This window comes from Syngnathus scovelli, chromosome 1, assembly GCF_024217435.2.
Source record: "Syngnathus scovelli strain Florida chromosome 1, RoL_Ssco_1.2, whole genome shotgun sequence".
Classification (NCBI taxonomy): domain Eukaryota; kingdom Metazoa; phylum Chordata; class Actinopteri; order Syngnathiformes; family Syngnathidae; genus Syngnathus; species Syngnathus scovelli.
In genome coordinates, this window is record NC_090847.1 from 11,203,572 (window position 1) to 11,462,343 (window position 258,772).

At 41.1% G+C, this 258,772-nt stretch overlaps 15 protein-coding genes and 2 long non-coding RNA genes across 23 annotated transcripts; 12 read left to right on the top strand and 5 right to left on the bottom strand.

Annotated features, from left to right (window-relative positions):
• The first annotated feature begins 3,229 nt into the window (after window positions 1-3,229).
• gfpt2 (glutamine-fructose-6-phosphate transaminase 2) lies at window positions 3,230-17,781 on the top strand. The gene is made up of 19 exons (XM_049744151.2): window positions 3,230-3,388; window positions 4,969-5,076; window positions 6,773-6,880; window positions 6,995-7,120; window positions 7,402-7,460; window positions 7,709-7,843; window positions 8,598-8,659; window positions 11,370-11,449; window positions 12,818-12,929; window positions 13,083-13,246; window positions 13,762-13,857; window positions 13,937-14,034; window positions 14,113-14,233; window positions 14,322-14,479; window positions 14,582-14,696; window positions 15,392-15,519; window positions 15,646-15,813; window positions 16,267-16,428; window positions 16,696-17,781. The coding sequence occupies exons 1-19, from the start codon at window positions 3,382-3,384 to the stop codon at window positions 16,738-16,740; spliced, it is 2,052 nt and encodes a 683-aa protein (XP_049600108.1). The 5' UTR covers window positions 3,230-3,381; the 3' UTR covers window positions 16,741-17,781.
• A 276-nt stretch (window positions 17,782-18,057) lies between these two features.
• On the top strand, window positions 18,058-28,717 carry mapk9 (mitogen-activated protein kinase 9). The gene is made up of 12 exons (XM_049744387.1): window positions 18,058-18,255; window positions 21,363-21,509; window positions 22,315-22,444; window positions 22,554-22,612; window positions 22,938-23,076; window positions 23,339-23,504; window positions 24,577-24,648; window positions 25,989-26,171; window positions 26,384-26,508; window positions 26,606-26,669; window positions 26,831-26,902; window positions 26,978-28,717. The coding sequence occupies exons 2-12, from the start codon at window positions 21,394-21,396 to the stop codon at window positions 27,112-27,114; spliced, it is 1,263 nt and encodes a 420-aa protein (XP_049600344.1). The 5' UTR covers window positions 18,058-18,255; window positions 21,363-21,393; the 3' UTR covers window positions 27,115-28,717.
• On the bottom strand, window positions 28,080-31,514 carry LOC125983291 (rho GTPase-activating protein 22-like). Its single transcript, XM_049744426.2, has 2 exons — window positions 30,622-31,514; window positions 28,080-29,001 (listed from the first exon to the last, which is right to left on the bottom strand). Exons 1-2 carry the CDS (start codon window positions 31,497-31,499, stop codon window positions 28,764-28,766), a joined length of 1,116 nt encoding a protein of 371 aa, XP_049600383.1. The 5' UTR covers window positions 31,500-31,514; the 3' UTR covers window positions 28,080-28,763.
• Window positions 31,515-57,643: 26,129 nt separating this feature from the next.
• LOC125983230 (ras-GEF domain-containing family member 1C) lies at window positions 57,644-76,722 on the top strand. Of its 3 annotated transcripts, XM_049744280.2 has the most exons (15): window positions 57,647-58,029; window positions 58,840-58,947; window positions 68,272-68,483; window positions 69,476-69,598; window positions 69,709-69,846; window positions 71,092-71,313; window positions 72,243-72,317; window positions 72,800-72,901; window positions 73,578-73,680; window positions 73,759-73,838; window positions 74,030-74,125; window positions 74,202-74,297; window positions 74,402-74,525; window positions 74,737-74,809; window positions 75,076-76,722. In XM_049744280.2, the coding sequence occupies exons 3-15, from the start codon at window positions 68,274-68,276 to the stop codon at window positions 75,098-75,100; spliced, it is 1,467 nt and encodes a 488-aa protein (XP_049600237.1). In that variant the 5' UTR covers window positions 57,647-58,029; window positions 58,840-58,947; window positions 68,272-68,273; the 3' UTR covers window positions 75,101-76,722. The 3 variants fall into 3 exon arrangements, with proteins under 3 accessions (XP_049600227.1, XP_049600237.1, XP_049600248.1); XM_049744270.2 differs by lacking the exon at window positions 58,840-58,947 and having other exon boundaries at window positions 57,644-58,029; XM_049744291.2 differs by lacking the exons at window positions 57,647-58,029; window positions 58,840-58,947 and adding an exon at window positions 58,104-58,276.
• On the bottom strand, window positions 76,716-78,271 carry tmem126a (transmembrane protein 126A). Its single transcript, XM_049744589.2, has one exon. The coding sequence runs from the start codon at window positions 78,117-78,119 to the stop codon at window positions 77,502-77,504; it is 618 nt and encodes a 205-aa protein (XP_049600546.1). The 5' UTR covers window positions 78,120-78,271; the 3' UTR covers window positions 76,716-77,501.
• A 212-nt stretch (window positions 78,272-78,483) lies between these two features.
• clk4a (CDC-like kinase 4a) lies at window positions 78,484-83,469 on the top strand. Its single transcript, XM_049744259.1, has 13 exons — window positions 78,484-78,651; window positions 79,074-79,234; window positions 79,779-80,022; window positions 80,582-80,684; window positions 80,968-81,034; window positions 81,115-81,231; window positions 81,303-81,469; window positions 81,545-81,639; window positions 81,732-81,861; window positions 81,938-82,020; window positions 82,097-82,176; window positions 82,254-82,344; window positions 82,830-83,469. Exons 2-13 carry the CDS (start codon window positions 79,074-79,076, stop codon window positions 83,001-83,003), a joined length of 1,512 nt encoding a protein of 503 aa, XP_049600216.1. The 5' UTR covers window positions 78,484-78,651; the 3' UTR covers window positions 83,004-83,469.
• Window positions 83,470-83,940: 471 nt separating this feature from the next.
• LOC125983416 (collagen alpha-1(XXIII) chain) lies at window positions 83,941-190,875 on the top strand. Its single transcript, XM_049744636.2, has 32 exons — window positions 83,941-84,577; window positions 85,055-85,124; window positions 155,351-155,395; window positions 158,211-158,218; window positions 159,215-159,241; window positions 171,367-171,393; window positions 171,483-171,509; window positions 174,159-174,185; window positions 174,877-174,903; window positions 179,469-179,543; window positions 180,044-180,160; window positions 182,136-182,162; window positions 182,296-182,322; window positions 182,441-182,494; window positions 182,593-182,652; window positions 182,748-182,792; window positions 183,114-183,191; window positions 183,419-183,442; window positions 184,294-184,338; window positions 184,498-184,542; window positions 184,615-184,695; window positions 184,946-184,999; window positions 185,247-185,312; window positions 185,386-185,412; window positions 185,497-185,556; window positions 185,645-185,716; window positions 185,793-185,819; window positions 185,899-185,952; window positions 186,551-186,637; window positions 186,789-186,887; window positions 187,837-187,875; window positions 188,599-190,875. Exons 1-32 carry the CDS (start codon window positions 84,281-84,283, stop codon window positions 188,647-188,649), a joined length of 1,869 nt encoding a protein of 622 aa, XP_049600593.1. The 5' UTR covers window positions 83,941-84,280; the 3' UTR covers window positions 188,650-190,875.
• On the bottom strand, window positions 166,924-169,584 carry LOC125983429 (uncharacterized). The gene is made up of 2 exons (XR_007486696.2): window positions 168,217-169,584; window positions 166,924-167,803 (listed from the first exon to the last, which is right to left on the bottom strand). It is a non-coding gene; the product is annotated as an uncharacterized lncRNA (long non-coding RNA).
• A 1,134-nt stretch (window positions 190,876-192,009) lies between the features above and the next one.
• Window positions 192,010-196,356, bottom strand: LOC125983461 (uncharacterized). 2 transcript variants are annotated; one of them, XR_007486723.2, is made up of 2 exons: window positions 196,219-196,356; window positions 192,010-193,940 (listed from the first exon to the last, which is right to left on the bottom strand). It is a non-coding gene; the product is annotated as an uncharacterized lncRNA (long non-coding RNA). The 2 variants fall into 2 exon arrangements; XR_011086640.1 differs by having other exon boundaries at window positions 192,010-194,600; window positions 196,219-196,344.
• rack1 (receptor for activated C kinase 1) lies at window positions 192,067-194,805 on the top strand. The gene is made up of 8 exons (XM_049744499.2): window positions 192,067-192,217; window positions 192,642-192,813; window positions 193,191-193,338; window positions 193,481-193,576; window positions 193,780-193,890; window positions 194,055-194,195; window positions 194,397-194,507; window positions 194,694-194,805. Exons 1-8 carry the CDS (start codon window positions 192,109-192,111, stop codon window positions 194,757-194,759), a joined length of 954 nt encoding a protein of 317 aa, XP_049600456.1. The 5' UTR covers window positions 192,067-192,108; the 3' UTR covers window positions 194,760-194,805.
• LOC125983381 (nucleoside diphosphate kinase homolog 5) lies at window positions 195,306-198,213 on the top strand. The gene is made up of 5 exons (XM_049744579.2): window positions 195,306-195,464; window positions 196,228-196,424; window positions 196,826-196,926; window positions 197,008-197,126; window positions 197,218-198,213. Exons 1-5 carry the CDS (start codon window positions 195,339-195,341, stop codon window positions 197,302-197,304), a joined length of 630 nt encoding a protein of 209 aa, XP_049600536.1. The 5' UTR covers window positions 195,306-195,338; the 3' UTR covers window positions 197,305-198,213.
• Window positions 198,214-199,719: 1,506 nt separating this feature from the next.
• Window positions 199,720-202,322, top strand: nme5 (NME/NM23 family member 5). The gene is made up of 5 exons (XM_049744566.2): window positions 199,720-199,989; window positions 200,185-200,381; window positions 201,151-201,251; window positions 201,329-201,441; window positions 201,521-202,322. The coding sequence occupies exons 1-5, from the start codon at window positions 199,843-199,845 to the stop codon at window positions 201,602-201,604; spliced, it is 642 nt and encodes a 213-aa protein (XP_049600523.1). The 5' UTR covers window positions 199,720-199,842; the 3' UTR covers window positions 201,605-202,322.
• Window positions 202,323-203,550: 1,228 nt separating this feature from the next.
• On the top strand, window positions 203,551-206,994 carry hnrnpaba (heterogeneous nuclear ribonucleoprotein A/Ba). Its single transcript, XM_049744474.2, has 9 exons — window positions 203,551-203,708; window positions 204,102-204,298; window positions 204,674-204,842; window positions 204,917-205,075; window positions 205,148-205,279; window positions 205,350-205,446; window positions 205,524-205,691; window positions 205,794-205,876; window positions 206,273-206,994. The coding sequence occupies exons 2-8, from the start codon at window positions 204,117-204,119 to the stop codon at window positions 205,859-205,861; spliced, it is 975 nt and encodes a 324-aa protein (XP_049600431.1). The 5' UTR covers window positions 203,551-203,708; window positions 204,102-204,116; the 3' UTR covers window positions 205,862-205,876; window positions 206,273-206,994.
• Window positions 206,995-207,399: 405 nt separating this feature from the next.
• Window positions 207,400-211,490, bottom strand: phykpl (5-phosphohydroxy-L-lysine phospho-lyase). The gene is made up of 12 exons (XM_049744350.2): window positions 211,065-211,490; window positions 210,832-210,950; window positions 210,566-210,725; window positions 209,943-210,017; window positions 209,782-209,869; window positions 209,587-209,703; window positions 209,437-209,519; window positions 209,145-209,370; window positions 208,840-208,994; window positions 208,538-208,627; window positions 207,978-208,111; window positions 207,400-207,898 (listed from the first exon to the last, which is right to left on the bottom strand). Exons 1-12 carry the CDS (start codon window positions 211,121-211,123, stop codon window positions 207,858-207,860), a joined length of 1,347 nt encoding a protein of 448 aa, XP_049600307.1. The 5' UTR covers window positions 211,124-211,490; the 3' UTR covers window positions 207,400-207,857.
• LOC125983274 (protein FAM53C-like) lies at window positions 209,908-218,649 on the top strand. Its single transcript, XM_068650224.1, has 5 exons — window positions 209,908-210,050; window positions 213,288-213,487; window positions 215,712-215,772; window positions 215,847-216,670; window positions 217,929-218,649. Exons 2-5 carry the CDS (start codon window positions 213,410-213,412, stop codon window positions 218,172-218,174), a joined length of 1,209 nt encoding a protein of 402 aa, XP_068506325.1. The 5' UTR covers window positions 209,908-210,050; window positions 213,288-213,409; the 3' UTR covers window positions 218,175-218,649.
• Window positions 218,650-220,801: 2,152 nt separating this feature from the next.
• Window positions 220,802-237,391, top strand: ctbp1 (C-terminal binding protein 1). 4 transcript variants are annotated; one of them, XM_049744307.1, is made up of 11 exons: window positions 220,802-220,938; window positions 222,861-222,909; window positions 224,303-224,429; window positions 230,148-230,302; window positions 230,436-230,580; window positions 230,668-230,874; window positions 230,984-231,198; window positions 231,510-231,640; window positions 231,728-231,855; window positions 232,060-232,177; window positions 233,551-237,391. In XM_049744307.1, exons 3-11 carry the CDS (start codon window positions 224,369-224,371, stop codon window positions 233,735-233,737), a joined length of 1,347 nt encoding a protein of 448 aa, XP_049600264.1. In that variant the 5' UTR covers window positions 220,802-220,938; window positions 222,861-222,909; window positions 224,303-224,368; the 3' UTR covers window positions 233,738-237,391. The 4 variants fall into 4 exon arrangements, with proteins under 4 accessions (XP_049600264.1, XP_049600276.1, XP_049600287.1 ...); XM_049744319.2 differs by having other exon boundaries at window positions 220,867-221,028; XM_049744330.2 differs by lacking the exon at window positions 220,802-220,938 and adding an exon at window positions 221,127-221,288.
• A 5,846-nt stretch (window positions 237,392-243,237) lies between these two features.
• On the top strand, window positions 243,238-257,950 carry spon2a (spondin 2a, extracellular matrix protein). The gene is made up of 7 exons (XM_049749822.2): window positions 243,238-243,640; window positions 245,739-245,820; window positions 250,085-250,313; window positions 252,678-252,898; window positions 255,760-255,951; window positions 256,345-256,516; window positions 257,159-257,950. Exons 3-7 carry the CDS (start codon window positions 250,085-250,087, stop codon window positions 257,347-257,349), a joined length of 1,005 nt encoding a protein of 334 aa, XP_049605779.1. The 5' UTR covers window positions 243,238-243,640; window positions 245,739-245,820; the 3' UTR covers window positions 257,350-257,950.
• The last annotated feature ends 822 nt before the right edge of the window (window positions 257,951-258,772 follow it).

Here is a 258,772-nt window from a genome sequence, read left to right on the forward strand (position 1 = left end):
CTTACAAGCCTTTCTGAGATCTGTAACCAGTGAGGGTTGGACTCCGCCAAGGCTGCCCTTTGTCACTGAATCTGCTCATAACTTTTATGGACAGAATTTCTAGGCGCAACCAGAGGGTGTCCAGTTTGGGGACCTCAGCATCGCATCTCTGCTTTTTGCAGATGATGTGGTCCTGTTGGCTTCTTCAAGCCGTGATCAGCATCTCCAAATCTGAGTCCATGGTCCTCAGTCGGAAAAGGGTGGAATGGCAGGGTGTCCGGGCTCACACTTATAGATAGGGTGAAAAGCTCGGTCATCCAGGAGAGACTCGGAGTAGAGCTGCTGCTCCTCCACGTGGAGAGGAGCCAGATGAGGTGGCTCGGGCATCTCACCAGGATGCCTCCTGGATGCCTCCCTGGGGAGGTGTTCCGGGCGTGTCCCACCGGCAGGAGACCCCATGGACGACCCAGGACGCACTGGCCTGGGAACGCTTTGGGATCCCCCAGGATGAGCTGGACGAAGTGGCTGGGGAGAGGGAAGTCTGGGAGTCCCTCCTAAAGCTGCTGCCCCCGCGACCTGACCCCGGATAAGCGGAAGAAGATGGATGGATGGATGGATGTTTTGCTATTTACAAGGTATGTATTTGTGCGTCGCTGTATCCCGCATCAGAAATGACGTCAATTCATCCAAACTGTGACACAAACAATTGCCACTGGCAATGTGTATGTCCAAGCTGGCGGTGGCTTTTGAAGTGGACTTTCGTGTTTGTCGCGTACTCACAAACTTCCTCTAAATTCGCTCCATCGTCTTGCTCTTCCCCACTTTGCTTACGACGGGTAACAGTTTGCTCGATTGTAAGTTGCTTGAAAGCTGATCGCTTCCGTTTCGCCATGTTATCTCACTCTCGGTCCTCAACTACTTTTCATCGTTCTTCCATTTGGGCTGGGCTTACATCACCTCTTTAAGAGCCACCAAGACCAACTCTGTTATCCAGTGGTCACAGTTAACCACTACAATGCTCTATAGGCTCTCATCCACCCATTCATAAAATAAAAAGAAGTTGACATTACTCTCGATGATGAGTTTCCTCGTCGCTGGGAAGTAAAGAGTTAAGAAAATAATATTTTATTTGAAGTTGCATGTTTGATTTTATGTACAGCATTTCAGCTTTGTTTTTTCTTTCTGTGGCTTTGATCTGTCAGGGATGTTGTCTTCCTTGATATTACACAGCCCCAGATGTATGTGACACCTCCTCAATAGAGCTTTGTGAATAAAGCTTTGACACAGAGATGATTATCTGAGAGTACTTGTCATTTACAAAGGATTTTAGTGGATAACAAAGTCACATTGCAAACATCATCATCCTGTGCTGTCTTTAAGCCTTTAAGCCTGCAGAGGAATGCAGTGGCTGCCTTGTCTTTCAGGATCTCACTCACGCAAACCTCCAAATTTTCAAATGAAGACCAGCAGTGTAATTGTAAATGGAGAAAGGTATTGGCACCATAAAGCCAAGTATGTAGACGTCACTCAGATTCTATCATTCAGCTACAGTGACAAATGTTGCCATAGTTAATGATCCCTCAGTTAGACTTTAAAATGGAAAATCCAGAAGGAGTAGCAGTTATCAATGTGATAAGGCACACAAACTTAACTCCTTGATGGTAAACTACATCTTGTATTTTACTGGAACTGCTTTTTTATGTGGTGAAGGAACATATTCAAGCATAATGTCTGCGCAGTGATTTGTAAATTTGATAGTGATGTTGACTTGCTCTTATCAAATTGGTTAAGCCATAATAATGCGGTTTCATTTCTGAACCCATTTCGGTGCGACTGTTAACATGTTGGACTTATAAATCATTATTCAATAAGACATGCACTATGGGCACATATATTCCAGAGTCCAGTTAATAGTCAGGGATGATAAGGCAGCAATCTCGATAAAACAGGAGAGGCAAATTGTACTCCTTCAGATAAGAAAACAAACATCACATTTCTAGTTCAAATCCAGTAGCTTGCTTAAACAAATGATTTTCAGTCATTCTTAATTCATGTGTTTTAATAGTGTAAAAATGTGGGAAGTACTTTCGTTCCACTCATTAATCACTTTGATGGAAGATTGTTAACTCCCACTGGGTGCAAGCACCTTAAAAAACAAACGTAATGACATATTTTATTCTTCATCAGAGCAGAGCGACTCCTTGCTGGGGAAGTATGTTGAACAACTCTCAACGTTTGCAATTTCATTTAAAAAGAAAAAAAAAATCCAAAACAATTGTAACATACAGTTTACGTTAGCGTTTTAAAAACACTAAATCAAGGATTTAAAACATCACACAGAGACTTGCACTAGCTCATTCCAGTGAGTTTTTGGAGGCGCCAGTCGGAACCCAATGTGATGTATGGTGAGTGCTGTGTTTTTGCTGGTTCAGCATGCATCACTTGAATAGTTTGACAGGTTTCTGGTGATCGTGTGTGGCCCAACAAAGAAAAAGATGTCTATTACACCACCCAAGGCCTATTTAGAAGGTATTTTGAAGGTCTTTATCGAATTCAGTGGTCGCAAACTCGCGGACCATGGGCCAATTGCGGCCTGCGGGACGATAGTTTGTGGCCCTCGCCGTCATGTGAAAGTGTTAGTGTGGCCCACGATTTTGTTATGGGTGTGTGCGGTGCCAATTTGAATGTGTCTTTTTGGGAGCACATAGGTCTTGTCTACCGTGAACTTCAATAAGTCCAAGTACAGGTCCAGACTTACCGATGAGCATCTTCAAACCCTACTCAGGGTGGCAACTGCTTCTTCCCTCACGCCAAATGTGGCTCAGTTTTCCCTGCCAGGTTTCTAGTAGCAAGAAGTAGGCAAAAAACATGTTCAGAATAATGTTCCTTCCTTCCGCTAGTTTTCTATAAACAAACGATTGTGCATAAAATAATAAATGGGACAAACAAAAAGTCTTTTGAATGTATCCCTATCACGACCTAGACAATCATTTCATCCTCTGTGTATTCAGTTTTTGAAAAGCGTTTGGCCATATTTCAAAACAAAAAGGAAAGGGAATCGTGAATACATTAATACAATTTAATGGAACGTGGTAGTAGTTGTAGTAAGATTAGTTAAATAGTTTAAATTGATATCTGATACCCCATGACTTCTGTGCTGTCAGTCTATACAGGTAGGCCTGTGTGTCCCGTGATGTGACATATGTGGATTCGAGAAGACAAGGGAGGCGTCAACGGGGGTGGGAACCGTTCCTTGCTTCTCCGGGAAACACCGTTTAAATGCTCACTGCCAGCGTTTTGCGCACACTCAACCGAGAGTAGCATCACCATCCTCACGCCCACTGAGAATAAAGCTCCATTTTTATTTTTATACTTGCAAGCCGAACTTTCAAAACTCGAGCCATGTGTGGTGAGTGTTGCGTTTTTTCTCCCCTTTCTGACTGAATTTCATTCTACTTGTTCATGGAGTAATTTAAAAGTTGACGTGCGCAGCGCTCACTTCAAGGGCTTAATTTATTATGTGTAGGTAATTCCCGTCTTTCTCGCCAAGACGTTCAGATCGGAGAAGTGCTGCTAAAGTTGAGACGGTTTTATTTTTTTCCCACTAGCTTTGTGACTCCGCTCAGCTGCTACGTGTCTTGTATCCCGCCCCCAAGCTTCTTACTTCAGTCATGACAGCCTCGCTGCAGATGAGCAGTCTTACTCTTGTAAAGTAATTTGGGAGTATTTTGCAAAGCGAGGCAGCGTTATGCGTTGCCAATCTCAAGTGCGGTAATTCAGGAGCACGACCATTAACAACCTAAAGTCAATCGTTAACCAACTATTTCCCATTCGCCTTCCACAACACGCCGAACTGACTGCTGAAACACTGCTTGCTATGTCCACCTTCCATATAGGCATCTATGTGTCTGCGCGCGCGGGTGGGCGTAAAGGTAACATTCCCGCAGGACATACACAGACAAGCCCCTGTTATGAAAAGCACAGCCAATTTTAAATATTAAAATGTAGTGCAGTGCCTCCACCAACAGTAGGCTATACTGATAGGCACCTCTTCTTGTGAACACCTGGAATTTTATTGCACAGAGAAACAATGAGATGTGGAAAAAGACCACTTTCGCAGTCTCCAAATGTCATGAATGTTGTTTTAATCCTGATACCGTTCAAAGACATGACCTGACATAGATAATTAACCGCTTTGAAGTGATGGTCTTGATCAAAACTGACCAGAAGAATCCACTAAATCTTGGGACCACAGGAATGGGCTGGTTTGAGCTTTTGATCTCATCTCGTAAGATTGTGAAAGGTGACTGTTGATATTCACCAAACAAGTGAATCACATTCAGATGCAAGCGCGAGCATTGTAGCCGATGCCGTTGTCAGTTTGTTGTTCATTCATACGGCCCTCCACATTTGTGTACTGCATTGACAAAAAAAAAATGCATTTTCACCTCCACACAAGGTCTTTTGAAATCTACATTTATTTTCTAAAGCTTATTTTACTGGCTAAATAACCATTTGAATTGGTTCTCCCTCTCTCTTGTACGTCGAATAATATTTATCACCAAATAGGTTTTAAGTATTATTGTCTAAATTTAAGAAAATTGCCCTAAAGTCCTTCTTGGCGTTATCTAACAAATGAATCATCATAGTGCTTATTAACAGTTTATAAAGTTTTCCTAAAGTCCTTGGGGTTATCTAACAAGTGAATCATCACAGCGCTTATCAAGAGTTTATTAAGTTTTCCTTTTGGACTGCTCAAATACTCAAGTCTATGTGACGAAACATGAAGTGGTCAGTTTTTTGAAAGGGGTGGTGGAAGCATCCAACCAGTTATAGATAAGACTTTGAAACACGTTTGGGTGCCCTGTAATTATCGTAGCCCCAGACACCCCTCGCTTTACCATCTTGAAATGGGATTATTGACATACAGCATCACTCCAAAATAGTTTAGCAGTTCATCTTAATGTTTATTCTCTCTCTGCCCTAAAGGTATTTTTGCTTACCTGAATCATCAAGTGCCTCGCACCAGGAAGGAGATATTTGAGACACTCGTGAAGGGATTGCAGAGACTTGAGTACAGAGGCTACGATTCAGCAGGTAAGACGGCTGCCGCACGCACACACAAACGCTATACATGCTGTGTGCACATATTTTCTAGTATTCAAAGCAAGAGAGTATTTCTATATGCAAGCAAGTGATAATTATAATAGTAAATCAGGACTAGAAGCAAATCATGTGGCAGAGTGAGGCCACGGAGGATAAACATTTCATCCAAAATAGACATAAACTAGCAGTCAAGCGCAACGTTGAATCGATATCTAAGGCTTTTTGTTACATTTTTAAGTAACCCATTTTCCAAAGTCAAAAAGGCGCTGGTATGTTGCCAAGCTGTAAAAGTCAAGGGTCGGGTACAAAAAGATACTTTGGGTAGCAACACAATGACAAGCTATTGTACGGAAATTGCAATGCCATTGCCACACCCACTTGACGTTTGCTGTCAAATGGAACAAAGCAAAGAGAATTACAGGTATGCAGTGTATGTAAAACAACCACGTAGCATTTCTTTAGCTAACTAATAGCATCTGTGTTGCATATTTGAACACAAACAGTGGGCAACACATGTGGACTAATAATAAATAGGAATACTTAAAAATCTTTGTTCAAGAATGACTTAATGCAACTGCAGCTTACGGGTCTGTTCACAGGGGTCTCTGTATTACACTGCCCCCAGGTGGCCACACACACGGAGTAGCACAATGTCCATTGAATAGGAGAAAAAATGTGACAAAAACTGTATTAATTTCCATTCCATTTATTTGTCATTGTGTTTTTTCTGTAACAAAGAATATTGTAGTGCGATTTATATGATTAAGAAACATTTTTGTTTTTAATTTGTATATTCGGAAGAGGCTGAAACAGATGAATAATTTTTCTATTAATTTCAGTGGAAAAGAATATGTGAGATACGAGTGTTATGAGTTTCAAGGCAACACTGTAACTAGACTTTGGAAGTATGGTTGTCCCGCCATCAGAAAATGGTTCGTGAGACACACTCTATCAGAATTTTTTGCAAGTTATAATTTGGGATTTCTCTGTGGCGATTACATGGTCTCCTTGATGTTGCGCAAACGCGCTTCATTTCTTCACGCTTCCTCATCCGCTTGAAAAATTGAAAAATGGAATTTTTTGTTGGTACTTTTTATCTCTAATCTTCAAAGATTCATAATCAAGGTTATTCGGCCTGGGAGTGCTGCTGTCTTTCAATTATGATTATCCACAAATATTCAGTGCAAGAAAACTTAAGCAGTGACCATTTTCACTTGACTCTGTCATTGCCCCGCAGCTAGTAAGCATGAACAAACCCCGTCATATGATGATGACCTTGACATTTTGAATTTAAAAGTACCAACCTTTTGTCATCTGGTCAATGATTGCCACCAATACTTTATGAATGTACACAAATGCAAGAGAACCTGCTTTGTGTTTGCTCATCCTATTTGAGCAGGATGAAGCCATTGTTGCCTTACAGCTGTTTAGCAAGCATGCACACACTCCTTGATGGATGTTTTTTTTTTTTCAGCCTGACAGTCAGTTTCTATAATATATTTTATGTATTACGAAATAATTGACTTTGTACAATCACAGACCATGCCTTTTAATTGCTCTCATATTTTACTTTGCTGGAGATGTGATAAGTTTACTCCCTTGCTATCATTAAAGTTGAATCGGGGTGTTCTTTGCTATACGGCCTATTAAAAATACTTCATGAATGTTGTCCACCGTTCGTTGACAGGCCTTGCTGTGGATGGCAAAACCAAGGAAAGCTCTGACATAAATGGCAAAGCCATCTGTTTGATCAAAAAGAGAGGAAAGGTCAAGGCTTTGGAGGAGGAGCTTCACAGTGAGTTCAAGTCAATAATCCCAAGGCATCATGTCTCCGGTTGTTTATTGGGGTCAAGATTTGTTGTTGTGTCCAAGTTAGTAAAAAGACTGTACTATCCATTGGGTTCTCCAGAGAAAGACTCCCTGGACCTGGAAGAGGAACTCTGTACGCACTTTGGTCTCGCTCACACTCGCTGGGCCACACACGGAGAACCGAGCGCGCTCAACAGCCACCCTCATCGCTCTGACAACGATAATGGTAAGTTCTTGAAAAAAAAAAAAGGAGTGTTTCCTATAGTATATCTGAGCACTGCGGTGTCTGTAAATGTAACATTTTTCATGTATCTCTTACATTAGATCTCAATAAATTGTGCACTGTGTTTGTATTGAAAGACTGGCAATCATTCATCCATCCAGTAATCATATCCAAAGAGAAACATTTATGTAGTTTGGTAGTAGAAAAATGTATGGCATTTCAGGCCAAAATATGTAGGATTGACACTTGACTGCTCTATCTTAAATCTGAATCTCGCCTCTTAGAATTTGTCGTCATCCACAATGGCATTATCACCAACTACAAAGAGCTGAAGGCCTATCTGGTAAGTAAATATTAGATGGTGGCATATTTAAGATGTAGAGTCTCCCATGTACCCATAATAGTCCATTATTATCAGAAGCACCACTCAGTAAGATTTGTGAAAGAGTGACAATTTGGCGGAAAAAAGTTTCGCTAAGACCAGACAGTGTATATGTGAGATTCGAAATATGTGAACAGCAAGCATCAACAACTCTGAATCGTTTGAAATGACCAACCAAAAATGTATATTATGCCTCTTATCACCCTCAGATCACCAAGGGATATGCGTTTGAGTCTGAGACAGACACGGAGGTGATCCCAAAGTTAATCAAATATGTTTACGACAACCGGGAGTATGACAGCATCAGCTTTTCCACACTGGTGGAGAGGGTCATTCACCAGCTGGTGAGTGGCATTTACCTCACTGCTGTCCTTATTTGTTGTCTTTGTGTTGCATTACCTCTAACACTCACTCGTCAAAGGCAGAGATGATTTTTGTAAACATCGGGTAGTAGTTTGTGTGGAGTGTTTCACTTGAGTAAAAAAAAAAAAAAAAGAGAGCGTTTCAGTAGTGTGTATGCGAGCTAATCCTGAATGGGGGGCCTTATAAGTGACGTCACAGTGTCGCTAGGTTTCATGAAGTGTGTTTTTGTTTGGTCCAACACGTTAGTCATTCTACCATACATTTCACCTTCCCGCCTGTGGACCATCACAAAACGGTTTCTGTGGCAACCACACTGAAAGCGTCACAGCTAACGTCATCTTTTGCTTTCGATGATTTGATGGATCACGAGTTTATTTTCCACTGCGTGAAATTTGGGTGTTAGCGGGTTGTCTGTCTTCTGCGCAACTGTGTTTGTTGGAGTAATGGAAAGCAGACCGCTGTATGACCAAGACAAAACATACCGTACCCGCCACTCACTGTCAAAACCACACATACATGCAAACTCAGGCTGTTCGACACCAGGTCTTTCGAAAGACAGCAGATGTTACGCAATAGAAGTCCCAGTTCTCTTTTACCTCCAACGAAGACCCCACTCCTGCCATCATTTCACCATAACACTTTTTGGGGAACATTTTGGAGCTTACCGCCTAAACACATCCATCTTGATTATGGATGACAATGTTAAATCTTGGCTTTTCTCCTCTTTTGTCTCAGGAAGGGGCCTTTGCTCTGGTTTTTAAAAGTCGCCATTTCCCTGGAGAGGCTGTGGTTGCCAGGTTAGTTTTCACACTAACACGCACAAAGGAACACTCTGACGTTTGACTGTGTGGTCATCCGCATGGGGTCCACGGGATGCGCATGTTTGAGATGAGCCATCGCTGTGAAGCAATCGTCGATATGATTCATTGTTGCCTTTGTATGCACTCAGTGGGCTTTGTTGTGGCTATCATGAGAGATGGGTGCTTTTTGTGCAATGTATTTTTCGGGTACTGTTTCCAATTGCGTAAAAGTTTGGAAAGTCACATCCAACCTCGTTTTTCCTGAGTTCCACACAGTCCTCCTTCCTGGCTCCTTTACTCTCTCTTTTGGTCTTCTTCTCGCATCTAGGCTTGAGCTCCTTACTACGTAGCTGGCCATCTGCCTACGTCTCTGTGACTCATTATCGGACAGTTTCCTGTTTCAGACGTTGCCAGCATGACTCCTGGTTTATCACTCCCTAAGTTTTATATGACTTTATATATTTTCCCTAGAACAGGGAGAGGCAAATGACTGCATGACCAAAGGGGAATCTTTAAAGAGAGAACGCAAAGACACGTAAAAAATGACTACCGCATTTTCCGCACTATAAGGCACACCTAAAAACCTCCAATTTTCTCAAAAGCCGACAGTGTGCCTTATAATCAGGTGTGCCTTATACATGGACCAATGTTGAGCCACTACAGCAGGCGTGTCCAAAGTCCGGCCTGTGGGCCAAATGTACATATCTTATATATGGACAAAGTTTTAAAATGGGCCATTCATTGAAGGTGCGCCTTATAATCCGGTGCGCCTTATATATGGACAAAGTTTTAAAATGGGCCATTCATTGAAGGTGCGCCTTATATATGGACAGAGTTTTAAAATGGGCCATTCATTGAAGGTGCGCCGTATAATCCGGTGCGCTTTATAGTGCGGAAAATACGGTATATGAGCAGGAGCCACCATTGATATGGCTCTGAGCCTGCAACAAAATTTCTTATCATCGATTGTCCTTCTGCAGTTGTGTAACTAACCCAGCCACATTGCTCTGTCGTTCTTATGGTGCCAGCTATGCCTTGAGGGAGAATATCTACACATATTTAAGGATTGATTTGCTGTGCTGCAACATAGTCATCATTTCCAAATTTAGAGGGGAACTTTTGAATAAAAAAAGAAAACTTGATTATTACATCTCGTGAACAAATGCCAATCCCGCTCGCGCTGTTAGGTAGGAGCACCTCAGCACAGCACCTCATCCATAATGGCTTGTTACTATATATTACTAATGTTACTGGGTTGAAATTATATTTATATATATTATATATTCTGGTGAGGCCACAGGGCTGTGCCCAGAATGACTGTGTACAACATACATGTACGACAAAAGATTGACAACTCACAAGTAACGCCTTCTGCCTACAATTGGTTATTTTTCCTTGGTAGATGTTTCTTTTTTATACCAAGGAGGTGCAACATTTCTTTTTCATGACAGAACAATTGATTTTTTTTTTAAACTACAAGCTCCCTCATTTTTTAGTGTTTTTTTTTTTCTACCCCAGCACTATGACGAATAAGCAGCATTCATGCATCATTGGATCCCTTGGTATTACTTAAGTCCAAGTTATCATTAATATTATTATTATCCACACAAGTTGTGATGAAACCACCCTTTGTAGTTTTTACTGTGAATACTACTACTCCCCCCATTTAACAGCAACACGTTTTCTCAATGCGGTTAACATGTTGAGCCAATTTGAGCAGTGTACGCCTTAACTTTTCACATCCCAAACACAACAGTTGTGTGTCTCAGCAAGGCAGCAATGATGTCATGTCATCCCTATGCTTGTATGCCGTCCAAGGATTGCTATGACGTTTGTTTCCCCAGTTACTTTCTTCATTTGGCATTTCTCACCTTTCATGTGTAAGGAAAATGAAATTTCAAATGCTTAGCGGTATTTTGCCAAAAAGAGAGCTTAGTTTACATAAATATAGTATTTAGCGGGGGAAAGAATGTTTGTATTCTGGTACTGGGCAGCTGTTATCAATCAAAAAGGTTCAGCTTCCATGACGTTTCGGCTGTTCTTGTTTCAACTTTTATCTTACTCTATTGTTTCTCCGCTGTCTCTCTTTGGACTAACACATCTTAATTTTCTCTCGTCCATTTGCTTCCCCTCTTTTTCCCTGTCTTTCCCTCCCTCAGGGTAAATATTGTACTGGATAGCGACCACATGTTTCTGTTTGCAAGCTTCACTTCAAGCCCCACGCCCCGTAAAACAACCAGCGGCCTTGCGTCACTGGAGCCGAGCCCCAGAGAAATCATAACTGGAGAGCAAAGATAGATCCAGCCATACAAATGGTGTACGTGCTAAGAAGAGGCCTTAAGTATTTGTCTTAATAACCGACTTGGCATGAAGAGGTTTGTTATGAAATTTTCGTTTGCTGTCAAGTCAGTCACACCAGGCAAATGTCGCTCTACCTTTGTTAACTCCACAACCAATCAGAGGCCCGACAGAATTATAAGGCAATAAAATAAGTGTGATAGTGTATAAGAATGTTTGAAATATTTGGGGGAGTAAAGAGAGGAGGTGTGATCAAAACATGAGACTTTTATGTATGGAAATTGAACAGGGATGTGAGAATGCATCATCATCAGCATCCCTAACCAAAACGTGTGTGTACTGCACATCATCTTAAATTGTTGTTAGTTTATCAAACATAAACTTATCGTTTCTCCCATTTCCTGATCAGGAGAGGAAGTCCCTTGCTCATTGGCGTACGAAGTGAACACGAGCTGTCAACCGAGCATATTCCTGTCCAGTACAAGGGTGGTAAGTACTCTTCCTCACTTTGGCTGCCTCATCACAGTTACAATATGACACACTGTTGCCCGCACTTTTCTCAAGGACGCCTGTACGTATTTAAAATAAATGCTAAGAGGTGAAAAACTAACATCTTATTATTACTGATACTCTAATGCAAACAAAACGCACAATAATCATCATCATTTTTGTACACATATTACAGCCATAGTACACACAAATCACCTGACACGTAAACTAATACTTTTTTAAAATATAAAATATACTGCATTTAATATGACAAAAGTTACAGATTAGCTGTTGAGCAGCTTTCACCATCAATGCAGTATGCGAGCTGTCATAATTTATTTTTCTGATTTTTTTTGTGCAAAAGACACAAATCACACCGTGCTTTCATTTAGAAACTGAATTCACACCATCTGTTTAAAATAATGTACGACTGTCCTTAATATTCTAAGTTTAAATAAAATATAAGGCATAAATACCACAACCAACTGCATTTTAACACCCAGCAGCTATCAACACACAAATGTTTCACAAAACAATTGGACAGCATTGAACTTGAATTTTATTAGAGGAATAAATAATAACAGATATTTAATTTGGTTGCTGATGAAGTTTTTCTGTGGCAGTATTCTGTGGACTGTATGTCAAACACACATTAGCTCCTCTGACCAAAGGCTGTCTTATGAAAGGCATCTTGGAATAAATTTGGGGCGTGCAAAGCCTTTTTAGAAAAACCTTTGTTCTGAGTGTTTGTGAGCTGCCAAGTATTCTAGTGAAGCGTCTCTGGGAAAACTCTTCAGAAGCTTCCTGCAACGTCAATGCATCAAGCAAAACACGAGCTGGAAATGGTGTCTGATAGATTAACAACACATGTAAACAAAATTATTTCCTATTGCCTGCTGGATCTGCGCACTTTGTGTAACACAGACAAAACTGACTCGGCTGTCTTTGTGAACGATATATGGTTCTTCATAGGAAAGAGTGACACCAGTTCAAAGTGCAATGAGTTACTGTTGTTGTCGTGGGTGAGGACAAAACAAACCTGGGTGTGTCAATTTAATGGTTATAAAGAATAACTTTTATTGCCTCTTGTACTCTATTTAAAATGTTTGTGCTATGATGACAAAGTACACAAGAATACTCAGAATTGTCACACACCTAAATCTTTTGTGTGTGAATGATGCCCTCCAGACAAATCCAATGACTGAATTAATATCCATTATGTCAATTTGATTGATCAAATTTGGCTTTGTTTTTCATATCGTAGAATAGGAACGTAATGCATTTTGAGCAGAAAGTTCAGAGGAAGAATTTGTCACGTCCACAAAAGACATCGAGGTGATCCCTTGGCACCTGTTTCTGACCCCACAGCTCTCCTAAAGGAGGACGTCCAGGAAAAGAACAACCATAACCGCACTGGTGGCACTATTAACCCCGTCGGGGATGGCAGGCCTGTGGAGTATTACTTTGCTTCTGACGCAAGGTGAGAATTCCACTAGGTGTGACAATGACACTTCTTGTCTTACCTCCATATTTATAAAATGTACTGCATAAATGGAATCGAAATGGAATCACCTACTTTTGTTTCTCACCATTTTTTTTTGTTAACCACCATTATTTTCCTTTTAATTCCCAGTGCCATTATTGAACACACCAACAAGGTGTTGTACCTGGAGGATGATGACATTGCTGTGGTGAGAGGAGGGAAACTTTCCATCCACAGGATGAACCGGCAGGCCGGTGAAGATCCTGTACGCGCCATCCAAACCCTACAAATGGAGCTCCAACAGATAATGAAAGGTCAGACATTTCAAAGCAAAGAAAGGACAGATTCAAAATTATACCAACCCCGCTCCAAAAAAAAAAAATCCACTATACTTGCACTCCCTCTGCTGACTGAAGACGTCAATGCAAGTTGTAAATATTTTCTGGCAAATAGAATAGAATAGAATAGAATAGAATAGAATAGAATAGAATAGAATAGAATAGAATAGAATAGAATAGAATAGAATAGAATAGAAAACATGCAGGCCCTCAAGGACCGGAGTTGCCTACCCATGCAATAGACTGTAACTGTAAACTATAACAAATGTCCTTCATTTCCCTAAAAGGACTATTTAGGTACATCAAATCTAATTATTTGTATTGATTGCATAATCACAGAAAAAATACTGAATCGCAGTATCCCGTAACAAAACAAGCATAAAGAAATTGTCAATTAAACACCTACAGTATATTTACTATGGCCATATTTACAGTACTTGCAAATATACAGATGATGTACACATGCTAATGTTATGGTCTTCCCATTGCAGGAAATTTTGATTCTTTCATGCAGAAAGAGATCTTCGAGCAGCCAGAGTCAGTGGTCAACACAATGAGAGGTCGCATTTGTTTTGACTCCAACACTGGTAACCATAATGCCACTTGTTTATTGGGACCCATAATATGTGAGGTGTGTTATGCAACTGTCTCTTAACTATTTCTTAGTGATTCTCGGCGGATTGAAGGACCACATAAAAGAAATCAAACGCTGCAGACGGCTAATCATGATTGGCTGTGGCACTAGTTTCCATGCTGCAGTCGCCGTAAGTTTAGGTTGATTGTCCAACACTGTTGAGAAAGTCAAAGTGGTGCTCATCTGCCTTCCCCTCAAATCTTTTCAGACCAGACAAATCCTGGAGGAACTAACAGAGCTGCCTGTCATGGTGGAGCTGGCGAGTGACTTCCTTGACCGCAATACACCTGTTTTTAGAGACGACGTCAGCTTCTTCATGAGCCAGTCAGGTGACAACACCACCAATCATGCAAAACTTCATACTGGTTGTCTCTAAAAACAAATTTAAGACTCTTAACTCTTTGCACTAACCATCAGGAGAGACAGCAGACACCTTAATGGCTTTGCGTTACTGTAAGGAGAGAGGTGCCTTAACCGTGGGCATAACTAACACCGTGGGAAGCTCCATTTGCAGAGAAACAGACTGTGGAGTCCACATTAATGCTGGGCCTGAGATTGGAGTGGCTAGCACCAAGGTACAACTCCCAACAGCATTGACCAAACGTTCTAGATCAAACTGTGGCGGTGGTAAAACAAACAAGACACCCCCCCACACACACACTTTGTTTGTGATTCAGGCGTACACCAGTCAATTTGTGGCGCTCACCATGTTTGGCCTAATGATGAGTGAGGACAGGCTCTCCCTACAGAAGAGAAGACTGGAGATCATCAACAGCCTCCGACAGCTCCCTGGTAACAACACAACATCCAACTAGACTACTTGTCATTAGAGTGCAGACATCTACTGAGGTTAGATTGTTAATACTATGAGGTGATGACATTGTTTTTATTCCTCTGACCATTATGTGGCAGTTTTTGCTCTTTGGGGCTCTTGGACGATCAATGCAAAATAGTACGTACGTACGTATGTATAACAGCCTGGTTAGTCTGATTGTAGAAAATAATGGCAGGCTCTGAATTTGGTACCTGGGGTCTTCTACCACACCACTTCTTAATATTCAAATCAACTTATCAAGTACTAAAATAATTAAGATGAAACAAACGTGATTTTCATGCAGAGACAGCTCCAGAATTTTTTCTTGTCTGCTGGGGGCCTCGGCAGATTTAGTTGACATAGTAGAATAATGGCTGAATTGGTCCAAAAAAAAAAAAAAGCTCTGTTTACACTATGTTGCCAGAGACAACGGGAGCCTTGTTTCAGGCTATTGTTGACAATACAGGATGAGCCAATTCAGGCTATAGGACGTTTTTTTTTTCCCCCCAGATCACCTTAGGATTGTACTACTGTCAAAACGCACCTCCTATGTATGTAAGCCTTGATTTTGTTATCAACAAAAAAACAGGAACAATACTTAAGTCATTCACTGCATTTGATGGCTATAGAGGTCAAAGATGTCATCATGAGATGTGTATTTTTTGTGTCCTAGATTTCATAAAAAAGGTCTTGTCTTTGGATGAGAAAATAAAGATCATTGCTGAAGAGCTGTACCAGCAGAGGTCTCTTCTTGTCATGGGCCGTGGTTTCAATTATGCCACATGTCTGGAGGGGGCACTGGTACGTTGGTTATACCCAGTATGGCATAAAATATGGTACCTGGTGTACTGTAGTGTGCCTTGTGTTTTCCCTTCCCCTCTTTATTCTGGGCAAACGAATGATTTTCTAATATTCCGAACTCTACAGAAAATCAAAGAAATCACCTACATGCACTCAGAGGGCATTATGGCCGGCGAGTTGAAGCACGGACCTCTGGCTCTTATTGACAAACATATGCCAGTCATCATGATCATCATGAAGGATGCCTGCTATACCAAATGTCAAAACGCCCTCCAACAAGTCACTGCCAGATCGGTAGGTCACGGAAACAATCAATGGACTCGCCACAAACCTGTATTGTTGTCCGTTCGGGATGATAATCAATAGCTAACTTGCTCTCATGTGAAATGGTGAAATAATCCCGTGCGAGACTCAAACTGTGCAAAACTGCCACCGATGCTTTAATGATGTTAATTCTATACCACTGCTAATAATAATACTTTGAAACATTAATTAATGGTATGAATAATGTACTCTGTGGCGGTAAGGAGAGACGCTGCTGCCACTGCAAAAAGTGCTTAACATAATTCACTGAGTTTGTGCTGCGATCAATAACCTTGTTTAACACAAAAGTATTACTTTGGCACCGTCTTGTGGCATCTAGGTGCAAAGCAACTAAGTTAAAATGAGGGGAGGAACTTGATTGAGACATGTCATCACACGGGAAAAAACAGTAATTTTTGTGGCTCAACCTCATCCCGCATTCAGGGCAGGCCCATCATCCTGTGTAGCCAGGACGACACAGAGGTGACCACAAATGCTTATCGGACCATCGAGTTGCCACGTATTGTCGACTGTCTGCAGGGCGTCCTCAGTGTCATCCCCCTGCAGCTATTGTCCTTCCACCTGGCAGTTCTGCGAGGATACGATGTAAGTAAAACGCGTGGCCAACATATACTCAGCAACCACAAAGTTAATAAATAAGCAAATTTTGTTATTTTGATTTAAGAGGATAAAGAATTAAATGCTTATAATAAATAACTGAAGTCCAACATATCACAAAGCTGAACTACAATGAATTGCGTGAAAGGATGATTATATTTATGCTTGAGAAATTGCAGTATTGACTGATGCCCTAAAATGTTTTCATATTGACAAATTGGATGTTTAATGATCGAAGATTATTTTTGTCTGCAGGTTGACTGCCCCAGAAACCTAGCCAAGTCTGTGACGGTGGAATGAATTCACGTCACAAAGCCCAGGAGAGCAGAAAGGACGTTCATAGCGCAAATGTGCAATTGAAATTTCTGAATGTTTTGAAAGCTTTGTGCATATTGTGTACCTGCATATAAAATGTGTGTGCGAGGGAGAAGAGTGAACGAGACAAATGAAAAGGACAAACATTTTCTTTCTTTAATATTTTTCTTAATTCAAACAAATGTGAAGTTTGATCAATACACTGATGAGGGGGCACCAGTCCAGTGCTGTTAAGGTCTTGCCTGGATCGCAACCTACTGTGCCTTTTTCTTATCTCTAGATGAGCCAACGCTTTCAAGAGGCTTAAAATGACATTAAATGCCTTATAGAAGAAATTACAGCAGTGCAATATGGGGGACTAAATGTGCATTATGAATGTACGCGGTTGTGACTGAGATTTTTTTTTAACATTGCTTGCTTAGCCTACATCCAATGAAATTGAATCGTTACAGAACTTAATTCCAAAAAGCTCCAGAAGTATGGAAGTCTGATTAATAGCTTCTGTGTTATACTGTACATGAATGTTGTTAGTGTACCTTCTGTTTCTTTTTTTGCAGGGACTACCTAAAAGGAAAGTATCTTTTCACATTCTGAGTTGATTTGACTTTTGTGTCATATTCTGCTCCATATTTGTTTGTTTTTTTGTTTTAAAATATTTTGTTGCTTGTTTTTAACAGAAAAGGATTTTTTTAAATGATTTTTTTTACGATATGCTATGATTGGAGCATGTTTGAATTGCAACACACTCAGTTCATTCCACTAAATGCAGTCCAGTAGAAAAACTGATCAATATGCCATTACTTTTATCAAAGTGTTTATTTTTCAACCATTGATCTGTTTGAATGGGTTCATAACAAATTAAGATATTCTATATTTATCTGATTTATATTTTATAAACATAACGTTTGATTTGTATTTGTCACAGATTCTTTATTTTTACTGTGTTCTATCAATCAGTACCTGGATAAAGTATTCTGCAGTAAATGTGCACTTCATTTCTCTAAATAAATATTCTTAAAATTTGAAGTTGTCCGTCCAGGTATCCATCTCGCTGCTCTCCTTTCACGCTTCCGCCCTCTATCTGTCCATTGTCTGTCTGCTCAGTTTTGTTACAGTGCGGTACTTCGACCGTATGCAGAGACCCACCCCGATTTCAAAGGCTCGTCTAAACAATACATTGGGGCCAGTGAGATTGATAGCATTTATAAAGAAGGTAATCAAATATAAAAGTCTTTCAACCAATCAAGTTCCTTGGAGGTGACGCCATCGTGCGTGATGCCGTCATACGCAACTCTTGGCCGCCTGCTGTGACGTCGCCGCCTCCGCACTCGGCGCCGCCACCGTGATTCGGCTAGGAGCTTCTGCAAGCTCCCTGTTGTGACAGTCCTCAGTGGCTTTCCGCACAAACTTTTTCTTCGACTCTTGGACGTGTCGGAAGGAGCGAGAGGGCGCTTTTGCTGTTTTGTCCATGCCCGGGAGTGTCCTGGGAGGGAGAAGAAGGTAAGCGTTCGCCGGCGCTTCCGCCCCCTCAGTGAGGCGCAGTGAACCCGGCTTTCGCTTCAGCTCCACGGTCCACGACTACCGCATTGCTCCCTAACGCTTGACAGCAACATTAATTTACACAGATAAACTTCGGTAAAAAGGTGCTTATTGCACAGACAGTGTGGCATTTGTCGCTTTTTGGGGGGCGATTTACGGCCGTGCTAAGCCACCCTCAAGGCCAGCTGTGCTGCGGCGGTGTGTCATCCACGCGTGACTTCACACTCCGTGTATGCTTGCCCGTGTGTGTATTTTGGAGCAGACATGCGGCGTTTGGGGATTATAATCGGACAGGTATATCCACACCAGTCATGTCACATGAGAGTCCAAAAAGCCTCCCCCCACCCCCCCTTCCACACTCTCCCCCACCCTCTTGGATTTACAACAGTAGTCAACTAATTCTGTGGATCATTTGCACATTAATTTGGAGGCAAGTTTGAATCTGTCATCCCATCTGAATGTTAGGTGCATTTATACATTAGCAGCAACACATGCACACACAAACGCACACAAACGTACAAACATTGTGTTAAGTCATCTTCACTAAGCATCATTTTAAAGAGCATCCCTGGTGCAGCATCATCTGTCTTCCCCTCGCATGAGTGTGAGATGTTGAGTCTTCAGGCTACGCTAATCCGATCACCCACTCAGCTCACTGACTCCCATCCCGCTCCCAAATTTGACCTGTGGTCTTGTTAGACCCCCAAGGCTTGGACTCGGGAGTGGACAGCAGTCATGAAGAGTAGAGCATGGTCTTGTGAAGGTCACTATGCATCATATCATTGCCCTCATAAGCAAATCATATGCTTATATAACGGTGAATTTTCAGTACAATCTATTTTAGACGTTGGTCTTTTTGAAAGGCAAATAAATAAAAATTGTGTTCAGTGTTTGCAGATAAAAGGTCAGTCACTATGCATTGTTTTTCTTCATATCTTCACATTTCACTGACTTGTTGTTGAATGTAGAAACAAAAGAGGATTTAAAAAATGAAATGCCATTGTCACTAATTGAGGCACAAACTATGCTTTGTGGATGATGGTCATATGTGACTCACGGTATGAACAAAAATTTGCAGTGTGAGGAGCTTCAATAGGAGTTCAAGGGGTTCAAGCTCAAACGTTCATCCGACTGATGATGATAGCATGCCATGATTAATTAAACTTCAGGTGCATGTTATTATATCTGCAAAGGCACAACCTCTGATGCAGGGTTTTTATGTCACAGGATTGTCAATGTTACTATTTATTTATTTATTTATTTATTTATTTATTTATTTATTTATTTATTTATTTCTCCGTCAGTTTATTTAGTTATTTACTTATTTATGTAGCGTCTGTATAGACATTTTTGCAGGTTGTTTCATGATAGTACACCATAACATGTTTGATACTAGCAGTTATTTGGATTATTATGCTGCCATTTGTGCATAAATGATTAAATCGCCAGTTTTATTAGAAATGTAATCAAATATTCTACCACTCAATGGTTTATTTTTTTATTGTTATAATTCCTTATCAGTTTGCCTAAATCTGTATTGTGACAGCAGATGGAGGACTGTACACGTCCTACTGCAGCAGAAAGGCCTTTGGGGTATTGTTTGCTTCATCACTGTGGTCTTTTTGCTCAATGCGTCTTTACCTATTCACCAGGGATTTTCTAAAGGCTTCACACAATCAGAATTTTCGATCAGGGGATGTTTGAGAATATTTGTCATTTTTCACATGTCCTGAGTGTTGTTAGTCACCTAAATGTTGAACAGAGGCTGCGATGTACCGAAGTCAAATTCCTTGTTTGGCACGCTCAAACGTGGCGAATAAAAACTCTTGAATCCTGAATCTTGAATCAGCGAGTTAAAAAAAAAAAAAATCATCAGAAGACTGATTGATCTATCCAGTCTATTTAAACAAATTGTTTAGTTACCATACAGTTGACTTGCGCTGTTTGCAGGAGATTGGGACCAGCTTGGACCATGAATAACCAAATTTTGTGGATACCTGATATAATTGAAAAATCATTGGGGAAAATATTAATAAACTGTAGAAATTAAAAAATCCTCACCAAAAATATAATTCTGGAAGAACTTTATGAGTAGCAATGAAAACAACAGTTGTTTTATTTGTGTATTCTTAAGTTCACTATATGTTGCCAAATAGTTTACAGCAATCCTTGTGTGTGATATCGTTGTGGCCCTGCTGTGTTGGCATAATCTGAACATTTGGAGGAAACGGGCATTTGATTCTGGTTCTGCTTTTTTGTTGTGTTGAATGAGCCCATAGCCACAAAAATGCTTTCTTTTTCTTTCTCAGTGGAGATATTTTTTCATTGAATCTAGACAAATTCTGGGAATAATGAGGATCGATGAAAGTTAGGACCACCAAATGTTGGAAAAAGCCCAACAGCAGCTCTCATCTCGTGTTTAGTTAAGAGAGCCAGCTGGCCAAGAAAAATCCACAGAGGCAGGAGAGGGAGTAAACGGATGAGGATATTTTTCTCCCCTTTCCCCGAGTAATGGTGTAAAAGGAGAGCAGCACTAAACCTCCAACAACTGATGGCATTTTGTTTTTGCATGCATACAAAAACAAAAGCATGTGTTTATAAAACAACAATCAAAGGGGAAAATAATGTAGAGAGAGGCTGAAAAGCAGAAAACACTGGAATAAGATGAAATGTTTAAGTGTTAAATGAAAGAATGCTCAGTGTTTGATATGCATACCGCTTTCCCACACTCATACACGCTTCCATGTGTTTGTTTACTTAGCATTAATGTGTTAGATCAGGCAGTATAGATGCTCGTCCGGGAGTCTTTGGGACTCCCAAGCTGTCAGATGCCTCTGTTCTCCACTAAAAGAACTTCTCCCTGTTATCTAAAGCCTGGTGTCACCTTTGCCAAAATAAAGTAATTGTCGTCATTTGGTTGCTTCCACACTGCTGGAAAGACATTCCACAAATCTAGGGTCCCACTAACGTGCTAATCACAATTTTCTTTCTATTAATTCAAACTCTTCATATCAAGCAGTACATTACGTCATTTACGTGACGTTACTGGAGGTGTCGTTTCTCCACAGACATTGCTGGTTCCCTTGACTGTCCCTCAGGATGAGTGAGGCCGAAAGTCAGTTCTACAGCGTTCAGGTGGGAGACTCCACCTTTACCGTGCTCAATCGCTACCAGCAGCTCCGAGCCATCGGTTCCGGGGCCCAAGGCATCGTTTGGTGAGTGGCTTTGAGTTTCTAGGAAAGCCTTTGCAATCGGACGCTGTGCATCACTAGTAGTAAAAGCAAGCTGTGAAATGAGGTGATTAAACATTCTAACAGTGCGCGGCTAATTCAGACTTTAATTTTTTGCTGTATTTTCACAGCTTGCTGGACACTTTAATGAGAGTTTATTTTGGAATATTTATAAGCTAATTTATAATTATTTCTGCAGTCAGTATGGAAAAACAAAAAGCTGCTGCTCGTCTAATCATGGGAATAATTCAATCTGCCTCAGTTATTCATTATATTTTTAGTAAACATTAGTAATCATCATTGAGTGCTCAAAGCATCTTCAGATTAATGTATTAAAGGTCTGTATAATTATATAATTTGTATATTTCTGTCAGAGTTTGTATTGCTTTCTCTAAGAAAAAAGATGGTCTGTGTGGTTAATGACCAGTAATTCTAACGATCAGATTAGGATGCTCTTTTAACGTGTATGTGCTTGCTAAACTGTGGCAAGCACCATGAAGGAGAATAATTGTCATTGGGCAATCAAGTGCGCACGTTAGCGTGGCCAATGGGCGGTCTCCATTGTGTTGTGCTCACTCTAGTTTAGCTCCACCCCCTCCTGCATTCTTTGTAATCTTCTTGTCTTGTGCTTTGCCAAAAAACAACTATCTACTTCAACATTTCATTATTGTAGTTGCACATGGTTGTTATTTTCTAAGCTTGATGACAATAAAAGTGTTGCAGACCTTGGCTGCAAGTCCCAAAACAACTTTGTTGGCTGTGACACAATTTCTGTCTTGTTTATAAGCAGCTCTGCCCTAGATACAGTCTTGGGCATCTCTGTGGCAGTGAAAAAGCTGTGTCGGCCCTTCCAGAACCAGACGCATGCCAAACGTGCTTACAGGGAGCTGGTGTTGCTAAAATGTGTCAACCACAAAAATGTAAGTATTTCTCACATCATCCATTGCTCCTTTGGGAATTGTAACTCTTGGAAAATTCAAGACTTCATGATAATGTGACAGTCACAATGTGCTGTCTATTTTCTTGTAGATTATCCGTTTGATCAATGTGTTCACACCTCAGAAGTCCCTAGAGGAATTCCAAGATCTGTGAGTTGCAGTCTGAACCAGTCATTTCCAACCTTTATTGATCCGCACCCCAAAAAAATTCTAGCATCAAAATTTCACAAAATACTTAATACCAAATACTCATCTTAATTTACACACAAATTGATCTAGTGTTCTGCCTGTCATTATATCTCACTGATATGGATAGATGAACAACAATATGTTTTTATTACTAAACAATCGTTTGCAAAATTTAGTGGAAAGTTTATGGCTGGATAGGAATCACCGGTCTGAAGTTTAGCGTATTCCCAAAATATGCATTTTTTAGAATCTTGGGCGTCCTATGTTCATGACTTTTTTTTGATAGATATTTGGTGATGGAGCTGATGGATGCCAGCCTGTGCCAGGTGATCCACATGGACCTGGACCATGAGAGAATGTCTTACCTGCTTTATCAAATTCTCTGTGGCATCAGACATCTGCACTCTGCTGGTATCATTCACAGGGTACGATTGGAGGAATTGTTCTTCCAGATGTTTTGTATAGATTTCCAGCATAGTCTATAAAATGTTGAGTTTTCTATATGATAAATTACATGCTTTAGTGGCATAAGCATGAATTTTATTCCATTGTTTTTAGGGTGTCATTTTGAAAAATCTGTGTGACCGTGACATATAAATTATTGGTTATCAGAAGATGCTTGCAGAGAAATAATTGTCATGGGTTACTGTGCAAAGATGTAAGCTTTGCCCCTTTGTGTGCTGCCAGGACTTGAAGCCCAGTAACATTGTGGTGAAGTCAGATTGCACACTGAAGATCTTGGACTTTGGCCTGGCTCGGACGGCGTGCACCAACTTCATGATGACCCCATATGTGGTGACCAGATACTACAGGGCACCAGAGGTCATTCTGGGCATGAAATATAAGGAGAATGGTAGGTCGGTTGTATTTAAAGGGGGGGCAATGCAAAACATTATGTACATGTGAGGTGCAGGTAATATTTCTGTCCACTTGGGTGTTTCTTGCTGTTTCTTCCAGTTTAGTACCAGCTGTGCTAGTGATTACAATTTGTTATAACTAGCGGTGGTAGGCTTTATAAATTTAGCTAACAATGTCCACGTGAACGTCGACGTGTGGTTTCATGAGCAGCTTCAATAGACACATTGCAAGTGTGAAATGATTCCAAACGTTGGACATTCTCTGTCTTTAAAGCTCTCTCTCTCTCTCTCTGTCCTCTTGGTTAGCACTTATTGGCATGCGAGCTTGCCGTAACATTACATGTCGAAAAATCATCACTACAAAATCCCGTGATGTAGTGACAACTCTGCAATATGTACTATTCAAAAAGTGAACCACGACATGGCAGCTTGCTTTAATAAAACTATTATATTATGCAGTGTAATCTGTATTCCTCAAGGGTGTCTTGAGACAAACCGTAGCAAATGTGTTGACCCATCTTGACCGATTTCCTTATTAGACAGACGTTAAAGACGTTTTGGAATTGCAGTTCATTCCGTATTTTAGTGCTACACTACAGTATTTGAACCACTATGACGAAGCTCTATTCCATATTCATTCATGCAGGCAACATGAAACCCAAATTGAGAGAAAACTTCTGATATGGCGACTTTTAACTTGAGCATGACAGAAATGAGTTGGCGGCTATTTGGCACACATCAAGCAAAAAGTCATCACACGGAGAAATTGGGAAGGTCGACCTTCCTCCCTGCGAGGCACACTCTGGCAGCAGCTGTGGGAGGTGATAAGCAGAGGAGCCTGTGTGTGGTGCCCAGGCCAAAAAGACAAAACCAATCCAGCCTGAGGATGAGCATGATGATGTATGCAACAGACGACAGCGAAGCTCACTTTGCAGACAAAAACATGCAACACTTTCATGTCAGCGTGTTAACTTTAAAGCAAGAACCAGTTCTTTCCTCTCTGCATGGGAATAATGTATGTGCTTCATGTTAATTGTGAATAGTTATTCATATCAGCTTTCTTTACAGTGGACATCTGGTCTGTGGGGTGCATCATGGGGGAGATGGTAAAAGGCAGCGTCATCTTCCAAGGCACCGACCGTATCCTCCACCGCTTGTAACCATTCTATGGCAATATTGCCAATGTGTGGTTATTTTTCTCTTTCATTATGGAGAAATTACTGTGTCATTTGTACAAGTTGTCCATATTTACATAAAAAAAAAAAAAACAAGCAAGTGACTAGACAAATATGTGGAAATTGTTACAAAATGATGAATGCATACCTAAATAATTTACTACACCTGTATATGGGCAGGATTAGTTGCACAAAGCTCATCAAGACAGTAAGTACTTGATTTCTTGCAATGTTCGCGATAGCATAGCCTTATTGATGGTAGTAATCACATTTGTGATCTGGCAATTTGGCTCTCCCTTCCAATATACCGGTCTGGAAATGTTTGATTTAGAAACCCACAAACACATTCAGTTCCAGATTTCCGGGTAATTACTGGAAAATTATGCATGTTTGATGGTCGTCTAGTTTCGGTGCCTTCTTTGAAGACGACCAGTGATTTGATTGCACACGGTTGGTTCCACATCAGACAATAACCTCTGGACTATTCGGGTGAAATTCAGTTGACACCAACCAGACACAGCGTTATGACTTACTCAATATAATTATATCAATTATACTGCCTTTAATAAACTAATAATGGTTTAATTGACACTGTAGGAGAGGTATTATTAACTTAATGTTTATTATTTCATCCATCCATCCATTTTCTGAACCGCTTAGTCCCCACGGGGGTCGCGGGCGTGCTGGAGCCTATCCCAGCCGTCATCGGGCAGTAGGCGGGGGACACCCTGAACCGGTTGCCAGCCAATCGCAGGGCACACAGAGACAAACAACCATTCGCACTCGCACTCACACCTAGGGACAATTTGGAGTGATCAATCGGCCTACCAAGCATGTTTTTGGGATGTGGGAGGAAACCGGAGTGCCCGGAGAAAACCCACGCGGGCTCGGGGAGAACATGCAAACTCCACACAGGGAGGGCCGGAGGTGGAATCGAACCCGCACCCTCCTAACTGTGAGGCGGACGTGCTACCCAGTGCGCCACCGAGCCGCCTGTTTCTTATTTTATTTTTGAAATTAAAAACATGTAACAGTCTATGTCACTGAGTTGTTCCTTATATCTACTACTTTCACGTAATTAATTGAGGCTCCCAAAATTTTCGATACACATTTTATTACGATGCAGTACAGTTAGAACAATTGTGAACTCCAACCACAGATGTTCACATTTTGTGAATTAAGTACCTCTCTGACAGTCTCAGTGTTGTCTTTAAAAAAAAAAAAAAGTAGCTTGTATTGGTCATCATTATCTTGGCTCTTTGGTGTATGTATGTTCCCATTTTCCTTAATGAGCATTTTGGCCAGACATCGATCAGTGGAACAAAGTAATTGAGGTTCTGGGCACGCCGAGTCTGGAGTTTATGAACCGTCTGATGGAGACGGTCAGAAACTACGTGATAAACAAGCCACAGTATCCAGGTGTCAGCTTTGCAGAGCTGTTCCCCGACTGGGCCTTTCCCTCGGACTCAGAACATGACAAGCTCAAGAGTAAGGCACACTCTCACAAGAGAAAATATCTTGTCAAATGGAACTTTAACTTCATTTTAGGAGGTTTTCATTGATAGTGCAACTTTTTTGGGGGTTTCGCTTATCTTTCCTATATTGATTCAATTTGGAATTCACTAACAAAATAACATGGCATGCTTGCTTGGTGTCATGTTTTCCATAGTAACTATTCCATTTTTCCGTTGCCATGACAGCGGGTCAAGCTCGAGACTTGCTGTCCAAAATGCTCGTCATCGACCCCGAGTGCCGTATCTCCGTGGAGGAAGCCCTCAATCATCCCTACATTCACATGTGGTACGACCCCGCTGAGGCTGACGCGGTGAGTCCCGCATCCCTCCCACTCTTCATTTTTGGCCTCTTCACCACTACAACATGTGTCCTTTCTGTGATTTGTACATGCCTCCTTGTCTCTTTAGCCTCCTCCCCAAATTTCTGACAAGCAGCTCGAAGAGAGAGAGCACAGCATTGAGCAGTGGAAAGGTAGGATGCACTGCTCTCTAGTGGTCCCATTCAAAATGGTTGCATTTGTCAAACGTACAAACACAAACGGGGAATCTCAGATGATGTGGTACAAATCAAATGAATTGACCAAGAGCCTTATTTTTAAATGATGTGGACAAATGTTTGCTTTCCCCCTTCAGAGCTTATTTACGAAGAAGTGATAGACTGGGAGGAACGGAACAAGAATGGTGTTATGAAAGAGGATTGCTCAGGTACATTCATGTGCAGACTATTCATTTCAAGTTGCGTTGAAACAAGAGTCATTCGGTCAATCTGTCACTCCTCAGATGTGGTGTCCAGTTCGGCCTCGCAGTCGTCTTCGGCCAATGACATCTCATCTATGTCCACGGAGCACACGGTGGCCTCGGACACAGACAGTAGCAGCATCGACACGCTCACGGGGCCACTGGATGAGAGTCAGTGAATGCAACCGGTCTTCCTCCCTTTACCCCGCCGTCCTCACAATCTTAGGATCCGTTCGCATCAAATTGACATTTATTTTGTCATTCAAATTGTTGCTCTTATTTATCCTCCTAATTTCCGAAACCTGTTTTCGGCTGCTGCTTAGAGATCAAAATGTTGTGCTATGCGACTCGTTACCTTTCTACCTTGGTGGATGATGCATGCATTGATTTACCAGGAGCACATGTGGTGCGGAGGCCCGCGTTGTGGTTGTTCAATATAGTTGTATTTTCATAGTTTTATTTTTGTAGCAGATATTATGTTGGAAAAAAACTAAACTAAAAAGAGGTCATCAACTTGCACTATGCAGTGCAAGTGCACCGAATGTAGACCACAACTGTTGTTATGCATGTCAAAAATAACAAAAGCTTCAAGTTGATGTTAAGACGTTGGTGATCAACTCAGCCAGAGGTTGATCCCTCGATTCTTTAGCTGACTCGCAATCTTCTTTCGGCACACACCGCAAAATGCATTTGACCGGAGTTGTGTATTGAGTATTTACCCCTGACAGCATGGCAAAGCTGGCATTGCATTCTTTTATTCCGTCATCTAATATACTGTATGTAAAGGTGCGTGCACACGTTGTGGTTGTAGACGGGATTAATTGCAAATAGTGTGTTTTCTTCAGAAACTCTTTGTGCCTGTGGAGATGTACATTATCACACTCACCTACCATAATACGTTATTACTCTTCTAGAGAAGATCAGTGTGTACAAACAGCGACATTATATCCTGCAAACTCGGGAAGAGATATGTGTTTTTGTTTTTGTGTTCTTGCAGAATCTTGCACTTGTTGAGGGCCATGTGATCATTTTGTTGTCATGAACCAGCGCACACGCGACTCCTTTCCATTCCGTGACATAACATTATCGTTTCGAAAGAAATATGGAGTAAATCCTACAGCTTGGCAAAGAGGCAAACTTTGGATATGGACTTTGAAGCTTTATTCAGAAATGGACTCACTTGAGGATTAACAGGTGATGCTGTACAATATTCTGTTTCAAAATGCAACCCTTCACTCTCATCCATTTGTTGTTTGAACTGACAACCGGCCAGCTCACGTTTTCCACAATGTTTTGTATTTGTCATGTGTTGTTGGATTCTAAACATCTGCGCACATCGTTTTAGTTGCTTGTTCTGTGCAATCCCTTTGATTGCAGTATCATTCAGGAGCCCGTTCTCAGGAGAATCTAGTAGGATTTCACTCACTAACTCTAAGTACTGGGGGGATTGTTATGGAGTTTTGAAAAGTTACATTTTTTTCCATGAATGTTAAAAAAAAAGAAAAAAAAGAAATGCTGCTCCCTAATCCAAGTTACCACTGAAAATATCTGCTTCGGCAGGGTGTGTCATCATCACTTATGATTTCCGACTAAATTCTCATGAGAACGTGACATATTCGGCTAATGTAGCTCATGCTGTTGACAAACGCGATTAGGTTTCATTTCTGCGTTTTCAGATTACTCTTTTATGATTCATGAAGAACTCATTGTACGTCATGGAAACCTTTCCCAAAAGAGGAAAGGGAATGTTCTGTCTAGGGATACATAAACTACTATACCACATATTATTGTGTTCTCTGTGAACTTGCATAGTCCAGTATTTACTTTCTCAAAAGCTTCTGATGATGTTTTCTGCCTTCTTCGCCTCGTTGTTAAGATCGCCAAAAGTGTCGAAGAACTGCTCCATGTCTTTCTGCAGTGCTGAGTTGCGTAGCTCTGCGGCGGCCCGCTCTCTTTCCGATTGTGTGATTTTTGCTTGCACAGCCTGGTACCAGTGACGTTGCCGTGACAGATTGGTTTTCAACAGAACTACCTCCGCCTGCAGCTCCTTGTTTCTCTCCTCTAGGCTGAAAGTGAAGATATGCATTGGAATTGGGTAAGACATCAAAAATACGAAAATGCTCAGGTCACTAGTGTATTTGAGATGGTTGCTTCATTTCAATTGAGTGAAATCGATAAAGTCAAGCAATGTGGAGGTCATTAACATTTTCTTAAGAAATATTCGGTCAAAAATAAGTGTGATTATTATAATTACATTGAATTCATAGCGGACTGAGTCCCATCACAAATTTTTTAAAGTCCTAGAAACCTGGGGCTGAACTAGCACTAAAAATTAGCTCTGGCATTTTTGGCTTAGACAGGCCCCTCAAATTTTTTTAAAAGGGATAAAGCACTCCTCATGCAAAGCAACAACGTGTTAAAGCAACACACTGGTGGTACAGGGCAAAAAAAAGTCATTTTTCAGCTGGTATGCAAACTTCCATTGCAAAACACTACGTTGGAAAACCGCAAGGGATTGTCATCAAAATGTATGTCCACATAGTTGCGTGTACACAAAATATATTTGAAAATAAAACTGACAAACATATTAATGTTGTAAGCGTTGATATGCATATTAATGAGGCAACAACTTGCCAAACCCCAGTAACAGTCATGCATGACATTGAACAGTGTCAACCATTTAATGTATGAGTTCATCGCTGCTTGTTTTTGTTTTCAGCCCTTGTCGTTGGCTGACCTTTGAGCGAACCTTGCTCCATCTATATTAGTAAAAAGGTATGTGTTAGGACGAGATCAGCAGCATGGCCTCTTAATTTAGAACGTTGCACCCTGATTGTGCCATGTGTTTTTTCCATAGATCAACCACCACAGGCTATAAACCCAGCAAACCACTTGAAAAGTACAGAAGTGGTCTACGGGCATTGACAGAGTTAAGATCTTAAATCGTCACTCAACCCACATGAGTTGGTCTAATGCAGAGGTCAGCAATCTTTTTTGCTCATTAGCATCATTATTTCAGTATGGCTTTGTTGTCTCACACAAATGAATTTTGTGATCTATTGTGACCCTGTTGAAGTGTCCTTGAGCAAGATACAGAAAAGTTGCTGATTCTGTGTCATTGCAAGGTGAATGAGGAAATGTTGAAGTGCATTGAGTACCTAAAGTAGAAAAGCGCTATATGTACCTGTGTTTTTATTCATGCCACGGACACAAAGCCACTCCCATCCATCCCAGGTGATTATGAGCGTTTTTCAGCTTTCCCAGTCTTCTATTGCCCCCGCCACAGCTTTTTTTGGAACGTGTTACAGGCATCAAGTTGAAGATGAGAGAATATTTGCAAAAAGCTGGTGTTCATGACTTCATCATTGTCTTTAGCAAGTATTCAGTTGAATGTAGGTTGAAAAGCAATTGCAAATCTTTATAGGCCATTCAGTTTTTTACTTTTACATGCATTGAGATTTGTATTACTCGCTTGATATGCTCAGTGGGCTGCTACTGTGCCAATGTCATTATTTCCCAGTGTTTGTAAGGGAAATGGTTGACTTGAAGAAGAGTTTTGAAATAAACAGGATGTGGGGTGATATGTGTGACCTGTAAACCACAGCTGGCTGGATCCAGGCACGTTTAGACAAACTACTTACACTTACTCCTTTATGGATTAATTAGACGAATGATTTCAAAAGTACCTGAGAATGCGGGCCTCATAAACTTCGTGTTGTCTAACGAGGTGCTGCTGGATATTGGTGAGGAGGCTGCGAAGAGCGCTGGCAGATGGGTCGGCGAGTGGTAGAGGAGGGGGCACCTTGTGAGCCCAGTCAGTCTCCTCCGGCGGTTGCGCCTCGCTTTGGGGCCAAGACGCCTGGCGGTGTGGCTGAGGTGAATCTGACTGTTGGAGCTGCAACATCTGGTCCACTTGAACAAATCCACAGGATACAGAGTCCCGCTCAGGCTTCTGCTGATGCCCAATTTTTTGGTTCTGGGTCTCTGAACCACTTTCTGACCAAGGATCGTTCTCCTCAGCCTCTCTTATCTCAGGAGCCCACGCTTGTTCCTGGAAGTGCTCCTGGAAGTTTGATTCCATCTCCAAAACTTCTCGGATGCGCTCAACGGTTTCCGGACCAGGAACGTTATCATAAAACGAGAGAGCACTCTGATGGGCTGTGCTTGGTGTTGGGCTGGGGTCGTAGTGGAGTCGAAATTTGTCTCGCCAGTGTCCCGCCTGCTCGTCCCCCGTCTTTCTCCCTCTCGCTGAGTTTATTCCCGGATCATGCTCCAGTACTCCCAAAGTTCCTCTGCAACCGCAGTAGGAGTGTTCTGGCACACCGCCAGGCACTCTTCCCTCACTGACCCATGTGGGAAACTCAGACGCAACAGGGGCCAGAAGAGTCTGAGGGCTGCAGAGGCCAGGGGGTCTGGTTTCAGCAGGGTACGCAACTCTATTTTCCATTTCTCTTCCCCTGTCCCACCCTCGCTGGGTCAAAGGTGGGCAGTTGTCGTACAGAGGGTCCGTGGAACAGGAACTGGCTGTGGTAGGGGTCTCCACAAGACGACAGTACAATTCCATGATCCCTCCCTAAAAACAGAAAAAGCCTTTCCCTTCCTCTGTCTGCTGTTAAGTGGGATTTGGGCCTTATATTAGGGTTCTGGTAAAGAACCTTCGATCTGATTTTGCTGAGAAAAAGGCGGCGAGGGTGTGAGAGCCCTCGTTCTCTTTAGTGACAGCAGGTTGCACTGGTGTAGGGGTGTAATCGTGCACCGTACGTCCGACTGTGCCTGGGCATGTCTTTAAGTGGGACTGACATCAGCTGTTACCCAAGTGCTACTTTTGAGGGAATGAAGAGCCGTGCTTGAAGACACAACTGGGACCCCAGAAATAGACAGCGGTGGTGGCCACTGTATGTGAAGCCGTAAAATGTACCCCGTATTCTTGGTTATGCTTGCACAATCCACTAAGAGCCTTTCCATGACATTGAAAATGTAGCTTTTATAGTTACGCAGAAATGCTCAGTTTTACCCAAGACTTTTAAGAATGTGCAGTTCTTGTAGATGTACTTTGCAGTGTAGTTCAAAGTCTTCTTTATTTGACATTTATCTCGATTGTCTTTAAAGTAAAAATAAATGTCAGCATAAATTTGATATCACAGAGAAGAGTGTTGCTAACAACCCTGCCAAATTTAAATAAAAACAAAAAAATCACCAAGTACTGCAAATGAATCTTTCATCATTAATCAAATGAACGCATTGTGACGGAAACTGCGCTTGCCTATCTATGCTGCAGTGCAGGGCAACGTTTTATACACGTTATGTCGTATCCTATGTCTGTGGACCGTCGTGGAGCCCCTGTAATTATAAAACAACAATCATTGGTCATTGAGTCTGTGATCCATCCACACGGTGGCACTGCTGACTTTCATAGCGATTGCCTCAAACTGAGCGCCTGTTCCCTCTTCAAAAGGAAATGCTTTGAAAATCTGAAATTAGATGTATTCTTGATTTAGATGATAGATTGATGTATTTTTCTTTATTTGACGTTTTAGTACACACTTCAGCTATACAATTTATTGTCTGTGTTTTGGAGCCTCACACTAAGCCCGACGATGACGATAGTCTAAATACCCTACTGTGAGCAGCCTGAACCCTAACCAATCATACCTGTGACACTTCCATATAAAGCAGAGAGTCACCAAATGACATTTAGAAGTCCACGCCCTCATCAACATCATACTGGACTGTTCGTAGAAGAGACAAAGTGCAACAGAACAAAAACAACATGGCATTTAATTTAACTGTTCTTCCGATATGTCATGCCCCCTCTCCTCCCCCCCAAAATGGCAAACAACCTCGCGGCCTTTATCTCTCCTCACCTTTGACCTGGTCACTTAAAGGTGCAGGTGCTCCAATGATACAGAGGTGATGTTATCTCAGAGATCTCTCATCTCTCAAGCTCCTCTAACCTTACGGAATGTCTGCCTAATTGTTAGTAGCTATGACGACAGGACCCATGGCAACAAGACCCCCATGGCCGTCCAAAAAGGCCTTTTATGTCACACACTCCACTGGTGATGTTGGCCGGCAGTTCTCAAAGCACTTGATCCTCTACAGGCGATAACGTATTTATACTCCAATTGCATAGGTACGCATATACAAAACATTTAATACGTATTTGCTGTTGGTCATAAAAATTCACTTTTATTGATTCATCACGCCAAAGAAAGATTTCTTTTTTTACCCGTTATAGCATCTGCCATACATTTCCGTGCACCATTATTTGCAACAGCGAGCGTCTATTTATGGCTGTCTTATTCCATTTTCAACGTCAGCGTGAACGATTGGAGAACATGAACAAGATGTCTTCTGGCAACAGATGCTCACAACCACAGGAGGAGGTGCAGTGCTCTCTGGAGACCACTGGGATCCATGTGTGGGTAGGACATGGTTCTGCCAGGCTAAATCAGATCAGGTTTCCATCATTCAAAAGCATTTCCCTTTACAGTCTAACTTCCGACACATCTTTAGTCATGGATTCATGGTCACATAATTTTCTTATCACCAGAGGCAACTGATTATTTTTACATACATTTTTACACTACTAGTTGTGTGTGTTTCCCCATACATCAGAGCCTCACAATTCTTGGTAGTTATAATATCACCAGGCAAAGTTACCATGGGAACAATTTCTTTGAGTTGGAGCACGATGAAGCAAAACCCTTGCAACCAACCTGCTTCTCTGTAAGGCATGAGACATGCATGCAATCACCATTTTGTAGCACCCAGACGCCGCTCTAGAGCACCAGATGTTCTGTTCCGAGTTTCCCTATGAAATGAGATGTTTGGCAAGTGCTCTAATTTTTGGAAGGAAAGAATTAGTGGAAAAAAAAAAAAACCTGGGTCCCTCAGCAGCAACATTTGAAATCTAGCATCATAAGTGGCTGTGTGTCATTCACGTCTCTGTGGCAACATTTTGGCTAACTCTTCCTTTGCTTGAATTCAGCAACACCAGTAGGGTTTTTCACCACGAAGGGCCTTTTTCAGGTTTTGCATTGCAGTCAGCTTCGAATCCGGACTCTGACGAGGCCACTGCAAAGACTTCATTTTATTTGTTTTCAAGCATTCAGAAATTGACATGCCCGTGTATTTTTGTCCTTATGCAGACGCCAAGTACACTTCAGATCGAAGTCATTAACTGAAGGCTTGACGTTCTCTTTTAGGATTTACTGGTAAAGTGTAGCATTCATGGTTCCATGAATGACATCACGCTGTGGTCTTGGGCTAGTATACGTTGGTCGGACACTCCTGCGAAGGTTCACCACGCTTCTAGGATTTCTCCATCGGTTGATAACGATTGTCTCCGTGATTCACTGAAGACTGAAAGTTTCAGGAATGTCTTTGGAACCCTTTGCAGACTGATGGATGTCAAAGACTTTATTTATCACCTCTTCATGAATTATTGTGGGGCATGTGACATTTTGTTGCTGATTATTGAGATTTTTTTGGTCAACTTCATTTTGTCAGGCAGGTTCTATTGGTTCTATTGAAGTGATGTCTTGATTGAACAGCTCTGCAGTCAATCAGGCTTGTGTGTGATCTGTGAAAATGAACTCAGCTTTCCAAAAAATGTCATTAGCTGCAGGTAATTGAGTACCGCAGGGGTACGTTTTCCCACAAGGCCGGTAATTTTTGTATGTATATTAAAAGTGCGTATGTCAAAATCACCATTTAGTAACTGCATTTTATGATGACTTGGGTTGTCTTTGTTTGATATTGACATTTGTTTGATATATATTTAACATTAAATTGAGGAAATAGCAAAAAAAAGAGAATTTGGGAAGAACGTTAATATTTCTTTGCAGCAAATTGAATTGAATTAAATTCAATTTACTCTTGAGAGATTACATTCAGCGTAATACGAATCTCATGTTTGGTTTAAGACATTTTGTGTAAGGGTTTTCAAATACACACAGAGCTCACATATAGCCACAATGATGCCTTGTTGTTATGATATTTCCCCATAATTATTGTTTGAATTGCCGGAGAGGAAAGGACGCTGTTTCAAAATGGTTAAGCTTAAGAAGTACCAAAAAGGAAAGAAGAGGGTTAAGGAAAACTAACATTGCACTCTGAACGACTGGGAGGAAATTCTGATTTGATGACTTATTCAGGCTTTCTTTGGAGTCCTCCTCCAAGGGTTTCTTTGAAAAGATGTGCATTTGATGTTGCTTTGCATTTGTGTGTGTTTGCAAGAAGGATGTGCAGCTGAGGGTTGTCGGAATCTTGTTGTGATTGCGAGGGTGAACACAGAGAAATGGCTGGCTGCAAATAAGAGGAAATGTAGGAGGTAAGGATGCCTCCCCCACATAGAAGAGCCCACGTAAGGCAAAAAGTATACAGAGAAAAGCTCTAAAATAACATGGCTGCGGAGCTCCCAAAGAAACTTGTGAGGAAAATCCAGTAATGGATTGTAGCAAAGATGAGTTTGTGACCATTAAGTATTTCTGGGGCCTTTGTCAAAAACGATGTATCACCCCCCACTTCACCCAGGACAATCTGGACACAGTGCTGGCTTGCAGAACGTGTGCGTGTTTGTGTGTATATGCGCGTGTGTGATGGGCACACATTTGAACTAGGTCCAGTTTGCACAGAGCACTCGGCTCATTGGCCATCTCTGGGTCGCCATAGGAGACCGTCCTGGGATGGCTGTGCGAGTCTGGGAGAGTAAACAATAGTATGATGAGAACAGCTCACGCAGGGGTCGTAAGGTCAGCCGACTGGATCGAATACATCACCTGTCAGCCGTTTTGGCCTTAACATTCCTACATGGAAATGAGCATTGCAAATTATTCCTGGCTTGTGTTTGCAGGCAGAGGCTACGACACTTGAGTGCACGTGGTATAATGTAGCAGGTTGGCAAAGACCCGATGCAGCACAGAGACTTTTTACCTCTGGTCGCTTTCTATTTATAAGCCCGGGGAAGCCGTATCTCATATTTATTTATATAAGCCTGCAGAATAGAGGGTTGTGTATTTATGAGCTCATGGTAACTGTGGATCATTAAAACAAAGGAGCACATCAATGAAAGATGTGCCCAGTTTTTATAGACAGGGGTTTAACAGAAAATGGAGAGAAAGTGATGGTGTGTGCGTACGTGTGAAGTAGAAGTGTTGGTACTGCCAAGCTCCTATTCCCCTTTGAGAACAGACTATTTGGACTGCTTACGCCGTAAACGGACAGAATACTGAATTCTTGTCTGTCAATGTAAGCTGTCGATGGCCTTCAGATTCACTCGTGGTGGCTGAAGTGCTAAAACGTGCCGGGTCCAGATTTGTCCTCACATGTCAAGATTGCTGGCCCTCAAAAACACCAGCATTTTTCACCATCCTCCTCTTGGTCTTTGCTAGCAACTAGGAAAACCCATTTTTAGTTCGATGTTTTATGTTTGTTTACGTATGTTTGTCATGTGATGTTGTGGTTTTGTATCTCTTAAACTGATAAATCTCTGCTGGAAATACATGTGCACACAAGGTGCTATTTTTCGCAGCTGCATGTGAATGTGGTATCGCATGGAAAAAGAAGGCGTGTTCAATTACTGGCGTACTTAAGTTTATTTGACAGTTTTTTTTTTTATGACAAATATATGTTGTAAATTAGTTGTCCTGATCCAATCATACAATTTTCAGATGTGCAGAATAGTAAGAAAATGCTTTTTTTGTCCTTATTTTTTAAGGTCACAAAGCAAGCAAATAACCTTTGAGTACAAAGATCTCGAAATCATAGCAGTCTGTACCTGTATCCAACCATCGTGCTATCGGTAGTGGGTCCACCTCCCGAAAAGCGTCACTCTCTAGAGCAGGGGTCACCAACCTTTCTTAAACCGAGAGCTACTTCCTGGGTACTGATTAAGGCAAAGGGCTACCAGTTTGACACACAGTTCTGAAATAGCCAATTTGCTCAATTTGGCTTTCACTATGTGTTATTATTGTCATTTCCAGTTCACATGTAAGTGTGATTTTAACAAGAATAGCAAAAATACAGTCAAACCTTGGTTTTTGACCACAATCCGTTCCAGAAGGCGGTTCGAGAAGCGAATCGGTCGAATTCCGAATCTATTTTTACAAATAATGGAAAAAATGTAATCCGTTTCAAGACAACCCCCCCCACCACCACCACCACCTTTTTAAAGCATTTTTTCATTTGCGCATATTTGTCTGATCACGCAACTGCAGCGCACCACCGAACGCTCAACCGTGGAGCGTCGCCCACCGCGCAACTGCACCGCGCTGGTCGCATTATTGCGACAGAGCCGTCGCTAAAATTTAGAAAATATTTTTAAAGTACTGATGTATTTTCCAAAATTTAAGTGGACCTCAGTGCGCAGGGAGCTTAATTTTGTCCGATCGCGCAACCGCAGCGAGCCGGGCGCTCACTGTCGCATTGCTTTAAGAGCGTCTTTGTGTTTTAGGATGGCTTTACTGCTCCCACTTGCTTTCTTTGGGGCATGGTTAAGGCTTACAATCCTCAAAGTAACGTAAATACAATAACGACGGAGTCAGCCGGCATCCGGGCCGCGCTGTCGGGTTTTCTAGGCTTCTCCCGGCTCATCTCGCGAGGTTCGACCTCCGAATTTTGTTCGGCAACCGAAGCAAAAAAATCTCAAATTTTTTGTTAGAATTCCGATTTGTTCGAGAACCAGGACGTTCGAAAACCGAGGTTTGACTGTAAAATAAATAGATGCAGCTCACTGACGAGTGCCGCTATTTGAGCAAATTTTAGAACAGTCCTGTGGGCGACTCATGCGGTCCTCACGGGCGACCTGGTGCCCGCGGGCACCGTGTTGGTGACCCCTGCTCTAGAGTGTGTTCAACGGGAGAAAGAAATAGCCATAAGCTTTCATACTTGTCTGCAGCTCATTAAGAAAAAAAGAGTGAAAAGTGAAAGCATTTACATTAAACTGGAGAGGCTCAAACTGAGATTTTCACAAATCTCCAAATCTCCGGCAGCACGTATGCAAGCAGAACAATGTAGGTCACAAGTCCTTGTATTTGTCTGCAAAATTGTGCAAATGTTTGGTCTTGTTCAGCGGGGCTCTGTCTTGAATAAATAAGATTATTTATGTAATATGATCCAATCTGACTTCACTTCAAGTATGAAATGTGAAAACCAGTCATCCGTAGAGCAGAAGTGCGACGCTAGGCACAGACAAACACCACATGCCTATCTACAAGACAATGATTCATTGAGGAGATTTGATAGGATTTGAAGTCTGTCAGCAAATGCTGAATGGGATTAATCATAGTAATAAAGGAAGAGTCACAATATCGGTAGACCGACATTTGAAGAGAAACACATTGTAAATAAAGATAAATGAAAAAAAATCCGCACCTTTATCCAAGTAAGTGGTAGATGGCAATCACCTTGGCCGGGAAACGTGTAGTGTCCCTTTTATTGGATTGTGGCAGAGATTGCAGAGGGAGATCCTACAGGATTAAGTTCATGCTGCAATAATAGGGCATGGTGCTTGAGAGATGAAAGACAGAAATAAAAAACTAACAAAACACAATAGCAGTAAGTGGAAGTGTGAGTGTGTATTGCCTTTATAGCCCATGAAAATAGCAAGTGAATTTTGTCGTTTGTTAGATTTCTAATAGCCCCTCTACTGAGCAAAACGTCTCCACAACTATTACTAATTAATGACCCAGGCTAAACTTAGCCGCCCCCCCCCCCCACACACACACACACACACACACACACACACACACACACACACACACATAATGATGCCATCACTTCACGTCAACGTATTTCCTTAGTTCATTTTATCGATGAAACTAAGCACAAACTTTATGTTTTTACTTGCGTCTGAGAAAATGGTCATCAAAACAATTCAGTGTTTAACTATTTTGTTTGGAAAAGCTTTTAAAGGTTAAACTTTGTGAAGCACATTGAATTAATCATAACAAAGGCACATTTGTTTATCCTTTTCCCGAATATCTTATCCGCTGTGCCTTCGATGAGCGCATTGAAATCTGATGTTTTCTCATTTCAGCAGGCTGCTTCACCGTTGCTGTTGTTACAAAAGAGAGCCTGGAAAGCAGAGATGAAGCTGGGTGAAGGTAATTCTAAGAAAAGCTGCAGGCATATTGTGCCTCTATTTCACACCCGCATATCTCTCAGTGGGACAGCTGATGATCACATACACAGCTGCCTTCTTCTTCTACTGCACACCTCCGCGCCTCCAGGTACACACACTTGCACACACACACTCTTGCTTTCCATCAAAATCGTCTTGATTTGAACCTGCGCTACAAATGACAATATCAAAAGATTCACAGTGCAATTTTCTGCATCCCTCTCTGTCTACTCAATAAGGAGTGTTTTGTGGTTCCCCATGAATATACATCATAAAAACACCACCTGTCATGTATTCCCTTAGCAATATTAACCCTTCTGCGGGGAAATATCCAGCGTAAATGAAAAAGCAGAGCGTAAAGTGGAGCTGTAATTGGCAGCGCGCGTGCGCTTTGTCACCACCGAAGCCCACATTCATCTTTAAATATCTTCTCCCTCCCCATGACGGCAAACGGGCTCATTCAAGCTTACAGGAGAGCCACATACTGTACCATCAAATGATTGAAGATAATGCTTTCCATGTCTTCCCTCTGCGTCTTTATCTTGCGCCGTTGCACACAACTTGTCACTGTCTGCCTCGTCTCCACCTCCTCGTTTCTCCGTCTTCCTCACCTAGATTTGCTTTCCATCAGGCAAACTTGTCAGGCAGAACAAATGAACTCATCTTTTTCTATTTGCATCCGAGATGAAAGGTGGGGGTGTTCATTTGCTTCTCCGTTCAAAGAAGGATCGTTTAAGAATCTTTCCATTTGCACTATGTGCGTGGAAATTAAAAGGAATGACAGAAGAACGGGATAACACGGCTCGGTAAAAATGGAACTATAGCTTGAGGGTGCTCACATTTTTACAGTCTCTTCTCATATACCGTATCACCACTCTATTTCACAAATGGGATTCAGAAATAGCAGTTCTGTTTCATTCGAATGTAGGCAGTACATAGACATTTAAGTTTTTCATTATCGCATCACAGTTCACATTTTCCCCCTAGCAATCAAATGCTTTTTAAAACCACTTATTTGGTTTTTATTTTAAAATTGAATCGTTTAAAAATACGTATTCTAAATACATTAACTGTAATGATATGGTCGATGTTTCTGGACCCTTTATTTTGGAAAACTATCACATCCTTGTTTCATATTTAAAGGCAATGTAAAGATACAATGAATTAATCATCATTCACAAGCTGTTTATTTTTTTCAATTCAGACCAGCCCCGCCCACATATACCGTATTTTCTGAACTATAAGTCGCTCCGGAGTATAAGTCGCACCAGCCATAAAATGCCCCAAAAAGTGAAAAAAAAAATATATATAAGTCGCTCCGGAGTATAAATCGCATTTTGGGGGCAATTTATTTGACAAAATCCCACACCAAAAACAGTCATGAACGAGCAACAACAGGCTAAACCAGGTATGGGCAAACTACGGCCCGCGGGCCACATCCGGCCCACGGGACCGTTTAATCCGGCCCGCCAACCCTAAATAAATTGTATTATTAAAACATTTTTTTTCAGTCATTTTGCCTGCAATGACTGCGTTTCCCCAGTAGATGGGGAACCACTCGCTAAACGATAGGTATGCTAACGTGACAAACTCAAACAAAGAGCTGAGAACGGGCCTGACGTAACATATAGAGTGATTAAGGACAACTATTACATGAATAACATGTTTATAAAACCATCGGTGTCACTCCAATTCATTAAATAGCAACAACAGGCTAAACGATAGGTATGCTAACATGACAAACACAAACAAAGAGCTGAGAACGGGCCTGACGTAACATATAGAGTGATTAAGGACAACTATTACATGAATAACATGTTTATAAAACCATCGGTGTCACTCCAATTCATTAAATCCATCGATCGTTCTTTGTCAACAATGGGTGCACGCGGCTGAGGTCGCTTGCACTTCAAAATATTCCACAGGCTCATATAACGATAGATAAACTATATTTCAAATAACTATAATATAAGCCAATAATATTATCAAACCATCCGTGCACTTTAAATCCATTAAATCCATCTATCAAATTCCTCGTCCTTTGTCAACATCGCTGCGCGTGCGCCCTGACGTCAGCCACAGATCTAGTATATAACTATATTGTAGCGTTAACAAAGTACAAGGATAGACATGGGTTTGGTAAACGGCTCTTTATTAAACAAAACAAACTTCCAAGCGTGTGGCGGCGTGGACTTCCAGACACGAGAGCTCCATGGCATAGGACCAGGCGTGCGTAATGGCCATGTCCGAGCCCCACGCACCGTTCGCGGACAGCCACTCGGCCGAGCGCCGGCCCCCGACTCAGTAGAGTAGGACCAGGCGTGCGTAAAAGCCATATTAGTTTTTCAAACCTTCTATGTCACTCCAAATCCTTAATTCCTTCAAACTCTTTGTCCTCCGTGTCACTTAGAAATGATCACCGCTAATGATGCCGGTAGTCCTTACGTAGGTACGTTTGTCCTTTATGTAACCAACCGCCGCGCCGTGCCGTGCCACTGACGTCACTTGAAATAGTAATCCATTGGTACATCACGGTTCTCCAAACTTTCTTTCTGCTGCTCGATTACTGTTTTCAGCTGCATATTTTACAACTTGAAGTTTGTAACCTGCAAAATATGAGTTTGTTTTTGGTGCCATTTTTCTTAAGCCCACCCAGTTGATGAGTCACGGCCAACGGTGAAATTTAGAGCGCCCTCATCCAGTTTCGTCTGAAAATATAATTTTTTTCAGATGTAGTTTTTTGTTTTGTTTATTTGGTTGTTTTATCAAAGTCAAAGTCTGCTTTATTGTCGATTTTTTTTCATATACCAAGACACACAAAGAGATTGAAATTACGTTCCCACTATCCCTCGGTGAGATAGTACACATATGCATACAAGCAACACAAAAAAAACCAAGAAGGCACAAACAATGAATAAATAAGAGTGTTGAATAAATGATAAATAAACAAATAATAATAAATAATAATAATAAATATAAGAGGAGCAAAAATGGAGCAAGTGTACATACAGCAGACAGTGGACTTGGATATGGTGCTTTAAAGTGTTAATTGCCTTATGTGATGTTTTCTCTCTTTATTATGTTTTGAATATGTTCAAGATAATGATATAAAAGCATGTGAAGTGATCAACTATACTAAAAATAACATGGGAAGTGGTCAACTATACTTGTAAGTAAGTGATGTCTTAATGATCAAGTAAAAATTTGTGAAAAAAAACATATTTAAGTCGCTCCTGAGTATAAGTCGCCCCCCCCCCACCCCCCACCCAAACTATGAAAAAAAACGCGACTTAGAGTCCGGAAATTACGGTAGTCAGAGTTTGTATAGAATTGATGCCCATTGAAATGGATTGGGGAAAATAATAACAATTGCACCTTTAAAAAAAAATCTCCTTAAAACTCTGATAAATATTTGATACACGTAGTGATGGGAGGGTTTGAGAAACCTTGGACAATTAAAGATGGCAGCACAGAACATCCATAGAGGTAAATTATGACGTTACAACCGATCATTGATTTTGCATGAAATGCTCAATATCTGCCGATCCAATCCGGCCAATCAGATCTTTGTAAAGTCCATCATAGATGGTCTGATGTAAAGTAATAGTTAAGAATATGCTGTATATGCATAGGTATATGATATGGAACGTTTCAGGGGCTGAGCATGTAATATTCATTCCCCACACGTTTTATTCAAAGCTTCTTGATACTTCATCACATTCGCGAAAGGAATCCTCTTAATTGCTTTCCCTGTATTATAAGAAGCCTCATTACCAAAAGGCAACACCCTGTCTCGCACACCCATACAATTCCCTCGGATCTTATTCCGGCTGGAGAAATCAATTAGAAAGATTACAGAGACTTCCAGCCCTCTTCAGACAGCAGTTAAAGATGAGCTGCGTAGTCAATGTTTCACCATTAAATCAAACTCCAGACAGGGATGGAGGCAAAAAGCCAGCTCCAAGGTGGCCATGGAGAGGAGCGGACAAAGGATGGGCATAAGAAGAAAGAGAGAGCGAGATGGTAGAAGCTCCCACTGGGAAAATATGGCGATAGAAAAGCTTTGACTGCATGTACCATTGTAAAAGTCTCCGCCATCCACATATACTTTAAAGTAAACCTTTCATTTCTAACAGCTCAACATTCCATTGAACAACCGTCCGTAGCTTTCGTGTCCAAAAACCCATTTCAGAAGAGCTTTTCCCAAAGTGTGGAAGATGAAGACATGCCCAGAGCTTTTCTAGAGGGCTTTAATATGATTTCGCTGCTATCCTTTTTTTTTTTTAACACACTAAAGGGAAGCCCACGCAGGCCACTTTTCCTCCTTCCTTTATCCATACATTGCTGTGGGTCATTTCTCAACTATCCATTAACTGCACCAGCACGAGGCCTGGAGGATGAGAGAAAAAGGTTGTTGCTCTCTTAAAAGGATTTTCACATAGATGGAAAGACATTAAGGGATGTAACAATAAATGGGTCATAGGATAAACAAAAAGAAAAACCGCGAGAATTAAAGAAAGGAGAAATAGTACACGATAGTGTGTGAACTATACTAAGACCTACTTTTGTCATGGCTTCCATTTCTTCTTCAAGGGCCATTTTTTTTCTCAACAGTCATTCATTTACTTATATACATTTAGGACGTTTGTGAAATGCCATTTGACGGCGTGCTTGATAACAAGATGCTGTTTACGCACGCGCGTCAGTTTTTGCATGTCAGCTAATCCATCACCCGTCACACAGGTTTCCAGATAAGAGCAGCCTACCCTGCATTGAGCTATTATAATGGTAATGTTGCCAGACTGTGATTCAAGGGCTATAAAAATGTCAGATGTAGTGATATTCAAGCTTAAGTTTGAAAGCTGTCGATGGTGGATAAATGAGTCTGTGCCAAGCCATGTCTCATTTATATGCTAACAATCAGAAGACTTTCCCCTATAGGGCTGTGTGCACCTGTCTCTGTCCAAGAAGCTAAACTAAAGAAACTAAAGATGGGCTGTGCAAGTCATTTGGTGCAAATTATTCATCAGTAACATTTACCTACCATAACTTAATTGTCAATTTTTAGTGCGACTAACACAGCGGTGTCCAAGTTGTTTTCATTGCAGGCCACGTTGTTTGCTTTGCCCTCAAGCAGCCAACGAAACCTCATGCAGTAAATGAATTTTGGCTAAGGGTGTAACTGGACCCCAGAAATCACAGTTTGTTACGTACGTTTGTTTTTAGTTCACGGTTTGGTTCACATGTGGTAAAATGAGGCAGCAAAATGCTCAATAAAGAGTTTGTGTAGACAGTCACACATTTAATATCATTTAAAATGGAGCATCAACAGCAACATAGCAGCAACTATTAATGGCGCCTTTGTCTGATGCCAATGGCTTGTCAAAATGATCAACAACATACTGCAAACACAGCATTAATATGTGCATGTACATTCAGGAAATATCCAGTGCATGAACTGCATCCCAAATTCTGCATTCTCTAATATTGCTCCATTTTGATTGACACTGGCAAAAAGATATTGATTTTGCTCGGAAGATGTGAGCTTCAGCACAATAGGATTGCGTAGCCGCATTTGATACACATTCTTCTCGGTAACTCATTTGATTGTCCCCCCCCCCCCCCAAAAAAAATATGATGGAAACGCTTTTGCTGTCCTCATATTTCTCTCACAGCTTTGGCTAGGAAGAAATCACACCTATCCGTGAAGCTTGTTAACGAGAAAGATTACACGCGTTGGATGAGTGAGCGAGAGAACAAGGCTACGGGGGCCAGTTAGCAACTCGCTGATGCGGGACTACATGGGGAGAGAGCAGAACATGTTGGAGGTGAATATTTCACCATGACACAGCATAACCGGCTGCCTCCCAAGCATCTGTAATGAAGACATAAGGAATCGAACGATCCATAATCAACGAGAACTGCAAGTAAGAGAGCAAGAGTAATGGAGAGATTAGAAAAAAGCAAATGCTTGCTGCAGCTGAAGAGCTGTGAGGCAGAGTGATTCATGCTGTTTTCACAGGCTATTTCCCTGAGGCATTGTATTTGCACAGCCGGAGATGCTGCAACTACAGAGAAGACCTTTTTGTATGTATACCTGACCACATTGCTGTAAACGTTCTAGAAATAAGCGACAGTGTGAGGCAATAAACTCTAAGAAACAAGCTGGAAGAGTCACATGGAATTTGTAGTTTCCTTGGAAATTGAGTGAAACTGCAGGAGGGGTGATAATGAAATCATGCTTAGGCCAATGACAGCAAATTACATTATCTGCCAGCTTGAGTTGCCTATATGACTGTTTAAAAACAAATGTTTCCCCATGTTCTTTCTTTTTTCCATGGAGTGCCAGAGTAAACATAGCTACACTATCTTGTGCCTTATTTGCGCATCTAACGTATGGAATGTATTCAAAAGCATTTAAATGAGGCTGGTGCATCATTGCTCTAAGCTATTATGTATAAATGCAGCTCGAAGTGTTGGCATAGAAAATGCAGCCATCTGGCTGCGTGCGATGCGCGGCGGATGCAATGGGACTGAGCTCCCACTCATTAAAGTAACATGTAGTGACTAGATTAAATTAGGGCCAATCTATTAAATTCAAGTAAGCACTGATCGTATATATCCTTAGGTACATCTCCAGTATTACCATTGTTAGAGCTCATTAGTGCACCTAATGATTTGGCTGATTCAGTGTATTCAATTCAAAATGGGAATGGAGGATAAAATATAAATCTCAAGTCATATCTTTGAAACAAGACAGGGCATTCATTCTCTGCTATTGTGTCGGTTTGTATCGGTTTGCTTGTGTTTTAGCAATACTAAAAGCTTCCCTTCATTAGGTTTAATCCCTCGCAGAAAAATAGAAATGGATCACAATGGGGACATTGTATTGTTACGCAACAAAAGGGATACCCACTCCAGAAGTGAGAAGACCTAAAAATTGCTGGCTCATCATGACAACCAAAAGAATGCTAGCTGCTTTGGGAGCCAATTTTAGACCACGCACTTCTCATAATCCCCTGGGTGTGTTTATCCCAGCCCCTTTAGAGCACTTGAGCAGCCGCCTCCACCACTGTGTACATCTCACTTTGGCTCCGAGTTGGCTGTGGATGTGAAGAACAATCACATGATTTGTAGGCAGTCTGACACCTCGCCTCTATACATTCTCCCTGTGGCACAATCGTCATGCACCAAAGACAAAGTGAGGAGGAGACTAGGAATGACAGATGCAAACAAGCACATACTTTACAGCAGTGGCGGCGGGCCTAGTTTCGATGGTGCCCTGTGTGAAACCTTCCTTTTTAGTAAGATTGAGATTTCGTTTCGTCAGTTTGTTTTCACTGTGTTTTAAGTAAACCAATCGAAAGTTCTTTGAACTGAACTGAATCATTAGCAGGGGCATAGTGGCCTTCAAGAAGTTTTCCAAATGTGCTCTGGCTAATGTTTTGCAGGCACGTGTATATACACGATCGCCTGTAACACGTCCTCTTACGTGCCAGCACGAGTGGGTTGCTGTAGTATTTTGGATAAGCTGTTTTGACCGATCGGTGTGCGGCTTTAATGGTGGGGGCAGAATCTTCAAAGAAAAATAAATCCTCGCGATGTGCGTCATCCACATACTTGTATGTTTTCTATACGGTTCTGAGATCTATGCTGTTATGTAATCAACTGGCTTTTGCATCTATCCAAATCTTGAGCTGGCTACAAAGGCATCTTCCCCGTTCTTCCTACACTGGGCCTACAAGATCTGACTCATCCACTATTCGGCACCTTATCTTGCCCACTGCGTCATTAAACAATTAAAAGACAGCATATTCAAAAATGGTTTCACTGTTTCACCTCTCCCGTATGCTTGAAACTTACACTATCCTTTACAGAAATAAAAAGGCACGTAGATGGATAGATACAGTAGGTAAAATGAAAGAGACATTCACGGTAGTAGTAGTCTTAAATATAGGAAGCTAATATTTGGCTCCATGGTATCTGGCAATCTCCCAACGATTAACCAGGTAAGACCTTTCCTTCCATCAAAATAATTAGAGGCCTGGAAAACCCGCCCCATCATATAGGCCCTCACACAAACCTGTTGCTAGGAAACCCTTCATAAGAGCTGTGGAGACGCTATCAAACAACAGGCCACCTTGATGCTGGTGCCTGAAAATACATTTGATGTATCATGGGGGGCAAGTAGCAGCTAAATGAAGTCAATGTGATGGAGCAGCTGTAAGGCCCGCCGCACACCAAGCAACTGAATTAGGCCATCGCAAAATGTTAACAGATGGCGACTTCACCACACATCTCTGTACTAGATGTTGCAATGGAGCAAACTGAGAACCTGTATCAGAATAAGAGGCTCCACATACAGTAAACTTTACTGTATAACTTTTTTTAGAAGCACAAAAACATGGTGCGCTTGTCAAAAAGAAGTGGATTGCCCCAAAGACACAAAACAGACAATAAAGGAGAAGGAGGATATTTTGATAGGCTGATGGCAATGATCTTTAGCCCCATTCACTAACTGTCCATTTCAGCAAAAGATACTCCATGCTTTGCTTTCTAGCCATAGGTACATATAAAACGAGTTGAGTTTTATTTATTTACAATTACGCTTCGAGCTGGAACCTTTTTTTGTTTTGTGAAAGCCTGTACATTCTTAATTGGCTGTTACAGCTGCGACACAGTTCACCAGCGATTCAAATGTTTTACTGCAGCAAGCAGTGGCCAGCACTTGGCGGCACCCAGTCCTAGTTTGAAACCTTAACTCTAGTTTTGAACCATACTACGAAACCCAAACCTTAGTTTAAAACCATACTTCAAAACCCTAACCCTAGTTTGAAAAGATGACTTTAGTTTGAAGCCCTTCTATGACGCTTAACCAGTAACCCTAACCCTGAAAGCTTATCCCAGCTGACTTTGGGTGAGAGGTGAGGTACGCCCTGAACTGTTCCCCAGTCTATTGCAGGTAATGTGACTCTTCAGGCTTAAGTTACATTGCAACCTAAGGCTGACTTTTGTCATGTCGCCTTATTAAAAAATAAACATTTTGTGCATCGGCCTAGTTAACATGTACACACACGCAAAGTAATCCTCACTGTCTGTTCGTCATACAGTATCAGCATTCTCACAGTAACTCTTGTTGCATAATATATATGGTCCTTCAAGAATCACGCACCCACTCAATGTCTATGCAGAAGTCCATGACGAAGCATTGCTGCAGAAATCTGATGACAAAAACTTCAATCTATCCATCAGTATCAATATTTTATCCACCCATCCATCCATCCATCTATCCATCATGGAGACCTACCTCTCCTTCAGCGGCAAGATTTTTTCGTTCAGTGTGTACTACTGCTGTGTTCTGTCCAATATGACTAGATGTGACCAAAATATCAGTCCCTCTGATTCTTGCTTCATTCTCACCGTCACCGACCTGGATGCACCGCTGGTTCCTTGGATCACAGGAAGGAAGTGTGGAAGGAAACGAGGTACTGCATGAGAACTAATTTAACAAAGAGGAAGACCTATTTCAATATCGCTTTAAACATCAGCTCCACGCTTAGCCAGGTTACCCTCTGGGGCTACTGAGTTGGTGGCCTTGTGTAAGGCGTCCACAGGGTGAGGTAACCCCAGGAAGTCGATAGGCTCCGCTGCCTCTGATTACATTCTGTATGCACTTTGTGGCTTATGTCCGATGAGGTGATGTCACACTCCATTATTCTCGGATTGCCCCGTGTGTGTGTGAGTATGTGTGCATGCTTGCTCGTGTGTGTGCGGGCGTGAGTGCATCCACTGAGAGCCTGTCAAGAGGGGCAAGCGAAGGGCCGGTGTGAACAGGAGTAGAGTCACCTCTTGTTAAATTAAGGAAAGAACGGAAGACAAGGGGGCAGGAAGAAAGTTTAGAAAGCAAATTTCCCTCAAAGGTCCCTGTCACGTTAAAGGGACTCCACTGTCTGCGCTCCCCCGCCATTGTTATACCACAATCTTGTTAGACACAGTGAGAAATGTCTGCCTCGATCACAGTCCGAATTTAATCCGCACATATTTTGCATGTTAGAGAGGTTGCCTCCCACCTTGAAGGTTGTGGGTTTAACCCTCAACTTTGGTGACCTTGTCAAAGTGTGACACTGAACCCTGCTCCCATTGGACCAGGCAGGAGCCTCCCATTGGTGTATGAATGTGTGTGTCAATGGGTGAATGTTAGGCATTGTAAAGCTTTGGGTAGATAAAGCTCTATATACTAAGTGTAGTCCATTTACCATTTTACCATTGCCATGGCAACACTAAGTCACGTACTTGTGCTGTCTGCAATGCTGCAACCAGCAGTGTGAATTGTGAAGTGAATTGTAACAAGTTCATTGGAATCTGCCTTGTCGGAATTTCTGTAAAGGTGGTTGCCAGCCATTTGCAACACATATAGTAAACAAATAACTATTCACATTCACACAAATGAGTAATTTTATGAGTCATTCAAGTGAGACATGACACCAGACCTCGAGTGGTATCATGAATATGAGTGATAACGACAACAATGCAAATGCCGCTCCAAGTGATGATGTAGAACACATAGTAAAAGCATCCAGCTCCATTTTATACAAGCTGCCACAATAGAATCAGAGTACTTCTGTTTTGAGGTGCATTAAAAAAAAAAAAAAAAAAAGCTTTGGAGAAAATCCAGGTGTGCACATGTGCTCAACGGGAGCAACGTATTGACGCTGCAGCTATGATTCATCACACGTGACATTTGTTCCTGAGTAATAGATGATCGCTCTTTTGGGAGCATGCTTGCACTCACTATCATTACAAGCCAAGAGCAGACAGATTATTAGACATTAGCGATTCTAATAAGTGACTCAGCCAGGATGATGTCAGTGCTTCTGTAGCGAGACTGGCTGAACCATGATGTCATGGACTCCGGCTAATCATGTCCGGGGCTCTTCATTAGCGCACGGTAGCCTGACTGGATTGGCGGAAATGCACAATGGATGATGTCATCTGCCTCGCTTGCCGCTGGCCCAGTTGGGCTGAGAGGGCACTGTCAGTGTTAACAATGAACTGTAAGTGCTGATGCTTAGTGACAAGAGAAAAGACCAAATGCAATTCAGAATCAAACAAAGCAGATTCGTCCTCAATACTTCTCATGGGAAACTCATTGAAACATTGTTCTCTACTCAAAAAATCGATTTTACCTGTTAGATCACTAATAATTGTCACTAATTGTTCTGTGAAATACATATTCACGTAGTCCATTTACCATTTTACCATTAATATATTACGGTACAAGGTAGCCTTAACATATTATAATCATGATTTAGTCTGTAAATCTGTATGCAAATTCTGAAAATATGAAGCTAAAGTAAAATGCTGTGGAATTATAAATTAACTTGATTATTGATTTGTTTTCAATTTATCGTTGCATCTCTAGATTAAAGTGATATCCCTACATTTTTCACATTGCTTAAATAAAAAATATCATTATAATATTATATTATCAATATAATTAAAATATCATTTATTTTTGAGAATTTGAGAGCACGTAGTGCTGTACATGTCCCGAAGCAGCCTAACATTCTGTTTGTGGGGAGTGGTTTGAACGAGAATTACTAGAAGTATGCATGTATTAAATATGACAAATAAAATCAATTAATTTGGGGATTTTAGTTTTGGAAACATTTTGACAATAGGAATACTTCCAAATTTTGGTGGGGATCAACTGAACGTTTTGAAGCTGGAATGGCTGAGGAAGGCTGGCAGGAATAATGTAGAAAATGTCTTAATGTAGGAATTTCAGTGTGACAAATTATGAAATGTTATTGTGAAAAATGTAGAATTTGGGGGATTGCAATATTGTTGAATACGTGTCCCTGGGTAATTTGAATAAGTTGGAGAATTTGGAAAGGTAATCATAGGGAACTTCTTTGCTGAACGTTTCATTAAGAAAGAATGAAGTTCTTTTAAGTGATAGATGTGAAATTCTGCAAAAAAAAAAACAGGACACGTTTCAAATGGTAAAAATAATCAGTTGAGAACAGTGGGACGCTCATATACTAATGGCGACGACAGCAACATTACGTAGGAGTTGGATTTTATCTGCTCGTGGTCTGGGAAGTCAGTGGCCAAACAAGCATGTGAATATCTTGTATCGGGAAATAGGTGCTCAAATGTTCTGTCAAAAGTGAGTCAGTGATGCCGCAAAGGCACCAGCATGCTCTTAAATTCCTCTGCAGCCTTCAGGCAGAGAGTACGTAGTGTTGAGCCGATTGCGTGAGCGGCTGTCACACTTAGAAACATAAACGGACACATTCCGTGTGCACTGTTTCTGTGGCACTTCTGTCATTTATCATCGCAAATATCACCTTGCCATCTTTCTTTCACTCTCTCACACTCAATCATCGCTATAAGGATGGAGACAGAGTCTTTGGGCAAAGGAAACCCATCTATCACCGTGGCAACGGGGAATGAAGGGAGGGACATGATCCAGCAGAGGCCTGCTGTCAGTTATGCTGCCTGCAGGAACCTGAATGGTTGATGAAAAAAGGCTGGGTAAGCATCGATGGAAGGACATATTCAGAGATGTCGTGTCAAGAAAGTATTGAAGGATCAGTCACCCCACTTTTCTTTTACAATCACTTAAGGAATGACCCATAAAACATTTGATTACTGTGTTTATTGTCAGCAGAATAGTGCCTCCGTCATTGTCATAGCAACCCTGGGACAGACTCTTACGTATATTATCGATAAGCGTGAACAGAGCCAATATTTTGGATAAGACGTCACGTGCAAGATCGAAGCGTCCAATTAGATTACTATGATGTCATCCCTCTATACTGGTGTGATGGCGATGATATTTTATTCAGTTTCATACAGGAAAATAATTGAGTGGATACGACTCTATTATCCATTATTGAGTCTCATACCGATTCTTATTAGGTGATGGAATAAAATAGTGCAAATGATGTATGATGAAAATCATTTTATTATTATTAGATACATCTTCATACATTATATTAAAAAAAATCTCTGTCTGTATATTGGAAGTATTTGCCCTATTTAACATAATTAAAACTTTGCAGATGGCCCCGGTATAATATTTTTGCGTGAAATATGGCCAGATTTTACAGTGTTTCTGTTGGAAACGTTTAGAACTGAATTGTCAGGAAAGCAGACAAGTGATTCCTTGGAACCAAATTCCTACCTGGGACCAAGTGTTCAAAAAGAAAAGAGGATTTTTGATAACGGGCCCTACCAGTACAATTATTAGAAGTATTTTTATTAATGGCATTGCCAAAAAAAAAAAATCATACCATGTATGTTTAACAGCCAAACAAAAGGTTGAGTGCAAGGATTGTGTGTTTACTGGGCAAGAATGATACGTTACTTCAGCCATGTTCAAAACGGAAGACTCAATTGCATAGAGTTGGATTACCATAAGTAAATTTTGTGCATCGTTGCATATCTGTATGTTCTGTTAGTAGAAGCTGTATTGTCTAATAACTCGCCTAAATATTATAAATATGAGAATTCTGCTTTTCTAACCAGTTAGCCTTCCTATCCAGCTTGGTGTTAAAGAGACATGACATTACTGTTTTGTGTCATTGAGATCCCTGAGAGGTGCTTGAAATAAAATACATGATGATTATCGTTATGAAAAAGGATGTGCATTTTTTCACCACATGACTTGATACATTTTGAAGTTTACCTTGGTCCTTTTCCTCAAAATTAAATTACTTTTTCTTTATACAATGTGTATATTTATAGAACTTAACTTCAGAATGAGCATAGCTTCTAAGTCTAGTGTCTTTTGGAGGATATTTTTCCCCATGTGGTTGTGTAATCTCCCGCATCCTGCTGATCTGTGAACCGCAAAGAGAGTAAGTGGACTCCAGCAAATTGAACGAGCTCTGCTGTGGGCCCATGAAGTACCTAACAGACCCGTTCTCCCCGGGGTATCTGTGGCAAATGAGAATTAGGGGGGACCTCTGCTTGGAGGCATATTTGAGACAATAATGTGTAAAGAGGAAGAGTGAGTGCTACGAGGGAATTCCTGAATAGACATACCCTTTCCCTCTGGTTGTTTCTGAGAAAGCTCAAAGACGACTCACGGCATTTTCTTGAAATAGCTTCATTTTGGGGTCATAATTCTGTTGAAAATACACTGACCCCTAAATGAAGACAAATGTTTCTTCTTTTCTTTCTTTCTTGAATAGTGCAGCATGTGCATCATGTTACAAGAGTTCGAGGCAGCAAGACTTCCCATTTTTGTTACTGAACTGAAGGGATTTATTAAGGCCCGTATTGTAGTCCAGTTTCAGTCCATTCATTATCACTGGAGAGAGCGGCTTTGATGAACTCTAGCAGCTGTGCATCCTGAAGGGTAAATGGGAGACGGACTGATTCATCGCCTCTGTCGTAGTTCATCATAAAGGAGTTTAAAGTGCTTGAAGTCAGGGGTTTCAAGTCCTGTCACATCAGACTCTCTCGAGTGCTTATTTATGAACTTTGCTATGTGTAGACATTCCGCAAAATGTTGCCACAATATTGGGGGAAGGGAATGAATTCCTGCTACTGATTGATTAATTGATTAAGATGCATGACTTTGGTCCATAATTTATTGTTTGCTTCATTTCATTGAATGACTACAATGTTTTAGGATACATAGTATGTTATGGTATGTTCGATTTTATTTTCATTTATTCTATTACTTTATTTTAATCTTTAACACTATTTCTTTAATATCAGATTTTAACTTCATCCTTTGAAGGGCATCTTGCTGGCCCTCGATGATGTCATTATTTTTCTGCCCTGTCATTGGTTGGTAAGAGAAAGCCTAGTTCGACTTGGAAAACACGTCGATGGCGATCAGCACATCGACGTGTATATAATAAATACTCAGCGTCTCCGGTGGGTATGATGTGTTTTATTTAAATTGTTTTTGTCATGTCAGCTACGACAATTTCTGCCACTGTATTTGGCACAGGTGCTGTCATTACAATTTTGTACAGTATTAATGGGTTCTATAATTGATACGTAGAAGTGATGTTTTTTTTTTTTTTATTTACCAATCAGTAACTCCATACACATGCTTTCATAACCATTTTTGACTTAGCATGGACCATTCTGTTGTGCTTTCTGTTGTGTCTGGTCGCTCCTAAGTGCTTGGCCGAGGGGGCAGGCCAGGCTGGCAGAGTCAACCAACCTGCACTTTCCTCCTCTTCCCCCACAAAAGACTGCTCTTTTTGTCACATTAGCTGTTTATCCCTCCGTCTTTTGAAAGGGAGGACGGCGGGCCAAGACATTCGGCGACACAGAGGCGCCTGGGGAAATGAGAAATGAATGACCCAGGCTGGTAGCCTAGACTAAGCCACATGGCATATGTAATTCTTTTGCTATCATTTACTTTAACCAAGTGGCAGTACACAGTGGATTGCAAAGGTCCTTCCTCTCTCATCCAGACCTCTATGCAGTGGAGTGCTTTAAAGGGGAAGAAGTCAAGTCAAAAATGTTCTTTACATTCATATGCTCCATATTCCCCCATTAACCTTAGCATGTTTTTTTTTTTTTTTTTTAAATCAATACTGCGTTTGTGGACTAGGAATTAAGCAGGAACCCAATTTTATCCATTTCACGGGAGGCAGGTACTTTGCCTTGTCTCACTTGCTGTAGACTAAAAATGACATCACAGGTCTCAGGTAACGCTTGTAAAGCTTCTCTTCTGTGGTTGGTCATGTGACATTGGCAAATGCAATCACCGTCTACCGCTTAATTCATAGCCACAAATGCAGTACTGATCAGAATACCATGCTTAGACTAGTTGGGCACATTGAGAGCACATTATGGTAAAAAACATTTTTGACTTAATTTCCTCTTTAAGGCGCACAAGCTATTTTCATTGCTCTCCTTCCTCCCTACCCAATATGTCAGTCTGTCCTGCTTTGCTTGACAGAGGTCACACTACCTGAACAGAACATCTTTTATAGATCCTTCTTGGCAACCCATTTTGTCAGTTAGAACAGGATCCATGCGGTGTTTGACTGACAACTCATTTCTTTGTCCTGTGTAACACCCCATTTCAGAGGTGACTGAAACACGTTGCTGATGGAATTGCGATTTCACATCATTTTCGTTTCACTTTCAGCAAACCACATTATAATGAGGCGTTTGGGCCTGCGGGGGGGGGGGGGGGGGGGGTGAAGAGTGTTGGAGAAATATAAAATATATGTTATGATAGCAAAAGTCTGGAGTCTGTCATGGAGTCTGGGAGGCCAACAGCAGAGGAAACAAGAGTTAAGTTACTAGTCGTAAATCAGCATAGATAGATCTGAGACAATTACTGTAGCACCATAATGTACACCTTCATATAAACCATCTGCCTGAATTAGGCATTTGTGGATGCCTTTACTGGAAAATAATATAATGTAGACAGTGTGTGAAATCAAAAGTATCCTCAGCTCTCATCATCAAGAGCAACGAGGCGTTAAATAGTCATCTCATCCAAATAAAATTATTTGATTTCATGGACCAATTGCAAAATATATGCAACAATGCATTGCTGTCAGATGTATGTACTGTAACACTTCTCCAGGTCGCTTCCCCATGCAGACGCACCAAGCAACAGCTTCTGATAAAGGCCAAATGTGGTTGTTATATTCTCCAAGCAAATCGTCTTGGTGGAAGAGAAAAAAAAAGGGAAAAGAGCAAACAAGCACTGTTACTTTGTAAGTGTGAAAGCGCCGTCACAGATACTGTTGCAAGACGCCGCTTTAGAATTTTGGCGTCTGAGTGGAGAGAAGGGATGTGAATCAGTTGAATGGCTGTGTGTGTGTTTGTGTTTTTCACTGTGTCTCTGCGTCGCTCTGTGTCTCTGTGTCGCTCTGTGTGCCTGTGTGTGTCTGCTACCCAAACTGTTAGGCAACAGCCCTGTTTTGAATATGAATAAAGCCCCACTGCAATAAATAAAACGTAGTATTGGGGATTTTGATGTTTTCCTTCTCCTTTGACAGTTGTCTAATATTTGAATGCCTGTGCTACCCAATAAATAAATAAATAAATAAATAAATAAATATACATATGTACATGTTCCACTAAAATTTGTATATTGGGTGGGTGCCATTTTCTAAATTTTCAAAATGCTTTAAGTATCGGTGCACAAGGGCGTTACTCTTGCAATACCTGCCCAGTGCCCAGACAAGGAAACAGACACCAAAGTACAAGACATTTTGCACCCACAGCCCCTCGTGTACAAACAAAGGACCTTTGCCACACTATGTGCCTCATTCGTCATTTCCAAATATATCTCAATCCATCACTGTACAGCACTTCCTTGCAAATTAATTAGCCCGCTTTGACAATTTTATACTATCCTCATAAGAAACACACCAACTGCAACAACCATTTGTTGCAAGTCGTCACTCGGGTTTCTCTCTCAGCGAGGAGGCTTTTCCCCATTTGTGTTATTGAATGAGGTTAATGATATTCATTAACTGTAGTTTCAGTGCAAATATAGTCGGGCTCAAAATGTCAGGGTCCCATTGGAGAGATGACCCTGAGAGTGTCACTCAAACAGTGCTCATGGAAACGCTCGCCCTGAGATTGCAAACGAAACTGACTGTCTTTGTTTCCTAATCTTCCAACCGATGTTTGTGCGTTGCCATTTTTATGTGTCACTTTTGCTGATTAGGTGAAGCAATTGGTTAGTAAGTCAATCATGTTTTAATGTCAATGTCATGCCATGTAATCAGCATGTGTGTGGGGGTGGGGGGTTCTCAGGATTAGGACTGGATGCCATTTAATTATATCTTCAGATTTAAGATTAAGCCACCCCCCCAACCCGCCCCCGAGGTTCTATTCTTTTCTAATCTGTTAATTATGTTGAAAAATGATGTTTCTATGTTTACTTTTGAAAAGAATGATCATAATTTTCCCTTTCATTTCCTGTACCGCTTGTCCCCACTGGGGTTGCAGGGGTGCTGGAGCCTATGTTTTTTTGAATGCGGGAGGAAACCAGAGTTACTGGACAAAACCCACGCAGGCACGGGGAGAACATACAAACACCACACAGGCAGGGTCGGAGGTGGACTCCAACGCACGACCACTGAACTGTGAGGTAGTGCTAACCAGTGTCACCATGCCGCCAATAATAATAATAATAATAATAATAATAATAATAATAATAATAATAATATAGCAATTTATTTAGTAGTATTTATGAGTTAAGGGTTTGGAGTCAGTAACAGGTAGAAGTTTTTCGTAATGAAAAGTAATATGAATTACAAAGCAGAGAAAAATTCGCATTGTGCAAGACTTTGTAGCTCAAACTTAAAAACAAGACTTAAAATATCTCAAAAACCTGGTGTGCTAGAAAAAAACAATAACTAATAAATAATAATAATAAATAAGAGTAAAAACACATCAGAAATATGTTCACAAAAGGTTTGCTGTTAACCAATGTAATTTTCAGACAAGTAAATTATAACGGTTGGGAAATACTAATCTATAATGATAGTACCGCCCCTTCACAAAATGTGGTTAATAAGCACTGATTGTGGAGTCCAAAATCCTGTTTTATTTATTGTGAAGGTCTGGACCGGATGTATCGCGTGTTATTCTCCTGGCTTGATGACTGCGAGTACTTCACTCCCTTCGTGTCCGATCTCCTGCACTGTGGACGTGTTGATAATCTCCATCGTGTCGTCTCAACGCGGAGCAGGACGGACGCCACACCTTTGGGGAGCCACTTTGACACCTTGTCAGATTCTCCAGTGTTCGTCCTCCCCACCTGACAGGATTGCGTCCGCTCCACTCCAGAGGAACATTTTCTTCTTGTACATCATTTACGCACTCTGCGCTGCCTTTTTGGAGTGTGATCGTGCTGCTGCGTGAACGTCAAATCAGGGGTGATATCTGGAAGTCCCCCTCGTATTTACATCGGATAGCAACACGTCGGATCAAGAATGGGACTTGCAGTGTAGTGGTGGTAAGAACACCCTTTACATGATCCTTATTAACGTAATTGTATTAGTCCACGCCCTCGGTCAGTACGTTTCCTCTGTGGAAACCTGACGATGGCAATTTTCAATTGCACTTAAACGATGCTTGGCGAGCGCGTGTGCGTATGTGAACGTCTTAAGCGACTTTAATTGGTATTTGAGTAAGATGATGATCATCGACCGTTCATGAATCGTCACACTGCTGAGTGAGAGTGGAAATGTTCTTTTTGTAAGGTGAGTCGAACAGAAGGTACACCTGCGCACTCATGTGTATGTATATATATATATATATATATATATATATATATATATATATATATATATATATATATATATATATATATATATATATATATATATACATAATTACTGTTGAGAAGCTGAAAATCCAAGGGGTGGGAAAATGTATAATTTTAAAAAGCCGTCTTAAAACAATTAACGGTTAGGAATAGTTATCCATTAATTTGAAAATCGATCAGTTGTCGATTTAATTGTTGCACCTTTAAGGGCTAACAAATGAGTAATTTTCATTGGCAGATCAATTTGATGCATGCCCATTGTTGTGTATTGATGTAATTAAAATATCAAGGGTTAGAAACACTTCTCAGGATGATAGATTTCCCCAGCACCTACAATAATAATCCGAGAATGAATGAGCAAGATCATTGGCATCTTGTGCAGGTGTAAATTGCATGTTGTGTATCAAGTTGAACAGATGCATAGGTGGGATTCATTCTATAAGGTAGGAAATGAATAAAATCTGAACGGTGCACTAAAGCAGTCTTTTTTTGCCTCAGGTTGACTGATGTAGCAGCTTGGCAAAGCAAGCCGAAGAGGATTTGTTATCTGTCTTTGGCAGCTTACTGCAAGGTGCACAAGTGCGAGGCGAGCTCTGTCACAAACAGGTTAGGTGGGGAGCAAGTCCAACTCGGGCTTTTGCTGATATTACCAGTCAAGCCAGCCACTTGCGTGCATCGTTCCCACGCCCTCAGCTCCTCTCAACCTTTCAGTGCTTCTCATCACGTTTGTGCAACTTTGAAGCTTCCTCCCGCTTTGAATGCCTCACTCACAAATGTGTCTTTGCTCATAGCTATGTTGGCTGTGTGTTGTTGTTGTCGTCGGAACCGCATGTCATCTGAACTGCGAGCTTTCCTGCCGTAAAGACCTTTTCACAGCAGTCGTGATGACTTGATAACAACTCTGTTAATTAAAACTCCATTCAATTTAGGCTTTGCAGCTTCCCGCAACTTGGCATTGTTGTACAATTTAAAAAGAGTAATAGAGTAGTCAAGCTCACTCATAGGAGAGGCTGGTACATCTTAATGCACATGTAATATATTTTAGTGATGGGACAGAAAAGTAATCAAGGCTTCAACATAATTGTAAGTGATTATTTAGAACACTAGGGTTTGAGTTTACAAACATCACATGAGTGTGCAGGTACATACAGACCGAGGCAGCAAAATGTTGTTCCTTGCAACTTGACTTTGGCGAGGAGAGAACACCAGATGTGTTGCCGTTAATGAGACTGTGAGGCAGGTCTGCAGATTTGGAGGCCTCTCAGTGTGTTTGCAAGAAGAGGGCAGCGACTCTTTCACTGTCTGGGGCAGGGCGACGGGGCGGGAGACACGGTCGTACGTTTGCAATGACAGCTTTATCGCCGCCGCAAGGTTTATGGCCCTGCGCGGTGTACGAGAGCCGAGGCTCGTGCGTGTGCGTCAGTGCAGGAATTCCAATTGTCTATTCCACAGACATGAGATGATTCCATCATGGCCTTGAGGCAGAGCAATCAAAACAGCAATATAGGAAAGAGCATATGCCGGGAATTGATATAATCCCAAAGGATCTTGGGAATCCTTTTAATCAATTAATTAATCTGTCATGCTGTGATTGGCTGGAGAGTAGTCCAGGGTGTTCTTTGCCTCTTGCCCAAAGGCAGAAGGGATAGGCTCAGCTTATCCCTAATGAGGACAAGTGCTAATGGCAAATGGATGAATTAATACAATTCCATATTTCCAATTAGTGATTTGCAATATTCAGATTTTTGTCGCTGTGCTATATAAAAATCTCAAGCATACAATACAAACTATCATTTCTGTTGTTTTGATGCGGCCTGTCTCTGTTGCCTCACTAATAAAGTGTCTGAGAGGGAAACAACATTGATTATGCCTGGAGAGTGGGACGTAATAATGACGAGTGACAAGAGGCAACAGTTTCTTTTTTTGTTTTGTTTTTTTAAACAACATCCATCCTTTCATTTTCATTTCATGTAGCTATCATGGTAGTGTCTCAATACCAAATCCTGTATGTCTGATAGGAACTGAAACCTTTTCAGGAGGTCTCCTGCGAGGAGGTTTTGCAATCAGAAAAGGAACTTCATTCTACATAAATAGTGAAAAATCAAACAAAAAAAAAAGCCCAGTGTGCATTTTTGCCTCATCATCAAAACATCTTACAAGTGGTTCTGCTCAATGGGGAAATACCTCAGTTTGACAAATCACAGTATGTAGCACAGGGATGGGAAACTTTATTTTTAAAAAAAACAACAAAAAAACATTTTGAGTATATCCCCCCTCACAAACACGTCTTCATGAAATGCTGATAACAACCCCACGCGTTCCAAAATTTTTAGTTGCGCTTGCATTGGGTCTTATACTGCCCTATACTAAGTGAGTACGCCTAATATTTTTAGGGGGATTTGGAATGAACATGCATTGAAAAATTCATTATTAGAAATTAAATATATTAAGAACACTTTTTTTTGCATGTCTGCACATTTTATTTTGCAACTGGTTGTCAGTTATCCTATATGGCTTTGGAGTAGCAATGATGAAAAAGCATTCAACTTGCAATTCCCCGCGGGGGCGGGGTCAATCGGGCAGCATTGTGTCACTTCCCGCTCCATTCTACATTTGATTGACTGATGGCCTGAAGTCAGCTGGAAGTCTCCAGCCCACTGTGGCCCTGAACAGGATAAGTGGCATAGAAAATGGACTGATGATTAGAAAGGAGGACAGAATGTTTTGATGGTGCACCTGACAGAGCTCACATGATTTCATCAGACGGCTGAACTGAGAGTCAAAAGACTGGGGCGCCTCGATATAGGGTCAAAAAGCAAGGACGAAGAGGAATTCTGATGGAATACAAGGAGAGACATATATGTGTGTGAGGAGGCACAGTGGGTAATTCAACAGGCATCTAATTACCTCCCAACAGAAGCCTCGACTCCATGGAAACGCTTCACATAGTCAGAGCGACCATTGCTGCAGCCGCATTGCAATTGACGCACATGCATTGGGCCGGATTGAAAAAGCAATTCAATATGATTGCATCCGACTGGATCCAAGCATCTCACTACATCTCATATATTGATTTCTTGGGTCGAGCCAACTAATGATTGTGCTTTCCTTAATCATATTCGGACAAGAATTACGATCAGAGCAGATTGTGTATTCCCCCAACGCTAATTACAGATCAACGTCATACATCAGTCGTGATACGGTGCGCGGCATCTGCCCGTAGTAGAGTCGTAATGAGCAGATAGATATCTCATCTGTACAAGAGACAGCCGTGATGATTCCAGTAGACGTCTGATGATTAGATTTGCATCTGTGAGCGTCATGCTTGCATATTGTACAGGTTTGCTGTGTTTGTCCGTGTGTACACGCGTAGGCTCATTAAGATGAAACCTACACAGACTTTGAGGCATTATGCACGCATGTGTTTCAGCATTTGCTCTTGTTTTTGTTTCTTCATTCTTCCGTTCACTAACTATTAAATGGGACAAAATGTTGGTATTTAGAGAGAAAAAAAATCCCCTATTTTATCTTATGTTGCTTTCAGGGATAGTTGCAGATTGGAATATTTGGAAGAATACGTGACTCCATTTCAAAGATTTATGTCTATTTTGAATGGCAGATTTAGGACACTCACAGATAAGATTTGTCACCGCCAAGCGAATACCTCATCTCAGCTTCAATTATGTGTAAATAAGATGCACATAAAATGTCAGACACTCAATTCATTTTAGAGTGTCATTATACAGCCCATCAAAAAAAGAGGTCAAACTGTGTTTTATTTTATTTATTTTTTTTTTTTACACGTAGAGTGGTTTTCAAGTGGTGTTGTCGAGTTAGATAATGGTAAGCTTTGTCTTAGGGCCTAAGTGATCAGCCTAAGACTTAGGCTGATCACTTGTCTTTTTCATCTTCAGTCCAGTGAAGCGTAATTGACAAGGAACGGAATGCAATCTGGCCATTTGTTTACTTGACATTGTCAACTGCGTAAAAATGGTGGAAAACAGCAAAAAATACCAAATAACACTTAACCAAAAAAAGAATTGCAAAATATTAAGGGTGGAACTGTTCATAAAATCCACAGTTTGGTTTGTTTCTCGGTTTTGTGCTCACAGTTGTCAATTTGCTACGTACTGACTTTTAGTAAAATCATGTCTTGAATGGTTAGGATAAAGGTACAAGTATTATGTTCACATTATTATTAATATTTCAAGTATTATATTTCTTTTCTACTTGCGCCATATAGTGGCAGGCATAACATAAATTATAAACATAAATTCAGTAGGAAGACAATGGGTATAATCAACCTGTGTCCACTTGTTGCGTTGCAGCCAACAGAATTAGTCATGGCACTGCTAAATACAACACAATGCATCTTTATTTAGATAGCACTTTTACAAAGGCTTTCGCGGTAACATAGTGCTTTACAAAAACATAAAATTACAGAGAGGGAAAAAAAAATTGCCTAGATCAGCTGGGTTTTGTTGTGTTTCCATGTTGGTTGTGTTGGTGACACCAGCAAGAGCAAAACAGCAGCGGCAGTACCACCATAAGCGAAGCAAAACCGACAAGATTCCAGCAGTCAAAGTTTCGATCACTATTCAACCTGCGCTACTTTTCTTTTTCTTTTATTTTGAGTGAAAGGACTATAAGAGGATCGCACGGAGGGAAAGTCGCTGCGGGCTGATTGCGCCAGACATCAATGCCATGAAGCTGTGCACTCACAGTGTTTATTGCTTTATGTTTCTTTGCCACGGGGAGTCACATTCATTCAGGGGATGATGCTGAAAATTTGAGCAAGAACAGCATCTTTGTACACTCGTTTTTGTCAAACATGATGTGATTGATATGCTTTTCGGTCTTCATTCACAAATAACCATTGCCAACTACTGTCCCGGCCAGCAGTAGTATACATTACAGTCTTTTCATTCATTTTTAATGAATGGGGATCATTTGGACAACATTGTCCTGTACCTTTCAAGCCATGCAGCCTGCCTTTGCATAGTGTCTAAAAGATATACTGTATCCCCCTCCTCCTCTCCAGCTGAATAGTAGCACAGATGGTTTCACTTACAGTGAAGGTGTGACTAAGTTACACTCGCAACTCTTTCAGCCCTTTCGTACAAGCCCATACACATGACCCTCACATATGCTTGCGCACAACTGTGTCCAAACTCGCTCAAGAATGAGGATGGCTTGGCGGGGCTGTGGAGGAGAATTCCCAGTGGTCTTTGCAGTCGGATGGTGGCTGTGGAACAGGTGCCTTATGTTGACCTGCCTACTCTGAGTCACATGACAATAAACATGACAATAAAGGGACGCAGGGAGGGTGTCCCTGATGAGTTTGAGTTCCCCAACATGTGTCCAAGCATATTGCCTGAGAGGAGAATGAGTGTGTGTGGGGAGGTGGGGCAGAAATGCCTCTGCGGTAACTCAATCCTATGTGGGGTAGCAGCGTGGGTGCAAGTGTGCATGCAAGTTTATTTTTTCTTCAAGGCACAATGAACTCATTTGTTTGTGGGTTTCGCTCCTCCTCAAACACACACCACAAACCACAATGGATGAACATAAGGGTGCTCTATTACATGTTTAGTGTTGCATGTGTACATCACCATTCAGTAAAGCAGAATGTTGACTGGGAAATAAATGGAGGAGCATGCAAGTGGATTTGCAAGTAGGGACAGTGTCAGGACCAAAATTACACAAGGAAGCACGTTTTTAGAGCACGCTCCCAAAATAGAGGACAATGCCATGTGTTAAAGGAGCCATCACGTGGGTGCTAAATTTGTGTAGGCAGAGACAATTTTTCCCAGTTTGCCCCTTTTCTAAACTTATCCCATCCGTGAACAAGGAAGTATCTGCAGAAGCAACACATGTCAAGAACCCTTTAAATCTCATAATGTGCCCCTTAAGGAACTTCCGACATGCTGTTTTCTATGAAGTCATCTATGGAAGAAAGCACATCCAGCCATAGTGTCATATAGTGCGAATGTGACAATTGAAGATCAATGATGAGGTGGGACACAATTATTAAGAGCGTATGTGACATTCTGGAGCTTTTCAGGAAGTCATTTGCACAGCTGACAAAAGGATAGAGGAAGGTGTATATGACATTTGGTCTTTATAGTCAAGTGTTGTGAATCTGACGCGTCTATGCAGCCAGTAAGCGTTATTTCCTTATTTTGACTCCTCTGCAACACTTATGAGAAATTAATCATGGGACAGTAATTTGCACTCCAGTTTGCCTCGATTGATTACCTGCACAGTTAATTAACAGTAAAATCTGCACAATCATCAGAATTCTTAACCTTTGATTTATCGACTAATCCCTTGTGTGTGAATTATATTGTTTGAGGATATGTCTGGCATATTCTTTTTGTGTAAATTATCTATGGAATTTTTGCTTGACTATCATCGTTGTGGGCAAAATAATTTAGCAGGGTTCCTGTGTGATTATAAATACGATGACCTTAGAATTCTCTTTCACAACCTCCCAAAATTCCCCTTTGCAGATAAAGCCAATATGTAGCCTTCAATTTTTTTTTACGAGAAAAACACCACAATGTGATAATGGATAGTACAGAGTCAGTCCTTCAACCACCATTTTACTGACTCTGTAAGGACAAAGGTCAGATTGCAATTCGATTGGGACTGACTAAACCTCTTGTCTGCTTCCTTTTAACCTAGTTATGCCTTACATACACGTACATACACAGGGGTGCGTGTGTGTTGTGCTAGTTCTATCCAGTGAAACAGGTTTCACCAATGACTACGCAACCAAAGAAGAAAAACTATGCTGTTAATCTGTGTGACGGCTTCAGGTTTTAGGCCATTGTTTCATCCACACTACGGTGACACACCTCCGCTCTACTCACTCTCAGCTAGACACACAAACACACAACTAGACAGACAGCCAAAGGTGCTGATAAAATAAATGACTCCAGACAGTGCCATTGTGTTAATCAAATTCGAACAAAGCAAGCGGATCCCCCCCCGATGGCCAAGATAACAGGCCCACTGAAGCTCAGACGACGCATGCACGCTCCCATGCACGCCGTAAAAGGGCTTGGACAATGACGCTCTCAGTCTAGACTGAGAGCAGGGCTGCTGTGGTTTTGCGGTCACAGCACCACACTCACCTGTTCTTAGCTGCGTATTTTTGTGTGCATTTTCATGCAGCGTTAATACAAAGTGACAGCCACTGAGAGAGACTAGTGTCTCTATGCTTGATATCTTAGTCAACTTGGAGATAAACTTTCAAAAGCAGGATAGTCAAAGAATAATAATGTTGTCAAAAGTCGAAATAGAGTTGAGAGATATGTTCCAGACTTCCCTGCACCAGAGCTTGCTCTCATTTAGTATTTGAAAGTACGTTCGTATGTCACTTGCATATATTTTTACCACAAGCTTTGCTATTTCATGTACATATGAAATTATAAATATGGTCAAGTATTGTAATGTGTACTGTATTTCTGTTCTTTGGTATGCGTCTCACTCACTTAGAACCAAGAAATCTATTTTTTGACTGAATGAAAGCTTCTGTGTATTTTGATCCGCTACAATTTGCGTCGTTGCCACATCGTGGAACTGCCATTCAAATTTGGAATCGCCGCAAAACCAGAGGCCGAGACTGTCTCACTTGGGAAATCTTGTGGCAGAAGTCAGCACACATGCGCGAGTGTGCCTTGGGAAATCCCAATACGTTTTATCAACCTCCCAGACTATTTGTTTACATTTATTTTCAATGATTGTCACCCTTCAATTTGCTCTCAAACACTCCCATAAGTGTCAGTGACTAATGAACTCTGTCAACATAGCCAAATGAATGATTGAATCCATTTATTTCTGTAACTCATTTTGTAGTGCTTGTAAATGTACAGCGTGACTTGATGTGTCATTTAGGTGCAGACATTGATGAGTGGTTTACATGTGTGGAGTGTCTGCCTGAGCAAACAGGCTTTGAGATATAGTTGCTGTAGGATGGCTATGATGCAATGACCAATCACAAGCAGGCAGGCTGGTAAGTAGTAAATAGAGAATACTTTATCTCGAATGATACAGGAAGTCTTTGACAGTGTGAGGGCAAAGAATAAATCTCACTCAATTTTTTAATTTTTTATTTTGTCTGTCAAGGTTTGCATACATGAAATGATTTATGGATGCTGGATATTTAAAAGACAAGTTTCTCCCAATTTGTTCCCTTCATATATCAGGCCACATCTCTGCAGTAATGCAGTCCAATGGAGGTTACTGTAGAGACACCACCAACTAATTTAGATAGTGACACATCACATTTTGAGAGAGAAACATGAGATAGGGACCTATTTAGATTTTTTTTCCAACTTTAAGTCTAATTCCACAAAAACAGTCAACATATCTAATAATTTTGTTTAAGATGTCTAATATTCTAGAAGCTATGGGCATGAAGCTGGACATCTATTTGTCAGATTTCAGAAAGCCAGTAAGACCACCCATCCCCCTTAGCCGTTTGTTTGCCTGTCTGTGTGTGTTTGGGTCGAGGTGTGTACACATGCATGAAGAGGTTCTCCCGTTCAGAAGAAATGGGGAGGGGGCACGCTAAACAAAGAAAAAGTGAGCCATTCTCACAGGAAACTCGAGACGTGTGCCAGTGAGGGGTTGACCTAACCCAGACACCCAAGGGGGAGGTCGAAGGTCACCCATGGATGAAAAAATGCAATTCTCAAGTTTCTTCCAGTAACAGAGGGTGTGCTTAATTGATCGGTATCGTCATTTCCTTGAGTGATTTATATCTTACACAATCACCTCAGTTCAGTATTTTGCTCAAGGAAACGATGAATTGTCAACCTTCAGGTTGGAAAAACCTTACATGCTCCTTCACACAAGCTTTAATCAGTTAACTGCTAGCTTCAACTTCTTTGCTAACCAAAACAGCAGCGCTTACCAAGTCACCAATTGTCACTCAGATACTTTAACTGTAGCGGAAGCTGCCATTTGGATGTAGTATTTCAAATGGTCTTATTTTATGTTGTCTTTGCTGGCGTTCCAGTTGCCTCTGTGACTATCCATAGACTTAAAGGTTTAATGGATGAAAGTGTTATGCATTTTTTGGTCAAAACAGTTTTCGTGTTGTATTTGTTAAAAAAAAAAAAAAAGACAATGTAATGTCAGACATGAAATCTTCCTTTTAACTGTGGTGCGATATAATTTTAAACATTTGAATCATTTTGCATAAAAAATATCATTGCAATGCTTTTGTTCAATGGAATCATAATTATTGCTAAAGCTGATATATGAATAAAATCCAGTCACTTTTACTATACCTAAGAAAATACAAAAAACAGTATTTTGTTTTTTTTTGGAAGGCAATGTCGTTTGCGTGGCCCGCCCCCTCGCTAACTTGAGCAAGAATAGGCGTTGTCATCACCTGAATAACATGACATGTTGCTTTAGATTTCTCTCTCAGCTTTTTTTTTTTTTTCCTGACAACTGTACCTTGAGGAACATGAGAGAATCTGTTTGTATCGTACCCGTGCACATCTCTCATCTTACACAACAGTTCGCCGAGTGCTCAGATGCAGTGTCAGCCCAGTGAGGGAAGCAACATGTTGAATTTTTAAAGCGCCTAACCGCAAAGCTTTTGTACAGTGAAAGACATACAGGGTGGAAATGGAGGCCACGCACTCGTTTTACAGCTGGTTTCCTTGGCGACTGAGTGACCCATATTTTCATTGGTTCTTCTGTCATGTGGGAGACGGCACAGCTGTTGGGGCGGGGGGTACCCTCTGTCCCGCAATGACGACAAAAGTGAAAAGTGCGCTGGGAGGATAAATAGAGGAGCTAACACAGAGCACCCCTCCTACATGACAGTGTTTTCTCTCTCCATCTTCATTCCGTTTTTTTTTTTTTTGCCTACAATATATTTTTATGTGCGTTTTGTTCTATTCCACTAAGGAATGCCCCAGACTGTGTGCTCAGGCACAATGTTCACCACTCCTAGTGGCTTCAGCCCCCATCTGGCCTGCGCTGAGCCTGAGGAGGAGGAGGAGGCTGCACAGGAGGGCCAGGGGCCAGCAGCTTGCCTGGCTGATGGGCCCCCCATCAGCTCTGCCTCACTGGAAACCCTCATCCAGAATCTCGTGCCTACTGCTGACTACTACCCTGAGGTAAAGGGCACTTAAATGACTCTTTGTAGAGCGCTGACCTCCATTACAAAGCAGAAAAATCTTAACTTGGATCAGCACCAAAATTTGCACTTCCTACTTTTGTATTCGTTCATGCTTGGCTTATCAAGAGAAAAATGTGAGAATAAATTCTATTTTACAATTGAAAGTGAAAAATATCCCCTGCGACATCACTTTCCTTACTATCAGTGCATCAATTATCATAGAAATGCTGCCAGTGCGGTTGTGATTATTAGTTCATCCATCTGCTGAAAATGCAAAACTTTCTTTTTAGTCCTAAAGTCTAAATATAAATCTTGTCGCAATACACTTGTTACACGCTTTTTTTTATTTTTATACTTTTGTTCACTTTTTTCAAAACAAGTATTAGTGTTTGTTCTCACTCCTGTTTTCAAGAAATGGGGGAATATCAAATCACTGGAAATAAAAAGACAACTCACTCGCTCAGTTCTGTGTATTTGTCATTCGCAGATGGCGTTTACATTATGTATTGATTAGACACAAAAAAAAAAAAACTCAACCAAATAATGTAATTTTGCTTCAATACAAGCTAATGCTAAAATAAAGGGCAAAAACCATAAAGGGGCTTTCAGAAATTAGCATCAATGTTATGGTCATAAAAAACCTTCAAAGAACAGAGCAGCAGCATAAACAAACTGATCTGATCTGCGGGAACAACAAAAAAAAAAGCTACTTTGTCAAAGTGCAAGGACGTTCTCTTTGTGCTGTTTATTACGTTGCCTCTCCTCCAGTAAACTTAATTTATGCCTTGCATGTTGTGGCACGACGTGCTACCACTCCGAAGGCGTGCACTAAATGTAGACTTACCTTTATATTGTAAAATAAAAATCCGAACGGTCACAGTGGCATGGATGATGAACTGCGATATGCGAGGTCCAAACCACCATCATTCACTTTACAGATGAAATGTTTTGTTGACATGTGAACTAATGTCTCCTTCTGTCCTTTGACAGAAAGCGTATGTGTTTACGTTCCTGCTGAGCGCCCGTCTGTTCATCCCTCCTGCGGAGCTGCTGGCCCGCGTGTGTGAGCTGTGCATCAAGCAGCAGCAGCTGGACCAGAGCCCACTTGATACGGTGAGCACTGCAGCACACTTAAAACCACACGGCACTCCATAATGCACATCCTCCCTCGTCTCTGCATGCACGTATATGACCGCTTTATGATTGTTCTTATTCAACAACAGGCCAAAGTGCGTAGGTTTGGTCCAAAGATCCTGCAGCTGCTCACCGAGTGGACGGAGACGTTCCCCTCTGATTTTAAGGAGGAGAAGATGGTTGGACTCCTTAAAGACATCATTCACAGGATCGCTCCCTGCGATGAGGTCAGTCCATATTTATTTTCCTCTTTGTTTGGGAGTGACGCTGCACTCTAAACAAGTTACGTATCTGTGGCCATCATTACATAAGACGCTATATAGCTGTCATGTGGAATGCAGTGATGGGGAAAGAAATTCTGCTAAATCACTACCACTGTGTCAGCGTGAGGTTGAGTAGCCACATCACAGTGTTACACAATCTTTGTACAGCAGGGCTGTGAGGAAAGAAGGACAGTTGGATGTGCAGCCTCAAGGGAGGATGGATGGGCCGAGAACTCGGGGGGATGGGATACGGACAGCAGAGGGGAAAGGTAGAAGAGGAGAAGGAATCTTAGCAAAAAAGCAGGCAAGATGGAGGAAGAAGATTTGAGGGCAGAAAGAAGGGAAGGGCAGGCAGTGATGAATGTGTTGCTATTTACAGCCCGTGTGTGTGTGTGTGTGTGGGGGGGGGGTCATTTATTCGTGAGGCACACTGACCTCGCGGCCTCTGTGACCAGAATTTGGAGGGAGGAGCGAAGCAAAACACTTACTCACCGCATGGCTGCAACTGCATGTGTGGAAAAACATGGAGTGAATCACATTTTCAGAAAATATTTGAAATGTCTGCGAGTTACATCATTGACAATTTTTGGGTGGAAATGCATTGAGTTGACCACTTTACATATATGACTTGTTTTGCAATAGAAAAATAATGACTTTGCAGTAGAATAGCAATTAAAGATATATTTGAGCCATGGTGAAAAAAAAAAAAAAAAAACACCAAGCATGCATGTACTAGAAGAAAAATGTTAATAGTATATTTAATTTCCAAATGTCCAAGGTACAGTATATAGCAACTCAAAAAATTTGATTTTGTTTTGATGCATCACATTTGTACAACCACTTGAAACGTCAAACTGATTATGGTGTTGACCACAAGATCCTCATCCTCATCTTCATGCAGCTACTTATGCTTTTGATATTCTAACTGTATTTTTTGTTAAATGATGACTTCTCCCCATTCATAATATAAATAAAAGTGCAATAAGTTTGTAATACTAAAACTTTGTTTTGTGAACTTTCAAGCGTATTTTTCCAATAGCTTACATTTATAATCCTTTTTCCAGTGGACTTTATTCTAATAGTATTGATTTAATTTCCAGGGTGGCCATGATACTCCTTGGTGCAGATGGAGAAGCGACTGCTAAAATATGCATTGTCCTTAATTAAGACTTACTGACTGATCTCGCCTCTCATTCTTCTTCTATTCAGGCTTACTGGAAAACCTTAAACCAGGTGCTGCAGAAGCTGAGCCAAAGGCTGGCCTTGATGAGTCAGGGGGAGGAGAGCATCATCAAGGTCTCCCTCAATGCCTCCTACATCTCCGACAAGCTCGTGGCCTTCAAGACCAAGCCCCCGCCCATCCAGAAGGACATGCTCTCCATCTGCAATGACCCTTACACCCTGGCACAGCAGCTCACCCACGTGGAACTGGTGAGGGAGGGGAGCTGAAGTGGGGGAGGAAGGGAGGAGGTTGAGGGTCGGACGGAGGTCAGGAAATGAGATGATAGCAAGGAGAAACGGCTGGTGGGAGATTGGAGAGAGGAGGCCAATGTTGGAGATAACATCAATGTGCCAGTAGGTGAGGAACGTACTAGATGAAGAGATGCGTGGGAAAGAAGAAGTGAAAATAGTTGGGCTCCATTGTTGCACATCAAGATATCACAAAATGGCAATAAAGCACTACTTTTATGTTAGAGCAAACGGTGAGTGGATGGCACATCAGTCTTGCAGCTCTGAGGTTAAGGTTTACTCTGCTCAACAGCACCTCTGTTGGTGGTGGCAAAGTACTGCACTCCATTTTGCAGTCAACAGACAAATGCAGTGAGGCAAAGTACATGGCAAAAGGACACTACTGATTGCGTGCACAGTCCCTTCAGTCCATGTGTGTGTGTCTGTGGTGTGGGTGGTTGTGTTTGTATAAGCGTGTACACCCGTGTCTGAGTGCTGACATCACCCCACAAGTCAGTCATGCGCCTGAGGCAGCAAACTACGTGAATAAACTGCAGTGATTGTATGTGATGTGACAGCTTCACACTCTCCCACTTCCGCCCCCAGAACACGCCAAACACAGAGCCGCACGCTCAAACTTAACATTCAAATTATTTGCATTTGTTTCCTTGGGACGGTAACTGCAAGCTTTGTAAATTTGATAAGTTGTAGTTTGATGGCTGCACAAGTTGACAGTAAGTCAAATGAGTAGTTTACATTCCAGCTTGTACAATACTTGCAATATTATCTTAATAGACAAGACTATTGCGTCCCCTTTGACGAAATGTAAGTCCTGTGAGTTCCGTCCATGTGTGGTTACGTCCTATTGATCGACTTTCATGAAAATAAGCATTTGTGTGTGTGTTTTCCAGGAACATTTGAGTCATATTGGACCGGAGGAGTTTGTTCAAGCTTTCGTTCAGAAAGACCCTCTGGATGGAACCCGGGTAGGTTTTCAGAAGTCACGTTTTAATATTTTTGGTTAAATTTAACTTTCCAGAAAAAATGCATGCATATTTTAGTAATGTACATGTGGCTATTTGGATTGACTTATGTTATGGAGGGTCAAAACAAGCACAATGCCATTGTTGAAAAATGTTGGGGTTTACTTTCTCATTAGCTTGCCGTCTCTGAAGTGCCATACGGTCTTCCTCACGCTATCGATCGTGCTACCGCTGCTTTCAGCCTGCTGCTGCCTTTGTCATTTACGTTCGCACAGGGGGTCATCCTGTAGACAGGAAGCTAATTACCATCAGAGCAATTCCCTCTGGAAGCATTTCCGTTACTCATGTGTATTTGCTTGTGTGTGTGTGTGTGTGTGTGTGTGTGTGTGTGTGTGTGTGTGTGTGTGTGTGTGTGTGTGTGTGTGTGTGTGTGTGTGTGTGTGTGTGTGTGTGTGTGTGTGTGTGTGTGTGTGTGTGTACATCAGCAACAATCATGTTTCAGTGACCAGAAGAAAACCTCCAACCTTGAGGCATATGTCAGGTGGTTCAACAGGCTGTGTTATCTGGTTGCAACTGAGATCTGCATGGTGAGTAGTGGAAATGGGTGCACTTACTGAGAAAAAGTATAAACACCTGTCAACATTTTAGATTGTCATTGTGTTGTGGGCGGCCAAAGGTACATTTGCAATAATCATGCTGTCAAATCAGTATTTTGCTGATTCCGCTCACACCTGGAGATATAGTGCTCACTAACACAGATTTAGACAGATTTGTTAATGATATTTAAGAGAAACTGTCTTTTGGTGGATATAAAAGTTTTGGTTTAATGTTTTAAATTGCGTAGTTCGAAACAATGTAATGGCAACAACTGTTTTGTAAAAAAAAATATCTATGTGTACATTTTGTTTGATAGATCTGCTTCATTTTTCGGAACCCGTTCAAATTAAAATAGGTTTGTTACTAATCGTGACTACCCTCTAGTGGTTACTGTTTGTATGGACTCATCCTCTTTATGCGAGACGCTAATCCTGTTTTTATTATCTTAACAGAATGTTTTTTTTTTTACTATGCTCAGATTTCAGCTCTTTATATCTACAGTAGTTACTATTGGCTTCCTTGGATCTTCTTTGGCAGTAAACTCATGGACTAGCCAGGCGTCTGACCTTTAGTGAAATAAACGCTTAATGAGAGATTCCACACAATAATGAACAGACTAATCGATTTGTCTCCATACTTATTATGGTTGTTCATTGCTTATTGCAGCCTGCAAAAAAGAAACAGAGGGCCCTCGTGATAGAGTTTTTTATCGATGTGGCCAGAGAGTGTTTCAACATCGGAAACTTCAACTCGCTCATGGCCATCATCTGTGAGTCCACTAATCTTATGCTTGATTGAATTACAAGGTATCGCATTAATAATTAAAATGTCTCCCGCCCCTCGTCAGCCGGTATGAACATGAGTCCTGTGTCAAGACTGAAGAAGACCTGGGGCAAGGCCAAGACCGCTAAATTCTTTATTTTGGAGGTAAGAAATTCTGTACAGCCATTCACTAAGACCATCATACACCACACAGTAAGATGTCCTAATGATAAATTGATCTTAATAGACTATGCCCTTGGGAATGATAAATGCTTGCCCACTTTTTTATTTGTTTGCGACTACTGCCACGGCAGGTTCTAATCAGAAGTTGACAGTCTTGCACTTTCCCTTGACAGCATCAAATGGATCCTACAGGCAACTTTTACAACTACAGGACCGCGCTGAGGGGTGCCGCCCATCGCTCTCGGACGGCTAGCAGTAACAGAGAAAAGGTAGGCGTCCATGTTGTCTCTCAGCTTCGCTCGCTCTTTCGCTTGCTTTGCCCTCACTTTTGTTTCCCCACCTCAGATTGTGATCCCCTTCTTCAGTCTTCTCATTAAAGATATTTACTTTCTGAATGAAGGATGCGCCAATCGACTTCCCAACGGCCATGTTAATTTTGAGGTGAGATCCTTTTTTTTTTTTTTTTTTTTTTTTTTTTATTGTGACCATCCAGCAACAAAACAAAAACCATTGTCTTTTTATTCTGTTTCTGATTGTTATTTTAGAAATTTGTGGAGCTGGGCAGGCAAGTTGGGGAATTCATGATCTGGAAGCAGGTGGAGTGTCCATTTGAGGAGGATCAGGCCATTCTACATTACCTCCACACTGCCCCCATCTTCAGTGAGGATGGTAAGTGTCTCGTGCACTTGTTTTTCCCTTAGGGCAACAGCATTGGGGACACCTCAAAAATCTGATGAGGGAGAGCAATGTCCTCCCCTCTAAATTTTGCCTTTTAAAGATAATAATGCTCAGATTTTATTAACAATGTCGGTGTGGTATTAATGTAATAATATCTTAAATGTTTCAACATTCTAATGTTGAGTAAACTGCTTCTTCCCAGGACTCTACCTTGCATCCTATGAGAGTGAGAGTCCAGAGAACCAGGTGGAAAAGGACAGGTGGAAAGCTCTCAGGTAATTGTTGGAATATTGTAGGATGCCATTTGACTTTTAAACTCTCAAATTTGACCCGCTTTGACATTTGAGGAGAATAAAAATAAAAAACCCAAAGTTTCTGATGTAATTTGTGATTTGATATAGACAAATCTCTCTGGGGTCATTCTAAGCCAAAAGTCAAACAAGATTCTGAATTGACTTTTAAGATAGCGACTGTGTGTGCATGGTTAAGGAGCAGAGTTTGGCAAGAACCTGTCATTCACCATCTCTGTTCTCCCTCCCAGGTCAAACGTTCTGGGAAAGACATGAGGCACTGAAGGCAGCTGATCCTCTCACCAGCGAGGGCCCGCATGTTCTCATTGCACTATAATGAACTGAGAAGGAACCAAGCTGGTACTTAGGTGTTTTCTATCAAGAAAAGATTAATAAAAAAATAAATAAAAAAAGGATGGTGAACAGGATTCATCAAGAATATGGTGTAACGAAGGAAAAAAAAGATGTGACAATAATGAAGCTACTGAACAAATTATGATATAATACCATAATGAGGATGTCTATGTACTCTGTGAAGACGTGTTTGTTTACTACCACGGAGTGTGCAGTTACAGGGAAAACCACTTTATAACAACGAATTCCTACTGATGTTGTCGCCGTTTTGGTATTTGCTTTGCTCTCTTTTTCTCCCCCTCTTAGGTCTAAAGCCACAACAGCTATTTTATTTGACGTTTTCCTTGCATTGTAATGTACTGTAATGAGATTTTCCATGATGTGAAGGGCGCTGGTTTGCCCATATCAGCTGTTGAGTTTTATAATGTTGATCTACTGTAGTGAAGGAATTGCTGTGTGTGCCTGCGAGGTTTGGGACGCATTTGATGTGTGTGTGCGTGCGTGCGTGCGTGTGCGTGTGTGTGTGTGTGTGTGCGTGCGTGTGCGTGTGTTTGTGTGTGGTGTCCACATGAAGCATCCAATGTCAACTGAGATTGCCTATTATAAGTATGACTGGAACTTCTTATTTAATTGTCTTTTTTATTATTATTTATTGCATTTTATTTTGCAGGTGGGGGTAATATGTGCTGTTGCTAAAGTGTTTACTCCTATCAGATGTGTTGTGCCATGAATTTGGGAAAACTGCAGTTAGCTTAGGCAAGTATGTACATTCAGACCCCACTTTTCTGCTCCTCAGGAAGTCTTTTCTCTTGACTGATGTTCAGTTGTCTTATATTTATGGAGATTTCTGTGCTGACAGATGTATTGTTTTTATTGTATTTTGTTTAATATGAAGTGATATGGCATGTTCGAGTGGGTTATTTCATAGAGGCAGTAGGTGAGTTCACCTTGTGACCCCTACCGCAAGCTGTAGTGATGATGCGTAGTGTTATGCTAATGAAGGAGAGTGGTAAGGAACAAAGGACGATCGTGCCATATCGATTTACTGGTTCAGGTCCATCTTATGTGTGGTGTGAGTGTTTTGTGGGTTTGTTTTTGGCCCTTTTCTCGTGCTTTTCGGAACTCTTTGTAAGGATGTCCTAATAGGAAAGTAAGCGGAACCAGTGTATTTAGAAGCATTTTAAAACCAACCTCTTCATTATTATAGGCTTGATGTCAATATTTTCTCCTAATAATTTTCCTGTAAATCTAATAACTGCTCCTCATCCATAAACTTTCTCTGGAACCCACATATACATCAGTTATGACAACCACAGATGTGGCGTCCAACCTAAGATTGGTTTTGCTTGCATCTGTCCTGTGATTTTGATGACAATCGCTGATACACAACATCCACCACATTCATCTTAGCAAGAGTGTGTTTTAAGAATGGGATGCACCAGTGTTTTCCTTTATTTGGGTCAAACTGAAACCTTCATGATTCCAGCATCACTGCAAAATGTGTGTTCCTTAAAACCTTTAATAAAGTAAGCCATGCTCAGTTGTTTAACTGATCTTTATTTGCACCGCCACTTTTTAACTCTGCAACATGCTGAGACTTTACCGGTTTGTATGTTTGGGTGATCTTGTGCTTTTGAATAGGAAAGTCTAAAATACTGTTTGCCTATTACACATCTATCGCTTGTTGAACAGTTTTATTCCAAACAATATAACAGTTCATAACTTTTGTAGCATATCATATTTTATGATGGGTGTGACATCACTCATCAGTATACGAATTAATTTTTTTTTATTCTGGTCAACTAACACCCAAGATAACGAAATCTCTTTGAAAAGGTGACAAAAGCACACATGCTCTGTAAAAGTATGGATACTTGAGTAAAAGTGGACACATGGTAAAATTAAAAGTAGGCTTTTGATTCAACTCATTTACAAAGGATAAAAAAGTAGACTTGTTGCTTTTTAGGCTGGCATAAAACATCATCACAAATCATTCCTACAGATCTTTTGCTTCAATCATCGATAATACTCCATGATTCTCATTCCTCCATGTTGCTGCTTTTTCATCCCTGAAGTTGATTAATCAAATTTCATTGATGACTTTACAAATCAGTGATTCCATGAAACAAAATGATGCTGATCTAACAAATTAAATCCAAAAACGCATCCAAGTAATATCATTGTATCATCCATCCATTTAGTAAGTAGGGCAGTGATCACATGAAATTAAATCATGCCTAATTTATGTACAGTAAAAACTAATCATACTCCACAAGACTTGATCTTAGGTCAATAGGCAGTTTAATTGTATTTTTTGCACATTCTAGTTATTTAGTTCCTCTGCGTGCGGACCAAAAGTGATCTTGGCCAGTGTGTGGTAGCTTTCAAAGTGCCTGGAGCCAAGGAAAGTACCGAAAAAGGCCTGGAGGAGAATCACTGCCCTCATCTTCCTTAAAATCGGCCTGGAGAGGTCCATCCAGTACCGGAGGACGTTTCCCTTCTCCGGCAATGGCGCCGTGTTGTATCTGGACGCAAGGCCGATGTTGACAGGTAAAGCCAGGATGATGGGGTACACTGCGCCGCCGATCACACCCACCAGTGCGCCCCTCATGAGCGCGCAGGTGGGGCAATTGAGGTCACCAGACATGAGAGGGTTTGACACCGTGGCGTAGTAAAGGATGTACGTCGTCATAAAGGGAAGTGCGGCCATCGGAAGGCTGGAGGTGATGGACGCCTGAGTGACGTTCAGGGCTCGGCGGTACAAGCTGTTGGCGATCAGGCCGGCAAGCCCCCCGTTTGCTCCCAAATACACGGCACCGTATTTAAAGAGCTTTTGGTCAATGTCGGGCAGCTTGTCGAAGTTCTTTGCCAGCAATTCGGCGATCGCCGCTTGTGAAAGTCTCTTACCAGCGACGCTGTCCTTTGCGACGTATTCTGACATGGTCCGAGTTATTTGAACACATTCAACTAAAATCAGGCCGCTAAAGGGTAAGCTATGGGCATCTCAACGTGACACGGGGTAGTGTGTCATTAATGTCAAACAGGGCGCTGACATTTTTTACCCACAAGGCAATGCGCAGCATTAGAAAATTTGCTCTAAAATTTGTCTTCCAATCCGCGCATTTAGTTGCGCTAGTCCAAAAGAATGGTACTATAATCTGTTATAGTGAGAATAACAAACCAAAACATATTGACTGATAGTAATTTAAATAACTTATTTTTAATTGAAATTGTGACAATGTGGAATATTAAGTGCCTGTAAATTTAAACCCGGAACATCAAATAATAGTCCCGTGGGCGTATCTGTTGTGCATGACGGAAGGAGGGGGTGGTCTCATCGGCCATTCGGTGAGGATTCACAGCATTCGCCATCTTTGAGAGAGAGACGTCGAATATATTTTCCATTTTTTATTAAGTTTTGTTTCTAGTACGCTTAAAATATAGCGCCGTGGTCTACTTGTATATCAAGTGAGGTAAGGTTAATTGTTAAATAGTTGAAAAAATGGCTGTTTGGAAGCATTAGGGTTCAGTCCAATTTGCGACGGCTAAATTTAGCCAGTTAGCTTTTATATTCGACGCCTCGATGGCAGGGCCAACATGGCTGCCAGGAACTTTAGCTACGTTAATGTTAGCGCTCATAAATACGTAACGCCTCTAGGAAATCGATTTTGCATGAATTTTTAAAAAATGTTTCGAAACAATTGTCATTTCATTAAATTTCAACTCCAGCTGCAAACTTGAATATATCTTCAGTAAGTGATATTTCCCTCACCCATCGGGCCTTATAAAATCATCGCGGCGGAGCTAGCATTTACTGTTATTTCTACGTGTACATTTGGTGTATTTGCTGCATTTGAGCGATTACCGTGCATTTCTTTTCTGCAATCTTATTTAGATGCGCTATTGCAAACGTGTGTACTCTCCGGGTGTCTGGATTGACGAGTACAGCTGGGAAGAAAGAATGGAGTATCGCAAACGGAAGGCCCGGGATTCGCACAGCAGCGAACGAGAAAACAAGTATAGAAGAACTCATCGATACCACAAGACTAATGACGGGTAAAATAAACTTGTTGTTGGCAAATGTTCACTTAATAGTTGTTTTGCTAAAGCGTGCGGTGGGGGTGGGGCCTAAGTGCTGCTGTTCCTAGGTCGTCCAGGGTGTGCGTGAGTACTGAAAAAAACAGCGCAGACATTCAGGTGTGTCACTGCGCAGATGCATACCAAGCATTTTCTTATCATTTTTTTTATGTGAGCACAAAATAAGCAGCACGCTCCTTTAAGAAACACACATACACACACACATATATATATATATATACACACACACACACACACACACACACACACACACACACACACACAAAAGCGCAGTATTGACTGCATCTGATGTATGAAAAAAGATGTTATACAGAAAGATGGAAGGCGGGGGGCCGCTATGCGTTATTCATGAAAAATGCTGAGAACAGCATTTAATTCTACCTACAATTATGTCTGTGGCATGGAGAGAGGAACACATTCGATACATTAAGGAAAAAATGAAAATATAAGTGAAATTGATTGGGGTTTTTATGGCACTGCTGAGATTTTGGCTATTTTGTAGGTTCTACCTAGAGAACCGAAGCTTGAACCACAGTGTGGACTCGCGGGACAGGGAGACTTGGGATCGCAATTTGGATGTGGCCTGCGGAGAGGACAGCCGTGACTACACCTTCAAGGACAGAGACCGTGATTGGCACCATTACAGCAAATCATCCGGGCGGAGCGGGCGCAGTCGAAGAAGCAGACGAAGCAGACACAGAGACAGAAGGCACAGGCGGAGCCACTCTCGCTACAGGTCGTCCTCGGTATGAGTAACCCCTTTTCCTTTCCTCTGCACTGTGTATCACAAACCATCAAAAGGGTCATTAGCATTTTTACTTAGCCAATCTGACATGCATATACGATTTTTTTAATCATAATTAAAAGTAGGAACATAACGGCTTAGAAAGATTATTGTTGAGAAAGAGGATATAACATGAGTGCTGTTATGAAAATCTAATGAATTGACACAGTAATGCAAGAGTTGCAAAAAGATTCATGTAACAAAAGACTTGTCACTTCAGTTTTTTTTCTGCACTACTCTGAGAACGTCTCATCTGAAAATCTTGTTGCCATGTTTTTCTTCTGTAACACACACTATGTGGTGGCTGGCGCCCAATTTCTCGATGGGGCTGAATTTGAATTTGCTGCTCCGTCCAATCGCCTGGCGGTGTTACTGAACGGGCCGAAACTATCCACCCCTACATCTCCCCCTTCGGCCTGCTTGAATGAATGACGATGTCGCGTTGTGGTGGCCTGGTGCCGGCTGGCTGGCTGACTGATGGGTTATTGATGTGATGGCGGATTGCGGCGGTTCCGATGCAGAGGAGGAGCCATCGGCGCAGGAGCAGGAAAAGATCCCGGAGTGTTGAGGATGATGACGAGGGTCACCTCATCTATCACAATGGAGACATGCTGAAAGCGAGATGTATAGAATATACACCTTTTTTTCCTACTGTTCACATTTTTTTTTCTTTCACACTCTTGTCTGGTCATTATTTCTAAATATGATTTAGATAATACATGTTTGCGTTAGATGTAACTTTTTGGTTTGCTACTTCTCGTGTAACATTAAACATAATTTTTTTCATGACAACTACTGTCAAAGCCTCTTACACTAGTGTAGCTATTTTAGTTCAGAGAAGCTGCCAAACGGCAGCGCTTGACCTTCCACTGCTTTGTATCTAACATTCATTCTCTATTTTGTGTAGATGAGATAGTGTGTACTCTTGGAGAGGGTGCCTTTGGAAAGGTTGTCGAATGCCTTGATCACCTAAAGTAAGAATCAACAGGACTTGCTTGTCAGCCACTCTACTTTCCCAGCAGATTTTAATGCTTTCCTTCTTTCTGTCTTGCAGCAAAGGAGCTCGAGTGGCTCTGAAGATCATAAAAAACATTGATCGCTACCGCGACGCAGCAAAGTCTGAGGTCGCTGTGCTTGAACATCTCAAGTCCCTCGATTCTCAGAGCAAATAGTAAGCAGCTGCACGCCATACTAATTGTCGCTAACATTGACACACCTTGACATGACCACCTCTCCCAATAGCGCTTGCGTTCACATGCTGGACTGGTTCGACTACCACGGTCACATCTGCATCGCCTTTGAGTTGCTGGGCCTCAGTACCTACGATTTCCTCAAGGAGAACAACTTCGTACCTTTCCCCATTGAGCACATCCGGAAAATAGCCCATCAGATTATTCACGGTGTTAGATGTGAGTTGATGATGACACGACGATCTATTTTGTCTGTATTTATTTGACAAATGTCTTTTGTTCGCCTCTTTTCAGTTCTGCATAATAATAAGTTGACCCACACAGACCTGAAGCCTGAGAATATTCTTTTTATTGATTCAGAATATGATTTGGTTTACAATCCATCAAAGGTAGGTAAACTTACATGCAATTGTATTTAAGATTGATTGGGATTCACTTTGAATGCGAGCAGTTTGATCAGCACGTGTATTATCATTCCAAGAAACGAGATGAACGGACTTTGAAGAGACCTGATATAAAAATAGTAGATTTTGGAAACGCTACATATGAACATGAGCATCACACATCGGTTGTTTCCACACGTCATTACCGCGCTCCTGAAGTCATTTTAGGTAGGTGGTCTGTTTAAAAATGCTACAAGTTATTTAGTGGCTGCTTCTTGAGTGGACTGTACATTTTGTTTTTCAGACCTTGGCTGGGACCATTCCTGTGACATCTGGAGCATTGGCTGCATCCTCATCGAATACTACCTTGGGTCAACCCTCTTCCAGGTGTGTGCGCCTGTGTGGGCTGCAAAAGTGGAGAGTTCTGTCCAAAGCATTCATCACTTTCTGTTTTTACCCTCAGACGCATGACAGCAAGGAACACCTCGCTATGATGGAGAGGGTCCTGGGTCCGATTCCTACACATTTCCTTCAGAAAACCAGGTTGGGGCAGCTTTTGGAGCAAAGCATTCGAAACACTTGTGTTGCCATCTGTAACCATGGGGAATGTTATTGTACAGGAAACAGCGCTATCTCCACCACAACAAGCTGGACTGGGATGTTGACAGCTCCGGTGGCCGATACGTCAGGAAACACTGCAAGCCACTCAGGGTGAGAATGAGAAGCCAATGTATGCTGCCACAAGCAGTCAAGTTTTGTTTCTTTCCAGGGACAAAAATGATGCTTTTGAACAGTCTGGTCTTGTGTAGAGTCAATGGCGAATGCTGTTGATACCTAACAAAATGGCAGAATACAAGTACCTTATTTGAAAAAGTGATTCGTTGGTGTTTTTTTGCAGTTTGTACCTGTTGATACAGACATATGTAACTGCATCACATATGTTTGTCTGCATCAACGAAACAGCTTGAATTTTAGTAGCATCGGAAAGGAAATTATTGGTATCGAACGTCACAAGTTTCCTTAACAAGTTTTATCTTGACTATATGTACTTGCACTTGGCAGCATCCAACATAAAAGAAACTACGGCCATTGTCACCCGTGTCATCTTTTCACATCTGCAGGGTTTACCGATATTTCACATTATGAAAGCAATATATGCCGATTATTCTGAAAGCTTTGTCCTATCTTTCCTATAGCGTTACATGGTGTCTCAAAGCACAGACCACCAGCAGCTATTTGACCTCCTGGAGAAGTTAATGGAGTACGATCCATCTAAGCGCATCACGTTGGATAAGGCGCTCCAGCACCCCTTCTTCACCTGCTACCACGAGAGCAGCAATGCAAGCAGTAGCTCCAACAAAAAGCTCTGAGCCTCGAAAGTGTGTCATAATGTGACCTCTTCAACAGGGTGCTCGCTCGGTTCCGGCCTCAACGTCCTCACTCTCCAAGAGAGGTGAACGCACATGACTGTATCAGTCCTCTGCCTTTCTTCTGTATGCCGGTCCTTGCCCCACATTTATTTACATCTCATGTGTACCAATCACCAACTAATGTCTATTTATTTGCCATTCATAAATGACATGCTTTGAAAAGATGCTTTGAAAATTAGATTTGTTTTTCTCCATCATTGGTCCAAATTAGTCTGTTATTTTTGCATTGTACAGTTCCTAGTGGGTGGCGTTAATCATTGTCAATAATAAAAATTAATGTGTATCAGCAAAATTGTATTGTAAAAAGTTAGGGGGCAGACATTTTTTGTACTGTACATAGAAATGATTGTGGTATTTTGGTCTCTTGCAGTATCGTGTTTTCTCAATAAATATGAATGATGTCAAACACTTGGGTTTATTCCTGTTTTTTAGAACAATGCAATTGCCTCGTTGACACTTAAGGTGGCAGCAAAACGCTTTTGAAAATTCGTCCCGAAGAGGCCAGCGTTTACAGTATGTACTGAACCACGTGTGACAAGACTGACACCAGTGCACACCTGAAGGCCTCCACTGCACCTACTGGAACAACAACCGTAGATGTTTGATAGAAATACTTTTGTTAGTTATTAATCATACCTGGTACCTGGGGATTCTGATCATCGCGTTCAGATTAAATGAAATAATTTTCAAATTTCAATGCACCTACTACTCTAGTAGTGAACGCTTGAGGTCATGTAAGTTTAATTTTTTTTAATTGTCATTTGTAAATGGCAGTCAGGCATTGTTGTGGGCCTGGCCAATCCGCTTCTGTCTACCTATCAGCTGTCAATCTGTGATGACCCACGTGCTCAGGGGCGGTCTTATCTTGAGTTGACTTGCAACTTTTAATGAGGCAAACAATTGCATGTGCTCCAGTGCTCGTCGCACCTACGTTTGCACCGCACAGTCAACAGACACCCTTGCAACGCAGCAAGCTCCACCTTAAGAGGCACCTCTTCAACCCTTTTGGGATCCGCAAGCAAGCATCTATTGGCGGTGTGAACCCCTTGTGCACCTCCGGTTCCGATACCGGAGTTTGAAAAGCCCGTTGCCGAATGATGTGAAAGTGTCACGCGTCGATTATTGTCCACGGAGGATTTTTGAGGAGTATCACCGCTTTGAGGCATCTTTCCAACTCACTCAAACTTTTTCAAGTTTTAAAGTAGGAGGATTTCAGCATGGATTCTTTGACCGACTCTGCCGGGGACAGCAAACCTTCTGCGTGCCAGTGTGCGCCTAAATCCGACGTCCACCGGTGGTCTCCCGGGCTCCCTGTGGCCATGTGCATTCTCATGTCCCTATGCTCCATCAGCGTGTGTCTGCTGATGAGTTTCAAGACTCTCCAGTTGGAGCAGAGACTGAAGATGGAACTGGACAGAGTCCCCATCTTTCATGCAGGGCACGGAAGTTTCCTCAACGAGGATGGGAGTCTGGTTCCAGAGTTGAGCGCCTCCGTGGGGAAGCTCGTGGAAGAGGTACTTTAGAATGTTGCCAGACACTCTGACACTGATCACAAACGTGTGTAAAAACCTGTGATCAACGCAGCTCATTATTATTCCCTGTGCCTGTGGCTTCCAAATTTCTCGCATCTGGCCAATACTTTTTTTTTTTTTTTTTGGTCAACTCAAAATATTAACTTGACGTATAATATTGGCCGTTTGCAAAATATGATATTTTGAATAAATAAATCGTCCAGGCCTAGTAAAACTAACAAAAAACAAAGTGTAATTGTTTCATGTAGTTTATTATTTGTGGTTTAAAATAACTAACAGCAATAAAAAAAAAATAATTTCTTGTTTACGGTGCAACAACAACAAAAAATCATATAAAATGCAATAGAGGAGCTGTTTTCAAATAATATAGGTTATATTTTGCTGCTGTGCTATTTGAAGTGGTAAGTCAGTGTCACTCCACTTACAATAACTTCATCTTGCTTTTTGTGTATTTTGCAGAAAGTCATGGTACTGATGCCAAAAATCCGAACAACTCGAGATGTTGGGCAAGAATGCGCCTGTCCTGCAGGTAATGTGTCTCTCTCTCCTCACAAAAGTAACTGGATAACTGAAGGTTCTTACATCAGTGAGCGCACCAAAGCCAATTGTGTATTTGCCAGTGATGCTTTTGGCACTGCTCTGTGTGTTTCTTTTTCTGTGTTGGAGCCTTCAAGTATGTTCCGTAAGCTTTTATTGTGACAGCCGTAATCGAACACTCTCGCTCCTGCCAGTGGGAGATGCTCGCCTTGATCCATTTGGCGTCTTACTGATGCAAAAAAGCAGTGTGTGATCCACACCATGTAACTGTCTCTTATTTCCTTCTGAACTGAATGTATAGCGCTTCATTCAACTTAGCTGTGGTTGCATGTCGAGTACTGCACCTGACTTGATGTCTACAAACAATACACACCAGTGGACGCAATTGTTGGTTGGTTCCTCCTCACTTAATGAAAGAAAACCCCAACAAAAGTGTCTTGAGTCGGATAACAATAATAAGACACAATGAAAATCAACCAATGAAAATTGATAATGGGTGACAAGTAAGACCAGAGGAAGCAAAGACAATTTGCCTCAGTAGATTAGAAAGAAAATTATAGGAAGAAATGTGAAAGGTAGAATGACTGTCGCCAAACTTCTTTAGACATGGCATCAAGAAAAACATTTGTTTTGTGCAACTTGGTTTCTGAAGAAAAAAAAAAAATGTTGGGTAATTCCAAATTGTATGACCTAAGAGACTTTAGATGTTCCACTGTATTTATTTTTGTCAGTTTGAGTCCTGGTGAGGCAGACCTACCTTTGAGCTGAAAAGATTTTGAGAAATGCTGACGTGACTGTTTAATACAAGTATTGTTTAACCTAAAGAGGCAGGATTAGTTTGTTGGCATATTTCTTCTTTCCTGTGAAAACAAGGACCGCGTGCGCGTTTATCAAAATAGTGCTGATTTTTTTTTTTAAAGATGCTTATCTGCAGGTTTCGGGAATATTCTCTCCGGGCTCCCCTTTTTTTTTCCCGTTCTGCAACAGCTCGAGCAGGTGAAAGTGTTCACAAGTGGAATTTCTGGCCTGCTGTCAACACATTCTGTTTTTAAGTGTGAGGTTTTGTTTGCCAAGACGGAGCACTGCCTCTGACTGGCTGGACCATCCACAGCCAAAGCTACCGATGCTTTTAACTCAAATACAACTGTAGGCACGTCATAAAATGTTGATTTGGACAAACCTGTTTTTGCATGTGTAATTTTTTTGCCACTGGCGGAGCAAGGATATTGCAGAAAAATCTGATTTTATTTAACCCCCCACCCCCACACACGCACATTTTTCAGAAAATAATTAAAATAAATAAATAAAAATAATCTGTTCCCTGCAATGAATGCTGGGGGGGGGGGGGGGAGGGGGATTCAGGTAATGTGAAAAAAACATTTCTCAGAAAAATCTGACAATATCCAAGATTCAATTATCTGGCACCCTGTGTCCATGGCCCCCCCTTCTAGCTTGGCAGACCATTGTAGAAAGCAACACGCCAGGCCCATAAAACTACTGCATACGGGACGCATTATGACTTAATGTGACAAAACTGCTTCTATCCGAGCATACTGTCAGAACGGTGACAAAATATGGCAAAACGCTGACCAAATGAGGCAAAATTGAAAGGCAAAATGCGATATCAGTTTTATGTTTCCTTTGCCACTGTGGACTGACACCAAGTTTTGGTCTACATTGTTACACATTGTCTTCATGTTTCTCATCTGAACCGTGACTATCATTCCAAAATTTGTCTTGGCTCTCACGGCCTCACATTTGGCCATCCCATCCCAACCTCGTTGTCTCACATCCATCCTTGTTTACTACACTTTGACCTCAATTGTGATTGCCATGGCTGCGGGTAACTTCATTTGAGTCTGCCATGGCCACAAACATGCTGCCTGGTGTTTGTTTCATCCATAGATAGCCTTGATGGAATTTGAAAACCAAGTTACACCTTAATCACAACACGAGGTGCTGAGACTGGCTACTAAGAGCATAGTGGAAACGTAGCATGACCTCATACAACCATCTAAATCAATCTTGGAACATCGACACAATTCGCATGTTTTCAACACTGCCACAATGCACTTGAAGTTAACCAAACAAGATGTTCTGAAATTTGTGGGTATCAAATCAGGTGAACAATATAGAAATTGCAACAGTTTCTCCCACATTTGAAGGGACCAAAAGTAATGGGACAGTCATCAGTTAGTTTTTATTTTTTGATACTTGGCAGTAAATCATTGGCAGCTAATTACATCCTGAAGGCTGGAACAGACAGCACCAGATATGGGATTTCATCCCTGGTGATGTGCTGCCAGGCCTCTACTGCAAGCGCCTTCACGTTCTTGCTTGTTCTTGGGCCATTTCCCTTCAGTTTTGTCTTCAGTAAATTAAATGCCTCCCCAGTTGGATTCAGGTCATGTGAATGACTTGGCCTTTGCAAAATATTCCTCACTTTTGCCTTAATCAAACAAAACTCCTCATCAGGTCATTATCCATCTGCACTGTGAAGCATCGTCCAATGAGTTGTGAAGCATTTGGCTAAATATGAGCACTGAGCAGATAATATCGCCTGAAACACTTCAGAATTCATCCTGCTGTTTTGTCAGCGGTCCCACCGTGAATAAATACACAAGAGAGCGAGTTTCCTTGGTAGCCATGCATTCCTTAAGCAAGGAGGTGGTACTTATGCTGACTTGAAATGGAAGTCAAGGAACAATTGTTTCAAGTTCTCCCAGGACACATATATCAAGGCCCAGATCTGGCCTGTGGGCCTCGGGTTTGACACCGATGGCATCGGAGGGATTCGAATGTTTGTTTCTGCTCAGCTGGTGTTGCTTAAATCAAGAATTCGGCATCTTGATTGTAATTTTCTTTATGCATTTTCTGCTTGTTAGCAGTGGTATTTTGTTTAGTTCAAACTCTAGCCGCGGTGTGCGCCAAAGTGCCTGTGGACTTGATATGTTTTCATGTCTCAACAATTAGATTGCTCAATAGAGGGTTGTTGGCGTTTCTCTGAAGATTGTGCTGGCTTGTTTGCTTGCATAGGGCAGGAACTATGTGCGTGGGTATTGTTGTTTTTATTTGTGAGGCTCACAAGTGGAAAATGTTTCAAGGGGCATTTGCTGGATTTTACATGCGTGCATCCCGTAAATTGGAGCAAAGTCTTTGAGAGGCCGACCCAGGCTTCTCTCTCAACACCTCACTGTAAGAAGAGACCCTCCTCTCTCTCTTTAGCACCAGATCGTACCACTTGAAACCCGAGGCTCATCTCCAAGGCATGCATTTGTGCAAGAGATACAGCACCACATGCAGTATGAGTGGCATTTACTTCTGCCACGACGACTTTGCCCTCCAACATTACAGGGCTCACCTTTCAGCAGGCGTCAGCCTGCGGCCAACAGGGGGCAGCATTTCAACTACACCACTTGCCTTTCAAAGATGCCGGTTATATCCTTGGCGCAAGACTTTGTGACAGCCAGCCGCTCTATCTTAAAAGATAGTACGACACTACTTTGATGCAAAAGTGGGGTACAACATTTATCTTGTGTCCTCTCAGGCCATTATGACACTTGCACAAACAAGCTGCCTGAACCCACCAAGGGAAACTCAGTGCTGCGCTGCTTGCAAACGTGTGTGTTTGCTATTAACACTCGCTTCGCGCACACACGTACACACACATTCATTGCTTGCACATGGACACAACAGTGCCCTAGTCTGGGCTAATTACAACCATGTGAGTGTTGTATGCAGACTAGAGTGTATTGTCATTGCTGCCATTTGCTTTTAAAAGCCTTTTAACAGGTCTGATTTAGCTAAGGGGTGAGGGGGGGGGGGGGGCAGCATTAAGTCTGCCCCCTTTTGGGCACACATCCAAATTTTAAATGCCAGGCAGACGTGCCTATTAATACTTGCGTTTTGACTGCTCTTGGCGAAATTCAGTTGGAACTTTTCTTAAAAAATGTCCTGACACTCAGATGACTCCCCAATGCCCACCAGTCAGCCAGATTTAGTCGTGAAATTGTCTTGAAGCAACTTATTGACGTCAACGATGGAAAGTTGACCTTCATCCACATTATGGCATTATTCTGACCAATACAGGCTTGCATCAAGAAAGCAATTTCTGCAATCACATTAAAATTGATATTTGAAAAATACATCAAATAAATAGAGTAATTCCTCATTTTCATTCTTGTCAACAGTAGACATTCAAATAAGTGAAATGTCCACGTGAGGATAGGGCATCCAAGTGTTGGATGCAATTAAGTCTGCATGGAGGCATGAGGTCAGACCCCTGACTGTGTGGTCAGATCTATTTCCATCAGATAAGAGCTCATTAACACACTGAATGGCAACACAGACCTTCAGATAAGAATGTTTGTGTGTATTCGTATAATGGAGAGGGCATGTTCATGGTGGGGTTCCTTGACACTCAACATAAGAAAATAAGATAAAGTTTCTTGTCGTGTTTTCTGCAAGCTTGGCCTTCCCACCCTGATTGTGTGACGCTGAATTGGCCGCACACGAGCATACTGTGTCGGTCCGCCCTCACCTCGTAGACAGAGGGGAGCATGGGGCTCTTCCTGCTCCCCTTCCTGGAGTTGAGAGTGAAGCAAAGTCAGCTTTAGGGGGAGACTGAAACCCAGGATGGGGTGGACAAACCCCCCTGAGCTGCAATTGTTTTTAAAGCCATAATAAATCAAGCAGGAAGCTCGCCTCCAGCTAGCCAACGTTACGCCACAGGAAGAATATGTGGGCCATATTAAGGGTCATTAATGGCCATTTGAAAAGTGCAAATGTAGGAAATGAGTTTTTATCAGGTGTTCTCACTTATTTGTTCTAGTTGGCTGTTTAAAGAATACATCTGGCTTGTACCGTGACTCTCATGCAGTATAAATTTTATATATATATATATATATATATATATATATATATATATATATATATATATATATATATATATATATATATATATATATATATATATATATATATGTATATATATATATGTATGATTGTGTGTATATTTATATAGTTTATTCATTCTCTCTGGCCACAACATTAGGTACACTGGCACAGTCTTATGTAATGCAGACCAAGGGCTGGTTGAGAAACAATCAGTACACTGGCACAGTCTTATGTAATGCAGACCAAGGGCTGGTTGAGAAACAATCAGCTGTGATTCATGTTTCACCAAACTTGGAGAAAATTCTTACCAATTTCCTTTCATAGCCTTCCGCTTAGATGACCTGAATGAAATAAAAAATAAAGTGCAGTGGGAAAATCACAGATTTGGCACTATTTCGAACATTTAAAGAAATACAAGAAAAGAAAGTAAAAAATACTGAAAATAATAACTCCATAGTACAATAGAGAAGAGAGAAAAGAAAAAAAAAACATTGCGTTATAAATTTTCACTTTATCATAAAATCTTATTTGTTCAAAAGGGAGTAGAAGGAAGCCTGGGCTTATCTAGCTCTACCCCATGTAACCATGTGTTTGCTTGATTCCGTCAAGATTTGTCCATTTTCAGATATGTTAAAGATATACATATATGTCTATACATACATACACATATACCTATATATATGTGTATATATATATATATATATATATATATATATATATATATATATATATACATGCATGTACACATACATACATACACACATAGATATACACATGCATACATACATACTACACACATATATACATATACACACATATACACACACATACATACATACATACATATAGATATTATACATACACACACTTATACATACATACACCTCCTTTAGATAAATACAAAAGCAGTTTAAACACCTCACAGCATGTTACGGTACCCCATCAGTATTTTGCCTTTATACATTTTTTTAAACTGAGGTAAAGTACTACAATTCTTTAGTTCGTCACTGCTGGTGTTCCATAATTCCACACCTTTAGCTGTTATACAATGCAACTTTAAAGTTGTTCTCACCAAATCTCTTTTAAACATAAGTGTTCCTCTTAAATAATAGGTACTTTCCCTCCACTCAAACAACCTCTGGATACTGTTTGGTAATTGATTATTTTTTATCTTGTACATGAGTTGGATGGTTTTAAAATCGACTAGATCATTGTATTTCAGTGCATTCAGTTTTACAAAAAGAGGGTTAGATGGTTCTCTGTAATCAACATTATTTACAAGTCGTATTGCTTTTTTTGTAGAATGTAGATTGGATCTGTGTTTGTTTTGTATGTGTTGCCCCACACCTCCACACAGTACATAATGTATGGGAGTATGAAGGAGCAGTACAAGGAATATAATGATGTTTGGTTTATCAGATCTTTTACTTTATACAATACTGCCAGTGATTTTGAGATCTTTGATTTGATATACATTATATGTGGTTTCCAACTTAATTTTTTATCTATTAGCACTCCAAGAAATTTTACTTCATTCACTCGTTCTATTTCTATTTTATTTATTGTAAGAATTTTGTCTGTGTTTGTCGGACGGTTTCCAAATATAATATACCTTGTTTTACTTAAATTCAATGTAAGTTTATATGTGTCAAACCAACTCTGTAATTTTTCCATTTCAATACCCACAGTGTCCAGTAGTTGGTCCAGGTCGTCCCCACTACAGAGCAGATTCGTGTCATCTGCAAAAACTACGGCCTTGAGTAACCTGGAGACCTTGCACATATCATTAACATACAAAATAAACAACAAGGGGCCTAATATTGAGCCCTGAGGAACCCCACACTTTACCTGCTTTAGTTTTGATTTGAAGTCCATTAATTGCACATATTGATTCATGTTTGATAAATAACTGTTTAACCAAGCGAGTGGCATACCCTGTATGCCATATCTCTCAAGTTTTGTCAACAGTATTTCATAATTTACAGTATCAAAAGCTTTCTGAAGATCCAAGAAGACACCTACAGCATATCGTTTATTTTCAATAGCTGTTGTTATTTCAGCTACGAAATCTAACAAAGCCATTGTGGTGGTTCTATTTTTCCGAAATCCATACTGTTGGTCACACAGAATATTTTGTTTTGTGATGAAATCATCAAGCCTTTTATAAAATATTTTTTTCTAGTATTTTGGAGAATTGTGGAAGTAAAGATATTGGCCTGTAATTTGAGAATATGTGTTTGTCCCCAGCTTTATATAACGGAATAATTTTAGCTGTTTTCATTTCACTCGGAAAAACACCATTAAGACAAAAAAAAAATTGTGTAAAAAAATTGACAGTGAAACCAAAATAGTACAATTGTTTTGAATTTGCATGCACAAAATATAATATCTGTGCATATTTTTAATTTGCGATTTTGATCATGTTACCAATTAGCATATGCTTCACGGCCTAGGTAGTAACAAATTGTACAATCGTACACTATACTCCTCATTTAATTAATATTGTGCGATTCAAAACCAAGAAATACTTGAGATAAGACTCTGAATTTTGATTGTCACTCTCACCAATGCATTGATTCATCAATATTTCATATATGGCTGTAGTTTGCAGTGATAATTCCATTGCGTTTTGTCCAGTATTATTAATAAACGCATATTGTAGTTAAAATCAAAGTTTGAGTGATTCAAACACGACTGAGCGATAACATTCACTAGCCACGCCCCTTTGCCTTGAAATTGTTCAGGCATACGGTATATATATGTCAATATCTCAATGCGTAGAGCCGCAGTGGCAATTCTGTATGGAAGAACTTGAATAAATCCAGCGCAAAAGTGGCTCCCACGAGGTCGCTTTACTGCTTCAGCTGCTGCGTCGGCAGTTTTCATGGCCATGAGAAGCATTTTCTTATCTTGATGGTTTTTTTTTGCTCCATTTTGAATGATGATGTAGGAACACTTGCCAAAGTGTGTGTGCAGTTTATTTGCAGAATACGAAGGGGACCGCTTGAACATTTGAGGCTGTTTAGCTTGGAGATGTTTCTCGTGGTATCTGTGTCTCTGGAAGTTTGCTAGGACACAGCGGGTGTGTTATTTTTTTTTTTTTAAGGGTCGATCAAATTCTAACTAACCTGCTAACTGGAAGTGAATAATACGGTTATATACTTAAAACCCACGCTGTCGCCAGGAAACATCTGCAGCACATAACCGTAATTGTGAACATGAAGTTGCAGTTGCAAGTATGACCCTAATGTGTTCCTAAATTACAAAATGTATATGTTTCAGCAATAACAGTTTTCATATGGACACACATGCACACGAACCATATCCTGAACCCAAAGCCCCTCGGCCTCTCATCAGCCGTCTTATTAAAGTTGGCTTTGTGCATTTAATAGTCGGCCCGACATTCTTTCTTTTTGAAAAATAAACAGTTGGACCCAAACCGGCCGCGTAGCAGCCTGTGCAGGGGCCTCGAGGGTCCACAAGGAACGCACAAAGGAGCAAAGGGCTAAGCACCCAGCAGCCCCCACCCTTCTGCACATGGACACTCACACACACTTGTAGTGTTGTCATAGTATGATTGCGACACATCCACATCATCTGCTGGATGCAGCAATATGAAAAGAACATGTTTGCTCATGCATCCATCCATTTTCTAGATCGCTTGCCCTTTAGACTGAACAACTTATGCGCAAGTCCATCTCGGTGGGTGGGGGGGTTTTTCATTTTTTAGCTTATGACAGACAATATAGTAGTCTTGATTTTGGTAAAGTAAAAGATTTTAGGCAGTTAAAAGTAAATTTTCAGAGAGGTTTCCTGTTTCGGCCATCAAATTGCACGCAGTCCTACTGAGGAATGTTCAATTTTTCATTCATTCCATAAGACAAGAGAATAAGAAAAAAACTTAGAATGACTCTCATTGTTACATTTTGAAGTTTGATACGTTTTTGCCCCCGCAATTGATAAACATTCTTTAAATAACTGGTGAACTTGTTTCCTAATTGAATTTCGTTTGACTTTAACTGGGATTATACAGTTTCTTTTTGACTATTATGAAATCTAAATTCAATGCTTGGACTACGCGTGCCCTAGCAATGCAGCCAAGTGCTGCACTCCACTTCGTTTTGCTTCAGTTGCTGTATTTAATCCACTTACACGTAATGCAAACATCAGTCTGTGCTCCGGATCTCCGAGACCTCAAAGGTGATGGATGATGACGGACAGAGACTCTTAAACGCTTCGAGAGGGGGAAGCAAGCTGATGCTGTCAAAACGCCTGTTGTAACTCTGAAGGGAAAAAAATTATGTGCACCTCAAAATGTTGCCCCTGAGAAGAAGTAAGAAGGACACACTCCCTCAAGCAGTGCTGAGCAGACAATTTGTAAATGTGGAAACTATTAGAAAGTTGTCTTTAATTATCACAAGTGGGAGGTGACAAGCTGGACAGACTTTTAATGCAGGAGCAAAATAAATGTGCAACACCGCCACTGCTTGATTCCATAGTAAGGTCACACAAGCCTCGTAACTTCAACTATACAGCCTATATAATCTTCCGGACAATCCTCCAACATACCTGCAAAGTACACCAAAAGGCTTTAATGTAAATTGCGTCAGCTGTTAAAATGTCTAACTTGGAAATGCATTTGTATCGCTCTTTTACGTATTAGTGCAACAAGAATGTAGTGCGTGTGAGTTTGACTGCGCTATGGGCTTCAGACGGATGTACCAGACAGATAAGCAGTGCAGAGTTGGAGAGCTGGAGCACAGGTCATCATTCATTCCTCTGTCCCTCCTCCATTCCTGGATATTTGTCTTTGGGAACTACCAGTGTGCTACAAGTGTGAAGGTCGGTGATCCAGATGTTCCTCCGTGGCCAACGTCGGTGCTCCACCGTTCGCCCCGCTCAGCCCAACAGGCTCGTCACTCTGCCGGCACCTCTTTAATGAAAGTAGCGCTCATAAAAATGATGCGGAGACTTTTGAACGATCACTCAGCGTCACCGTTCCATGTTGTTTTGCCATAAGGGGGAGTGGAGAACAGGATGGCTCTCAACAAGTTAACACCAGTGCGTGGGAAGGGCAGCTAGGGGGGTCCGTGTTTGTGTGGTGCGCCTGCTTTCCCTCTGACTTTGACCTCTCCACATCTCACCTCTTGTTACCACATTTTTTTTTCTCCTTCGGATGCCTTAAATCCTGTGGTGACAGTTGTTACTCTCTTGCCTAACTATTTGCAGACTCCACACACACCAGCCACAACATTAAGCGCATATTCTCAGGAGATCCAATTCAAAAGCTGTATCAAAAATTCAGATTCCTACTCATTGAAATGCAGGCTTCGCCAAATGATGGAGTTTGTTTTCTCTTGCTATTTTTACATCTTCAAAACAAAAGCAGGTGGTTAACTTGGTCATGTTTATTGTTCTGTTGTTAATAAAAATAAAAGGGACAAAACAAAACAGGCAGGCTTCGTAATACATCGTGGCCAAATTTTTTTGGCTGTAACTATTGCGCAAGGCGGTGTGGCCTCCAATTCATAATCATGGTATAAATTGAATCCCTTCATGCTATTGTGAGATAATAATGGACATATTTCTGAATAGGTAAATAGCTACATTAATAATTATTTAAAAAAAAATATGTTTATGGTTCAAACAAATAAATAACATTGCTGAGTGGTATGAATATTGAATGCAGGCTGCTCGGATGACCTTAAAGGCACCTTCCTCTGGCTGATGTATGGAATAATGCACTGATCCAGTTTTGGGACATTTCTGCTTGCTGTGTTGCAGTTGTATTTGTGATTCTAGTCAGACTTGTGTTGAAAGTGTATTGTAGCACCCAAGCATTTATTGCGATGTTTCTTACAGGAAAGGTCGCGTTCTCCTGTTCGTGCTCGTGTGTGTATAGCTACTGTGGAGAAAGTTAGCTTCACCTAAATTCCTTCGACATTTGTCATACCGTAACAAAATGTAAAATGTTTCTTCCTTCATCTGTTGCTGCTTTCTTCAATGCCATTGGGAATTTGGTAAGACACTTTTGTGGAATCCAGTTTACAACGTACAGAAATGGGATCAAAACATTGCCAAATCTTTTGTGTTTAGGAACATATTTGTGGTTTTATTTTGCAGTGTTGTAACAAGAAACTTGCCATGAAAATTTTACTTGATACAACTCGCCTATTGGATGTCATTGTACAGGTGTGCCGAATATTTTGCCTGGGGAGTGTCTATTTCAGCCGAACTGGGATGTGGATGTCCCGAGCCTGCTGAATGCTTCCACATTGTGACCGGTATTCTTCCATTGTGTAAACATTCTCCAAGTTGAGCTTGCAGTTAGGGTGGGGATGAAGGATGAAGATGGCATATGTTGTAAACAGAAGTGAGTAGACGCAGAGGGATACTCACAGGATAAAGAGGCTGGCTGATTTGATCACCTTGTTTTCTCAGATCACATGATTCCATGTTAAATTGTAGAAATCCGTATACATTTGCTTGAGTGCTTGATAAAATGGAGAAAGATTTGCTGAGGGCGAGTTGATTTCATGTATCACATTTTCACACGGGATATGAAAACTTAGAAATTGTTTTCTGTATGAACTGCAGGTGCTTGAGATGTGAGCATCTTTCCACACACGCACACAAGATATTATACTATCACACTATGCACAGTTAGCTGTTCTTTAATTGCTCATGTTAAAATTCAACATATGGACCCTTGAGTAAAAATTTCCATTGAGCAATGAGTACACACAGGTGTTTCACTATGTTGCAACCTGGTTTATTTTTTTTCTCCTCTTTTACCATCATAGATACCTTTCCGTGGCAGCATCACGAAAAAACTAAATGCACTTGTACGGTTAATCGAGAATATTTACCAAGAATCGTATGTTCTGTTTTGGTTTTTGCAATTGAGAACTCAAGTGAAAAATGTTAGTAGCATGAAGTGGAAGCTTGCATCACACTGAGACGAGACAAGTTGAGACGTTTTATCAGTACCGCATAATTTAATCTTTTTTTTTTTTTTACCTTTTGCGTTGACTTGGTTGCACATGTGGGCCTGTATGTCAAATTGCTTCATGCATGTCCATTCTCATGTTTGAATGTCCCAGCGTTTCTCATTAAACAGCCCATCTGATCAGTTGCCTTCTATTCAGGGTCCTTATCTTTTTTTGTATCTGCATAGATAGATTTTCATGTTAAAAAAAAAAAAAAAAAAGATACCCGAGAGCGTTTTTGGATGCGGGAGAGTATTTCTGGCTGTGTCTTTTGAAGAAATATCATGAACATGTGGACAATCTATTTGGCAGAATCTTTTTTTGGCTGCCCTCAAATGTGTCCCCACAGATGTCCTTCCATTTCCATGCACATCTGGATGTTTTGATGTTGGACATTTAGCCTTCACTACAGTGATCTAGTGGTCATCCAGTTAAGCATTTCTGGCTAATTGTGTCTCATCTGCAAGTGAATTGAAAGTTCACAGCCCACATCAGAAGATGAAGAAGAGGGTTGCTGTGGTTGGAGCATAAACATACACGCACATAATCATGCACACAAATACGGTGTGTATGTTAGTGGCAAGTGTCATGGTTTGATTTGTTTTTCTGCTGATTCGATCACCACATCAGTGATGCTCTTCGGGCTTGTTAATGTGTTGGAGTTTCTCGCTTCCATGTGGTTCTGATTTGGAGCGAGGACAGGAACGGACAAAGATGAGCCCTGGAATCTGATTGCATACAATGTGGCTCTTATAATACGAAACACAAGAAGTTTACCTTGCAATGAAATGTAATATTGCAATTTGTCCCTAAACTATGTTTTATCACCGGGAATGAGCTGCAACACATTCTTGGCTATGGCTCCTCTACCCCCCACCACCAACTTTAAGATCACTTTGGGAACGATAGCATTGTTTGGCATTACAAAGCTCGGCTTTACAAAGTGACCTACTGTATGTATGCGAGCGAACCTTTAACGTGGATAATATTTTCAAGAAGGAACTCATCTATAACACATGCAACTGAGCAATAGGAATACATATTCACGGAAACAAAAAAAAGTTGCTACTCATGTAAAGAATTTATGAATGTACTTTAAATCAAGACAATTTGGTCACGGAACGAGCTTGTCTTGAATCCAAGTTTCTATGACTGCAGCATTTCATTAGTATCAATATGCTGTATGCAATATGTTTCTGTTTAAGACCAGTCGTACCATTCTTGCTCAAAGAGTCGAAAGTTTGAGGTCTGTTATTTGTAGAGCTCTCTGTGCTTTCTGTGGGAAAAACGTCTGGACTGCAGCATCCTTTATTCTTCAGGGCCATTTGTCAGTTTTTGACTTAAAGTCATTTGATGGATAATCAAGTGTCCCGGGTGTCCATTGTTTGTTTTTAGCCTTGTGCTATTTTCTCACTCTTATTTGGTGGATTCCTTTTAGAATCCATCTGCTTGCTGTCTCCACAAAACTAATAAATCTCATATTTTTTGGGGTCTATTATTGTGGTTGTAGTTTTCAGTGAATCATACTTTGAGCCACTCCCAGTATGAACGAGTGCAGTTCGTCACCCCTGCAAGCCACAACCACAATAATGAACAAACTGTCAAGTATATACCAATCTGACGGTGTCAATTGTGTGTCATTGTGTCCCAGATGTGATGTATTGTCTGCAACAACCATCCATCACTTTTTTTTTTTTTTTTGTATGTGCGTGCGGAACATAGCAGTCCGTTGTCAAGACATGTTTTCCTTCACGGTTTGGATCACATTCAAAGGCTGGTAACTGTTTTAATTGAGCGGCTTATTATTGGAATCTGATTGTGCAGTGTAGGTGGTACAGGGGTACCTAATTTTATGACCTGTGAGTGTACGTTCTCTTAGTTTTTCATTGTTATATGTATACCGAGGTTCTTCATTCCTGCTTGTGGAAATGAGCCGTGACATAGATGGATGAAGGACAGCTACCACTGCTGTTAATTATTTAGCTAGTATGTAAACACTTGAGAGGCTCTAAAGTGATCAAATTTACATCATCTGTAGATTAACAACTGTTGTCTTCACACTGATCAAATATACACCACACATGCCACAGCTGGGTCACAAGTACCATGCAAAGTAGGAAAACATATTGGTGTTCTGTTAGTGTTTAGCACATGCACTGTGCAAAAGTATTTGGCCAATATTTTTTGCAGCATTATGCAAACGTTGCCCAAAGAATTCTGACTGAACTTTGTGTGGTTTGATACATGGCTCATTTATGTATTCCCTTTTGATTAGAATTTAGTGGATTTTTTTTGCCCTTCTGTTCATCCGCCACTGTGGATCATAAAGTAGCCACCGACAGCGTTGTCAAACATATGAACAGAGAATGATGGTCAATTTGTGTTTGGTTGCTATAGCAGTGCTAAAACCACAATTCCAATGGTGGCCTTTTGTAAAATGCTTCTAATGTCAGCATTTTCTCATCACTTCCACATTTTACAGTCTGCTACACTTGAACTCCAAGCGAGCACATTTTGCTCGACGTGATTCCTCTTGATCCTTTTAAACAAGCACATGTCACAGGGGATGACTTTATTGGCACTAAATGCCCGGCTGCTTTATCGGCGGGAGATGTGTGTTGATCCAGTCAGACAGACGTGATAATGGATCTGTCTGGAACTCCGGTTCATTCCCGGACGAGATCAGCTCATTTGATTTGCCCTCATTTGCATGCAAAGTGTTGAACTTTGTTAACCCGGCCGTACGTGCAGCATTAGTTTTGCCTTTCGTTCTTCATATCTGAAGCGTGTGCGCTGTTTGGTGAAGGTGAACGACATGTGCAGGTGAGAGAACACTTTTTGCTCTCCCCAATCCACCAAAGCCTGATAAGATCAGAATGGAGGGGCACAGCTGGAAGCTTTACTGAGTTGACCCCCTTTTTTTTTTTTTGCCTACTCAAATTCCTCCAGACCTCGCTGCGCTGTTTCCCCCCCTACCTTCCTTTCCCGTGCATTGACCCATCTTTTCTCTCCCAGCCAGCTCCATTATTCGTTACTTTCCCAGCAATATCCTCATTTGCGCGTCCTCGTTTTTCCTCCTCCGCGGTGTCTCCGATTTTACTGCTCCCTTCTCAGTCTTCCTCCTCCTCTCAGCAGGGCTTCAGTAAAGTGGGGTCAACCTTTCACATTTAATGCGATGTCTTGCCTGCTCTTTGACCACGTTCATTAATACAAGCCTCTCCAAAGTGACTGATTGCCTTTCATGTCTTCCCCTGGGTCGTGTCCTAGACATGACAGTAGGCCTAACATTTCAAAGTCAGGCCCCGCAGCGGGGACGTGTCTGTTTTTGTGTGAATTTACATTCGCAGGTCCGTGCAGGTCAAGACGAAGCAAAAAATAGAGCAAAGCGGGTTTGCTTGTTATTTTTCGTGTCTTGTTTTAATATCAAGTCACGGTGGCGCCGTTCAATGTCGATTTTTCTTCGCGCCCCCCCGAAAGTGAAAATTCATAACCCAAACGAGGGAGTGTAAGTGAAGACGTGGAAGGAATATGATCCCTGTGATGTCTTGGAATGATTGTCATGTATATTTAGCTTTGCTCAAATGGAGACACAAAGACAGCTGTTGTTGCGAGCTCACTTCTATTTTGGCTCCCTTAACCAGAACCCTATCTGCAACTAGTCTGCTCTGTGAAGCAGATCACATATGGCAGACTTATTTCCAATATTAGTACAAGACTGAATTTCATCATCTGATAACTTGCATTCAACTTAGGCCAGTCTGGGGTCATTTTTAAAGACTAATGTGCATGCTGGCTTCCGTAGAGTGTCACTAGTGTTTATCTCATTCCCTCCATCCAGTAATGATCCTCTGCCAGTAATTTTGCAACCCCTTGACTTTTTTTTTTTTGTTTTACAAAAGTGGATTATCTCTCCTGAGTTAAGCTTTAAAATCTAAATAAGTCCCAATTAGTGTGTCCAAAACAGGATGCCAGCAACACCCCACCCTACACCTCTTTCCAGTTCCGCCTCTTCCGACACCACACAGCTACACCAACTGTATTGAAACCTCACACCAGTCTCCTCTTTCCACTTGGGTCTAAACCTCCATCAGCACCCAAGCGCTGTTCTCCAGTCATATGTGCAGTGGAAAGAGTTGGACGAGTGATGATGAAGAATGAAGTGGGTTATGTGAGGAGAAAGAAAAGTGGAAAACCAGGTGTTTGAAAGTTAAAAGTAATGCCCTTATTGAACGTCAACAATTCACACTCAATTGTTTTCTTTGTAATTCACTCTTCACATTTAAAGGAAGAAGATGAGCCTTCAATTGAACTTTGAGGTTTTTTTCATTTCTGGTGCATGTATAAAATTAGAAGGTATCCATCATCTAAAATTTAAATGGACCTAGTTGACATTTTGAGATGAATGGTTTTATTTAAAAAAAAAAAAAAGATATACATAATGGGTAAATAACAAAATATGGACATAATTTGTTTTTGTAAAATTTTCTCACAATGCTCAGCCATGACATCCATTCATTTTCTGTAGTTCAGCCTGTAGTTACCTGTGTTGAGAGGAGACCTTCAAACTGGATTGGTCACCAGCCAATCACAACATAATGGTCATGTAAATGTAAAGATTTTGAGCATTCGGATTTTAAGAGACAAAAACAATACCATTTACAGGAAGGGGTCCTGAGGGCCACTAAATGAGCTACAACATGAATCGTGGTCAAAGCTTCTCTTTTTATTTTTTATTACTTGCGGGCTGTCAAACAGTGGGAGTGTGCCATGTGGTAGTGCATGTAACACGTTCCAATAATTCAAGAGCTCACTTAGCATTTAAAGTTTGAGTTTTTGCACTTTATCTGGCTACCATTAAGGATGAATTGATTGCCGATGTGATAACATCTTTGGGCTGTTGGATTCAATCTGTGGTGCGCCGGGCAATGTTTTGGCATCTGATAAGCCCTTCAGACTAACTATTCTTATTCCTTGGTCTTGACTCCCAAGATCTTATTTCATGATGTCACCACCTGAATGTTTGGGAAAATGCCTTAATCCATGTTTTTTGTCCATCTGTACCATATTCAAGTATTCTGCTCAATTAGTATTCATGCAGAAAGAATGAGATAAGGAATAACGCATGTTTTTGAAGGATTTGTAGGAATGTCAGCAGGAGATGCTTGGGGGGGGGACTATGGGGCGATGAACTTCCAAACAGGACAGGTCAATGAGGTCAAATGGCCCTTCACCAAAACCAGATCGGATGACCTTGCTTTAATGGTATTGAAGTGTTTCTCTGTCAGCCTGCCGGTCTGTTTACAAGCCTGCCCACTGTCAATCATCAGTCACTTAGTCTCGTGCATGCAAACACATACACACACACACACACATAGCCCCAGTCCAAACCCTTCAGACCAGTACCTGACCCAACCCCTTATTGATATTAGTTACCTTTAACGTCAAGTAATCAGTAAAGTAACTAAATGACTTTTTCAAGGTCACGGTGGAAGACGGGACGATACACACTATACCAAGTATACTTGTAGAAAGACGTGCACATGATGGTGAAACAAATTCTGGCTTGAGCCCAACAAACTCACAAATATTGTGACTGTCTCCACTTCAAGCCTGCACAAATAGAACCTCTCGGACTAGGGACAAAGTTAAAAAACAACTCGTGTGGAAATTTTTTGACACCCATGCGGCCAACTTTCTCTTGCTGCTTATAATTGTGCATGTGGTATTGGCTTCTTCAGTGTCATAGTTGTGCAATTCGATGCAGCTTTGTGGTAAAACACCGGGGGGCGAACGACGCTCCTCTTCTTGGTGATTAAAACATCTTCAGAGGGGAACCCTTTCACATTCAAAACTTTCACACACTCCGGTCCAAACAGGCATGTGTGCACTCTGTGTACTCTGTTTTCCTGCAAGTGCAGCCCATATGTGCAGGCTGTTCCGACGCTAACTTTGCATATGGAAGCGGACTCGCACAGCAGTCCGATTCAGAAACAAAACAGAAATGTGTTTGGGCCAAAAGAACGTGCCCGGAGCAGTTTTTCAGTTCTGCATGCAGAAGATCCCTCAACCTGTCTTTTTGAAACTTAATACTTAATGTTTGGGTAATAGATTTCACTTCATTGTCTTGATTGTTTAAGAAAAAATTGATGTGACATGTTGAGTCAGAGGCGGCTCGGTGGCGCGCTGGGTAGCACGTCCGCCTCACAGTTAGGAGGGTGCGGGTTCGATTCCACCTCCGGCCCTCCCTGTGTGGAGTTTGCATGTTCTCCCCGGGCCCGCGTGGGTTTTCTCCGGGCACTCCGGTTTCCTCCCACATTCCAAAAACATGCTTGGTAGGCCGATTGAAGACTCCAAATTCCAAACTCCAAACACTAGGTGTGAGTGTGAGTGCGGTTGGTTGTCTGTCTCTGTGTGCCCTGCGATTGGCTGGCAACCAGTTCAGGGTGTCCCCCGCCTACTGCCTGATGACGGCTGGGATAGGCTCCAGCACGCCCGCGACCCCTGTGGGGACTAAGCGGTTCAGAAAATGGATGGATGGAAGTTGAGTCAGTAAACCTCTGCTGGGTGCAGCCACATAGTGCAGTCGAATTTAGGATGTCCAACACTGTTCCTTGAGGGCCACTATCCTGCAGTCTGTGAAGCCTGATCAAAATACTGATCATTTGAATCAGGTGTATTGGAGGAGGGAGACATCTAAAACATGCAGCCCTCGAGGATGGGTTTGGACGGCCCTACTCTATTGCCTTGACACAAACAAATTTCAGGGTTTTGGGTCCCTCTGTGGGATTTTGTCATCTTATAAATAAATTTCCTATGTGAATTCAAAACATTTTGAGAGGAAAAAAATCTTAACCTCTTGCATAAAATGTTTCTTTGAAGTGGAAATATCATTAAGGAACTTCTTTGTCAGCTAGAAGTTTACAGAAATCTGTAGAAAGATTTTGGAGAAAACTCACATTATTATTATTACATGCTCACATTATTGTCATATTTTACTCACGTCATCATTTCTACGCTCATGTTCAACAAAGGTCGGAATGTGATGACTTGACCCTTAACTTGAGAATTGAGCTAATGCTGCAGTTTTTGAACATGTTCAACATGACAGCAGCGTATGCTTCTCTACTTTACAGCTCCTTTTTGTTGAGCAAACCAAAAATGAAACGGTGGGGGTTTTCAAAGCCCCTCCACAGTTTATGGACCCACCGCACCTTTCCCTTTCTTCAAGTATTTGCATCAAGCCTGATTTATGGAGCAGGGTTAATGCAATACAGCCTTTCATTTGTCATTTGTGTATTAAATCTAATAAACATAATTGGACACAGTGTCTGAAAACAATACATGTTCATGTTATTTCTCTCCTGTGGTCTCTCTATGAAGAATTTAGTGTTTGGCATCTATTGATTGTTAAAATCCCAATCATGAATCTTTTTTTTTTTTTCTTTCCTCGCTTCCTCTTGAACGTCAGATGTAAATCCTCTGTTTGACTGAGCAAACATAAGCAAGACGCAGCCAAAGCCTCCAAGTCATTTCTAATTTAGCGGATCTCCCACTTTGTTCTCGCCGTGATTCAGTCAAGATGTTTGCAGTTGTTGAGGGCTCCAACATAATAGTATAATTAGGTTGGCAGCACATTACTTGACAAACCTGCCTGCCAGTTTTAGAGTGCCGCTCACAAGTTGCCGTCCATTCTGCAAGCTCCTACCTCGTTTCTATTCTTCGCCTCGGCAACAGATGTTCAGGCCATTTACTCCATCGAGTGTCAGGGAGATGGTGTTATAAAAAAAGAGGACAGTATACGTCTTAATGCTCTGTTAACTGACCTGAAGTAGTCTCACAGACAGACAGACAGACAGACAGACAGACAGACAGACAGACAGACAGACAGACAGACAGAGCATTTGTGAATTCTAGTTGCCCATCCCTGTTTTAGATAGACCACTTTATTCCAAGTTTATTTTTAAAAATTATATAAACTATATTCCAGCAATTCAAGATTGAATCTTATGTTGCATAAAAAAACAAAACAAAACAAAAAAATAACTAGGAAAGATATCAGGAATAGAAATGCTCCAGGACCCGAGGCTCTGTGCTAAGGATCTCCAAATTCAAATGGCAGAACCATCTGTGATACCCTAACGTAAAAATAGTCGCAATCAGCAGGTCCTGGAGAGCCCCTATCCAGCCTGTTTTATGTTACCCTATTTCAACACACCCAATCCAAATGGTCAGGCTTGTGCAAAGTTTAATAATACTTGCTAATCACTAGAATCAGGAGTGGCGGGTAACAAATAAGACAGGCAGAATACGTAGGTCTCCCGTGGAACGGACTAGGAGACCCCTGCTCTAAATGTGCTAAAGTTATTATGATGCTGTGCACTTTTTTACATTAGTGTTCCAGTACATGTTTTGTTTTCCACGTGAGACTGCGAAAGAGACTTTGAGAATTATCGTCACATTACCTGCTCATTAACGTCAAATTAACCTTTAAGGCATGGCATTTTGCTCCCAAGAATCATCTCTTTTTCTCCACTTGACTTCTTCTGCCCTTCCCATTAAGAATTTGCAGTCCACAAATCCCCAAAAGTGTTTCTTTTCTTTTTTCTTTATGGGACTCCATATTGCTCCCACCCTAAATTCTTCAAATTGTTTTATTTATTGTATCTCACTGGAGGGATGAGCGCAACAGGGTTAAATTTAGGCTTTCATTATGTGCCCCATGTCTCAGTGCCTCCGCCATTGTCAGACAGCAGACACAAGTGTGGCAGACAGCCGGGGCTTTGGCGCATATGCCTGCGTGTGTGTGGGCGATTTAATACTGTGATGATCAAGTCCAGAGACCAGAGATGATGAGAAAGATCATCACCTCGACCAAGAGACAGATAGCTAGGAACAGATGCTTCGATGGGTGAACCAGGAGGATAAGCAGACAGGCAGACAGACGGAATGATGGACAGCTGGAGGTGTGAAATGAAAGCAGCAGAGACCGCGATCAGCGGGGTTGTGACTCCCGACAGGTGTGGTGGATGGATGCCATGGCTGTAGCGTGGCATGGGGTACAAGTGAAGACAACGGATCATGGACTGTATCAACCTGTGTGTGCATGTGTGCATTTTCTGTATCTCACACAATAATCTGGGGCCTCACGATACTTGCAAACTCCACGCACAAGTGTCACAGAGAATGGTTGTGAGGCACAGGTGCTAACCACCAACGAACCATGCTAAATTTGTTCATGAGTGATTCACATGCTTAAAGATCAATGTACGTACTTATCTTTTACACAACTATGCTTGCAGGGTTTTCCCTCTCTCACTCTGGCTCTAGCTCTCTCTTTACAAGACCATTTCATTTGCCCATTGTACAAGAGTCAAACGATACCATTGGAAACTATATCATCGGTATAATTCAGTATAAGTCATTGTGATGGAGAGAGGAAATTAGTTTGCGACACTTGTGCAGGGATAATGGCAGCACACACCACTGCACCATGTACTATGGATCTTCTTAATAAGACGGCGTCTCATTTTTATGATTCCACCCCATTTAGTATCCTAAGCCAGTGCAATGATGGCAATGCTGCCTGCATAAAATGCACAACGCTGTGACGATGTTTACTGAACAACACACACGGCTTAATGCACCACTTAAAGGTAACTATTAGTCTCCAAGGAAACTGAAAGTTATGTTCCAAAGCAGTACAAATCAAGCCTGAAGGGTACATCGATTGCATTTTAGATGGACTGGAGAACACATTTGAGAAAACAAAGAAGTTGCAAAGCTCGATTTGACTTCAAATAGCGAATGTCTCATTGCACACCAATGACCCTTTGACACCTCGTGCCAATAATTTAGCTCCTGCTGGAGGATCTGGTAGGACCCCTCATTTACTCCCCGCTTGGAGCTTTTATACCACCTGTTACTCAAATGAGCGAGCGACACCTCCGTGACAAATTCCCATTATAAATCAGCATCCTTGGTGAGAAGTGGGCACTCCTACTTAAATACTATGTCATCACAAAGGCCAAATGAGAATAGCATGTGGCTCCCAGCTAATCCCCCTCAATCGGAGCAAATGAAGCAACGGGCTCGGAGGCTGTTGTGACGGAAAAGCTTGCATTTTGCAGATTGTGTGCGGTGCAGAAGGTTCTACCAGAGCTTGAGTGGTGGAGGCTGGTATGCCAGGCATCATTGCCCGGGAATGCTGGGAATGCTGAATGCCCTTTCACACTGACCTGCATTTGCTGTGTCTTTTAAATGTGTGTGCAAAAGATAATTGAGAAACGTAAGAAGTATGCTTGTGGCCTTGAAGACTGTATTAGCGCCCCCACCGCCACCCCCACCCCCTGTGAGCACAGTGACCCTGCAGCGATGCTCCATAGCGACTAACAGCCAAACTAAATGGCCTAATACATTTTCCACGCCTGCCTTTGCAATTAGACTCTTGTCTTGCGGCGCTCTACTTATTTAAACTTCTCACACAAATGGTTTAATGTGAAAGACTTTGTAGTTTTCATTCAAATCCCCAGACAGACAAATCATCAAAATATACTGTTTTGAAGATCTTCTTGGACTGATAATCCCTCCTTGAAATAAATATAGTAAACTTCTCCAGTCAGTCAAAAGCTGTTCCAGGATCCTCATCAGTCTCCAATATGGTCACTTTTTGAAATGTTAAAATTTCACAACATTCCATTTGGTCAAACTTGCTGTCTATAAGCTTTATTGATGTTCTAGAAAATGTAAATTTTTACTTTTATTTGCACCTGCCCACCAAGTTGAGATTTCGCTCTTGGCCATCTATCCACCCATCCATCCATTTTCTGCACTGCTTCTCTTCTGCCAAGATCTTTTACAGTAGTATTCTTAAGTCCTATTGGAGTATCAAAATATTAAAATGCTGCTATCAAATATTTTTTTTATTTGCTCTATTCTTCCATCGAATGATTGGATCAAATTTTATTTAGCCTTTAAGTGCAAAAGCATATATTTACAAATGTCTTATTTTAATTAAAACAAAAGGTAATCGGTCTGCTTGTGTGAAGAATGACTGAATAATTACTGCTGAGACCTGAAATGCGACGATTTGGCCAATTTTCACTTAAACAGTGCTTCTAAAGTTTAGAATCTAAACAATGACTTGGTTATTAAAATAATTAATGTGATAGTTGATTAGTTGACTATTCATCTTGATACTTCTAATATAACTAAAACATTGAAATGACGAGTGACGCATCATGCGTGTTATTTTTCCTTTTGAATGTCAGGCGTTTTCCATTTTTATCCTTTGATCTATCTGTAGGATCTTGTATTGACTAATCATTTTTGGAGTAATAAATAACCAAAATAACTACTATTTACAACTTTCCATGTTGCGGTTGGTTTCATTCCCAATGGTATGTTTCGTCATCCCTTCTTCGGCTTGCCACTATTCATATTGTTAGCAGTTGATGGTGACTTTTGCAAAACGTCACCAATAAAACGGACAGCTCACGCAGCTGAAATATTGCAACACATCATGCACAAAAGCATTATTCAGCTTTAAAGAGTTATCTTTCCTGAAACTTGAAGTAGAATTAATAATATTACAACATGCAGGATGTGAGACTTAAAATGTTGATTGTTTGTGTTTTGCTTACTTGAGTGACTAAAACTCTTTTCAGAAATACCAGTCAATAAATAACATTTGGGAAACATTCATAATCACGGATGTTGATTTGTGGAGTCATTTGTCTCCATGATGAGTCACAATCAGTCAATTTTACCCTTTGCATGAAAAACGCAGCCCTTGTGTTTAGCATCCGTCATGCTCTTATCCTGATCGGTTGTTTAAGCTTTCTAATGGGATGGCCCTAATTTGTTAAAATGACAAGCCAGAATAATCCAATTGGACTCAGGAGCGGTGAAGAGTCGATTGCCTTGCAGAGCTTGTTTGCCGTGGCACATTATGTAGATCATTGTTGGGAACACAAAAGCCGAGGAGTGTCTTGCACCAGAGGAGCCAAGGCCCTGTTTAGAGAAGCGTTGGAATGCTTTGGCACGTTGTTGTCCCGCTGGTGCGGCGATGGCGGTGTCAGGTTAAAGTGAGATCCTGAGTTACTTGCATTCCTTTCATCCCCTCTCAATTCCGCAGGGGCAAAAACATACCAACAAGCCTACGACTGGAATCGGATCGCTACATCACACCCGCTGTGACTGTGCCATCCACTTCCTGGCTTCAGCGCACATAAACATACATCAGCTGGGAAGGACACGGCGACCTTGAGCCAACAGGACTTGCTGTTTTAAATAAACAAGCAACCGGGCTGCTCGGCCAATAGCCTTAAAATAAATCCAACCGGATTGACAGAGGCGTGTCTCCGTCTCGGGATCACAGTACACTTGACTAAAAGGAGGAAACGTATACCCCCTGCTAATGGACGGGGGTGCTTATTTAAATTCATATATGCTTAGTTTCAAAAAGGGAAATAATTAAATGACATACTATATTCAGAATTCACATGATACAGTGTCACTGTAAAAACTACGGAAGGCAGGCCGGATGTGGAAGCTGGCTCAACTTGTGCTCACTTGGCTGTCATTGTTATTACATCTGCTGTGCTGCCGAATGCAGAATCCCTATTCGACTTAAATGTCCCCTAAGATTTGGGTAATTTTTGGGGCTAAGTGTGGTCAGCTGTCGCTTGGCTGACTAAAATTACTCGGCTCTCTTCGGGGAGGTTTATGTCACTGTACTGCACTTTAGCTCACCTTCAAAAAGTTGTGCTCATTACAAACTCAGAATGTTACTTTTCATTGCTATTTGTTTTGTTTTCTTTTTAAAGCAAAGTGACAAGTTGGTTGAAATTACAATGGAAGAGTCCTGACAAAAGTCATCCAGTATGAGAATGAATGTGAGTGGTTGGTTTTGTCTATCTGTTGGTGATTGCCTGCGGGTTAAGATGAATGAAAATAATGCCTTTCATTGCTGTGTTACAGCAAAAAGAAATGACTGTAATTACATTATTTTTGTAGACATTCATCCTGACAATAGATTTGACATGGGCAATCATTTTTAAATGTTTGGAGACAAAAAAAAACCCAAAAGATTATTGACAGTAAAATACAGATTGGAACTCTTGACTTCATCTTCTGTGGCTATCTTGGATCAGATAGTACCTTTCAAATTTGGATTCCTGTTCTCGGAAACTGCAATTGATGGAGTGCTGAAAAGCAACATCTACAGACACAAGTTCGATGTCATCCCGTCAATTTGTGTGGATTGCAGTAATGGGATTGCGGTTTGGATGAGGTCACAAAAGAACAGTCAGAATCTTATTGTCCTTGTCAGTTTATATTTCACAAGATATACATTTAGAGGATGTCTCTCTTGAGTTCGTTTGTGGTCTGCACCCTCAAACGTTTAAAAAAAAAAAAAAATCCCATGTCCACATTTTTCCTTTCCCAAATTCCAAACAAAAGCCTCAGGAATCTTCACCACTGTCAGCTATTATCTCAATATCAAATCCATGGAGCCTGCTCTGGCTGAGCTTCATTTTCTGACCTTTGTGATACATCAGATAAAAGCATCAATAGCGATGGGACTTGTTTAAGCCATCGGCAATTATATGCTTCTCATATGTTCAAACTGTTGTGTCATTAAGAAGCTATGGCAAAAACAGGTGTAGGTGTCATTATATTATATTATTTCGTGTCACCCAGGTCTAAACCAGTAAGATTTGACAGTGAGCAATACTACATTGGACTGGATGAAAATCCGAGTTTACTTCTTTATGCTCTGTTAGCAGAAGAGGTACCCAGATCGCTTCAACAGCATTTGAGACCACAAGTAGGTGGTCCAGTATTGCTAAATTATACTTTTAAATGGAGTCGTTTTGCATAGAAACAACCAGGCCTGGCAATGTGCAATTTAAGTAGAATGCTGTTGGTTTCAGTTGAAGTTTTTTTTTTTTTTTTGCAGCGATTACCCAGATTGTGTAGGGGACTGATCTAAAAGATTGCACTTGGCTGAACTGCACATGTGTTTTCTGAAGGAAATCACAAATTATTAGCCATGTGTGGCTTGGCGTGTGTGCCGACGGTGGTTTGGCGTGTTGTCACTCGCTGATGACTATCACTGTGATTGGAAGTGTCATTAGTTCCAGCAGCGCCTGAAAAGTCCTTGAGCAAAACACGTTTATCTTTGGATGAACGATGGTTACACACATATACAAATAAATACACGGAATTCAGCATGAAAATGCAGCACACAAACAATTTGAAGGGATACTTTTTCAGCCACTTTCAGCGGTGTTTTCTATTGAATCAATTTGATCATTTCTGTATTTATAGTGTACAATATAATCAGTGTTTGGAGTAACGGCGTTTAAAGTAACATCATTAGGTAACGCCGTTATTTTTTCAGTAACGTGGTAATCTCACTAATTACTGTTTTCATCGTTATAACGCCGTTAGCGTTACTGGACATTAAATGCCGTGTGTTACTATGAATTGATTGAATAAACTGCTTAATCCTGATGCAACCCTGGCTGCCTCACACACAAAGTGGAAACTGGGTGGGTCAACAACGAGATAAGTGATTATGAGACGTGTTTCATGGTAACTAATGTCTACCAGACCAGTTGTCAGAGATTGTGAGAAATGTTTACTTTTGTTGTGAACAAAATACTTCAAGTACAGGATAAACATTGTGCAATAAATATAGAAGGTTATGTCCATCTGTTCCACTCATTTGAACTGACTTGTGAAAACTGCTCAGAAAAATCCAAATTCTTTGACATATAGCGACATTTTTTACAGTAACGTAAGTAGTTACTTTCTCTAGTAACTAGTTACTTTTATTATCAAGTAATTTAGTTACTAACTTAGTTACTTTTTGGATCAAGTAGTGAGTAACTATACCTAATTACTTTTTTAAAGTAACGTTACCAACACTGAATATAATAATATAATATAACTTTATTTATATAGCAAATTTCACAACAGCTGGAGCTATAAGAAAGCACTTTAAGCTTTGCCTTGTTGTGTCAACTTTTCTTTGTCATACAGTCTGTTCCTTTTGGATGAACACCACCTTTGCATCCATCCATCCATCCATTATCTGAACCGCTGTATCTTTCATCCATTTAAAGTGGTCACATCACTTCCTCCGTCACCGCTGTTAGAACAAGTTTCTTTGCTATTAATGAGCATAAGTGCCGTCTAATGCGTGCAGGGCGGTTGCTAGGTTAAGTTTGTGTACTTCTGGAGGGTAAGCAGATGTTTGCGGGTAAACAGTGGTTCTCCTCAAGTGGAACATCAAATGAAACATGTTCGTGGGTGCTTTTAACCAATAATTTATTGGCGCAACGTGTGTATGACATTAGACTCAAGGTGTCTTCCCACGCTCCACCCTAAGATGCGATACTATGCTTCAACTCTCTCTTCTTGTATTTTTTTACAGTGGAGCCTTCAAAGTTTAACACAATCCATTCAGAGATTCTGGTTGACCTCCATTTTGTTGGGGTTCAAATAATTTTCCCAGAGGAAATAATAGAATTGTAAAAATATCTGTTTAGTCATTCTATCGCCATTGTTTCTGAACAAGCAATCCTTTATTACGTTAAAAAGCGCTCTCTTAACTTTAATGACAAATGAGGAGGACAAGCTTAACCACTGTAAAATACAAAATCAATAAACACTCGCTTTGATAAGAAGTTGTAGCCTGTCTGTGGCTCGTCTTATCGACTGACAGTAGCAGCAGAAATTATGGCGTTGGTGCGTGCCTCCCTTTTTAAGAGCTTCCAGACTTCTGGAAACACTTGTGCAGGATTTTGGAGTGGATCTGTGTCCATTCATCCAGACAAACATTTGGGAGCTAGAGAAGAACCTGAGTGATGGCCTTCTGCCTAACAATGTGTCTTGGAGTTCAGTTGTACGCAACATTTATCCCGCCAATGACTGACTTTGTTTTCATAGAATTGCCCCAAAAGCCCAGATTGAAAAGAAAAGAATTAGTCTCAATACTTTTATGTCGTTTCTCACTATGTATGAGATACTTCCTTCCTTGTAGATTAGTCTGAGCCTATTGATCACCATGTTGCCCCCTAAAGTGTTGTTGTTTAGTGTTTTATATTGTCTGATAGGATGACACTGTCCCCGATACTAGCCAGGTCATACTGGGAATTTTAATACATGACTAAATTGGATTTTTTTTTCCTCCCAAACGCTTTCCACCAATCTGCGTCCATGACCCTCCCAGCCTGGCCTCCATCTTTACCACACTGCCCCCTGTCTGTTTCCATCAATGTCAATGACAGAAGAAGGCCCATAATTACAGTTCCTTGGAGACCATCAATCCCCTGCGTATGCATGATCGACCCATCGTCGAGGCCGTCTTTCGTCGTCGTGGCCTCACCTTTAACAGTCAAACATACAAAGGCTTATGATGCTGTGAAGACAGATGTGTGCCACTTCTCATCATCTTCTCAATAACATGACCTCACATCTGGCTTGAAGGGAACCGCCGCAGGGTGAGGGAGGGGTGTTGCGTGTGTGCCTGTGTGTATAGGGTAGAGGTTGAATCCCTACGGTGCAGTTTAGAAGACCTCACTTATTAGATTAGCACAATTTAAATACATAGCTGACATTGCGAATTCGGATGCCGACACCATATTATTCAGGATTATATTGCTGTTTGAGCTGCTAAAAATTCTTGCTTGGAAGTATGCATCCACATGCATATTGAGCTATAATCACTGGCTGATGTCAAAAAGGTTAAAGTCTGGTGACCTTTCGGGCCTGGTCGCTGAGGGAAAGTTCATTACCAGAAATGGAAACATCAGCCGTGTGCGAGGCCCACACACAAGCATCGTCAGTGAGACAAGGTGCTTCTCAACTATTCAGTGAGGAAATGGAAAGAACAGCACACTTGTCATTACAAACAATGTTGAAGTCATCCAGAGATATCATTCAACCTTGTTTGACAGAATGATACGTTCCCTTCCAAAACACCAACACAAATGGGTTCTTCATCGGTCCTCTTGTCGGGGGAAAAAAAAGTTAATAGAGCATGAGAGTGGTGATGGGCAACACCCAAATCGCTCCACTCCCAACAAGAGGGAAATTCTTTTAATGTGTCTTACATGAGCACATTAGTCAAAAGAGACTTGTGTGTGTCGTTTACACTAAAGCTAGTTATACACACACACAGGATGATGGCATTTTGGTCAATTCTTCAATTAACTTGTTCTTTCCATGTTTACGCTTGATGTTTCCAGTTGTAATGATTCTTCATTGCTTCTATGCTCATGGACACATGATTAGGTACACCTGCACAAGCTATAGAGCCACATGACAACTTTTCAAAGACGTTGCTTGATTTTGACCACAGCTAAAATAAGTGTGATAGGAACCATACCATACAATTATCATTTTCATATGGCCATACTTACATACTTTCATACTACTACTATAATAATAATAATAATGATAATAATAATGATGGACAGATTGTAAACATTGTTTTTGTGACTTATCAGTAATATCAGTAGTGGATACCACCAGACTTTTTTTCTTTCAATTTTTATCTTACAATTGTGCCGATCTGGCAGGTAAGTCAGTATTTCTGACAGCAACGATTTAGTTGAAATTTCAAATCTAATTTGTAAAATACTGTTGTTTTTTTTATTATTAAATATCTTTCATGTTTAGCTGCTTTTTATGTATACGTATTTTTGTTGTGCCTCCATACATGTCATTGGAAGCCATCACAACCCGTGTCTCTTAAAATATCTCTTGAAATATAATATTCTGTGGTTTCTCCATGCAACACTGTCCCCATCCCCCCAGTACTAGTAGACTTTCTCATATCTCCTGATGCTTTTCCAAGTCTTCACTCCACCTTTATCCTCCCCAGAGGCCGGCCACAACGGGCCGCTCCAATCTGCTTGCCGTGGGACAAGCTGTGCTTCCTGGTGGGTGATAAGTGACTGAGCAGAGACAGAGTGGGCAGGGTCCACTGGGAACAAGCCCGGGGAGACCATGGGGGTGACAGAGGCCACGCCACAGGTCGTGAAACACGGCTCGACGAGGTTTCGCAGCGCAGATGGCGCAGGGATTGAGCTGATGTTGCGGTCACCTCGCATCCCACGCTAATTAAGCCCTTTGCTCGCTCACCTAAATCATAATAATCAACGAGGAGAGTGGTCTGACCGAGGCAATTAAGAAGTTTGTTTTCTGAATGTCTGCTTGAAGGAGCTGACATGCCGCTCATTAATCTTTTGTGGTGCTAAAGGTGAAAAATTCCCATTATGATGCTGATCAGTGCACACACTTTGAGAGGCTGTTTATTGACCATGAAACTTAACCCACCAGGGTTGTTAGCTTATATAAAGCTGTATCATTGCTGCTTTTATGTTTAGCTGGGAACTTCCCTTTAGTGAAGGTTCAATGCTTTGGCTAATTGGCTAAGTGTGAGTGAGACAAATTAGGATGAGACTGAATGAGTATTTGTGGATAATATGCTCATCCGCGTATCAAAACTTATTCTGAGTAGCCCAGCTTCCATGTTATTTCCGAGGCATAACCAGAAGTAGAATGGAATTTGTGTCTTGATGTTAATAAATGTCTTTTTGTACAGTTAAGATAATTAGAAAATCCCATGCCTGCATTTGCAGTAAAATTATAATCCAATTTCCTGTTTTTCAGGAAAAGCTTGTAGGTGATAAGATCTATTTGCGTAAAGATGGTCAAATCAAAGCAGCTTGTAATGGTTTGCAGCAGAGGAGACTTGCTGAAGTCATAGTTTGTTTCCACGTAAGGAGAAGGTTCTTGTCCTGGAAGTACCCTGGTTATCGTCTTTTGATTTATTTTCTTCTATTTGAAGTTCTCTTATCACACGTCAGACATGGGACACCTAATGCTATGAAATATTTCTCGACAAATTAGTTTGCTGTCTCCCTCATTTTTGCCCATATTAAAGCACACAAGTAGAACATGTAAATTGTTTTTATTTTATCCTTTTTTACCCCATCATATGGTCTAAGTGTCAAAATGTGAACAGCATGATGAAGAGGACGCTGTAATCATGAATTTTAATTAAAGCGGGAAATTTGTTGGTTGATTTGTGCATCAAACACCTTTTTGATGTTCAGCTCCTTGTTAGAGAACAGAAAGTTCTGTTCTGAAGGACTGAAACAATAAACAGCTGGACATGTGAATTCAGAAGTTAAGAGAAGGTCAAACTAAGTTCACCTGTAAAGGTTAGAGTGCATTTCGGTTCATTTCAAAATGTCACCAACAGTGTTTTTAGGGGGCTTTGGAAATGGGTTGTGTAGGTGTACTGGCTTGCTTTTTCATATCTGTCTGCTGCTCTTAAACAGTTGGTAGGATCATTTTATTGGAACTTTGTGTCTCTTTCATCAGCAACATTTTCAGGATTCTTTCATCCTCTGTTTTAACATCGCTGCATGCGCTCCGAGTGTGCGCGTTGTATGTGCTCTGTATGTCAGTGCCCAGTTTATGCCGCAATGTCATTTTTTAGTGGAAACACATTTAGCGTTATGTTAGTGTCGGGATCAAATGTGCTCTGGCTTTCTTCAATCAGTGTTGGGAGCACAGGAGTGTGTTTCTTGCTTGAAGTAGCGACGGTTAAAGCGCATATCAGATTATGTATGTTTTCAACAGTGAAACAGTCTTGAAGAACTCACTGTACTAAAGTGAATTCTTGAGGGTTAAAGCCTACTGTGATCATTTGTCATCACAATATGATAAATTGCAAGTTAATATCAACCTGCTGCATGATGGATCCCATAATCATCAGCCTGCTCTCCCGTTTACGCAATCCCAGAACAACACGGAGCCAAAAGCAATCCGATTGGTCGTGAGAGCAGCACTAACTTCCTCTGTTTTCATGGGCAAAGATGCCGAGATGTGAATGGGTCTTTTCTTTCTGTGTACTGACCTTGTTCATCCCAATTCAAACACATCTGTTATTATAAATGTTTGTGTCTGCTCTGCTTCTAGTGGCTGTTTAGCCAGCACACACGTTTGATTTGCTACAGGCGCTCGCACTCACACACACTCTACTTCAGTACATAAACACTCAGTGTGCGTCCGCACTGTGAGTCAGACCTTATTCACGTCGTCGTGAGAGAATATACCTGTGATGTATTTTCAACCAAATCCCATCGGAAGTTGTTGTTTCAAGCTGATAAGCATGGATAATTGCAAACATTTCAAAAGAATTGTCAGTTCTTTCACACTTGTCCTCATTGGGGTCACAGTTGAGCAGAAGCAGCTAACACAGCATGAGATTGTCCTTCTTTTAGTGTCTTATTAGTATTTATATATATTTTTTTAACAACAGTTTTTGTTACGTCAATTGTCTTGCGTTTTCTGCTTTATTGGTATTTGTGTATAGCGCTTGTTTTTTCAACTGAGGTTGTTTTAAAAGTGCTCTATAAATAAGAGTTGAGATGCACAGTATCACGTCAATGGTGGTTCACTGAAATGCAGGTGGTGTTTCGTTTCCGTTCTACTTATTGTCTCAAACCTGACTTTCAAGCATGACCCTAATGAAACAACCTCCAGCTTTGACAGACCACGTTTACTCATGATCTGATCAGCTCAAATTCAGATTTTGCATTTGCCAGTTTGCATCATTGGATGCGCTGTCATATCTCATCAGGCCACTTTGGTATTTGTTGTATTTACGTTGGATGTTGTTGTAATCTGAATTTAAATGAAAGGATCCTGAATTGCGCCTATTCACTCACTGATGTCACAGATTCTTCTATGTGTTTATTTCCTTTGAACATATCAAGTCGTGATGAGGTGGTCAAGTCAATTAGCATTGATGACTTTAGTTGACAGTGAATGACCAAACATGGGAAAGCTCAAACTCTTTCTCAGCATATGAACAAGGCTGACATTGGACTGACATACCGTTTATCCGACCTTACATGTGTGGCGGGTGGGTGGGTGTGACGTCTCAGTATATCTGTGTGAGAGCACATTTGTCCTCAGGTTACACGAGATAAACGCCTTGCGTGATGCAATGTCATGCTGCTTTAAAAAGCCAGGTGGAACGCTCAACGCTTTGCTGACATCAGAATTGCCTAATGGGGGAGTGGAAAACTACCGTAATTTCCGGACTATAAGCCGCGACTTTTTTCCCAAATTTTGAACCCTGCGGCTTATAGTCAGGTGCGGCTTATATAAGATTTTTTTTCTTGATTTTTGTGATGACTTGATCACTTTTACACACTCGTAAAAAGGCTGTGGACCACTGTTGTGCGGTATCTTGAAGAAAAAAACAACAACAAAAATACTATTTTGAAACACTACTATGGCTGCTGCTTATTCTGGCTGTGTTGCTTGTGACTATTATGAGTTTTAGTAGGAATGCACGCTAGGTGACCTGCGTCAAAGGGCTCTAAACCCTTTCTCTTACTCTGCCATGTGACTCAGAGATTACACAAAGCAGTGGCACTGTTTGGACCATTTGCATTGTATTAAAACCCAATCAATCAGCATTTAAATTCAATTCTTCTGACATTTTGCTCATCAAAAACAAGTTGTAATGAATGTGAACTTTTAATGCATTTTATTCAGGTTACTTTGAACCCTGAGGCTTAAATGGCGGCGCGGCGTATTTATGGATTTTTACGGCTTTCTGTGTACTGTCTTTCTTTGTAAAAAAACTCATGTGCACGTGCGGCTTATAGTCCAGTGCGGCTTATGTAAGAAAAAAACTAAAATATCCCTGAATTTTAGCTGGTGCGGCTTATAGTCCGGTGCGGCTTATAGTCCGGAAATTACAGTAACCTTGTTATGATTGTTTTTTTTTTTGTTTAGTTTTATTTTATTCACTCATCTCAAATGAAGCCTGAGATTAGTTTCTTGCTTTTCTTAATTGATGGCATTATGTCCATCCGTCCTATTCTTCTGCACCTTCTAATGTGAAATGAGCAGATTCAATGCCCCGTGAATGAATGAATGAAACTTTATGAATGAATGGCTAATGCATTATTACCAAAACATTACCAAAATCATTACCAAAACCTACATCAAAGCAATATGGCTTAAAATCAGCCTGCATTGCTGCGGTGTGATAATTCCTTACAGCCTTCCAGCACATGCTCACGAAACGACGTTGCAGTGCTCACATCCTCACAATGATTATCCTCAATCAGGATGCTTGTAAATAAAGCACTAGCTTTCACAATGAACAGCCTAGGATATATTCCAACTGTTGCTCTGTTTCTCCTTTTCTGCAATGCTATCATTAAAGTGTTTACTGACCAACATTAGGTACACCTGCAAAATAGACTCCAGTGGTTGTTATAGCTTGATGTCCTTGGGTTTTACACATCTTAAATTTGACATCTTGCACAGTTAGTTGCACTGTACTGCATGACAACACATGTTATTTGCCACTTGATTCTCTTGATAAGATAATTCGATATATTTGATCGTTGCAATTTAGCCTGGAGCTATACTGTGCAACTTGATTATAGGAGGACAAAGGCAGGTTGAGCCCGAGGCTCTGACGTGTTCAAAGACTCACTGGAAGTTAAGCTGCGATTTCAACCAGCATCCGCATGTCAGAAATCCAGGGTCTCTCTATGGCCTGTCGAATACAAGCAGGTTGGCACAACTTGAAGTCAAATTGAATGGCTATGAAGCGTTGCCTTAGTGTTGCCTGTAGTTTCATTTCCTACCACAGGCGGACGTATACGTAGTAGGCTCAAGGGTCAGAGGAAGGGAGATTAAGGAGCTAGTCGTCAAGGTTGAAAGGTTACCAAGTTCCTGGTTCCCAATGATTGTGGGTCAGCATGATGTGTGCAGCCTTGTGTATGTGCTCAGACAAAGCCAAGCTTGTGTGTACCGACGCACAGCTGTGAGAGCCGCGGCGCATTGATGAAGTCTTAATCAGCGCGCTTGCTACCGGGGTCAAAAGGTGGGCGGGTTGACGCGAGGTTTGGATTGAGCCTCTGGGAAGCCGAGGGAGCCGCGGGGCACGCGGGCCGGGTGGCAGCGGAGGGCCGCGCTGCCGTGACACGGCTCATTCGTTACGGTCAGCACACCCAGCACGCTTTTTTTGCTTTGTTATTTTTTTGTTGGCACATGAGCGGGAACACAATCGCACACATTTGAAGGGCCACCACACACAGACAATAGCCAGAGGTTTGTTATTACAAGGCAGGAAGAGCCTACTGTGTGGCTAAAGAAGCTTTAAGCATTCGCCATCTTCTCCCATCTCAGTCTGTGCAGTAAAAATCCCATTCAAACATAATCTAACATTATTAAAACTGTCAATCTGTGCAAATGGGGGGGGGGGGGGGGAATAGGGATATTCTAGTGGAGTTTTATGGGGGAGTTCCTCTGCTTACTGTGTTCTACTTGATATCATGCCAAGTGTCTGGAGGCCAACACTCAGTTATTGCAAGAGGACAGCTTGTAAACCAGTCTGTGGATTTATTTTAAAATTGTCCTCGTGGGGAGAATAGATGAAAATAGTAATTATTTGCTATGTCCTTTTCTTGCTGGCAATGCTTTTCAAGCCTTGGTCAACCCAACTTATGCTATTTTACATCAATGGATGTGAATACAAATAATTTTTGGTATTTTTTAAATAGGTACCTTCAGTACCTGAAGCTCATCTGTATACACTGCAAGATGGTAACAGTTTGGGTGGAGAGATGCTAGCACAGCGCTCACAAACTTTTTTCAAGCCGAGAGCTACTTTTGGGTCCTGATTATCACAAATGATTTCCAGTTTGATACGGACTTCTGAAATAATACATTTGCTCAAATGACCTTTCATGTTTATTATTATTTTACTTTTAGTAATTATTGGTATTTATGTGAAGACCCATGTTTATAAATTCTCACAATGATTATAAAACAGGCAAGGTACATCACGCCCAACATTCTTATGCCTACACTCCTAGAACTGCTGGGTCAAAAACAACCCACTTTGGGTTTCCTTTTGAAGAATTACAATTTGCATAAAAATCTAAGAAAAAATAAAATGCATCTGAGAGTGTTAAACAAGTTTGAAATAAATCAGAAATTGCTGTGGTGGAATTTGGAACACAGCTTTCCAGTGCTCATTTATTTTGTGCATTTTAGTGTTGAAAAGTCCAAGAACTTCATCCTGTGGGCCACTGAGAAGAATTTGTGACTGCAGCCCTTGCCCATGTGTTCCGGGAAGGAAAAATTGCAATTGGGCGTGCGTGTGCATGTTTCAACTCCTGAGTGTATGCTGCTTGAATCAGTAGGAGATTTTTGGCAACTTGCCACCAACACCTCAAAAACTACTGACCACGCACATTAACGACGTTGATAAGAAAATATTGCAATATTAAAAACAGACATGTTGAGAATGTGGGCTATTTGAGTCATGGCGGAATGACTCTGCTTTCAGAGCAATAAATCTTTTACACTGTGGGAAATAACAGGAAATATGAATATTAAACCAAATAAAATGTAATAGTTGCTTGCATTCAGACGGTTCCATTGAGACTCATTCTTTAGACTTGTGGTCCAACATTTCCTTTCTCTTCAGCCTAACTTCCCTTCAACTTGCATAGGGAGCATGAACATGTGGAAGGTGAAGTCGAGGTCACTTTGGAGCTACTGGCTTTTCTCCTCTCGGATGCCCTTTTCACAGAAGAGACAGCTGTTGTTAAAGCTCTCTTGAAATTCAGCTACTTGTAGTTAAAATAAATCTAGAAGTCCGATAAAGAAATGCAACGAACCCCAGTCATAAGTATATTCTTGTCCTTTGGACCCGTAGATAACTTGTTGGAGCGCCTCATATCTAGCCTGTCTTGTACTTGTACTGTAAATTACAATTAATTTGCCTTGATAGTTATGAGTATGTTCCGATTTGACTATTTGATTGCGTCAGTTATCTGGAATGACAAAGTTAGGAAGCGTTTCCATTATTTTTTTACCTCAAATCTGTCTGTTGTTTTTACTGGTGCCACGGTTCAGTCAATAAATCCTTCTTTTGAATTTCATTACTTTGAAAACCTTCTGCTGTTTTTTTCCCCCCAATTGAGAGGTTTGTTGTAGTCCTGCCATAAAAGTCCACATGCACACGTCCTCATTCACAAACGAACTGTCCAAATGAATAAAAGGTGTGCTGCTCACTTGTGCTGACGTTATGCTGCACCACTGCTTCGCTTCAAGGTCCGCTTATTTCGATAATTGTCTCTGTTGTCTTTGATATTCTCTTGATTGTATCGAGTCAAGTTGAATTTAGTTTAGAGCTTCAAAATCCAGACGCTTTTTGCGAGTGTCAATCATCATGCTGCTGGAGGCAGGAACGCTGTTGGCAAGTCGTCCCAGCGGCACGCAAGATGCACGTGGATACACTCACACACAGAGTTTTAAGCACCTTAATCCAAACCATATTGGTTGGTTTTGTACTAGCAAAAATCTCCTCAGAGCCAATTGCAGTAATCAAATGTTAGGTGAAAAAAAACTGATTGGGAGTATTTCAACACAGCACTTAATGAAGCATGTTTGCTTTTGCAAATGTGCTGAATTATTATCATGAGAATACATTGTGACATGGGATTTTCAAATGTCTCAGTAGAGATGTACAGTAAAAGCAGCTGTGTTGTATCAACCCGTGAGTGATACAGGATCAATAAATCTTTTCAACCCGACACTCTTACATTTGTCTTTGCGAATTTCAACACAGTCTGTATCGCGCCCCAGCTCTCCCCTTTTCAAGCAGTAATCTACTTCTTTGTGTTGGGTAGTTTGTAACACTCTAGGTTTTGGTCCTTGCCGAGTCTGCAGGGTGTATCTATGGGGAGATTAGCGGCTTTCCGCTTGCCCGGTAGGCTCTGTTAGTATAAGGATTTAGTATTATCTCCACAGGCTGGTGCAGCGCTTTCCAAAACAGCTTTTACATTCACTAACTGGGTGACCCACATCGACTTTGGAGGGAGGAGAGGAAACAGGGGCATGTGGGAAAGTTAGAAGAAAGACATCACCTCCCTGATTAGCCTTGTAAAAGACAAAAATGCAACCAGCCTAGCAGCAAAGGGATTAGAGATGATTTAATGTGGTTATTAATTGATGAAGTTGCACTCTAAGCTCTGGAAAAGCCCTTGAGTGAGAGCATGTGCGCCCAGATGAAACCCAGACCCTCCCCTCTGCGTTTTTAGCTCAGCTCTGTTTTCTCAGGAGGTGTAAAAGGCAAAGAAAAAGCTCAACTCGTGAGCGCCATAAAGGGGGCGGATGATGGAGGAGGCTGAGTCGCGGGACGTCCCTGCCAGGGGTTGCCAGATGTGCGACCCCATGCCTCCTCTCCCGGTGATAAGAGCGACAGCTGACTCTCAGCTTGAAGCTCATGGGAATAAACATGGGTGCATGCACCCAGTGTAGACTGCTGGGGGGAAAGAAGACGCGCACTCTGCTGGATTAAAACTTCCAGATTTCTACTTGCAGTCACACCTACAAGTAGCCACGCCTTCATCCACGACTTGCAATCAATCACTTCTTTCCTCATTCTCATATACACTCATGCATTCTGATCAACATGGCAAAAATGAGTCAGAGTGTGCATTAATGTGTAGGAACCTTGCGGCAGGGAGGAAAGGCAATCGCCGTTTATTAGCAAAGTTTATGTTTTAATGGACTGCAGACACTGCCCGACACAGATGTTTGCCCCCGGTGGCTCGGCCTTTTTTTTTGTTTTTTATTTTTTTTTTAATTTTCCCATGAGCGGATTGTTAAGATGCCATCAGTGTGCTAACGGCTCACTATCGCTAAGATCTGCTCAGCGTTTGACCTCCTATTGTGCAGAATAAAAACGGGCCACATGTTGATCCGTGTTGTTTTAGCCCTCTGGGGAGAAGGAAGAGAGGTGATAAGAATCTCACTGGGCTTTTGGCCAATTCCCATTGTGGGAAGGTTAATGAGTGCTCTTATATGTGCTTTTATTACACTTTTCTCAAGCAACGACCGACCCTTTTCATACTGTAACGTGCTCATCGCAAGCACCATTTAGTAGTACTGCATCATCAACCCCAGGGTCAAACGCAATCTGTTCTAGGACATTAGCCAACCTCTGACTTGTTTGGAATTAGAGAGAAAAAATCTCTAGCAAGGAAATGAAACTTTCACTATTACAAAACTGTTTATACAGGCAGTGATGAGGATACATTTAATGTATTTACTTATATGTAGACTATAGTTAAAATAAAATGTTGTTGTGTATATTTTGTGTTTGTGATTCAGCATTTAATAACTTGGGAATTATGCTTATGCATATGTAATATTTTTTAAATGAACTACTGTCAGATGTGTTTGAAAACCTCTTAAATCAAAATCAATGCAGTGCAACTATGGTTTTATGTTGCAAAAGCAAAGTGGTTTCATTTCATTTATGAGACTGAGAGTATTTTTCACCATTATTAGTTACTGCCGCCATTGCATCAGGTGTCCTCGACCTCCCACACATCAGTTCACTTCTCATGTCTGTCTTTTGCGAGGATCTGTATCTGTCAAGTCCCACGGGAACATGACTGTTATGCATTAGATCAGATTCCATTCAACTTCCGGAACTAATGTGTTTATAGCGGTTGCATGTTTTGCATTTATGCATGTCACAGTGGAAGAGTAACATATCATTTTTTAAGGAAACTATTGTCCTCATGTCACATTGCGGAATGAGGAGAAAATACATGTGAGGAAAAAAATCCACGTGGAACTCTTAGTTGCTCTTCGTTGATTAAGACACTTCAAAATTTGTGTAAAATGTCTGACTTTGACTTTGATACACACAATTTGACCACTGAGATGAGTATCAGCAGCTATCTAGAGTAAGATGCATCTTGCTTCAGCTTCTCCATGTTGGTCTTAGCATCCTACAAATCATTTGATATGTTGCAACAGGAATGCACACATTCACATACAGTGAAAGTATTTTTGCTTTATTTGCCACTAACCAATACCCCTCTCCTCTTTCTACTTGCATTCTTCATGGATTTCCAATGGTGTTGACGATGCCGTTTCAATGGGTTCCATCTTCCTTCATTGCAGGTATGTTCTTTCGTAGTGTTTTCTTTGTTAGACTAGATCTTTGAAGGAATGTCATTCGATTGTGCAATTATGACTTCTGTACTGCTGGTACGAACATCCCATTATATATTTAATAGTAGTGACTTTTTTTATTATTTTTTTTTACATTCACTGTTCTATACAGTTGAACGAATATGCCTCAAATTACGATGCAGTCAACGTTTCCAATCAAGGTCTCTGTGTTGCTCACTGGTTTACAAAACCACCATGCTGTGTCAGCACTGAGTGACCATCATGGGTCAAGGCAGCACACAGACACGACCATATACCGTAGCTGTGGTTGGCATGTCGACGATGTGCCAGTAAATGGTATTAATCACGATCCTGTTTTGGTTCTATTGAATCGCACTCCCATGTGGAATTGTTTTATGTGGCTAAGAAACTATTCCACTCTTGTATTCTGGCTACAGAATGCTTCATAGTTTTTGTGTGTGTTTTCCATTTTCTGCTCCAGTTGTTGTTGCTCATACAGTGATTCTGCACATCTATCCCACATCCATAAGAAAAAGGAAATAGTGGAGTCTTGATTTGATTAATTAATATGACTTCAGTGCTACCTAGGGTAGTTCACTGCACTGAATTAGCTACAGTATGCAATGGGATTTGGTTTGGGGGTTTGGTATGGAAGCACTTCAAACACATTGAACTAAAAGAGAAATACGCAAGTGTTCCTGCCAAAGAAGTCAGTCTTTAGAGTTGGAGCTGCAGCTTTCACCTGTCGCAGGTGAAACGATCTCATGCCCCTACAGTTTTCTCTGTAGACTTATTTTTCACCTCCTTTGGTTCGACTGGTTGGACCTTGGGCTGGGCCATTATCGAACAAATAGTCATTCGTCCCTGTATGTTGAACATTTGGTCCTTAAACACTATACTTTTGGACATTTATCTTTTTGTTTTGTTTACATTATGACCCCTGTAAAATATCACGTGGAATTCAAGCCTCTTGAATTTACATTCTGCTTCATCCTATCATGAAAAAAGCCTCAACATGTGATCTACTATATGATCTGAAATACAAGCTTTGTAATTAATATATGGGATTGAGGTTAAGCAGTTTGGAAGGTGAATGACTGAATAATTGAAGTTGGTTGTTGATCTCTTACTTAATGAGTAACATCGACTTAATTACTTGCTCATTCAAGGGCTCATAAGACAGTCATGTTTATTTTCAGAACTTGATTCTCTTTTCCAATGCCAAGTTAGAATACTCGTATAAGGCTCGAGGCCACCGTTCATATTCAGCAGACGAGGTCCTTATTTGCATGCAGCAGTGAAGGCTTCTGCTGTGCTGTAAATGGAGCACACGCTTTCTTTCGTGTCACTTCAAAAGACTGCCCATACTGTACAACAACAAACTGAGAGACCGGCACTCGTGGTCACTATTGGAAAGTGACTGTAGAATCCAAACAAAGTCGACAAAGCAAATAGGACCTCCTACCCTGACCCAGCGGATACGTGCTGGGGAGGGGGCGCAGCTTGGCTTGCAAGGAGGCTCTTTAATGTCTGAAGAACTGTCTTACTGGAATGCCCTTCACAAACAAGCCTCGGATCACGTGTGCCAGTGCTCTGCAATTGTGTGTGTCGTAAGTCAATTTTCAACCCAATCCAGTCCAGTGCTTTTGGACCCGGGATAGACCACAAAACCACACTGTGGTCATCAATGAAGACTTGCAGCAGTTCTGAACAATCCTTTTTCAATTGCCGTCATAAATTGCTCTCATGCTCTTTCCAATCTTTATTGTTGTAGAGACAGAAAAAAAGAGCACAGGATTGTTCCCGTACAATTTTGGCTATGTTCATACAATTTGTAATGATGATCTAAAGTTGTATTGTACTTTTAACTAATTATTGAATGATTTAAAAGCAAGAGCAAAATAATAACATTCATGTAATCATTCTAAATGTTCAATAACAGCTCCATACCAACTCATCTTGTTTACGAACTACTTTGTATCATACCTGTAATACTGATCAAACTTCTTCTAAAATCCAAACCAATCTGCAAAGTCATAATTTTCAACACCAATTTTTGGATTTCCAACACAGGCTTACCTAATTTTGTGACCAATGCATGTCTATCTACCATGTTAGGGCCTAGGACGAGCATGGAACCACTCAGAGTAAGTAACAACGTATCAGGAGGAGACCTTTCATATTAAATTATTGCTATAAATGCTTCCACATCATATTACTATATTTTTCTACAACATAGTATCTGTTTTTGATTATCTTTATGGAAACAATTTCAGCAGGGGGATAACCTTAGGATATCCCAACCTTAATTTTTGTGGTGGTTTATATTCCTGTTGCCAATCATGTTGGCACAGATGTACCGTAATTTCCGGACTATAAGCCGCACCGGACTATAAGCCGCACCAGCTAAAATTCAGGGATATTTTAGTTTTTTTCTTACATAAGCCGCACCGGACTATAAGCCGCACGTGCACATGAGTTTTTTTACAAAGAAAGACAGTACACAGAAAGCCGTAAAAATCCATAAATACGCCGCGCCGCCATTTAAGCCTCAGGGTTCAAAGTAACCTTCTGAATAAAATGCATTAAAAGTTCACATTCATTACAACTTGTTTTTGGTGAGCAAAATGTCAGAAGAATTGAATTTAAATGCTGATTGATTGGGTTTTAATACAATGCAGATGGTCCAAACAGCGCCACTGCTTTGTGTAATCTCTGAGTCACATGGCAGAGTATGAAAAAGGGTTTAGAGCCCTTTGACGCAGGTCACCTAGCGTGCATTCCTACTAAAGCTCATTTTTGTTGTTGTTTTTTTCTTCAAGATACCGCACAACAGTGGTCCACAGCCTTTTTACGAGTGTATAAAAGTGATCAAGTCATCACAAAAATCACGAAAAAAAATCTTATATAAGCCGCACCTGACTATAAGCCGCAGGGTTCAACATTTTGGACAAAAGTCGCGGCTTATAGTCCGGAAATTACGGTAGTTTCCTCATATTCACTCACCACCTATCCTGTTTGAACCGCTGTATGAAAAATAGAAAAAAAAAAAAGACCACCTAAGCAGAAATGACAATATGAAGCCACACATTTCATACTTTATTGCGTAGTTTTGAACTTGTGACAATTGGATTTGTTGGAAAAAAGTAAATGTTGTACCTCGCTAAATCTTTACATGATAATAAAACAACGGCAGCAGCAATTTTTGCAACTTTTTTTAACTGGTATTGCTTCTGCATTGTCTAGTTAATCCTAAAACATGAATATGCACCTGATCATATGCTGCAAGTACAATGAATGGTGTACAAAATAAGATAAATATGTATTAGGAGTCTTCAAATGCAAATATCCCCCCTCAATACGTATTAGTTTAAAAGCAATAAAATAAATCTTTCGAACATAACAAACTATTGCAAATTCAGCCACAACAAACACACCAGTGGTCACCATAAATCCAAGTGTGAAATCATATTAATGTGATAACACTTGCAGTGATATGAAACACCAGCCCTTACAGTGTAATTATGTGTGTTTGTATAGCGCTCAGACAAAAACACCAGAAGGTAAAATTAACCTCAGTGAATTAACATGGATGCACTGCTTAAGCAGCTGTTCATTTCCAGATGTTTGCTTTCTACCATGAAATGTGAGAAATTAAGAAACCGGGATGTGCTTGCCTGCATGTGTGTTAGTAATTTCCATGTAATTTGTTTATTAATGAAGCTACTCTTTTTTTTCATGAAACCACACCTGCCCCTTCTTCCCCGGTGGTCTTTTATTCATTCTGAAAAGTTGCAGAACTTAACATTAGCCTCCCATAGAAATGAGAGCTATCCCTGCTGTTGTTAGACTTGTGGCAGCCCCTAGTGTATCCGATGTTAATTGTTTTCCAGCAATGGGTAATTCATCTACAAAAAAATAGAAAAAAGTCCTGCAGTCCTGCAAGGTGTGTGCGTGCGTGCGTGTGTGAGGAGCAGCAGTGTTGTATTATCCATTGTATGCAGAATCCCTTATTATAGTTTATACAAATGGACAACAAATGTGTGTGTTTTAACAAAATCCCTGTGACCAAATTAAACCCAGCTGCTGCGTTCTGCTCACTTTCTGTCTTCAGTAGCACTCAGAAGAAGAAAGTGCTCATTTTTTCTTAGTGCTCATTAATGTCACATCAAAAATGAAACTATTTTTGCACAGTGTTCTGATGGAGGCCAGGGCGGTTCTTGCTGAGTAACTTGTTTCCACTTATTTTGTACCATAACCTTAAACGCGCACGCATACTTTCTCTGATGTGCAACCATGGAGGCCTATTCCGTCTTAAGAGGACCCTCCCGTTGCGTTGAAGCGCAGCGACCTTCCAAATACAGTCTGACATGTTAGACGTTGCCTTATGATTAAATAACTCGCCTTACCGGCACGAAAGACGTTAAGTGTTGTGCATATTTGTGATGTTGGTACACGGAGCTTTATGCAGCTTTATGTAAGCAGGGACAGATTTGCTAAATATTGAAAAGGAAACAACAGCTTGAATCCTCTTATCTAATTTGTTGTATATGGGAACCCAATAGTAATAACCCCATCATGCTACATAATTGCCCATGCGTTTGATTATAATCATTTTATGACTCGTTATGACTGGAAGTCAAAGAGGAATTGTGGCAGGGTATTTTCACTGGCAAAATAAAATGGCGTGAAGGGCCGCGTCTGAGTTTGACACTATTCATGATTTGCACTAAACAAGCAGACCAAGACCGCTTGAAAGGGTAGACTTGGTCTGCTTGCAAAACAAAACGTAGTGCGGTTTAGGTCAGGTCAGCTGAAATGTGTAAAAATGTAATCATGTAAACACAAATCCAATTCACATCTGTAAGCCATTATTATTTGGAATCAGAGTTTCATCACTAATCAGGGATGCTCGTTGATGTTGAATATCTATCTATCTATCTATCTATCTATCTATCTATCTATCTATCTATCTATCTATCTATCTATCTATCTATCTATCTCTATCTCTCTCTCTCTCTCTCTCTCTCTCTCTCTCTCTCTCTCTCTCTCTCTCTCTCTCTCTCTCTCTCTCTCTCCCTCCCTCCCTCCCTCCCTCCCTCCCTCCCTCCCTCTCTCTCTCTCTCTCTCTCTCTCTCTCTCTCTCTCTCTCTCTCTCTCTCTCTCTCTCTCTCTCTCTCTCTCTCTCTCTCTCTCTCTCTCTCTCTCTCTCTCTCCCTCCCTCCCTCCCTCCCTCCCTCCCTCCGTCCGTCCGTCCGTCCGTCTAAATGCTATTGTTTATAAATAATAATTGGAAGTTAAATAATCCAAGGCAGTGAACAAGATGGATGCAAACAAAGTGCGTCAGGGTTAAAATATATTTTACAAAAATCAGTGAACATGGCAAAACAATAATGTCATAGTGTTCTGGGCTGGTCCACTAAAAATAAAGTCCACTTTGTCACTATGACAATGATAGATTCTCCTTATTACATTGTTAAGGCTGTTATTTTAGGCTTGAATCACTCCACATTTCTGCTTTTAACTGTTGTTCTTTTAGTCATAAAGTAATGGGAGCCAGCATTGATGATATCATCTCAGATAATAATGTTGTATTTTTAGTTTGAGGCTGTTTGCTGTCTGTATTTAATAAAGCTGTCCAGCAGGAAATGATAAGAGGCAACATTTTTCTTTTTTTTTTTTCACGAAAGATTTTGAACATCTTTTTCTTCGCTCACCACAATGTAATTTGCTTTCACATCACATTGGTAAAAATTCCAAAGCAGAGTGAATACATACATATATTTATCAAAACCGCAGTTGTAATTTTAAAAAGCTGGTGATACAGACAAGAAGAAATCAGTGGTTTTGTGGTGAATTTCAGTCCAGTGGCGCAAATTCCATACTGGATTATGATACTGTGTGAAACAAATGCCATCTGATATATGATATAGAGATAAGCAATCTCCTGGTGGGATTATCGAGTTTGAAGTCTTATGACTGGCGTGAGAAATTGTTCTAGAAATAGATTTACATCAGACGAATCCCATCCAAAATCAAAGAGTAAATTAAATAGAAATGCAAAAGCTGTGAGTTGTGTCATTTTATACATTTTTGGAAGACTTTAATCCCACAGCTAGGCATGCGCTGACATAGGCGCATGTGCCACTGTTTGATCCCCATGTCAGATGACTCCTGTTCGGGCTACAGGTCACCTCAGCACAGCCTCCTCCTGCAGGGTAAAAGGGACACCTGATCTGAGGGCCTGTCAGCCATAGTTAGCCAACATCACCCTTAGGAGGGCAGGCTGAAAGTGGAGGGTCACAGATGCCGCTGATGAAGGTACACTTTAACTCTGAAGGTGATGGGAGGGGCCGTGTTAGTCCTTCCTCGTCAGTCCTCCATCTTCCACGTGGAGGAGAACCTTGATTGAGTGAGTCTGCAAGGTGGAACACAATCCATTCCAAAAGGCTGATAAACATAAGATTTGCTTGGAATGGGCTTGTCTGTGTAATTGTTGGAAATTACTGCAATGACTACCAGATCCCTGTAGAAGGCAGTGTTGTGACGAATTGGATTTGAAATCAGCACGGCTTTTGAGGAGAAGATAAAATTTAGCCACTGGATATTGGCTTGTCACGTTGATTATGAGGGAGGGAAATGCCAGCACCTTGAAAGTTGCACACTTTGAATATGTATAGTATGAATAGAGTATAGTAGTAGAAAATGTGCTGTGATTATGAGAGAAGATGATGCAGATCATGGAGTGAACACCATGTAAAAAAATGACACTGATGTTGAGTCAGTATCACGCATTGCACGTTTCTTAGTTACATATCACAATATTTTTGCCATCACAAGCCCTTTTGCCTATTTTGTTTTGCAAATTTTCTCTGCTTTTTGGTCAGAAAATATTTTTGGGAAACCAACTGATATTCTAATGCTTTTTTCTAATGAAAAAAAAAAACCCTCTATTCTTTCTTTTGGTAGGTTTATTGCTCACATTGTCACAGAACACACTAGACAGGCATTAAACTTTTTAAGAGATTTTTCTCCTACTATTTTTTTGTTTTGCTCTGTTGACATTATTTTCTTCCTGTTTTATTGGCAAAATTGAAAAGGAATACCATGACCAGAAAGAAGTGTGCAACAGATGCTTGATCATAAAATACACTCAGCTTTGGGATTGGTTCCCAGTCTGAGAGGTGCAAATTGTTGCTCCCTGAACACTATTCTGTTTCCCCACATGATGAGGATGTTGATAAATAATTACAGCATTTCCTGACTCTCTTCTCGGAAGAAAAAACAAATAGTGATGATAGTGAAAAGTTGCAATAATGGTGACGGTAAAGGAACAGGTGAGGGTGAAGCCATATGAATGTCCTCAATGCTCCCTTAGAAAATTGAACAAATTCCTTAATTACCGTAAAGCTCAGAGCACCTCCAGCTTTTTTGGCACCACTACACAGGAATTCCTTAGAAAATTATTCATCTTTGTTGTCTCTTATTGGATAAGGCACATCAAGTGCTTTGAGATGGAAAGCTGAGATCCCATTTTATACTGGAATGCGTATAAAAAGTAGCTGTCAAGTGGCACCAGGCTTTACGTGCAGTGCAATACAAAATTCAGAATCTGCGATATAAAACGTACCGACTGCATATCTAATGAATTCCCTACTGTTTGTGTGTTTGTGTTGAAATGCGATGCATGTTCTTATTTATCATCACTACAGGACCTGTCAAAGTAAATGGGCTTTCGGTACGGGTTTAATAAATCCTCGTAACGAGAAAAACAAAAACAATGATGAAAGCCACTGCTTTGTAGTAAAATGAATAATAACAATAAAATCTCATCACTGTCAGATTGAACTTTGCAAAGAAAAAGATAAAGGTCAAGAGCTGTCTCCAGAACCCCATGCATCAAAAATGTGGTTACTTAATTGAATCCATCAATAACTATGTCAATAACTATGTACCTCATAGTTTTCTTTTCTTGACTTTTGTTCACTTTGCAAGTACTTTTTTCCCACTCTGTTTACTCTGCACTCCTATGAGAGCTTGCCCGTGGCAGTGTTGATAAAAAAAATCTGCTGCTGACTGCGGCATGATTGTCTTTGTGACAGCTGGCGCTTTTTTGGTGTTTATTTGGATGTTTATCTCTGAAGAGCACGTCAGACCAATCACAGCATTACTAGAGCACGGTGTGAGGGGCAGAACATGTACATGTGAAGTTTCACAACACTGCTCCACATCATACTATACTGTAGAAGGTGAGGCACTTGGACCTCGTGTGGTCTGTGCTGAATATGGTAGGACACATTTTAATCTATCTACAGTTAAGATATAATTTGGACAATTTTTTGCTTTGTATATCTTAGGAGCAGTGTGGTGCCATGCATAGATAGAGTTCTGTGTTGGAGAATCAATGCACTACTATAAATGGAGAATAGCATCAAATTAAGGTCCAAACTTTCAAGTTCTTCCAGACCATATGTGGTCGAGCGTGCCATGCTTCATATCTGTTCCTCCCTAGGCTTTGGAACAGGTTTATTCCACTGGCTGCAACTGAAGAGAAGGGCAGGTGAGGTTACCTGCCCTCCTGACCTCTGACTTCCCCAGAGTTAACCTCCTGTATCTCCTTTAGCCACAAACAGGATGCTGCGTTTGCCCTCGGAGGAGGCTGCGCTCATCTGTGACTGCGTTTTGACCCTGATCGGACATTCCCAGACCGTTCCCACACCTCTGACCCAGCCGGATAGCGTCTAACTTATTTTACTCTTCTTTGCATACCATCCTCATTGGCGATATTGTCCCTAAGTGAATTACATTGTCGCTGGAGGGAAGGAAAGATGAGCTCCCGATGAGAATGGTCAATCAATTATAGACATCAGAAAGGATCTTTGGGCCTGGAGTTTGTTGTTGTTAGCACATTGTATGTCGTTATTTTGTTCTCTACCCTGAAAACGATAATGGAGGTGACAATGATGTGAACTACCAGAAAGGAAGAAGTTCTGTTGCCTGATGGTGAAAACCACAATGATCTCTCTTCCCAAAAAACATCCAGTACAGAGGATTCCTACACGCATTGCTTGATCACGTTGCATGTGTTTATGTGTGTGCACATGTTCTTGGCATGAAACCTGAACCGTACGTCTGCAGTCTCTGAGGGATGTGTCGTGGCGTCTGGTGTTCCAGGCCAAGGACAGAACATGAGTGTTGTCCCCTCCCACCCTCGCTGCACCTCTCTGGCAGGCTCCAGCTGGAGTTAAAGTGGTGGCCCATTTGTGCATTTTGTCCTTCTTTAAAGACTACAAGCCACAGCGCTCAAACCAGATCAAGACAGACAATGGAGAAGACAATGTTTTTGCTTTGGAGAGGGGCAAACATCAAAACAGTGGAAGCATGACGATAGTGCACACTTCACTTTGTGCAATTTGGTACTGGGACGCACAAAATTGCTGGTTTCCCAAAACTAGTATGAATTCCACACTCTGATTTGAATCCCTATCCATATTAAAGCCAGGATCCACATAACTCATACGAGCCACTTGTTTCAACTCATCATTGTCAACATGTTGAACATCACGCCCTCTCTCCTGTTTACAATTTAGTTTATAAAGGATAGAGTAGGGAAAAAAGTCCAAGAACAACAAGAGGTTTGCTGGAAAGAGGCTTTCCCATATCTGATTTATTTTTTAATTCAATAGTAAACAGCTGGCATATCTGCCTGTTTAATATTGTTAAGCCTAACTTCTTCTTTCTGCTCCTTAAGTATTGTGATGATTCACTGTCATCAAACATAAACAATTCAGATTCACTGAAGCCAAACCAGACGATGCCACAGCTTTTAGATCTCATCTCGTGATTTTTCCCTGCAGTACACCGCAGATCTGGGAAAGGATCCCCTTTTTCACATGAAAGAATTAAACCTAATATTTCCCATCAAAGGAATGTTCTTCCTCCAGGCTACTACCTTTTTACCAGTGGAAGAACACACGGCATCTGGCAATTCATTGAGTGAAGCCAGTTAAGAGAAATCAGTAACGTTGTCCTAAATACTGTTTTCACACCTGTTGTTTGTTCTGCTTTTAATCACTCGCATCTTGATTACGTTAACACACAGTAAAACCTCTATGAATCGCTAAAAGACATTATTGTACCAGCCTAATAACATGCAAACATATACTCTTTCCTCCTTACTCACATGACAATCGTCTTAGAAAGCAGCACTAAATGCCTCAGTATCTCGTGAATCATTACTATCATATTAGCTTATTTAAAGGCCCTACCCAGTCCAAACTACATGAGACACTTTAGGGAACGCTTCTTTAAAGGGTATATTTTCACATTATAAGCCAAACCTTAGAATTAAATAAAATCCTCCATAACATTTGCACCGAGGAAGAGGAATACACTTTGTTTCAATACTTGAAATACTTGAATGTGTTGTAATTGATAGTTAGGATGATAATTAATTAATTAATTAATTAATTACTTTTGGGATGGTGGCGCTAATGGTGATTTTAATGTATAAATGTCCAATGGTAGGTCTGTAAAAGCGCCGACAACATTGTAATCCTGTTGCTTCTATGTCTGCTTTGTGCTGTGCAGCTCAAACCATTTTGGCCGTCTTATTAATAGTTTCCCAGAAGCATATTTTGGAGTTCATGTCCTTTGACTTTTATTTGTGAGCAGTTTTGTTCGTTTGACTTTTCTCCAACCACATGCGTATTGTATGAGATTGTTCAGCGAATCATTGAAAACTCAGGGGTTTTGTGTTACAGTCTGTTCGCCAGACCTCCATCCCTCAACAAATTCATCAAAATTGACCATTTCCTTAAACGCTCCAATCATCCGATTCTCGTCCATCCGACCACATGCATCGCCTTCTCTCAATCTGCTGATAAGTGCCATCATCTTCAGCTTCAAATACCTCACCAAAGTCCTCACATACAGCCATATAATCTCACTCTTGTCATTTCACGTTGGTTTTGATGAAGTTCAATGACGATGTGCATCGTCTCAACTTTTGAAGCGATACATTCCTTCATCTGTGTGACATCAATCAATTAACCCCTTGCTGCTTTGCTATGTCACTGCTCGTTGGCGTGATTACCGGTAGACATTGTGTCGATGCAATATGAGCTTCACACTGTCCAAAGTGATTTTGGAGAAGATTGACAGTTGGTTTGAGGCTGTGGTTTGAGACTCTTTGAATCTCTGTTATGAACGTCTTTGGAGGATTTCAGGCTTGATCAGGCAGGAAATCACTTGGTAAGCCGCACTGATGGAACAAACACCAGTGCAATAATCATGCAGAATGTGTGCAGTTGGGAATAACCACAGTTTTTTTTTTCTACCTCAGTTGCCTGATAGTTTGGCAAATATGCACACCCTCTTTAAAATGGAGCAAGGTGCGGCAATTAAGGATGGAAATTAATTGAATGAACCTTTATCACCTTTATCACTGGTTCTCCTCAGAGGATTAGGAGAACAGGTCACAGTTTGCAGGTTTGCTTCATCACAGATTTGTAAGAATGTTTTTACTGAGTTTTCATGATATACAGTAAAGTCTCAATTTCATGCCTTTAGATCCATATCACCTGGTGCTGTGACTGCAGGAGTTTAAGCATGTAAATTATTGGGTTTGACAATTTGGAATTTTTTCAAGCCAATCCCGATTTTTGGTAGAAAAAAAATACAGACTACTAATTAATTGTCTGATTAATGACAACAAATTTAGAATGTATAAAATAACTTTTTTATTCTACCCAATGCATTTCAATGGGTGTCAGTTAGGCACAGATCGTCTCTATTCAAGGGCTTAATCTGTCCCAATTCACTGCGAATGGCAAGGGGCAACTGTAAATTTATTATTTACCAAAAAAAAAAAAAAAAAAAAAAATTATAATTTTCAGATCCCAGAATGTATTGCCTTCCCACGGGCTCACCACCTGAGGGAGGGACCAAAGGAGTAATGTGCATACTGAGCTGGCTGCAGAAGCTAGTTCTGGAGACATGGAATTTCACTATTCTAGCAGATGAGGAGCCAGAGCTAATGTGCGAGGCAGAGAAGTTTAGACGAGACATAGTCACACGTAGTGAAGTGTGCGCTATTGTCATGCTTGCCCTGTTTTGGTACTACTTGGGTCCATTTGACCTAAATGTTTTTCGAGTGTGCGCAGTAAACGGGGGTTCATTGTTCTCGTATGAACACACATTCCCTTTTTACGGGTCATGTTGTCTCAGATTGACGACAGCTCAGTTGAGTGGTCATTGTTCATTTGATTTTCAGTATGGGCCTGTAGCTAACCATATCCAGACATGTCTATGGAAAACTTTACTGTATACCGCAGGTTATAATTAACCTGAGATGATGCACTGACCTGTAACAAATAGACTGTAACACTACCCTCTCTCTGCTCAGCGTAGCATGGTTTGGCTCGGTACAATTTGCTACATAGTGTGATGGAGTCCGAGCGATCCGGCAGAGCCTGAGGCGGGGGGTGGGTACATGGCAAGAGAAGACCAATGCAGTTACATCAGCTTTCTGATTAGCTGGTGATACACTTTGCCATTAGCCTCCACAACTTTACATACTGTATACTCCTGCCATCTTGCCAAGCATGGATTTTGTAACAAAAAAACACAACAACATAAGCTCCCTACAGCTCTAAACGACGCACCACCACAAGTATGTTAACTAGGTCTGGCTTTGGTCACTGTGCATTAGCTGCACATTCCAGTGGTGAAGATAATGGCGAGTTCTATTAGAAGCTATTTGTGGCTCTTTTTGTCGCATGTTTCACTAGATTCCAACATTAGTCGGGGTTTTAACCTCCTCTGGTAGAAGAGACACAACAATAGGGAGGTGATAGAGTCCACACTTGCATCCCTCTGTCATGTGTGCAGATTCTTCTTTGGACCTGTGTGAAGCTACTATTCCCATACCACGGGAGACCATGTTGCTAAGCAGAGAAGGGTGGCCTGTTGACACTGAGCCCTTGCAGGGGAACTTCCTTCTCTCGGGCACATAGAAAGCAAACAAGCTAATCAGAACCAGCATGTCGGCCCACTTTTGACTCTGTGGCCATTTCAGATGCATGGGACTTCAACTACAGTGGAGTTTCACTAACAGTGATCACGCAAAATATAATATTATGATACAAATATATACAAATTATATTTCTGAAAATTATGATGTAATTTTTTTTTTCCCCCATTCGTAATTAATGTATTTGTGAGCTCTATAATTTGGGCTGTATAAAAGCCCCCTAACTGCACTCTACATACGCTTTGACCTTAAACAAATTTCAAACTAATAAATAATGGATCCCCAGCTACAAACCGGCATACAGTTTACCAAGTTGTAGAGCTACAAACATACAGAAGCTCTTACCCTTTAGAGTAATCAGACGTGAAAGCGATGGAGTCCTTCCTCCAGTGTTTAGATGCAACCAAGTTCCAAAGTTCAGTGCGTGTTGCTAAAATCGGGTGCAGGTTTAAAATATTCTGTAAACTTTTGTAAACTCACTTTGTCATTCGCTTCTCATCAAATGACCGCAGACAAGCAAACACCACATGTGTAACATCAATGTGAAGTTCAAAACAGGCACAGCTTGACACAAGATGACTCCACCTTGTTCGATCACAAGAGAGTTAGAGGTTTTAGGTTAGGTTTTACCCATAATCCTTTGTTCTCAACAGGATACGTGCTAAGGGGAGCCAGATAGGAATGATGTATGTGGACCTTTTGCTCCATATTGAGTTAGGTCCATGAATTTCGGCCCTGGCCATATCTTCTCCTGTCAGCACTCTCATGTTCGTCACTGACCTCCACCAGGGGGGTACCGACATACACTGAGAAGGAAAGGAGTGATGTTCCTCCTCCAAAGCTTTATTGGGCCCTTGGCTGTCAAGTTATGGGTCTCTGCTCCCTCAAGGTCTGACATTCATCCGAGACAAGCACGCACGTGCAGCGAGTACATTTGAGTACATCATGCACTGCGCACTTCTTTTGATATTCAGTTTGGGAAAATGGATGATCAGGGGTGCACATGTAATGAAATTGCCAAAATGTTGGAGAACTGACTTCAAACTCATTTTTCTACATGGAAAATAAAAATCAGTTCTATTTCCTTATACGTGTTTAGAAACCCCCCCCCCAAAAAAAAAAAAAAAAAATGTGCGTGGCTCTTTTACAATAAAGGCTCATGAAGCTGGGATTATTTACCTGAGATAAGGTGATGCCAAGTTCTTCATAAAAACAAAATCCTCTCTCAGTAGAGGTTTGTTTTTTTGTGAAGGAAAACAAATTGTTGTTCATATGTAATCCTGTTCACCAACAAACTGAAATGAAAACCAGACAAATTACCTGAGTGTATCCCATGAGACATCTTTGGGTATTTTTATATACATATGTATAGCAAGTATTTCTGAATTAGGATATAGTTGCTCTACTCAGTTGGGAAATTTTTAATTCCAATTCCAGCAAACCTTCAACCAGTCTTCAAATAAACTCACCAACAGATTATTCAGATGCAGATTATTTCCAAGTGTCAAAGTGTAGTATTCTATCACATTAGTCATCATCAATCTAGTATATTGCATATGGAGGGCATTCCACCCTGTACTGCATGCCAAGAAAATGGGAAACATTTAGAGACACACACATTCATAATATAAACAAAGCACAGATCAGTGTAATAGAGATGCCTATCTAATGCAGCCCTAAATGGAAAAAGGTGCCATAAATGCTGTTCCTCACAACCGTGAAAATGAAAGCCCTCACAAATGTCTAAATATGCCAAACACGCGTGTTATCAAATCAAAGGCTGCCTCTGTTCTGCTCAGTGTTGACAGAATAGAAAACTTCAGAACACGCTGTTAAATAAAAGGAACCAATTTTTTTTTCGTGGCTACGCAGTGCGTCGTGTCACACGCATTACTGAAGCAGAGAGAAGAGCCATCACAACACACCCCAGTCCAAAGTGCGGGTCAAGCTTGAAAGAAATTCTTTGCTGGGGCAAACTTGATTTTGTGGCAGAGCACAGTTGAAGAGCATTCATCCTGTGCTTACCTGCATGGGACATTCACTTCAGATATGCATGTCTTTGCTTTAACCCACACGCAGACGCTCTCATAAATGATACACTGCAGAACACCTCAGTGGGAGTACTGTGCGTGTTAGCGTGTGTGCAATTAGGAGATTAGGGCGTCTTGTGTGTATGATGGAGAGCATGTGTGCACGTGAACCCGAGAGCAGCTTCTTGAACCGAAGCAGGTACAGGTCTCACTGTGGTGAGTCATAAGATTTTGGCAGCCTTTCAAAGTATGTGCAATCAAATGACCTGAGAGAATCTGGATTTAGCAGATGAAAGAAGCAGAATACGGTACTAAAGGTAAAGGTACATGATTTTGCTGTAGGTAAGTTCTCTGCGTTTAACCCATTCCTGGGGGAGCTGTGTATAGTGCTTTGACCGAGGCAACTGGCTGGAAATATTTTTTTAAGACATCACCTCAAAGTCGGCTGATCAAGGTAGTTCAAGCAGAGAGAAAACTGGAGAACTTTTAACCACTCTACCAACTTGTCCCAACTTGTCACCTAACCCATCCAACCATTTTCTACTACTTATGCTGTTATACTGTCAGTGACCTTGTGGAATTATACAGTGATTTATCTCTGGGGATATGTTCCAGCCTCACCCGTGATAGCTGAACATCTGTGATGTAGTGTTTCCCCTCCCGCATGCTTTAAACACACTCAAGCTTATGACAACACACTTTTTCAAGTATTTTTCAGTGCAGGGGTAGGGAAGCCTGGTCCTCCGAGAGCCATAGCCTGGCTCTTTTCCATGTCTCCCTGCTGCAACACATATGATTCAAATGATCAGCTCTTCAGCAAGAAACCTGAAACGAACCTGATCATTTGATCAGGTGTGTTGCAGCCGCTTGGGATGAAAAACATGCAGGAACTGGTTCTCGTAGAACCGGGCTTCCCTACCCCTGCTCTAGTGCTTATCTTCATTCCCTCACTGGCAAGAAATAACATAATAACATCACTTTGAGGAAAATAACCCGCTTTCTCATGCAATCTTCCAATTAGAAGGCAATGTGTGCTCAAACACTGAAGCAAGGGTGGGAAAGATGAACCACAATTTATAATATGAACAACAAAAACAATTTACCATGTTAACGGAATTATTCACTTCTCAGAAGTAAATGTCAGGGATCGTGAGGTCAACGTGTAGTTAAGAGTGAGGGGGAAAAAGAGTGAAGCCACCTGGTTGATGGTGCAGCTGCACAAGGCAATGCTGATGGCAAGTTAACTGTGAAGCCTGCAGAGTCATATTGAGAGAATCCATCAACAACTGTCTAAATTCTCAGAAGATGCAGCTGGGGCTATCAGTACTGTACTATTGAAACCATGTTTTTATGGCCACAATTGATCAATAAATAAACGTTCAAGCAACTCATACGAAAAGATTAAATGGGTAAAAAAAAAATTTCTCCACTTTATAATGGTTTTATGAAAACAGTGGTTTGAACCTTAAAGGAATTCTGTCAGTGATTTCTATCTGTGATTTGCTGGCAACCAGTCCATGGTGTAAATTAGCCTGACAAGCCAGACCCAAGGCTATACCTGCAATTAGGTCTGGTGGGGAACCACAGCTCATTTCTGAGGCGTGGCAAACCCATGCAAACAGACAGTTTGAAGGAAGCAATCAGCAAAGAGTCAACGTGACGTTGAGGGAAAAAATCCACTCTTTTTTTAAAAAAAATAAATCATTTTTTTAATGCCACCAGAATCAAGTTGAGTACTATAGAAAATGGATGGATTTATGATTTCTCATCTTAAAAATGGTCTCAAAGTACATACAAAATAGAGAAATAGCTATGAAATAGATGGTGTATGATGGTTAAAAAATTACAGCAAACTTTGGCGAGATTTGTCATTTTGTATTTCATGTCTATCAAACATTACCTTTATAAAAGTATACCTCGTTTTCCGACTGGTGTGGATACTTATTTTTTTTTACGGGCTCATTTTATAGTTTTCATGTATACCTTCAGCACTAACAAACTATAAACAAGGGAAATGTCTGGTCCCCCTTCTTTGTAAAGTGAGCCTGGCCTTACATTAATGTTATCCCAAGCCATGTGTTTCCCAACAGCTGTGCTGGCTCACTGAACCAAAGCAGCACGGATGACTGCTAATAACCCAGCCTAATAATCCCTATATTACCTAATGCCTTTCATTCATTCTTTGCCATTTAATAGCCATTCATTATAGTGCTAACAGTCAGTGCCGTTGTGACTAAAGTCCCCAAAGCGGGCTTGAACGCAGGACAGCGGCCGCTTGACACTATGGTGGAGCAGAAGGGCTGCCTACTGCCCTGAGGAGCTGATGCTTGGTGATTACGCAAGGTCCCACAAAGGTGAAGAGAATGGAGGGGCCTTCTTGTTAATGAGTGCCTCGAATGATAGGAAACACACACACAAACATAGTCTCAAGGAAAAAATGAATGTCTTCCTCTTTCCTTCCATAGAACTCTGGGAGAGCCTACTCAGCGTCCTCGCAAGTCGCTTGATGTTAAACACGCTCTTAAGGCTTATTTTAAACTACAGTCACGCTTCCTGAAAGTGGCTAACTCTGAGCATTTGCCCGATGATGTGACGGAGTCATGCAAGTGGTTCTGCTTCAATGCAACTTGCCTTCAACTGCTTTGACCTCAAGTGCTTTAAATCCTGGATCAGGTCTGCATTTTGGAATATCAAGAGGCTCAGCAGCGCATGTCTTGATTACACTGTTGGGCCCAATTTAGACGCCCAGAGGAGGCTCCCCTTCAGGATGGCTGAACATACATGAGGGACTCTTTACAGGAAACCATTAAGGAAACAAGACATTTCCGACTGCAGGGAGCAACCGAAGAAGGGGGGAAAAAATAGACTCTTAAGGAGTGAATTGTTTGGAGTATAATAGTTGCATGTGTTGTTTGTGCGTTGCTATGTTGTGTGAGGTCTCCCGGGAAAGCTTGCGTGCCAGGTACAGGTTGCATTAAAGTCACATCCATCCATGTGTGTGAATTGGATGGTCGTGCCCTTCTCAGGTAACATTGTTAAAACTGCAAACCCACCAAAAAATTGCTCTTGTAAAGGCCAGCACCAATTAGTCAAAATGAGATGCTGAATCAGATGCAAGGAAATTCAGAGTTGAAAGCAGATTTGTCACGGTGATATGGCATGACTCCTTCTTGTGACTGGCTGCAAGTTAGATCATTCAGAGAGTGTAAATTGACTTTCGTTTTACCTCCGCTCGGGTGGCACCGCTGTTTGCACCTGTTTTTGCATCCAATTTCTATTTGCATATACTCCTCCCAGAATGCACGGAATGAACTGCTCAGTAATATTGCCTCCTTGGTAGACACAAACCTCGGTTCTGCCACATAGGTATGCTTACGCAATCAGGTTTGGACCCATTTTTTTAAGCACAAACCTTAAGTAAGTCAGGCGCTTGGTGCTATGAAACGTGGGCTCTGTAGATGCTTAAGCAGTTGGTGGTTGTGTATTGACACATGGAAGCAATTGTGAGTAACCCCCCCCCCCCCCCGAAATATTTATGTATTGGTGAATTATTCTAAGCATGTCCCCTGTGTTTATTTCTATAATCCTGGCAGGACAGCCAAGCACTCGCTTAGCAGAGGAAAAAAAACATTTGATGTCTAAAATGGGGAGCTAATGACAATACTACAGCAAATGTGAGCCAAACCTATGCCTTTGAGTTCCATAGCCCTGCTTTCGCTTAGGCTTCTTAAGGAAATGTCCAAACACTGTTACTGGCTCTACATAATATTTTGATATCTGTCATCTAATTCTGTTATGAAGGACCCAAAGGGAGAGGAAGTATAGTGTTTTTTTTGCGGTATTCATTCCTACCATAACACAGCATTGCCAGTCTCCAATGGGAGCGCTTGTTGTGATGTCTTATGGCAGCAGTTCAAACACACACACAGTCTACGTGAGGTCCAATGCACCACTCCATTTGTTTAGTTTTGGCGCACAGAACTTCGTTCCCTGACACTCAGCATTGTCTATTGTTTCGCTGTCTTGACATGGATGAGGATAAGATTAGCAAATGCTTTGGTAAATGTCTGATCCTAGTGACTCTCCAGATTTGGATGATGTAGAACATGCATTTTTTTGATAGCATCGCACAGATGTTCCATTTTGAAGCTTTTTATTGGCCTTCCTATGTTAGGTTAACATAGGCGACTGTTTCCTCACTGGTGTCGCCTGTCTATGTGCACCAGATGTGTTAAGTAATGTAATACAAATGGAGCCTCCTGGGCTGGGGATGACAGCTTGTCAGAGAGTTCCTTCACGCCAATACACCAAACATAGTGAATGGCTGCTAAATGGCTTGTAAGAATGAGAATCCTGCATGGACTGCTCCTTCAATGGTCAATGGACCAGCCCAGAAACCTTCTCCTCTGAAATATGTCCTTAATAGATAAAGATGTGTCCTTGTACCACAACCTGAAATGATCACAATTTGTAGTATAATTGAGCCCCTTTTTTCCCCAGTGGTATAGCTGCGTAATCATATATCAGACCTCGAAGCTCAAAAGTCCATGTATTCCACCGAGCCCATTTCAGCTCTGCTGCTAACAAAAGCAGCATATCAATGTTATGACTTGCTTATGGAGTATGAAAGAGGATCTTATGAGCAGATTACTCCACCCTGCATTTTCTGAGTCAGTGGCAGAGTTTCCCAACCTTCGTTACATTAAAAATAATAAGACGAAGAATCTGCCGGCACCCCACCCAAAAAAATATCAAGTATGAATGCTGAAATAATGATGTGAAGTCTGGGCCTGTATAATTGAACATAAAGATGAAATACTCGCAGAAATCTACAATTTAAATTATACCATTTATTTAATTTATTATTTATATAACATGGTTTATGGATATGGTTTATTGTACCTTCTATCAACAATAGAACTGAGTTTTAATTGCTCTGCCTGTCACCATATGTTGCTGACCGATAAACAGATATATATGTCAATAATACATGTCAGAGAAATTAGGGCCATGGCACACTGGTTGGGAATTACTCGTCTTTGATTTATAGCATTTCAAATAATTGAGCAAGTATACAGGTTATATATTTTCTCTCCATTTTCCAGAGCATTTGTCCCCATTAGTCGTGGATGAGCCAGGGCTTTTTCCAGATGACTGGTGTAAGGCCAGGTACACTCTGTCACCGGATTGGTCACCAATCAAGTACATTTAAAACAATCAGCCACATTAACGTCTAAGGGCAATGTAGAGTCAGCAATGCAAATAAAATATGTTTTGGGGGGAAATGCTACAGCAATTTGGATTATTCAGGGAAAAGCCTCCTTGCAAATATACTATTTGATATTAACACATGCAGTGTCCATGCATGTGCTACATTGACTTAAGTCAGTTACATATCACAGCTCTAGGGATATGATATGCTCATTGCCTTTCTGGAGATGCTAATGTAATTTTTGTTAACAACTCTCAAGACACATGCACACACAATCAATAATAGCCCCACCCTTCAGTACAGTGAGGGGAAAACTCGTTTATAAGTCACAACGGAAATGTCAATGTGAAGCATCAAAGCAATTGTTTAATATTACAATAGGGTGGCTCAGTTGACCATGGCACACGATCGTGTATGTTTTTTTTAAGTGTGTCACAGACTGTGGTGGGTGATGGGTACGCTAGAATCTGAAACCTTGGCAAGCGGTGCTGATGGAAGTCAAGCATACCAAAGGACAAGTGCAAGCTGCCTAAAATGTGACAGAATGAGATCAGAGGTGGCTGAAAGAGCAGCAGGCATGAGTGGGGGGTTTGGGGGGGGAGTCTGCCATAGGAAGTGTTGAGCCAGACGGGAAGACTTGACGGGAACATGAGAACTCTTCTCGCACTGACGTCAGCGCTTCACCCATAGAGCACAAGTAGAGCTGTGGGCACTGCAGGTCAGAAGGTGAAAACAATAGCACAAACCACAAAGTAAGATCTCGAAATGAAGCGAAAACACATTTGCTTGTTGGTGTTTCAATCAAAACATTTCCAATGCAAAAGTGACCTGAGGCCGCAACAAAAATGTGTGTTCCTGTGTGTGGCTCGGAGAGTACTGCGGCAGATTTATGGTCTCCATCAGCCTGAGGGATGGAGGTCACATGTTGACTGTGTTACACGTCTAAGCAATCGCATACATCCATACATGAAGCTGTAATTTACGCAAAAATATCCTCCAAGTTGTACATGTGTCGAGGTCTGAGTAATACTAGTCTAGACCGTGAATGAGGCCTGATACAACTTGAGTGTATCAGACAGATAAAGCTTCAGAAGGTCAGTGTTTCTGTCACTGATGAGCTTGTTTGGTAGAGACATTTGCATGAACCTGTCCATTCCTTCAATTTCTTCTCTTGTTGTACTTACGAGATAGTCAAACTTCAAAAGTACCACAGTTTGACAGTGGAAATGGTTATCAATGACTGTTTACAATTTTGAGTAGAGAACTCCAAAATAATTGAAGAGTGCCTTTCTGCCCTGGTCTTAATTTGCTACAACAACCACAATTTCCAATTGCATTTTTGGGGGAAAAAAAAAAACATCAGCAAAGTTCATTTTGGACGGAAGAGAAATGTGTTCCCTGATTTATTGATCTGGATGACAAAGGCTTCATTGTTAAGGGGGGGGGGGGGGGGGGGGGGGGAGTCCAGTTCAACCATAAACTGTTTTAGAGGAATTTATTAGACAGCCTCTACTATAAATGAAAATATTAAAAATTTGGAGCAGAGGGCAAGTGTCCTTAAATAACTTTCACATTGGCTATAGATACATTTAGCCGTATCTCATGCCATTATGCCAAGATTATGTCTGTGGTTGTTCTGATTCTATCAGATGAGAATGGGAGAAAAAAAAAATTGGGGATTGCACACCAGAGTGCCTCCAAATCATCTTTACTATTTAGACGCAGTCGGGGACAGTTCATTGCCTCAGAGTGTTGTGTGTTTTATCACCAATCAGCCTAAAAGAGATTAGCATGTGTTTTTGTTTTTGGTCATCGGGGTTAGCATGTAAAGAATATATTCCATGACATTAAAAAGTAGAGTTGTAGAGGCAGAAGTGAGATGAGTTTCAATGAGGCAAAAGATGAGCATGTGTTGAGTGACAGGAGCAAAATGATCACGTGTTGCATTGCTCCCTGTGCAGCTGCACTTTACTGCTGCTTACCTGCATGCTCCCACTGGAACATAGTCACCTGGTTATAAATGCTGATGGAGATGCAGCCAGTCAACAGGGACAATACCTCTGTCACTCCCTCCCAGCTGTGTTTGCCTTTATTAGTGCTCAGAATCAGTTGCATGTGTGAATCTCGGTGTAGAGGTGTAACAATGCAAATACGTGACATGAACCAATTATATTCTATAGTGGGAAGTACTGCTATATGTTGCACTCTGCCATCGACTAACTCATCCAGTGTCCAGTAGGAGACATGGTAGCAAAGTGATGGCAGAATGACAACATCCATCCATCCATCCATCCATCCATCCATCCATCCATCCATCCATCCATCCATCCATCCATCCATCCATCCATCCATCCATCCATCCATCCATCCATCCATCCATCCATCCATCCATCCATCCATCCATCCACCCATCCATCATCTATCCATTTTCTGTACCGCTTGTCCCCATATATATATATATATATATATATATATATATATATATATATATATATATAATATATATATCATACATTTCTGTATGAGTCTGTACTTTTTCACTTTTACTTGAGTGTAGGTGTTCAAACAACACAGAAGTACTGTATTTCAAAAAGTCAAAGTCTGCTTTATTGTCAATTTCTTCACATGCCAAGACACACAAAGAAATCGAAATTATGTTCCCACCAGGGCTGTGGACTCGGACTCGGTCGGACTCGGTCATTTTTGCCGGACTCGGACTTGGTGCTGATTTTGACCGAGTCCACCGAGTCCGACAATAAAAAAAATACGTTCAATTTTATTTTCATCATGCTGCTGAGAATGCGCGTAGGAATACTGTCCACAGCCCTGCTTACGATCAATGCTGCCACGTTGAGTTGCACTTAGGCTAATGTTTACATTATGTACCAATGTCAAGGACGATTATGTCACCCAGCTTATATCATTATTTAGATTTTGATCTAAATTAGCCTTGAATAAAGACTAAGCAGTCACATGAATTAACAGAAAAAATGGACAGCCGGACTCGGACTCGGACTCGGTGGTCAAGAGGCCGGACTCGGACTCGGTGCAAAAATCCGACCGAGTCCACAGCCCTGGTTCCCACTATCCCACGGTGACAAGACATAGTACACAATATACATACAGGTAAACAACACAAAAAAATAAAAACAAGAAGGCACAAACAATGAATAAATAAGAGTGATGAATAAATAATAAATAAACAAATAACACAATAAATAAGAGTAGTAGTTCTACTTTAAGTACAGTGTGAGTATTTATTTACACCTCTGATACATTTTCATGAAGAGTTGCACGTGTTTGTACCCTCAGAGCTTGAACAGCTGATTGGACCAAATATGGAAGCCACCAATCAGAAGCAGGGGATATTTGCCACCCAAATATCCCCTTCCCTAATATCCCTCCCTCCAGTTTACTCTCGGCCAAGACTGCACCTGCCATGTTAGTCAATTCACATGGCATTACAAATATAATGTCCCTGGCCTGGAAACATGGTGTATGTTACCTCAATAATGTCCCAGCACAGACATGGGCCAGTGATGGCATCCAATGTGTAAGCAGTATGAAATTAAATCTTGTTGGGGAACGTCTTTGAAATAAACACATGATCGTGTTTGAAAGCGTCCGCAATGATTTGATGAGTGGTGGTTGAAATAGCATGGCAGCAGATAACCGTCCGGCAGTTTTGAGGACGTGGAAAACTAATGATAGTGCTGAGAAGGTTGTTACGAGTAAACTGATGGACTTCAATTGCCAGTATGTTATATCATACGCTTTTTTTTTTTTCATGTTATAAAGTAGCAGTTTTAAACAATCCCAAGTCCTCTGTCTGATCTTTCAATAATTCAATAATTTCACATTTTAAATTGACCTGACCTTGTATTTTTGAACAACTCTTACTCTATACAGTATATAATGTGTAAATTGTAGGATGCCCAGTGGTATACAAAGATAATTTACAAATGTGCTATTCTAGTTAGCTTTCTATAGATTATGGCTCCGTAACAGCAGATCCTTTTTGTGTTAAATTCATTAGTGAGTTCTATTTCTAGTTTAAGGGGGAAAAAAACAAAGGCCAATGTGACAGTGTTTTTTTTAGTTGTTTTCCGATCATTAGCAGCGAGCAAAACTGTTTGTTAGCTTTCATCTTAGTTTTCCGTGCAAACAGGTCTTCAATGACAAACTTCAATTGTTTTCAAAGCCCAGTTTGATGTGTCATTGATGATTCAACTCGTGTTTTATATCCACCCAAGTCACTTGTTGAGCTGAATTAGTGAGTCTGAGTAATGGTAAGAGTGACTCTCTAAACATTCCTGTATGGCGTTCCCTGTTTGTATTTAAATACTAGAAGAAATAGCGACATATTTTTAGCAGGTGGTAGCACAAGCAATATCACCTCAAAAGTTGGTGTGTGACAGCTAGATGGGTCCGGATTTAGCTGAATCTGATTCCTCCAATTGGAAGAGTACTTTTGAGACAGTCATAACTATAAAAAAGTACATGATTAAAAATCAACAGCTTTTTTTACCCCTGACGCTGAACTTTTGGACCCCAGGAAACGTTTTGGCTCCAGAACAGGGGCAAATCCCCTATATCTGACTTAAATGGCCCTGATCTGGTTACCTGTTCGATGAGCGGGCAGCTATTTGTACTTCTTCCAAGCAGCTGTAAAGTCAAATGTCAAGGGTATAAAATGACTGAGCACCTCAAGGTACCGACCACGTGGAAAAACATTGAACCCTCGCAGTATGTTATAAAACGTATGTAGCTTTGAAAAATATCTAGGTAAATCTCTGATAATAGTAAGTCATACCTGCTCTTATCTTGACCAAAGCCACAGTGGCTGTGGTAGCTGTGTTGGCTGTGTTTTGTCTTAATTTTCTTACATTAAAAGAACCTCCCCAAGAGCCGCAGGTTGTGCTCAAACATGTTCCAAAGCATTAAACTAGAAGCACATTTAAGTAAAGTATTTAAGTTTTTTCTGAATTTTAGTAGGAAGGTAGTATTTGAAATAAGATGGAGACAAGATCTGACAAGCCCACATTTACAGAAACAAATTATTACAGTAGCTCACAGTTAATCACATTAAAGAATCTACATCTTTTCAAGTGTCTGTATTCCAGTTCACTTTTATTTGTCTGAGCCTCTTCAGGTGACCCAATTGTTTTTCTTTTTGAGGCATGTTAACCTGTGTTTATTCGTTTTGAGGACTAGATTTAACGCCCGTAGGCTTCTCGAGGCTCTTGCAACACAGGAGGTACCACTCCCAAACATAACACCCGTTCCAACCAAAATTTGAACAAAGACAAACAGATCTTATAAGTACATTTTGAGCCATTATGATGGCAAACCATATTTTAGAGAGACATTAGAAGCCATCAAGAATCACCCAAAATCAGGGGTTTCCACAAGAACTGAACAAATGAAGAGGGCACATTTATCAAGACAAAAACATGAAGGGGAATGTAAGAGCAGTGTAGCAATGTTTTAAGTACAGATGCATGACATACCAAGGGCCAAGACTTGATGTTGCCGTTACATCTTTGACTTCAGATGAATGTCTTTTTTTAAATCAAATATTGTTCAAAAGCACAAAGTTTTATTGCACATTGTATAAGTGTCACTTAAATGTTACACTTGTGGGAGTGTAGTCATATAGTATGACAGGCTGATAAAATGGTATCGGGTGGTGTAGTCGTGGAGCATTTTTATGAGTACTGATGTACAGAATGAGCAGAGAAAGCAATGGGACCTTAATGATGAAAAACAGTATGCACAAAATCAATTCAAGGATGTGTGAATAAACATTAATTGGTAATTATAGTGTGCAGAAAAATTTAACAGTTCTCAGTACAGAAACACAACACAAGATAATAAGTATCATTTATTCACCAATATCATCGCCTTCAAATTAGATGATTCAGAGATGTCCTGCCATCCATTTGGGAAACTATTGCAGCTGTCTTTGTACAAGAGGCGGATCGCACTGAATTCCAGTAATTCAAAGACGCTATTTTTATTAATAAAAGACAGTGAATCTTTTAATATGGTGCTTTAAGGCATCACACAATCAGCTCGAAGTATTGTCCTGTATGTCTGGCCTTTCCCACGCAGATCACACTGGAGCAGTCCCTGAGTGATATTGTGTATAACTCTTTGGATTGATTTGCATATCAATCTAGCCTTTGTCAGGTTAACCATGTTCTATATCGTGTGAAAAAAACAAGCTTGTTCAGCACACACATACACACTCACCAACGAGAACAGCATCAACAAACACACATCGTAATTGAGAAGATATTTATTTGAACACGTGTGTGATTTACCGGCGGCTGAAAATGGTTTGTTTATCTGGGTTTAGCTTATTTCGACCATTATCACGCAAAGGAATTCTTTTCAAGACATGTCCTGCACTGACATTCACAAGGGCTCAGAAGATAGATTTGGTTCGAGTTTCCCTTTTATCAGGTTTATGCTTTTTTTGGGTTTAAGCTTTTTTGTGTGCATTTACTCCGAAGCAGTCCCTAGACACAATGCTGAAAAAAAGTTGATACAGAATTCCTAATTGGCATTTTCAGGCTCCAAAGCAGAAACAAACAGCATAACGGCACCATTCATGTCAGTGTCATGTAATCCAATGGTTTGTAATCAATATTTAAAAGAAATAAATGAAACCACCCAAGACACTTTGTGTTTTAAACCTTTTTTTTTGCATCACAGACGGGTTTAGTCAAGTGCATGCTTGGTACTGACAACAAAGTGATTTAACATTTTAGTAACGTACATCTTTTTTTTCGATGATTATAAACATTTGTCGTCATGTTGTTGTTGTTGTTATAGCATTAAGACCGTTGATTGTTTTGACTGCATCGCTCCTCGTCCGAACGGGCCTTCGCCTCACGTTAAGCGTGACACGCGAGAACCAACACGCAGGCTTTCAGCACCAGCTCAACACAAACCACCTGTTGGACTTGCACAACACATCACCACAGCAGACCTGCACAGCGCCACGGTTTCTTGCACACCCGCACACCAAAGTATAAACACATTAAATTCTCCAAAGTGCACACACATTCTGTCACAGAAATTACCCGTTGAAGAAGCCCAAATGATTCCAGACATGATGAGCGTTTCCTTGATGGGGCTAACGGGATAATCTTGTATTCATATACTCTTTACAGCTAAACAGCTCCGCGGTTTTGCACAGCACACATGCTAGCGAATTGCAATAATAATAAAATCTCCCCTGACAAAACATGTTGATCATAACAGTCATAAAACGTCTTTGACACTTGCCGTCAAAAATAAAAGAGGACCTATAATTTTCTTATTACACACAACCAGCGCATGTGTAGAGCATCCATTTCCAATGTAATATTTTTCACTGAGAGGTTAAGTAAGCACCCGTAGTGTTCCCAGCTGTACGACACACGTGTGTATATATAATCTCAGGGAAAAAAAAAATCTATTAGCATAAAACATCTTTTCCATCAACAGGTTACATTCTCAAGCATATTTTTCTCTTCTTTGCTCCATTGACTGACATCCAACTAATATTGATCCATTATATGAGCAATTAGAACTTTAAAAAAAGTTGCCTAGAGTGAACATAAGCTTCTGCTCTTTACTCAAAATAGAATTTAAAATTTCAAAGACTAGGTTGAATTTAAAATGACAATTTATGTACCAAAAAACCCCACTATTACCCCTAAATACTGAGGACGTATTCCATAAAAGATGATTGTGTTCAAAACTTTAGTGATTATTTATTGTGCCAGAACTAATGGTAAACGGCATTATTTTTCTTTTCTGCTTCTTTCCCATTCCTCATGTATTACCGTAATTTCCGGACTATAAGCCGCGACTTTTTTCCAAAATGTTGAACCCTGCGGCTTATAGTCAGGTGCGGCTTATATAAGATTTTTTTTCGTGATTTTTGTGATGACTTGATCACTTTTATACACTCGTAAAAAGGCTGTGGACCACTGTTGTGCGGTATCTTGAAGAAAAAAACAACAACAAAAATGAGCTTTAGTAGGAATGCACGCTAGGTGACCTGCGTCAAAGGGCTCTAAACCCTTTTTCATACTCTGCCATGTGACTCAGAGATTACACAAAGCAGTGGCGCTGTTTGGACCATCTGCTTTGTATTAAAACCCAATCAATCAGCATTTAAATTCAATTCTTCTGACATTTTGCTCACCAAAAACAAGTTGTAATGAATGTGAACTTTTAATGCATTTTATTCAGAAGGTTACTTTGAACCCTGAGGCTTAAATGGCGGCGCGGCGTATTTATGGATTTTTACGGCTTTCTGTGTACTGTCTTTCTTTGTAAAAAAACTCATGTGCACGTGCGGCTTATAGTTCGGTGCGGCTTATGTAAGAAAAAAACTAAAATATCCCTGAATTTTAGCTGGTGCGGCTTATAGTCCGGTGCGGCTTATAGTCCGGAAATTACGGTATATTATTTTGTATAAATTAATATTAATAAATTGAAACTGAACTAAAAGCATGATATTGAACATTGAAATCATTCTCACTGGGTGCTAATGTAGGAAAACTTGAGTGAGTAAGCAGTTAAGTTGGAGTCTAGTTGAGATTGTGCCCACGAAGTAAATTATTTCACCAAGTCGTGTTTGACCCCAAGAGGAATTCACTTTGCCTGATAAAAATGAGTCACCCAGCACTCCTGTGTGACTCACCTCCTTTTTTAATTGTTTACATCTACAGCGTGTGTCTGCCCTTCCTGAGTTTTTATTAGAAGGGAAGTTGGACAAATACTAGGAAAGTTTAACGGATCAAGTGATTTTATGTCAGCTATTTGGATTCATGCGAACATGTACAGAAAGTGTGATAGTAGTTGATATGAAATAACATTGGAGGTTCATTAATTAAAGGCTTTTATCTTTTTCTCTGCCTTAATTGTTTTGACAACACGTGAAATTGTCAAAATGCAATTTCAGATCAACCAGGGTAATATTTCTTGTTTTTTTTTTTTCAAGATTTAGCGTTTATTTCATTCTTCACTTTTGATTTTCTAATTTAGTTAATCGGTTTTTGAAGCAGGTCTCTAAGATATTAGTTTTTGTTTTGTTTACAGAGACAATCTGTTCACTGAACTGCGGAGAATTATCTTTTTTGGACGAGTAATTAATCAGAAACTTTGGTCCTGTGTACGTGTGCGTATCTGTGTGTTCATTTGAATCTCTATTGTTCTCAATTATTGCACACAATGTGAGTTACAAGTGGGGAAAATCGGGGCACTCCTGCACTTAGTTACCTAGCAACACTTTGTTTGCAAAATACATCACGGTAGTTTATTTAAGGCAAGCTGTGAAATGAGTGTGTAATGCCACAATTGTGTAGCAAGATTGGAGGTTCATTTATTATTATGAATTATGTCAAATGTAGTTGGGATTCCCAAAATAGACATGCAGATGTAAATTAATAGCCTGTATAGGGCTATCCACCTTCGGTGCAAAATGAAATAATATTCCGCCAAAACCTCTGTGATAGGTTAACCGAAGTGATAGAAGTTGACGTAAACCGGTAGTGGTGTAGGAATGATTCACGAGCATGTAGCAGCATGAGGTCCAGGATTCTATAAATCAAGCATCTCACTGACCACATCACATCCTCCACTCCACACCTTTTAACATCCCGACCACACCAAATTCAGCAAAGCTGCGAGGTTTGGCAAAGCTGACCGCCCTCCAAAGAGAGTACAGAAACATGCCCGAGGGCCCATCCTGTTCCGAACACAACATTTTTTGTTTTCTCATCTTGTATATAAGGTTTGAGCGTACGTCTTTTTCGCTCATCCATCTAAGGTTGACACATAACGTGCGGTTGGCTGCGTGTGATCGGCACACAGCGGATGCCAGACACCACATGACCGCCTGCAGAGAGACAACAAGCGAGGCTCACTTGTTCTCTACTCGAGCATTCTGTGCCGATTTGGGGAATTTATTGCTCCATCTGTGTGTTTTCGCAGGGCCTCCCGGAAAGCGTGGAAGGATGGGAAGAAGAGGTGAACCGGGTAAGTGAAGCCCACAACCTGTTTTGTTTCTTGTCTTGCCCTTCCTGTTCCATGTCACCAACTCACTCCATCACGCACTTGGTGACTGGAAGAGTCGTGTAAGAGTCCTGAAAAGCCTGCGGCCTGGCGGGTCAGGCCTTCAGGCTTTAGTTGGCCCATCTTCTGATGTTAACCTGGCCCATGTGGTAGCACTAACATTGTCCAGATGTCAGTGAGCACTAGCAGCTGCTCAAGACCAGTGAGTGCCAACATCTCTGCCGCATGATTTGGAATGATAAACCCTGATATGCCATTCAACCACCAGTTTGATGTCTGGATGGTCGTAGCTGTGTCACCACTTTCCACGTTAAACTTTGAGTTCAGTATCATAATGCTGCAACTTTGTCTTAGAAATAGGAGTATAGGAATTAGGAAACTGTGATTCACTGACATGGACTATTTACTTGAGATTTAATAGATAGCTGGACTTTCTGTATGGTTTGTTCTATTTGCGCCTGCTCTTTACTCCTTTCACCTTCTACCTCTTAAATATGTACCACTCGAGTTTCTGTTTTTGCCATTGGTGTCAAGTTTAAGGTTAATGTTTCTTTCACTGCATTGCTTTTTGACTCTGCATGTTTGTTTAGTGTCTGGCCCAGGAGGTCCTTGTCCCAGCGTCTAGACACAAGCAGCCCTAATTGACTTGGTCTCCATGCCTCATAAACTCCAACGCCGCTCACCCCTCCTTTTTTATTCAACATGTTTCTAAAATGCCGTTTCTCTTCAGTCAACCAGGAAAAAAATGACAGCTCATGTAGATTTGGGCAGCTTTAGTGTAATATTTGGTTAACCTGTCTTTATACTGTGGGACATAGAGGAACTCTGAAGTAGAACGCCCACTAACGCCCATTCCAAATTCAACCAAAAAGTTAGGGGAAAATAGTTTTAAAGTTCAAACCACCCTTATGAGATTGTGTAAAACCTGGTTCACGTGGCAGGATTATTTTTCCCGAATCTCAACAATCGCAGGTCAGACCTGATTCTAGTAATGGCTCCAAAGATAATCTTAGCACATCATCATGCCATGTGGGGCGTCCTCAGGCTGATCTTGGCTGCTCGGAAGGCTGTCCGACCTCAAATCAGGGTAATTCAACATGTTGGATTTTTTATGGGCATCCCTTTGTGTTGTTGTGTTGCTTTTGCCGTGTGGCTACACAACACACACTGTACATGCACAGCTGTTATACCTGAGATTTTTTTCTCAACCCATGTGGGGTCTATCATCGTTTGGAAGTCGGCCGACCATTTGAAAATGTTGTTGTGTGCTCCAGGCTTAAGATGTCTGAGACCACATAACATTTGTAGAGTTTATTTCAAAATGAGTACTAGCAAAAGAACTTCAATAATACACACTGGAAATTATGGGAAGTAAACTCTCCCAGGGTTTAGGGTTTGGGTATATTCATTACGAGAAGACTCCAACGTCTTCATACGCCTCACCAGTTATCTATTTTGTTTTTGTGAACGAGTATTATCAGAGGTTAACTTACCGCATTTTAACACTATTGCGTATGATGACTAATAAGAGAGCTGCTTGAGCTGCTACACTGGTGCAGTAGCCCCACCAGAAATCTGCTAAGCTCCTTCAACATTTCAACGTCAATGTCAATGTGAGCTTTATTGTGAATTTCTCCACATGCCAAAGACACACAAAGAAACCGAAATTTCGTTCCCCCCTATCCCACGGTGACAAGACATGGCTCACAACAGACAAACAAGTAAACAAGTATAACAAAAGCGTGCTGAATAAATAACACAACAATAAATAAATAAATAAGAGGAGGAGAAAAAAAAAAAGGAGCAAGTGCGCGCACAGCAGACATTCCCGAAAATAGCGCAACAGTGCCGCACGCTACGCAGAAGGGGGTAGCGAGTTCAGGGCCCTAACAGCCTGGAGAAAGAAGCTGTTGGCGAGTCTGGTGGTGCGGGAGCGCAGGCTCCTGTACCTCTTCCCAGAGGGCAGAAGGTCAAACAAAGAGTGAGCCGGGTGACTCACATCTCTGGCAATCGAGGTTGCCTTGCGGGTGAGATGGGAGGTGTAAATGTCTTTCAGGGAGGGGAGCGAAGCACCAATAATCTTACCAGCCGTATTCACTATGCGCTGCAGGGCCTACAAGTTCTGTTCAGTGCAGTTACCACCCCACACAGCGATGCAACTGGTGAGGACGCTCTCAATGGTCCCACGGTAGAATGTAGACAGGACTGCCTGAGGAGCACATGCACGCCTGAGCTTCCGCAGGAAGTACAGGCGGCGCTGAGCTTTCTTTGCCAGTGACGAGGTGTTTGCGGACCAGGAGAGGTCCTCACTAATGTGCACCCCCAGGAACTTGGTGCAGCTCACCCTCTCCACCACATTTACCTCATATTTTAAAATTGTTTTCCTCACCCCCATCCTATGTATTGGTCAAGTAGTCCATAAGATCAGGAGAGAAGTAAAATACTGGGTCCATCCCTGTTCTTGAGGTGTATTTATTTAATTTGCAGATCTAAGGACCCTAGTTTGAGAACCACAATAGTGATAATTCATGAACCAGGACTGAAATGCATTCTCTCCCATCAAAGTCCTGACCTGACTTCACAACCCAATGCAACCCATTAAAATGATCCAGACGTGTGTTTATCATAACAGCTTTACCACAAGCTCCTTTGGAAGCCGATCTCATGAACTTGTTTTGTAGCATGTTTAGGTGCCCGATTGTAAACAAACCACAATTTATGTTCAGCCAACAGAGATGTGCACATGATTTTCTAATGTCTGTTTTTGTCTCTGTTGCAGGGCCTCCAGTAAGTAAATTTCCATCTCACCCAGTAAGGTAGTATTGAAGTTAACTGTTGAGTGTGATGGCATGGAACATGTAAAATTCACATTCATTGGGTGTGTATTGCTGTGTAAAATATGCAAAATTTCACAAAACATGTTGCACATCTGCACCCACACAAGTGGACCACCAATGGAAGTGTGTGCATGAGTGTGTGTTAGGGTCAGCAAATAAGTTATTCTTCCCTGAGGGCTCATATATCATTTTTACACACATACAGACACACACCATTCATGTTCTTACCGGACGCAACTGCAGTCTTCCGGTTGGAGATTCAAAGACTCAAAATTCCCATTGCCTGCAATACATCATTGTGGTGTTGAGGCTTTGTAAGACTAAAGTAAACAAAATACTTCTCAGTGTTGCCTTTTTTTTCACTGAACACATGACAAATAAACATCTTGAATCTTGATTAGCATATCAAGAAGATTTAAACAGTGTAGGTGGCGGACCCTCACGAGTAGAGTGCATGTTTTCTTTGCATGGGCCCATGAAGGTAAACTCATGCCAAAGCCAAAAAGTAACATAACAAGAAAGTAACATAACATATCATAATTGGCCTCAGGTCAATAAACTTACCCAAAGTGCCAGTAAAGAAGTTACAATTGTAAAGTTGTTCACTTTTTCCTAAAGTATGCTACAGTGGAACGTCTGAGGACAAATACAATCTGTTGTGGCTTCTGGTTTGTTGCGAAACATTTCTTCCCTCTGGAAGTAGAACTGTAGCTATCATAAAATCTGTACCTGCAAATAACATTTGTGACATTCTCATGCAAGTGTAAAAGTGTATCCTCAGAGGCATCAGACTTGAGAGGGTCCACCATATCCATTCGTACATTCACAGTGCAAATAGATCAAAATCCTCATTTTCATTCAAATCTTACACAATATTCCAGAAATTGTCTGCATCCCTGTTCTAACCTGTTTCAATGCTTCATCCTTTAATCTCTAACCTCACCAGGGCAAGGCGGGACGGGATGGATACCCGGTAAATTGAATTTGTTCTCTAGCCTGTCACTCCTCTCTTGACCCAATCATGAAGAGCTCTTCTGGACACCCCCCCACCCCCCTATTTTCCTTATTTATTTGCTTTTTATAGCCCTGTATTCCAACTGTGCTGTCCCCCCATCTCATATGGCTTTCAACACGTAATTTATCCTGCCTCACAATATTTGAATGCAAACACATTACGTTACAAGGTGTCTTTTGACATGTTCATTGTAGAAAAAGAAGAATGGGAAGACCCTACCTACAGTACATAATAGATTAATTTGCTTTCACAAGAAAGTTATAGGGACAGACTTATTTTTAAGTGGTCCCAAGTCTTCTAGGAGGCCCTAAACCTGTCATTAAAATTGATTCTAAAATATTTATTTTATTTGAAGCAACTGTTATTGTTTTATAACAAATTCACACGCTTTATAAAAAAATAAAAAATATCCGAATTGTTTTGACTTCTTCCTCCTTATTCCCTTCCCTAGACTATTACATATTGTTAGGGCACAGTTGAGGGCCCCCAAATGGCTAAATATGCCACCTCAGTTTTTGCACGTTCCTAAAAAACATCATGGATATTGGTTAGAAATACATAAATGCATCAACATCTTATGAACATGCACTTAGGGCATTTTTTTTATTTAAAAATTATTGATTCTTTTTTCCATACACTATATTGCAGCTTTACCAACAGCTAGGAGTCGAGTTTTGTGCTCATGTGGTGTGTACTAGTTTTCATTCATCATTTTTACCGCGCTAGTAAGGTTTTGAGCAGTACTTATGTCTTTTGAAGCCTTTTGAGCATTTATTTGATATCCTAATACTGTGTTGAATTGTCCTACCAGTGAGGACACACTAGTGTCTGGACCTTAGGCTGAATAGCAAGGATATTGAATAAATGCTCCAGCTGCTTACCGTACGAACACAATGCTGTTGTTATTTAAAGGTTTTTGTGGTTTCAGCATCATCAAATTGCCATCGGAACACACCGATACACGCACGCCATGAGTGAGTTCAGATTTTATAAGCAGATTGATTCATCACATACAGTGCACGCGAGAGTAGGTAAGTTCAGCTCGGATTATGCGAGACAACCTGTCTAGCGTCTGGCCACAACGGTTGACTGCACACAGTCATCGTACTTGTGTTACCTGGTGTGTTGCTCTGTGTGTCGTCTGATTGGCAATTTTGGGAAGTAGATGCCCCGAGGGCTTTGTAGGGTTTTTCTCCTGGTCCGATTCCCAGTCTGACTGGCAATGCAGTCAACCTGACAACCTGTTGCTAATTACATACAGTTGGAGCAAAGTCACAAAGTGTGTGAAACATTTGTTTGTGTTTGTCTGTGGCTCAATTCGTCTTTGTTCAATATCTTAATCAGCACGCCCTTAAAACAGTTGAAAACTGATTTTTCTACCACATAGCATTGACATAATAAGGCAAAGTGGAGACATGTTTCAGTAAAATGCAGTGCAGAAATGCAAGGGTTAGATTATTGTAGGGAGGGATGTATAAAGATTTTCTGCATTGTTATTTGCTTACACAAGATCAGAAAAAATGTAAACAGATTCAGCATAACATTTCGTCTTGAAAATTACTTCTTTACTGATTCGAATCCTAATCAATTGCACTTTTTCAAAAGCGATATCATGAAAATGAAGTAGTATTATGTATAAAATGTAATGTACTGTAGTTTAGTAGTCATATTTTTTTTAATAATGTATGCCCGAACCCCCTTAACAGACTATTTGTGGTGTTGTCACGCTATGTCCAGCATGACTGTGGTGTGCTTTACTGAACTTCTGCTAAAATTCTTATGTGCATATTGGTGGTCAAGTATCTTAAATGTGTCACAATCGTTAGTACACGCACCTCTTCCCTCAAATTGGTTGTAACAGTTAATGCCATCCTTTGTGTGACACCAGTTGTGTGCATACGTGATCATGTGTGTTGATTCTTCATGTCCGAGGCCATATTTCTTCCCCATTAATCACCGCTGAGAGGCTTGAGCCTTCCTGCTGTCAAAAAATCGACATCTAGCAGACTGACAGGACTCTGTAAGATGGAAACCACACACCAAATGATTGCAATTGATATGCGCAGTCACCACCGGGGTCAGCGTGTTTATACAACAATGCCAGTTTGTGAGCGACAGCGGGGCGTGGGCCTCCATTGTTGGGGCGCTCTTAGCCGCTGAATGCACATTAAAGCCAGACGGTCAGCCAACAACATGCCAGTCATGGTTATGTTCCAAGTACACTCTGCTGTGCTGTCCATTTAACAGGTCAATGTCATGTTGCACAAATTGTGGCCATGTTCTGCAGCTTTAAGTGCTGTTGTTGTGGAAACCTGAGTTGTTGAGTGAGAGGAGCACATACAGTAAGATAATATGTAGAGGAAATGAGCCCTTGTTTTAGTATCACATAATGGCGCCTTGGGAGCTTCATGTGTGGACCGCAGCATAATGTTCAGTGGAGACGCTTGTTCTGATGCGTAGACCAACTTTTTAAGGTGCATTCTCAACAATTACACCCCACTGACTAATTGGGGGTCTGCACTGTTGGCAGCGTAGTAAAGAAGGTGAGGACTCCCCTTGCACTGTTTCATTGGGACTAACATTCACAAACATGTGACCACCTGTGGCCAAGTTAGTTTCCAGAAAAGTTTTTAATGTCCATAAAAGAAGTGGGAGTGCTGACCATTCATGGAAAGCTCTAAGATAGACATACAAAAAGCTTAAATTTCCTTCCATTAATGACTGCTTCTCTGTAGTCATTTATTAGTTTCCCCTTGTTTTATTTTATCACGCAGGATGCTCCTGATGTGGTATTACGGAGAAAAATGTATAATGCACTATACAGTACATCCAAATTAGGTATTATTGGTGTTATGTGGTAGAACTGCACCATTGTACTATCCGAAAATAGCATATTGTTAAATTATTGCCCCTAATCTGTCAATCTGAGATCATAGTTATTATTATCAAAGCATAGTCATTCATACAGTAAGTTTATGGCTATATGATGTGGCCTGTGATTTTTTATAATCAACCACACATTCCATTGTATTCCATTCCAGAATATGTCTTACATCTGTCTTGGTGTTATAACTAGTATGCAAGTATACACACTGTGCATTTTAAATAAACATCTTGTGTTGTACGGTAGCACTGAGTGATTACAGACCATTATACGTTTGGGACTAGGAGTAATTGGGGTTTTGGCTTCATACGTCATTACAATGAATTCAACATGTGACTCAAGTATGTATAGACTTTGACTTTTAAATTCACATGAGGAATGGATGACTGGATGGATTATGGAATTTGCCATTAATTCTTGGATTCAAATTTTTTTTTAATGAATTGGATTCAGATTCTTTGCAGTCCAGAGTCCAGATCACCAAATTATTTTCTCCTTTGATAGAGTTTGCCAGGTTTTCTCTGCTGTCACCTTAGACTTAGACTTAGACTTAGACTTAGACTCAACTTTATTAATCCCTTGGGATTACTCCTTCAGGGAAATTCTGTGTCCAGTAGCAGTAAAATACAAGATACACAAGAAAAACACAAGAGCTCAAGATATACAGAAGATGCAGAAATACACACAGTGCAAGAGATAGCAATGAAATGTAAAAGAGGCCAAAAGATAAACTAGGCAAGAAAATCGAGGGAGGTAAAAACACTACACAGTAGTTGCCATAATATTGCGCATTGTATATTGACGTGAAGAATGTGTACAGTTATGTCCCTGTTCATGTCCATGTCACCTCCTCCCCAGTGAGGAGTTGAATAGCTTGATGGCTTGGGGGACAAAGGAGTTCTTCAGTCTGCTTGTCCTACAATTGGGGAGGAGCAGTCTCCCACTGATCCGGCTCCTCTGATTAGTGATGACAGAGTGCAGAGGGTGACTGACATTGCCTATAATGTCCAACAGTTTTTTCAGTGTCCTTGCCTCTGCCACCGTCTCCAATGAGTCCAGCTTCTTGCCGATCAGAGAGCCGGCTCGCCTGACCAGTTTGTCCAGTCTGGAGGTGTCCTTCTTGGATGTGCTGCTGCCCCAGCACACCACGGTGTAAAACAGGACACTGGCAACCACGGACTGGTAGAACATCTCCAAGAGTTTGTTGCAGATGTTAAAAGAACGTAGTCTCCTCAGGAAGTACATCCTGCTCTGTGTCTTCCTGTGAAGGTGGTTGGTGTGAGTTGACCAGTCCAGTTTTTTATCCAGCCACACCCCAAGGTACTTGTAGGAGTCCACAGCCTCCACCTCAGCCCCCTCCAACAGTACGGGCCTAGGCTTAGGCCTGTTCCTCCCAAAGTCTATGACCAGCTCCTTGGTCTTGGAGATGTTGAGCTCCAGTTGGTTGGCACGGCACCAGGTGGCGAAATCCCCCACCAGGCTCCTATACTCCTCCTCTCTATTGTCCCTGATACACCCGACAATGGCTGTGTCATCCGCGTACTTCTGTATGTGACACAGCTCAGAGTTGTAACAGAAGTCTGAGGTGTACAAGGTGAAGAGTACAGGGGCCAGCACTGTGCCCTGTGGGGCTCCAGTGCTACTGACCACAGTGTCAGAGATGGTGTCTTTTAGTCTGACGTACTGTGGCCTGTCTGTGAGGTAGCTGGAGATCCAGGTCACCATGTATGGGTCCACTCCCATCCTGTCCAGTTTGTCTCTGAGCAGGGGGGGCTGGATGGTGTTGAACGCACTGGAGAAGTCTAGGAACAGAATCCTCGCTGTGGCGCTTCCCTTATCCATGTGGGAGTGAACTCGGTGCAGTAGGTGGAGGATGGCGTCCTCCACTCCAACATCTGACTGGTATGCAAACTGCAGGCAGTCCTGAGCATGTCGCACTTGAGGTCTGAGGAGACCGAGGAAGAGCCGCTCCAATGTCTTCATCAGGTGTGAAGTGAGTGCCACCGGCCGAAAGTCATTCAGTTCACTGGGCCGGGTCTTTTTAGGAACCGGCGTGATGCAGGATGTCTTCCATAGTGTAGGCACTGTCCCCAGCTGCAGGCTGAGGTTGAAGATCCGTTGAAGTGGTTCCCCCAGTTCAGCAGCGCAGGTTTTCAGTAGTCTGGGACACACCTTGTCCGGGCCTGGTGCTTTCCTGGGTCGAAGCTTCCTCAGTTGTCCTCTGACCTGGTCTGCTGTGAAGTAAGGCAGAGCTTGTGTTGGCGTGGGGGGGCTGGAGGAGGAGAGTGGTGGTGCTGTGGTATCTGGGGTGGGGGGGCAAGAGGAGGAGGGTGGGGGTGCTGTGTCGTTTCGGGGGTGGTGTGTTGTGGAGGGAAGGAGAGATGGCTGCAGTAGAGGTGGGGGGGTCGAGGGCCGATCAAACCTATTGAAGAAGTTGTTCAGCTCGTTCGCCCTCTCCGTTGTCCCTTCAACGACCCTGGTCTTGATGTTGTGGCCCGTGATAGTCCTCACACCTTCCCAGACGGCCCTCATGTTGTTTTCCTTCAGCTTCTGCTCCACCTTTGTCCTGTAGGCGTCTTTGGCTACCCTCACACAGTGCTTTACCTCCTGCTGTGCTGCCTTCATGGCCTCCCTGTCTCTGCTCCTGAAGGCGGCTTTCTTCCTGTTCAGGACGGCTTTGACCTCCCGTGTTACCCAAGGCTTGTTATTCGGGTAGTAGCGGACTGTCTTAACAGGAGAGACCACATCCATGCAGAAGTTCAGGTAGTCCGTCAGGCAGTGTGTCAACCCCTCTATGTCCTCACGGTGCGGATCGATCAGCACATCCCAGTCTGTGGTGTTAAAACAGTCTCTCAGGACACTTTCCATCTCTGGGGTCCACTTCCTGATGGCGCGGGTCGCAACGGGCTGTTTTTTGACCAGGGGGGTGTACTCTGGATGTAGGTGGATCAGGTTGTGGTCTGACTTCCCCAGTGGGGGGAGCGGTGTGGCCTTATACGCATCCCTCACATTGACATACATGAGGTCTATTGTCCTGTTGTTTCTTGTGGGGCAGTCAACAGCCTGATGGAAAACGGGCAGAGTAGAGTCCAAGGTTGCATGATTAAAGTCTCCAGAGATTATTACAAAAGCATTGGGGTGCTGAGTCGTTAGCCTGGCTGTGACAGTGTGTATAGTCTCACAGGCAGTGGCTGCGTCCGCGCTCGGAGGGATGTAAACACAGATGGTAATCACGTGACTGAACTCCCTCGGCAGGTAGTATGGCCGCAAGCTAACCGCTAGCAGCTCAAGGTCCCGGCAGCACAACACAGTCTTTACAGAAACATGTCCCGGGTTACACCAGCGATGGTTCACATACACGACCAGACCCCCACCTTTCCATTTTCCACTAGCTTTGGCATCTCTGTCGGCTCTCACCATAGTGAAACCCTGCAGGTCCACGTTAGCATCCGGTACGAGGTGGTTTAGCCATGTCTCCGTAAAGATGAGCACGCTGCTTTCCCTGTAGGTCCGCTGTGTTAGAGATTTGCTCACTCCAACTTATTTTGCAAGAACCAAACAGGAGACAGGCAAGTTCTTTTAGACACCTGCAGGTGGAGAGTCCATTCGTCGCTGTCTGAACAGCGATTATCGAATGAAGTCTAAAAGTCTCCTCCCTGCAAGGGCATATTTATTAGGAGGAACAGAGTGGGGGTGAGTGGACAGGTTTGGTGAACCCCCGGCCTCTGATAAGATCAGAGCAGGGGGTGTTTTACACTGTTGTGGGAAACAGGCAAGACGTGATTGATTTAATCATTACATTGTGAGGGCAAGACAAGATTGATTTAATCATTACAGTCTACATTCCAACATAATCATAGGATCAAACTAACCTGAAAACCCTAACATCTCCCTCCTGATTTATCATATGATTATGCCATGGTAAAAATAAAAACAACAAACAATGATAGCAACACTTTCCAGTGAAGATGAGGCATTACCTCAACACCCCAGATCAAACTTATTGTGTAAGCGAAAAACCTGCTGGCCAGATGTTATTAGCAGGAAAATTCTTACACGGCCCCGTTGCCACAGGCGGCCAGAATGCTATCAATAAAAAAGAAAAAGAAAAACACAGAAACAGTATATCTGAGGGAAGAGCGCAAGGACAACTTTGTCTCCGACGGACCATACTTTATGGTCATCTGGAACGTTCGCACCCCAGACAGGGTCATGAGGGTCAAAGGTTGCAACTGCTCTGCGTCGAGTCCAGAAGAGTTGTGTGCTCCTGTCAGCTGATGATGTCATATCCTGTAGGTGTGGTCTGTCACCCACACTGGTGCACACACTCCTGTCCAGTTGGCGGGCAGCATCGGATAAACCACCTTGGATGTAACGTGTAATTCACTCCAGCTGGTCTCTCTGTGTAGGCCACTTGTGGTATTGTTCGTCCTTTAACAGTCACATTGAGATTTGCCCAGAAGTGTTCATCATAGGCACCGTGTTTCGCTTCAGTGACATTCATTGCTCTGGCCTCCAAGCGAACTTGCGTGGAGGAAGGGGGGAGTTTCGAACACACATAGCACGCCTCCTGTGTGTGAGCTCTCACAGTGAACCTGAGGGTTGTCCACCTGTGAGGGGGAGAGATCAGGCGGCAGTAAATTTGCATTGGACACATCTTTCAGTTTGAGCGTCCTGATTAGATAATCTGCCCAGGACTGCTCTTCATCTGTTGCTTGCAACTCTCGTAGTCAATTGTAGTGCCCATTTAACTGGCAAATAGGAGTTTTTTTTTTTTTTTTTTGAAACAAGCTCTACAAAAAAAAAATGTTTGTTTTGTTTTGAAAATGTTTTGAATATGAATCAAATCCATATGTTGTATAAAGCTGACTGACCTGCCCCACTATCCCTCCTCTTGAGCCATGTGACGCGCACCATGGCTCAATATTGCAGCCCATTTGCATAGGTTCTTTGGTAGGGTAGGTCATTTATAGATGCCATTCTCTAATCTTGCCCCTGTTTTGACAACTAGCTTAGCAAGTAAATGGATGCCCTCCCCGAATGGGGAGCGACTCAGCTAGCAAATGATTAGACATTTTCACTTTGTTGTAGTTTCTTTAGTTACTTTTCAATCGTTTTCTCATTGTTTATCACAAGAATCTTAGAAATTTGAATACAAATCAAAACGTATGTTTTATTTTACTCAATTGTATGATTTAGAGAATCCATATGTAGTAAAGTTTTGTAGTACTACATATGATTTCATCATCATTTAGTTTGACTTTCTTTCCAAAACGCTTCTTAATTTCTCAGTTCACACATCTTCTACATGTGTTACTGGTTCTCCATTTTTTTTCTCTAGTTAATTATCAATCCAAAAGCTACGTGTTTCTTTCTAACATTCAACCTGCTCAAAATCACTCTTTCATCAAAGTCGCTCTAATTTTCCATAGTAGTCGCCAACGACTTCAACCATTCAACCTTTCATTCAGGCAATCATTCATCAATGCTCATCATATGTATCTCACACAGTCTCCAAAAAGGAGTCTTCCTATCACATCGGTCCCAATTCATCCAAGCTCACCACACAACACTCATATATCACTTTCAACTCAGGTTTCCTGGTAGAACAATCCACCAATTCAAAAAAAACTTAACTTAAACAAACAATTGGCAAATTAATCTGAATTTTTTCTTTGTTTTTAAATTTGAAGAACTCAATCTCTCAGATTTAGCTTGCATTTAGAATTTTGCATAATCTTATAACACAACCAATCAATTATTCCTATTAAATGTAGCATTGCAAAATCTTAAATTCACAATTTAGCTTCTTCCAATTCCTGAAAGCATGTTCTGTCATTTTTTTTTCTTCGAATTTCTCATGTGGGCTCGACACTTTACATGCACTAGTGTGGATTAGTTTCTGCTTGCAAACAGATTTCTCTCTTTTTCCTCTCATTTTTATCTTTCAAAATCATTTCTGTTCTGCTGTGCAAATTGGATAGACCACAGTCTAGCAATTTTTTTTTTTATACTAAAACTTTAGCCAATGTTCATCATTTTAACATACGCACACACATGCACAGCTCTCGCACGCAAAAGGTAGTTCCCAGCACCAATGATTCGTCACAGGCTGGCCATTTCCTGTGGTCGATCATGAGCTGGTCCCTCCCATGCACACGAGGACAGCACATTCTAATTTTATTTATCTATCTTCTAGAAGCAAGTTGCATTTCTTTACCACTTGAACTCTCAACTTCCTTTCTACTCCATACTTTTTCTTCCACTTCGGCATATATTGCATACAATTAAGAAATCTACTTGCCATGAACTTCTCGTCTCCGTCAAGAAGAGCAGAGCAAGAGATTTACCGTTTTTATTTCCCATATTAATTCTAGTAGTTTTAGGTTATACAATCTCTTTGTCTCAAAAATATTATTATTATTATTATTACTATTATTACTTATTTATTTATTTAACTATTGCTTTGAGGATCCTCAATGCAGGTTTAAATTGACCTTTCAACAAATTACTAGCCTGTATTATTGCCGTGGATCAACGCTAGAACTGCTTTTTAGTCAATTTATCCTACCAGTCACACACTCAATCACACTAACTCCAGCGCTTTTTTTTTTTTTAGGCCTCATGGCTCGGACAAACCAAAGCCGTATCTCATAGCTCGGATAAACCAAAGCCGAATCTCATAGCTCGGACAAACCAAAGCCGAATCTCATAGCTCGGACAAACCAAAGCCGAATCTCATAGCTCGGACAAACCAAAGCCGAATCTCATAGCTCGGACAAACCAAAGCCGAATCTCATAGCTCGGACAAACCAAAGCCGTATCTTTAGCGCTTTAACTTACTTGTCCCCTGGTTCGTTGCACCGCCGGATCCCGTCAATCCACCTCTGTCAGACGAAGGCAGACCTAAGATGCTGGCCCAGCGAAGAATTCTCTTCCCAGGACTTTCTTTTCCAGGTCCTCCTAATGGACGCTGGCTTGTCGACAATGCAGCACGTCCTCCTTCGCCGGTCAGATGGTGGGTATGAGGATCCCGGGTTTCGGCACCAAAATGTTAGAGATTTGCTCACTCCAACTTATTTTGCAAGAACCAAACAGGAGACAGGCAAGTTCTTTTAGACACCTGCAGGTGGAGAGTCCATTCGTCGCTGTCTGAACAGCGATTATCGAATGAAGTCTAAAAGTCTCCTCCCTGCAAGGGCATATTTATTAGGAGGAACAGAGTGGGGGTGAGTGGACAGGTTTGGTGAACCCCCGGCCTCTGATAAGATCAGAGCAGGGGGTGTTTTACACTGTTGTGGGAAACAGGCAAGACGTGATTGATTTAATCATTACATTGTGAGGGCAAGACAAGATTGATTTAATCATTACAGTCTACATTCCAACATAATCATAGGATCAAACTAACCTGAAAACCCTAACACGCTGGTTGTTCACCTTCACCTGTTTCAACCATGTTTGACACATGATGTGGTATGGTATGCTTTGGATCAGGAGCCGTGCCTTTCCTTCTGCATACTTTTCACATCCCATCATCATTGATTTCCAGTCAAAGAATCTGATTCCAGTACATGGGTTGATCTTGATGCAGATCTTCTTCAATACTCATGAACCTGTTTGTTGTAAAACTTTTCATTCACGTCTCCACACTGTTTGTGAGATAAAGAGAAGGATTTTGCTTCAGAAGAAAAAGATACTTCCATTCTTCCTCTTTTCCTCCTCTATTTCTATTGATAGTACCCATGAGTGTGATAAAGTAGAGGCCATGCTTATGTAAACTATTCAAGGCCAGATGGTGATGGTCAATGATGGATTCCAGTTTGCTTGAGTTTAACGTGTGACCCAAGGGAGCCTGTAAAAACAGTTAGCTTAACATTGTGTCTGCTTGTTAAAGGAGGGAAGCCAGTGTTGGGCATTTAAGTGTTTTCGGAAAGTTTGATCCAACTTCATGTTCAAGTGGTCTTTAAGGCTTTTGAACTGTAGAGGCCCTTCAGTGACTGCTTTGCTTTTCTTCCCTTTTGTTGAACACAGGTTAATATGATGGACAACTTTCACTGCCGTTTTTTCACTTTCATGGGTTTTGACATATAACGTGCCGCTTACATGCCTTTAGTGAATTTTCTCTCATTCTTGTTCTCGTACTACAAACAGATGCACACTAATTTGATATGGCCCTATCCGATTTTGTGGTGATTAAAACAGATGGACTTGATAAGGGCAGTGTCACTCCAAATTGTGCTTTTTTTTTTCTTAACATCATAATTTATTAATCACTCAAACGCATCATGTGAGCAGGAAAAATGAACCTCGCAATTCTGAGAGTTACATTGCAAAATTTAACAAACAAAAATAATAATAATAAGAAGAAGAGGACTGCGTCATGTCACATGACCCTAAAAGTTTATTGTTGCAATCGCAATAAATCATCAGATGTATGTTAACTACCTGGAAGCATTCTAAAATTGTCATGCATTCTTGCATTCATGCATGCATTCAACTGTCACTCTGGTTCAAATGAATGGGGCAGGATAAATTACTTATTTTAAGCCTTAGTTTTTTATCTTGAGCCTTTTCATCTGTTTTTTCTCCTCATCTGATGTGCCTGCTTCTATTGTATTCCAATTATTGTATATTGATTATGTGTAATTCATCTAACATTTAATAATAGCAATCATACCATTCCCTATTCTCAACAAGGGATGGCCCTTTGATTAAGTTGAATTTTTTTCATATTAGAATCAAAATGTTCTTAACTCCTGTTTGTTGCCAGTGTCATACTAAGCAGAATAATGCTGCCTGACTGTAGCCAAGTAGTACACTCCATTTGATGTTTCAAGACACAATGAAAAGGCAATTCCACACAATTGTCAAAATGCTTAATGATCTATTAATTGATTTTTACGGCCATCCTTATACTTAACCTGACATTTTTGTTTGGCTGAAGTGTTAAACAATTTTGCTAAACTGATCACATAGGCAACACAAACACAGTGAAAATTTGTTCCAAAATACGTATGTTAGACATAACTTTATGTGCAGGGAATCTCATTGTGACAGCTTACCGTTTTGAGAGTTAACACCTTTTGCCCCTCCAAAGAATGAATAAACATTCTTTCCTAAAATGTAAAACTTCTCTAACAGCCAGCACAACTCCCCCAAATGTGTGTTTTATTCATTCTCTTTATCGGCCTCCTAACAGGGTCCACTTGGCCTGGATGGTAAACCAGTAAGTAGACCATAAATCACAAATACAGAACATGCTTCAAGTCTGCATTAGGCATGGTTGAACTCTAACTGTGTTTTAACTCCTTTCAGGGAATACCGGGTCTCAAGGGAAACCAGGTAGTCTGTTCACACAGACACAGACACACACACGCACACAACACCTGTCGTCTTGTTCTTGGCTCACGTCAGTGCCTGTCATTTGCACCAAAGGAATTCCCATTTTTGAAGCAATGCCTCCATGTGGGTGTTTGGTCTGGAACCTCCTCAGTCACTTTCACTGCTCCTAAGGGAATGTTTCAAGTTCAGTAAACCACTGACAGTAGCCATCTTGTTTTTTGTATTACCGCCTAAGTCGTCCAGAGATTGGATAGACGGGGCTGGAGTTGGTCAAGGTCAACTGCAACAAGTGGTGAAAGCCTTGTTGCACTTCAGCTCTGAGTGCCATTCATCAAACTTTCCCTGAAATGCTGCCCCACACTGGGACACCCTTTGGTGTTGCGTGGAAACCGAGCGAAGCACAGCAATTAGGTTACACACTCGTGGGAAAATGAGTGAAATATTTTGCATCAGGGGACATTGAAGGCCCCCTGAGCTCTGACTTTTCATCTGGTCAAATGTTAAAACTCCTTACCACACCGTGACCGTTCATAGAACAACTTCCTCTCCAAGCACCATTATTGAGCTATTTTGGGCATGCTACAATCGACTTGGTCTTAAAAGGGACTATAGAAATCTTCTTTGAAATCATGGCTACATAATAATAAATGGTGAAAAAAATCACTTCAACAACCCAGCAAATTGCAAAATATGTTTTAACACGTGTCTACATAGTATGAACAATAACCTAAGTATATGCATATATGTAAATGTACATGCAAGCCTATTTCAGGTAAGAGCAATGCCATTATTTCTGTATGTGTTGATTCGTTCTCCTTTATTGTGAGAGCGACTTAATATTACAGAAAGATTAATTCCCACATCTTGTCAAAAGGCAACTGGTGAGGGATAGTCTAATTCAGTGGTGATTGCTCTGAGACTGCGAGGGAAGCTCAGTTTCCCCTCAGAATCCCCGCCCCCAAATGAAAATAAAGTGGCGAAATGTATACTGCTATGTGTACATTTCATTGACTAAATATGCGTTAGAATAGCATTTTGGGGTTTTTTTTGTTCAGAATCAGCTCACAGGTAACTGACATGGCTTCTTCTCATTCATGCTTCCAATTTAAATTAAATTTTAATTAAGAATTTATTCACACCCTCTTGTGTGGCTCATTTTGGGTCAATAAATTTTTCAAAACCCTGCATGCCTTTCTTTGATGCAGTAAATCCCCATTTCTGCCACCAAAAACGACAATTAATGAATTACCTGACATGTTTCGGCGGTTTCTTCCGCCTTCATCAGAGTGTCACTCATGTCAGGTAATGCACCTAAAATAATTAGTTTGATATAAAAGAAACCAGTGAAGTGATTAAAAAGGAAAAACAAGATGAACTTAGTACAACTACAACGACAATTAATGAAGGTATAAGCCAGTGTAACCTACCGTGAAGTCCTGCGGGAAGGAATAACAACGGTAGAAACGTCAGGAGAGCATGTGTTGCTGGATGATAATAGCCTTGGGAGTTTCTCACTAGAAAAACAGAATAAAATGTTTCAATTACATTATTGAACTCGTGTTCACATATATGTGTTTAAGGTCATATTTCTCAAGAGGATCAAGCGTGAAACATTCAGTTTAAAGATTGACATTCTTGGCCATATTAAACGAATCTGACACAATGTTTAATTATTTAATAGCTCACACTTGTTGAAGTTATTTATTTTACAAATCAACTTGTCAGAAACCGGCATTTTTGATGGACAGGTGCCCTCCCTCATCTGATGTCCTGGTCATGAACTCAAACTGAAAAAAGAAAGGGTCTCCATTATTGTATCCTACAGGGATACGTTCAAGATTTTCTTGTATGCAAGGCAGAGGCTCTCAGTTTTGTTTGCGTAAAAGCTTCTACCAATAGTTTTTCTATGGCCTAATTGGTGCTTTTGCAGTCAAATATATTTGAGGAGACAATTAAGGTTTGAATTTAAAGTTAGGCAAGGTAGGTTAATTGAGATGTTTTGTTTTTTTCCATTGCTTTTTCATGTTTTTTTTTTAAACCTCTGGCTTCCTCCCACATTCCAAAAGTATGCACATCAGGTTAATTGAAGACTCAAATTTTGCATCGGTATGAATGTGTGTTGATTGTTGTTTGTTTGTCAGTGTCCAATGACTGGTTGGCAAACAACAATAGATAGATGGACATCATTTACATATTTCTCAATGATCACTAAACTGATTGTTCCATTGTTTTAGCCATCACTCGTTAAAAAAAAAAGTTTTATATATGTTCATTGTATAGGCCGTGGGAAACAGAGTAGGCGCCATGTACTGTGAGAAAGTTCAAATACTGCCTAACTTTGAGCAATCTACTCTTTCTCATGACAATGAGTTTCTTAAAATTCCTTGACAGACTGATTTCTTTCACCCACTTTAATCTCACCAAGACAATGGATCTTAAAAAGGATTCTTGAAAGATGCTGCGGCAAAACGTAATATCTTCCTATGGTGAAATGTCTTCAAAACTGTTTGAAACAAGAAGCATCACTCATTGCCTTAGCTTGACATTTGATGAAATGCTCTCAAGTGCTATTTTCGGATACATGTTGCTTGTCTGATCGATGATTTATCTTGACCATCTGTCTCCACTTATCTCTTCCCCTCACCACAGGGACCAGCGGGGCCCAAGGGAGAAAAGGTATGTTTCACTATGGTCCAACAGTAACTAAGCACTTTTTGCATGTATCTCACATTAATTACCAGACACCACCATGATTGCAAACAACTGATTGGATGTTTTCTCCTTCGTCTTAACATGTTCACGTTCATTGGGCATCCATCAAAGGAGCCGAAGATTACATGTAGAAATGTGGGAGCTCATGTGTCTCGACACATTCTCACGTCAGGGCACTTAACAGGTTTACAGACCTCGATGATAGCCAGATGTTTTTTCCCGCTCTCTGAACCACTGGCCAAGCCGAAAACAATTGTGAGCGATGCGAGAGCTGGCAGAGGGGCATCATGCATGGGAGGATATTTCATAATTACATCCATCCAGCTGTTAATACTAAACTTTGGCTTGATAAACTCGTGCGCAAAGTACAACACAATTGACAATTGAAACAGCATCTGTCAAGGTCTGATAGCAGCAAATTGCAAACGTCACATGATGCTAAAATTTGGAAAATCAGCACCGTTCATTTATTTCATGCTCGGTGATGAGAGTCTCCAATTTGTCAGCAGAGAACTTCAGATGATTTCAACTGTAACGACATCCAGCACTTGTTTCGGGAAACATTACCTTCTTTACGTATATACTCTTTTGCCCAACTGCATTGCATAGCGACTGCCCTGTACAAAACTATAATATATTTTTTTTATGTTTCCAGGGGGATCAAGGAGACATTGGACCAAGGGTGAGACACTTTTCTACTGTTGCATAGAGATTTACACACAAATGTCATACAAAATCAGACAAAAGGCGATTTTCCAGAATTTTTGAACAGTCAGAGCCATCTAAACTAATCAGAGCATTGCACAAGAAAGTGAAATTCTTGCTCACCTGTTTAGAGTCTGGTTGGTTAAAATTTGACTCATGAATGAGCCTGAAGGCCTTTTGGATCGAAATTTATTTGTCAACATAACGTTATGTAGCTGCAATTGCCCCCCTTTCGTAAAAAAATGGAATCGAACAATCACTATGCTTAAAATTTTTCCTGCAATTCCTATATGCTTTTTAATTCAAGCTTTGTGTAAATAGATCAGATAGCTGCTTGGCTGACTATTTGATGGTATTACGCCCCACTCGTAACAAGTTGAACAAACATTCTAAAATACTTCTCTGTAATCATCTTGTCCAATCACATATGACATTTAAAGGATACATGGCATGGCAGGCGCTTTGGCCTGACCTGTTCACACAAAGGCTGACGTAATGAATTTATCAAGCAATTATAAAACTGAAGTTTTGTTTTTGTTTTTATGAATAGTAAAAGTATCATATTAAGAACTCAATGTATTGTATCTAAAGCCAACCAAAGGTTTCCTGTTTTGAATAAATCATTTTCTCCAAAGAGTGAAAATGCAAACTCAAACAAGACAATTTAACAGACCATCACAAAGTGGAAACTAAAGACCATCTTTGAATGGGGTCACACCAACCACAACAACATCGGGTTAACATTCCAGCCTCAGTTCTCAAAAGTCATGTGGACAGTTTTACATGACAACTCTTCATTAAACATCAGTAAAGTAAAATAAAGGTGTGCTTGTGTGTGAAATGATTGGGCAAATGGCAACTTTACCAATACCTACTTCCGGCAGTCTTCTGCGAGCAACTTTAACATATTTTAACATATTTTCCTTTTTGAGATGCAATCAGGCAAACAACTTTTTCTCAACCAAATAAATGACACAAAATGAAAACATTGCAAAGCGAGGAAATGTGTTTACCTTATACATTTCCTTCTGGAACATCACCAACACTCATCTGGCTTCTCAGATGAAGTTTAAAATATCCTCATCATCTAACCATGATAGCTATAGTTGAGAAATTATGATAGAGCATAAATACAGACTAGCCACAAAAGACAAAACAATAGTTGTGGGTGCGCCAAAGTTGCCATCTAGTCTCAAACCAAAGTGTTTTTACATTCTGAAATGACTTAGCTTTGTAGTGTAACTGGTCCATGTTGTCAGTTTTGCCTTTTCATATGATAGCATTCCACTCACCATGCCATAATGTAATTATCTTCATGCAGTGTGGTTTTAAAAAAAGAACCCCCCTGTGCTTTACCCAGTGGATTCTTTGATGGCCCCACGTACTCGATTAATGCAGAATGTTTGCCCTTGTTGTGCCTAGAATATCAGGCTATGAAAATAAAAGAGGGGATCACCCTTTGAGGTAATTGTGCAATATTTGGGGTTCAAGCGCATGGAGCCAAACTGCTTATTTTGGCTTTACACTTCCTGTTTCAACACATAGGCACTGCACACACTGGAGCAAAAGCCACCCACACATTCCTTTATAACTTTAAAATAACACTTAAAATGTGTTTAAAATAATACCTAAAGCAACCTGTATGCATAATATTTCCATTGGTCTGGACTAGAAAATAATTTTTGAATCTTTGAATAAGTACAGCAGCCCCAAAACAAGCTTGTTTCAGAACAAACAAGTCACTGCTTAGATTCACAGTGGATTGGTTTCCAACTTGAATGTCATGGTTTTTCCCAAAACATCAACTAAAACATTTACAGTTATACCCACACTGACTCATAGCCTTGCCAAATATTGGGCTAAGGTGCCTTTTTATGTGTTTCATTAGTATTTATTGGCTGGGAATGACAAGAGAAAGAGGCAATGTTTATAAAAATGTAATTAATTGATGTGCAGCATTTTTGTAACATTTTAAAAATGATTACTGCTGCCAATGTTATATTTTTCATCATTTTAGATATAAATGTATATTCATTCATTCATTCTGATGACTACCGTAATTTCTGGCCTATAAGCCGCTACATTTTGCACAAGCTTTGAGTTTATTGTCTTCGGTGCAGCTCATCTATGGGTTTTTCATAATTTTATGATTTTGTAAGAGGATTTGTTTTGGTAATACAGGTAACAGAAATGAGGACATTTTATTTAATTTAAAACACCTGCTTTTTATAGTCCAATGCAGTTTATACATATATGAACAAAACAGGATTTTTCCCTAATCTTAGCTGGTGCAGCCTTTATTCAGGTGCGGTTTATGGTCCAGAAATTATAGTAATTGTATAATCTAAAGCATTCTTATCAACTATCAGGGGTGGTGCCGGGCATTTGGAACCGTGTGACAAAAATATCCCTTTGGGCCTGGCCACTTCAATGTGGCAAGTTAAATATATAAGCATCCTTCCTTTTCTCCCCCTGAGAGTGCCTCTGTCAACTGTGCATTTAGAACATTGGCTATGGCTGTATAGAGAAAGGATATGAATATTTTGAGAGATGTTGAAAACAATGATGTTAAAAATTATTAAATACTATGAGTGATATAGTCCCGTCTCTGACTCGGCCTGACTGGGCGAGGCCAAAATATGAAACCCAGGAATGTGGACGGTGCCCACCTCTGATAATCTTCAGTTATTTTCCTGCCATATCAACAAAGTGGCCTTCTTTGCCTCTGAACTATTTTAAGAGAAAATTTGCAAAACGGGAAATGACAATGAATCTCGGTCAACGTTTCACTTCCTATCAATCGATCATTTTGAGTGCCTTTGTCAAGTGTCTTGAGAACTAATGACAATTGCAGGATAACAGCGGCATTCAAACATAATCAGATGTCCTGAAAGCACCGGCAACCCCGCACTAAAAGGTCATGTGCAGTGCAGGAATAAATCGTCCTGCCTTCATAGCGTCCAATGCATATGGAGGAGATTGTCACTGCATGTTTAGGTTACTTTCAGTTGAGTTGAAAAACGAGACGCCATATTCCAGTTTCATCCTCGACCAAAGCATTCCTTTACCCCCCACGGAGTACATGGCGCGTTGGTTTAATGTCTTACTATCGAGCTATGGTCTGTTGAAAATGAGGGATAGGAGAAGCCCAATGTGAAACAGATACTTATAAAGCATGTAAGGAAAATGTGTGTGAGCTGCATCGCCAAAAGAACACATTATAGGCTACAGACAAAAAAATGGGGAAAGGTTTGAAAAATGGAAAAAACGTCAGATTGAGTTGCACTCTCCACACCCCTTTAATAGAAACCTGATGAAGATGACGCGTCTTGTCATCTTGCGGTTCATCTTTTAGGCGTTCTTCATCCTCCTTTACATTTAGTGGACATCTGAAAGAAATGCAAGCAGGGAAGCTTAACTAATGCTCTTCATTTGTTGCTTGGTTGGTTGGCCTCCTTCAAATTGGTGCTTATTGCAGCAACCATTTGAGAAAAATCAGACAAGCATTTCTCCAACTCCAAATATTTATCGAATGTTGGATTGGAACGTCCAGTCTCCAAACCGAGTCCATACAAATTGAGCCAGTGTTTTACTTATTTTCCAATTATATTTTTATACATTTCAGACAACAAATGATAATTTATGATGCACAACGCAAATACGTGTTGTCCTTAACGTGAGTTAATAGATTTGCTTGGGTTCTTTTTTTTTTTGTGGTCATGTCATGCAATTCTGTAGCACGTGTTGCAATGCAGAATTAATAAATCATAATAATACTGTAACTGCTCCAAATTTCTGGAGAAGAAATGTCTCATAGTTGTTTCAAATGTTTGATGTTTGACACTACAAACAAGCGGTCTCAGATTTCAATGATACCAAATGGCTAAATAAAGGCTAACTAAAAATAAATCCATTCTGCCATTCATACCAACTAGTGGTGTTCAATCACAAACTAGGGGCTGAATCAGGATTTTTTTTTTTTTATTGATATAATGGGCCAGGTAAGTCAATAATTAGTACATATGGTATGTCTTCACCATTTGCAGATGATGTCTGCGCCATGCTGAACATGACTATTTTGTACATTCTGTAATATTCTGCGTTATCCTTCTCCTCGCCACATCCAAGGTGCTCACTTGTCGCTTCCTCTTCTCAGGGTCCACCTAACTACAACACATTTGCAGGACTGCACAGTAATCAGATTCTCACTGTCAAGGTTTGTCCTTAGCAGTGAACTCTTGTTTGCCTCCCACCGGTCACTACTGTCTGTCGGGCTGCTGATCTGTCTCTATGTCGGTCGGGAAAGGAGAACCATCCGCCCTGAGAGATTTCTCTTGCTCTTGCTTCGGGTTTGCTTATCACCTTCCTCTTATTCCCACAGCTGTTCTGCTTCCAGAATCCCTCCCAACTCAAATTTCCACACTGATTTGTCTTTTTATCGCAACCTCCCGACTTTATTGCTGCTTCTCTACCTTTAACTTTGACTTCTTCTTCTTCCTTTGTCCTTCTCTGCATTGGCTGCATCTAATGCTCCTTCTGTAGATGGTCTATCCAAGGTTCGATCACGGCTTTCTCTCTGGTGACCAGTCCAGCACCTTTCAGAGACGTTTTCTGAAGGTATACCACAACTAAGGCATGTGTGCTCTTTTAACATTTAAACTAAACTACTTCATGCCATTTTAATCACCTCTGCACTTTTCTTTTCCTTAATGTTCAAGTTGAATGCTGTTCTGTTTTTAAATCTTTGATTCTAGTACACACAAATCCTGCACGTTATTGAATAAACGTAAATTTCTACATCAGTCAAGTCAATTTTATTTATATAGGCCTCAGTCCAAAACATGTCTTAAAGGGTTTCAATGGCCACAGTTGACAATTATTAAAAAGAATCCATTGTTGCTAATGCTTCCAAGTCTATGTTATAGCATAACAGAGAACAATAGCCAGTCCTGTCTGTCAACTTAAGCAATGAAGGCCCAGCATTGATATGGAAAGCACTTATTGTTTTATTCACATACTGGTGATCGTTGCTTATTAGACATTTTGCTATCTATATCCCAAGTGTTTCAGTTTTGTCCTTTTAATTCCTCATTCTTCTGTTTGCTGTATCTCATCAGGGCGACCAAGGGCAGGCTGGACCTGCCGGCCCGCCTGGCCCCCCAGGTCCCTCAGGTCCCAGAGGCCCCCCTGGGAACACTGGCAAAGATGGACCTCGTGGACCACCAGGAGAGCCGGTAAGAGCTTTGATATCATGAGACCATCTTACAAGTTACACCTGATCCACAAACTGGCGCACTCTCAGCAATGAATCAATCGTGGGGCCCAGAGACTTCCAGGGCCCTTCAAAAGTCTCATGGAAAATGATCAGTAAAGTTTTCTTAAGTAATAATTCACACACACTTAAAAGACTCATCAAAATGATGGTTTATCATAATTGTTTCGCATGCTTCCCCCTCGCGTCTTCAGATGCACTATTTTGGTTTAGCTACATAAAAGCAGCTATTAATATGATGCAAGGCAGTTCCATACCTCTGCAACCACCTGCTCACAATATTAATTGTGAAGACATTTTTTACTGTGTAAATTGAAAGTGAGCATCATCTAAAATAAATAAGGCTGTTGTTATTGGCTCTCATTCTTGAATTGTCCAGTGACTGTGTACAGTCAAGGGAGAGAATGGTAACAAGTGAGCTCTCCTGGCTTCATCTTTTTTATATACTACAGCAGCCACAAGTTTCTTGTGCCCATGATAGCATCCACCCCAGACCCCTCCCTCTAGGATCCTGTCTGAGGAATCAGTATGGCACTCCTGTCTTGAGTTCTCTGGTAGTTTGCCTGCCCCACCAAACAATAGCTGTGCCTCTTGCCCGAGGCCGTTTATGTTTTCCAAGATAACTTTCCCACAGCTCAGCTCATACTCCTCTACACGGTGGCAACTAAGCTGTGGTTAAAGGATGGAAGACGGAATAGTTTTGGTTTACTCTAAGGAATGACTACTACATAGTATGTTCCCCGTGAGTGGCACAGGAGCACTTAGGGACTGCGTCGGTGTGTTGACAATAAGACCATGAGTGTAAACAGACAAGTAATAGAGAAGGTCCCTCGACATAGACAATCAACTTTCCATGCTGATTAAAGGAATTGCAAAACCCCAAGCTGTGAAACAAAATTTGCTGTCACAGGGGGCTTCTACATGTTGTGTGCAGATGTCTGCTTTCAGAATTTTCTGCAAACCAGTCTGCGCTCGATCCTGTCAGATATATCATGCAATATTTGATGGCTGGAAACAAGATTAATATTAGTATTTGTATTTATTTTTTAACAAAATGTATTTCTACTCTGCTGTAAAAACTGCATAAATCTGAAAAAGCCTTTCATTGTTTTGTTTTTTTCAACTTAAGTCTATAAGACTTGATACAAGATTGATGTCAACACGTGTGTGTGTGTAAATAGTGTCTCATGCAGGTGGCTTATAACTTAGTATAGTAGAATACCTCTCATTCTGTAGGGGCTTTAAACATGAATTTAGTAGGTTATTTTTAGCCTTTAAATAGCATATGTTTGTGTGTATGTGTGGGGCAAGTGCGCGCTGCAACATTTTGAGTTGGCATTGGCAAGCTCATAAGATGCTCTGCCATGCACGACTTCATAACAGATGTTGAGCAGCTCAAACAGCCAACCGGCCCTCACAAATTGGTGTGTTTACTTAAAGCGAGCCTAATTGCTGCAAGAAATGGGATATGGCAGTTAGCATTTGCATTATAGCTGTTCTATCTCATTCCTCATTTTACACAATTTTATTTTAACGTCCACGGCGTTGCAGTTTTTCTCAATACTAAATGAAAATATGTTATGTGCATATACAGTTGACTGAAAAATGGAATGACAACCATCAAGACATGTTTGCCTGAACTTAACTGATGTGGTGATAAGATATTTCCCATTGGTCTGATGATTATAGCGAGCACTCCAGCGCAAATTGTGTTTCAAGTGTCCAGCTGCTTTTAAATCTTCTGAAGGTCATCATTTAACATTCATCAGTCCCCATTAATGGGACACTGGTGGATTGTTGCTCCATTTATTATTAACAGCATCCTGCACTTGCAATTCGGCGTTGTTTTCCTTGTTGAATACTGCTATCTAGTGGCCATGTTTAGAGTACGACCAGTCCAAGTGACTCGTTCTAATTATTTTCCTATTTGCCTTTAGGGTTTTCAAGGTCGTGATGGCATTGAGGTGAATATAGATCACATTCTTTCGTTTCTGTTTGAGTCTTATGCAAACTCATTTTTATTGCTGCCTTGTAATCATTTTTATTTGCCTTAACTAAAAAAAGTGAAACATTTTTGTCATAACATTTCTGCTTTAGGGACCTCAAGGATTGCCCGGGAAGTCGGTGAGTGTAATACTGACTTACACATTTGGATACTACGTGTCCGATGCTCTGTACCTGCATTGTGCAAGTGGTTAAAAAAAAAAAGATAAACACGGAATTGGTTGTTTTTCACTCTCAGGGAGAAGATGGGGAACCTGGATATCCTGGACCACAGGGTCCTCCAGGACAAAAGGTACATACGTAGATCAAGAGATATTGTATCTTTTTCCCCACATTCTTTTCACCTGGCATATGATGGACCACATATGGGATTTACTGTGTATGAAATAGGGCGAGGCAGGAATGGGAGAAAAAGGCGAGCGGGGCATGGATGGACTGCCAGGATTAAAAGTAAGACAATCAAGCAAAGGGTCAACTCCAAACATTAGAATTGTATTTGCTTTATGTGTTTTCTGTGCATTTAATAATATTTTTGTACCACACAGGGCGATAAAGGAGAAGTAGGAGAACAAGGCCTACAAGGTCACATGGTGAGTGTATCACCCAAAAGTAGTTTACCAACCGCCTTCAGCATGAGATCAAAATTGCTTATTTGGTTCTCGTTGAGGATCCACACTCATTAAAAGGCATCATGTATGCCAGAACTGGAAACCTTTGCACCAAGTACTAAAAATGGGGGGAAATCGCTTGGCTCTCCAACTACCACAGTATTTATTGATATTAAAACAATTGAATGTATTTGTCATTGTGTATTGTTTTATTATGCTTTGCGTTTTGTAAATTCTACTGTCTCTGTGTATATACACAATATTTATATGTATCTATATGTATCATTTTTAATGTTTTTCTAGGGTTATCCTGGTGAAAAGGGCAGTTCAGGCCCCTCTGACATCATTGACTTTAATGGCAAGCTTCTTGATGCGTTCCAGGTGAGAGAACAACATGCTGTCAATTTTAAAAAGAATAAAATAATGCAATTTGAAAGTCAATCATGTCAAGTTTATTTATACTGCCTTTAATCTCAGAAACCTCTCAAAAGGCTTCCATTGACTTTACATTTATTCCATTTTGAGTGTCATGATGTCATAACATATCAAAGACAACGTAAACGAAAAGAAGCAAGATGGTCATGCTGCATGATATCTTTGTTTCACAGGCCATCAACACAATCAGTGTTTCGGTAATCTGCAACTGTTTTTGCATGGGTGTTGGTGGTGTCAGCAGTGACTAACACACACGCTGAACAAGCCTGAAATGTTTAACACTGTATTAAATGTCATTCTTGACACCATATTGGAAAAGCTTTAATTAAGAACTTGTCTGCTGCCCATGTGGGAAGAGCTACGAAGCTCATATCCATTAGAGCCAAGATCACCAAAGCATGCTCATGCGGAAACATCAACAGCATTTGTCACGTTGACTTAGAGTGTGCTTTCATGCCATCTGTTGCCTCACAATATATCAAGCAGCATGGTGTTTCTTTGTGTTTGAACATCACTTCCCTCTCGACACACCCAAGGCAGACTGAGCAAACCGCGCCTCTTGCTACACACTAATACCAGACAGTTATCTCTGCTGTGGAGTGTGTATTTAATTTAGAAATGATTTAATTTTAAAAAGGCATCATATGGTTTCATCCTAAATGATGATGAGGTTGGAATTTAAAGTTATGTTGAACAGCATTGTAATATACTGAGACTTTCTAATATTTGTGTTGCCTTTTTATATTCCGTGATAATGAATGAAAAAATTGTTAGAATCAACTTGATGATGCTCTGCAACATTTAAACCACAACCAGATAAGATAACCTCTATCAATCTCCACATAAAGATCATGTTAAGTGGATGTCTTCTGATTTAGTGTTGGGTCTAGTAAGTAAGTATACAATATAGTATTCTGTAGTATGTTTTTTTTGGTAGCTACTGGCTGCAGCTCGGCATTCTACCATTAACCAGCTCACACGTTTACATGGCAGAGAAGGGTTGGTCGAAAGCATAACACAATTTTTTTGTTGTTGCGTGTTTTACTAGGGCCCACCTGGACCACCTGGCCCCCCAGGTCTTCAAGGAGACAAGGTAGAGCAATAATGATGATAATAATCATAATATAATCATAATCACAATTTAATCATAGTCATCATAATAATAATTTATACACAATTACATGCTGGTAGGTTTGTTAAGGGTTGACTTTACTTTAGGCCGTAATCATTAAGAGGTTCTTTTTTTTTTCAGGGAGAGCTTGGTTTACCTGGTACCGCTGGAATGGATGGGGAGAAGGTACAGAAAAGAAAGTCAAGAAATGTGTTGTTTTTTGGTGTTCACCAAATATGTATACTTTTTTTCCACTAGGGATCTAAAGGTGATGTGGGAGAAATAGGACCACAAGGTGAAAGAGGAGAAAAGGGAGAGATGGGCCTTTCTGGTCCCACGGTAAGTTGTGAGAAAATACACTTACTAGTCAGTTCTTTTGGTACAGCGGCTCAATCTACTGAAATCCAATAGAAGAACTATTCTGTATCGCCAACTCTGTCGTTAAAAACACATAAAGCTCCCTTTTGATTGACATAGCCAGAGAGTTAGTCATTAAACAATATTTTTGCGTTGGTTGTTGGTATTTGCTCTGTATTGTTCATACTGAGAGATGTTTTGGTTCAAGTTCATCTTGGGTTTTGTCACACAGGGCATGGATGGACAGAAAGGAGAGAAAGGTGACTGCAGACTGGATGACAACCTGGTCAGTGGACCGTGCACGGTCATTTTTTTTCCCTCTTTCAGTCTTGACTATTGTTTTTTTTTTAATAATGTATCCTAAGTAATTTCCGAAAAAGTTGAATGTAAAAGCTTCAGTTGTCAAAATAAGGCTTAACTTGCATTTACAGAACAATGAGGCAGAAATCTAAATGATGACTAGTATGTACTGCAATCAATTCCTCCCTCACCTGTGATTTCACACAATGCTCCTTTGATTTTTATTGGCACAGGTTCAAATGATTTCACAGCCAGGCCCACCAGGTCCACCAGGAGTTCCTGGATCACCTGGATCCATGGTGAGTGCTCTTATCATTATTGCATGCAGCAGAAGATTTAAGCAATTATAGATATACTCCTTTTGATTTTCAGGGTCTGCATGGAATGCCTGGTCCAAAGGTAAGCATGAAAGGCAACCTTTCAGGTATTTTGTGGCTGCCATGTCATGTTGTTTGGTGCTTAAATTCCTTTATTGCAATATAGGGAGAGCCAGGATTTGGGATAAAGGGGGAGAGGGGGGATCCTGGTTCTCCAGGACCCAAAGTGAGTAACGCCTCGCCAATGCAAACATAATGTTAAGGAACCAGACGTGATGCAGCAATGATAAAGTGCTTTTGTGCTGCAATCGCAGGGATTGGACGGCCTTCAGGGTGCACCTGGATCCCCGGGCTTAGTGGGTCTTCCAGGGGCTAAAGGAGAAAAGGTAGGTGGCTGATCACTACAATTGAAGCACTTATCATTGTAAAACTGAGACATTCGTCATGTGTACCTGTTCACAGGGCAGGCCAGGGGAACCTGGACTTGACGTGAGTTGCGTCTCAATGGGAATTTCGAATTATCCTGCACAGAAGCTGCCCTCTGACCTCTTTGTTGATCTCTTTGCAGGGTTTCCCAGGCCTCATGGGAGAGAAAGGTGACAGGGGAGAACGAGGAGATAAGGTTGGTACAAAAAGAAATATTTTCTCAAGCAGCAGAACCAGTGATATTCTATTGCCACACATTAAGTTTTGACACACTTACAAAAGCAGTGCTGGATCAAACTTTAATGGCGCATACAGTAGTGTGCTTCACAATGTATTTGGCCATCACTCAAAATTTATGCCTATATTCATGCCTGCCCAAAATTAACAGCAGTGCTAATCATTGTAATGTTACTGTAATAGTTGAGACCCCACTATATAGAAATTTCTATCTGTGAAAGTTCTAATTGATGTACTTTTTACAGTGGGAGGGTGAATAGTAAACCCCATTAGTCACTAAATAACTAACCCTTTTTAAGATTTTTTGTTTAGGTTTTGAATGTTGTGCGAAATGTATTTCTGACTCCTCAGAGAAGCTCGGTGAGCTGCATCAAATTTGGTTGTAGGAAGGTGAATTCAGTTTAAAATTCAGTTGAACAGTCAAATGTTGAGACCTCTCGGACAGGTTCATTTGAAATAAAACATTTTCATCTGTATGGCATCATTTTTGTGTAAATGAACTCGTATGTGATTAATCATAGATGTTGGTTGCTTGAAGTGTTTTTGTCTTTGTCCAGGGTGACAGAGGAACTGTTGGGAAGAGAGGGCTGAAGGGTCAGAAGGGAGAACAGGGTCCTCCAGGCCTGGATCAACCATGTCCTGTGGTACGAAGCCCCAGATTATTGACCACTACTTAATGTATCTCTGTCGTGTTTTACTTTTTCATGTTTCTCTTTGACTTCATATTCCAATTTTCTACCTCTCTGCAAGTTTCTTCCTCCAAGTTGTGAATGTGTAACTGACTCTTGCTAACAGGGTTGTGATGACAAAAAAGATCTGTCTGTGAAAGGAGTGCTTTCTTCTCCTCCACCTCCTGTTCTTCCTCCTTCCGCTCCTGTGGCCCTCTGTCCTGTGGTATGGTATCTCTGCTCCTTCCTCTGCTGGCAATCGTGCATTTATTTCACTTATGGGTCTTTGTTGACTGCCTGTTGGTTGTTTGGTGACACTAAGATGAATATCCACAAAAGTCTTAGTTATAGTACTTGGGGAAAAGTCATTTGTAGAATGAACCAAAATCCAGATATAATTGCTACCCTGGCAAATTTTGATTTTTTATTAATCGATTGGGTATCCTCTGACTGGCAATGAAACTACACCTAAATCTCAATTTTACGCGAACTTTGAGGTGCAGAATTTGGGAAACACGTCAATCCCAAACGGGCGTTGTATGGAAAGTTTTGTTTTGTTTTGTTTTTTAGAAAGACAGGTTTTTCTCGAGATGAGACCGATATGAATACTTTCATTGTTTTAACCTGCGCAACTCAATTGTAATAAAATAAAATTAAGAGGGAAGTAAAAATAAACAACTGTGATCATGTAGTTTCACAAATGCGCACACCCTCTTCTAACTAGGGCTATGGCTGTGTTCAGTAACCAGTAACAATACAACTCATGTTAAATGGTCAGCACACACTTGGCACCGGTTTCAGTGCTCTGATAACTCCAAATAAATAACATTTCCTTACATGTGTTTCTTTCAATCAGAAACCTGAAACAGTGCTAAAACTAAGCTGTAGTTGGACCTGGGCCTCAGTCTAGGTGGCGAAAAATACGAACTGTTCCAAATACCAGTCAGCATCAGGGAAAAAAACAACCTTAAAGCTTCTGCTGGAAAAAAATAATAAACTTGAGGAAAAGTGCACCTTCATTTTCTTAGGTTATCAGGGGCATTTTACAAAAACCTTGCGTTTGAACAGGGGTGTGTAGACTTTAATATCAGTTATAAAAATTAAGCCAAATGTTTCATTTTTGTACATTTTGTGGCTTGTTGATGAAACATTTGTCTGTTGTTGTTACTGCGCAGGGACGTGATGGGTTGCCCATACCAGGCTGCTGGCACAAGGTGAGGAATCTAAAAGGGCATTCAGTTGACTGTGAACCAATTCCCCTTTAATGACAACTAACTGGGAAAATTACAAACCCCAATTACCATAATGTTACGTTGAGACGTGGAGTAAAACATACATGGAAATACTACTATTTTATGCAATGATTCTTAAATGCTAAAGGCTTAAATAGGCCACAAAGACAAGATATTCAATGATTAACTAATCTTATTTTGTATACGTATATTTGATCATTTATATGCATATCACTGTATGAGTGTGTAGTTCTAACATTTTGCACATGTGAAGCCGTGAGTTGAAACCAAATGGATCGTAACAATATTGTGATTACTAAGCAACTAATCGTTTCTCCCCTTTCTGATTCCTTTGCAGTGATGACTATGACTAACCAGCCGCATGGAGTCTGTACATAATTGTCTTGGTATATATTGCAAGTGATTACCAATATCTTTTCGTTTGTTTGTTTGTTTGTAATAAACATTTTTATATAATATATTGAAACGTGGACAACTCGGCAGTCAGCAACCATGCTTTGAAAGAAAGAAAGCTGAACTGGATGTGGGATTCTTTGAAGGGCAGACCAGGCACAATGTGCTGAAATCTCACTACCTTACTAACCAAGTCTGACTTGCTCGGCTTGATGGATGCTTGAATAGATCCCCGCAGTGGCCAATGAAGGAGTGTGCGTCACTCTTCTCGTCCTCTCTGTTTTCCAAAAGGAGGAGATGGCCAGGCAGAAGCTTAAACGCAAGCGTCTTATTCAGCCTTGAAGGCGAGCGGGACTGACTGCTGGGGAAAAGGACACTTAAAAGGGCCGAGGGCACGGAGGCAGATTGGCCTTTATGGAGCAGACCCCGCCCTGCACAGCCTCTGTGTCTTACTGAAAACTTAAAATCCTCCAATGTGGAAACTCTCCTGAAGGGGTCGACAAATCCACTTCGGCTATCCCCTAAAATCTCTTGCTGATGATGTAGTGTGACGTCACTGGCACATAGGGAAGGATTCAGCCCATGTTATGATTTGAGTCGTTTGGCTAGGATCTTCTAAAATCTTCTGTAATTAACTGCATCATCTTAACCAATGTTGTGGATGAAATTATAGAAATAATAGCTTTTCAAGCACTCTTATAGATTTTCAAATGTTTCCTCTCCATGTTTGGCAGTGGAAATCTGTTTGATGTTACATTTTGCATTCCCATGCATGCCATGTTTATTGACGGAGTTGAAGGAGCCGCTACAGTATTGATAGTAAAGCATCATTCAATGGGGCTAATTAGCTTCATTGTTTTGCTGGTTGAGTTTTAACAAGTTTAAAACCCACCGTGTGTAATTTAGTTTGACTGATTGTGGTGATTTTAGCCCAGATGAAGACATTTTTGTTCTCTCTTGCTGCTGACTTGTATGTTTTTATTTCTTTTTTAAAAAAAAAAAATATTAGTCATTAGAAATTGATGACTGAGGAACTAAATTATTTCATTTTGGTCAAATGTGTACCAGCGTTTTTATTAGGAATTGAGTTTTATTTACTAATCATACACTGGCTTTGAATGCCAGTAATGCTGCCTTTTGAATAGTTTTTAGTCCAAGTAGATAAAGGGCTTTTTTAGGTGTGTTTTTGTCTTGGCCACACATTTACAGACTTATTTTGCAAAATTCCTAAAATGTGGCATAATTATTCAGAGATACAGGATAAATAGAATTTGTTTCGCTACAGGTTTACAAAACAGTGATGATAACAGAGCTACATTTTTGTAAAAAAAAAGGACATTAGATATTGTAGAACATCAGTAAAAGAATATTTTTTTTCTCATGATTGACAATTAAAATTTGTTTTTTAGTTAGTTATGATGCAAAAGAAAATGCTATGGCGTTGAAATGTTTCCTTGTACACCACAGTAAATGGCAAACAGAATGTTCAAGTACTAGTTTTATTTCATTTGTAAAGCTTGGACTGCAATTTGCTAAAAAAAAAAAAAATGTATATATGACCTACTTACTATGACTGACCTGGGTTTTTTTTCTCATTATCAATGGTCAGGCTCTAAAATGTCACAAAAGCAAGCGATACAAGCTTTATACATGTGCCAAACACTGACGCAATAACAACAACAAAAATCATAACAGAAGGATTTACTATATGTTGAAGTCAGTTTACTTGTACATAAACATTTACGTATGTGGTTCTGTTTGTATTTGAAAGGCTTTCTATATACGAGAAGCTTCCTGTAAGCTATCATATATATTAAACATGATCAGAAATGCGAAGCAGTTTACAGTCACTGTAAGGCATAAAGTGCTGCCAATTGACTGGAAGCTGTGTGGTTATCTGACAATTAACATAGGACTAAGATTTGTTTTGCAGGTTCTATTCATTGTAAGACTTAACGGAGTAAGTATCTAGCATAATGTCTGTTCTTTGGTGTTGTAGCCAATAATATCACAGTATTAGCTTGACTTTGTGACAATGTTTGGTTGTGTACTTGGTTGTAAAAGAATGAAGCTATTTTTGTAATTATTGTTTAAATATGTTGAACTTGGGTCAATTTAACTTGACTGAAATAAACTATGGGTTTATGCTTTCCTTTTCCTTTCATATACATTTCAATTGATTTAACATAAAGCCTTTTTTTGCTCCAGCTTTACCCTGCGGCTGCATCCATTACTCTATTTTTTGTTTGTTGCATGAGTGTGTTAAGACACTTAAATGTTTTATTTTAAATAATCTTGCACAAATGTGCAAAGGGCGTGGACATCAAAGGTCAATGTTGATCTTAAATTTCCAAATTCTCTTGAACTAATGTAGGGCCCGGGATAAACTCTTCATATTCACACTTGCCCTTTTGTTACTGATTAAAAAGTTAAGTCTGAGACTCAATCACTGGTAAGATAATAGTTTGGTCTACAAAACTTCATCATAGAAAAGTAGCATTGGCATTTTCCTGAACTGTTAACATCACCTCTGTTTTTAAATATCAAATAAAGCTGGTGTGAAAAAGATCATTTTGTTTTGTATTTGGGGCTGTGAGTTGTTCATGAATCAAAATTTGAACTTAGTTTGATCCACCCTTTCACTACAAGAATTCTTTGTGAGCAGAACAGTTTTCTTACTGTATTTAAGATGTCAACAGGTATTTTTTTAATGACTCAACACCATTCAGAAGTGTGTTAAGACAAAGGTTTTAGTCATTTGTTTATTTAATTCTTATTTTTTTAAAGGCTCTTTATGCGCTTTATCCATCACCACTGCACTTAAGAAAAAATGAAACATGTACCTAAATACTCCAAATAATATGTGCAATACACACAAAAACACATATACGTACATTTTACCTTCCAAAAGACTAAATGCGAAAGAACTGTACTTGGGCAATTCTATTGCATACCACTGCATAGCGCCAGTTTACCATATAACACTTTGAGAATTACTATTTTGAATTTTCTATCCATTTGTCATATAGAACGTTATAACAAATGCAATGTGAAATAACTTTTGCATTTATTCGTGTATTTCCTATGTATATTTACTACATAGCACCAGTTATTTTCAATTTGGTTTTAAATAAACAAACAAACAAACAAACAAACAAATAAATAAATAAATAAATAAATAAATAAATAAATAAATAAATAAATAAATAAAACATCTTCCCATTTTACAGAAAAGTCTGCATAGAGTTCTCCAGTAATAAAGCTGAAATCCTTCCAAACAGTTGCAGTGTGTACAGATCCAGAAGAGGTGCTGGACAGTTTCAAGGTGGCTTTCTCAGAAAACATAAAAACCTGTTCACATTAATGTCCCTTTTAAACTTTGTAATGTAATGGTTCACGGGATAACATTTATGAGAAATTTGGTATGACACCTCTTTTACTTTGTTCGTCAGGAAAAAAAAATCGCCATCGTCCATATATACGTTTTCCCAGTCAATATCATTGAGAAAAGAGTTTCAATAGAAGATCACATATGAAACTGATGAAAACTCTCTCTGAAATAATTCACGAAGACTTCTATTACTATTGTTATTATGTGCCGTCGCTGCCAAGCTTACCCGTAACCGTATTGCGTCACCATTTCCCAGAAACCTTTGCTGGCTTCTCACCCCTCATAGTTTTTGCATCCGGGTCTCAACTTCCTTTTCCTCTGTGCCCAGATGCAATGAGGACCTACAGTTAAGTTGGGCCTCTGAAAATCCGAATCCATCCTCGTAGAAGGCTTCATCGATCGACGCCAAAATGACCGAGCAGATGACAGTGAGGGGGACCCTTAAGGGGCACAGTGGATGGGTCACCCAAATCGCCACTACGCCTCAATATCCCGACATGATTCTGTCGGCGTCCCGAGGTGAGGTTCCACCGCCGGTTTCGCCAACATGGCTGCGCTAGCGTAATGCGGCGAGCGATATTCCCGTCGTGGCGTCAAATAAACCACAATGTTACGCAGAGTGCACGTCAAATATATACAGTCATTAATCGTGAGGCAACTAGTCATAATTAGGCAATACTTACTTTTTCAGCCTGACGAAACTGGACAGACATGAGTAAATGATTTGTTAGCCGCGGTTGCTAACGCTTCAGTGGCACCTGACTGACTAGGTTGGCGAAGTCCGAACTTCTCATGTTAAAATCCCGAAGCTATCAATGATGGTGGATAGACTCGTACTAATTGCAAAAGTTTTTTAATGTTAGTATTTCTGGATAACGTTCCAGTCACCTTCCTGAGGAAAAGTCTATTTGCCCTGAAGACCTCTTGTCTGCCTTCCTCACAGACAAGTCCATCATCATGTGGAAGCTGACCCGTGATGAGACCAACTATGGCATCCCCCAGCGCTCCCTGAAGGGCCACTCGCACTTTGTTAGCGACGTTGTCATCTCCTCCGATGGACAGTTTGCCCTGTCTGGAGCTTGGGATTCCACCCTCCGTCTGTGGGACCTTACCAGGTATACATCAGAGGCTATTTTAATAATAGAAAATTATATGATAAAAGTGATGGCCTCAACTATACACAAGTTTAAGGATTGTACTTTCAACCTTCAACCCATTCACCTCTTCCTATTGACTGACACTTTTCCATGGGCTTTGCTATCCAACTTGGGGAAACTTTCCTCCAGTGATAAATCACAAAATCAACAAGACATGAGATTTTGCATAGGATTAAGATTTGTAGAAACAAATTGATGCTTAATCTCAGATATCATGGATTTGCAAAGGTTTTAGTAATTAGTCATTGGGGTGTTAAATTTGAGGTGGTTGGATTTTTTTCCTCCGTTTAATAATTGATTGTTACATTGAAGTGCTTTGTGCGATGTCTCCACAGTGGCAACACCACCCGCCAGTTTGTTGGACACACCAAGGATGTCCTGAGTGTGGCCTTCTCTGCCGATAACCGCCAGATTGTGTCTGGCTCTCGGGACAAGACCATCAAGCTGTGGAACACGCTTGGTGTCTGCAAGTATACCATCCAGGTAGGCTGCTGAACTTGAGACGTATGTAGTTGAATTTGCCTCGAATATCTGTTTTTTGATCAACAGTCTCCGCGAATAGCTGATACTGTGACAAAGATCATTCCAGCAAATGAACGATTTCTCTTATGTTTTCCCCTTTCAGGATGAAGGCCACTCTGAGTGGGTGTCTTGCGTGCGCTTCTCCCCCAACAGCAGCAACCCCATAATTGTGTCTTGTGGCTGGGACAAGATGGTCAAGGTATGCTGTTCCATCTAAAATGCACATTTGTGAAATAATGCACATTTCTAACATGCTTTTGCCCAGTGATTATTTTAAAAATGCATGTATTATCTTAGTTTCACACACTGATGAAACACTTTTAGTATGAGGGCATGATTCTGTGCAGCATCATATGAATCGTGTGTCTTCATTTCAGTAAAACACTTTTGTTTTGCACCAAGGTGTGGAACCTTGCCAACTGCAAGCTCAAGACCAACCACATCGGCCACACTGGTTACCTGAACACGGTGACAGTCTCTCCTGATGGCTCCCTTTGTGCATCTGGTGGAAAGGTAAACTCAAGGTCCAGCTTGCTGGTTTCTGTGTTGAAGTGTGAACTCATCTGTTTTGCAGCAATGATAAAGTAGCTTATTCTGAGCATTAGGTCCACTTAAAATTATTATTGTCGAAGTACAATGCCAACGTTATTAGAGCGTGTTGATTTTGTCCCCTTCAGGATGGTCAGGCCATGCTGTGGGACCTGAATGAGGGCAAGCACCTCTACACTCTCGACAGTGGTGCCACCATCAACGCCCTGTGCTTCAGCCCCAACCGTTACTGGCTGTGCGCCGCCACCGGTCCCAGTATCAAGATCTGGGTAAGACTACTCTTTTCCCATACTCCAGAAGCCGTGCCGGTCATATGTAAAGTTCCACAGTGTGTGACAATGATGTGACTTCCATGCCAACTGTATTATATGATGATAACAGAGGCTGTTTCTGAGTCAACAAGATGAGGCTTTTCTCTTCATCACTTGTTGCCCCTTGTTTCCTGACTAAGTTTTTCCCTATTTCTGCAGGATCTGGAAGGCAAGATTATTGTGGATGAGCTGAGACAGGAGGTGATCAGCACGAACAGCAAGGCCGAACCCCCACAGTGCACCTCCCTGGCCTGGTCTGCAGATGGACAGGTATGCTTGATTTAGTAGAGCGTTGAAAGTGATTGTCTTCCCCCCAGTGATTATCCTACTCACTTTAAACTCTGATGTCCACTGATGACAGTCCTGCAAATATGAGGGGTCAAATGGATTTTTTTGTGTGTCAACATGACATTATTTTAGCTTCATGTTAACATGTCTCCTTTTGTTTTTGTACAGACCCTGTTTGCTGGCTACACTGACAACCTGATCAGAGTGTGGCAGGTTACTATTGGAACCCGATAAGAACTTTTCCTTAAAGTATCTTTGAATAAAAGACTGTTTGAAAGAATCTTGAGTTTCATGCTCTGTTTGAAATGTGTCAGGACCACATCTGTTATTTGATACAATGTATTGTGCTAATATACCAAAATTGTTGCACTGTGTTCTACGCATCTGTATAATTTGGAAGTTTCAAACATTGTCTGTTCCATTATCTACATTTGAAGTTTTGAATTATTTTTCTGCTATTGTATACTATGAAGTCTAATATTGCCTCACTGTCAATCTGTCCACTGGAGTGAGATTGGTAAAAAAAAAAAAATGATTTTGCCATTTGGTATACCTTGTTCCCCACAAGATGTTTGTTGTCCCCTTAGCCAGTTCAAAGCAGTTAACACTAAACTACTGACCAAACAGGTAATTTATGTAAAGTACAGTATGACAGTCAAACCCGGTGGACCGTGAAATTGCAGAAAATGTTGTGCTTGTGTCCGTTTGTTCTGCGGAACTGCAGTAGTATGTTTATCGTATCCTAGCAACATAGGTCCGACCGCACCAAGATTAGACCAGGCACGCACACGCCCATTCGATATTTCGTCTACCATGGACACTGCGTCGTTTCCTCGTATTCATGTGGAAAGAACTTTGGCGCTCATTAAGCCAGATGCATTTCAGAAGAGTGAGGAAATTGAGGACATCATTCTGAGAAATGGCTTCTCTATTTTGCAGGTGGGTTCGGATAGGGATAGATATTTTATTGGTCTTTAATGCATAGGCGCAGATGGCATTTGAGGTGGGTGGTTTGATTGCGGTTTCATTAGGACCATGATGTGTCCACAGCACTCAAAAGCGACAAAAAATCCGATCAAACAGGACGGATCGCGACAAGCGTGGAGCCTGCAAAGCCTATATTGTGCTGTTGATGCGTTTATGTTTCACCAAAAAAGTGGAAATTTGTACTTCTCTCCGAGTTTTCTTCCTGACGTCGGATATTCAACTCGTGCTATCGACTCCACATGTAAACACTATAATTGCATGTGCTGTAAAGCTGGCAACGTGCACAGCGTACAGCGCGTCTTTTCCGATTCTCATTCAGCCAGCGCGTCTTTCCACGCTGGAAAAAGTTAGGTGTTTTCTCAGCGTGAAAGACAAAAGGAACAATTTTCTGATTTTCAGTAGGTGTTTGTACCTTTTTTCTACTTGGCTAGGCTGGCGACATGTACTCAGGAATAGCTGAATTCAACTATACTGAAAATGTTTGTGGAAATCGTTATATCTTTGGTTGCATTTTGACCTGAGAGTGAGGTTTGCAGCCAGGGTGAGGTGTCCGTGCAGTGCCTGTTTAAAATCTTCAGAAATAACGCTGAAAATGAAGGGGAAAAATAAATCCCGTTGCTAAGATATGGTAGTTGATTGTTCTATGTATAGTAAGAAAGGTTCAGAAAATTCCTTGTCACAATGCAAGATGTGTATAACAACTCACATCCAACAGAGGAGGAAACTGCAGATGACTCCAGAACAATGCAGTGACTTCTATGCAGAACATTATGGAAAACTCAACTTTCCCAGCTTGACTGCCTACATGAGCTCTGGTCCAATCATTGCCTTGACTCTTGCCCGAGACAATGCGATAGCCCACTGGAAATCAATCATTGGACCTGCTAGGATCACAGAAAGTCACATAGAATGGTAAGCTGCATAACATATTACTTAACATTACTTTTCTTTTTCTTGCCAAACAATGCAACATTTGTTTTTGCTCCCTTATTTCATGAACTAAACTGAGAGAATTGAACCCTTTTCTGTGACCCATTTTCTGCAGGCTCTTTTTTTGTTCTCTCAAAATGTGTCCACATTTTGCAAAGGCAAACTGCTCAGTGGGAGGGATGGGACTTTTGTGCACATAGAAAAGTCTAAGCTTTCAGTTTCAATTCGGATCCTGAAATATTGGAGCAAAAATTGATTTCATATTCAGTACATACACTTACTAGATGTTCTCAGTGTAATTCAGTCCCCGGTATCTAATACAGTTCTAGTGAGTGTTGATCTTCTTGTGAATGTGTACTTTGATTTTTTTTTTTTTACTGTAGCCTTAGAGGAAAATATGGCACGTCTGATCTGCAGAACGGTCTCCACGGCAGCGAGTCATTTCATGCTGCGTCCAGAGAGATCAAATTCATGTTCCCAAACAGTAAGATGCTTACACATACACACGCACACACGCATTGTTTTTTTTTAACACATGCACTATAATTGTGCTCAAAATACACAGCTTTGATTGAGGCCTTTCCCACAAGAAAAGAAACTGAAGAATACCTGAGTCGATATGTGAATGAAACATTGCGCCACGGACTCACTGAGCTCTGCAAACACAAACCACTCAACCCATTTGTAAGTATTTAATTGTTTTAACACGCAAGATGGGTTCATTTTGACCAATTACCTCAGGTTACTAAAGCCTTAACATTATGTCCTTAACTAGATTTGGCTCGCTGACTGGCTCATCAAAAACAATCCAAACAGGCCTCAAATATGTGATGGAGCCTTACAAAAGAAGCAAAATGACTGACGAAAAAGGGTAATACTGCGGAAAATCAACGTTGAACCGTTCACAATGGGATTTCATGTTCTGTAGGGTGAATGTATTTGCTCTATGTCAAATGATTTACCACATCTTTACTAACTGTACAGACAATGTTTCAAGTCACAGTTTAACATTTTGGACTGTTACAAAGAAAATAAGTGAAACTACTTTTTGGAGAGGCGGCACTGGTTAGCAAATCCGCCTCACAGTTAGGAGGGTGCGGGTTTCGATTCCACCTCCGGCCCTCCCTGTGTGGAGTTTGCATGCTCTCCCCGTGCCCACGTGAGTTTTCTCAGGGCATTCCGGTTTCCTCCCACATCCCCAAAACATGCATGGTAGGCTGATTGAGCATTCCAAATTGTCCATAGGCTCAACTCTTGTTTTTTTAGGTTCTGAACATTTTCAACTCTTGGTTCGGAAATTTTTTTTGGAGGTTCAAATCTTTTTTTCCAGTTTCACACTTTTGACCAAACTCTGCCGTGGGCGGCGCCTTGCTCAAGGACACTTTGACGTGATGACTGAGCTTCGGGATCGACCGTACCACCTTCAAGTTGGGAGTCTATCACTCTATCACATTTGATATGTGATTCACAGGTGACTCATTGTTTTAAATTACAAGCATTTGTTTTCAGTCTTAAAATTATGAATAAATTGTGTTGAACAAACATATATTTCTCATATTTGTCCCGCACCTCTGGAAAAATTGTTCAATTGTTCAAAATCTTTCTTTTTGAGGCCTTTTCTTATTTATTTTCTGTCATCTTGTCAAATCAATGTTTTCAGTCTGCGGCAAAAATGTAACTATTGCCATTTAGTGTTACGATGTTTGATGTGAATTCAGTTACAACCAATACTGTCCATCCTCTGATCAAATTCCTTAAAATGTACCCCACTGCATGCATTTATAGAAATCCCAACCATAGCAGGTACATTAACTTAACAGTCTCTGTTCTGTTTTAAGTACAATACTCAGAAATGCCTTTCGGAACACATGAAATGAAGAAATCCAAATGTGCTGAAATTTGAGTTGGTCCTCAAAATAAAAAAAACATTATGAAGTAATTGAAATACTTATCTGTTCTTCAGAAGAACTTCAAAATGAAACGAAAGTAATGATTCTGTGTTGCGATGTGATCCATGTTATTTAGTATTCACCGAGGACCGAGTGTGACATTATCAGTAGTGTTGGCTCGTGAGTGAACGATTCGTTCAAAATAACGAATCTTTTCAGGGAACGTGAGTGAATGGATCACTTCCTGAAGTTTTTCGTTCCTTTTTCAATTCATATGACTTCAACCAACATGCAATGACGTAACTTATCCCACACCGTAGGTGTTGGTAATGCGCATTGAAGCTGGTGCCACCTCGCCATAAAACAAAACAAAGAAGAAAAAATGACGTATTTCCCTGTTCACGAATGAGTCACTGAATTGCATTTCCTGATCACCAACTGTAGCGTCCGAGTGACGTCACAGATCAAACAGCCAATCAGGAGGTGGGGGTGAGGGTGGGTGTGCCACTTTTCACTTTCAGTTAAGCTTTGACCACGATTTTTTCCCTAATGAAGTGGCCTGTTAATAGGTACACCTGAAAATGGCGGTGTACCTAATGCGGTGTCCATGTGACGTCACAGATCAAACAGCCAATCAGAAAGTGGGGGTGAGGGTGGGTGTGGCACTTTTCACGTTCACTTAAGCATTTTCCATAATGAAGTGGCCTGTTATTAGGTAAACCTGAAAAAGGCGGTGTACCTAATGGAGTGTCCGAGTGACGTCACAGATGAGCCAGCCAATCAAAAAGTGGGGGTGAGGGCGGCTGTGGCACTTTTCACTTTCAGTTAAACCAGGGGTGTCGAACTCCAGTCCTCGAGGGCCGCATTCCAATATGTTTTCCAAGTTACCCTCGTTAAACACACCTGCGTGAAAAGATTTTGGTCATTTTCACGTTCTGCAGCGCTAAAACTTTTCACGCAGGTGCACTTAATGAGGGAATCTTGGAAAACATGTTGGAATGTGGGCCCGAGGACTGGAGTTTGACCATGATATTTCCCTAATAAAGTGGCCTGTTATTAGGTACACCTGAAAATGGCGGTGTACCTAATGGAGTGTCCGAGTGACGTCACAGATCAAACAGCCAATCAGAAAGTGGGGTGAGGGCGGGTGTGGCACTTTTCACTTTCAGTTAAGCTTTGACCATGATTTTTCCCTAATGAAGTGGCCTGTTATTAGGTACACCTCATGGACACTTCAATAGGTACACTATACGAGGTAAAAAAATAAAATTAAAATAAAGTGTAGCGAACGATTCGGTGAACGATTCTTTTGAACGAATCTTTTGAGTGAACCGATTCTAAAGATTCAGTTCACTTAAAAGAACAGGAATGCTATCAGTGCGGGTAAAAGCTCAACGATTGTGTGACGTCATAAAGTGCCGTTCGCCTCAATCGCCAATCTTGCAAGACGCTCATCCTGCTATCAGAATGCCAAAACAAAATTGAGGACAAGGAAAACAAACAAGGATAGGATGGAGGACCAAACGGGGAAGCAGGAGGAAACTGAATTCCCCCGTATTTACGTGGAAAGAACTTTGGCCATTATTAAGCCAAATGCGATTCACAAAAGTGTGGAGATTGAAGACATCATTTTGACATCGGGCTTTACTATTTTACAGGTTGGTCTCAAGTCAAAAATCATGGTGACATAAATGTTTTTCTCTCACCAGAAGGGGGTGTCTGAAATCGCTCATTGTCAGTTGTGGTAATTGTGACTAAGTGTAAAATACAGTTGCTGAATGATCAATCAATGTAGTTGTATTGAACTTTCAGTTAACATTTCATTGAAGTGTCCAATCATTCATACTTGACAGAAAAGGAAACTTCAGTTGAGTCCAGAACAGTGCAGTGACTTCTACACGGAACATCATGGAAAACTAGCCTTTCCCAAACTCACAGCATACATGAGCTCTGGTCCAATCATTGCTTTGACTCTGGCTCGAGACAACGCAATAGCCCACTGGAAGGCCATCATTGGACCAGCCAAGTTCACAGAAAGTCATCCAGAATGGTGTGTCCCGCTTTTTAAGTTGGCTTCTTTTTTTTTTTTTTTTTTCAACATTGCACAACTGACATTATCCAGTAGAAGGTATTTCAGTTATGAGGAAACTCTTAATTAGATGGATGTTACTTCTTTTTCTCATGGTGGTATTTCTATTGAACATAATTCAGCCTGGAAGACTCGTGTCAATCTTTTGACCGAATCATAACACCTCACAGTAGTGTGATCCATCAACATGACACAATCAACCCATTTCTTTATCATTAAGTAATTGACTCCTAGATATCACTATTTCCCCCAAAATATACGGTATGAGCTATGCAGTTGAGTGGCCAAAACTGTGCTTTCATCAGACCATAACACATTTTACAACGTAACCCTACCCACTCCATTTTCTACACTGTTCCAAAAGAGAATTGACAGCCATTGCACCAGTTGGAACTGAGGCCGAGAGTTGCTCAGGGCCCAAGTAACAGCCAACCAATCACTGCTCAACTGTTTTTCATGTGACATTTGCAAGGTGAGTCTTGATTGGTCAATACCTGAGCCATGCGTGACTGAGATGCCATTTTCAGCAAAGACAGCATATACTGTAGATAAAGATAACCCACTCAAGCATGGGGAGAACACGAAACTGTATAGGAGGGCCTTGACCTTTCAACTGTCAAGCAAGCCTAGCAATCATTTAAAATAAAAAAATGTCCTTGTTGTTTTTATTTTATTTTAATTATACTGGTTATTGAGATTTTTTGAAAAGGTTTCTGTGTTGTTCCTCCAGCCTTCGAGCAAAGTATGCTACGTCTGAGCTGGAAAACGCTCTCCATGGCAGCGAGTCATTTCATGTGGCGGAGCGAGAGATCAAATTCATGTTCCCAAACAGTAAGAAACATACCCGCAACCGCGTGCTGTTGGTTGCATTCAATGCAAAATGAGTCTCTGAACTATACTTTTTGTAGCTTTAACTGTTCCCACAAGAGAGGAAACAGAAGAATACCTGAGTCGTTATGTGAACCAAACTTTGCTACAAGGACTCACTGAGCTCTGCAAGCACAAACCACTCAACCCTTGTGTAAGTGAATTACGGCACATGTATTTGTCACTCACTACTGAATGGAATTGTTGTGTCTCCCCAATAACCCTTTCAATAGGTTTGGCTTGCTGAGTGGCTCATCAAAAATAATCCAAACAAACCTCAAATATGTGATGGAACTGTTGTAGAAGAAGCAGAATGACATCAGGGAAAAGAGCAAAGAAAAAAAAACATGATATTGCAGTACAACAATAATATTTAAAGAGGAAATGTTTGTCTTTGCAGTGTGTTCAATGCAGTCCCATTAGTATAAAAACACAGCTCATTCTGATTGGATGGAATTAAGCAGGAAAATCCACTCATTTTATAGGGTGTGGCCATTTTGCCACAAAAATGACATCAGTTTCTCAGGGCTCAGGTAACAACCAAGCACGGCTCAGCTTGCAAAATTCGCATGACCAAGCAAAAAATCCTGAGCCTTAATTGGTTCTTACTTGAGCCCTGAGCAACCGTTATGTCATTTTCAGACAAAAGCAGGTGAAATGGATAAAAATAGTGGAATTTTGCTGCTTAATTCAACTTCAACCAAGGTAATATTAATTAAAAAATGAGTAGTTTTACCACATAGAGCATATTTTTTAAAATTTGTTTTACTTCTTCTTATAATAATATTGACAACTGTACTTCCAATGCAAATGAATACTACTTTTAGAAACAGGTAAAATCAGTTATTCAATCTGATCTCAGTAACTTTTGTGTTAAAGTGTAATCTGTTATCATTTAAGAAACTGACGTTTTAAAATGAAAACGTAACATGAGTTTAAGTCATTGCACTAAGGTAGTTGCTATTAAAATGCTATGCACAGTACAAAAAGAAAGACAAACTTTGATTGTAAATAAAGTTCCTATGAATATTCAAACTAGCATCCAAGTGCATGCCTATTTTCTCCCAGCTCACCTCATTTACATCTGTCAAACAATAACACAACAAATAACAAACTTGAGCTATTGCAGGTATAACAGAAGATTTTTTTTTTAGGTATAACAGAAGAGGATTGAGGAACGATTTATAGGTATAGAGGAAAATTAACATCAAATGTTACATTTGGCTAAAATTGCTTAAAATACACGCACGCACTTTTTAATACGGTGATAGCCTACTAGTTTCATCAGCATGCCCACATAAGTTAGAAGAGCTCTCCATATACATGAAATTGGAGATTAAAAAGTTTGCATTGAATATTTTGGGAAGAAGATAGAAATTGTATTGACTTTGCTGTGGATGCGACATGCAATGTTATTCCCCAATGTCCTTAAAGTGACAGGTCTATTCAAATTTGCCTCTTGGAGAAAAATCATTTTATTTCGTAAAAACGTTCCTTAATACGTCACGGATATGAAAGTGTTACGTAGACAAATTCCCAGTGCTCGTATTCTCACCGCACACAAACTAGCGTAGACGTTACACATGCGACGCACGTTCTCTGACCTTGAGCACTTAAGAAGGTATGACGTTCATTAATTATGTAAGCCTTTATTTGAAGTTAGCATGTGTTGTTCAGTTTACAGTTGAGGTTCGAAAAATAACACGCTTCGAAAGCGCTCCTAATATGGCCGAGTAGAGGTTACTTAAAATGTCGCCGGCGTGTTCGTTCGCCGACAGATTCAAAGATAACTTGAAAACACTCGCGGCTTTTACTTCCTGTTGCTAGGAGGAGTAGCCATCGCATTCGTGGGCGGAATGATGACAAATAACAAATAGCATCGCACTTAATAATCATGTTTAGTTTAAAACATGGTAAGTATAGTAATACGTACAATGAAATATTTCAAATGCATATTCTATGAGTTAAATAAAAAAGGGAAAATAATATTCTATATTTTAAGGTGGATGGTTGCTCATTTAAGAGCCGGCGCTCTATTTGGCAATAGATTAATCGTACGCAATTATTGCTAAATCATAAGTGAAGCGGTCTGAACAGTGTACAGAATCCATCCACCGAATGAATAATAATGTATGTTCTTTAGATTTAGCTGATGGCGGTGAAAGGAAGATGGTGCGTATATGATTGGTCGGGCTTGTGTTTGGCTGCTATAATTGGTCAATATAGTGATTGGCAGCAATGATTGACCAATCGGATTGCGTCTCTATCGAAATGACGTTGTCCCGACCACCGGTTCTAGAAAAACCAACCTCCACGAGTCGGCGTCGTGCGGGAGAAACCATCTTTAAGAGAGCATTTCGGCTTTGTGATTAGCAAGCGGATTTGCGTAGTTTACGTTGTCCATTTACACCGAATCGGCAAGTAAGTACTTTGATTTTTCGAAAGCAGTTCGTTTTACGAGTTTTGTGAATTTTGTAATGAAGCGAAAATACTGTATTTGCTAGGCTTTGCGATACGGCTGCCGCGGCCTATGCATTACGTAACTGTTAATATTGATTTAATACATAATTGTAGCTTTTTACATTCATGAAACAGACGTTCGACTATATGTATATATATAAATGTGGCACGCGGAATAATAATTTTGTATCGTGGACAAATTGCAGTTAGATTAGCTGTCAAATTGACAAAATCGTGCCGGTCAAAATGGTGGGTAATGCGTGCAAGCATTAGCAAATTGCTGCTACTAGTACGACGAACGCCAAATTGTTGCAACCCATTCGAAGTAACGCAACGATTTTGCCTTGTGTCAAGGTGTATTAAAACAACATGGCAGAAACCGAGCAGCAATACATGGAGACATCAGAAAACGGCCACGAAGTCGATGACTTTAATGGAGCCGGCCAGGCCGGGGAGGGCGCCTGCGGTGCAGAAGGGCCCGACGACGACAACCAGAACGGCGGCACGGAGGGTGGTCAAATAGACGCAAGTAAAGGAGAAGAAGATGCAGGGTAAGTGTTAATGTTGATACGAATTGATTTGTTTATCCGCACTTCGGTACGTTGCTGTGTTTCTTTTGTTCAACCGGCCTTTGTTGGCGCCATGTGCCGTGCAAGTGGGGGATGGGCGTCAGTTAACGAGTGAGCCTAATCTATTCCGAAATGTTTCTGCAGTCGCATACAGCTCCTAGCGATTGTATATTTTTAAGGAAAACCAAATTAAGATCGAATGCCGAATGCACTGTCAATGAGTGTTCTAGTACACCACGTACATCGATACCCCCCAGATGCCCTTACCATCCCCCCAAGCCACACATACCGTGGAAGTAGCGCAATGGGGCCGAATGCATCAAATGACCCATATTTTTTGCCCCCTCTTGCATTCAGGAAAATGTTTGTTGGTGGCCTTAGCTGGGACACAACCAAGAAGGATCTCAAGGATTACTTCTCCAAGTTTGGCGAGGTATCAGACTGCACCATCAAAATTGACCAACAGACAGGACGGTCACGAGGATTTGGATTCATCCTTTTCAAAGATGCAGCCAGCGTAGACAAGGTGGGGGTAGCACAAGGCAGTTTGGCTGTTTTGCATCCTCGATTCACCTAACATACGCTTATTTGTTATTTTAGGTTCTTGAACAGAAGGAACACAGGCTGGACGGGCGACAGATTGACCCTAAGAAGGCTATGGCCATGAAGAAGGATCCAGTCAAGAAAATTTTTGTGGGGGGACTTAACCCAGACACGGCAAAGGAGGTCATTGAGGACTACTTTAAAACATTTGGAGAGGTATGATTAGTACTGCCTCATGAACAACATAAATTGAAATTTGTTTTAAGTCATTGTTTTTGCCTTGAATAGATTGAGACAATTGAGCTTCCGCAAGATCCAAAGAGTGAGAAGAGGAGGGGTTTCGTTTTTATCACCTATCAAGATGAGGCTCATGTCAAAAAGGTCATGGAGAAAAAGTACCACACTGTTGGTGGGAGCAAGGTAAGCTAATATTTTTCTTTCAAGTGTAAGTTTTGCCTCTGATTTACCAATGTTGTGCGTTGTGTTCTAGTGCGAAATTAAAATAGCTCAACCCAAAGAGGTCTACCAGCAGCAGCAGTACGGCGTTCGTGGATACGGTGGTGCGCGTGCCAGGGGGGGGCGTGGAGGTGAGTTCTCCTTAAAGAAAGACACATTTGCTTGTGTCCAGAGGAGTTGGAACCATGGCTACATATTGTTTTTCCAGGTCAGGGTCCAAATTGGAGTCAAGGTGGTTACAACAACTACTGGAACCAAGGTGGTTACAACCAGAACTATGGAGGCTACGGACAGCAAAACTATGGAGGCTATGGCGGCTATGGCGGCTATGACTACTCTGCTGGTTATTACGGCTATGGGGGTGGCTACGACTACAGTAAGCGATAAGCGCCCCCGAGGGAAAGCGCGGATGGGAGAAGCTTATTTTTTGGTCCTCCTTGTTGTACAGAACTCAGTCCCTTTTTCTCTTGTCCTCCAGACCAGGGCAATACAAGCTATGGGAAAACTCCAAGACGTGGCCACCCGAGTAGCTACAAGCCATACTGATCACACGTAGTGCAGGTATGCATTTTTGCATCATCCGTGGTAGTATGAGAATATAGCTCCTCTTACCATTGGTGCCTTCTTGATCCCCCTCCACCCAAAAGACCTCCATCAATTCAAATTCCATTCCAACATTTTGGTGGGGGCTAGTGTAGCCTGTTTGATGGGGTCTGGATCCATTCCACCTATCATCTTAAGATGCATTCCTACAAACACTACTTGATCGATAAGGGTTGAGCTGGTGGTGGTTGAGAATAAATAGGATGTTTCACGTCGGTGTAATTGCTTCCGGTTCTGTTCACCCTCGGAAGTCTTTGTCCACTGACTTCGTTCGACTCATTCATGCACCTGTCTGTCTTTGTGTAACGTTTGGTTTATTCTCAGTAACGTTAAGCAACGTGTTTTTCTCTTAAGGTCTAACGTTAATAAGAAAAGAGATCCATGGTCTGACCACAGCGAACATGGGCTCTGGCTTTTCCTTTGGAGTTGGCAGAAATTTGGACTCATGCTCCATTTGTACAGATCAAGTGAGGAATTGGGGAAGCAAATGTCACTTTTCCACTTTTTATTTTATATTGTTTTGTGTCCATTTACATTTCCAGTGATGGAAGTGTTATTTTTACTGTACTTTTTGGTACCTTTTTGAATCTAATGTTATTGTATGGTTGTATTTTTACATGTCTACCGGATTTACAAACAGGAGCAAGAGCTTTTAAAGCTCTCAAATAAAACAATTTAGCTTCCCCCACCCCCCCTTTTCAGTGTTTGTAGACCTTTGGTTTATGTACTACCGTGCTGACTGTCGGTTTGCAAGCTGCATGGCTTCGGATGTGGGGTGAGACAAATTTAAGGGATTGAAACTATTCAAAGGATTTATTTGTAAGCGTGGTTGTTTGCAGATGGCCTCGTAGTTAAAGACAACCAGCATATGTTCTTTGTTTTGTTATATTTTTGTTTTGCTTTTATGGAGATTCTTCCCCGATCGTGTCTGCAGTTTTAGGTGGCTTTACTAGTGTAATACAACTCAATGCAAGCCTGTTAAATGTAAGAGGGTACCCCCTCTCTCTCACTGGATACTCATTCCTCTAGTGTCTTGGGCAAATTGGTAGAAATAAACTTTTGGTTTATATTACAAATGGATCTATTTGTTATTATTTGTAAAGTTAATGTTAAATGTTTTGTACTGTTAAATGGCTTGCTTGATGTAGCCGGAGTAATCATCGCGACGGATGCCTCATTGGGAAGCTGCGGGAGCGTGCTTCACCACCTGCAGTGTTAATATTCAACCCACTAGATGTGGAACTGTGATACTTGAACGAACATTAGTGTGAGTGTGGTATGGTAAGTGCTAATCTTTAACATGTGTTTTGATTTTAGTAAGAGTATTTTGACCCAGATTTACAAACTATTAAAAAGTGAACTGTCCACTTAAGTCAAAAATAACTGCAGTTTACATATCAAAACAGCAGTAATTGTGGAACTGATTGAGGTATGGATTGAATCTGCTCATTTTAGTCTTGCAAAATGGTGCACAATCCCTATAGGATCAAAATGATTGTTTATTTTCATATATGACAAGTGTTACCACACTTGGTTGCCTCTGATTTGAAATTCCTAAATACAGGGTGGGCCATAAGTTTCCATACATAGGGTTTGTATACTGAGGGTACATAACTGAGACATAGCACATTGTACACTTTACATACATATGGTTCTTCAAGGTATCTGAAACCTAATATTTTGTCTTCTGTATGTATGGTTTGTACACTTAAGGTATCTGAACTGTAAATGTATATAGATGTATAGAGAGATTATACATTTTCCTACTGTATGGAAATGAACTGTCCACCCTGTAGAACGTCAGACAATGGCAATGTGTGAAATGAATGAGCTTTCTTTTACTGTCAGATGATAGATCATCTCTACCTCTGAACCTAATGAATGTGACCATCTGACAATGTCTGATCAAATTAAAACGTTTTTTACAGGAGCAACAAACCTAGATGTCTTCCTTTTCCAGCTTCACATTGGCTTCCATATCTAGGGAATGACAAGTAGAAATTGTTTTGAGGGGTAAAGTTCAATTAAGTCCTGTTCAATGCTTGCGTTAGATATGAACCTGTGAGGATGCGATCAGTGCAGCGCACCACCAGCTCAGCATCCTCCATGTTGAAGCACATGGGTGGTTTAAACTTCAAGACATTTTCCCAGGGTCCATCTGTACTGACACAGATTCGATCCTCCACTTTGAGCCTGAATGAGAAAATTGAATTACAGCCGTGGGAAAAAAAAAACCCACTCATCCCGGTTTATTTTTACATGTCAAGAGCAACTAAAGGTGTATTTGTTTGGATAAGTTATGGTAACAAAAATATCTCAAGACTGAAAGCGATAACAACCGTTTTCTTGAAAGTACAAATTATTATAGCATCATAACTATGGGATTGGACTGCTAAAAGTGTTTGCATTCTGTTTTCATATCCTACACCTTCAGTGGCACCAAGCATTAAAAATAAAACAATCAATTTTGTCTTGACTTTAGGCTGCTTGTTGGGTGGCCTAAGCGACAAATTTGCAGGCCTTTAAGGTGGCCTAATCATTTTTTCCATTATTATAAATTTCTGCAATATGGAAACTGATGTGGTTTTGGGTTATTCTGTATTGTAGTTACTGGTGTACCTTTTCACCACTTGTGCTGCTGCTTTAGTGGCAGGTGTTCTCAGTTCTCTGTCTTCTACCAGCTCAACTCCTATGAAAAGTCCCGCGCCCCTGTAAAATGGAAAAATTGTTGATACAGAACTACTAAATGCTTCTTGTAAAAAAGTGGGGAAATTTTTGATTATTTTTTTAATGCACATGTATTGAGACAACCATGACTACATTATCTAAGCACAAAGGTGGCTTGGCCAAAATTATATCTATACTCCTCAAAACAAAAACTTTTGGGAGGGCAGATTTTACATCCCATATGGCACTATTACCTAACGTCTCCAATAATTTTATGTCGACTTTTCAGCTCGGTGAACAAATCTTTTAGACGAGCGCCGACCCTTTTGGCGTTTCCTCTCAAGTCCTCTTTCTCTATCACGTCAAGGACAGCCAAACCAATTGCACAAGACACCGGGTTCCCTCCAAACTGCAAGAAATAGATCATTCCACACAGGATTTTGGTTTGTAAAGAAATCCACAGAATAGTGTATTTGCACACTTTAATAAGTGTGCAAAGTTATAAGTGTGTCAGTTTGTCTAAAATGTTAACGTTCCGACTGCTGAAACAAAAACTTACTGTATTGAAGTACTCTACTCCATTGGCAGTGAAAGCTCTAGCTATCTCCACCGTAGTTGCTACGCATGCAATGGGATGCCCATTCCCCATTGGCTTGCCCATGGTCACTATGTCAGGGCAAAAATCTGCTCCTTGCAGCTGAAAAGCCCAAAAGTGGCTTCCCACGCGTCCAAAGCCGGTCTGCACCTCGTCAGACACAAACACGCCGCCCGCTGAGCGCACATACCTGTGGAAAACAACCAATGCATTGCGGCCTTGTTCTGATCACATCCATCAGCATTACGAGACTTACTTTGCAACTTTAGCTGAGTATCCTTGTGGCAGAATGATTTGTCCTCCCACGCTTGGCATTGATTCAGCAAAGAAGGCAGCTATCTGTGGGAAATGGGAATTTTGTTGCATGATTGTTATATGCCTTTGTTGACTCATTTTCTTGTATCACCTTGCGGCCTTTCTTGTGCACCTCCTCTATTATGTCATTGACTGTATCTGCATAAGCTTGACCTGGATTTGGCTCACCCTCTTTGTACATGCCTCTGTAGGTGTCTGGTAAGGGTGCCTGACACAGTGAAACACATTACAGTATTTAACAACACAAAAACATGTTTTAGCAGTTTGGGTAATCATATTTACACACCACATGAACCCATTCTTTTTGTCCATTCAATTTCCGGAACTTGTATGGACTGATGTCGATGAGGGACACTAAATGACCGTGGTATGCACTAAAAAGGACATTTGACACTGATGAGTCACAGTGAAGTGAATAAATGTGATTTGTTATAGGGGAATCCTCACTGATCAAGCACGATGACGTCTTCATGTTGAGTGTACTGCTGAGCCAAGCGTAGCGCAAGATCGTTGGCCTCGGAGCTGTCAGAAGAACACATGTTGAAGCACTGTTAGGTACTGACAGAATTACACCACTTTAAAAGTTGATATTGGGGTTTCAAGTCATATGTCACGATGGAACCGAAACTTTAAAATGCACATGCACCTGTTAAATGTTTAAGTATCTTTAGCACAACTTGCTTTTTCTTAATAAGGAGCTCAATGATAAAAATCACAACAGGACTTTAATTCATGAATCATTCCATAAATTTAGTGGTTCAATTAGAGTGGGCATTTAAATAGTCTTCCTAATCGAGTGCTGTTGATCGAGAACAAGTCGATGCCCAACAATGTTAAGTCGTCTGAGCTTTTGAATATCACCAGCATGTTGCAACCGAGACTGGAAGATCACAGAAACACAGAATTAGATTTCCTCATTGGTGGAAAATATTAATTTTGCTGTTCAGCTCTTATTGTGAGGATAGCAAGTTGTGCAAAAACACCACCCATTAAGGTTCCGTGCTTTTTGGTTTGAGCCCACGTTATCCCATGAGCTGAATATTTCTCACTTATTCGATAGTGTTACCTACCCAGAGTTAACAAAATAGAAGACTGACAGTCTCTCAGGCAAGGTGGAAGCCAGGCGGTCTGCATACAGGACCAAATTGTCGTGCAGAAATCTTGTGTTGGTGTTCAGAAGCTCCATTTGTTCCGCTGCAGCCTTTGTAACGCTCGGGTGGCAATGGCCCACTACAGTTCAAAACCGTTTGAGTCATTCTTACCACCAGGTGGCACTAGGGTGGCATGCAGTTTTAGAAAATTACGAACTATGTACCCCATAAAATAAATACTTTACCATGATGAACATTGCTGATGCAGTCCAAATAGCGCCTGTCGTTCTCATCAAAAAGATATTGCCCTCTTGCTTTTACAATTTTGACAGGGTCATCTGAATAAAAAAGTCTGCACGATTCCCTGCAATTAAAAATATGTAACAGTTATCACATGATGCATGTGAGACAAACTAGCATATAGTTTACAATATACCTAAGCAGTTCAATTACATGTTTTTTTTTTAAGAATAGTTACCCGATCAATCGCCTCCTCATTGCTAGGGTTTCCTCTTTGCTGAGGTGCTCTGAAGCCATATCTTTAGGTTGGAGTTGTTTGCAACACTTAAAACACTGTAACGCTGGTTCTTAAAAAAAAATAATTCAAACGGTTCTCATACGAATTCTAGAGTTCGACAGCGCAGGCATGAGCTCAATTAGTCGTCTTGCGTTATAAACGCGTTACTAATCCAAATGTCTGTGCAGGAACATGATATGTATCAGAATTAGATTAGATTGTTTGCTGCAAATGTATATGTAAAATTACTCCCATATGTCTAAGTCGTTACGACATTTCCGTCTTCGTTTTCGACTGTTGCCCTTTGTGGATTAGTCTATCTAGGTTTAGCATACGTAGAGCGTAAATGTGGATTTTGTGGTTACGAATAAAAATATAGCAAATAAATTATTATACACCCGCTACTTTACAGTGGAAGTAGTGCTCGCGGTGTCTTCTAATGGTAAGATTTAATGCAGAGTATTTCCCCCTCGGAATGGTATCGTCCAAAGGCTATATAAATAGTCTGCCTAGCACCTCTCATCCGTTGCACTGTGTGCAGCTTCGGTTGCTAAGGAACCACTGAACGAAGGTAATACATCAAGACCGCTGTAGCACGCTAGCTTGCAAATAAGCTGCGTAAAGCTAGCTAAATGTGATCATATCTGCTCGGATGATCTTATTCCGTCACGCCACGTTGTATCAACAATAAGGGCAGCAATTGTGTACAATGTCAAGCGATTAGTCGACATACAATTAGCCGATTAGACGAGAGATAGGGACGCTTATCCTACTAGCTGGCTAGCAGAGGCGACTGCTAAGTTGTGTTAGACGAGCTGCATCGTGCTGCTGAGCTAACTTTATTTAACACTAGACACGGTGTGGCTAATTTTGAAAAATGTAAAACGTGTTTTGACAGTGACAATTTGCCTTGTAGTTGACGGTTAGGACGTACTAATTGAGTGTTTATTGTCAATTGGGAAAAGAAATGGATGCAGAAAACTACTCAAACCATTGTAAGTTAGATAAATTTGAACTGTCCCGTGTTGTCATTCGCCTTTTTCAAAAAATTTATTGTGGATTCATCATGTGTCATTATTTGAGATGCACTTCAATTGATGGCTAAAACTCGTTTGAATAGTGATTGGGGTGCCTGTGAGGATCGGGTCTGCATGCTAAGGTTTTTTGTTTTTGTTTTGTTTTTTATAAACGTGGATCACCACGTTTGCCCTTAGGAGGAAGGCTCTCGAGGCCACATCTGACTGCCAACACCAAGTATTGAGTGAGACGATATTGTACCCGTTGCATTATGTCAGCAGTTTTAACCTGGACTTGGAACATGATGTGTTCTTTCTAGAACAAATGCAGTTTCAATCACTTTGGGTTTCATACTTACTCAAATCTGTAGTGCCCATAAACTACCATATTATCTTTTAATCCCAGTTATTGTTTTCATTGTAACAGTAACGTTTTTTGTTTTTGAAGTGAGGTTTGCCGATTTGGTAATTGTTTGATCGAATAGGTTAATGTTAATATACAAAATAACCTGTCTATCTTGTTTTTATTATATAAATACATCTTAAGGAATTTGCATTTGTCTTGGTATCATAAATGCAGAGTACTTTGTCATCTTTCCTTTGTACCTCTTGTAAAGATTCTATGGCATGCTTCCAACTCCTATCCCCATTCATTTTCCTCACACTTCCCCCATTCTCTCCCTTTTTAGTCTCTCCCTCCCCCTTCAGTTTTCTCCACAAGTCACAACTGCTGTTATCTGTTTAGGCTGACCCAACTAACGTTGACTCCCACTTTTTCACCCACAACCTTTCCACTCGGGACTTGTTCTGCATGCTCTTTGCTGTGACTGTAGATTTTTGTGCGACTAATAAGGGATTGCAATGCTCACTTACTAAGTGACCATGATGGAATGTGAAGTGTTTCTTTGTTCTGGGTCTCCTCGTGTCCATGTGTGTTCTCTGCTTTTGTGAACGTGAACTTCTGCTCCTGGCTTTCACGAGTGCATTAGACACTTACTGGAGATTCATACATTTAGAGACTCACTCCTTTTGTTTCTTTTCTAGCGTTTGACAATATCAAGACCGGAATCTACTGGAATATTTGATATATGCAACTGCTGTTGAATTAAAATAGCTTTTTCCAGATGTTTTATGCTCCTCTGTAATGATTTTTCTCATTTCCCTTTAGGTGAAATGAAGATGGTAATTACGTGTTCGACCCAATGAGGTGTGGAGGGCGCATGGCATAAATAATGCCAGGTGTTTGAGAAAAGGGCTCTGCGTGTCTGTTCCTGGATCAGCGCTACCATTATGGTGACACTTATCACGGAGCAGCTCCGAAAGCAAAGTTTGGAAGAACCTTATCACAAGGCTTTCAATGTGAATGTGGTACGTAATTTGCTTCAGTTAGGTTCCATGGTGGTACAGTTTAGCTCAGTTTGGTACGGTATTTAATTATGACTTTTCAGTATTTAATGACCATTAATGTTACAATTAAAAAACATGGGAGAGATGGATAATTTTGTATGTATGGTACATTAAACTAACCAAATAACACCCCACTACATTTGCACATAACAGAATTTGACTTTTGTTTTTGCTTTATCTTACCTACGATGCACTATTCTTGCTGGAAATTTGGATAACTAGGGCACAAATTTATTTTTTAATTCTGGCTGCTGGCGGTTACTCGAATGGCTCCAAGCATGGAAGTCTTTTTATTGAAATAATAAACAAACACATGCTATCCCTGATAATGGCAAACTAGAACATTCCTACTTTGTTGGGGTGGACCATTGCAAGTATGTTTGAGGGGGATGGCACTAGACCAGGGGTCGCAAACATTTTTGAATTTCAGAGCTATTGTATGTACTTCAGTGTTGATTAATGCGATGGGTTATCTGTTTGATACAAACTTCAGTCAATATATCTGCTCAAACTACAGTTCATTGTTATTTTTATTTGCTGTAATTATTGTTCAGGGTGTAGCCTGCTTCTCGCTCATTGGCAAGCGGGATCGATTCCAGCTCACACGCAACCCTCATGGGGATATGCAATACAGAAAATAGCTGCAAGAATGGGTGGATATTTAGCAATCTGAAGATGGGATCATGTTCATGAATTTACACAATAATTATCAACAATGACTTAAGAAGGTAGGATAAATATCAAAATACAACAGTCTATTTCTGTTGAACTCAGCGAGCATCAACACATCATTTCTAGGAAATCATAATGTCCCATCACTGACCTATTTTAAGAACACTCCCCTGTGCTGCTCATGCAGTCCACAAGGATTTAATGCTGTCCAGTGATTGACCAAAAGAACGCTCACCATTTTTATTAATTAGTGTTTAAAGAAAAACTTGATTGGTTGGGGTGAAAAATCAAGATCACATTGTAGATTACAAGTGGAAAAGGATTCAAAGCTGTATTTCCTGTTTCGGTTGTGCTCTGGTGATGTGCATAATTAATGTTTTCATCTTAATCGTGTCTTCTTGTAATTGTAGTCAAATGGCACCTTTTGAGTGCAACCAACACAGGCACGTTAATTCAGTCTCAATTAGGTTGTACTCTGCTAGCTAGTTATGACACAGACATATAAATAAAAGTTTAGTACATTTGTGGAGATTCTCTCGTCACAAAATGTTTTTAAAATGACGTAGCAGTCATTCAAGGAAATGCAGTCAATTGCCCAGTGTGCACGTCGGACTCTTTGAAGTGGTTTATGTTCTTTGTATAATTAATTACAGGACAATTCTATGCGGTTTGTTTGGTATGGTATGATGTCATACTATATAGCTGAAGCAGCTCTGTCCATCTTGCTGACACACCCGTGGTGGAAAAACAAACCTGTATTGCTTTGTGGAAATGTGGCTTCACTCTAGGGCAGGAGTGGCCAACCAGTCAGAGACTAAGAGCCACATTTTTTACTGTGTTACCGCAAGGACCCACATCATATACATGAGCACACATGAACAACTACTACTACTATTTTTTTCCCTGCCATTTTGAGAGCGCAATTAAAGTTAAAAGTTAAAGTCCCAATGATCATCGTCACACACACATCTGGGTGTGGTGAAATTTGTCCTCTGCATTTAACCCATCCCCATGTGATTTTGATCCATGCCCTGGGGGAGAGGGGAGCAGTGAGCAGCAGCAGTGCCGCGCTCGGGAATCATTTGGTGATCTAACCCCCCAATTCAAACCCTTAATGCTGAGTGCCAAGCAGGGAGGCAATGAGTCCCATTTTTATAGTCTTTGCTATGACCCGGCCGGGGTTTGAACCCACAACCTTCTAGTCTCAATTGACACTAATTGTTTCCTCGAATGGGTTTGCCCCTCCTCCTTTGCGGGATTTCACCTAATGCGCATGTGCGTTTGCCGAAAATACCATATTGAACTCAAGCGAAGCGAACACGCAGCGTTTGCCGAAAATACAATATTGAACTCAAGCGAAGCGAACACACACCCAAAAAAAAAATCAAAAAAACAAAAATGTTGATATGAACGTAAAGGAGCCGCATGTGGCTCGCGGGCCACGGGTTGGCCACCCCTGCTCTAGGGTTTTTTGGGGGGGATGGAATTTGAATTACTTGTCTAATGTTTTCAGACCCTCCCTGCATTAGGCTCCAGCCCCACTATCTCCTGGACTGCACGCAAGCCAACACAAGGCAAGTTCACTGAAAGAAGAGATGCATTTGTAACATGTGACAATCTGCGTCACAATTTCCCTTGGCATTTCCAGAAAGCAGCTTTGCCACACCGCCATCATTCAAAGCCCAACCTGCAACCTGTGGACTGGATTCCACGTGGCCTCACCTAGTGGCAAAAGCTCACCATGAACCTGAGGTTTCCATTACAGCCGATTGTTTCCAGTGCTCCCCACCACCACCCCCTCCAAAGCGTCACTGTCGCTCCCTCTCTGTTCCGGAGGACCTGTCTCAGTGCCGCTCCACGTGGCATCCTTGCGCATCCAAAGTTTGGACCCCAGTAAAACGTGCTACCCAAAGTGCAGGAACCTCTCATTTAAGCTCGGTTGCCAGCTCGTTTCCTCTTTGCGGCCCCAGGACTTTCTATAAATCATCCTCTCTGCATTCTTCCACGAGCCCTACATTTTTTAGCTTAGCATTATCCGCTGACTCTCCACTGTCATGGAGCTTTCCATGGGACCCATGTGACTCCCCCAAAACAGCTTGCTCTTCGTCATTTGCCACCCCATCGTCTTGCTCCTCGTCACCGACGCCCCTTGTGTGTCACGCTGCGCTACACCGCCGGTACTCCCTGTCACCTTTGCAAGTTCTGAACACGTCAGTGTTGTCCCAGTGCCCCCAGCTGGCCCACAACTCTGCTCTGTCATATGGATGCTCCGGTATGGATTGCTCAGCTTTGTCACAATCCCCTACTTCAGCCTGCAGTACACCATCCTCCTCTCGACGCGACCTGCATCGAGCACTACCGCGATGCCGCTCACAGCCGTGCGACATGCGCAAACCTGGCTTGAAGAGGCCCCACGACCCGGATGTGCTACCTGGCCCGAGGCCGGTCCTCGACTTTAGCAAGATGACACAGGTTAACTTGATTTACTCCTTACAATGCCATGTAATTGTCTCCAGAATCTCAGCTCCCTTCAAGCATAATTTGTGGAACAATACACAGAAATCTTGATTTTATATTGTCCATTTAAAATACTACTTGAAAATGTATTTACGACAAAAAAATTGGAGTCAATGACCAAACCGTGTTCGATAGAAAGTCGCATGGAATCGAAGGGTGTAAAATCAAGGTTCAAATGTATAATGTTGCTCACTAACACTAGTCAGACTTTATAAGAAAGTAGAAGAGGTACAAAGAGACACCGCAGCAGTGTTTAAGATGGCAGGCAATTAACCAAAGCAGCAATTAATGCAAGCTGTCAAGCACAGCCGAGTTTCTTATTCATCATGCTAATCAGGTCAATCTACCATTGTTTTTTATTTTTAATTACAGTTGGGTGTGGTTTGTTGGATTTAGCAAATTGGCAGTGTTGAGATTAAAAAGTTCACATCTAAGGTCGAACACAATTTATTGAAGTTCTTGGAACGGGTCCCTTGATCAAACTGTTCATGGTGAAACTTTTCACTGAGCTGGCAATGTTTTATCATTTTACCATTATTAACAGACAGGGATTAGTTGAGCAACACAAAGTTGATATGAAAAGTCTACACACCCAGGTTCAAATTTTCGGATTTATTTGTTTTAAAAAAATCTGACTCAGTAATAATTTCTAAATAAAAAAAAAAATCTGCTATTGTGCTCAATGGCCTGTACAACTCAAGTGAAGAAAAAACATCCTTTTGAGATAAGAAATAAAAATAAAAAATTGAGATATATTGGTTGCCCAAGTACGCGCACATACACACACACTTTTTTTTTTTTTTTGCTGTATTCAGATTTGACCAATCACATCCGAACTTGTGTTAAAGGGCAGTCAACATACACCTGCCACTTCATATCAACCCCCCAAAAAATTCAACTGTTCAAGGTTCATTGGACAAAACCACATTTATTTCCCAATCTGTGGTGCCCAGTGTATGCTGATAGTCACTTAATGTAAGTTTGAATGTAATTAGTTAATTCTTAACACAGAAGGTAATCATAGGTTGTTTGAAGGGTGAAAAAAGTTGGGAAATTATTTTCTTGGTCTCATTTATTTTTCAATAGCAAAATCCTGGGATTTTCAACAGGGGTGTGTAGACTTTTTATATCCACTGTATTCACACTGAATAGATTTTTCTTCTATGATGTTTGTAGCATATGTTACCCTAATGACAATTTTGCCTTTCTCCAGATTGGAAATGGTGAGGCCCAAGTTTCATGTTCAAATGCTTGCACGGCTGTGGCGCACTCCCAAATGGACCAAAATACTGCTCCGTCGCCTGTGGAGTTCCTGCGTAGAGCCAGCATCAGACCACTGAGTGAAAGTGAAGAGGAGGATGAAGACGATACAATTAAAAGAACTGTGACGCCTGAAGCCAATTTGCTCTTTGAACGAGACTGCACAGAATTGGACTTGAACCTCATAGAAGAAAACTGATGATAGATAGAAATCTCTGCTTCCTGTTGTCACAGCTTCTTTTACTATGTTCAGCACACTTGTACATGCTCGCTGCCTCTGGCTGATGACTGTATTCACAGTCTGACGCTATAAACAAACCACTCTCGAGCTAGGTTCTGTTAAAAAAAAATGTCAGTGTCATAGTGCCTCCCTTTTCAGCACTCAGTGAAATTGACAAATCTTTGTGCAGGGAGACTCTTGCCTGTATGGCTTTCTGCTGGTAAATGATTTATTTAATTTAAAGTGAGGCTGCCATGTGGTTGTGTAGTACTTGTCCTGTTATTCTTTTCTGGAGTTGAGCAGAGTAGATTGGCTTTAGAGAGCAACACAGTTTGCCAGCCATTCAAATTTTAGTCTTTGGAAAAGTGACTAACATGAAGTTATCCAGTAGGTTGCACAACAGGCATGATTACTCATTCATTGGCAGTACATACATTGGCAGACCCCCCCCCCCCCCCCCCCCCCCCAAAAAAAATCATATTTTAACATTGCTATGTAGGTTTGGATCAAACCATAGTTAAAAAAAATGTTGGAAATGTGTTTTCAATACACCCTGTAAAAGTGTTGGAAGTGTATGCTCACACTGGTCAGAACATTAGGCATGCAACCTTCTGCTGTCCTCTTGAAATTTGTGGGTAAATTGAGCCTAGCTCAGATGACTTTGGGCAAGAGGCGGGGTGTCTCCTGTACTGATCATCAGTCAGTCTCAGGGCTCATGGACAAACAACCATTAAGCCATGGTCAATCAAAAGTATCCAATTACCTTAACATGCGTCTTAAGGACGCGGGGAACTGTTTTTCGACTGTCCTGCACCACACAATCGAAATGGAATTGGTACAAGAGCCAAATCAGCATTTTATACTTTACAAAGACAATGCTCAGTTTCAAGCATTCTGACAGATAATTCTCCTTCTTTATTGTCATATTGTACTGATATAATGTAATAACTGAAAGCTGACTAAGTTCAGATAGAAGCACAGCCCATGCTAATCACCTTGATAAAAAAAAAAAAAAAATCTTAAAGTAAAATTACGATGACTACATTGTCTGACTAGGTATTGCATTTGCGGTCACTAGATTGCGATGGTGTGCCTAATTTTCTGACGAGTGGATGCATATCTTATATCCTCACTGAAAGTACACCTATTAGCTAAACTTGAATATTTGGATTTTGTGGCCGCGTACAGTATAACTGTAGTCTCTGATAAAAAGTCACATCCATAATGTTGACCCACCTTTCCAAGAAAATGGGCATTGTTAAGGTTGTAGTTAAAGTTTTAAACTATCAGCCTTTGGATTGAGGTCTTTGGATGTGACTATGAGTTGAGGACAGTACTTATTAGCTAAATATACTGTACGTAAATGTAGGCTCCACATGATGCATTTCGAGATACTGCTGCCCAATCCCTAAATCCCGCATTCACTATAGAGCTGTTTAGTGTTTGAGTATGTTAGAGCATTTTTGAGTAATCCTTTTTGTCCATTTATCCACGTTGTTCAGGGTTCTCACCTGTCCTCACGCTGAAAAGTATTCACAGGTCAGATAAGATCTGTTCGGAAGGCTTTCGTGGATTTTGTCTACCAATTTGACAAGTCGGGAACACCTCCTAGTGCCTCTGCCACTGCAGATCCCACAGTTATCTTCCATTTAAACTAATTTAATTTCCATGTTGGTGGTTTGGTTATTAATGACAAATGTTTGTAATTGGACCATGCCTTAAACTTAATATAGAGCTTTATGAATTTCAATTCTTTGGAGTGGTTATGTTCTGCACTTGACTAGCCTGCCGAATTACAAAAATTAAAATGCTGCAGCCAGCCCATTACATATAGTATGGCACAATGTAAAGGATTGTTAAGCGAATAGAGCTGAGTCAGCGTGGGTGTGAATGAATAATACAAATGAATTTTGGTGGCCTTTGAAATGACTGATTTTGCATATGTTTTCAGATGGAAATATTCTGGATATGAATATATTGCACAATTTATGTACCAATAAAATTTGATAGAGAATGACACAAAATATCTGTCTCTTATGTAGCTCAAAGCATATTAGAAACACCCCTCAGTATGATACAAACCACTGCTTCACAATAACAAATTTGCATTAATTCCACCTGTCAATCAAAAGTAACGTGCATTTAAGTGACCATTTTTGGGTGTGCACACTTATGCAACTTCCTTTAAAAAAGCATGAAGCATGCCAGAAGATTGCCATCAATTCAAGTTGACTATAACGCCTGGTCTGGCAGGCTGCTAATATAATTCAGAAAACAAGCCAACATTTCTTGACCAGTTGTACCTTGTAACAATACAATGTTTGTGGTAATTGCGCATCGCTTGGTGCCATATTAGCCACGCCCCAAAACTTAATTTGTGGAAAAACATCTTCAAAACTGAGTAGAGTGCTACTACATAGTACTATACATTTCTGAATTCCAATTTCAAGGTCTATAAGAGAATATGATGGTAGCCTACATGGTGAATGTGTTCTGCCTCATGCCAGCCTAAATATTTATACCTATCTTTGTTTTGTTTTTTTTACCCATATGTAGAAGAAGGTAAGTGTTCCGCCATGAAAGGTGAGGGCGCTCCTTCCAGACCACCGCCGCTCTTTCTCACACTCACACTGCCCCCCACCAAACATAGCACTTCCTCTTTTGTGCAATTTCATGGCGATCGGGAGAGAGGGAACCACCGACGCACTCACACTGTCTCAGCACTCTCAAGAGTTTGTTCGGGGTAAATAACTTGCATTTCCCCCCCCCTCAAGATTCGAACACAGGCTACCGCTGTAGTGCTACTCGACTTCAGTCACGTGGGCGATGCTGAGTATGTTTTCAAGAAATGTTGATTTTAGTTGAACAATTTTAGTTTCCAACCAACCGTATAGCGCCACTCACTGATAACAAATCGAGCGAACTGGGCTCCCTCCACTCGCATCTTCCCCACACACAGCAGCACGTTCGTTCAATGCAACAGCTAGCTAGCTAGCTAGCTAGCGTTAGCACTGTTGATCACGCATGTAGTTATGTAAACTGCTTCCGACCATCATTTTTCACTTCGTTACATGCTGCACTCATCGGAAGTCGGTGCGGTTTGGTATTTCCCCGTTCAAATATCAGCAATTTAGATCCTCGAGGTGTTTGTGTTTGTGCTAGCTAGCCGTTGTGCTATGTCGTTAGTTAGCACTAGTTGAGAGAGAGCTGTGAAACATGAAAAGTAGTTACTTTCAGGGTGAATACAGATGATATATTTAGAACGCGTTTAATACCAAACGGACCCGACTTAAGAAATTAAAGTCCACCATTCATTGTATTGCTCTACTTTATCGATGCCTGGGAGGCGGTCGAGCTAGCGTTCTCGGCTAATTGGTTAACGGTAACTTAACTTGACTGCTAACAAGGGCACTTTCTTACCGCGGTATCTTAATGCTTAAATGCTTAAATTAGTTAAAGTAGTCCTGATGCTGTATTTCATTCCCAGTGTTTTTACGATTAACGTGTGTTTAAGTGTCAAATATTCTATGGATCCTATCGGACGTATAAGCTAATTTAGCACTTAATTCCCCATACTTAAAACTACAAAACAATGTGCTTGATATTGCGCATAGCTGTGAATTGCGTACAAAGTGATTTATCCCTATTTTGTGGGAATGTGTGTAAAATCTAATTGAGAAGAGCATTAATAGACTGACCTTTAAAAAGATGGATCCCAATTGCAAGTATAATTCTTTTAGACAAATAATTAACCAGATAAAACTATGTAAATACACCAATTTCTATTTAATATTACATTGCTAAGACAACAGGTCGAGTTTTTTTTAATTTGGGGGGGGGGGTACTCTTACTCTTTAGCCTATTATATGTTCAACCACAGAACATAATAATGGTAAACTTTAATTATGGAAAGCCAAGGTCACAGATTTTCAGAAAGTCTACAAAATAGTCAAAAGCTGAACACAGTTTACAGATGGTGGGCTGGTGATGTGTGGTTAAATTTGGCACTCAAACATTCATCGACAAAACAACTTCAGTGAACAATAAGTAAGCAAGAATAAGTTGTTCAAATACATAGGAAGGAACATAGCACAATTGATCAAATTCATGGAGTTAGCATCAGAAGCGACAGAAAATATGAGCCACCGTTGTGGGTCAGAGTAACATCAGAAGTGAGTTGGTCACAAAAGGTGTATGCGGGTTTGGCAGCAGAAGCCTAGAAATATACAAAAGAAGCACATGGATTTAAAAAATGGCCTTGCTCAACTAGAACTTTTTGATGGGGTCGTGTGTGAACTTTAAATTCAGGAAATGTTCTCAGATTATTATAACATGCGAACTTGCTCTTTTGAAAAATTTGAAAACATTTTGAAAGAGGTTGGTGGTATAGTGAATAAGGTGTGAAAACGGAAACACTCCAGACAGCTAGTCAGTGCTTGTGTGCGTACACAACTGCATATGTAAACCTACAAAGTGCTCAAAGTGTGTGACATCATGGTGTCATTAATTGATTGCCAGTATTATTGTACATCCGTATTTCATTAAATGTTGTCACTGTGGTTATTGTACATGACATGATATTATCAGGTCGGACAAGCACATGCAATGATGCCACAAGCATGACGACGTCAATCTAAAGTTTGTGTTCCTGTTCTTTGTTTACAGTATAAACTACTTTGACAGCCAAACAGTCACAGCAGACACTGCTTTTCAGGTGAGTGCTGTCAACATTCCACTACTTCTTTATTTAGCTGTAGCAATTGCACTTAATCTCTCGTGACAATTTATGTGATATAAACGTAATCACAAGTTTAGTTCATGCCAAATTATATGCAAAAGATAGCCTGATACAAGCATACAGCTGAAAGGAAGTTAACCATAATTAAATCATTTTACAAGAATGTCTTAATACTATGTTAAAAAATATTTGTGTCTACACATTTTGCATATCTGCATCACAGTTCTGAGTTTTAGGTTAGACTCCAACTCTACTACGACCCCAATAAAGATGAGCAGTACTGTTTGGAAAATGGACAGATGGACAGACATATTAAAAATTGGTGAAAGAAAAGTTGATGAGAATAAAGGTTATAAGATTAAGTTAATGTAGTGATATAATCGGATATTGTTTCAGAAAGTCAGCATTTTGGCAGAGCAACTGCATCATAAGATTAATTTATGTGATGGAACAAATATTTGCTCCAAAGAAAGACAGCATTTTTTTTCTTTTCTCCTGATTAATTAAATAATACTTAAATAATATGATAAAATCAGGTTTGCAGTTATGACTGGTGATCCTAAACACTTTCATTCCTGCACTCGACCACAAATAATAGCCACCACCTTGGAAAAAAGTAGAGCAGGCCAGTGACCACCACACGAGAGCATTTAAAATGTAAACGTTTTCATCTTCTTGCAGAGTACCCCTCACTTGCAATCGAAGGAGTTGCAGCAATTAGCATCTTAGTGATGAAGTGCTTTCAGTGTTGTCATCCACAATTGGGTTTGTTTAAGTCTCATTAACAGGGATATGCCTCTCTACATTGACAATGCAGTATTTTATCTTCAAACTTATTATTTTTTACCTTGTGTAGAAGACCCCATACGCCAGTACATTTACTGTCAACCTCCTGTTTGTCTTGTGGAGTTGGAATCAAACCATTGTTTCTCATGTAGATGAACTCAAACTTTGGATAAAACTTGGCTTAAATGATGTCAGTCAGGATTGCGACACTGCCATTTGACAGTGTTGCTATTCTTCATAAACACTGCTAACATAACCATATTTTCCGAATTTTGGAGGCATCAGAGCTGTAACAGGTGGTAAGGTGGGACATTGCACAATTCCATATGTGCGAAAAGCAGTTGTCTCTGCTCGTACTCTGTCACACCAGATGCCAATGTCGTCATGTATCTCATGCTAACTGCATCCTTGTGTGAACATGGGCAATGAAAAGACAAAAGCTGATCACTTAAAGTTTTTCTGACCTTTGCTCCTAATGCACCCTCATATAAAATGTTAGTTTGTTAACAAAACTTTCAAATTTCATTCAGAAGTAGGCTTGGATTTCATCTTTATTTTCAACTGTCGTGTCTTTTGTTTGCAGGTGTGGAGATTATTAAGAGGCTTTTATATTGGTTCTACTGTGTTCAACATCTAGACTCCTCAGTCTATGGCTCTGATGGACAAACACAAACAAGTCAAACGCCAGAGGCTCGACCGCATTTGTGAGGGTGAGTTTTTCCTTCATTTGTCCATGTGTTGTTGCAACAGAAAACACATTATTCACAGTCATCAACCATAGTCATTTGAGAACATTTTGTAAAAGTGATAATTCTCAATTTTAATTAATGTTCAAGGCTAATATTTTTTTGTACTCTGAAAGTAGCTAGGACTTGAAGTGTCCACTCACTGGGCACATAAGGACAACCTTTGTACATCTAAAAGAAGATTTTACGCAAGAGCTCAATTAAAATTCTGGATGGATGAATGGGTTGATGGATGGATGGATGAATATCTGTTTTATTAAAACATTTTGAGCAATTTATGATGTAGATAGCGTTATACAAGTCTCCAGCAGTTACTATCTAGATTTTTTTTTTCAGGAAATAAAACATTTTTTTGTTCTTAATATTAGTCTCTATGAATAGTTTGTTTGAAAGTTTATTGATAGATGATTTATGGGCTGTAGTTTCTCATCTTGAAGGTCTTTGGTTTTGTAACTGGAGTCTGCCGATTCAATTTACGCTGAGCAAGACATATGGCACCTTATTGCTGATAAGATGTGCTAGACTACTGTAAAAGGTATCCTTAAGCAAGGCACCGACCCCACACAAAATTTAAATAATAAATTAAGTATTGATGAATTCTTATTAAAATTAAGTGCTAAGTACCACTGAAATGAGGTGTAGAGCAAGAAAAGTTTCTGAATTTCTGTGGCGGAAAGTATTTTTAGTGACCTATGTTGAAGTGTCATGACGGCCCGTAGCACATGACTAAGTTTTTTTATAGCGCTTAGTTGAGAGTTGATGAGGATGGAGATGAGGCGTGAATGGCGATCTTAAAATGGAGGGAATATTGTGGGAGAGTCTCTGGAGACGGATGAGGAGGAGAGTGCAAGGTGAAAGGTCGCGGCCACAGCCGTGGGGAAACAGGCCAGCTGTCTCTTTAAAAAACGACAACGGCCCCAAACTGCCCTCAGGGCTCTGCTATATGCTAATGAGGTTAGTGCTGGTTGGCTAGCCCTCAATGAAGCCGCCTGTGATTGGACAATGGAGATGTGGGGGGGCGAGACTGGGTGTGGATGACAGCTGAGAGAGCTCGGGAGGGAGAGAGAAAAGCAATAGAGGGAGAGCGAGGCAAGGGAGGAAGAAGGGCTGACAGACTTCATAATGCAAGGTTAGCTCTTGTGCTCATGCCTTTCAATATTTCCGATTTTGTTTTGTTAGATCTGGGACCTGGGCTGCTGGTGGGAAGGGTGACGTCTCCGGTTTTGGGTGTGGTGCAACGAAATATGTGTACGCTCCCATGTGTGTTGCTCAGTGCGCCATAGCGTTGTCGCAGCCGTTAAGGAGGAACTGAATAACAGTGTGTGTGCATGCGCGCGCGTCTGGGTGGAGTACCGTTTCTTACTGCATTATCATCATCTGCTGCCCCTCCCCCCTCACCTCTCACTCCTCCAACTGCAGCCAGAGGGAGCATGCAGAGGAGGGGAGGGGAGGGAGAATGAATGAATCACTGAATGAAATGTATTGTGTGCGGCCATGCTTGCATTTTGTCGGTCCGCTATGCCAGTGTCATTTACTCAAATTACCCCGTGTGTAGGCCTACTTGTGTATTTTCCCGGCAACTTGTTCTGAGGCCTTCTTTGTCACGACGCCTTTTCGGTCAGTCTTTGTCCCCCCCCAGTGTGTAAGAAGTAAGCCTGTTTGCATTCTCGATCCATCTGCAATACATTTCAGTCTTCACTTCAAAATGCAAAGGCCTTTTTCTATTACTATCGTATGCTTTCACTTCCTTTCTGTTGATAAATGTCAGACATTTGTCAACAGGAAGTGTTAAGTATGAGTTTTTTTTCCCTACCCTTTGCTACTAGCTGTCTTTCTCTGTGTACTCTCACCGTTACCCCTTGCCTCTTGTCCAAGTGTATTTTCCAGCTTGCCACATTACCCCTCCCCCTCACTCCCCTCACACACACAGACACCTGTCACGCAGCAGGATCAAGATGGTGTACAGGGGGAACAAAAATTGGCTTTGCTGTTAGAAAAGTCAGATTCGATGCCTCTTTTAGTGGTAATGTAGTTTACGTCCTTTGGATCATATTTTCTGAAATGCAGCATTTGTTCGCGTGATGCTGTGCCTCATGAATGTGAGGTGGGGGTATGGGGAAAAATATGGATGAGGAAGTCTTCCACATTGGAGAATTTAGGTCATGACTCAGACTGTCACGAACCCCCTTTCTGCCTCCCCTCTGAGACCCTGCAGCTTTCTACACCCCTCCCCTTCATCCACAGCCTCCACACTCCCAATCACCTCTTCCTTATGCATGACCTCTATACATACAGTAGGGCAGGTCAAGTTGTTGGACCTCTGTGTGAGCTGTACGATATGGTGCACCTCTGATGTCACACATAATGGTCAAGCAGTTATTTGTTGGCGGCAGAAGTAATGGAAATATAAGTAAAATAACCCTCATCTGTTTCTATTTTAACATTTTCAACTGTTGAAAAGTGTAACAATAAGTTAACCACCGCTTTTAGGAAAATGTTAAAATGTAAACACTGTTAAGTTGTAAAACCAATCTAACAGTAAAGCCTCCAAGTCCCTGCAAAGTGAACATTTCTATATTTCACACATCCCAAGTGTTGCTGATAACGGTGACAAATTGAAACGACCAAATGAAATGACCAAATATACCGTACAAAATGAGGCTTCAAAATCATGGAAAAATTAAACTGTTCTCGCAGTTCTGAAATGCAGTGAGCATGTCTGCTGGAACTGTGTCAGACTCTGTTGACTGTCCACTACACTCAACGGATGCTATTTCGTCTTTTAATGTCTGCACACAACTATACGTTTGAACTAAATTTACTACGCCAGTGTGTGTCCCAAAATTAATTCTATGTGACGTGTGTGTACTCACAGCTGTAAAAGTGCAAAAGCGACTGCGCCAGCCACCAATACTTGTCCGCACACTTGCTGTCCATTCAGACTTGTTGGGGGGGTGGAGTGGACTCGATCCTTGCTCTTAGCCCTTTGTGTATTGTGCGTCCACTGATGGCTGACAACGAGGCGATCTAAACCAGCCATGTCACCAGACTATTGAACAGGATGATGCAAATTGTGTAGCCATAGCTGTACAAAGGTGCTCAAGTTCTTACACTATATAGTGAGAAAGGGGTGACTTGTGCCCCAAACGCGTCACATGAGCCGCACCCCAAAAATGAGGAAAACTTGAAATTTCTAAGATCTTGAGTTTGATAATTACTTGTACGCTTCCTTGTCCGTTTACAGATGCCGTCACGCGTTAATAATCATGGAAAGGACCTATACAATTAGTTTTTTCTGTGGGAATGATGATGATGATAGAACTTTATTCATCCCACAGCGGGGAAATGTACTTGTCACAGCAGCGCATACGAGTGCAAGAATACAAGTGCCAAAATTTCCATATAATAACCAAAATGTCATATAAGAACCAAATAGGTAAACCATGCAATACGTTGAATTACAGTATGTAAACACTGTTTATTATTGTAGTAATTGCTCCGTACCTTAACTAATTTAGTGTTGAGCTGTTTACTTTAACCCTATTTAGCTACTCAAGTCAATCATTTTGAAATCTCAGCATTACTTTGTTTGAAATGTCAAATTTTTATCATACTGCAAAAATATAACAATACACATGTACTAGGTGCTACAGCATAATCTTTTGAAAATTATGTATTTACTTGTGTATACAGTGGGTCCTGCATATTTGTGTTTCGGCATTTACAAAATTAGTAACACCAAAACGGCGGATTTTTTTCTTTTTCTTTTTGGGAACCTATCCTCCGTTATTTGTGGAACAGCTTGTACATCAAACTGGTTGTCCAGCCAAGTGGACATCTGCCGCAGAGACAGAAGGTTAACGCCTAAACAAACGCTCACTCACTCCTCTGCCAGCCCTGCTCGCTTAGTCAATCAAAAATCTAACAGTAGCCGTGTTACATTTCTGATAGAAAGTCAGTAGGAGATAAGAGTTAGGATGATGGCACCCATGTTCACCCTGTCGCTGCTTTGGCTCATTAAAGGTTCGCCAAACTAAGACTAAACATAGTAAACGGCAAAAAAAAAACCTGTTGAATCTGTACCATCTCAGTGGAGCATTGCTACAACTACCGTATTTTCCGCACCGTAAGGCATCTCAGGTTAAAAGGCGCCGACTCAATTGCAGGGGCTATTCTGTACTTAATCGACACATAGAGTGCACTGCATAATCAATCAATCAATCAATCAATCAATCAGTCAATCATTTATTCAAACAGCCCGTTTACATTTACAAGCTGTTATATGCTGATATTCACAGTGTATATAAATGCTGTAGTTGGTCAAAAGAAAGGTTTAGGGCCGAAGCTGAAAGCTTATACATTATGTGCAGAGTTACTATTAGGCAAGTGCATATTTTGACCGTATGATTATTTGTATGCATATTTTCCAACTCCATGCTGTACATGTTTGAATGGTCATTAAATACTGGCATAACAAGTGAGGGATGGTGGGGGTCTCAGCTGATCAACATTGGTTCATTGGGTCTACATATTTCATCCACATATTGCGTCCCTGTGGCGGCAGCCACACATTTAAAGATTTTGGAATTCGGTCCTTGCAAAAGATGCAACTTATTAAAAGCCACCCCTTCGGTTTTTGAGAAAATTAAAAGCATTTAAGTGTGCCTTATAGTGTGGACAGTATGGTAATATCTTTGAACGTCAGTGTGGATCCACCGGTTTGGTGTCTGCAAACACCAAAGAGTTGTTTTCTGGATCCTTAACTCTTGTGCCTTTGGCTGTTATTGTTCTGTTTTGGCATCAGCTACAGCCCACAGTGCCAGTGTTAATGAATTGTTGTAAAAGTTGAGACAAATGACTATAATTACTAGAGTAATGCATGGAGTAATCGATAGGATAATCTATTCTAAATGATTCGTTTGTCACGGCGATATTTTACATCAGATTTCACCGCTACAGCAAAACTTATCATCAAATCGCTGGCTTAACTCTTAAGATGTTTGCTGTGCTGTGTTGTTGATAGAACTTTATTCATCCCACAGCGGGGAAATTCACTTGTCACAGCAGCGCATATGAGTGCAAGAATAATACGAGTGCAAGAATAAAACAAGTGCCAGAATTACAAAAAAGGGTAAATAACAAACAAGGACAAACACAAGTTGTTAAGGGTTCAGTAAACTTTACCAATTTTTCGCACATCATTTGTACTTTGTTCTTCATTTGGTCATCCTTCCGTCATCGTCGGTTCGTCTGTCAATCGTAATCCCGCCTCAAAAAAAAGCTCCCAACTCGTGAATCTGTCCGGGTTTCGTGTGTTGTTAGGGCAGAGTGCTAATCGCACAAAATGATCTTGGAGAAAGCCAGGCTCAATAGTCTAGTAGTGCTGTAAGCTGCAGTCATTCACACCAAGAATGCTGTGAAATTCATAAGCAGCTGTGTGTTTCTGCCGGTGACAGAGGGACCATTCCGTCCTAGTGACCAAAGGCACACCTTTGAGTATTAGTATTCTGGTTGATTTTTGGTTTTTAATAATATAGACACTTATACATTTTGAGTGATGAGTCAGTTATTATAGAGTCTTTCTAGAATGGTTATTTTTTAAATTGCAGAGTGGGTCCGATCAAATGCTAAGCCAATCCCCATGCATTATCTCGCTCATGGTTTTCTTTCTGCTTGACTCAGGTATCCGACCCCCCATCCTGAACGGGCCTATGCATCCACGGCCGCTGGTGGCACTGTTGGATGGGCGCGACTGCACTGTTGAAATGCCCATCCTCAAAGATGTCGCTACCGTGGCCTTCTGTGATGCCCAGTCTACACAAGAAATTCACGAGAAGGTAAAAGAGACTTTGAACAACAATTTGGGATGGCAGACATTTAAGTCTTCAAGATGTAATATGAAATAATCATAAACTCATCTGCATGGTGTCGTTATGGTTAAGTTTACCGGTGCACATTTGTCTTTTGTAGGTGCTGAATGAGGCTGTGGCCGCCCTGCTTTATCACACCATCACTTTGTCAAGAGATGACTTGGAGAAGTTCAAAGGCCTCAGAGTAATTGTCAGGATTGGGTCAGGCTTTGACAATGTTGATGTCAAAGCAGCCGCTGAGCTTGGTGAGAGAATGAACTTCAATACGAGCTTTAGCATTTTTCTGAAGGTCAGAACGAACCATTTGCTAATTGTTCCATTTCTCTGTGTAGGCATTGCAGTGTGTAACGTTCCAGCAACCTCAGTGGAGGAGACAGCCGACACGTCGCTATGTTTGATCCTGAACTTGTACAGGCGAGTCACCTGGATGCACCAGGCTCTCCGGGAGGGAACACGAGCCTCCAGTGTGGAGCAAATCCGAGAGGTGGCTGGTGGTGCTGCTCGTATACGAGGAGAGACGCTCGGCATCATTGGGCTTGGTAGGTAGATGACTGTCGCCTCCCCGCTCCCAAATTGCTTTACTAAGAATGGTCTACCTGTTTATTTAATGCGTGAAATGATATGGCTGTTATCATTGTGGCCTTCCAGGGCGCGTTGGACAAGCGGTGGCGCTGCGTGCCAAGGCTTTCGGGTTTGGTGTGATCTTCTATGACCCCTATTTGCCTGATGGTGTGGAGCGCTCCTTGGGCTTGCAGCGCATGGCCACCCTCCAGGACCTGCTCATCCACTCAGACTGTGTATCCCTGCACTGCAGCCTCAATGAGCACAACCACCACCTCATCAATGACTTCACCATCAAACAGGTGAGCTGGAAAAAGGAGATTTCATGAGATTGTTTGACTGTATTGTAATTCTGTTGAATTACAAGTCAAAAGCAATTCAGATTTTCATCAGTACATTTTCTTTCCGTTTTTTTTTTAATCACTTGTCAGATTCAAGTTATTTTTGTGACGACTGTGGGTTTTTCTTTCACTTGTACAGAGGGGTACCAGCAGTTTTTTTTTTTCCCCACATGTGTATACCAAGTTACCACTGCACTAGTATTCTTGTATGCATGACAGCGTGTGAAAATGGGTTGTAGCTTGACTGAAGTATTGCTAACTCCACAACACAGATGCGCCAGGGAGCTTTCCTGGTGAACACGTCAAGAGGCGGCCTAGTTGATGAGAAAGCACTGGCTCAGGCCCTAAAAGAGGGTCGGATACGAGGGGCTGCTTTGGACGTCCATGAAAGCGAACCATTCAGGTAACTGCTCCTTAACCCCAGAGAGGTGCGTGTCATGCAGTACTAACACATCGCTTCCCTTTATACCAACCTTCTGCTCCTTAACAGTTTTTCAACTGGCCCCCTTAAAGACGCTCCCAACTTGATCTGTACTCCACACACATCTTGGTACAGCGAGCAGGCCTCAGTAGAGGCTCGGGAGGAAGCGGCTAGGGAAGTGCGCCGTGCCATTACTGGTGAGGATGTCAGAGTAACTGTACTTTAAAAGAGTTTCATAACGTGAAACATGGCATGAACAGTGTGACTGGCGGCCTCCTTATATTTGTTGTGTCTACTTCAAAAAGAGCTATGAGATAGATGAGTGCAGCATGCTGCAGCTATCCGCATGCCTGGCACTTAAGTATATCTTGTCAAAATGCACCCTGATTATTGTGTTCCAGGGCGTATTCCGGACAGCCTGAAAAACTGCGTGAATAAAGAGTATCTGATGGCAGCATCTCAATGGCCCAGCATGGAGGCTGCCACTGTTCACCCCGAACTTAACGGAGCAACCTACAGGTGAGAGACGAATGGCCATGAGTCTAAACAAGGATGCTGGAAGAATTGTAGATTTTGTAGATTGTAGATTTTGATTGGCTTACAACTTATTTGGCATTAGTTACAGTACAGGAGTTCTTGATGTACGACAATCGGCTGTGGTTTTGAGTTTAAGAGCGGTGCGCAATGAGAGAGATTGCACAGTGGCTGCGTCATGTCGCGACAGAATAAGGCCATGTTCAGTTAACTGCGAAATGCTTCTTTACTTTAGTTGACAGTTATTTTTTTAATATTTCCTGTAAACAGTACTTCAGGCGTGTCTGAGCTTTTGTCGGGTTACATCAGCACCATAAGAATGTCATAAACTGAGGACCCCTGTAGTCACTGGCCAATTTTTAACGCTTTTGTTAGGCAGAATCCTCACATCTCCTAAACCATCAGTTTTGAGAAAAACAAAACATGGCATATTTGTTGAGTCATTAACATTGCAGCATCAAAGTGAGCATACCATTTTCTACACGTGAGCTTCTGACAATGATTTGTTGAACTCAGAGACTTGTGTGGTTGTCAAATTGCATCAATTTGTTAAAAAAATATGAAACTGACCTAATTTGTACATGGGAGGTTTCTGCCCTACAGTGATGTTATGTAATCTAATGAGCTACAAAACTAGAGCTGTGTCAGGGGTACAGTGCACAACATTAAACTAAAACCTTTCTGACATTATCAGTGTCAATGTGTTAGTTTTAATGAAGACATTGGTATTTTCGTGACGGCAGATTGTTTTGGTCTCATCAGATTAGGTATCAGCAAACTACTGTCATTGATAGTTTTATTTTGAGTCTAAACTAGACACAATGGACATTAATTAATAAATGTGTTGTCTTTTTTACATTTATTTCATTATAGTCAACTAATTTAGTCAAAAAATAAGCTACCCCCCCTCCCCCAAATCAGTTAGCTAAATACAACAAAAAAAATACAATAATTAGCCAGAAATTTACAACTGAATCCTACGAATGCTAAATGCTCGGTGAGCCAGGTTAAATAACAGAAAGCTGTATGTGGGCTATGAATGAGTTTTAATTGGAGTATATCGCAGTTATGCTGATACTTCTTATGTCGCAAATTGCATTTTTCACAAAATCATATTATTGGTCAGTCTAAACTTGTTGTGATTTTACAAATTATTGACTAATTTACAGTGTTTAAAATGGCTTGCTCCCTTGGTTGCTGCTATGTTAATGCTTGCAGTTTTTGAGGTCACCAGAAAAGTGATGATTTTGGAGGTACAAGCACTCTGCCCTACACCAGTGATTGTTAGAGTGAACAGCGTGGAGATGAACGGAGGTGGTGCATTAAATTAAATATAATCTTTTCAATCTATGTTCCAGATTTCCTCCAGGTCTGATCAATGTTGCTGCGGCAGGGGGTCTCCCTGGAGCCGGAGCTGGGGTCGAAAGCCTGGTTTCAGGAAACCTGGCCCATGGCATAGCCCCCGTCTCGCACCCACCACACGCCCCTTCCCCGGGGCAGCCAAATAAGGCCGAAGGCGACAGAGACATCCCCTCCGACCAATAGCCCCCCTAGCCACCCATACTCCCCTCCCGAACCCCTCACGTTGACCCCCTGCTGCCGCCAGCACATTCCGAAAACCAAGCTCCAAACCTATCTTCCTCCCAGCATCAGACACATTTCGATCCCCCCTCTCCACCCCCTGAACACCACGATGACCTGATGTGACTCCACGTGGTCTCACATGACCAGCCCAGGACCCCACCCCCCCACCCGCATCCATTCTCATTTCACCCACCTCCTCCCCCACTCACTCCCTAATGTCAGCAATAACTTTGTTCTCAAGGATTCAGTGATCGGATTGGTATTTTTCCCTAGTTGGCTGTTGTTTCAATGGAACGTGGATCCGTTGTGACTCTAGGTGTTCATGTTTATAAAGAAAAAAAAACATTTCTGACATCAAGGCTTTCCAGTTGGCTGCATCCTCGACTGACTGACCAGTAGAGGTGCTCAGGCAGAAGTGCCCCTTTGTCCATGAAAGGCTTGTGTTTCTGCTTTTGTCGTCTTATTTTTGCCTTCCATTTCCCATCCACACCCTACTTGTGACGGTATCATGTGTACTTCTAGTTAAACCACAAGAAATTGGAGAAAAAAAAAAAAGCCTCAGCTGCCCAGTTTTGAATTGTTCCACTTGTATTTAAAATCCTGCCCCCAGTGTTTGCAAATACCCCCAATCTTCAGTCTCCCCTCAGGTTGACGAATTCGCCTCTACTTGGATCCACCCAAGGGCATGAACTTCTGTCTCATGTTCAAAAACTGCAGCGCGAATACTCCATAATGCGGCGTACGCATGCGGGGCCTACCCAGCAGAGGGCGCCGCCCGACCACACATTTCAGTCCGAGGAGGCAGACGGTCTCTGGATTATGTTTGGTAAAGCAATGACCCCACACTGACCTAACCAGGCCATCATATGTCTAGCTCCCCCTCGTCCGCCGCCATGCCCCACACATGCTCATGAACCCAGTATGCATCCTTCCTTTAAATGTTTGAGGACAGTAGAGTTGAATTTCTCAGTCAGAGCTAGGGGGACATTATCTTTTGCATGCTTGCTTTGTTAACGACAGTGGTGTGTACAAGAATGTGCGTGCTTGTGTGAGTGTGTGTGCGTCTGTGTCCCTTTACGCTGTTTTCTTTCCAAAGGAATAGTCCCTACGAGTAACTCTTTAACCCTGTCGCTCCGGTGTCAAGGAAACACCTTTCTAGTACCTCAGTAACAGATATTGAATGTACCGTGCATACCCTTTTATTTTTTTGTACAGATTTTCTAGATTCTTCTTACTGTTCTTTACCAGAAGGGTTATGATATTGTAGCAGTAATGATAAGATAAAACAATTGAAAAAAAGAAAAAAAAAAAAGAATCCCCCATCATAAAACAAAGTGACACATAGGATCTCTGTTTCTCTCTATAGGTTACTGAATACTCAGGCTTGGAAACCAATGCTCGTCTTTTTGCCTTGACCGTGGCCCCTTTTTCCTCCATCTTACTGGCTAATGATTCATGAGGAACAAAGAAAGGTGGTTCTTGTGCTCTGCTAGTTTTCGTTCACTGGAGCACTAGTGGTAGATGCTTCATTTTTCTTCTTTTTACGTCCCTTTTGTCATTGCCCTGCTGCTCTGTTTTTTGTGCATGTGCGATTTTGTTTTAAGCAGATAGAAACAACTTACAAAATGGTGGCTTCTCACTCTGCGGAGTGTTTTTCGCTTCATTTGCCATTTTTTGTCGTGGTCAGTTTCCAATAATGTGCAGTTTAGCCCTCCGGACCGCACCCTTCCCCCATCAGAGTATACGAGTGACTAGGAGCATGTGATGCTTGGCTCCTCCGTCATGTGATGAGTATATATTTTTAAGAATACCCCCCACCCCCACATTGTCCCCCATAGTTCCATTGATTAGTAATCTTAAATTTGCTGTTGATCATGACTATATATTTTTTTTTTCATTTCAGCCGTGCACTGTCATTGTATACCAGTTAGTTATAATGTAGATGTCGATTTCTTTTTATGAATAATTGCTGTCTGTTCTACATGTTGTACTGAAAAATATGAAATCTCCCTCTCCTACTACTACTACCACCCTGACTCTTCGCTTCTCATCTAATGTCCCAATTCTCTCCTCCCAGGCCTTACTATGTCCTTTCTTACTGTAGCCGTTGTAGAAAGTCGCCATGGAACCACTCACTGCCTTAATACAGTTGACCACAGAAAGTGACCAGTAGAAATGAACACGCCAAAAACAACAAAAAAAGCTTCCCAGTCACTCAGCAGGCTGAATTCTACAAAGGTGTATTAAAGTCACACTTAAAAGGAGGGCTAAACAATTAAATGACAAGGAGAAGTCATATTGTAAACGGTGAGTTTGCAATTTTCAAATAACAAAATGAACGCTAACCTGTTATGACATGACAATAGCCCATAGAAGTGTTCCTGAGGGTGCACGACTAATGATGGACACCTTGAAAGTCACGCTACTGGCTCTAATTGTTGTTTGCTCCAAATCAAAATAGAGGCATGAAGGAGTCAGATGGCATTTTGTTCCTTTTCCCCAGATTATAGTTCTCATGTACCACGCCAGCTCATAATGACAGTTAACAAATATGACTGTTTTTATTTTTATATTTTGCAAAAATGTCAAAAAACTTACATGAGACCAGAAACTGAGGCTTTCTCTGGAGACCAGTCTTTTTTTTTTTTTTTTTTAAATCACGAAATAAGAACATTTGGACAAGCACATTCAACTGTTCAAACTGATGGTGGTGCCGATGTGCCTAAATGTTGACTTTCATTGTGAACTAACTGTGGCTTTAATACTCATTTGACGAATTCTACATCACCTTTGGAGCAATTGAACCTGGTGTTGAAAGTTATTTTTGCATCAAAAAAACATAAATTACGTAAACCCCTCGCCGCACTTCTAAAGTCACGCCAGCAGTGTGTTTGTGCTCTGGCTAACAGATAAGCACAGTGTGTGTGTTTGTGGTCACAAAGCTCCAGCTGATATTTCACTCTTGGGTGTTAGAATGCAGCCACCACCACTCTTCCTTCTCCTCGAACTACTTCTGCTACTTTAGAAGGGTCTTTCACTCTGCTGCCAGGGACTCCAAAGGGCTGGAGCGCTTGGGGCAGAGCAGACACCGGCGTCATCTCTCCAAAAATCAAAACGAGAATTGGTCACGTTTTCTCTCTCAGGGTTGAAATGCACACATATCCTTTAGCAATTCTCTCCTCCCTCCGAATGTAGAACAGCCTCATGTGTTTTTAGAAGCCGCAAACCTCTTCTCTTAAGAGTTCCACACCTTCCTTTTCCGACGTTCTTGTTTTCCTTTTGGCACTGACATCTAACCATCTAACAAGGAGTGAATGAATGCTTTGAAGTGACTGCGCGTGTTTGTGTGACTTTAAGATTGGGAAATGTATTTTTACAACATGTGAACATGTATTTTTTCCCCTGCTCCCTGTCACCCTCATTTGTGAACTGATTTTTCACCAGACTGCAAAAACAAAAATACAAAAATGGGAAAAAAAACATCTCTGTAACTAGGCTCTTAAGCTTTATTTGTTTTGTTTTGTTTACTTTTTTATTAGAAACAATCATGTTTGTGATGTTAACTCCCAATGGTAAACTCCACACCGTATTTTAAATAAAAGCTTAAAAATTAAACACTTGTTTACATGTTTAGCTTTACTTTATGTTCCATTGGTTCTTGTGTACATGGTCTTTCCAGCTCATTTGGTCTTAAAGGTCTGAGACTGATTGCCAGTGTGTTGTCCCCATGATTACACTTTGCTGCTTTAGGACACAGGCTTGTGTTTACAGAGCTTGCACTATAAACAAAATTGTTTATCGCAGTCGGTCGTTCTTTTATTGGGCATCGCAACGTGCCGCAGTGCCAAGACGACCACAAGTTTACGAGTGGGCAGGGTATGCGGGGTGCGCGGGAAAGGGCCTTCTGTTTAGACCTGCGGGCTCGATAGAGCAGGGTGGGGGATTATCGGGCCTAAAATTGCTACCACATGCACATAAGTGGAGACTTGTTTATTTTAAATGACGACTCGCTAAAAGCAGCAATCCAGTCACTTGAGGCACCTTTAGTAGCCCGCTGGCTGTGTTTTGACACCCACAGAAGTCGCAGTTTATTGAGCGTATCTGTGTTTTGGATCAAAAAAAAATTCTCAGCCTCTTTGTGGGTTTACACAACCACGCCTTAGTAAAACTCGGGATGTTTTCCCTCCCAAAAAACGCGTAGAGACAACACGGACTTGACTAAAAATGCTGCAATGTCGGCCTACTGTACATGCTAGGCCAGTAGTTGGAATTGTCATTTTGTAAGGAACCCAACTGCTTGTCCTACTAACAGAATCTCTTGGACAACCTTTGTGTGCATATTTATGAATGAAGATAATTTAGTTAATTATGAAAACACTAGACAGCGCTTTTGCACTTTTGACTGCAATCTACTTGTATATGTATAATTTGTCCTGTATTTGTGTAAAGGCGAAACTGAAAGAAAGCTGATTGTTGTTGTTTTTTTTCCCCCCTAAATTACAGCCTGCATTCTACTACACTGCAATGTGGAGTTGAACTCGATTGGTCAGCCCTAGTAGATATGTAATCAGTAGTAGAAAAAAGTACTTTTAAAAGTACTTTTCAGAGTCTGTAGAATGACAATAAAGTCATTCTATTTCCGAGTACTTCTACTTCAGCACATACAGCGTGCTATTGTTTTTGCTCCCTCAGTGCATACCTAATGTCTATCGGGGAAGGAGAGGCATATTACATAAGAGCATGCGTATACAAATTTTTGTAATAGAAGGAGGCCCAGGATGCATGCCGTATTTTTCAGACAAACTCCAAACATACTTTGCCTCATTACCTCCAAAAGTCCAACTCGGGATTGTGCAACAGTGCAATACTTTCAGCTGCCGTGCTGGGCTGCCAGAATATATACTATTTATTTGTCCACTTCCACAAGGGATGACGAATTATGACGCTGAAAGTCCAGCAGGTTTGATCTGGTGTGAGAACCTGCCAGATCATTGGACTAGGAGTGCGCTCACTGTTGAACCTTCTGCCCAATAAAAGGCTCCTCCTGATTGTGTAACTCCTCCAGCCCTTGTGTTGGTGGCCAGTCGGTCACTGAAGGGAAAAACAGTTCAGTGGGGATCAAAGGTTGAAATATTATTATTGGAAGTTTTTAATGCAGGATACTGCGCCAATAGCTTTGACTGGGAGAAAGAAGAGCATTTGGACAGATCAGGATGTGCGCGCGCGTGCATGCGACTGTGTTTACACTGGCTGCGTGATGCATTAGTCTCCCGTTCGATGACCTAACAGACTTGGATGGATTGTCCCACCAGCTTCAAGGCTGAGTGGATGCATTAACTTGCAATAAGTTAAAATGATAGCAGCTACTGAATGACACAGTTGTTACATCACTTTGAGTCCAAAGTAACTTTATTTTCCCTGTCACGAATTAATACAACGCAGCCTGTATAAACTATACAGTCTGCTCTGTGTAAACTCTCTATTCCATTGACGGCATAGGGAAGTCATTAGAAACTAGAATGACAGTCAGACCTCTGCCAAGGCTCAGCATTCCTCTGTATCAGCACCTTCAAGGTTAAACTGTCTTCCACAGATTAACTGTATAAGCAAGCAATGTTTCTTTTTAACTGTCAGACAAAGCATACATATGTAAAAACAATAAAACACTTTGTCCCTGGTAAGTGAAAATAAATGTCCTCTAATCTGGACACACCAAAACGAAGGGTTAACCCTTTTTTTTTTTTTTCTTCCCTGAAATTATGATGACATGATGAACATTATTTTTTGTTTTTTTACCGCTACCTTTGTTTTCTCCACACAGTAACAGTGACGCACTGCAACAAACTCAAGGGGATGGAATGCCCTCAGGAGCGTTGCATCCGGGAATGAGGGTATTTCCCCACTAAATCAAATTGCTCTTCCAAAAACACTTTTGGAACACTCATCCTATTGCTGGCAGGCTATGGTGGGACCACAACCTTTTGCAGGTAATCTATAAAATTGTAATTGCATTTGTTACCTCCTCTCAGTTTACATGACATTCATGTTGATGGAGTGCACATTGGTGCATGTAAACCCCCCCACAAAGACAGAATGGATTATATTTTGTCTCGTTCAAGCAGCACTTCATCACCTACCCGCTGAATTACACTTGTACTGGCCAATGTACTATGTGAAGCATGCAGCAGACATATGGCCAAGCACAAATAACCTATTGCAACTGTGTCCACAATTTCCCCTCGCAATGAAATACAGTATGTGCTGCTTGTCAGAAGCTAAGGCTGTTATCTTATGCTAATCTGCGCAGCGAACCAAACTCTCTGCAGTCATGCTTGCCTTTGTACTTTAAAATGATTGCATTCCAGAATAGTGTGTTTGAAAGATGGGGCATCTTCATCCAGCATCGCTGCCGTTGGTATTGGCTCCAACTTCAGAACTGCGAGGCAGACATGCTAACCACTCAAGCACCATTCTGCCAGGAATCTCCATTTGGGTTAGGGTTTGACAAAAAGAAATATTTTGCAGAAAAGTTCAAAAGTTCAATATATAGAAGGTATCATTTAGATTGACATCATTGCCCATTAACCCCACATCGACAGCCCGCAGCCAAGTTGCTGCTACGTGGTTGTTTAGACTAAAACATTATAAATGCAATGAAAATTCAGAGGCCCTTGATTATTACTACTCTTGGCAGTATTTTCATTGAATGCTGACATTTAAGTGCAAGAGGCAAGTAAAGAGCTACAGAGAGAGGCCGCCATATGTGCCAACCAGATGTATAATTCGAGGTCTGATTCAATTTAGTGTCCTCCCCCCGCCTTATTTGGGGTATAAAGATTCGGCATAGCATACGTCCAAGTCTCCACTTTGTGCTGCCATCTCGCTATGCCACGCATGAACATGCACGCACCAGGCCGCAGCAGCTATCATAACAGAGCTCAGATTGCATTGCACATGTGGGTGCATGACTTCATTCTTTGCCCAGAAGCCCGTTTCCCTCATTGTATATTTATAAAGCTAATTGCTGCTATGGCAATGATAGAACGCTCACCCATATACAAAAACATTCTTAAAATGCTATTAAAAATGACCAGGCTTTTTTTTTGTCTAGAATATCACCCGTCGTCTTCTCATATTTTTCTTCCAAAGTATTATTGGTATTATTACATAATACAGTTTCAATCATATATACTTGCCCCTTGGGAATCTGCTATACATTAGAATTTGAATGACTCCACTGGATGCACAACTCGGAAAATGACAATCAAAAAAACGTGCCTGAAACGTTTCCCAGTTCAGTGAGCAACAAAGTAACCTGTTTAAGTCTTGCTTTGAAGAATTTGTTTAAGCCTCGTTTTCATATAAACTGATTAATAACACTAAGGATAATTGTAAAATAAATATTTTGACTCCGTGATGAAGCATTGCCCTCGTGAGGGAAAATAGGATCCATAATTTGTAGGGGCTCGTGTGTGCGTTACAGTTGGCACTTGCTTTTTGGGCTTGGAGCCACTCCTAGCCTCGCCCTAGTCGTCATGGTAATGAAATCCATTCTCACTCTGGAACTAGCAGTACGTGCGGTGGGATGAGATTGGTTGGCATCCAGTCCGAGTTGTATCCCGCCTCTCCACTGAAATCGGATGCACCAGCACACCTACTACCCTAATGAAGAGAAGCGGCACAGAAAATGGGTGGATGGATGTATTACTGTGCCCAACAAAATGAGACACTTGTCCAGCCATACTCTTTCTGACAGTCAAATAAAAGGAACCTGCAGCATGTTTTTCTTGTTTGTGGGTATCTGTGGGTCCTCCATTTCCTACTCATATTCCGCATGCACGTTAGTTCATTGCATCAATCCATTTTCTAGAGCACGTGTTGTCATTAGTGTTGTGGGTGAGCTGGAGCTTTTCCCGACTGATTTTTGAGCTAGAAGCAGAGTAGAGCGTAGACAGGATGTTCGGATAATCGAAGACAATAAATATCTCATGTATGTTTTTTTTCTGTGGACCTTGTGATTTAATGACAACCAATCTGGACTAAAGTCAAACAAAATCAAGCGGCGGCTGTGCCATACACAGTATTGTCACTCGGTTTGACATAATGCTGCATTCCATTGCAAATAACTATTTCCGAAATGTACCCTACGTAAAGAATATTTTCTGTCAAAACCTCAGTCACATGTTATGGATTATCTGTTGATCTGATTTAGATTCTCATTTTTTTCAAACCAATGTTGTGAGTTCAAATAGTGTCCAGACATTGTTTTCAATGGCTTTGCCACCTGCCCTCCAAAGTGAAGTCAGCTGGGCTAGGTTCTGCCATCCTGAAGGGGATAAGATGTAGAAAAACATAGCTGCATGAACATCGTGAATGTTACTTAAGGCAGTTTTTCCAACCTTTATGGAACTAAGGCAAATATTTAACATTTTGAAAAAAAAAATCTGAGGGCAAAATTAAAGCCCAACTTGTACGTGTATGATGGATTCACACATCTCGTGGAAGAACGTTTAATGTGTTAGGATAAACAATAATACTGTACATTATTTATTCGTAAATCAATAATTTTCAAACCAATTGGATAATTTCCAGCAGCACGAAGCCCGATACCGTCCCAAGGCATAATGGTTGGGATAACTACATACTATATACCAGTTTGACAGTTTGACCCTGGAACAAATTCATAAATTTTCCATGATTTCCTATTGGACAATTTGTTTTGAAAGGAGTTAGTACAACATCCAAGAATGGTTTCGTTGACCTCAGAGGTTACACTCTATTTTTGCGTTGTGCCCGGAGGTTTTGAAGGTTTGTGTCACTGAAGCATTGAACGAATTGATTAGCTACGGTTTTCCTCTGCAATGCTTCAATGACTTGGCCCGTGTGACAATGATGTGTACACGTCATTGACAGGAAGCAACCTGAGAGCTCGTTTGGACATTTACCTCATTCGCACAGTCTAGTGCATGTGCGTGTACTGTAAATGACCACAGTGTTCCAGGTAATCATTAAGATCTCAATGCCCACAATTTTGTAGTGGGGTTATTGCAGAGTTCAGATAATGAGTCATTTTGTGTGTCCACTCATGCATGTACAGACTTGTGTTTTTGTACTGTTTCTCATTAGTGTAAGATGCTGAGGTCATTGACATCAATCAGCAATGTAGCTCCCTCCCTTCATATATACTCCTAACTGTTTTATAAAAACATTTCCACACGCAGCTTCATTTAGCGTGAGCTTTGACATTATGATGAGTGAAGGGCGGCCCATAACAAAAAGAAAAAACCTCCCGAGTTGACCATGTGTGTAGCAGCTGTAGTGACTACACGTCTGACACACGCGTGCACACACACCGACCTGAAGAAAAGCAGCCTTTCAGTTGACATCACAGTTGGATCTGCCACATCATTCAGGCTTTTTTTCTCCACTCACTAAACAACTGCTGTCTCCATTTCAAATTTCCCCGACTATATATTCTTAGAATCCTCACACCTGCACATGAATACATAATGCGGAGCAGTGAAGTGCAATGTGGTGTTGATTAACTTGTCAGCAGAGAGAGAAAAAAGGGCTGAAGGAGGAAGGATGTAGACAGTGGAGGAGAGGAGAAATGTTCTTTTAACCTCTTTCCCATACAAGGAGAGGTAGGGGAAGAGGAGGGGGAGGAGAAAGCCACAGAAAGAGGTGGGCGACAGTGGGAGACAGCGATGAGAGAGAGAAGGGAGGGATAAAGCCGGTAAAAGTTGATAAGGTTGCGCCAGTGACAGCTTAGGCGACACGTGGAGCTTGCGTCCTCGCAGAGGTATCGAACCGACCACCGGGCAGCAGCGTGACTCAGCCACTGATTGATTTGAAGCAACACAGGTAGGACACACACTACACTATAAAATTGGTTCTCTCCATGCAGAGACAATTTCTTTTATTCCCTGTTTAAGACGCAAATTGGAAAAAGATCTGCCGCTGCATTTGGAATTCCACTCAAGTGTATGTGAAGTTTTCATGTCGCAGTGTAGAGAATTGGAATACGTTTTTATTTTAAACTTCATTTTAATATTACACAGAGTATGTTGATTCATGCCTTGTTGGGATTTTTTTTTTATTTTCAAAATTCTTTTACATTTGATTGCATTTGTGAATGGACACACATGCACTCTCGCATACTGTATGCAAACGTAAACAAACACACACTTGTTTATTGATACCTTTATTTTTTTTCAGGGAGAGCCAGAGTCATAGAAGCTCTGTGGGAATCAGTGTTAATGCTGTATGATGTGATGTGAAAAAATATTAGGAAAAGCCTACAAGAAGAGCTCAACTTTAGAGTTTGTTGAAAACCTTTTGAATGTAATTGAATACGTCTGAACACAGCCACATCCCCACTGCTAAGAGGGTGTGCACACTTTTGCAACCTCATGTTTTTATTTTTTATTTTTTTATAATGAAATTTTTTTCAAACATTTGTGGAGTTTAGTGGTCACTTTATCACATTTATGAACATAATCATTTTATATCAACTAATATGTACTACGTCTATATTATGTTATCTAATGTATTGCAATATACTTATATATCCTATTTCTATATACATTGCTAGCAGTAGATTAACAGAGATTTGGGGCCCTGTACAATTTTAAAAAGAAAAATGTCATTTTGCCCCACACCGCGTCAACACTGCACATTCAAAATAGTGTCTGAGGACCCCTGTCAGCCAATGGAAGATCATTACTTTTACTCACCTTTTGGTATCACTCCTTTATTTGTCCTCATTGAGAAATTCAAATATTCACCAGCTAAAATGCCGGCACCCACTCCTGTCAATACATATTACACGATAAAAAGTAGATATATTCAACACGCACACACGCACGCACACATGCACGCACGCACACACACAAACAATGCATTTTAAGCTCCACCACATATTACCAAATATTGTTCCATCCAAATTTCTTCCACAAAATTTAAATTTTAATAATAATAATAATGACCAAAACTGTCATTTCAAATTTTGTAGCCTCACCTTACATTGGAGTATACGTCATTTCAGGTTCCTTCGGTTCAAAATATGTTTGTAATGGAGGCTTTGAAGATCTGTAGACGTTTCACTTTCCTCTCTGAACGCTTGCCCACTCTGTCATTGTTTCCCTTTCTCTGCCTGCATGAGACAGTCAACAGTTCCAGAATTGAGAGTATTTATCTTTCTCCGTACGTCAGCACTTGCCAACTTTGATCACATCTGAGGAGGAACGCGGCGAATTACCTTCCTGACATTTTCTTGTTAAAAACCAACATCTGAGCTGACTTTGCGCGTGTGCAAACGAGTGCAAATGTGCGCTTGTGCGTGCATAACTCTTCGCCTGTGTATAAGAGCTGAGGTCAATGTGTATATTATCTCTGCATGACTCTGCCGTAATTACACAGTGAGAGGTGCCCATGTGGCGGCACGTTTGGCCACTCGCCACATCCCCTGCTTTTATTATGTCTTCCGTCTGAATGGAAAAAAAAAACACTTGGTGCGTCTGTGCATAATCAATGTAATAATGTAAGAGTGAAATCAAAATAAGCATACATTCAAGACTGTGTGGTGCATATACTGTAGTCATCAGTTTATGTCATGTCTGTGTGTTGACTGACAGATTTCGGTGTGGCTGTGCGGAAAGTCATGAAATGTGTTTATAAGTGTTATATCCTGACAAGTTCAAAGTTAATGTCAAAAGATACCCTAAGTCTCATTGTCTAGAATTGGGGTCAATTGATGATTGTTATTGCTGCAGTGGTCACATGACATCTTCTAATTGCCTGAACAGATTTGCCTTTTGCTCTTGAAAAGGACAAATTGCACAGAAAAAGATGCGCTTTGTGTGCGTAAGGATGTGTGGAAGTGCATTTCTTTCAAAGTGCTTGTGATTGATGATGTTAAACAGCCTGACAGCACTGACCTCCTTTTCCATCCTCAAAACAGAGCAGACAGGACAGTGGCTGTTAAGGAAAACCTCTGACTCCAGCTGGTGAACTTTCATTAACCCGCATTGCTGAAAATTCAGGTCAGAACTTGTTTGTTGTACTCCGCACTGTCTTAAGATGAAATAAGCAATGGACCGTTTCTGTAGTGACGTCTGTCCACACTGTTATCTTTACTTCTACTACTCATATTTCATAGAATGGCTGGGCGAATATTGTTGTGAATAAAGATGACGGAAGTTTCACCAGGTTTTTAGCGAAAACCTTTTCCTCTCGTATACATGGGAAAATGTGTGGCAAAATTTAGTTCAGCCCAACAACCGCAGCTGAGCAGTTGAAAAAAAACGATACATCTTGGTTTTACAAGTGCAAGCCCCCCAGCACACCTGACAAATCGGTGGCTGAAAGTAGGCTAACCTTTCGACCAACTGAAAGCAGGTCGATCAGTACTTTGTGTGTGTCATGGACCGTTCATGCTTCTGCCATGCAGACCAAGTACCTCTCCTGTGTTAAATTCAAAGGGCAGCTTCCATTCGCCGAGAAGCAATTCAGCTGTGTTCACTCCCACAACGGCGCAAACACCCAGTGTGTCTAACTGTAGGCACCGAAAAAAAATTATTGTGCTTGTGCTAAATTTAGGCTAGGCATAAAAATAGGCCCCCTAGTGTTTGTTTTACTTTCTGATCAAATCAGCCAACCGACAGTTAGGTTCTCGGAAATAATTAATAGCTAGAGGTTCAAGAAAACAATTTGTTATTTGCCCAAAAAAGTCCACTATGTGAAAATGCCGGTAGAGTAAAGATCTGAGATTAGGGAGTGAGTAAATCATTTACAACACATCCTAAAATCCTGGAGTGAGATGTCTTTGTTTTTACAGAGATTTTACCACGGGCGGGTTGTTCTTGTAATTGTGTTGGCTGTCATGACATCCCGGAATCAGATAGAGGACACAAAAGGAAGACTTGCACAGTTCCCAGGAAAAATGTGCCTGTTTCAAGCTGTCAGGCCCAGTAAAAGTTTGCTGTAAAACTGACAAAACTAAAGAAAATAAAAAATTGTGAAACAAAAGTCAACTAGATTAGTAATGCTAACATATAATGGAGAACACCATAGATGAGAAATAAAAAAATAGCATAGATGTTGCAGTAATTAAGTGTATAGATTTGCAAACAACAGTTTCTTTAATTCGCGCAGAATAGCAACATATACTGTACGTTGTTGCATCTCATCCAGTAAACCGCAGTGATGCCCGGCATGTGGTGCCACAACACTGTAATACTCCAAAGGCATGCAGCTCTAAATTCAGACTTGCCCTTATGCCCTTTTCCCGTCTGCCCCACTCGAGGATCGAACCCACACTGTCACCCCCTGCTAGCTAAGCAGTCAGCATCCTGTGGGAGGTACAGAAAGTGAAGTTATTTGTACTACTGTGCAGCCCATGGCATCCATTACATAGGTATATTCTGTAAACACCCATTAATTTTTTTAAAAATCCCCAATATATCACGAGAACGGGACATAGTACATAATAATATGGCAGCATTCTTCATGATTTACCTTTAGTTATTAATCTGTACGTATTATTGCATTAGCAGCAGTCAAGATACAAGTTGCAAGAGACGGAGAGCAGAAGTCATCAGATATCAATTTAAAAACACTACTAAGTTGCTATGTCATGAGTTGAGTTCCACAAAAGTGACCTTTTAAAGTTAGTTTTATCACTTAGCATCTCACCTTCTCTACTTCTCCCACAGCCATTGAGATGGTCACGTTCTTTTGCATCTCCATCCTGCAAGCACTTTTACAGCAGGCTCTTAAAACAGTGCTGCACGCACACTTCGTGGAGCCTGGGAATTGATAAAACACTCGTCACATGCAGGCCTGCACTCTAGGGGGAAAAAAAGTGTCAAGACTTGGGAGTTTTGCAGCTCCGAGGGCCAAGTAACACAATCTGACCCCTTGAAATAGACCTTGGGGACAATGTGCACACGCGTGCTTTTTTGTGTGCTAGTCCACTTGACCAAATTTAACTGAGGGCATTCTGCAGCTGCTCCCAGGTTTAGTTATAGTATAGTAGTGCACCGAAACGGCACAGCGGGCTGTCGAAGGCCGTCACTCTCCTGTTTCTCCATCTCATGCACACACATAGTTAAAAGACTCAAAACACGGGCTAATAATACAGCAAATACATACGATCACGTTACCTCAAGGTAGGATGCCCTGGAGGAATGGGATGGTGGGATGGGAGTCGGGATAAAGGAGAGAGAAGAAGGATGATGGGTGACTATGTGGGAAGGAGGAAAGAATCTCAAATGGTGGAATTCATCAAACGCAGAAAGAAGAATGAATAATGGAGTGAATGTTGGGAGGTCAAACCATGGTAGGATGAGTGAGAGGACGAAATTAAATGGTGAGATCCATGTGAGGAGAAACTGAGAGTGGCAAGAATAAAGGGAGAGTTTGGGAGGATGGGTTAATCATGGGAAAGAAGGGATAAATTAGAAAAGTATGGTGATCAAAAGATGGATAATCGCTAAAAGAAAGGGATTATGGAATGAATGAAACCAAAGAGAAGATGGGGGGGTAATGTAACTATGTCAATCACACGACTGTGTAAAAATAATAACAACTTGTATATTTCAGCCTAAAATAGTCATTTAAGCAGATAAAAAGTTCAAAATATAATTGATGGAAACTCATGGCACAACAAAGCAAAGTGTTTTTACCAAAATTACGTTGGGATTCAATACAAGGCACAACAAATCTGTACGCTTGTTTTTTGTTGCAAAATTCAGAAAAGCCAAGTTTCACAAAAGCAAAACTTAAAATGTCTCGTTCAATTGCCTAACAACGTTTATTTTTAAGTTTGAGGTCACCCAGCTCATTATTTTTTTAAACAGTGACAGACTAAGGGAGGATGTGTGAAAAAAGTAATCGAGTCACAAATGTTCTGCTGAGGGATTGAGTAGTACGGGTGCATTGTGTATGGTTTGCACGTGATGAAAGGACGAGCTGACCTAAATATTCAAACTTCAAAGACAAGCTCTGTCTCGCTGCTCCGCTTATTAAAGGAAGTTAGTACGAGTCTGACTTGGCGGCCAGCGCGTGGTCAGTCGCTGAGGTCAGTAGAGCAGCACAGCAGACTGGATTTGCGTCTATCATTAGGGATGCAATCCATGTTGTCTTATTTTGGTATGGCTTTAACACCAGTGTAGGCACGCACACACATACATACACACACACACACACACACACATACACAAACACACACACACACACACACACACACACACACACACACACACACACACACACACACATGCACACACGCCCATGCACACAACCATGAGCAATAGCGGAATTTTAAAAAGGCAAAGCGGTTCAAACGTTTCACGGAGCTTAGATAAGATGGATGAGGTCGGTCTTTTATGAGCTCATAGCGACATTTTTATGTCAAGCCACCGATTGATTGTCCCGTATCGGTTACCTAAATGTTCATGATGATATCATCTATTTGTATACATGACAATTTTATGAGGTGTAATTCTACAATAATCCCTTTCTAGCTATTTTTGTATGGGATTTTCGGCTTGTCCCGTCAGGGGTAGCCACAATGAGTCACTCGCATGATTTGTTTGGCAGAGTTTTTACGACGGAATCCCTTTGTGACACAACCCACTGGAAACTTCAATGGATGGGAAGTGAACCAACAGCGTCTACATACATTTTTTATACATATATATTTTAATACAGTCATAATTTTCTCTTCTTTATAACAACTGTTGAGTTTGTGCACATTTGCTGCAGCTCCTAAAATGTTCTTGATTGAGGCGAAAACAACTAAATAGTTGGCTTGTTTTGTGCACGTAGCAACAAACAACTGGTAAACATGTTTTACAAGTTCATTTACATTAGGTCCAGTCCCATCTAAGTAAAACGTGTGTGTGTGCGTGTGTGTGTGTGTGTGAGTGTGTGTGCGTGTTCGCGCACACCTCTTCATTCAATTTTAGCCCGGCCAACATTTCAATGACAGTAATTGTAGCCTATAATAGTTAACAATGACAGTTATATTTAATTCTATTTAATAGAGAGTTTTGACTGTGAGCAACAGACTAATAAAGTGGGATGCAAATTCTATCTCAAGCCACTTTAATGAGATGATGAATGGCCATTAAATGAAGTTAGACAACAACAGCTGACTCAAAAACAAGACAATCAAGAGTTTCAAAACAGGATATAAAAACAAGCATATCTAGAGATTGCGAATGTTGTCTTTGCAGAATTTCCCTGATTGTCAGAAACAATAAATTAGTCAAGACACATATTTAACCCGTGTCTTTCTTCCAGATGATGTCATCGCAACAACTGACGAGTGCTTGGCTGTGGCAGCTTCTACTCGTGCTTTTGAAGCTGTGCCTCACTTTTGCTGATCCTCTGCGGCCACTCAACAGGAGCGAATGCACAGCCAAAGGCCCTGCTTCCTACATTGTGGTATTTACGGGCCACTGGAGTCCACAGGCCTTCCCAAAGCAGTATCCATTGTTCAGGCCTCCTGCACAGTGGTCCAAACTCATAGGTGAGAAGTCATACTGGCATAAAATAGTACTTTGATCTTTGAATAATTTGGTAGTTTTATGGCTCGTGTCACATTGGCGTCGTATCCTGGCTTCAGCCTCCCTGTTGAGATTTTGAATGTTCTCCCCTGCCCTTGAGTTTACCCCGGCTTACTCCCAAATCATCAAAACTTGCCTCTCAACCAGCGGTGTCCTAACCTGGTTCTGGAGGGCCACTGTCCTGGGTGATTTAGATGACTCCCTCCGATTCAAATGATTAGGGTTGTGATCAGTCTTCTTCAGAGCTTGCTGGTGAACTGATCATTTGAATCAGCTGTGTCGGAGGAAGGAAACTAAAATATGCAGCTCAGCGGCCCTCAAGGACGGGAGCTGGACATCCCTGCTCTAAAGTCTTCATAGGTGTAACGAGAGTGTAAATGCTCGGTGGTCAACATCACAGGTGGCAAATCCAGGTCCACATTAGAGTTGAAGCACCTGTAGCTAAAAAATCCAGTGTGGCAGGCTTTTCACTTCTGGCCCTGGATTTGCAACTTCTGACCCTCGGTTTGGCAGGCAAGCAGTCCAGTGTTCCTGGCTCTTGCCCAGAGTCAGCTGGGTTAGGCTCCACCTCACCCCTTATTCGACGAGCGCTATAGAAAATGGATCGATGCTTGCTTTTTACCAAACTGCTGTGTCTGCTGCCTCGCTTCTCCACTTACACCCGATGCAAAATCCTCACTTTGCTTAATTGAGTTTGTTCCATCGTAGTTGATGACATTCCACCTTCATCCTTTTCCAATCCAAACTATTCAGATTGCCCGCTGACTGGTATTTTTGCTCTCTATCAAGTGTCACTTTATGGCCTTGCTGTCAGCACGCACTTCTGCTCACAGACACAAGCAGTGGCGGGATGTTAATGAGCTAAGTGGTGAATAGCAGACGGCCTAAACGCTACCAGATGGATTTCTGTGTTTCTCTAACTGTCTCCTGACTGTCCAGCCATATCTATGATAGTTTTCTATTACCCTTCCTCCCGCCCACACCCACACATTTCCACTGGTTTACCACAGTGCTGGCGATAAAGAGTGCAGCGGAGGTTTGGGGCTTAGAGAAGGTGGGTGATGACTATCGGGGCGTGGTCGGGTCAGAACTTTCCTCAAAGCTCGGAGCAGAATGGGAAACAATTCAAGCTCATCTCGGCTCCTTTTTCCCTTCCAAATACGGATGGATGGCAGATGTTGATGCATGTGTGTGTCCATATGTGTTTGTGCCAGACCACGGTTGTGCGTCAGTGCCTGTGGCGACCGTGGCTTGCTTCGGTTTCAGCCGCACTGGTCCTACCTTGCCAGAAGATGATGGCCTACTTACTCCATGAAGAGGCAGAAACCAGAGCTTTGGTGGCAAGAGTGTGTCATCAATGGATTTAAGAGGGGACAACCCATCAAGATGTTTGGAGAATGGTTTAAGGCTCCTTTAGTGACAGGACAAGGACACTGCTCTGGGTGAATGAAGCGTGTAAAAAAAAAAAAAAAAAAAAAAAAAAAAAAAAAAAAAGGATGCCTTCATATCTTGGTGGGGTTTAGAAAAAAAACATGATGGGTTATTGAATTTCAAGGTCTTGATACTTGTGGGAACCTAGTTAGGATGGAAATGCAATTATGGGCACAAGTAATGACAGAACGGGGAGTAACGGGATAGTGTGTGAAGTGTCCTGGTCACGTTGTGTGTGTGTGTGTGTTTGTGTGTGGCTTGCTGCGCTGTGTGCATTAATACATGTGTCAGGAGTGTTTAAGTATGACTGCGTGTGCTTGTGCGTGTGTATGAACCTTGCAAAGTGAGGTAAGGCAGAACCATCAGAGCATTTGTCAGCGTGTTTCTGGCTAACCCTGCTCTGGCCTTAAAACCACTGGGTCCGGTCCAGCGCTACTGTGTTTTTTTTGTGTTTTTTTTCAATAAGAAGCTTCATTTTAAACTAAATACAGGTCCCTTCACAGATAACCAGGACGGCATCTGAGAATGTGAAACAAATGGTTTAGTTAGTTCGCAAAAAAATATCAGTAAAGTAAGGCTTTTTAGGAATTAAAGACCTGCGAACCACATGGATTTGAACATCTTGACAGCCAAAGCACATTGGTTTTATCCGTGTAGATGAAGAAAGTATTTAGAGATATGCATTTAAGCTCTTTTGGGGCGGCGGCGGTGATTATGTGTTTAAATGCAGGAAGCTGGAGGCAGTCACTGAAATACCTGCAGACTCCAGCACGGTGGAAGTGATCTCAGCGTCTGGCAGAGGCTCTGTGGTCCTTCACTGACATTGGGATGCATTCCAAAGAATAAGAATCTCACTGCTGTCTTCTCTTCTTTCTTGTGTGTCTTTCTCACTTCAGCGGTGAGCCATAATCGCCATTTTCGGCTCTGGGAGGAGGGCGCTAAGGCCAGCGAAGGGGTGCAGAACTTTGCCGAAGTTGGCGTGACGGTGGAGCTGATGAAGTCGGCCAAAGAGGCAAGGAGGAGACGCTCGGTCGGCACCATGTACCGGACAGCCGGCATCCCGAACGGAATCGGGCACAGCTCCACGGAGTTGCTCATGCTTCCCAGGAACTCACTGGTACTTGAAGTCAAACTCATTCACAAAAGCACACGCACATGGTCAGACAGCGTTAAAAAGCCACATTTCCTGCAAACGGTCCAGTTCAGCCGGGAACGGTATGGTTTGGAGCCGTAAACTTTGATCACCGCAGGGAGTGTAGACGCAAAGGCAAATGCTGTGTCAGCTGTTGAAACGTGTGACATCATAGCGTTGTGACACAACGTAACTGGGCTGTAAATCTTGACTCAAACTGGCCAGCCAATGTCTGAGTTAAACACATTTCAAGACCAAATTAAAATCGGCTGAATAAGGGCCGTATCTCTCTCTCCAGGTATTACATTACATCTTCGAATCCCTTCCATGTACATAATTCAAAATTATTTTTCCCTTCTCTTCGTTTGTACTCTTTTTCAAGTACAAAACTTTTGACCCCAATCTAACTCCATATAAAAGATGACGAGGTAGAAGTAAGCCTTAATTTGTCGGATCTTTAAAAAACTCGGTTATTGACTGCTTGCATCAACACAACCCACTACAAATGTTGGTGCCACGTGCTGCACAACATGATTGTGCCCCACTTAGTTGGAAGTCAAGCACTTGGGTCAAGGACACCTCTCTGGCAACAACACTCTGTATTTTGATCTGCCCTGTCCATTGAGGACTTCAATCTGTCAGTTCTTAGTCAAGTCCTTGTAACCAACACTGTGCCCCAAGAAGTGACAGTTCTCTGAAATCCAATAAGAGAAATGCCTTGGGGCAACCCCACACCACTTGACCGTGCCACTGATTTTATAATGGTGCTGAATAGGAATTGTCTGACGCTCTTTTCTTGGTACCTTTCATACATTTTGATAAATGAGAAAAAAAACGTACCCAGTCCTACAGTGAACCACTTGAGCACCGATTTCCACCACCCAATCAGACTGCTGGCCCCGGAGCCACAAACGCCCACGTGCATCCTGCACAGTCTGGACTCTGACGCCTGTCCCACTGAATTCTGTCTGATTGTCAGATGTCTTTCACGCAATCGTTGTGGCGCCTGCACTCAATCAGCTTTCTTTTGAAATTACATTACAATATAAATACAGCAAATTTCTTGGAAATACTCGGCCATCTCGCACCACTAGCGGTTTCAAAGCAGGTTTTACTTTCTCTGAACTATATTTAGATATGAAGACTGACACCAATCTAATTTTTGGATGAGCAATAAGAGGGCTCAACCATAAGTCTGCAGAGATTGCGTAATACCTCAGGAAATAGAAATGACTCCACTGTGATGCCTCTTTGTGTACACAAGTCTCAACACTTGTGTAATGTCGCACCAGTGTGCCATCGTCGGATAGTGTTACGGCATTCCTAAACAGCATAAGTACCTGGAATAAAATGCAGTGCTGTTTGAGCTACTTAGCCTACGGTGTAATACTTTTAATTGATTAAAGTAACAATCTATATTCATTTTGCATTAAAATATTCCCTTAAAAAATATCATTTGATACAAGCAAGTGCCACCATTGTTGTGTGATGCCAGACTTTTGCAGAAATTGGGGTAGCTCAATCAAGTGTCAAATGACTGTGGGATGAGGATGGCAAATTTGATTTCCTGGCTGCAACTTTGGTTGTCACGGCTTAGCTGCCGTACTGAAAAATAAATTGCAAAGGTCAGCCGGAGACTCTTCTGTGGCTGGGAATACATTGGAGTGCACCACTCGTAAATTATTTAACAATAAAAATATATTGAATCTACCCCTTGAACTACAACACCTTTTTGTGCGTTGCTTTATGTTGTCTCATGAGTAAAATGGATAGTGATGTGTTTTTAATCATTGCTATGTGCCTGGTGACCTACATTATCTTTATTGGCTATTCCACCGCCAGACCTTGGGAGCCCTGAAAATCATAAACAATCCCGCTGGAGCACTTCTTTGTTGTCAACTTATCATCTGAGGCGTCTGTCGACCGGGCCGAATTCTTCTAGACCAGAGGCGGAAAGGCAATGCGGGTCAGACAGTTGTGCGGTTTGTAGAACATGACAGAATGATGAGTGTCTGTTGACTGCTTCATCTGTTATTCAGCTTTTATGCAAGCTTGTTTTTTAGGCTATCCTTCTCCAGCCATGCACAAAGCCACAAATACGGTGTCTCAAACACGGATAGTACAACATGTCTCCATAAACCTGATGAGCTTCTTGCTGTTCTTTTATTTGTACAATTGCCATTGTGAGTCACACTGGGCACGAATCATGAGGTAAACATCTAACTAGTGGAAGTACTTTTGTCTTGCTGGACAAAAAGAGAGACCTTGATTGGTTCATTGAAGATGTCAGCATGGCTCCTATTTTCAGTAGTTCTTCAGATATGAAAAGGTTCTGCAGGATTCTGGGTGTAAGCCAGCCCAGCATGTGCTGACCCCCAGGCTACTTCCTGGATGAGGTCATGAGCTCACGGAAAACTTTCATCACACAGGCAAACCTGCATAGGAACATGTGTGCGTGTCTTTCTTTTTATCATTGGATGAAGAAATACGGTTGAAGTGGTTTTTACTTTGGCTTGCGCACGTGGTATCAACATGTCTCTCCTGGGCATACCTTTTGCCAGGGCCAGTAAATCCTAAACACGTCCGTCTGTCTGTCAGACTTGTTTTATCGAGAAATCGGCAACTGCAAGATCAAAGCGTACTGCTCCTGATCTACAGATGGAGATTCATCCTGAATCTGGTCGGTCACTTGGTCCCAAGTAGACTGTAATTGCAAAATGTGAAAACACGTCCTTTGCATCTGCACAAAAGAATTCAAGCAGTTTCTCTCACCTTTACAATTAAAATGTGATGACAACCTTAGAAGCACAAACCCGTAAAGCATATTGTTGATCCTATTGTTTCAGCTGTCTCTGATGGTGAAGATGATCCCCAGCCCTGACTGGTTTGTCGGCGTGGACAGCCTAAACCTGTGCGAGGGCGGTCACTGGAAACAGGACGTGACCATTGACCTGCAGCCTTATGACGCCGGGACCGACAGCGGGTTCACTTTCTCCTCCCCTAACTTTCCCACCAGTCCTCCAGAAAACATCTCAAAGGTAAATTAGCGTCTTAAAATGGTTACTCCTACAAAACAGACATTTGACAGTGGTATTACGTCTATCGACACTGGTTCTTTGTATTTGTCCGTTACAGCATTTGAGAATATATTACTAACAGTATACAAAGAGTATAGCCATTATTTCCAATGTTTGACAAGATGGGGTCAATGTCTCGACTGCTAGTATGAGAAATAGATTGAGAAGTAGGACTTCAGCAGATTTCCCCTAGAAGTTAAAGCTTGGCAGAACTCACCCGACCTGAAGCCATATAATAAAAAAAGACCTTTCTTATATAACAAAAGGCATTTAAAAGTTGGGCTCTTGGACATTTGTTGGCTCGCCGAGTGAATTATGCCTGACAGTATGTTTTTGTTTCTATGTGTCTTTCAGATCACCTCTCAGATGCCAAACCACCCCGCCAATTCTTTCTACTATCCACGCCTGAATGAACTTCCACCCATTGCCAGCATAAAGATCACGCGGCAGAGCAGATCTCTTCACCGCCAAGTACCCATGTCCAATCATATCCTCCCAAACTCCATCACTCCTCAGAGATTCTCAGGTGAGCCCTCGTTGTTGAGATAATCAACAGCACAGCACACACATAATGATCATGTATCTCCACCAACAATTGGAAATATCGTCCACCAAAGCAGATGTCTGCCGTAATACCAAGATAGACCTGAGAGAGGCAGCAGAGTGACACAAGGCTGATACAGGTTGCCGGAATATGGGAAGAAACAGCACTGTTGCCAATTTAGCAACTGCCAACTTAGCCAACTGACCCTTCTACATTTTTGCAAAAAAGTCATAAAAAATGGCTTACAACAAAATCACTCTTATCACACCCACAGCATTAGAATATTTTTTTAGTGACTGAAGAATCAGGGCCTGCTGGCTTTGGCCTTTCTGTGTGGAATTTGCATGTTCTACCCATGCTTTTTTTTTTTTCTTCTCAGTATTCGGTTCCCTCCCACATTCCAAATTAAGTTGACTGTGTGTGAATGGTTATTTTTTCATACCAAGCATTCAATCATCACTGGAATTGTTGCTTGCCATATAAATGCTCAGGTTTCCTATAATAATTATGAAATAAAACTGTGGTTGTCATTTTTATGGATAACAAGAATCTTGTTTTACTACCTCATCGAAAGTGGTTCAGTTGCAGTTTAATCAATATTTATCTGTTTTTCCACTGACATAGTGACTCCACTCGACTGTGAAGTGTCTCTCTGGTCATCCTGGGGCTTGTGTCTGGGGCCCTGCTCTAAAGGCGGCGTCCGCCATCGCACACGCTACATCCTTCTACGGCCGGCCAATGCTGGCGATCCTTGCCCTGAGCTGGAGGAACAAGCTGAGTGCATACCGCACAGTTGCGTGAAGAAGCGCCACTAACACACAGATCACGGGTGCTGCCAGTATTCAACACTGGGACTCATGGTATTACTGCTGGACTGAGAAACCTTTTTGCGTTATTCCCTTGGTAATGCAAAGGATTTTCCTCCCTGTCAAGACTGCATTTATTGTGTTGCCTATTAGTTTTTGTGTGTAGTTCTCCCTTGATGGCAAATGTAGCAGTGTTGGACCAATGGTGAAAAACAACAACAAATAAAAAAAACACTTCATGTGAGGGGTTGTTGCTGAGGTGAGTAAAAGTTAAATGAATTCAAATGAGTCCTCTGTAACCTCCATCAAGTCAGTCAAGTGCCTGCCCACAGTAGCTCTATTACGCACTCAGCAAACTCTTTTCACTGACCACTGGCCACATGCAGCACTTTCCAAAATAACCTCACGCCCCAACTGATGAACATGAATAACGGCTTAAAACATCCATCCACCCAGTAAAGAAGCTTATTTGTTTTAAAACAAGATGCCATTTTTAAAGGGAATATTTATACGTTGTTCTATTTTGGTTATTTTAATGTTAACGTTTTGTATATACCGTATTCTAACTCATGTACTACTCATGAATAAACGTGAAGTATTTTTCAAAATAGGACACTTGTGTGTGGCTTTCAATTTGGGAAAATAAACATCTTCCTGTTTCCACAGCTCTTAGAGAATCTTATTAAGAAAGAGAACTTTATTGACAGCTAGCGATTATCCGATTCAAATTCTACATTGTTTGAGAAAAGTCTAGTCAACAGAAAAAACTCTATGTAGACCGTACCCCAAAAAATGCCTTTTAATCCACAGTTATTTACTAAATCATATATATCTTTTTAAGAATACCTTCCATACTTAGACATCGCCTGAAACCATTATGTTCCTTATTTTACCTGACAGCAGAGTCGGACAGTCTGCAAATTGGCCTGTGGGAAGTAAAATATGGTCTACTTGGATCAGGGTTGTTTAAAGATGACCTCTGACCCCTAGCACAGAGATGCTTCCACAGTTGTTGGAGGCATGCCTGAACCAGAGATGCAGCTACTTACAGTGAAATGAACTATGAATGACTGTAACAGCATATTGATCAAATACCACACGTCATCAGAGGGTGAATGGTTGCACACTATCTTAGTTTATTATACACATTTTTTTCTTTATACTCTTCATAGTTATTTTTTCTGATGGCAACAGATGATTTCTCTTTTAATTACATCCAATGGGAATTTTTTTTTTTTAAATGACAGCAATTTGGAGGTCAACTCATTGCTGACTTATACGCAAAATTACACTTCTGTAAAGACCTAAGATTTGTTACCAGTCATCATTTGACGGATTCCTTCATCCATCTATTTTTGTGAGGCAGAAACACTGATTTGGTTATAAATAAATAAAAACATACACACATATATGAATGAATGAATGAATGAAT

What these genes read in the sequence shown, in the direction of transcription:
- gfpt2 (XM_049744151.2), top strand. An exon ending in TCGCTCTGACAACGATAATG is followed by an intron (nt 7,121 to 7,401) that starts GTAAGTTCTTGA and finishes CTCGCCTCTTAG; the next exon opens with AATTTGTCGTCATCCACAAT. An exon ending in GTTTCCATGCTGCAGTCGCC is followed by an intron (nt 14,035 to 14,112) that starts GTAAGTTTAGGT and finishes AAATCTTTTCAG; the next exon opens with ACCAGACAAATCCTGGAGGA.
- LOC125983291 (XM_049744426.2), bottom strand. Translation starts at nt 31,499, where the DNA reads ATGGAATTGTACTGTCGTCTTGTGGAGACCCCTACCACAGCCAGTTCC. An exon ending in TATGAGGCCCGCATTCTCAG is followed by an intron (nt 29,002 to 30,621) that starts GTACTTTTGAAA and finishes CTTCACTTTCAG; the next exon opens with CCTAGAGGAGAGAAACAAGG.
- spon2a (XM_049749822.2), top strand. Translation starts at nt 250,085, where the DNA reads ATGATGTCATCGCAACAACTGACGAGTGCTTGGCTGTGGCAGCTTCTA. An exon ending in ACAGTGGTCCAAACTCATAG is followed by an intron (nt 250,314 to 252,677) that starts GTGAGAAGTCAT and finishes TTCTCACTTCAG; the next exon opens with CGGTGAGCCATAATCGCCAT. An exon ending in TGCTTCCCAGGAACTCACTG is followed by an intron (nt 252,899 to 255,759) that starts GTACTTGAAGTC and finishes CTATTGTTTCAG; the next exon opens with CTGTCTCTGATGGTGAAGAT.
- LOC125983381 (XM_049744579.2), top strand. Translation starts at nt 195,339, where the DNA reads ATGGACACTGCGTCGTTTCCTCGTATTCATGTGGAAAGAACTTTGGCG. An exon ending in ATGGCTTCTCTATTTTGCAG is followed by an intron (nt 195,465 to 196,227) that starts GTGGGTTCGGAT and finishes CACATCCAACAG; the next exon opens with AGGAGGAAACTGCAGATGAC. An exon ending in ACAGAAAGTCACATAGAATG is followed by an intron (nt 196,425 to 196,825) that starts GTAAGCTGCATA and finishes TTTTTACTGTAG; the next exon opens with CCTTAGAGGAAAATATGGCA.
- nme5 (XM_049744566.2), top strand. Translation starts at nt 199,843, where the DNA reads ATGGAGGACCAAACGGGGAAGCAGGAGGAAACTGAATTCCCCCGTATT. An exon ending in CGGGCTTTACTATTTTACAG is followed by an intron (nt 199,990 to 200,184) that starts GTTGGTCTCAAG and finishes CATACTTGACAG; the next exon opens with AAAAGGAAACTTCAGTTGAG. An exon ending in ACAAACCACTCAACCCTTGT is followed by an intron (nt 201,442 to 201,520) that starts GTAAGTGAATTA and finishes CCCTTTCAATAG; the next exon opens with GTTTGGCTTGCTGAGTGGCT.
- LOC125983230 (XM_049744270.2), top strand. Translation starts at nt 68,274, where the DNA reads ATGCCCCAGACTGTGTGCTCAGGCACAATGTTCACCACTCCTAGTGGC. An exon ending in AGCTCACCCACGTGGAACTG is followed by an intron (nt 71,314 to 72,242) that starts GTGAGGGAGGGG and finishes TGTGTTTTCCAG; the next exon opens with GAACATTTGAGTCATATTGG. An exon ending in CTCGCTCATGGCCATCATCT is followed by an intron (nt 73,681 to 73,758) that starts GTGAGTCCACTA and finishes GCCCCTCGTCAG; the next exon opens with CCGGTATGAACATGAGTCCT.
- ctbp1 (XM_049744307.1), top strand. Translation starts at nt 224,369, where the DNA reads ATGGCTCTGATGGACAAACACAAACAAGTCAAACGCCAGAGGCTCGAC. An exon ending in GCTCGGCATCATTGGGCTTG is followed by an intron (nt 230,875 to 230,983) that starts GTAGGTAGATGA and finishes GTGGCCTTCCAG; the next exon opens with GGCGCGTTGGACAAGCGGTG. An exon ending in CATGAAAGCGAACCATTCAG is followed by an intron (nt 231,641 to 231,727) that starts GTAACTGCTCCT and finishes GCTCCTTAACAG; the next exon opens with TTTTTCAACTGGCCCCCTTA.
- mapk9 (XM_049744387.1), top strand. Translation starts at nt 21,394, where the DNA reads ATGAGTGAGGCCGAAAGTCAGTTCTACAGCGTTCAGGTGGGAGACTCC. An exon ending in CATGAAATATAAGGAGAATG is followed by an intron (nt 23,505 to 24,576) that starts GTAGGTCGGTTG and finishes CTTTCTTTACAG; the next exon opens with TGGACATCTGGTCTGTGGGG. An exon ending in AGAACATGACAAGCTCAAGA is followed by an intron (nt 26,172 to 26,383) that starts GTAAGGCACACT and finishes TTGCCATGACAG; the next exon opens with CGGGTCAAGCTCGAGACTTG.
- rack1 (XM_049744499.2), top strand. Translation starts at nt 192,109, where the DNA reads ATGACCGAGCAGATGACAGTGAGGGGGACCCTTAAGGGGCACAGTGGA. An exon ending in GATTCTGTCGGCGTCCCGAG is followed by an intron (nt 192,218 to 192,641) that starts GTGAGGTTCCAC and finishes CCTTCCTCACAG; the next exon opens with ACAAGTCCATCATCATGTGG. An exon ending in CCTGGTCTGCAGATGGACAG is followed by an intron (nt 194,508 to 194,693) that starts GTATGCTTGATT and finishes GTTTTTGTACAG; the next exon opens with ACCCTGTTTGCTGGCTACAC.
- hnrnpaba (XM_049744474.2), top strand. Translation starts at nt 204,117, where the DNA reads ATGGCAGAAACCGAGCAGCAATACATGGAGACATCAGAAAACGGCCAC. An exon ending in ACACTGTTGGTGGGAGCAAG is followed by an intron (nt 205,280 to 205,349) that starts GTAAGCTAATAT and finishes GTTGTGTTCTAG; the next exon opens with TGCGAAATTAAAATAGCTCA. An exon ending in TGCCAGGGGGGGGCGTGGAG is followed by an intron (nt 205,447 to 205,523) that starts GTGAGTTCTCCT and finishes TTGTTTTTCCAG; the next exon opens with GTCAGGGTCCAAATTGGAGT.
- LOC125983416 (XM_049744636.2), top strand. Translation starts at nt 84,281, where the DNA reads ATGGATTCTTTGACCGACTCTGCCGGGGACAGCAAACCTTCTGCGTGC. An exon ending in AGAATGCGCCTGTCCTGCAG is followed by an intron (nt 85,125 to 155,350) that starts GTAATGTGTCTC and finishes GTGTTTTCGCAG; the next exon opens with GGCCTCCCGGAAAGCGTGGA. An exon ending in CGGGACGGGATGGATACCCG is followed by an intron (nt 159,242 to 171,366) that starts GTAAATTGAATT and finishes GCCTCCTAACAG; the next exon opens with GGTCCACTTGGCCTGGATGG.
- phykpl (XM_049744350.2), bottom strand. Translation starts at nt 211,123, where the DNA reads ATGGCTTCAGAGCACCTCAGCAAAGAGGAAACCCTAGCAATGAGGAGG. An exon ending in GACGTCATCGTGCTTGATCA is followed by an intron (nt 209,870 to 209,942) that starts GTGAGGATTCCC and finishes TGTCCTTTTTAG; the next exon opens with TGCATACCACGGTCATTTAG. An exon ending in TGCACAAGAAAGGCCGCAAG is followed by an intron (nt 209,520 to 209,586) that starts GTGATACAAGAA and finishes CATTTCCCACAG; the next exon opens with ATAGCTGCCTTCTTTGCTGA.
- tmem126a (XM_049744589.2), bottom strand. Translation starts at nt 78,119, where the DNA reads ATGTCAGAATACGTCGCAAAGGACAGCGTCGCTGGTAAGAGACTTTCA.
- clk4a (XM_049744259.1), top strand. Translation starts at nt 79,074, where the DNA reads ATGCGCTATTGCAAACGTGTGTACTCTCCGGGTGTCTGGATTGACGAG. An exon ending in TACCACAAGACTAATGACGG is followed by an intron (nt 79,235 to 79,778) that starts GTAAAATAAACT and finishes GCTATTTTGTAG; the next exon opens with GTTCTACCTAGAGAACCGAA. An exon ending in TGGTTTACAATCCATCAAAG is followed by an intron (nt 81,640 to 81,731) that starts GTAGGTAAACTT and finishes TATCATTCCAAG; the next exon opens with AAACGAGATGAACGGACTTT.
- LOC125983274 (XM_068650224.1), top strand. Translation starts at nt 213,410, where the DNA reads ATGGTGACACTTATCACGGAGCAGCTCCGAAAGCAAAGTTTGGAAGAA. An exon ending in TGCACGCAAGCCAACACAAG is followed by an intron (nt 215,773 to 215,846) that starts GCAAGTTCACTG and finishes TGGCATTTCCAG; the next exon opens with AAAGCAGCTTTGCCACACCG. An exon ending in ACTTTAGCAAGATGACACAG is followed by an intron (nt 216,671 to 217,928) that starts GTTAACTTGATT and finishes GCCTTTCTCCAG; the next exon opens with ATTGGAAATGGTGAGGCCCA.